Below are 287,397 nucleotides of genomic sequence, written 5' to 3'. Positions count from 1 at the left end.
AGGCCTGGGCCCTTTCTTACTTCCACGGGCCTGTGCCTCCGAGACTTTACTGGAGCTCCCGGTGAGTCTGTTGCACTGGTTCTCCTGGAGGACAACCCCTAGCCTGCCTGATGAGGAAGACCAGGAGAAGCAGCACCCAGGCCTGAATATCAGCAGAAACTGGGCTGAGGTTCTGACCGCTGACCTCTTGTCTTTCTCTCTCTCTCCTTCCCTCTCTTTCTTCCAGGCTTTTGCTCCATGGAGCTACAGATTCAAACAGGCTTCTCTCCCCAGATTGAGATGTCACAAGAATCATTTCAGTTCCTCATGAAACCGTGGCTTGGAGCCATCCCACACAAGGTCCCTGAATCACAGGGGAGGCCTTGCTGGCTGCAGTCAGGCACTGGGGTGCCATGGGCCGGTTATATTCTTGGGTAGGATCTGGAAGGCCCACACCTTTGTTCTGACCACTACCTCCTCTGTAGTGTTTTGCTCCTGGGAATAGCCCTGACATCTGTCCAATGCAAAGGGTGTTACTGTGGTGCAGTGGCTCTCAGCCATGACGTTGCATCACTAGAACTCCTTAAAAGATCTAAACAATAATCTGATGCTTGGTCTGCACTCTTGGGGATTCTCGTATAGTAGGTCTGGGGTGGCAACGGGGCAGCTGATTATTAGAACACGGTCGCCTGGCCTGGGAATCATTGTTCTAGACTCTAGAATCTAGAGCAGTGATTTCCAAACATTTCCATGCATCAGAATCCCCTGGAGGGCTTGTTAAAACACAGATTGCTGGGCCCCACCCTAGAGTTTCTGGGAGTTCTGGGGTGGGACCCGTGGATTTGCCTTTCTAGCAAGTTCCCAGGTGTTGCTGAGGCTGCTGGGGGCAAGACTGTGAGAACCACTATTTTAGTACCCCATCAGGTCGGACCAGGGAAGGGACTTGAACAGACAGAGAAACATGGGCTTGATTCAGGGTATTTGAGTCCTGTGGGGAAACCACTGGCAAGTCTGTCTCTCCAGATCTCGGTTTTGTTGTGTGCGGATACTAAGTCCATCGGCGGGTGGTTGGGGGGGGCGGCGGGGGGCCAACAAGGTAACATAATATCTGCTGATCTCCAGATAATTCCCGCTGGAGGGCACCAGGGAAAGATCAAGGATGATGAACAAGGGATGGGTGAAACAAAGCCCAGGAAAACAAAGCATTTCAAAATTGAAATTACTCAAAGCTTCTTTAAAACCCACCACCAGTGGGAACCTGAAAGTGTAATTATTACAGAACCCACGAATATAATTAGGTGCTTCCCTCCTGTCCCCACCCACTTCTCCCAGGCTTTGGGAATGGGAGAAGGCGGGAGGGGGTCCGGAGAGTCTCCAGACTCACAACACAACACCCTACATTCCCCTGCTCTTATAAACTTCCTCAAAAAACAGTACTTGGATCCGGCTGGAGCCAAACCCCAGAGCTTCTTGTCCATCAATTAATATTTATTGGGCCTTCACAATGAGCTAAGCAGGCATATAAAAGACAACAGTTCCCGCAGACTGTTATTAAGCCAGAGAAGAACAAGCACCTCGCCTTCCTTTTCAGAAGGTGCTGGCAGCTGGGTGGTTGTGTCTGGGTCAAAACGAACATCCAACCACTCAGCCCACAAAAATTTACTGAGCACTCGCTACGTTGCCGACACGGTTGTAGGTACTGGAGGTGTGGCAGTGAGCGAGACAGTCAGAAGCCCTGGGCCAGGTGGAGGGTACAGGAGAGGGGCCCTAAGAAGCATGGGGAGAGAGGCCGGTGGCAGGTACAGCCCCACACGTGGAACCCTGAGTCCCCACCACCCTGCTGTGACCCTGTTCGTTAAAAAATGAGCAAACGGGGACACCTCGGTGGCTCAGTCGGTTGGGCATCTGCCTTCGGCCCAGATCATGATCATAGGGTCCTGGGATCGAGTCCCTGCTGAGCAGGGAGCCTGCTTCTCCCTCTCCACCCTCACCCCCCTACCGCTTATGCTTTCTCTCAAATAAATAATTTTTTTAAAAAAAATCTTTAAAAACGAACAAACAAAAAGCTCTTGATTTTTACATGCTCCTTTCCAAAAAACTGCTACTGGGATGTAGCTGTGTAGGATTTCAAGGCCACCGGAGGAAGGAGTCTGAGTTTAGACCACGTGAAGTGCATTTTCCCCAAGAATGAATCAGATGCTCGTTGGAGCTCTGAATCTCTTGCCCAAATAAAATACTCACCTTCAAACCATTTGAAGCCAGAAAGTCTCCAGAGCATCTTCTCATCAGCTGCCCTGCTCCTCAGATGCCATGGGCCAGTTTGGAAGCTTCCTTGACCCTCACTGGAAGCTGTGACTCCTCCAGGTCAAAGGTGGCTTGTCACACTCTCCCAAAAGGCACTTGTGGGTTTCCAGCGTGTGCAGTGCCCTTCTGGGAAGGTGGCTGGGGACCAGAAAGTCCGTATCTGAGCCTGACTGGTGGCCACAGCAGGAGTGCTCCCAGTCAGGATCCTGGGACTAGAAGCTTCACAGAAGCAGGTATCATCGCCCGCCATGGCCATCTGAGCACCTAGCAGTTTCCTTGGAGCCCAACGGGTGAGTGAAAGAAGGAATGAGTGAATAAATAAATCAGAAGCACCGTGTGGACCTTTGCAGTCCTATGAGGTTTGTGCCTGGAACCCTCTCCACCCTCACGTGTGTCACATTGACCTCATAGAGCACATTTACTGTGTCCATGGGGCATGGAGGTGAGACATGAGGCCAAGTTTGTAATCGGAGACTCACAGGATGGGAGAAACAGCCACAGGAAACCTAGACAGTTGTCCCATGAGGAATGAATGGAGAAAATGGCTGGTGGAGCTGGAGAAAAAGCAACCTGCCTCATACCCTGTCTCCTGCAACCCCACTCCTACACGTCAGGTAGAAAGGGAAGCATCGAGGGACACCTGGGTGGCTCAGCGGTTGAGCATCTGCCTTTGGCTCAGGGCGTGATCCCGGGTCCTGGGATCGAGTCCTGTATCGGGCTCCCCGCAGGGAGCCTGCTTCTCCCTCTACCTGTGTCTCTGCCTCTCTCTGTGTGTCTCATGAATAAATAAATAAAATCTTAAAAAAAAAAATAAATGAAAGGGGGCATCGAGTGAATTTTGAAAGAGAAGTATTTGAGCTTCAGAGGCAATAAATCTGGGATGAATGGGGATTGAGCCCCATATTCGGAGGCGAGGAAGAAGAAGAAACAATGCATAAAAGAAGCTCAGTATTGTTGCAGGGTGATACGAGAACGTGTTACGGACGCAGAGCAGTTAGCGTGGGCCCGCCAGCAGAGGTGTAATGTGTACACTGAATGTCTAGTGTAGGTTCTATAGGGAAGCAGGAATCAGAAAACCAGACAAGTTTGTGAGAAAAGCTCCACTGGGGATAAGCAATCACCATCTGCTTGTTCTCACTGTGGGGAACGTGTTTTGCCTTCTCATAGTTTTCTCTCTCTGCAATGTCAAGACTTATCTTTCTAGAAAACTCCTATTCAGCCTTCAAAATTTAGTTTTCGTGTCACCCCCTCCCCCAAAATGACCGCATTTCCCAGGGATTGCCATCACACCCTGAACTTCTACCATCGTCGTTTATATGTGGTTGACCTTGTTACCCATTGGATAGATGGATTGACACCTTGCTCGGCCATGAGTTCCTGGAGGCCAGGATCCTATCCTACTCATCCTCTGTCTCTCCAGTATCTGGCATGAAGTCATCCTCAATGCATGTCTCTCAGATTGAAAGAAATAAATTATTAACAGAAAAGGAAAAACAACCACTACGGGCCTTGTCAAATCTGAATGTCCTATGGAGACACGTCCATATGGGGGAAAACCAAGTTGTTGCAGAGAGTTGAAAACCATTCCTTGAGTCAGACCTTCCAGGTCGTGGGCAGTGGGGATGACCCCATGTCAACGCGGGGCCAGAGCTACCCCATCATTCCGGAGGCCCTCTCCGGGAGCAAGGAGGCTCACAGGCGATTGGAGACTTGTTTATATCAAATAAGCACTTGCTGGAGTATTCAACCATCAGCAGGTTCCAACTTGAACTTTCTGGAGAAGTCATGGCCATATACCCTACATTTGGTGCAAGAGTGTGAGCTGCTAGACTAGGATTCAGTCTGTGCCTTGATGAGAGACCCAGTGGAATGGTCGGGGTGCCAGGGTCAGCAGGACCTCTGGAACTTTGCGAAGACAAGCTACCCCTCATCCCACTGCCAGGGGGATGCTGCTACCTGGGGAGACTGGTAAGCAAAATGAAATAACAGTGGTATTTACCGCTGTTAATTAACAGCAAGGTGTTCATGAGTAATGTTGTGGTATTAAGGGCGTGGTGTAGCTTTTTCATTACTGACTCCCTCCTTTGCAGGGTTATAAACTCCAGAAGAGATGTTCCCTCCTGGCTGAAACTTGGCAGCTGGCCTGAGGATCTTCCCTGTAGCTGGTGCTGGACCTGCCCGCTCATCAGCCTGTTGAGATCTGCTTCCATTTCCACAGCAATCACGGCAGGGGCCATAAGCTTCTGGAAAACTCGCCATTGGAAGCCGCTCCTGTGTAGAACCTAGCATATGAAGCTCACAAAGCAAAGAAGTCAATAATGAGATGGGCATCCTCTAGAAATGCCCAAGTCCTTCCGAAGGGCCACCCCAAGGGCCACCTGGAGGTAGCCTGTGAGTGCGCAAGGCTGTCTTTCTACGGCAGAGAGGTGCAGAATTGTTGAATCAAGAACAAATCTGTTATTCTCATGACCTGAGACTCAACATTTCTAGCAAAAGTCCTCCGAGGGTTGCTACAGATGAGAGGCTGTATTAGGGAATGAGCCGGGGGTGGTGCGTCTTTTATTTGGATTACGTTTATTATAAGTTATAACATGCTCTGACTTCTCATTCCCTGGGCAGTTTTCACATCCCACTATGTTTTGCACTTTATGCTTTCCATTGCCTTTTCACAAACAATGTTTCATATTCATATTCCTCCCTCCAACAACCCTCCAAAGTGGGATTCGTACTCCGGTTTCACAGATAAGGAAATCAAGTTTCAGAAAATTCAAATGACTTTCCCAGATTTATGTGACAGTGTCCAGATTCAAACTCAAACCTTCTGACGCTTGGCTCAGTGCTCAGACTTTCCACTCTAGCCTGTTCTAGAAAACTAGGAGTCACCACTGGTCCCACTTCCTGCAAAGCTGACTGGCAAATGGGCTGATGGTAATGGATTATGAATTTCCCTCTGGGAAAGGAGTGTTGCTCAATGAGCTGCGATTCTCTTTTGCCTAAGCACAAGAGAAACTTGGTTCAGCTTGGCTTGGATTCCCGATGGTTAGGGACCCAGAATGAAAGGCCCTTCTGAATTCTGTCAGCCAGAACACTAGGCCAGAGAAAGAGAACCAAGGGCAGATGCTCTGGAGACCATTGCCAGACCCCTCCACCCCAATCAGACAAGGGCTACATTAATGCAATCTTCTTAGCCCCCAAGTCCTTAAAAAGCAGTAGCACGATAAAAGGAACCAACAAATTAGTAACCCATTACCTACAGATTTTAATTAGTAATGAAAACTAGACCCAACATGAACTCCTCTCTAGAAATTCTTTCTGTTCCAACCACCTGGCAGGGACATTCACTCCTATCTGGGAATGCTTTCAAGAAGCTGGCAACAACCAGCTCAACCTGTCCCATCCTCTAAGATGAAGGAAAGAAACCCTTGGATGGGTTTGAAGCCCAGCCAATGACTCCAGCAGAGCCCAGAGATCCATGGAAAAGCCCAGCCAAGGACTCCAGCAGGGCTCAGAGATCCATGGAAAAGTGATAGGGCGTTGGTCTCAGTTGCCTCTGACTTCTTAGCAAATCTTGGCTGAACCATATAGAAACAAACAAACAAACAAAACCAAGAAAGACATCTCATTTTCATACTTGGAGATTTAAAGCCTCCTCTTGATTATCCACCTGAACAAAGTTTAACTAACACAGAGTGTATAAAGAGGTACTTATGTTTAATTTTGAGATCAGTGAAATATGCTTTATTTTGCAATGGCTTCCCTACCTGCTTAGAATTACTTGGCTCCCACTTGCATTATTGTGCATCAGCTGCGCAATGGAAAGAAGGAGATGACGAATGGGGAATATGAAGTGAATGTGAAGCGTGGAGTATGGAGATGGCACACGTGAAGGAATTGCATGGTGTACGGCTCTTGGCTCTTCCTCCCAGGTGCTTTCTTTTCTGAGCCATGAGAGGAAAGAACCATCCTAGGATTAGTTTTCATGCCTTCCCATATTCAGGGAACTGCCTTAGTCACTGCTTATCTTCTGGTCCCTCCACCACTGTGGCTACCCTGAGGTGATGTGGCTGGTAATCCATGGAGGTGAGGGTTGGTGCTCTTCCTGTCACCTATCATCCCCAGCAATCCACAAGGTAAGGGGAAGCAGATATCTCTCCTTGCCCTGGGTCCCTCTGCCTTTCGGGTCTTCCCCCATCCATCTCCTCAAATGTTCACATTTTTTCCCCGAAGTGTTGGGAAGATCTCAAGGAGTGATATTGGGGACCTCACCTTCATTATTTCCTTGTCCCGTACCAAGATGAAGAGGTATTACAGAACTCAGGAAGGGAGAGTTCCCACATGGAGATTCCTCTTCTCCTGACCCATCTCTTTGCACATGTTCTTTATCCTCTCATAGGACCCTCCAGAATGCACCCCATGCTCTTTCCTCAAGAAATCCACCCTTCTCATTTCCTACTTAGATCTAGCAAACATAGCATTCTATGGGATGCCAGTGAGGATCTCATCTGTGTGTGTTTGGAAACTCAAGTAAATGAGCCCCAAGAGTTGGGTAGAAGGTGGGAGTTCAAGTTTACGTAACACCTTCTTTAATAGGAAGCTGCAGCTGATATACTCACAAGTTACCTAATAAGCAAGCCTTCCTCATTAAAGCCAACAGCATTGTATTTTTCTCAGGGATGCCGCCATCTGGTCTTATATGAGGAAAATACATCCTTCTAATAGCATGGCTTAGGTGTTTTTCTTTTGAAAATAATAATCCTGGAATTATATTAAAATGTTGGATCACTTACTAATATAATGAGAATGTGTTAGGAGTAGATGACATTTACATATCAGGGCTGGGTGGTGGGAGCACCTGGGTGGCTCAGTGGTTGAGCATCTGCTTTTGGCTCAGGTGGTGATTCTGGGGTCCTGGGATCGAGTCCCACATCAGGCTCCCCACAGGGACCCTGCTTCTCCCTCTATGTCTCTACTTCACTCTCTCTCTCTCTCTCTCTGTCTCTTACAAATAAATAAACAAAATCTAAAAAATAAAGAAAAGAAAAGGGCAATGACAGTTGCAGTTAGGTAGTGCTGGTGACCTAATATTTCCTCTGTTTATCTCAATATGTCCAGGATTGTAGTCCTGTCTCTGAAACTGAAATTCTTCCTCTCCTCCCAGAACATAAAGTTCTGTTTAGTTCATGCCATCTTGGCCATTTCTTTTCCAAGGAGAATCAGTGTCCTTCCCCAACCATACGAAGGGAGATAACAATCTGGAACTACCTTGGCCTCTTGACCTCATGGCATCCCTATGGGTGTTGACAGGCACCTGTCAGAATGAAAGAGAAAGAGAGGAGTGCCTGTCACCCCCCCTCTTTGCTCTACGGTGCAGGTATCTCAGCCTCTACTCTACCAGGGGACAGGATTAGACAGGTTGCTTGGGCATCAGATTTCAGACTCTTGACTCTTTCGCTTTCTCCTTAGCATGTAGGTTTGAGAACTGAAAGCAAGACAGGAAGGGGTAAAGTGGTAGAGGCAACGTGGAAGATTAGGAGTTGATAGATAACTCACAGAGCTGGAGAGAGAGTCAGAAAGTGTAAAGGTAGGACTCTCAAGGGGTCAGTGCAACTAAGCGAACAGTAGGGTGTCACGGCCACATCGGTGGTTGACCTGGGCACATCAGGAGTCTTCAAAAGGAGGGAGGAGACAAGAGATTCAGGTAGAAACCACACATGAGAAAAGTAAGTCTTATCAAGGGAGGAGACTCGATACTGGCCGTTGAAGTTTATGCGTTCTGTCTTTGATGAAAAATAGCATTTACTGAACTAATGACCTGTGTAATTAAGCTCCGGTGGCTAAAAAGTAATGAAAATTTAAAACTGTCTCGAGCTCTGGAGCAGGAGAAAGTAGAGGAGATGTGCCAGGAAAGATGCCTCATTAAGAGTGAGGCTAATTAAAAGCAAGACCGAATGATTCAGGACTACCTTAGAAGGGGGGAACTCTGACTCCACTTATAATCTGGATGAAAGGCCGAGATGACCTATGATGGCTCTCTTGAATTCTGGACGGCCGCTGTGTGTAGGAGACCGCCTCTAGGCAGGCACTGAATCCGACGGTAAGATGAGGTTAAAAGCTGAATTGTCAAGTTCAATTTCCTCAGTATAATGATGAAGAAGAGTGAAAAATTTGGAGTCAGAGACTCCAAATTTGGGGTTGGTTCCCCAATCTGCCTTTCAGCCACCGTGTGATCTTGGGGAGGTTACTCGAACTCTCTGAGCCCCATTCTTTACTGTGTGTGACATAAGCAATAGTGCTCAACACACAATATTGTTGTAAGCATCATACTTCTAGAAAGAGAAAGAGGGGGATCCCTGGGTGGCGCAGCGGTTTAGCGCCTGCCTTTGGCCCAGGGCGCGATCCTGGAGACCCAGGATCGAATCCCACATCGGGCTCCCGGTGCATGGAGCCTGCTTCTCCCTCTGCCTGTGTCTCTGCCTCTCTCTCTCTCTCTCTGTGTGACTATCATAAATAAATAAAAATTTAAAAAAAAAAAAAAAAGAGAAAGAGAGGAGTGCCTGTCACCCCCCTCTTTGCTCTGTGGTGCAGGTATCTCAGCCTCTACTCTCCCAGGGGACAGAACTAGACAGGTTGCTTGGGCATCAGATTTCAGACTCTTGACTTACTCTTAGACTGCGGGTAAAAGTAGTCAGTGCCAGAACATACTTCGTAAAAGATACTTTGAATGTCAGTATTCTTTAGCTCAGAACATCAAAACTCAAGAGATGAAATAATGTTCAAACGACTAGTTAATAAAATAGTCAAGGACGTAACTTGGGTCTCTTAGCTAGTGTTTCTTACTAGTTGAGAGCCAGTGACTTGAGGGTGTTTATAAATGTTATAATAGGGTCATTCATTGAGATTTTCCTTTTTTGCCATCTGGATTGAGCCGTGAGCAAACCCCAACTCAATTTCTCAAGCATTTGTTGCCTTCCCATCAATCCGGAGAGTGGAGTGAATGAGTACTTCCCCCAGAGACCAATGTGGCAGCTTCCCAGGGGCTGTGGGAGTTCTCCATTCATCTTGACGGTGAGGAGGTGGCAATAGGCACCATGAGGAAGGCATGTCAGCATGCTCCCAGAAAGCCTCTCAACGTCAGAGCAGAAATCTTCACGGGGCATGGGCAGCCACTGTGGGGCCAGGAGGTTGGTACCATCTTAGGAAGGAAAATGGGTCCTGTCACATGCAAAGACTCTCTCCTCCTGCAGCTCCTCACGAGACTGCCTTGTGTCACCCAGAATGCCAGCTAAGCCATAAATCCACCCATTGGGTGAGCCCCAGCAACCTGTCCAACCCTGCTGGGAAACAACACATCCGGCCCTTGACGGCACTCTTATGACTGCTTGGCTGAGAAGTGGTATTTTAAATAAAGAGAGAAAAAAAAACGCCCTATTATTTTACTCTGGTAATTGACAACAAGTTTCTCCTGAGTAATTTTATAGGGCTCAGGGTGTGCCAGGGGTTTGATTTCACTTCTCTTTACAGGAGCCTCAAAGTTGCAGTACAAACACTATTTTGAATGGAATGAAACATGCTTCAAAAATTTACATGGACGTTGTCAAGGCTTCAGTTGAAATATCCTGATCCTGCGGCCCACTAAGAACTTATGTCATTGCTGCTTCTCTCAGATTCCACTTTGGGGAAAGGAAAACATCTGAAATTTGGGATTCTGAAAGATCTTAACTAAGAAAAAAAGACTCTAGTTGTCTTAGCACAATTCTAGTATATATATATATTTTTTTCTTATAAATCTATATCCTAACAACTAGTGAGTGATTGGCAAAGTAGAATATGCAGAAAGTAAGTTCCCTGAAATATTCTTTAAAAATGGGTGGAGAAAAAAAATAAAAATAAAAATAAATAAAAATAAAAATAAAAATGGGTGGAGAGTGGGACGCCTGGGTGCCTCAGTGGTTGAGCATCTGCCTTTAGTTCAGATCATGATCCCGGGGTCCTGGGATCCAGTCCCGCATCAGGCTCCCCACAGGGAACCTGCTTCTCCCTCTGCCTGTGTCTCTGCCTCTCTCTGTGTGCCTCTCATGAATAAATAAATAAACAAAATCTTAAAAAATGGGTGGAGAGTGATTTCTACAAATCAAATATAATTGGGAAACACTGCCTGTACACTACTGATTCTAGAAAGTCACAACACACACTAGTGTGATAAAGGATCTGGGAAGTCCTGCAGGAAGAAAGCCTTGCTCACTGCTGTTTTGAACACAACATCACCCCCCCCCCCCCGCCAAAGGAAGTATAACACAGCATTTCCCTACAAGAAATTACATATACAAACACATTCCACCACTTGATAATGTCACAGTGATATTTGATCCCACAGAGTGAGAATTTTGAGAACCAGAGTGTGAGAAACCCTGAGATAAAAGAAAAGGAAGGAGGTAGGGGAGGGGCTTAGGAGTAAGCCATATCGTGCTTGACTTTGGCCTCTGTACCCCAATACCTCGATTATTCGTTCAACAAACATTTATTGAGAATTCAGTATGGATAATGGGCACGAGAGATGCAAAGATAAATCAGATATGAAGAAACAAGTAATACAGCACTGTTGAGAGATAATGTGACGGATCGATTCAAAAGATTGAGTTCCACTTCCTTTCTAGCTAGATGGGGAAACTGGGACTCAGAGAAATTGCATGATTAGTCTCTGAACGTAGATCACCGAGGCACCGCTTCTATTCTGAAGCCCCTTCCCTTAGAACATCAACATGACTGAATTAATATTTAACCTAGAGGAGGAAAAATATGGTTCCAGATACAAGGGCCACGAGTTCAAGGCATCTGCAAATGCTTTCAAAGTGAGGGTCTCTTCCTGCAGAAGTTTTAGAGAAGGGGCGGAAATCAAGGTGGCTTATTTGCAGGAAAGACATCAAGAGGAAATTTGATAAGCCAGATGTCCCGCATGAAGGAGGAAGTTGGACACTCAAACCTCGTCTCTGCATCGAGAGGAAACAGGCCGTGGTAGCCACATTCAAGGCCACCGGGTTCCTTCTAGGACTCAACGGCCATGGGAGAGCCCTAGCGTTTATGAGAGACACTGTCCTTGCATTCTCATGCTGGTAGTACCGCTGGGCTCACCGGGCGCTCACAATAATTGCTCTCCATGGGTTGGGTTTTGTTCTCTCTCTTGCTTTTAGTGATGAGTCCTCCGTGTAGAGTGTTAGCTCAGTAATGTGATCTTTCTCCTTTCCAGCCCGCGGAGAGCTCATTCATTCCGAGAGCTTTGATTATGACCTGTGTGCGGATGACTCCCATGTTTGTGAGTCAAGTTCTACACTTCTACCCAAGCTTCCTGTTGGGTGTTTTCATTAGTCTCCACACATTCCCCTGGGACTCCTTACATATCTGGATGATCTTCCTTCAAACCCTGTTTCCATCCATACAAGCATTTTCCATGATTCCCCATCCCCTCATTTCCAGTCTCCCAGGCACTCAACTTTGAAGGCACAGAACTTTGCGTCTCTCCTCTCCACTTCCCACAGGCAATAAGTCACTAAAATGTGCCCTTTCTTCCTTGAAATGTCTCATGTATCTATCTTCTCCTTCCCTTTGTATTTGCTACCCGCATAGAAGAGGTCTTGCCCTCTGTGGCTGGACCACCAGTCTTGTAACTCCCGCCCACTGTTCACTCCCTGCTCTGGTCCTCTCATCTTCCTATGGGTTCTCATACCAGCTGGGAGCACGAGTTGTTGAAACTAAAACAAAACCACACTGAAACAAGCATGCTCGGGATGCTATGTATTTTTTTAATTAATTTATTTAAGAGAGAGAGAAGGAGTGAGTCAGCAGGGGGGAGGGGCAGAAGGGGAAGGAAAGAGAGAAATCCCCAAGCAGACTCCTTGCTGAGTGGGGAACCCAACATAGGGCTGGATCTCAGGACCCAGAGATCATGATCTGAGCCAAAATCAAGAGTTGGATGCTCAACCAACTGAGCCACCCAGGTGCCCCCAAGGATGCTATACATTTAATACATTCCTCAGGTAATACTGATACTCTGCCACAATTAAAAAACCCTTTGCACCCAGTTGGTGTTCAAAGCATGGTGGCCTCTTTGATCACACTATCTCCTGGGACACAGTCTCAATCTCCTCATCAACCACGAGTGGCCCCTGCCTGTTCCCTGCTTACCATATGCCAGGCATTTGCTCATTTGCTCCATCATCTGCCACCAACATCTAAAGTTCTTATCAGGAAGTGACTTCCCATCTCTTCCATCAGCAGGAAGGACAAATTACATTTGGGCCCTTTAAAATCTTAATTTGCATATACCCCATCACCTTTGCCTATTTGAACAGTGAGTGGAAATAAGTCACTGGGGAGAGAGAGAGAGTCGTGAAAGGAAGGCATGCCTCTGTCAGACACAATTGGAGGTAGCAAGTGGAGAAAGCATGGAAAAGGCTGGAACAGAAGAGAAACTGTCTATATTAGACCCAGGCGCTGCCCGTCAGCCCACTAGGCCCCGCTGTTAACATCAACCTCAAAGCCAACCAATGGTTTGGCCTTGTTTTGCATTTTGAAGAAAAGCATTACAGATGCCCCCCTGACCCAGGCTGTTGCAGGGGGGCCCCTGGCTCAGACCCCACCTTCCCAGAGCAGAGGTCTCAGACCCCTCCCCAGTCCACTCCCCTAACGGCTTTCCACTCCCTGGGCCCTGCTGAGCCCTGTCTCTGCACCTGCCTCCACCCCAGCCGGCCCTCAAAATGGCAAAATCAGCTGAGGGGCGGTGGGATTACCACAAATGAAGTAAAGATAATCCCAGGCAAGGACCTTTTATCCAGGAAAAGTCTCCATCTAGCCGTCATCACGGCTCTGCACAATCTCCTCTTAATAACTCCAAGGCCGGAATGTTGCAGAGATTAAACCTGGTGAGGAATTTGATGCTTTGTAGCCCTGACATGGAGTGCTCTGAGCCAGGGAGGGAGGGGCAGGTGGAGGGCGGTGGACGGCAAAAAGGAGAAGAGGAGAGAAAAGCAAGACAAAGGACAACATACTCTGCAATCTTTCTGCTAAAAGCCTTTGTTCCGCCGGGACGTTATTTGGTGATCTAGACAAGGCATAATAATGTACTGTATCTGCTCGGTTTATTATGTGTGTGTGTCATGGGTGTACATGCATATTACGGACTCTAAAATATATAGACTACGTGCCAGAAAGAGGACAGAATGCAAATACTTCTGACTCAGTGAGAGTTTGCCTTCTCTTGGGCAAGCCCGCCTTCGGGCACCCTAACTGCGATGATCATCTCTAGCCCAGCAGTGATTTTTGAGAAGAGGCCGTGTCATAAAGTAGAAATAATTAAAACATAAGATAATAAACAATGACTGTTAATTCTTGCTTCCAAGGGCCTGGGCTAAGAACAAACCAAAAGATTCTCCTGGTCACTAAGTGTCATGTTTAGTTTTCTGGGAGTGCAGTGAGGGCGGGTGGGGTGGTGGGGTGAGAGATTGCCCCGCGTATTACTGAAGAGAAACGTCCTGTCTGCAGACCAGCTAGAGCAAACTGGCTTCTGTGGGTGTTTTCTGAAACATGTTCTCTGTTAATGAAATATTCATGAAGGTAGAATTAAAGTAGAATTAAAAAAAAAAAAAAAAGCTCTGGGGTTAAACAAACCTGGGTTCAAATCTTGCCTCTGCACCACCGCCTCCGGGAGCTGTGTGATTCTTGTATGATCCTCTTGGCTCCTTGGTTAAACTCATTTGCAAAATGGAATAGTGATTCTGACCTTGGAAGGTTTGTCGTGTACACACTCAACATAGGGCACATGGCTTTAGCATCTGCCATTTACAAGTGGCACAACTGGGGATTTGCCTTCCCACCTACTGCAGAATAACTATGGCAAGGGGGTGAATTACTGAGGGAGGTTGCTGCTATCTGACTGCCTTTGGGAGGTCATCCTAACCCCCTGCAGTGTCCATGAAAGAAAGACAATCAATTATAGCCAATCAACTCCCAGAGAGTTTGGAGAATATCTTATATCTTAACCATACAATTATTCTTTTTTTTTTAAGATTTTATTTATTTATTCATGAGAGACACAGAGAGAGAGGCAGAGACACAGGCAGAGGGAGAAGCAGGCTCCATGCAGGGACCCTGGTGTGGGACTGGATCCCAGGACCCCAGGATCACACCCTGAGCCGAAGGGAGGCACCCTACTGCTGAGCCACCCAAGAGTCCCTTAACCATACAATTCTTTTAAAAGAGGGAACTGGCATAGGAATTCACTTGTCTTTCCCTAAGGAAAATGGGGAGATGCCTCCAAAGCATCTTCAGGACCATTTGTCGCCTCTGAGTGAGCTTGCTGTTGTAGGATGTAGTTTAGCACCCTTGGCTCATGCATGGCCAAGTCTGTGCTCTCTCACTGACCATTGAAGTTATTGCCAGTCACCATACACCAGGTCTCTAACCATTTGCTCACTCACTTCGCAGATGTTTGTTCGTTTTAAGAATACTACGGGGTGTTATGATATGTACAGGGAAGCGACAGAAGGACACATCTGCCCGCGGAAAGCAATAACGGACAATTTCAACAAATCTCAAAGTCTTATCCTGGACGCTCCTGTTGCCTTCAGCTGTTCAGACATCTGTGGAAATCATCAAAGATAGGAGGAGACAGGAAGAAGTGAAATGCACATTTTTTGGTAAGCAGCATTGGAGGGTACAAAAAGGATAAAAAAAAAAAAAGGAAAGGATCGAAAACAAAGGAAATGACCAGTTTAAAACAGGCATTACCTTCAAGAGATAGTTCATCTCACTGAGAAAACTGGGCATGTGTGCACGAAGAGGTAATAATTTAGGGTAACAATTCCAGAAAAGTCAAAGCCCTATTCTTTCAACTTTTCTAAGGGTAATAAATAAATAAGTTACAAGCAGGCCATGTTCATTTTTGCATGGGTGTCTTAAATGGCATTTGTATTATAAGAAAGCTGACAGCACGGGATCCCTGGGTGGCGCAGCGGTTTGGCGCCTGCCTTTGGCCCAGGGCACAATCCTGGAGACCCGGGATTGAATCCCACGTCGGGCTCCCGGTGCATGGAGCCTGCTTCTCCCTCTGCCTGTGTCTCTGCCTCTCTCTCTCTGTCTCTCTGTGTGACTATCATAAATAAATAATAATTTAAAAAAAAAGAAAAAAAAGAAAGCTGACAGCAGGGATGGCTGCCCTGATCTGAAACAGATCGGAAATTCTCTGCAAAAGAAAAAGGACTTGAGTTGAGCCTTTTGAGAAAATATAGTAAATCTCATGATCGGTGATGAGACAAGTTGCCTTCATTTCTCAACCTCACAGGCTGTGCCAGCCCCGGTGTTATGTGCTTAATCAAAACTGTCCTCATGAGATTCTCATATAATAACCAATGTGAGTTTTGTTATCCTATTTGACAGAGGTGAAGACTGAGGCTCAGAGACATTGAGTGAGTTCAAGGTCTCAAGGCAAGAGAAAGTGGTAAAAATCAGGATGCAAACCCCATTCTATGTGACTCCGGGAGTAGTGCTCAACCTCCTCAGTCAGAGCGTTTCCCTGACAAGCAGGACTTAGATAAACAGAAGAGTGTGTCAGGCAGGGGAAGGGGAGACCATGATGCAGCACAGCATGGTCACCAAAATACCATGTTTTGTGAGGAAATGAAAGGGTTGGCTCTATCCCTGCTAGGGATTATTGGTTGATCCCAACAGCCGTTGCCACTTCTTGCTTTGGTAATAAAGCCCTGAGTCTTGGCCAGGCATGCACAATGCCCCGCCATAGTAAAGCATACACGTCCTAGCCCCCCTCCTTTGTGCCCAGCTGTGGTCATGTGACTAAATTCTGACCAATAAGACTTAAGTGGAAGCTGTCTATACAATTTCCAGGAAATGTCCTTATACAGAAGGGCTGTATCCTTCTTCACTTTTTCTTACTTCCTTCTGGGTGGACTGTGAATTTGACAGCAGGACCTGACATGGCCACTCTGTATCCAGGGTGAGCTTGGGGATGGAGGTCACACAAGGTAGAGCAACATGATGGAAGGAGCCAGGGTCTCTGGGCAGTCGATAAAGCACAGCTATCATTCCCATCCTGGGCTTTGAAATGAGAGAGAAACAAGCTTCTGTGTAGTGTAAGTCACGGTTATTTTAGGCTATGGTGTTACTGGTAATTGAACTTAATCCTAATTAGAACGTGGTCTAAGTTGACTTGAGATGAGTTCCTGTAAGTGATCCATGGGAGAGCAGGTCAGGAAAAAAAAAATGGAGATTGTGAAGAACTTCTCAACTCATGTTAAGGCACCTGTTAGTGATTTCGTTGGGTTTCTGGGCAGACGAGTATAGAAAAAGTGGCATTTCTAGAGGAATACACACTCTGTGTTTTATAGTGTCCCAGTTTAAAGAACTAAGGGAAGATGTGAAGGCATTTGGGAAATCATGCCAATGAGCCAGACGTGAGGTGTTCAGGGCCTCACCAAGGGGACAGGATTGAGTAGTCAGGACCTGAAGCTATAGGATTCAGATACTAAGTTGACATTGAGGGTCAGGATATAGAGTAGTCCAAGGTGACTGAGATTTCTCTTTGAACGGCCATGCTACCTTGACCAAAACAGAGAATTCAGCAAGGGAATGAAAAATCAGAGAGACAGGGACCTCTGTTTTGGAATTACAAAGCTAGAGATCATGGCAATACTAGCAAAAAGACGACTGGGGTGTCCATGCATGCAGCACAATAGAGGACAAGTCGAAAAATACAAGCTGGAGCAAAGGTAAGCATAAAGGATAGAGTTGAAATTTTGACCTTAGACGGGTTTGTTAAAGAATGTGCTAGAAGAATCAGACCAAAATCGTGAGTATGAGGAGGGAAAAAGAGACAGTAGAGGGGGAAAAGCAGTGGTGAGTATAGAGAGAGAAGGAGAAGGTAAATTGGGATGATTCATCATCTTAGGGCCCAAGGAAAGATCTTCCATCCGCAGTCGAATGTGCCAGAAAGGAAGAATAAAAAAGAAAATGTGATTGAATCTGACAATGGAAGAGGTAAGTCATCGTTGACCTTTGAGTGACAGTGTCACCAGAAGGCTGAGGATGGAAGCCTACCTGAAGAGGTTTGAAGAATCATTATCTAGTAGGTGAAGGGAGCTACATTTAAGAAACCTGTGTATGAATTGAAAATAGAAAAAAAGGAGCTAGAAAGTGAGGCTAAGAGGACAGTGGTGTCAAAGTCTTACTTGGGATGGGAGATCCCTACATGAATTAGTTAGGGGGAGGAGCTACCCCCCTAAGTTTTGGTATCTTCATGTGTCCCATGAAAGTATTACTATCGGGGATCCCTGGGTGGCGCAGCGGTTTGGTGCCTGCCTTTGGCCCAGGGCGCAATCCTGGAGACCCGGGATCAAATCCCACGTGGGCTCCCGGTGCATGGAGCCTGCTTCTCCCTCTGCCTGTGTCTCTGCCTCTCTTTCTCTCTGTGACTATCATAAATAAATAAAAATTAAAAAAAAAGGAAGTATTACTATCTACCATGTGGGATCGTGGCGAAGATAAATTAATATGTGTGAAAATACACAGCACGGAGCGGGTCAGGTAGTAGTTACCCAACAAACATCTACATATTCCTCAATGGCTTCAGATTCACTCCCCCATTTCATCATGCAGTTTTAGATCTAGCTACAGCCCCCCACACGGATGTCTGTGTGCTTATGGAGATCGGATGAGGGCTCACTGCAAACCCACGCCAACCATTTAAGGCAACAGCCCGATTGCACTGTGACCTGGATCCCACATGGCCTCGGATTTCCCAGCAGCTTTGGGAGCCCTGTGGCAGGGGAGGGACCCCTCAGAAGTGGAGACTCGAACCGTTCCTGTAGCTCTCCACACCCAAGGAGCATACGATGGCCCTCCCATATGGTAGCCAGGCCATGTGCTAAACCCAAGCAGACTTTATTCCACTTAATTCACCTTAGGAGGTTGGCACGATAATCTTCTCCATTTCCACAAGCTGGTGCAGAGCTCTTGTGAGGAGGAAGAGGGTTTTGAGCTCAGTTTGTGTCTAAAACCCATGAGTTCTGTGGTTGCTCTATAGGTTTCTTTTTGATGAGGTATTTGGAGACCTGGAACTTTACTCAGTGCTCTCTCTGCCCCATGAAGGAGAGGAGGCCCAGAGGGAGAGAAGGCCGGAGTCAGCCCTGGCCCAGCCACGAGAGGTGGGATGGTAGCTATGTTCGAGGGCAGCCGGAATGAAGGACGAGCCTGTTCCCAAATTGGGAGGGGCAGAGGGGAGGCCAGTGGCCCCAGTAACAGAGACGGAGCCCAGCCCTGTCACCTCATTTATCCAGAGGCAGAACTGGACCAGACCCACACGCCCCAGCTTGAACTTCCACACAGTCTGGCAAATCCTGACACATTTTATGCCTCCCCCAAGGCCCCTTCAGCCACCAGAAGCCACTACCTCATGGACACCGAGACAGCCCTGGCCTTCACACAGCGCAGTAATTGTGGTGGCGGCTGGGCCCCCAAGTGACCCCACCCAACTCAGACACCTCGAAACAGCTATTCTCTGAAGCAGGCCTGAGACTGTTACCTCTAAATGAAGTAAGCGAAAAGATGAAAGACCAAGGTGATCATTTCAGTTCGGCTTATGCATAATTATGTATTCATCAGTCAGAGCTTTAATTACCTGGAGATAAAGGTACCATTAGCGTTTGGGGGAAAACTGGCTCCAGCAAAATGCATTTCTTTTGTCTCCCAGCCAGTGACAACTCACTGTTATCCTCGGAAGGGCTTAGTAGGGAGACTCCAGCCTAAACCATAAAAGGCCCTCAGCCCGAAAAGGCGATGCCACTGAGTTAGGAACAGCATTTGTGGGAGATGCGGCCTCTCTGGGGAGCCCGAGAGAGCTTCCACGGGCAAGGACACGCTTCCCTGCGTGGTGGGGAACAGAGAAGCATAAGGCACAGGTTCTGGGGGCCCATAGAACCGGGTGGAGGGAAACATGAGAGCTGCCCTTAAAGTTTTACCTGGCTTGTCCCTGCCATGAAATGCAGAAATCTCTCACATTCCACCCAAGATCCATGGGATCAGAATCTGAATTCTCACATCATGTCCTCGGTTCTTCATACACACGTTCAAGTGTGAGACACATTGCTTTAGAGGTCCTCATACTCCGGACAACATCCTTGTTACTCGTTATTAAAAACAAGGAGGTGGAGCTTACTCACCTCTTCTATTTGTCTTCTATTCATTAAAGATGAAAACTGAAGACAGAAATGAGTGTGTGTGTGTGTGTGTGTGTGTGTGTGTGTAGGGAGTGTTTTTCTTTTCTTTTCTTTTCTTTCTTTTTTTTTTTTTAAATTTGGCAGGAGAAATAGATTTTTCCCTTCCAGTGCTGCTTTAAAAGGTAAACATAATTGAATGGGGGCAAAGTGGGGGCGGAAGTAAAGACCATAAAACACACAATGTCAAATTGAAATGATTAATAAGGCGGAGAGGCAAAGCATCCCCCGGTGTGCTGTGCGATGCGACAGACAGGTCAGGGCAAACGCTAGCGAATCAATTTCAGTGCCTCTCGCCTAAGGGCTGGGACAGGCAGCAACAGAGAGAAAACCATTTCACAATGAGAAGAGGAAACTGGCGAGAAAGAAGCCTCAAGAAACAGGGGACAGGGTGAGAGGGAATCATGTAGGGAGAGAAATTGCTTGGGTGGTGAGGTTATAGGTGTGGTGGGACGTTAGGGCGGCATCTAGACCATCCCCACGAGATCGGATTAACAGACCATAAATGCCAGGCATCCAACCCAGAGTTTTGAATAATTAGCCAAAGTTCTGAGGTCTGAAGACAGATTTGGCTTTTCATGCTAATGCAGCCACTTAGAAATATATATCTGGGTGCAATGCAGATTTTTCTCGCTGCGCCTGACCTTCTTCGTCTGTAAAATGGGATAATTTTCTCAGTCTCACCGAGTTGTAAAGATTAAATGAGGTATTGCCTATTCAACCTCAGCACAATGCCTGGCATGTATGACGCTCTCAAAAATGGGACTATTATCATTTACTATTTGTCTGGAAAGTATTCCCAGCCATTATTAAAGTCCCAGCAAATCTCTTCTCTTGGTCCTGACCTTAATCTGTGCCCTGAAAGAGTGATGGAAAGTGATTCCAGTGCCTCTCCATACTCTTCATGTAGGATCTAAGTAGGATCTTTCATCCCATTCATTCATTCTTTCAACAATATCGAGCATATTAACAAAACTTCACCCACTGGTATCAAAGCATCAGTGGAAAAGAGTGTAATAAAGATGCACAAAAGCAGGGGAGGAGAGTGCTTGGAATCCTGTCAACCATGTGCACCTGCATTTTCTATCAACCCAGATCTGAAGAAATTCGAGACAGGATTTGAGCCAACTTCGCGGGTCCCCTGAAAGTGTATATATGCTCTGAAGAATGACTCCAGCACAAGGTGAACAGCTCAGCGATTTCTGCACCTCATGGAGCACTCCCTCCATGCTGTGTCCCTCAGATGAAGGGACACTGAGCCAACGAAGCCTTTCTCGGCCACTCCTCAAGGGGCTTCTTGGCACTGTGATGTCATCTGCATCCCAGACCGGATCTGCTGCCACACAGACTCATGTCTTTTATCCTGAGTATGACGGAATGAGAAAGCAGGTGGATCTGCATGATTCCCCTTTCAGGGGACGGGGTTGGGGTAGGCCTTGAGAGCAGAGCTTCGGAGCTGGTGAGTTTTTGACGTCATTGTCAGGGGCTTCCAACACAGGAAGGAACCGCACAGAAGTCCTGAGGTACAGTCATCAATCACTGGCCTCAGCTCAGATACACCCAGACCTGCACACCTCTTATAAGGTGGGAGCCCTTAGCCTTAGTGGCTTGCTCTCCTCAGTCCTCAGTTTTCTTGCCTGTAAAATGGGGATCACATTAGCAATGACTTCTATATTAGTCAGCGTCCTGGGAGGAACAGATGACACACTCAAATTAGGTAATTAGGGACAGGTTAATGAAAGAAATACTTATAAAGGAGTGAGCAAAGTGTAGGGAACTAGGGGGGATAGTGCACTACCTGAAGGCCAACTCTCAGGGCTGAAGGACAAGAATGCAGAAGAAGAGTGATATGCCCAAAGAGCAGTTGTGAACTCTGATGGAGGGATGCAACTGGCCAGGGTGACTCTGAAAGGTAGGGAGTGGCTCACCTTTGTCTCCTGCCCCTTAGCTGAACCCAACTGGAAGCCAAGGGCTTGATGCTTGGATCAATAGGAAGCCAACCTATTGATATTGTCCCTACAGCTCAGCCTCTTGGGCACAGAATAGGGTGGATCTGGAGAACAAACTGAAAATACCCAGCACAGTCTCATGGGGTCATCATAGGGATTAAATGAGGTCACACATGTGAGCGTGGGATAAATGTTAACTCTGACAATGACCCTTTTCTTTCTTTTTTTTTTTTTTTCACCAGTGAGGAGAGTGAGATTTAAGAAGTTTTTAAGCTTTCCCTGAGTTACGAGGAATGGAAACAATCACTGGTTACTAGTCCTAGAATGTCACCTCCCAGGTACAGGGGCAATGACAAGGGGACACAGCAGGTAAATGGAACATCTAGAGGAAAGATCTCAGGCCACCAATAAAATCGGTCACACACCCACTCTTCGTAGCCTCTCGTATTAGGTCCAGGGGATGGAGTTAACAGGAAATATCACCACCTAAGATATTTATGGGATAAAGAGGGGATTTGGGCCAGACATAAGAATGCAAAAACAAATATGTGGAAATTGCAGGTCTGTCTTGACATCATCTAAGCAGATGTAGAGCTAAGTATAGTCCATAAGAACCAACACTTCCATGTACCTGTGAGCTCGACACTGGTAGACCTGGATAACATACCCAGCATTGTCCACAGAGCAGTCTGGAACGTGACTGGTGGGTGGCTGCTGGCATAAACTGCATCTGTCCCGTTTGGGGGCATCATGCTGAGTGAGGCTATGGAGCCCTAAATGCTCAGGGAGGAAGAGCTTGTTTGGCTAGCCCGCTAGAATCTGGAGTCTGCCTTCCTTAAACCCCTCATGTTTCAGTGTAATGATGCCTGAGTCTTGCACTAAATTCTTATTTTGGAGATGATCACCTGGAAAGGACCCATGGGCTCCAGGACTCTTGCCAGATTACACAGGTATCTACTACCCTCTCTGAAAACAAGAAATCACCCCACTACTGTCCAACTAGCTCCCCTAACAAGATCCTACTGAATACACAGTGCTGACTCGGGACCTGACGATGTGTTTCATTAATCTCCTGTCATGAGAAACATTTCTTCTGGACCCAGAGTCATTTACAAAAACTTGACTTTGTATGTTTTACTTTGACTTTCTCAGGGACATCCATGGGGATGCCTTAAAATACCCCAGAGGACACCGTTTTTGCCATCGGCTCCCTCTGCTCTTGGCTTCCACTACTGCTGGCAGTCTACGATGGCTCTGTATCTGGCTATAAACCACAATCCCTGTATCCCCAGAAGAATAAACATCAACGTATTGCAAAAATCTTGGCCTCGTATGCAAACCCCTATAGCACTTACTCATACCCAAATTGTTTCATCCAGAGCTCATCTAATGGGCAAACACAGGAGTTGAAACAACTCCTCATTAGGTCAACCTCAGGTAGCACCAGAACCAGTAATCCCCAGGGATGGTCGCCAACATATGCTCCATTTGGACTCACAGGGTGAGATTGCTCAACCGTCAGACAGCCACCAGCTTGTTGGACAAGCGTGCAAGCAGCTCTCCCCCTGGATGCATCTAAGCTGAGCTTATCCATGGCAACTTGGGTTTTCACGGCCCTGCTAAAAAGTCCAATTTTAAAGCAAGACAGCAACAGTTTGGTCTCAGGAGCAAATTCAAGCATAAGCGTGCATTCTTAAATGGATGCCTCAAGCTTCAAGATGCCCTGCAAGTCACACCTCTAATCATCAACATTTCTAGTCCTGAGTTTTATAGGCACTTCCCCAATTATTTTCCTAGAGGAACAGTGGAGATGCCACTTGGTATTTCTCCATCGGCTTTTGACATTTCAGGACACCGGGCTCTGACCAAAACCACAGGAGGCAGTATGCAGAGTGGGTCAGCCCAGGTTGTTGGTGGGAAGACAAACATTAGCTGCCAGGCCTTGAAATTTCCTATAGCTTTCCTGGCCTCTGTTTCCACAGCTGTAAAATGGGGCCAAGAACATGGCCTGTCTCCTAAGGAGGTTTGTGAGGAGGGGTGAGAGAATTCACAAAACATTGAGTCCGACAGACGGTAGCCCTCAGTAAATATTAGAAACAAACAGGAAAGGACGCTCACCATCCTGACCCATTTCCTTTCTCTTCTATCCCTAAAGCTAGTTAAAATACCACATTAAACACTGGAGAGGTTTGTTCCAGGCAATAATAGGAAATCCTTGATAGAAGAGGCATTTTCAATGACATCGGCCATTTCACCTCATTGATACAGATGTTGACAGAGGTAGGGGGTGGGGTGGGGCATGCACAGGCCAGTCTGACCAGGGGCTGGGATGACAAGGAGGGCAAGAGTCATTTTAGTAGCTGTATGGCGATCAGATGAGATTTGGCTTAACATCTCTTAACTAGTGAGATGCTGACTCAGTTGATGAAATATGGAAAAACTTAATAGGAAAAAATGAATCCCCATTAGGGCTGCCTCCTCTTGCATGTTGGCTACAAGGCTAAGTGTATCACAGGCTTCCAATAAATATGAACTAATAATCAAATTGAAAAGCTAGGAAATCATTGTTCTCCTAGCCTGGCTGCCAGCCCAGCTGCTGCTCGGAGGGTGATGAGCTGCTTTTTTATCTGAGAGTGGATCTCCCCTTTGCCCGGAGAAATTGTTAGGAACCCAGTCCAGCTGGAAGACTTTTCTCAGCAGTGTTTGCTTGGACCATGGCCTCCCTTCTCTAGCACAATCCTCACACCACACCCCCGGGGACCTCACCCTTGGCTTTTTTTTTTTTTTAATTTTATTTTTTATAAACAACTTGCATTGGTTCCAGTTTCCTTAAGGATCAAAGTATAAAGAGTCCACTTTTGGCTTCCAAGTCTACATTGCCAAGAACAGAGTTATACTAAAATCAATCAGAGCCCAGGAAAGACCAAAGGAGAGATGCCACTAGTTCTTTAAGCTGGAAGAGTCCTGGGAGCTCCATGTTGATTCAAACCTGGAGCTGGAAGGCACACCACCACCTAAAATGGACTTATTCCATCTCTGTCCAGTACCTCCCTGCAGGATGCTTCTGGTTAGTTCCTGTTACTTCTTCCTGCTGCAGTTGTTGACTAAGTAATCTGGATATCAAAATGGGGTTTATTATCAGAGATGGCAAAAAAAACCATCAGGTTTCTCAGAAAAGTAGCTTATACATTGACGCAGAACATACATTATAGGTGATTCTAGAAACTCTCAGTCTCTTAGGGGTCTCCATGCCATAGAAGCTTCTAAAATACAAACAAACCAAAAATAAATAAATACATGCATACATAAATAAATAAATAAATACATAATAAATAAGTAAGTAAGTAAATAAGTAAGCAAATAATAAATAAATAAATAAATAAATAAATAAATAAATAAATAAATAAATAAAATCAAAGAGTTTTGGGCCAGTGCATTTGATGGATAAAGAAGAAATGTGACCTAAGGAACTGTAGAGACTGGTAGAAAAATTGTCCACGCATCCCCAAAACGCTGAATGGGTATCAAAAGGAGAGATACGAAGGTGCCAAAGACCTTTCTGCTTACTCTGACTTTTACCCAGATCAAGCCTATTTTTTTGTTTGACCAAAGCTTTGGGACACTCTATTCCAGTCCAAACGAAGGCAGGAAGATCTGGGTAATGAATATTGAAAGAAACCAGGCACTTTACAAAGGAACCACCAAAGATTTCCTCTGGTGATTTCCTTAAATATGTGTAAAACTCACCCACTTCAAGTTTCCCATATCCGCACGGATGTCAAGCCACCTGTCTTTTGGAAATGTGAGGCACACATCTGTAGAAGTTGTAACTTTTCAGACGTTTTGTCTTTGGAAAAGGATATCCTATCTTTATCCCATTTTTTTTCTCTTTTTTTTTTCTTTATCCCATTTGATAAGATGATTAAAATTACCCTTCACAAATTTATAACTAGTTACAGGGGAGATTGAGAGCGAGTACAAAATGGAGAACTGGTTCCACCAAATTCTACCAGCTATAGCTTTGCATTTCCTCCTCAAAGCCCACCTCTGTAGGGCTCATGGAACCCTGGCAAAGGAGATCTCTGTTCTTCCTTAAAGACCGCCCACCCATCTCTAGAAGATGAGCTCCAGCAACCCTTTATCAGTATTTATTGGACCAATCTTTTCACATGCAGGTAAGCGTGATGTTTTAAGCATGCAACCTAAAGTCCAGGTCAGAAAAGCAATCAGTTAAATAAAATGGCCAGAGAAGTCCAAGAGATTCATTGCTTTAAATATAAGTTTTTGGAGGTCTCTAGGGTCAAACCCCAGAGGGGGTAAGGGACAGCAGATTATCTCTGCATGTCCTCTGGGCCCCTCTGGAGGAAGCTCATTTTGGTGTTGCAGGATCCTGCGAGTCTATGATCATGGGGCACTGGACTGTGGCTCAAACTCCAGCTAAGCAGACAAAAGACAACATGGGGGTCACTGGCCATGACCATTATGGAGGGAATCTAGGACCTGCAGATGGCATCTGAATGGAGAATGCAGGCATCTGAATTAAAGTCACGCCACCATTCCCACTCCAATACACACACACACACGTGTGCATCCATATCCACACATGCACATATACACACACAGTTACACACACACACACAAAGATATACTCATGTGTGCATTCCACATCCACACATCCACATGCAGTTACACACACACACATGCATATAGAGCCAAACACACAAATACACACACACAGACAAGCAGATCCACGTGCATACACGCACATGAACGCATACACACAGTGACACACAGACGTGCAGGTCCACACACACACACACGTGCACACATCTGTACGTGTGGCCGCTTCTCCCTCTGGTATTATCCTCGATCATGTTCAACATGACTCATCAATCACACCCTCCACTTATCAATAAAACTCCAGGACCCCAGAACACCTCGGTCTGACACCTTATCTGAATTCCCACTAACAATTTCAGAGCCAAATGTATCCAGAGGTAAGAAATGTCTAAAATGAAGTCAATCAATCCAATTCATCCGTTCTTTACCTAAGGCTACTGTTAAGAGAGGAAAGGAAAAAAAAAAAAAAAGGGAAGGAAGCTATCCCATAATATCCATCCTCAGGCCTCCGAGCTGGTTTGCCTAAACGTTGCCATGGTGATGTGTATAGAAGTCGGTCTTCACCCTGAACCACAATCGCTGACTTGACAGAGAACACCCATTTGGGCTCCAACAGGTAATAGCCGGGGAGCAGGAAGGCATGTTTTTGCTCAGGTTGAAACTTGAGATTGCTACCTCCCTACAGGAAGTCGCGAGGTATTTTGTGTGTCGTGTTTGTCCCCGTGTCCCTCGTCTTCTTTTCATCCACTCCCCACTTCTGCGGGGAGAGAGGATGGGGCGAGGAAGGAGCCCCAGGACAAGCCAGAAGGGAGCGTGGGGCTGCGCCAGGCCCGGCCTTCATCTCTGCCCAGAGCAGAGGGCGAAGGGAGGCTGGCCCTGGCGCTGGCCTCCTGGTCCTCCCTCCTTGACAGAGCCTCAGGGGGGCAAGCCACCCCCCATCTGGGATGGAGAGGGACTCGCTCACTTGCTTCCTTAAAGACCACCCACCCATCTCTAGAAGATGAGCTCCAGAAACCCTTTATCAGTATTTACTGGACCAATGCAGGTAAGCGTGATGTTTTAAGCATGCAACCTGGAAGTCCAGGTCGGAAAAGCGATCAATTAAATAAAATGGCCAGAGAAGTCCAAACACAGATTTGATCTCCTGACTCCCACCCAGGGCTTCTCAACATACGCGACAAGGGCATGCCCAGGACTGTCTGGGAAACCGACATTCTTCTCATAGGAAGTGTCGTGTCCGTCCCACACTCGGAGGGCGCCACGGGCATTTGATGAATGAATGAATCAGTGAATGACTGCAAGATCAGAGAACGGGCAGCTCTGTCTTTCCGGGGTTTCTGGATTCCGAAGCCAACTCACAGCTACAAAAATAACTGGTCGGAAACACCTTGCATCCCTAACTACCCAGTTCACAACCCAGAGCCAGTCTGCTCCCAGGCCCCCAGGGTCGCCCCCCTGCCCATCGTGGGAATATCAAGTGATTGACAAACCAAATTGTAGTTCCAGGGTGTGTTTTGGGGGCGGTGAGGAGGAAAGCTGCTCTCATACGCCATGAGTAGATTGAGAATGTAATCCCCACACATCCTTTTGTGTGAGGTCCCATTTCGGACCGAGGTTACTCATTTATGAATGAATAAAGTGCCACCTTGGGTCGGCAGTGCCTTTTGTGGCTCCAGATTACGGCTGGGCTAATTAGAACCTAAAGGGGGCGAAACCAGCAGTGGTGTCCTTACCTTAAATGAAGCCAATTAAATTAGCCAGTTGCATGCCGCATTAACCCCCTCCCCGTGGCACCCCAACGACACCGCTCCTCTACAAATAGAAAGGCAGCTGAAGAAATGCGTCGCTTCTACAGAGAGAGATGCTACATGTAGAAACAAACACACAAAATCACCTTCTCAGGATAAGCTCGCTGCTTCTTGGGCTTTTGTAGCCCAGCCCTGCTGGCTGGCAGCTTGGTTTGTCTCCTGAGTGGGAACCATGATGCATTTGGCTGGCTCTTGGCTTCCAGTCCTACTTGTAATTTGAAGCGAGGGTAGATGGCTGGGGTCAGACAGCAAGGAGCCTGCAGGCTTAGGGGGGGAGCCTCCTTGCTTGATGAGACACCGCAGGGCGCCGAGGTAGGAAGTCCTAAAACTCTGCAGTGTTCCGCGTCCTAAGCTGGATCCTACTAAAAGTCTAGAAGGGGGCAGATTTTAACTCAGGCTTTAGGAGCTCCCTGGGGACGAGTGCAGAACACACCTAAACACCCCATGGCTTGGCATTCCCAGGGCACCAGGAGATGTCCTACTTAAGCACCAAGGATAAGACAGATGTTGCTGCCACTTGCTGAGAGTCCCCAGGGAAAAAGCGAGTATGGTGCTTGGCACATGGCAGAAGCTCCTTAAATGTGTGTTGATTTAAACCAGGAGAACCTACGTCTGCCCCCCCCCCCTTTCTGGCTTACACTATTTGTCGTACCAAAGAGGAAATAAATTGTGGTGATGGGTGAGTCAAAAAATAAGTTTGGACTGACTTTGAAATCTATAATATGGTGCTTTTTAAAGCTGTTGCATCAGATCTACTTCGCTCATTGTTTTTAACCAGGTTGAAAAAAGAAAATGATCTGGGCGTGAGGCCCCATGGGGATGATCACGAGAAGTATCCAGAAGTGGACAGGTAGGGATCCCCAGCTGAGCAAGCCATAGAAAGCAGGCTCGTTGCTGTTCTACGGGGGAGACATGGTGCCAGCCAGAAGGCAGCGGACGTGTTTGGGTGGGGCAGTGTGTGCTCCAGGGTGACTCAGTCAGCTGCAGAGCTCCAAGGATCCAGAGTCGCAAGGGGCCAGGCTGGGAAATGGCCAACCCCCAAGCCCAGGTGAGACCCAATTAACTCTCACCTCCCCTGGGAGGAGTTTAATATCTCAGACTCGCCTCTTAACCTGTCACCGTCCAGCTACCCAAACTTCAGGAATGCAAACTTATGCTCACACCAGCCCAAAGAAAAATGTACAGTCCTGAGTGTGAGTTCACCTGCAAAGTTAAGTGCATGTGTTCGACGCTAACAACTCATGTCGTTCTTCTGGGTTCTGTGCCAGTCAGAATGACCAGAGACAGTTCCATCTCTCGATATCGCCAAGGCAAGCCTCAGCTGTGCCCGTTACAAGCTGTGTAACCTTAGGCATGTGGTGTAGCCTCAGATCGGGCCCTCACGATTCCATGTCTGTGATCCAGGAGCCGTGCTAGGTACTGGGGACACAAAGGTAACCACTCTTTCTGGAAGAGTCTTTGGGAAAGATGAATACCTCAGCCAAGAATCTCAAGACCACGTGGTCATTGCTAAGATGCACTAGGCAGTGCGTGTGCCCACGTGTGCACATTGCACCCCGGGACCAGAGAGTTAGACACTAGGTTGTTACCATTCTACATGCTTTACATCCAGAACCTTACAGGGATCCCCCATCCTACAGATGAGGAAACTTGATGGCTCACAGAAGCAAAATAGCATCCTCATGGATGTCGCAAGGGCATGGTGGAGCCAGAGCTCAAACTCCATCCGGTCTAAGCTCGTTCGTAATCCCTGCATCATCCTTGACCTTGAGGATTTATGGTCTGCTGAAGGGACGGCGGGCAAAACAATGTAAAAAAAGAATGACATCAACCGGAAAGCATACATGGATGGATGCGTAGGTCAATACTCTCCTTCCAGCTTCATTTTCCAAGCTCCAGATTCAGATTCCCGGTGGCTTCCTGAAAATTGCCACATGGGAACACAGGAATCCTGTGGCCACCTCAGAATTGGCAAAAAAATCCAGAATCTCCAGTCTCCCCACCTGCACCCTCCACCCCTGCACACACACCTGGTCTACCCTTTTATATTCCTTACCTCAGCCAGTCTGGTTATTGTTCAAACAAGTGTCTTCATGATCCTTCCCCTTGCCCCGCACGCCCCAAATCCTGCTGAGTCTACTTTCCAACCTCTCACAGGATTCTTTCTGCCTCTGTCTTCCCGCTGGTACTGCCTCGTCAAGGCTGCCGTCAGGCCTCCCTACTTGAATCTCGCCTTCACGCTAGAGTCAGTGACTCTCCAACAAACCCATCTGATCATGTCCCTCCCCTGAACTAAAATGCCTCGCGGATGTCGCCATGCTTCCAGAAGAAATTAACCCTCGCTGATGTCCATCCTTGCATGCGACAGCCCCGTTCTCATCTATAATCTTGCCCCGTTGTCTATTCACTAATGTCTGGTCTGTGGACTTTCCCCCATTCCCTGAACACACCAATATTTTTCCAGTTCAACACACGTTACCAAGTATCCCTTTATTTGCCAAGCCCTGTATTGGGCGTAAGGATGCAAGGCAAGGCTTCTCAGTTGTGGCCCTATTGACATTATATGCAGGTAATTCTTTGTTGCAGGGGCCTATCCCATGGATTATAGGATGTTTAGCAGCATCCCTGGCTTCTACCCACTAGATGCCAGTAGCAACTCCCCCCAAAGTTGTGACAACCAAGAATGTCACCAGGCACTGCCAAATGTCCCTCAAAGGGACAAAATCATCCACACTTGGGAACCACTGCTCTAGAGTAACATATGCTCCCTGGCCCCCGAGAGCCTGCCTGTGGTTTGTGTTAGAAGTGATGGGCGCACGTTGTGCAATGCAGCAAGGGAGATGCCGAGAACATGAGCTTTTGGATGGGTTCACCCTGAGTTAGTGTCCTGGCTCCCCTGCTTCCCTCTGTGGGCCTTTGGACAGCTTCAGGAACACTTCTGAGCCTTCAGTGACTCATGTGTAAAATAGTAATTCTAATTTTACCTCCAAGCTCTAGTGTGTGCATTATGCAAATGAACGCCCATACATACCTGACGTGTTGAGACCCTCAAGAGATGATGTTTTCCCAACCCCCACCACACACCTTCCTGTCCCCACGGTGGGGCCCAGAACTAGCTTTTGTGCCTTTGCCACATGCTTCTGCTTCTACTTAGAATCCTAGTTTAGCCCCCCTTCTACTTAGAATCCCCTCCCTTCTCACCCTTTGACAAATCCTTTAAAACTCAGTCCCAGTGTCACTCCGACAAACTGGTACAGCACCCCCCCCCCCCCCCGAAACAGGCCTAGACACTCCGTTCTCTGTGCTCTCCATGTGCTTCGCTTACATCTCTCATAGCCTATTGTTCCTGTCATTCATTGACTAGTTCTTCCTCAATGTCAGGGGCCAGCACACTTTTTTTCTTAGGGGCTAAAAGTAAATAGTTTAGGTTTTGGGGCCTCGTGGTCTGTATTACCACTATTCGACTCAGCCACTGGAGGTGAAAGCATCCATAAACTGTAGTACCCAACTGGAGTGGCTGTGTGCCAATAAAGCTTTATTTATAAAACTAGATGGTGGCTAGATTTGGCCAGACTTAGACTTCTGCTCTGAGCAGTGAGCTCCTTGGGGTCAAGGCCTGTGTCTTATTGGCTTTTGCCTCTGCAGCATCTCACACAGCACCTGGTGCGTCACAGACACTGTTAATTTTTTTTAATTTTTTTAAAGATTTATTTATTTATTTATGATAGAGAGAGAGAGAGAGAGAGGCAGAGACACAGGAAGAGGGAGAAGCAGGCTCCATGCCAGGAGCCCGACGCGGGACTCGATCCCAGGACCCCAGGATCACGCCCTGGGCCAAAGGCAGGTGCCGAACCGCTGAGCCACCCAGGGATCCCCACAGACACTGTTTAAATCATCAATACATCGATGGATCCATATTAGCTACCATCTTACCAGTATTAGTAACACAGGTAGCTACACAATCTTTTTTGAGATTGTGTGCGTCAAGGAGCTGATCAAAACAATGCAAACAGCCTCCAATGCTAATTCAGTAATTATAGAGCCAACAGCATACATTGAAAGAAGAGTGGAAAACCTCTCTCTTCGCTGGAGCCATGAGCCAACGTTTAGTTAGGTGTAGGATTGCCAGAGAAAGTATAGGACATGCCACTAAGTTTGAAATTCAGAGAAATAACAGTAAAGTTTTTGGCATAAGCATGTCTCATGCAATTTTGGGGACATACCTATTTCCAAAAATTAGTGATTGTATATCTGAAATTCAAATTTAGCTGAGTGCCCTTTCTCTGTATTTGTTAAATCTGGCCACCTGACTTAGGCACAGACTGTTGACAATCTCTTCTGGTTCCCTCCTTCAACCTTCCAGGAGAAAAGATGAGAGCCTGTCTGACCTGCTGGGCCACCTTCCCACCCTCCAGGAAGAGGGCCCCCTGTAAACCTCATGGCAGCAGCAAGAAGTTCTGTTAGAACTAGAAATTTAATTAACAAAATGCTAACATGTAATTTCGAGGAGGAGGGGGAAAAAGTGTTATCACGAAGTTAATAAGAGAACTATTTTAATTACGGTATTTAACAAGTTATGACCATGCCACTGTTGTTCTCTGGGGAAGGATTTACACAGTTCAAGAATCTCGGGGCAGGGAAGGGATGTGATGAGGAAAGGAGGTGGAAACATTGCTATCCTGTGCTTCTCTGCAGCACACCTCTGAGTCCTCAGGCCTGCCCAGCATTGAAAAGCCCCCGAAAGTCAGGTTGAAGGAGCTCCCACTTGCCAAGTCTGGGATCATTTGAATAGCAAAATCGACCAAGCAAGGGCTTATGACTAAGGAAAATAAGAATTCGTGAGTCCACACTTATAGAAATAAATTGACATTTTGATGAAAAACAGATTATCTGCAGTGTCTCAGAGTGCCTCTCCGCACAGGAAAAATATTTACTAATTACATAGGGAAGAGTCGTAACTTTCTCATGGCAGGATCTAGTAGCAGATCCACCTTCTTCAAGTGTTCAGCGTTGTGCATCACGTGTCAGGATGTAATGAAAAGAACACAGGGGCGCCTGCGTGGCTCAGTGGTTGAGCATCTGCCTTCAGCTCAGGTCGTGATCCCAGGGTCCTGGGATCGAGTCCCGCATCGGGCTCCCTATGGGGAGCCTGCCTCTCCCTCTGCCTGTGTCTCTGCCTCTCTCTCTGTGTCTCTCATGAATAAATAAAATCCTTTAAAAAAAAAAGAAAAAGAAAAAAGAAAAGAACACAGCATCGCTACCGTGATGTGTCTGCCTGATATGCACCGCCTAAAGGCAATCATGAAGAATCATTCACCACACAAACTAAAATAAAGGACATTCTAAGAATTCTAAGAATCACTGGTCTGTGGTCTTTAAAATTGCCATGACATGGGGGAGCCTGAGTGGCTCAGTCAGTTAAGTGTCGGACTCTTGATTTCGGCTCAGGTCATGATCTCAGGGTTGTGAGATCAAGCCCCACAGGGGGCTCAGCGCTCAGCGTGGAATCTGTTGGAGATTCTCTCCCTTTGCCCCTCCCCCTGCTCACACTCTTTCTCTCTAAAAATAAATCAATACATATTTCTAAAAAAAAAAAAATGGCCAATCTCATGGAAGTCAAGGAAAGATTAAGAAACTGTGATGGTTCAACAGGCCCCAACAAGACATGTCAACCCCAATAACTGGATCCATTATTGGAACAGTTGGTGACACATGAATGGGCCTCAGGTGCTAATGTCAGGTTTGGGATGGCTGTCTCTTAGCTCTCTTAGGATGCAGTTGTGTACATGTAGCTCCTCCTCCCCCAAAGAGCTTGTGATAATTCGTAATCAGTGAGGCTAAGACAATTGTCCTGGTGCTGGTTCTTCTGCTCCAGGACACCTTTCCTACACCCTTGACTTTACCAGCGGGGGCCTGGGGAAGGCTTTGCTTCTTCGCTGCCCTACAGCCTGCTTCACGGAAACCTGGCTGCGGCTGTAGAGGTGCGGCTTATGTCTGTCCCACCTGGACCCTCTCCTGGAGCCTGGTGGCCTACAGCTCACTGGAGCCATGACAGAGGCTCAGCAGGAAGAGCTCCTTTCTTCCAAGAGAAGGCGCTAGAAACACAGCCCCCCACTGGTCCAATACTCATAAACCTTCTAGCAGCAGTTCCTGAGATACATTCCAGGCCTTGCGTCATCTCTTTATCTTTACTACAATGGCCAGTAGGATGGGATGGCTCTTCCTGGGCAGCTGGTGGTATGTCAGGGTAAGGTATTTCAGGAAAAGAAGTCAGATCTCTTCCTCTGCATGAAATACAGATGCTCACCCACCACAGTTGCAAATACTCCTAAATATCTGCCCCAACACTTATTCAAATCACCGTCTTCTCCGATGAATGGTTGGTAATGCCTTGGAGCGCACCGATGCCCCTTCCTACCCCAGTTAAGGTTTGAGAGACTCCAGATCCAACAGGAAAAGGGTGAGGGAAATGCCCACTAGACCAGTTCAGGTGTCTTTCCTCATAGAATTCTCCAGGAGAGGGAAGAATGTAAACTATGCTTTTCTCTCAACTGCCGGCCTGCCATGAGGCATGGCAACAGGCGGGTCAGAGAGATGGCCCAGATCACATAACATGGCCCTGGCACCCGGCTCCATGTGGCACCCTGACAAACCAAACACGAAACTGCCAGGCTCATTCTCTGCCACCCGTGTTGCTGGGAATCCAACTCTGGGTGAAATGAGAGTTTGCTTAAAAGTAGGGGAGATCTGCCCAAGGGTCTCAGCAAATTTTATAGTTTAGCCTTGAGCAATAGGTGCCTGCCATCATTCGCATCAGGTGTTGCTCCATTAAAGAGCATGATTGTGCTCATCCAACTGAAGCACAGAAATGTTAAATGACCAGCCCACGCTCGTATTTAGAGATTGAATCAATTATGATGTTTATGGCCATGATTTAAAGAAAAAAAATAAACCGAGAAAAATGACTTTTAAAAACGAATACATTTAATTATGTCATAGAGTAAGAGGTCTGAAGGTAGAGTTAATTTGGCAGCTCGAATATGTCCGGGCTCTGGGTCACAGTCCCTGAAATTTTCCACACTTTTCCTCATGGTCACAAAATGGCCCCTGCAGCTCCAAACATCAAATCCTGTACTGAGCAGCTGTCATCTGCTAAGCAGTATACAAGGATGAGCCAAACAATCGAGATCCCTGACTTCTTGTGTCCTACGGTCTGTGGTTAGTCCAGAGAATGTCCTGGAACATGCCCAACTACAGTGATTCTGATGCCTTTCAATCCTGATTGCATAAAACGGCTTTGCACAATGCAATCCGTACTCACATATTTTAAAACTCAGAGGTAGTCTGAAAGCTTGACATATCCGGAATTCCTTTCCTCCAGGATTCCAGCTTTCCCACCTCCTTGAAGGAGTGTTGTTAAATAATTAAAAGATGCCATAAATAGAAAGCACGTAGCACAGTGCCTGAGACATGGTGAATACCCGCAAGAAGTAAGTTCTAGTAACCTTCTCCTGATGGTTGAGGGTCCTGGCCACTATGAGCATGTGTCCTCCTCCCTTTTAAGAAAGAGTTTCCTCTTGTTGGGTTCTTAACCAAACTACAGCCTGGTGACAGGCGAGACAGTGATTTATAGGGAACCTTCTATCCTCAGCCTCAATTCTCCTACAAGGGCATCTGAGCTACTTAGTATCCTCAGAACACGGTGTGTCCCAGGTCCTGATCTATGAAATCAGTCCCGGATTAATTCTATACAGAGCATAAAGCTCTCCACAGCTGTAGGAACCACTTCTTAATCAGTTCAATGTCCTAGAGACACTTGCCTTGAGACCAAAAGACAGGAAGATGGATCTCTGTATGGATGGGAGTCAAGAAAGAATCTTATCCTAATTGTTCCTAGATTCCGGTTTCCAGGCTACACGTCACCCAATTTAAGCCTCCTAATAATCAAACGAAGGAGGTGCTATTTCTTTTCATTTTCACCTGAACAAACTTGGATTCAGAGATTCGAAGATTTAGGCTCCACAGCCAGTGGTAAAGCCAAGATTAAACCCAGGTGTCTTGAGACGTGATCTTTTCTGTCTTTGCCATCGATGTGGGCTTTACCATGAAGAACAATGGGTAAGAGATGGGAGTGGGGCAGGATAGACCCTCTCACAGTTATTTAAGCCTCAAAGCATCTGCATGGAGCGATGGGCAAAACCATCATTCGTTCAGTAAACATGGCTTATTCATTCACCAAACACGCTCCCCTTCTGCTAAGGCCTGGAAGACTTTAGAAGGTCCTACAATCAATGAGACAGTAGATCCCAACCTTCAAGGACCTCCCATCTATGCAGGAGTCAGATTGGTGGGAGGTAAAGGCATATAGAGATTTTTTTTTTTTTTTTAATGATAGTGGAAGTGGAAAGAGAGCCAAACATGTCTACTTCTGGAATGAAAAAAAAATATATATATATATATATATATTTTTACTTTTAATAAGAGAAGGCCCTTTCCAAGCAAAAGGTATTGTCATGGAACCGATACATGTACCTAAATAGCAACAGAGCTGGAGGGAGAAACAAGAAGCAATGATCTGATACCTCTTGTTGCCGAGCAGGAAAAACATTCCCTCCTGATTTTCACACCTCTCTGCCAACTGGGGAAATTCCCCTCCAGGTCCCTGTGTCGAATCTCAACACCAAATCTCTGGAAAGTGTGCATCGAGGAGGCCTGTGGGGACCAGCGCTGGTGCAACAGGTCACGCCTGAGAGGGGAAGCCAGGCCGGGGGGGACAAGAGAGCTGGAGGTCAGCCCTTCAGGGTGTCATTCCAGGCAAAGTCGCCGATCGTCTTTGTTGAAATTTCCACTTCTCCGTAAGCTGGAAACAACTAGCTTTGCCCTTTGACTGTTACAGTGAGCGGAGGTCCAAGGGGTCAGGGCTATGGAACCAGCTGGAACGGGCCCATCCACCCCTCATCTGTTCTGCTCAGGAGACCAAGTGTAGCAAGAATTCCAATTATTGCGTCTTTCTCACTAAAATGAGACTCATCTCTGACGTCTCTGGGTCCTGCAGTGTCACGCGTGCTGCCCTGTGGCCTCTTCCCATGACCGTCCCTGCAAGTGTCCTGCAGGGACAGTGGCTGAAGTCCAGTGGACATGGCAGCTTTCTGGTTCCTTGACTCCAGTTTCAATGCCCATCCCTGTCTTTGCTCTTCACGGACCCACTTTTATGGCCATGTCTTGGACTTAACGTCATCCCAAACAGTCCCACCTCTGACATTTAAAACCTGAGATCTCTGACACAACGTCCCCTCTTTCCAGCTCTTTCGCTTGCTCAATCTCTCACCTCATCATGCTCTCTGGACTCCGGACTCCTCCCTTTTCTCTCACTTTGTCATCTTTCTCCCCCCTGTCCTTTCCTTCCCAGGTAAGCCCATTCAGCCAAGGCCACCCTCTTGCCAACGACTAAAACAATGCCAGTGTCTTTCCACCTCCAGCCCCACTCGTGCACCAGGCCAACCACAGATCTGCTCTGCCCCCATACCCCAGCCCGGTGGCTGGGGACCCAGTGAGAATTGCTCACAGACCGCCCCCCCCCCCCACAGGCAGGGCCATGATGTGCCAGGAGCCAGCCCCGATGACTTCCTTAGCGCTCAGCCCTCCTCCTGCAAGTTACCCATCAACCTCACACCCTGTTTTCCTCACAGCGATGCCAGAATCGAAGCCCCTTCTTTCCTAGCAGAGGGGACCTCGCCTATTTTATTGAAACAAAAAAGGAAAGAAAAAAAAGAGGCAAGTGGACATGAACTTCCTCCCTTGGTACCCAACCCTCCCTGCCCCCGTGCCTCCTTCCTGCATCTCTAATACTAGTGGAACCTGTACCTTCCATCCAAGAAGCACCCACAAATAGTGTCCATTTCTCCAATAAAACTTCCCAACATTTTTTCCTTCTCTCCATTGACTTCTTCTTGTCGGTCTGTTGACATATTCAAGAGTTTTCAATCTTAAAGAGTCTTTTAATTTTGCATCCCTTCTAAATACTGTTCCTTGTCTACTTATCATCTACCTATCCGTCTATCAACCTCTGGCCTGTCTCAATGCATGCACACTACCAGGTTTTCGACAGTCACGCCTACATTTAGGGGAGCTACCTTCTCACCTGTCAATGCCCCTCAGCTCACTGGATGTGTCCCCTCCTTCTCTGCACTGAAACAACTCTCTCCAAGATCCCACTCAGCCTCTAACTCCCAGACAAAAGTGATTTTCAGTGTCCTTGTTTGCCCTTTTTGCTATGTTTTCCATGTTAACCACGCATCCTCTTTGGTTTTGATTTTGTTTTGTTTTGTTGAAAGATTTTATTTATTTATTTATTCATGAGAGACACACAGAGAGAGGCAGAGACACAGGCAGAGGGAGAAGCAGGCTCCTTGCAGGGAGCCTGATGGGGGACTCGATCCCAGGACCCAGGATCACGACCTGAGCCAAAGGCAGATGCTCAGCCACTGAGCCACCCAGGTGCCCACGCATCCTCCTTTGAATGTCCCCTCACTTCCTCTTCAGACACTGGCCACTATCTCCTAACCGGCTCCCTTCTACTCTTATTGCACCCCCTTAGCTCTATGTGGACTTCTCTTTCTCTCCCCATCTCATCAGTGTGGGTGTTTCCCAAGACCTAGTTCTCTTGCCACTACCTTTTGTCCCAGGGGGAATTCACCCACGCTGAGACCATAACCACCACCCACATGCTAATGACTTCTAAATGACAGTCCCCACCCACACACATTCCTTCCCTGGACCCCGTACCCCCAGAGCCAGCAGTGCACTGGATATCTACACCAAGACCTCCCCGGAGGACCTCAGAGACCCCCCCTTAACCACTGGCTCCCCTCATCTCCTTGCTGTCTCCCTCCATGAACAGAACCACCCACCACAGTTTGTCCGAGTAAGAAAACCAAGACCCATGCTTCCTTGATTACTCTCGTGTAATTGAAAATTAAATCTAGTTGATCCCAAAATGTCTCAACTACCCACCTTTGCACCACCATCTGCGTGCCATTACTGTCAGGTTCCTTTGCTTGGAATTTGGAAAATGCCCTTATCTGGTCTTCCTGCCTCCAGCCTAATTCCCTATACTCTATATCCTGCATGATGCCAGAGTCATCCTTCCAGAGTGCAAACATGAGCCTCTCATCCCCATGCACGTAAAGCTCTTTACTGGCTCCTTACTGACAGCAGGATGAAGGGTACTCTCATTTTCATGGCATTAGGCTTCCTGTGAGCTTGACCTCTTCACTCCTGTCTGGCTTTATCTCACCATGGCCCCCCTACCCCACCCACATGTGATACTCCAGGCATTAGTAATTCCTCACCACTCCATGCTCTAACTACCTCAGTGCCTTGACATTTGGCTTTTCATCTGTCTAAGATAGCTCATCTCTAACCCTATCTCCTTCTGATCTCCGCTGGAGGTGGAGGGGTGCGGGTCTCTACTCTAGGATCTCATCTCTTAAGAAGTATCTCCTAGAAGTCTCTCCAGAAGATTCTGGTGCTCAGTCACATGGCATTGGCGTTGTTTATCTACTCCTTTCTTTCTTCCAAGGGAGGAGTCACATTCTTATACCTTTATGTTCCAAAGGCTTAGACTCAGGTATAGTGATCCCATAAAACTGTGTGGAGCAAATACATGAATAAATGAAATAAAAGAAGAAACACCCCTCCTAGTCTTTGATCTCAAATATATACAACTGAGAAGAAATACGCCAGCAGAAGGAAGGAGAAGGGGACCACAGCAACAAATGTAGCCAGGTTCAAATATGAAGGTCTTTATCTAGAATACGATTTTTGCAAACTGGATCATATAACTAGCATGGGACTACTATAAGAAGACCCTTGATTATGCATGAGTTCCTATTATTTGAAGTATGGGATTTGAAGTCAAATCATCCTCCAAATCCATGGAGTACTCACTGTGTGCTAAGCCTCCTTGAGCCTCTGACTCCATTTCCCCACCACCTCAAAAATAAAGGTCTTGCCTTTGAGCATCTGGCTACCCATTGGACTGTGGCTCCTGAAGCAGATTGGTCTGCACCCAGAGGACAGACAGTCCCCCATGTGCTAGGCTGTTGCTCCCACAGACCCTTTCCACCATGACTTCAAATTTCCTGAAACTGATTCTTCCTGTTGGTCATGGCAGGAATCGGCGGCTGTCTCAGTCCTGCAGAGATGGGAGACGGGGCCAGGTGACCACTGCCTGCAGATTCTTGACTAAATGACTTAGCAACAAGCCAAGCCTGGGCTGGGGGAACGAGAGTGTGCAGGGGGAGCCGACCAGGAAGGGGTGCACCCCGATTCCAATCCGGTGTTTCAGCTTCTAAGATATTTTCCTTTTTATCAAACCTCTGGACAAGCAAGTCTCCTGGGAACAGAGCCACGTCAAAGGGGGTACCATGAGAGAAATGGCTTCAAGAGAAAAAAAAAAAGAATTTATCATGTCATCACTTATTATAGAGCACGGAATTCCAAAATTTTTTAGACCATTTAATATAGTTTGGGGTGCACTTGCAGTTAGAGAATACTGCTTTGGGTGACTTCCTAGGGAGGAGCCCCCTACTCTCCATCTCCTGGGTCTTCACCCACTCTGCTCCCCCAACCCCACTCCTTAGACACACCAAAGGAACATCGAGTTCAAACATATATAAACCAAGCGTCTCCCATTCCCTCTCCAAGTCATTGTCAAACTACTCCTGGAGAACAGCCAAAGACAAGTGCCACCTTTTAGGGGACTCCTCTTTCGAATCACCAAACCCGAAACTAGATTTTTTGATGGTTCCCCAAACTCGACAGCCTGTGCTTCTGGGCCATGCAAACGAGCACAGACCCACCACTGGTCCAGGACTCCAAGACCATCAGGCCAGGATGAAGAAAACATACCCAGCTATTTCCTGCTACCTCAAGCAAATGTCACCGTGGATTGTTGGCAAGTGGGCCAAACAGAAGTGAATTTTATTATGACCTCTAAAGACTTTGGTTAACAAAATAGAATCCTAGAAGCCAACCTAATGAACATTTATATCTGGCACTCTGTTAGGCGTTTGTCACGATCTAGGTCATTTAACAGTGACCAGAGACTTTTTGCTTCACTCTAGGAACACCTGCCTGCCTGCCTCTGAACCCCATCCCCCCAACACTGAAGGGAGGATCACACCTCCTCGACATTTCCCAGAGGCTGCCTTGGGTGCTTTCTGCTTCATCCCAAACTGGGTGCCCTCTCAATCACTACTGGGCTCGGAACTCTTCCAAACTATCCTAGTTTGGAAGCCCCCTGAGGGGGACCTCCCAGAATTTGACCTCTGACTCTTAATAGGACTTCTGATTCCGTGTTCCTACCACCCTGTTCTGAGGTCCTTCAAAACCAGCCCCTCACTCAAGCAAAGGGACTACAGCAAAGAGCTCCTGGAAGAAATTTCACCTCCCTGCAGTCAGCCCCTGGATAGGTCCAAGGCACTGATGGTGCCATGTGTGGAGGGAAGGCCTGAAGGGGCCTTGGAGCTAGATAGAGACCTGTCCAAGTGTCAAAGCAATGCCACCATGTGCCCTGTTTATGTTGCATCAAGCCTGAGTTTGGTCCTTCTTTAAAACCTTTTCCTTTAAAGAGTAGGAAAATGCCCTGGCGAGAAAGATGATCCCCTCCTACTGAGTTCCTCTGAGCATTAGCTCATCAGAACTTCCTTGCTTATTGCTGCTGTGAAAGGAACTTTCAGGAAGGGAGCTAAGGAGGAGGCGTGGCAAATTCAGCAGCTTCTCAGCTGCCTGGTTGGTTCCAACAGACCTCTCTCCTGCTGCTTGGATGGTAGGTCTTTGGATAAAGAGTCTCAACTGATTAGGCTGCCACATTCCTCTGAGCTTGTTTCAGGTCTGGAGCCTTCCCCCAACCCACTGCCATCCTCTCTCCTCCTTCCCCCCTCCTATTCTGTCCTGTAGACAAAGGGTTAAACATTCCCAGAACTAGAGAGGCCAGGCAACAGAGGTGCAGGTGCTAACAGGGAAGCTGTGGGCTGGAATCTAGAATGATCTGTCACTGTTCCAAGAGCTTCTTTGGGTGAGGAGTGATCACAGATTTCACCAACAGTCTCCCGCTGAAAATTCGATAAATCCAGAAACTGTGAAACTCAACGGAAATTTAATTAAATGAGTTAGTATATGTAGAGGGTTAGGGACAATGCCTGGCACATAGTGAGCTATATAAACACTTTGAAATGAGTACGAGTTTGGGGAAATCTACATTTCAACATCACAGCTGTCTCTATATTCCAGAACCCTGGTGAATGGTCATTTGGATTCGCGTCTGTGCACTCCAAGTCACTCCTCTCTGTAGCCAGTCACAGGGTGTTTTTCTCCTCCATTTCTTTCCTTCTGTCCCCCTAAGAACCTGTGAGTCTGCATGCACGGCTAACGATCCCCGCCTTCTGTTCTCACTATTATGCCTTACTGTCAAATCCAATAAAAAGGCTTGATTTCCCTGACCCTCATGTTGGTGTGGCTTGTAGGGTGTCTTTCCTATCGCCTTGGCAGCAAACACACTGGTTTTATAATAATAACCATTTAGTGCTTTAGAATCAAGCTGTAATTACAGGAATGCACTGGAAAGCCCATCTACAGTAAGCTTTCTTCTCCTGAACACATTGGCAAGGGTTCTCGTTGGGTTTTCAGCAAAGATCGGGTCTGGAAATCTCAAGGAAAAGAGGTTTGGAGGTGTGGAAGGAGGTGAGACTCCAGTGGTCCAAACATCTGCACTCACCCTGAGTGTTCCCGTCGCTGCTGTGCGCTGCCCGTTAAAAATGCAGAAGCCTCCGCAGCAAAGCAAGTCATCTGTCGTGTCCTTCAGAGTCGCAGCTCAAGGAGGAGAGGGAAGAGAAGCGAGGATGTTTCCTTCTTCCTAATTAATGTTTCACGGGGAAGAGGACAAGGTGGTTAGGAAAGCAGGAAACTTCCTTCACCCAAATGTGTGCACAGGGCCCGAGCTAGAAGCCGACCTCCCAGCTTTGCTAATTGCTCCAGGGTTAGGCCCGGTCCCGGCTGCACTGAGTTCCAGCTCTCTCTGCCCCAGGCCCTCCTGTTCACCAGGAGAAGGAGCGAGTGACAGACTGTTCTCCTGAGACATAATGAAAGATATGAGTCAGAAGAAGTGGGAGAGAAATTGGCTCCAGGTTTGGGGGGTCCAGGGTACCCACAGCTGGATGGGGCTGACGAAAAAGGAGAGGGACCCCTAAGGAAGAAAAATCATTGTCTCCAGTTCCTTTCTTTCTAACCTACTTCGGTATTTCAGAAATACGCCAGGTCAAGAGTGGTCAGGTCTAGGAACCAAGGAGCCATCTATAGGTATATCCTGAGCTCCTACTCCGTGTCTCACGCTGTTCTCGACCTCGGCTGATAAATGGTCCGGGGCAGGCTGGATGGGAACAGTGAGGTCACAGTGCTGACCTGGTTTTGATGTGGTCACGCCATATAATGTCCAACTTACAGCAGTTCTCAGGTACCACCGTTTTGCAGAGAAGCAAGCCAAAGCTCAGAGAGAGCAAGGAGGTTACCTAAGACACAGCAACTCAGCTGGCTGGCAACACTTCATTGTTTTTTTTGGCCCCTTGGGACAATACAATGTGCAAGGACAATGCAGAAGAGCTGGTGCATGAACCCCACATCTGTGTCTCCTTGGGGACACTGACCGCCGCACAGCTCCCCACCACTTTGTCACCTGCAGGCTTCAGGATGGCCACATAGGTGACCTCGTCCACCTACCCTGGTATCTCAGTCTAGGTCAGAGTCCAGGATCTGTGATTAACAAGCTCCCTCCCAATCTTAAGAAAAGCAAAAGAATCCACGTGACTAAATATGTATCCATGATGGAAGATTCATCAATCAAACATCATAAAGCAAAAAAAAATAAAAAATAAAAAATAAAAAAAAAAACAAACATCATAAAGCTTGAGACTCTTACACTTCTTTATTATTAAGAAGGAAAGAAAGGGATCCACGGCCAATGTAAACATACCATCTACCTTGGTGTCTTTTAAAAAACAAGCGACAGGATAAATAATCTGTGGTCCATCCAGCCAACAGAATATTATTTGGTACCGAAAAGAAATGAGCTATCAAGCCGTGAAAAGACGCAGAAGGTCCTTCCATGCATATCACTCTGTGAAACAAGCCAATCTGAAAAGGACAAATATGGTAAAATTCCAATTCTGTGACATTCTGAGAAGGAGAAAAACTATGGAGAAAGTAAGAGGATGAGGGGTTGCCAGGGGTTAAGGGAAGGGAGGGATGAGGAGGTGGAGCACAGAGGGTTTGGGGGAGGCAATGAGACTATTCTGCATGACACTGTCATGGTGGATACATGTCCTCATACCTTTGTCCAAACCCATAGAATGTGCGAGACTACAAGTAAACTCTCACATAGGCCATGCGCTCTGGGGAATAACGAAAAGCCGTGGAGGCTCATGGATTATATAATAAATGCCCTGTTCTGGTGGGGGGTGTGGACAGTGGGGGAGGCTGTACATGTGAGGGGCAGGGGTATATGGGGAATCTTTGTATCTTCCTCCCTGTTTTGTTGCGAACCTAAAACTGCTCTAAAAAAAAAAAGTCTCAAAAAAAAATAAAAAAGAAAAATTCCTATAGTGGCTGGGATCCAATTTCCAATTCAATCCAACCAACATTTAATTGACTTGCTAGTTTCAGCAAAAGATATTTTTTTCCTCCCTGACATTTGCCAGTTTCACTTTTTCACAACCCTTGGTCTTCTGTTTTATTTTGTGAAAATGCAAAGAAAAAAATAGCAAGTGGCCCCTGATCCTAGGAGAATGTTCCCCAACTGCAGTGCACACATTTCAACCATCGCAGTCACAGGAGTGGGGCTGTTGGGGCGTGTGCTTGTGAAAAATGCACATCCTTGGGCCCTCCCCTAATCCCAAGAATTCAGGTCCTCTAGAGCCAGGGCCAGGGAATCTGCATTTTCACAACATCCCCACATGCTCATGAGAGCTCAAGTTTGGTAAAAACCACCTCCTCGATGCTAGGAGGACAAAAGCCTCTGGGAAGAAGTATGCAGGCAGCATGGCTGTGCCCTCCCCAGGAACAATCTAAGATTGATGGGAACAGACTCGCGGAGGACCACAGACATCAGGTGACAAGCAAGGGGCAGGAAATCAACACTTGCCCTTTCCCAAAGATCATTAGATCTGAAAAATCCACTTTCACTGTGACCTTTCCCCCCTAGATGGATGGCAAGAGCGTCACACTCGTTCGTGGCTCTCTCCCTGGTACATGGATACACAGATGAATTGGGCTTGCCCCGGAGAAGACCCAGATAAAGACCCTGGCAAAGATTTCCCAAACCTCACCCAAATTATTCATTCACTGCTGCATTTGAAGGTGCAGCTCTGGGTGCCTGGGTGGCTCAATGGTTGAGCATCTGCCTTGAACTCAGGTCGTTGTCCTGGGGTCCTGGGATCGAGCCCCTCATCAGGTTCCCTGCAGGGACCCTGCTTCTCCCTCTGCCTGTGCCTCTGCCTCTCTCTCTGTATCTCTCATGAATAAATAAATAAATAAAATCTTTTTAAAAAATTAAATAAAATAAAAAATAAATAAAGGCGCAGCTTTCCGTGCAGGCCGCGTGCTTAACACTCCAGGCTGCAGAAATGCATAATAAAGCCCAAACGGAGCTTGGACACTCACTCCTCGGCTGCTGAGAGAAAGTGACTGCAGGGACTTTTTAACCTTCTGGAAACCGGGAACATTCTGTTTCCAGAAGTCACAGCTCTAGGGAGCTCTGCTCGCTCAGGGTGGTGGCGCTAGCATTGCTCAGTTTCCAGGATACGAAAACTACAGCAGCTAAACAGACACCAAGTTCTCAGAAGGGACTAAGGCAGTGAGCGAAATGGGGCCCAAGGCCTGCAGAGATCTGCAGCCCCCGCCCCTAACATTTGCCCCATCGCGGCTCAGAGGGCCCCGGATGCCCTTCTCTCCGATGCATTTCTTTGAAACTTAAAATGCTCCTGAAATTGTTGGAACCCTGACCAGCACTCGGGTAGGAATCCCTGCATGAGTTTGCTAAAGCTGCAATAACAAAGTATCACGGACTAGGTGGCTTCACCAAGCGTGTCATCTTACAGTCTGGAAGCTGGAAGTCTGAAATCGAGGGGTCGACAGGGCTGGCTCCTTCTGAGGGCCCCCGAGGGAGGGATCCGTCCAGGGCTCACTCCTCGGCTTGCAGACAGCCGTCTGGTCCCCGTGGCTCTTCACATCATCTTTCTTCTCTATGCACCCCTATGTCCAGATTTCCTTTTTATAAGGACACCAGTCATATTGGGTTGGGCCCCACCCTATAAGGATCTCACCTTGACTTGATCACCTCCGTCAAGACCCCATCTCCAAATAGGGTCACCTTCTGGGGGACTACGGGGGGCGGTTAGGACTCCAACATGTGAATGTTGAGGGAGGGGGGGGCACAGTGTAAGTAACTCCCCATATTAACCAATCCCCTTCTTTTGGAACAGAAGCAAAACAAAGAGAGACTTGAGGAGAAAGAAAGGCTGATGGTCAGAAACAAGCCCTAAAAGATGGGATCGGCAGCCCCAGGGGAGGAAGAGAGGGGGACACACACTCGCAACACTGCCCAGTGGTCTCAGCACTCGCTGGTCCTTACCTGTTATGTGGGCCACTATGTCGCTCCACATGTGCCCCTCGGGTGATACAGGCACACTGGTGCTCTGCAACTATAGGGAGGGGACAGCGTTTGGAGGTCCACGCTAACTCTCCTTCTCCACGTCCTCAATCGCCCTAATAACCTGCTCCCACGCTGAGCTCCCTCCAAAGCCCAATGTGCGACGTTGCATTTGCTCCTAGGCTGCCTTAAAAATGCCCTCCAGTTGGGAGCAGGGGGCGTATCCTGTCACCTTTAATACATTTTTCAGTTCTTTTGGTGACAGGCTAACCCAAGGTCTAATACCAGTTCCGTCACTTACCACCTGTTTGGCCTGGAGCAAATTATTCCACCTCTCTGTGCCTTGGTTTCTTCACTTCCTGGTGGAGATAATGGTGACCTTCTGTGTTATTGTAATGATTCAATAAAAGAGTGTATGTAAAACGTGTGTGTGTGTGTGTGTGTGTGTGTGTGTGTATGTGTGTGTGGAGTGAGGACTGGGGATTACCTGCTGCTCTGCGATGCTCGACACCTACTGCTTTTCTGTGTGTATGATGGGTGCCCGGTGCTCCTTATCACCTGTCGTTGTTCTGTCCATATGGAGGTGCTAGGAAATGCTCAGCCCTGAGTGCTGACCCCGAATCAGCCCCAGACTTCTCGTCCCTGTCCCTAGAAGCCAGGTACCATCCCTACCTTTGCACCCCATTCTCTTCCTTTAAGCCCAAATATTCTGGGTTTTTTTTAAGATTGTATTTATTTGTTTGAGAGAAAGAGAGAGAGAAAGGGGGGGGCAGGAGCAGGAGGAGAGGCAGAGGGAGAGGGGGAAGCAGACTCCCCACTGAGCAGGGATTCCCAATATGGGGCTCGATCCCAGGACCCTGAGATCATGGCCTGAGCCGAAGGCAGATGTTTCAGTGACTGAGCCTCCCAAGTACCCCAAGCCTCAGATATTCTGTTCTGAATATACCAATTCCTTGCGTCACTTTAAGGGAAAAACCCTCTAATAAAGGTTAGGTGGATACAGTTGGGAGGGTAAATCGTTCTCAGAACTTGAGGACCCCAGGCCATCCCACTGGGACATCTGGGGGATCCTGACCCGTGAGGCCCCAGAACACCCTCCATGTATTTGGCAAGCCAAGCCAGATCCTCCACCCTTGATCTGTGGTTGCTTTTGAAATCCAGCACCCAGGCGAAAGAGTTAACATAAGTTCATTGCAGGAGGATTTCTCCATAATCTGTACACATGTCCCAGGGATCAGGACTGTGGGAGGTGGTGCTATTCTGTGGCAGTTCTTGGGTCCTTGGCCCACAGCCCACCAGGCTCCCAAAGCCCTCTTGTTCAAGTCCATTTCAGATTTAATTAAGAACAACCGAGCAGAGGCTGAGGCCTCCACAGAGCCACCACCCTGGAGCTTGGAGAAGGCCAGGGAGATAAGTATCTTATCATGAAACAGAAAGTTGGAAGAGGCTCCTGTCACCTCACCTGTGAAAATAAACCAGCCTTAACCAGCAGGGCAGAGAGGCCCAGAGTTTGGGCCCAGAAGGAGCCAGAGTCATGCCTGTGGATGGTAGGGTGGGTGGTGGGGGGGTATGAACAGTGCCCTCTGTGGCAGCCTCGAACTGACCACCCTCCTGTGGTCCCCAGAGGCAGCAGGAGGGCCCGTCTGCCTCTCCACCTCCTTCCCATCCTTTAGGGCCATGAGTCCTGGCACTACTTCTCCCCTCGCACTGGTGTGACTCAGTAACTGGTGTCTGAGAATAGCTTGAAACACAAAAGCACAAAGAATATAAAGGGAAGAGAGAAGTAAGGCAACACAGACCGAGTCGTCTGACACACCCCCGGAGTAGAGGCCCTGGCCCGGTGAGAGCGTGGAGAGAGATTAGTGCCTTGGTGGTGTCGGGTATTTCTACATGCGGCTCACTGGCTCTCAATATCAGGATGGTCCCCAATTCTGGGATGCTTCTGATCAATACTGATTTCTAGGCCTGCACCCAGACTTAGGAGAAGACCATCAAAGGGGCCAGATGTTTTAAAACATCCTTCTGATGATTCTGACCACATATTTTAGGAAGCTAGGGTAGCCTAGAAGAGGGATTGGCAAACTGCAGCCTGTGGGCTGAATGTGGCCCACTGTCCGTTTTTATAAATAAAGTTTTATTGACACCCAGCCACCCCCACTTGTTTATACATTGTTCATAGCTACCTTTGCAATACAAGGGCAGAACAGAGATCCTGTGACCCTCAGAACCTGGCCCTTTCCAGGAAATGTTTGCCAGCCTCTGATCTGGAACAGTGATGACCTTAACAGTGTATTAGAATCACCTGGGAAGCTGCAAAAATTCCTGATGTGGGCCCAAATCAATGAAGTCAGAATGAGGGTAGCAGTGGCCTCGGGCACGGATCAATTTTTATGCTGCTAAGGTCTAGACAAAGTTGTGAGAAACCCCGTGTACTTGCGGAGTTGGCAATGATTTGGAATTGTCTGGTGCTCCCTCCTCTGATGGCAAATGGCTCCAACAAACACTTATGGAGGATCTTCTAGTATGAGTAAGATACTAGCACTAAAAGGTGACTCAGCCATGCCTGTCTTCTAGGGGTGCACGGTTCGTTACACAGTAAGTGACAGGGGTGCATGGTTCGTTATGCAGTGACACTCAGCGTGTTTTATCCCCTGGATGCCAGAGGTCTGCTCTATCCTTAAGGAGACATCTTCAGTTTCCTCCAGTGACTTCCCAACGCTGGCTGGCCCACAGCCTGGTAGCCTCAGAGTCACTCGGGGGAGCTATTAGGAATCCAGATTCTGGATCCCACCCAGAACTATGAGTCCAACTCTGTGAGGCTGGGACCTGGGAAGAGTTTTGATTAATGAGCATCCAGGTAGTTGTCGAAGCTGCCAGACTCCGGAAACCCTCAGTAGAGGTCTGAGGCTTAGCTGGAGAAAATTCCATTTCAACAAGGTTGAAGGTGCTCTTCTAAAGCCAGTAGGTCCAAAGGAGTCATTTTTCCTGTTTATGATATGAATTGGGAAGGTAGCTGATCCGGGTCCATTCTTGGCTCCCAGTATGGAGAAGTCAGAGCAGAAGGCTATGATCACTCTACAGTGGTGTGCATGTGTGTACATATGTGCGTGTGTGGGCCTGCATGAATATGAGACTGTGGGTGAGAGGGTGTGGGGGCAGACATGCATGACTATGAACACAGTAGTGTGTGCATGTGCCCATGTTTGAGTACGAACATGTTGGTGTGTAAGTGTGAACGTGTTTGGTGTGCAAAATGGTTTGTACAGGTGTGGACATGTTAGTGTGCAAGTGGGCCGTGAGAGTGAACGTGATAGTGTGCAAGTGGGTGTGAACATGTTGGAGTGTAAGTGGGTTGTGAGGGTGAACACGTTGGTGTGCAAGTGGTTTGTGAGGGTGAACCTGGTGTGCAAGTGGGTGTGGACATGTTGGTTGCGATGTGGGGATGTGAGTGCAAACATGTTAGTGTGCAACTGCGTATGTGTGAATCTGTGTGAGCACGGGGGTACGGGGGTGAGTGCATATAATTGTGTGAGAGCGTCTGAGTAACGCCTACACAAGAGATGGTTCTAGTCCATGAGGAAGAGCTCAGGGTCTGGACTAGGGTGGAGGGAGTGAGATGCCCGAGGTGCTTGCCCTCAGGGTCCCCTGCCAGCCTTCAGGATCCCAACCCCCCAGCTACTCACCTACCCCCTGCATGCAGGCAGGAGCTGTCGCTTCCCTAAGACTATTTCCTCATCCCCAAACTTGGGATACTAACCATGCCTACCTGATAGAGTTTGAAGAGGGAAAACAAAGAAAATGTGAGACGAGACCTCTAAGTGCTCAACTGAGGGCGTGGCTGCCAGGAAACCACTCATCAGTTTGTCCTTCCACGAAATGTTCAGTGAGACCCCGCTCTGCACAGGTTCTGATCTGGGTACTGGAAATAAAAGCATCGAACAGAATAAACTCCTGGTCCTCGTGGAACGTACGTTCTCCTGGGGATGGGACAGGGCCAGGAGCAAACACAACCAACCGAGTAAATACGCTGTACCTTCAGCTGGCTATAAAAGCTACAAAGGACGGTCAGCAGGGCCGGACATCAGGCTGACACGGGTTCGAACGCTGGTGGTAATTCAGAAACCGGGGCGGTGGACGGCTGCCTCCCCAACGTGGATGGCTCAGCGATCCTCGCTCCAACACCCCCCGACTTCCTGGGACCCGAACATAGTGATGTGTGGTTGAAAGCGGAGCCTTCCATCGAGAAAGCTATGCGAAGCAAAACAAAAAAAAAAAAAAACAAAATAAAGTAGAGATGTAAAAACAAACACAAAACCCCCATACTTTTGCGGGAGGTTTGTTTTTGCTGGCTTCTCTGCCAAGAGGGAATATTTACCCACAGGAGCAACAAGAAGGTGGGGCCTCCAGGATGCAGCAGAAGCGGGGGTCCAAGGAGGGGGGACTCCCCCGCCCCCCCCTCCCCCGTTTCTAGGGCAGCCGGCTGACAGCTTCAGGGACGGCTGGGGACCCTGAGCCTACCCCTCCGGAACCCAAGCCCTCATTTGCAGCTTGTAACTCTAGATGCATTGAAGACCGAGCAACCCGGATCGTGGCCGTGTTTAGCCCACCACGCTCCCAGGGGGCGTTTCGTAATGGAAGGAGAAGATTTTGAAATGACTCTCTTCTGGCCAGTGAGAAATAAATCTCAGTTTCTGGTCAGAGGCTGAGACTGACTGGCTCTCGGAGTCAGTCCGGAGAGAAATGCATCCACCACCGCTCCCCCTGGCGCATCCCACCTCCGCCCCGCGCCACCCGGGAAATACATGACCGCTCGCGCACCCTACCCGGGCCAGCTTTGGAAGGTCCTCCAAGGATCCGAGAAGTGAAATGCTCAGGGCTGGCTGGGACCTCTCAGTCATTCGCATGGATTCGTGCAAGCAGCAGCCCTTGTGCAAGGGTCATTCCTTCAACCCCACTCATCCCCCACCTCCCACTTCCAACGCAGTTGGGATCCCATTAGACAACCTCAGTCCAAGTCCTTCAAAAACTACTGGAAAGAGGGGCCCCTGGGGGGCTCAGTCCGTGAAGCATCTGCCATCGGCTCAGGTCCTGGATCCCGGGGTCCTGGGATCAAGTCCCGTATCAGGCTCCCTGCTTGGTGGAGAGTCTGCTTCTCCCTCTGCCTCTGGTCCCCCTGCTGTCTCTCTCTCTCTCTCTCTGTCAAATAAATAAGTAAAATCATTGAAAGAGATGAAATAAAAACTGCTGGACTGTCATTGCTATTCTCCCCAGACCCGCAGCACTCTCCGACCCGAGTCTGCCTGGCGTGTTAGGAACACTCGGGGGGCTGTCTGCGTTCATTGCCCATTTCGAGGACAGGATGGTAAAGAATGGGCAGCAGTGATACGAGAATCTGCCATAGAGGCTGCACCCTCAAGACATTCTGGATTCTTCTGTCGGTGGCCGCCGCTCGCCTCCTCCGAGCTCATGGGCCCAGAGGAGACAGACCAGGGGGAGAAGTCATCCGCACTTGGATTCTAACACTGAAGCAAAAAATCCCCCTTAGCGTATATCTACTGAGCCCTCCCTCTGTCCCCAGACACCAAAAACACAAAACGAAGGGACACCTGGGTGGTTCAGTGGTTTAAAAAAAAAAAAAAAAAGACATTTTCTTAAAAAAAAAAATGCAAAACGAAGAAGCCATGTTCCCTTCTTTCCTCTCTAGGAGTGCAGAGTCTATAAAAGTAACAGATCAACAAATGTATTTTATTTTTTTAAATTTTTAGAAAGATTTTATTTATTTATTCATGAGAGACACAGAGAGAGAGAGAGAGAGAGAGAGAGGCAGAGACACAGGCAGAGGGAGAAGCAGGTCCCATGCAGGGAGCCCGACGTGGGACTCGATCCCTGGACCTGGGATCACGCCCTGAGCCAAAAGCAGACCCTCAACTGCCAAGCCACCCAGGCATCCCTACATGGTGTTTTTCTAAAATATTAGCTACAGGGTTGCAGAGAACTCACAGGTCAATGCCCAGCAGTGTGACAAAACAACGTGAAGATCGTGCCACGGAAGTGGGAGCAGGAATGGGAGGATCTTCTAACGGTCCCCCCACCTTTACTCCCCAAAGCAGTTGCTAAGACCGACCATAGGGCCTCCGGCCATGGAGTGACACAGTTTAAAACACAAATTCCAAAACTTACCCCCAAGAACTGAGACATACAAAATGAACTCAACGAGAGCACATTTCTCTGTGGGCACCAAAGCTGCAAAGCTTAGAGAAAGTGTCACCACCAGCCTGTGACCCCCCAGCACCCGGAATGAGCCCGCCCCCAGCTGTCTACTGCAGAAGCACGAGCATCTCTTTTGGATTGCCCGGTGCTGGGTTCAGGACACTTGGGCGCAGTGGCTGGTTTTTAAAAATTTGTTACGAAGATGATGTAACCGGCTCACTCTGATCAGAGCAGAAAAGGAAAGAGTGCTGAATTCGAAATGCAGCAGGAAGTGAGGAAATAAAGGAGACTTATGGTGGAAAAGCCTAGAAAGAGTAGAATAAGACAGACGCGTATTTACTGACTCTGATAGGAAAGGGGACGCCGGGAAGCTGGGTAGGACATGTGCAGGTGAGACCCCTGAGTCCCCCGCTTGCTCTGAGCCCTGTCCACTCCAGCCGCCCCACGGAGACCCCTCTGTGGGCCGGTGGACCTGGTGTCCGAGGCAGAGTCATGGGAACTAACGTCTCACCTCCGCTCCGCCTCAACAGCTGCAGGACATGGGTCAGGAGAGCACAAATATCCATCACGGCAGCAATAATAATAATAATAAACCACATTTGGAGGGTTCCCTGGGTCGGCGAGACGCTAAGCATCTCACATTCAAGATCTCAGCTAACCTGCCAACAATTTATGAGACCAAAAGTGGACTCATACCTGCCTTCCAGGTACGTTACATAATTTCTCTATGGCTGCACCGCCCTGGGATTCAAACCCGAAGGACCCTTCAGACCGAGAGACCCTCTACCCACCTCCTCCTCGTCTACACAGTGGCCCTGACCCTTCCTACCCTGTACACCTCACAGGGCTACTGTGAGGGACAAATGGCATGTCCCATGTGACAGTGTCTCTTAGGGGTGCCTGGGTGGCTCAGTCGGTTAAGCATCTGCCTTTGGCTCAGTCATGATCCTGGGGTCCTGGGATCGAGCCCTGCTCAGCGGGGAGCCTGCTTCTCCCTCTCCCTCGGCCTCTGCTCCTCCCCTGCTCTCTCTCCCTTTCTCTCAAATAAATAAATAAAATCTTGAACGAAAAAAAGGAAGAAGGAAGAGCCTCATAAATGGGAGCACATGCTCTGGTTGTTCCCTTCTTCAAATCCGCACCGCGGGCCTCCTTGGGGCCAGACTGGCTCGGAGTCCAGGCAGAGCCCAGAGAGACGTCTGGGACGTGCTGCCAGCAGACAACGCAGACAGAAATAAAGTGAGTGGCACAAAGGGCCAGGAGGAAAAGCAGAACAGGCCAGGGCAAGTGATGGTGAGCCGGTGAGATGCCACCGTGCACAGAGTCGACGGGGAAGGCCTCCCTGGGCAGAGAACATTCCAACAGACAGCACCCGGCCCTGGGCCCCGCAAGGGAAGAGCGCTCAGGGCAGCAGGACCATGTGGGCAAATGGCTCAAGCCCAGGGAGGGGAAGGGCGGGCATGAGGTGGGGAGGCAGCCAGGGCCGAGACGTGGGACTGTCCTCCTGCGAGGCGGGAAGTGGCAGGGGAGCTGCACCCCCGGGAACCTCGAAAGGGATGGCTCCGGCTGGACACTGAAGCAGCTCTCCCGGCCAGCAGCTCCTGACTTCCACCAGTCGCCCCGAAACCGCCCCGGCTGCCCTGGCCTTCGGCTCCCCTCTTTTCTTCCCTTTGCGACCTGCATGACCTGCACCTGCACGTTAGCTACTGAGCACAGAGATCGGGGAACAGGGAAGTGGGCCGGAGGTGCCTCCCACCACCTTTCCTCCCACCTGCCCCTGCTTATTTGCATGAGATAACGGCAGTCAGGAGTTCATTCCAAGGGAACAGCAGAAACCCGGAGACGTGGGAGCGAGGGCATCCCAGAGCAGGAAATGATAAGGGTTAGGGGTAACGTGTTAAAGCAAAAAGGGAGCTGGGATGAATCAGGGTGCAGACTGCACTTAGCCAAATGTGATTCTCCACGTCCCCGCGAGCAACGCCCAATGCAAAACTATTTGCATCCAGCCACCCTGTACAGCAACCCCCCGCCCCCCAACACCACAGGGGGACGTGTGACTCAAAGGCAAAAAAAAAAAAAAATTGCCGGATCCACTTCTTGCCACATGCACGAGCTCCCCTGTGTGTGAGGTGAGGTTCAGGGGTGGTGGTAAATGGTCCCCACCGTTCTGGTTTCTCCCCTCTGGGTCCGTCTTCTGGAAGAGCTCTGCTGCCAGGACAACAGCCAGCGCTGTTGGCTTTGCTCTGGGGCTACCCTTGGCCATGGAGGTCCCAGGTTCTAGGCTTCCTTCACCGCTGGCCCCTTGCCGTGTGTCTCAGCAAGGTAGAAGGGGAATTGCCTGGTCTAAGGAGGGCAGTGATTTCTGATAGAAGGTTCCCATCACCCTCAGAAGGAACCAACCCCGCTGACACCGGACAGCAGGTTTCCAGCCTCCAGGGCTGTGAGACATTACGTTTCTGCTGCCTAAGCCACCTGATCCGGGGTTTGTCACGGTAGCCCCAGAAACAGATTTACACCCCGCCAACAGGCGACACTCCACAGCAGGTCTCTAACCATTAGTATGTTTCCCTGCCTTCACCCCCCCCCCACCCGCACCCCGATGCCCTGCAGAGGCTGCTCATGGAACTGAAGCTGGGGCCAACTCCTGTACGGTTTTGAAAGGTGCTGGGCTCTCTGCTCCTGGTTTTCCCATGAGGACTGTGAACACGCCCGCCTCCCAGACCGTCACTGCTCCCTTCGTCCCAGGCCTGGGATGGTTTCACTTCATCTCCATGCTACTGGTTCCTCCATTTTACAGGCGAGGAAACGAGGACATTAGTGCATGATATTCATGACAGACGCCTGGAGCATCTTGGCCAAAGAAGAGTCCTCCTGAGAAGAGCTCTGCTCATAGTTGGTGGGAATGGTGCCCATGGAGCTGTGAGTTCTCCTGATCCAAGGAAACACATCCCAGAGGAGGAAGAGGCTGAAGTTCCAAGCCTGGCTCTGCCCCCCCCCACCCCTACCAAACAGCCATCTGACCTTGGGCACATGGATTCCAGAGCTCTCCCCATGAGGAGGGTATTGGCAGGAATGTCCATGCATCACAGGACGTTCAGCATCCCCAGGACCTGCCCACTCCTTGCAAGCAACACCCCTCCGGTGGGCCCCTCAGATCATCCCACACATTCCAAATATCCCTTAGGGGATAGTGTCCTACATAGTAGAAAGTCACTGGGTCACTCTGATTCTCCTAAGCTTTGCCTCTAGAATGAGAAAGGGACTATCCTCTTGTTTAGGTCATGAGAGCCTAGAGATTTTCCATATACAGAGAGCAAGTTTTCTCAACTTTGGCACCATCCGCGTTTTGGACTAGATGAGTATTAATCATGGGGTCTGTCCTGTGCGCTGGGTGTTTAGGTGCATCCGTGACTTCTACCCACTACGTGCCAGGAGCACCCCTGCCCCCAGTTCTGACAATCAAAAATGTCTCGGGGACATTGTCACATGTTCCCCGGGGGTGGGGGTGGGGGCAAAATCACCTGCAGTTGAAAACCACCGATATAGAACACTCAGAACAGCACGAGGCTTGTGATAAGGAGAGAAGGAATTATAGGTTTTACGGTGAAGACACTCAGCTTTCTTCTGATTCTACTCAGTGACAGCAACCAATCAATTGGATCAGACGATAAGATTGACCCACTGACCCCTGGTAGCGCCTGCATTACGTGAGCAGCCCACAGGCTTTCTTATTGATTCCAAAGACAGAGCATATTTATTGCCATTGTCTTCCTCTTGCCAGGTTTTTTAAATTTTTTTTCCTTTTATTTTTTAGGTAGGATCCACACTCGACATGGGGCTTGAACTCACAACCCTGAGATCAAGAGTCACACGTGCTACCGACTGAGCTGACCAGATGGCTCCTCCTCTTGCCAATTTTAAGAGCCCTTTGCAGAAGCCCTGGCCTCACCTCTGACCCCTCGGTCTCCAGCAGCTCCCTGATGCTCCCTGGCCCTGTTCAGTAGTTAGTCCCCCACTTGCCATTCCCTCTCCAAGCTCACCGCCACCCCCCGAGGCGAAGCGTCCTGCATCCTTCATCCACACACCTTAGCAGCTTCTCGAGAAAGACCCTGGTCTTCCCATATCCCTCCAATCCTTCCACCTCCTCCTGTCAAGACAACATTTCCCCGGACACCATGTTGATGCTCCATACACCAAAATCAAGAACTTTCACTGACTTCCAAGTCCCCTTTGTCATCTTTCACCTTCCCACACTGGCAGCCTTCCTTCCCGGGGCCCCCGGGCCTGTCCTGTTGCCCTCTTGCTTTGTGCATTCTTGCCACATCCTCCCATGCAACATGCATCTTTCTCCCGACTTTCTTCCTGGGATTCAGCTGTCTTCAAAGCTTCGTTGAATTTCTCCAACCCCCAACTACTTCTCCCTTCATTAAATTCTATTACAGGTATGATCATTTCCAGACAGCAGAACACTTATTCATTGTTTAAATCCAGTTTTGCCCTAAAAAAAAAAAAAGACAAAGAAATCCTGGCATGATTAGATGAATGAAAATATTATCTCTATGGCTTGAAGCTCAGTACCCTTCCATGCCACCCCACCAAAGATACCTGGCTTATTCCATCCTTCAGATGGGTTACTTGAATGTCATCTGCTCAGCACCACCTTCTCTGACCACCGTATTTCAACTGGCAACTCCCCCGGGACACACACGCAAGCAACCCATGCCCTCGCCTACTGGGGTGGCGGCAGCTAGAGACTGATGAGCTGTTGCTGTCATGGACCTTATGCGAGCTGACATATTTACTTGGACATCGGCTGTATTCACTTCATTCCCTCATTTTGTTCACAGTTCAATATCAAATCTGTTCTCAGTATTCTACGATGACGCCCCATCAGTAGTCCGTGACCTTGACTTGAATCTCAAAGACCAGAATCTCCTCGGGTCTTTTTTCAATGAACGTTTAATTCCAAGATCATTTTCTTTTCTTTTCTTTTAAATGAATTTTTATTTATTTATGATAGTCACACAGAGAGAGAGAGGAGGCAGAGACACAGGCAGAGGGAGAAGCAGGCTCCATGCACTGGGAGCCCGACGTGGGATTCGATCCCGGGTCTCCAGGATCGCTCCCTGAGCCAAAGGCAGGCACCAAACTGCTGCGCCACCCAGGGATCCCGATCATTTTCAATCCACAGAAGCACTGTGGGGTTGGTACAGCAAGCTCCCATACACCCCACCCCGTCTCCCCTATTATGAGCATCTTCTGTTACTACGGTACGTTAATGCACCAATATCGATGCATTACTGTTGAATGAAACCCTTACATTTTTCAGATTTCTTTAGTTCTTCCCAATTTCCTTTTGCTGCCACATACATCACATGTAGTGATGTGCGTCTCTTCATGTGCTTCCTTTTGCTGCCACGTACATCACATGTAGTGATGCTTCGTGGCCATGACGGTTTTCAAGTTTCAGTTTTGTTTTTGTTTTTTTTCATGACCTTGGCAGTTCTGAGGAGTACCAGTCAGATTTTTTGTAGAATCTCCCTCCAGTTTTATTTGTGTGGAGTTACAAGTTTAGGGAAAGAAAACCATGGAGGTAAAGTACCATCCTCATCCTATCATCTCAAGCCTACGCTCTTGACATGTTTTATCATTGTCAGTAGTGACCCGGGTCTCCTGGCTGGGGTAGCCTTCATCAGGTTTGTCCACTGTGAAGTCCCCTCCCTCCCCTCCTTTCCTGACTGTGCTCTTTCAGGGGGAATGTCACTAGGTCCCATCTCCTTGATGGTACAGTATCTACATAAATTATTTGAAAGTCCTTCCCGTGTATTTATTTATTCAGTCATTTATTTACATCAGTGTGTACTCATGGATATTTCTTTTATCCTTTGGTTTATAATCCAATACCACATTATTTATTTTTTTGCCCAAATTGTTTCAGCTTTGGCCATTGAGAGCTCTTTCATTTTGGTTCCCGTGTTCCTTTGACATACCCTCATCATTGTGTGTATGTGTGTTTTGGTTTTTGTTTTATTTGTTTGGAGTTTAGGCATTCCCTTACTTTCTGGCACTACAGATGCTCCAGGCCCATCTTGGATATTTCCTGCCTCAGCCCTGGAATCAGCCATTTCTCGAAGGAGCCCGGGTTCTTCTTCCTGAAGAATAGGACCAGAAACAAAGGGGATTATGTGTGCTCATTGGTAGTGTAGTGATGTTAATTCTAAATCCTCTCAACAGACAGAGCAGGGAAACATGTATGTACCAATCCACATTTGCACACACATGCACATTTATAAATGTTTCCGTATATGATCATCTGTATCTCTATTAAGCTAAACATGAGTTCATACTGATATTTCCAACTCTAATCCTTTACCACATGGGTCATTCTAGCCTCCTCCCTTTGCTTAAATGAGAAGTCCACTCCAACAGTGAGAACCTGGGCTCCCACCATCTGCTGTCCATTTACCTACATGCTCAGTTCCAGCAAACATGTGTAGCAGTATGAGAACTATTAACCCATGCCTCCGTGGGAACCAATTTTGTGAATCATGGTACCATAATGGGCCATTCCTTTTTCCCTTAGTTTTACAGAGGCATTTCCAAAGTCAGGTAGGCCCATACCTTTCCCTTCCTCATGCTTCCATGAGATGGTTGCATATATTTCCATCATGGTTAGATTCTTCTATCACAATCCATCTTAGAATCCTCCAACCTCCCAAATTTTTCCTTCTATTTTTTTTAAAGATTTTATTTATTTATTCATGAGAGACATAGAGAGAGAGAGGCAGAGGCACAGGCAGAGGGAGAAGCAGGCAGGGAGCCTGACGTGGGACTCGATTCTGGGTCTCCAGGATCAGGCCCTGGGCTGAAGTTTGCGCTAAACCATTGAGCCACCCGAGCTGCCCTCTTTCTATTTTTTAAAGATTTATTTATTTATTTATTTATTTATTTATTTATTTATTTACTTACTTACTTATTTTAGGGAGAGTACAATGGGGGAGGAACAGAGGAAGAGAACCTCAAGGAGACTCCCCACTGAGCACAGAGCCTGACATAGAGCTCGATCCCACGACCCATGAGACTATGACCTGAGCCAAAATCACAAGTTAGACGTTCAACCGACCAAGCCACCTAGGCAAAGTCCCCCAAAATAACTTTTTTCAATTGCATACATTAAGGTTTGCTTTCTGGGCTGTAAAATTTGACGGGTTTTGACAAATGCACACTGTCACAATTGCTGAATCGAACACAATTGTTCCATCGCCCTAAAAATTCCCTTGTGCTTGGCCTATTTAACTCTACTTCCGTCCTGAATCTCTGGCAATCACTGATTTCTTTTTTTCTCTGTTTCTGCTATCCATATTTTTGCCTTTTCCAGAATATCATAAAAATGGGATTACACAGTATGTAGCCTTTTCAGACTGGTTCCTTTCACTTGGCAATTCGCACGTAAGATCCATCCATAATTTGGTGTAGCCTGAGATAGTTCATTCCTTTTTGCCACTGAATAGTATCCCATCGGTCATTATATGTACCCACAGAGGTCTCTTGATGCATTTCACCTACTGGAGGACATGACAGTTGTTTCCAGTTTTTGATGATTGGGAATAAAGCCGTTACAAATATGTGTGTGCGGGGTATAAGCTTCCAAATCAGCTGGGTAAATATCCAGGAACACGATTGCTGGGCTGCATGGTAAAACTATGTTTAGCTTTGTAAGACCTTCTTTGTTTATTTGGGAAGTTTTGTTGGTTTGTCTGGTTGGTTGTTTTTAGCAGTGCTCTGTACTGAGACATCCACGGACAAACATTTGATAAATAACATTTTATGTATTAAGGATCTAACAGTCAGCAGCTTGTAGACTCATTTCCTGTGAGAGCAACTTTAATTGCAGCAAAAGAAAAGGACATCCCTGGCATGACCACCTTCATTGCCAGAACAAGGAGTCAGGATGCCTCAACATCAAATCTGCTTATGGGGTCATACGCTGTGTCTACTTCTGCACCTCAATTCCTTTCAACTCAGCCATGCCTTGTGGTTTCTGAGATAATACATGTTAAAGGAATATTAATCATGATTAACTGCTAACCCATCAGTTAATATTAAATTGTGTGGCCAACTGAAGACCATATTGTCTCCATTTGATTACTGTATCCTCATTCCCTAGGTGGCTGTTTTCCCAAATCCAAACACTCTTGCTGCCACACCCCAGAGTGAGGAGAAGCCCATTTTTCCGAGGCGGGAGGGAGGGGGGGGTGGGGGGAAGTAGTGTTAAAGAGCCTGAGCTCATTTAGAAAATATCAGATCTCTCCAACAGGATCTGGTTCTCCTCCCATGCACTGGAAGACAGAAGATCCTGTCCCTCTTCTTTTCTAGTGTTTGATGGGACAGAGGGGACCTGGGATGTGTCTGGATTCTCCTGCTGACCTCTGCAGATTTAGCCCAGAGCAGTGGGTGTGGGACTTGAGCATGCATTCAAATTCCCTAGATGTTAAAACTCAGACTGCTAGGACCAATCCCCATAGTGTCTTATTCAGTAGGTCTGGGTTCAGTAGAACTTTCTTAACAAGTTCCCAAGTGATGAGAAGCTATTGGTCCTGGACAAGGTTTGAAGAGCCACCCCCCTAGAGGATTATCCTTCATGCAACCAATGCACCCAAGCCATCACTAGGACTTGCTTTCACCACTCAGATGGAAGACAAGGCTGGATGAAAGAGCTGGGGAAGGTTGAGTTTAAGGGAGGAGTGCCAAGGAGTCTGGCACTTTAACAGTGGACACACAAGTCGCCTGCCACTCTGGAAATGGCTCCCTACTGCAAAAATACAGGCATTGGGAGGTGAAATGGACTAGGGTGGCCAAAACCCCTTCATTGTAAAAGGGAAGCAAGTGAACCCAGTGGGTGGAAGCAACTCCCACAGCAAACCAGGGCAGAGCCACAGTGACCTAGATCTTCTGGCTCTTCCTATAGTAGTAGAGCTACTCTTCCTTGTTCAAGGAAGCACAGGCCACTTCTGTGCTCAGAGGTGAGGAGGGCAGAAGCAAGCCCATTACTGAAACGGTGATGCTTGAATTGTCATCTCAACAGGAAGTGAATAAAACGTAGCTCCTCCCTCCACCCATGCCCTACACACACACACACACACATACACACACACACACACACACACACACACACGGGTTCACGAAGGCCAGCAGTCCAGAGATAGAGATTGAGAAATGGGCAAGTAGGGAAGATGAAGGATCATTGTTTCTCAGAGCAATAATTTGTGTTGGACCACACAGGATAAAGAACTCCAAGCTTCTAGAAGATGAGGCTACTAAAATTCTCAGTTGAAAAACCAAGGGCTTAGATTTGATGTCCTCAGCTCCTCCCCCAAAATAAAAGAACTCTGGCCATCCATCCTGTCCTTGTGACCCTGGACATTGCTCCCCTGAGCAATTCACCATATTTGTTGAAGATGAGTAACTTCCCATCACCGTGTATGGAATCCGGATCTCAGATCACCTGTAAAAGGAAAGGGGAGGAATGGGCAAAGGAAGGGGTGGGGGGGGGGAGGAGAGGCTTTGCCTGCTTTTCCTTAGATTTAAAATATTATTAGATGATTTCCTTGAATTTCTAATAAGCAAGTAGAAGTTTAAATTACAAGATCTCTAACAGAGTCAGAATCCAAATGGCACAGGAGTCCACAGACAACAATTGCCATGGCCGGATGGGTTTCAGGTTTGTTCTTTGCAAAGACAAAGCTCCCATTGAGTGGTGGAGAGGAGGAGAGCCCACGGAGGGTTTTCATTACCCTGATCACCATCCCGATGGCCAGAGGAGGACGCAGAAGGAGAAAAGCATAGCCTGACTGGCCAATGTGCTGCTGAGGATGACAGTTCATGGTGAGGCACACACCTGCTATTTGTGGCTCCTCTGGAGCAGGGTGGGGACAGAAGACAAAGATGAGAAAAGAAAGAACCAAGCCCAGCAATGCAAGCTCAGGCATTCAGCAAAAATTAAAAAGCACAAACCTCAGAGTAGAGAATGGGTTCTTGGTAGCAAACAACTATGTCGCGATTTGTGCGCGAGAGGAGAGTTCTTGCTGAGGTCTTAATGGGAGATTTGGTTCACGCTTCCTTCATTTTGTCTATGAAGAATTTGCAAAACTCTTCAGCCGGAAATGTTCGTTTAATCGATTGTCTCAGAGGCAGTGCAGGAAAGTGGTTATGGACCGAGGGTTTGGGGTGAGGATTTCAGTCCTGCTTCGGATACTTAATAATAAATTATGCCCAAATCTCCTACTTCTCCTAGGGCTGTTGTGAGGATTTCAGTGCAAATATACGTAAATGTTAGCAGTGCTCCCAGCACCTGTAAGCACCCTATGATTTGTAGCTACTTGTTGTCCTCTCCCTTGTACCTGCAGAAAAGAGGCTCTGAGCAGCACGGTGACTTCCATTAGAATTTGACCACTCTCGGGATCATCCTTCACTGAAGGACCTTCAGCCGATTGCTTTCTTGCTCAAGTTTCAACATTTCCAGTTTCTCCTCCAGAACAGCTGGTCCCAATCTACTAAATAACCCCTTTGCACACTTGAAGACCATTATTAAGATTCCCTTTGGCCATAAACATATGAAGAAGTGTTTAACAGATGAAAAAAATGTTTAACCTCACTGGTAATCAAAGAAATCCAAATCAAAACAACAAAATGCAATCTTTGCCTATCAATTTGGTAACTTTTTAAAATGATAGTACTCCATGCTGGTGAGAGTAGGGTAAGGCGGCAATTTCGTACATTGCTGGTGGGAACATAAATTGGTACAGTCTTTCTGGAAAGCAATTTGGCAATATGTTATCAAGACCCTGAAAATTGTCCTTACCCTTTTACCCAGTAATTTCACTTCTGGGAATCTATCTCAAGGAAATAATCAAAGAATCGGACAAAGATTTCTGCTCCGTGGGATTTGTTCTAGCACACGGTATTTTGATTTGTGAATAAGTAAAACCACCCAGAAGTTCAGGGATGCCGTGGCACATATTAACAAGTTATTAAAAGTCATGTTAACAAGGCCTATTCAAGGACATGCAGAGTGGTCACCATAAAATGGGAAACACAAGCACACACAACAGGACACAAAACAACGCAGTAGGATTTTAATTACATAATTACATAGATTTATACTTTTATACGTGCACAGGGAAAGGCTAGATGCAAACACAGCAAAATGGTAACAGTTCTTATTAGACAGTGATAGAATTGCGGGTGACTTTTTATTTTCTTCTTCATAATTTTATAGTTAAAAGAAATTGTTTAAGAGCTCATGTGGCCTTATATATGTTTCCAGGTGGCTTAGCATGGTTGCTGTCCTGCCGTAGCACATTGTCCAGAACCGAAACAATGGACGATCAAGGGTTGCGGAGTTTTTCTGGAAAGAGCCAGATAGCCAGTGTATCAAGCTCTGGGGAATCATACAATCTCTGTTGCCCCTAACTCGACTCTGCTGTTGTATGGCAAAAAGCATCCATAGACAATCCGTCAACGAGTGGGCGTGGCTGTGTTCTAATAAAACTTTACTTTCAAAATTAGGCAGCAAGTTCACTTTAGCCTATAGCTTTGGTTGCTGACCCCTGGCCTAGACGATGTGAATTTCTCCCAGCCTCAGGAAAAAAATCTATAGTTTCAAACAAATATACCTGGAGAGACTTCTAGAAGAATTGGTTAAGGCATCGCTCTTCTGTATTCTCCTGATGAGTCAATCTGAAACCTTGATTCAGAAGCCGTCAGCGAAGGGCACTCTTCACGGGCCTTGCCCATTCACCACTGCAAGACGTTCCCTCTACCCCATCATCAGCACCACCTTCCAAGGAGGCTGCTCGGCACCACCCACTTCAGCCCTTCATGCAGATGGTGGAGTGGGGAGTGAAGAAAGCCAGAAGTCTAAGTGCTGACAGCAGAGGGGCTGCAGACTTGGCACAGCTGATAGCTGGTTTGAGATTTCCACTCTCTGCCATCCATGTAGCTGTAGAAGCTTCCAGAGTCCTAGGTCTATTGTTGTGTGTTCCTTTGGTCGCTGGGTTGGGAGGTTGACAATACATCAGCTGCATCCCAAGCAATTTTCAAAGGGGGTGCAAAGAGATGTTTTTGGTGGTGGTGGTGGTGGGGTGCTTGATTTTGTAGACAGGCAAACTGAACCCTCGGCGAGAGCATATGATGCACCTGTATGTGCATGTATGTATAATATGAAACTCTGCAATTTCCCTTTTTGGGTTTGGAATCCTTCACACTCACCTTGGCAGAGACACAGGCCGTCACGGTATTAACGGTCTTTCTCCTCACTCCCACCTGTCTTTCCCTGCCCCAACTCCTGGTGTGTGTTTCCAATGGAGACACCTTATCTAAACCATTGTAGACACTGGACACTTGTCCAGGAGGCAGGAACGGCATCTCAGAGCAGCCTGCATATCAGACCCGATGACGTGACAGGAGGTTGTAAGATGAAAGTGACATTCCAGGGCTCTTTATTACCTTGTCACGTTTCCCTAATCAAATGTCACCAAATCAAATGTCAAGTTGTGAACCACCAAGTAAAAACGGCCCAAGTGGAAAGAAAAAAACCATAATCTGGGGCTTCTCCCAAAGTCCTCGTTCTGGCTCTTGGTTTTGATTCCCCTGCCTTGGCTCAATCTGACTGTCATATTTTCTCTTAACTCTGAATCCAGGCTGTGAGTCCAGGAGACAGGCACTGGTGTCAGCCGGGTTTCCACAGAGACTCTGCCATCCGGACAAGTAGACAGTAATAAAGGAGGAGAGAACAAAGAGATTTTGCATTTAAAAAAAATTAGGGGGCACCTAATTAAAAAAATTAGGGGTGCATGTGTGGCTCATTTGGTGAGGCATCTGCCTTCGGCTCAGGTCATGATATCGGGGTCTTGGGGTTGAGCCCCACTTTGGGCTCCCTGTTTAGCGGGAAGTCTGCTTCTCTCCTCCCTCTGTAGCTGTCTCTGCTTGTGTTCTCTCTCTCTCTCTCTCTCTGTCAGATCAATAAATAAAATCTTTTTTTATATTTTTATTTTTCCTAAAGATTTTATTTATTTATTCATGAGAGACACAGAGAGAGAGAGGCAGAGACACGGGCAGTGGGAGAAGCAGGCGCCATGCAGGGAGCCTGATGTGGGACTCGATCCTAGGGCTCCAGGATCACGCCCTAGGCCAAAGGCAGGTGCTAAACGACTGAGCCACCCGGGCTGCCCAATAAATAAAATCTTAAAGAAAAAAAATTAAAAGCCCCAGTAGCTTGTTTTGCTCATAAAATGTCTCTGACATCATCACTAAGAAAATACTCACACCAAGCCCTCTCCTCTACCTACCTGTCCACTAGGCTGCCCATCTATGACGTGTTTTCCTGTTCAAGACCGTAATGTAGGTCCTATTCCGATTTGCCCTGGATAGAGGCATTTGATTACTGTTTCATCAGAACAAGGGAATGGAATGGGCCCATTGTGACCTGCCCTGTCGCACACCAGCCCCTCTTTTTTTTTTTTTTTTATTAAATCTTATTCGATAAACAACTATTGGGAGTACCATGGTGTATTGAAAGGCCGCAGGGTTGGAAGTGATTCACACAGCCTGCTTCTTAGGCATTTTTGCTACAGAAGACGTGGTTTTCTGTAGCAATGCAGTTCCATGACTTCCCAGCTGTGTGAATTACTTAATCTCCCCAGCCTTATCTTTCTTCCCTGGGAAGAAGAAAAAGAACTATGTGGGGGTGGGAGGCACAATGAGATCCATCACACAGAGTTGTAAAGTCGGAACAAGGGACCACATGTGAACGCCCAGCACAGTGTAGGATGGAACATCTTATTCCCTTTTCAGTTCTTTAAGCAAGGAATGGTGCTAATACCTCCGAGAGATGCAGGGAGGAAAGGCACCTGGTCCTGCCCCCCACCCCCAGCCATCCCCAAGCGTTGGATATTTAGGGAGCAAGATTTATGCGCAAAATGGTTGTGTCATGTGCTGTCAGAACAGAGAAGAGGGAGAGATTCAATAAAGCCTGTAGTATTCGTGAAGGCTTCTGGGGCGGAGGGGAGGGAGGGGACATGTGACTTTTCAGTTGAGCCTTGAGGGACAGGGTTGGAGATGCAGGAGAGGCTTCTGGTCCGGGGAACGGCCAGAACACAGACTAGAGACAGAGAGGAACAAAGCACTTCGGGCAATGATGCAGGTGGGCTGCTCAGTCAGGTGAGCGAGGGCCCAGAAATAAGGGGAGACCAAAGTCACCGAGGAGCCCAGCTCACAAGGGACCCACGAGCACTGTGCTGAGGCTACATCTTATTATTGCGGGGTTGGGGGGGGGTGGGCGTGAGATTTCAAAACCAGGAAATGGAATCATCAGAAAGTCCTATCAATGGGGTGAACCCGCATCGCTGCCTGCCCAGGGCAGCCCAGCCGTGTCATTGTTACTAGAACTCCCTTTGGCTCACAAAGTGTTTGTGTCGGGGCAATGAATGATGAGCCACCCTAATTTTTCACCTTGTCAACGGAGAGAAAGAAACCAGGACAGAAAGAGGCTAGCCCCAGAGAGATCCGTTCAAAAGCCACTTCGAGTATCTGGGCAGGAAGTTAGAGTCTCCAAAGGCAGAGGACCAATGGAAACAGAAGGAAACAGATCAACGACCCAGCCTGAAGCGGGTTCGCCAACTCCTGTGCATTGGTAGTTGGTAGACAAGGGAAGGAGGGAGCATGGGCCGTGGCTGGTATTTTAGTATTAGATGAGTTGGGTCCACGGGGTGAGCAACACACTCCATGGAGAAGAACTAGCAAGGAGCTGGAAATGCGAATCTGGAGCTCCGGGGAGGTCAGAGCTGGAGATGTGGACCTGATAGACTCTTGGGTAAAATCGTGGCTGAAGAGGGAGTGTGAGAGACCACCCAGGAAGAGGACAAACAAGATGACACTCCAGGGGGCTCGCGGACAGATGCTGATGAGTCACGAGCCAAAGAAATGAGGATCCAGGGAGAGGCGGATGCAGGGACGGCCAGGGAGGAGAGAGTTTGGGGATGACCGTTGGGATCGCCAGAGCCAGCCACTCCCCGGGGACCGAGGGGGCTGGACCAGGAGGGCCATCAGAGAGACCTTGGAAAGAGCCAGGCCGCCAGAGCAGCGGGGGCAGGAGGCAGATTGCAGTGGGCCCGGAGTGGGGGCGAGTGGGAGGCCAGGAAGTGGTGTCAAGGAGCATAGACGATTCTCTGGACAGATCTGTGAGTGAAAGGAAGGAAAGAGAGGGGCCTGCGGTTTGAGGGAATGATCAAGAGAAGGCGAGCACTGCGGGGAGTGAAGTGGAGCCTGCACCCACCAGACGGCCAGGGGGGATAGGGCGTTGGAGGCCAGAGATGCTCACGGGGAGGGACACGATGGGAGCAGAGGGCTCCTGCTTCAGGGGAGAGGCCGCCCATCGACCAGAGGCAGGACTCCCCCTGGTCCAGAGTGGGGGGGGCGGTGTGCGAGGAAGTGAGGCTGTGACTCAAAGGGTGGCTATGAAGTTGAGGGAGTGCATGGAGGTGGCCTCCGTTTGTCACAATTGGCGACACTTAATAGCTACGGCTACTTCCCGCTTACGTGCAAGTGCAAGTTGCGCGCATCAGTGGAAACCTCTCCGCCACCCATTTTACAGGCAGGAAAACTGAGGCTGAGGGAGGCGATGCCAATTGCCCACGAGCAAACCGTGAAGGCGGCGGAGCCCCACTTGAAGCCCAGGTCCTCCCCACTGCACCGCCGGGCTCGCAGGCCATGTGGAGTCCGGATGGACCGGCGGCTTCATCATCTCCGTGGAGCCGGAGGTGAGGTCACCCGCTGTGAATGATGGGGGTGGATTCAGAGGCCTGAGGACGGAGGAGAAGAGTTGAAACAGCTGCTGTGAAGAATGCGGCGGGGATGGGCCCAGGGAGAGAGAGGGCACGGACAGCTTCCCAGAGGTGCAGAGAGCTTCCAGGAGATTCCATCTTGCTCTTATCGGCCTGCACTTCCCAGCCCCATTTCCAGCTGAGAACTTGCCCCATGAGCTCCTGGTGTCTTTTGTTGCCCTCTCTCTTCCCCTGGAGGGAAGGATGGGTCACGTGGGCCAAGCAGAACAGGGTCAAAGATCTTCCCACCCCTGGGTGGCTTGTTGGTGATGAGCCGGGAATGGAGCCGGGGAGGCAACGCTGAGCTCCTACCAAAGAAACCTGGAGCCTGGAGGGTTTGAGGAATGAGGAAGCCGTGCGCTCCGTGGGCAATAATGATTGCACAGGGAATGGCTGGGAGCCACGGTCCAGTTGCTTGGGCCCAGCCCACAGCGGAGGAGAGAGCTGAGTCAAAGGACTTCAGCCAGGTAAGCTGGCCACCGCCTCCTCTCACGCCACCACCGTCTAGTCCAGCGACGGGCCCGTCCGTCCTGGGACACCTCTCCCTACTGAAGGTGTATTCCTTTCAGGTGGTGACCAATGAGGAAGCCTCCTGCCCTTGAGTCCAGAGCTTAAACGGCTCCGTTGGAGGCCCTGGCTTGACCACTATGAAAACAGTAACAGCCTGGAGCTGGCCCTCCCCCTCTGGGAGAATGCCATCGACCTAGTCGCTGATGGTGTTGGCCCCAGGGACAGGCCTGAAGACGTAGGGTTATTGCTCGTTGGACGTGGCCTACCAGCTCCAACACAACTATTAAGCCATGGGTGGAATTAATAAAATCCATACGGGACCGGAGTCTAGAAAAAGCTGGGCTCAATTCAACTTTCCATAAAGCGGCTAACAGGACCAGGGAGTTGGCATCGAATTCTAGAAGTGTGCTGGCTTCCTGCCTTCCCGAACGTCATTTTCAACACACTGGGACTCAGGATAGAAAGTCTGTGGGCTGGAAGATTCCAGAAGCTTTTATGAGCATCTTCTCAGGGCTGTCTTTCTCTACGGGGCTAGAAACTCACTTGCAGGTGGGTGATCATAGTTGGTTCTTTCAAACAGATTGGGGAGGAGAGGGCACAGGGCAAAGACCCGCAGCTTCTGTGCAGGCCCAGATGGAGTCATTCCAGGGGGATACAGGCGAGTGGGGCTCTGATTTACATCCGAGGGCCTCTAGTTGTGGGGTGGGGCAAGGGAGAGGGGGCACTGGGGCACCTGGCAGAGAATTGGGCTGAATGTTTGTGTATTCCGAGGGCGTGGGCAGATGATGGAGAGGCAGTGATCCCTCTGGGTGTGTGTGTGTGTGTGTGTGTGTTTGTGTGTACACACACATGAGCCCACAGACACTCCAGGCTTGGGAAGAGGTGCCTACCATCATCCAGCCCGAGGTAAAATACAGCACCTGTCTCCTGGTAGCCCCGATTTAAACTGGATCCCCCTCCCACAGGCTGGGGGGTCTCCTGAAACCCCTGGCCGCATCTCCCACTCCCCCGCAGATTACCATCTTACCCAAAAGTCGCCCTGAAAAGAAGACCATGGGCAACACACCCCTCCCTCTCCTACCCGTTCCAACATTTCTCTAATTAATGCAGGAGAAAATTAATTACAGAGGGATTTTCAAGACCTCGGCATCTAATGGCCAGCCCGGCACCCCACTCCCCCACCTCCCCGGGGCCAACTGCAGCCCCCATTGGCTGAGGGGCCTTCCCTCCTCCCCAGCCCTGCACACAATACCACAGGCTAATTAGGCCGGGAAGGAGTTTCTTGGCAAAGGGGGCTAAGCGCTAGGTCAGTACCTTGAACAACCCAGAAGAAAGACAAAACAGCATTAAAAGAAAAAAAAAAAAAAAAAGAAAGAAAGAAAGAGAAAAAAAAAAAAAAAAGCCCCTGCTAATCCCAAGTGCATTTCCGCCAAATATTCTCCTTTTCAAGTGTTTTCTTCCTGGTAAACAAAATGCTGTCGCTGGCTCTGCAGATTTTAGGACACGGTTGCTTAGTAATATTGGGGAAAACACCAAGTCCTCACCTCAGTTCCATTTGTTTCTCTTCTGTCTTGCTCACTTCACTGAGAGGCCCTGACATTCCCACATCACGAGGGACTGCCCGTTTTGTAAAGAAGAGCTGCCTTTTCTTTTCTTCTTTTTCTTTTCTCTTTCCTTCTTCCTTTCTTTCTATTTCTCTCCCTTCCTTCCTTCCTTCCTTCCTTCCTTCCTTCCTTCCTTTCTTTCTTTCTTTCTTTCTTTCTTTCTTTTCTTTCTTTCTTTTTCTTTCTCTTTTTTTCTTTCTTTCTTCTTTCTCTTGTTGTCAAACTGCTCCCCAAAGCCAAGCTAGGAACACAGTTCAGGCCCTGTAGACCAGTGCCATCCAGTAGAATGGTCTACACGGTCCAATATGGCAGCTGCTAGCCACTCATGGCTCATGGGTTGGAGCTCCAGGGCTCCTGACAAAAGCCCTGTGAGTTGTGCTTGGCAGGGCCACTGCAGGGACAGCCATAGAGTCTGGTGGCTCTGTGATGGTCGTAGGGGACAGAGGGTGGTTTAGCATAAGGATCACATAGGCTTCCATCCGAATGCATCCCCATCTTCCCTCTGTGGGGTTTTGTGCATCACTTAACTCCTCTGTACTGCTCTAGGCAATCCCACAAGCACACCTCAGGGTTGGGTCTGAGGCCCTGATGATGGAGGCCAAGTCCCCAGCACATAGGTGAGGCCCCCAGTGACCCCTTCCACCAGAGCACAACGTGCACAGCTGGCGTGGCCCACTCCTCAGTGTCGCTCTTGCTTTTCTTGCTCCCAGAATCCTGTGCTGTTTCCCACCTCTGTGCATTCCCCTCTGCCGGGAACACCCTGCCTCCCTGCTCCTCTGCCTCGGCCTCTAATCTAAGAAGTCCGAAAGACTCAGCTTGAGAATCCCTTAAACTGAGATGCTGTTTCTTTTCCTCTCTAGAGCCCCTTACTCTCTCTCTCTCTCTCTCTCTGTCTCTGTCTCTGTCTCTCTCTCTCTCTGTCTCTGTCTCTGTCTCTCTCTCTCTCTCTCACACACACACACACACACACACACACACCTTTACATACACCACACCCCTCCCTCTCCCCAGAGCTGGGCTGGAGATCCTTCCGCAACCTTGTCTCTGTGCCCATCTGCTCCTCTGCATTTGTCTCCTATCATCCCCGTTACAGAGTGAACCCTGAGGACATAGCCCGTGTTTGACTTTGTTTTGCTTTTCAGAGGTGTCCCCAATATCCAGAATGATATCTAACACGCAACAAATTCTCAGTTAATATGTGTCATCTAGGAAGCCACAATTATCCATCACCATTCCCCCCTTGCATCAGAGGTCAGCAAACCATAGCCCACGGGCCAAGTCCAGTCCACCACCTGCTTTCAGTTGACCCTCAAGCTAAGAAAGTTTTTCTTTTTTGGTTTGGGGGGGGGGGATTTTTTTTTCTTAATGTTTAAAGTGTTAGATTTTAAATGGTTGTATAAGTACCTGTGTAATATAGAACTCTGACTTTGCCTCTTGACTTGCAAGGCCTAAAATAGTCACTTTCTGGCCTTTTAAGAAAAAGTTTACCAACCTCTGGTCTAGATCTCAAGAACAGCTGCTGATGGGACTTGGTGCAGCCACCGTCAGAGAAAGGGAGAGAGGGTGCTTGGGGAGGGGTGCTGAGAGAGGAACCCAGAGCTCCCATCTGGGCCTTTTCCAACAGAGTTGAGCCCATGGAGCTGGGCAGATGGCACGAGCTAGTCCCCAGGGATGCCGCCAGTGGGGCAGCACGGACAGGGCACGCTTTGTCTTTCTTCCACCACCTGCCTCTCCCCCCTGCAAACACCTCAGGAAGTCGGAATCGGAGGGACACACGATGTGGGCTTCTGAGAAAGCTCTACGTGCCCACACTCAACCATGGCAAATGGAAGAGGGGCTTTTCTGTCATCTGGGTTGTGGTTTGGCTGTGTTAAGTAGCAGTTTCTATTTAAAGTCAAGCCCCCCAAACATGTTTTCAATAGCAATGGGAAGGTCTTCCAGAGCAACAGGCACAGAGGCTTGGAAGCTGTCGTCCAGGAGGCAAGAAGCAATCTGTTCTTCTCCGTCCTGCTAAGACATGAACTGAGGTTTCTAAGAACCAAAGCAAAGATCGCTCCAGGCCCTCATGACACCGTGTCAAGGTGAGCAATAGGAGCCTCAAAAGCACCCCATCTCTCCCATGTCCCTCCCTACCTTCCATACACCCCCCAACGTCTTCCGATATCCCGTCCAGAGGCAACTTGCCAAACGTCTCAGGCATGTGGGAGTACCTGGAGGCTCACTCATTTCACTGCTTGGTTCCCTCTTCCAACAGGGAGGGGCCGAGTGCACCCCACGTGCTAAATATTTCACTGCTGGAGAGTCTATTTTGCTTCTGCTGCTGTTTGGCAGCAGAGAGACAGGAAGCTATTTAGATAGATTATCTTCCTTTTCAGGAAGTTTAGAGGAACTTTTCTATTGCAGTTCACACAAACATCCAGCTAATGGTCATTTAGTCATGCCGGCTCATTAAGTCACCAGTGAAGAATGCTCAGCCTAGTTCAGCGACACTCGAGCGTCTCCACTCGTTGCCCTAGATCCAAGGGAGAGGGAGAGCTGGGTGAGTTGTAACCAAGACCAGGAGCTTAGCCTGAAGGCCGTGAGGGTCCAACATAAAGTGATTCTCACTTCCCGGGGTTGCCTGTGGTTTTATAGAGTAATTGAAATGTGAGTGAGTAAGAAGGTGGTCTTCTTGAAGAGTTTCTGGCCAGATGATGCTGTGTTTTTAAGGAAGATCAGAGAGAAATTCTTGGCAGGAGGTAGTGAGAATGTGGTTATGAAAAATGTGATATGGACCCATGGACTAGAGTTCAAGTCATGGAGATGAGTCAACAGCTGGAAAAGGAGACTGGTACAGACCATCATGGTTAACTATGATTGATCCACGGCTAACCATCATGGACATTAGGCTCTGGACATAAGTGCTCTACATGCATTAACTCATAGGAGGCTCAAATAACTCAGGGAGGTAGGCACAGTGAGGAAATTGGCCTAGAAAGCCAAACATGCTGCTTAAGCTCACGCAAATGGTGAGTGGCAGGGCTGGCATGTGCATCCGGTCTGAGCTCTCCAACGGGACTTTCTGCAAGGGTAGATATGTCCCACATCAGTGCTTTCCAATATGGAAGCTACATGTGGCTATTGAGCCCTTGAGGGTAGTGTGACTAAAGAACTGAACCCTTAATTTTACTTAATTTTAATGTATTTAAATCCAAGTAGTCACACGTGGCTAGAGGCTGCCATACTGGACTCCCAGATCTAAGCAGCCTGGCTCCAGAATCCACAACCTTAAACATTAGACTATCCTGCTTTTTAAATCATTTGAGAGAATCCGGAACTATTTATTAGGGGAATACTTAAAATCTAGAGGTAGATTTTGGTTGATTTAATTTTAATTAATTTTCAATAGAACATATAAGAAATTTCAATAAGAATGAATATATAAGAAATCAGACTGAATGGAAATGCAAGACAGAAAAGTTTGCTTATGTCAAAAAGTAACCAATTAGGTAACCGTTCGGATCAGGTGTTTGGCAAAACATCTATAAAGGGAGGAAGGTAAAACATCAGCATGATTTGTCAAGAGAGGTTTCCTCTTGTTTCATCAATAAATTGTATCAAGCTCCTATAATACAACTTTATTAAGTCTCTGCTCTCTAAAAAAAAAAAAAAAAAAAAAAAAAAAAAAAAAAAAGTCTCTGCTCTCTAAAGACATATGGTCTAGGTAGGAAACCATGTCAAATCCGTCAAACAAAGTAAGGCTGCATGATCCAGGGTGGACGGTACAAGTAAAGTGTGTTCATCCTGTTGGAATTCAGGTCAGATGTTTATCCGCAAAAGCGAGAATGATCAAGGAAGTCTTCATGGAGGAGATGGCATTTTAGCTGGAGGTTGAAGGATGGATTGGATTAGCACAGCGGGAAGTTGGAAAGGATGAAGGTAATGACAGGCTTGGAAGGAAAAACAAACTGTTCTTGACAGATCTCTTGGAGACTGACATTTAGGGATTAATCAAAAGTGACTCCAAATTCTCTAGCTTGGACAAAAATAGTGGTTCTGGGGGCAGACAAGGGAACTTTAAGGGGTGGTAGGAGGCAGTTTGGGGAAATTATGACTTTGGTTTTGGCCATGTGGATTCCGAAGCCACAGCCTGTGTAAATCTCAGATTAATACTCACTTTTCACGAGCCATTAAATGTCCAATTTAGATGGGAGGAGGGCGGATCAGAAGGCTGCCCAAGATCACCTCCATCCTAGTACTCAGTGACTTTGCTTTCCCTCTGAGGCTGAGAAATTAGGCCATGGCAAAATGGAAGAGAAGCCACAGGACTCCAGTGATGCGCACGTCACCACCCCAGTGGGGACAAACTCATACCTTGTTTTCTCTGCTACGCCGAGTTGACAGACATCCGGTTACTTCATCTTGGGAGTTATATTCATCTGCCCTTTGGAACATCCTGCCCAATGACTGATTTCTTTAAATAGCTTCCCCCCCCCCAACCCAATTATATTTGTAATACCTACTCACTGCAAAACATTTGGAAACTTCAAAAACAGAAATAAGGAAATGCAATCACATATGCGAGCACATGTGCAACAGACCTGCATACGTATGTGCACATGTACACATTCCTATGTGTATATATATTTATATAGATACAGTTTTTGTCCATTTCTACCTGGTATTTTAAAATACCTTTTTAGCTGGAAAAATCTGTATGAAAAAAATAAGAAGATAATGGTACCCAACTTTTATCGAGTTGTCCATATGTTCTAGGCATAGAGGAAAAAAGTCGTCAATCCCCGCACGCGAGCACATCTAGAGGCGTCTATTCCTAAAACGAACCTATAGGCCTCTCCCCTTACTGCTCGGCAACTACGTCTTTAATGCCTGTCTTCATCATTTGCTTTATTCCTTAGAGCCAGACCACTATCAATTCAAAATTCCCTGTAAGGGACCGAGAAAACCAAAGAGGGGGCAGCGGTTGAGGCTTAGGAGTGAAGAGTAGGGATCAAAGGAAGCAGGTGCCCCGTCAATACTCTAAACCGCACATCTGGAATTCCTGACTCGAAAGAAGGTTCTGGACAAGAAAACAAACGCTGAACAAACAGAGGGGAAACCACAAATAGACATCAGCAGCACCTGGAGAGAAGAAGTAGCCTTGCGGAGGAAAGGGAGTGAAGAAGACACGAGATGAGACTGGGTAGGACCAAAGGGAATTTGTACGTTGCCTTTAAGCTGCCCCAGGGAAATCAGAGATGGAATTATCCCCTGGTGAATACGACCCATGTAGACAGGGAATCTATGGATAATTCACACACACATAAGCAAGCAATCTCAACAGGGGATTCTTCACTCCTGCCTTGGTTTCCTGGGGATTCAAACCAAGGCACTGGTGCTCCATTCTTGGAGATACCCCAAAACACCAAGGCTGTAAGGCTGTGGGTGGATCCTTATCTGGTCCTTTTCTTTCTTTCTTTTTTTTTTTTTTTTTTTTTGCAAGAAACGGCTTGCTCCCTGAGCAAAGCTTGTGGGAGGAGAGCGCTGTCTTAGTGTATACACCTAGGGAGGGGGTAACGAGGGGATGGCCTTTCCACCAAAGATAGCACAACAGCCCCAGACCGCCTGTGATTCCCTCTCCAAAACTTTCCTAATGAGCTGTCTGGGGGGGCGGGGGGGAGGATCTGGGGGGGGTGTAGTTTCAACCATATTTCAGCCACTACTTGTTTTTTTTAGATTTCTGTCTCCATTTTTTGATTTCACAACGCTGTTTGCAATGACCTTTCCCTCTCCACCATCTTTGACAGTTTCTCATGCGTGAAACATATTTTTGTTCATTATTTTTTTTTTTTTTTTTTTTTTTGTCCACAACCTCCCCTCACAACCGTCCAGCCCGGGTCTCCCTCCCTGTACCCTTCACCCCCATGTCAGACATATAATGAATTACCATTCCTTCAGACAACGAGGTTGAAAACTCGTGGTCTCCAAGGCAACGGGGTGTCCTGGGGTGGGGTGCTGGGGAGGGGGGCTTGCCTGGCCAGGAAAGGACTGGAAGTAAAGGGGGGTGGGGAGGCAGAAGCAGAGATGATATCATTCCTGAAGACTGAGAGCAGCCAATCGGCTGGTGAGGATATGATGTCATCTCCCCCACCCCCACCCCCTTTTGGCCTAGGTAGCCCCACTGAGAATTCTAGACAAGTATTGAGCTCAAGTTGTATTGCTGTGAGAGAAAGAGGGCGGGCGATGGCAAAGGGGGGAGAGAGAGAGAGAGAGATCTACCGGCTTTCCGGATGGCCCTAGCAGACACTACAGTCTTCACTGGAGGCAGCCCCATAAAAATGTCATCAGCTTGGGCTCTCCCTGCATTACAACACAATGATTTCTTTGGGGAGAAGAAAAAACCCTGAGATTTATTTTGCAGCCACACCCCCGCCTCCCTTGCAAGAGAAAAACCAACCAACAACAAGTTGTGAATGAAGTGTCTGCAGATCATCCCCCACCAACCCAGCCTGAGAACTTTCTGAAACCGAAAGACGCACACACTCACACACAGCCAGCTGAGCACATTTATGCGGCCCTCTGCAGCCACAGGGATGGAGGAAAGGCTCTAGGTGCTCCCGGGGTGGGAGCCTGCTTTGGGGGAGAAGATGCCCAACCTGGCAGCGGGGGCCACTTAAGGTGCTGGGGGAGGGGCGTCTGTCCCCAAGACAATGACAGTATCTCGGGCTCGGTGCCAGGCTCCTAGGAGAAGCAAACAAGCCATGGCTTTAGGGAGGGGTGCTGGCTCGTTAGAGCGCCTACTGATGTGTTACCCCCACGCAGAGGGGAGGGTGAGTGTGCATGGCTCTCTTTTGCCAGATCTTTCTCTTGGGACTGGGAAGCAGTGCTATTTCACAAAAAAAATAAAAATTAAAAAAAAAAAATGTTCCCAGGAGTACAGCCCACAGGATGGTGTGTCCAAGGGCTCAGATCAGGCCAGGGAGGCCCTCGCCTCCTGCCTTCGAATGGTGCAAGACGTGTAGGTTCCCCCACGGTGGTCTTTCCGAAGTCTTTCTGGAGTTGTCCCACCTGGACCCACCGATGTCGCCTTTCAGGACACAAAGAAGCCAAGATCCATGTCCAACACCCCATTTTGTAGATGCGGGCATCAAGGCCAGACAAGGGAGGGACCAGCCAAATGACGAACAGATACACCAGTAGATGGAGAGTTGGCCCCAGAGCTCTGCCCTCTGTTCATTCTTCGAGACAAGCCCGTGACGCAATGGTGGCCCTGCAAGATGGAAAGCCTTCAATTTCAGGGTCACCTGCTTACCATCTTCTGCATAAGTAATTACAGGTACTGGACTGAGATGATGATCTCCAGCCCTGTTCCAACGAGGTGTGAGCGAGAGTGACCCCACAGACATCTACCTCGCATCCAGCTCCCCCTTGACCACCAGGCCCAACGCGCACAGAACCAGAAGCCACAGCCAGGCTCCCAAGGGGCCCACCTCCAGGAAAGGAGACAAAACAGGGGCCATGAAAGTATGTGCAAATTGTACACATGAGCGTTATGAATCAGGGCTGGAGACCCGCGAGAGAGGGCGTGGACATCCCTATTGTAGCAAATACTTACTGATCACCTACTCCGGTGACAGATGTCGAAATAGAAGTAAGGCTAAGTCTGAGTTCTACCCTCACGGCATTTCTGCCAAGGAAAGGACACTGAGGCTGTGTGCCCAATGACCCCCTTTGAAAACCCCAGGAAGACAGGGACTCGGTTGTGCTGACGGTGTATGCTCTGTGTGGTGCCTGATACACAGCAGGTGCTCAATAAATTCTTGCTGCATGGCCAAAGGGAAGCAGGGCCTAGAACACATTGTTCTATCTTTGGAGGACATTAGCAAGGAGGTGATACCCGAACGGGGCAATGGAAGAAAAATAAAAATTTGCCAGGTAGAAAGAGGGGAAATATTTTTTTTTAAGATTTTTATGAGACACCCACCGAGAGAAGCAGAGACATAGGCAGAGGGAGAAGGAGACTCCCTGTGGGGAGCCCAGGACCCTGGGATCATGACCTGAGCCAAAGGCTCAACCACTGAACCACCCAGGTACCCCGGAGGGGGAATATTCTAAGTAGAGGGAACCACAGTTGCAAAGACACAGTGTATAAGGATAAGACAGGATGGGTTGGTTCTGCTAAGATAACGAATAGCCCATAAGTCTCCATGGCTAAAATAACAAATGGTTTAAAAATGGTGGTTTTCGGGCTTTACCGCCTCCCCCACATTTACCCTCTGGCCTTCAGAATGCTATTAGCAATTTATCCATTATCTATCATTCATCTATCGATATTATAAGCATGGACTCACAAATTCCTATTTTTTAATGGCTTATAATTTTTATGTACTGAGTCCTTGTGTCTCTTTGCATCCAAAATTCGTATGTTGAAATCCTAACCCCCAGTGTGATGGTGTTAGGAGGAGAGGCCTTTGAGGGGCGGGGGATTAGGTCACGAGGGTGGAGCCCCATGGATGGGATCTCTGTCTTTATAAAAGGAGGCTCCAGAGAACCCTCCATTTCTTTCCACACCTGAGGACGCAGCAAGGAGATGGCCATCTCTGAACCAGGAAGCAGGTCCTCACCAGACACTGAATCTACTGGTGCCTGGACCTTGGCCTTCCCAGCTTCCAGAACTGTGAGGAATCAAGGTTGTTTGTGGAAGCCACCAGTCTCTGGTGTTTTTGTTAGAGCAGCTGGAGCTAAGATAATCACTCCTTCCCGTACTAAATCATGGTGGTGGTGGGGGGGGGTCAAATTTGTGCCAGGTGTGGCCAAGGGGAGTGCTCCTTTAAGTTGATTTCTGTGTCTTTGTGACTGCCCCCATCCTTTTAAAAATATATATCATTTTTTAAATAGGTACCAAAATGACCTCATTCTCTTGGATGTTCCATCGTGATCACGAGGCGGCTGAAGACTTGGGGAAGGCAGGAGAGTTTTGGGGAAGCAGGAGGAAGCCCCCTCTTGGCTTTCCAATGTTCTGGGGAGAGGAATCTGCTTTGTGGAGAAGTGACGAGCCCCTCTTAACCCAAACCGTAACAAGAGCGTAAGAAACAGTCAAAGAAACGACTACAGAAAACGCTCCTTTGTTGTTCCCTTTCAGAGACACTTTTAGGAGCCGAGGCTAAAGGGTTCGGAGGCACAGGGCAGAGGTGGGAAGGTGCTGTTTCTTTGCACCATTATAGCTCAAAATGCCACATTCTTGGAATTTTTGTGGAGTTCTGTGAGTTTTTAGCAGGCTGGATACAAGAGTCCCTATTACCACCCCCATTTTTGGCAACGGAGCTAATTCTTTGTACTATTACCCTTCCCCTCCCAACACGATCTTCTAATAGAACACATCTGGGTAAGGGTTGCTTACTCCCATTTTACAGATGATGGCACTGAGGTCCCAAGACATCAAGAGATTTGTCTGAGGTCACACAACCGGGCATTTGGACACCAGCTCCCTGACCACTCTATGACTTGGCTGATACGTGTAGATGGGAAGGAAACCAAAACAAGCATGTACTTCTGGGCTCTTCTTCACCCCCCACTCACCTCACACTCACAAAAGTGTAGCCTTCTGAGGGTCTCAGGCCAGTCCAGGCCCCGGTATGAGGCAGGATATATACGGCTATGTCCAAAAGCAAACAGTGGGATGTGCCCACTGCTCATTCTCTCAAATAAATACAAATTTTAAAAAATAATCATAAAGCCAGAGCCCTAATGCAGCAACTTCAGGATGAGACCAGGGAAGCTGTCCAGGAATGACACCCGAAGCATGGTGAGTGAGGCCTCCAGGTGTCCCAGCTGAAGGGAACCCATCAGGTGACACCATGCATCCCTCTCTCTGGGGTCAGAATGAAGACAATGTCTTCAGATTAGGAGACTAAGAGCTCCTGCAACAGGGGTCAGCAGCACTGGCTGGATGTTGGTCCCCATCATAGCACCGCAGGGACCAGCGAGTTACCCTGACTTTCGGATTCCCCCCACCTCAGTGAAACGAAGACACTGAAGACCCACAGAGAGCCTGCAGGGGCATTTCTGATGCCAGCCCCATGTAAACCTTATTTATCTTTTTTATTCTTTCCCTCCCACGGCCTTTTATTTTTCATTCGCTTAAGAGATGGAGCTTTGGAAGTCAGGCAACGAGAACAATTTATTGCAACCTGAGGTCCCCCGAGCCTATTTCCTCTCTACATGGGCCTAAGGATACCTCCACCTCAGGGCTGTGTTTCCCAAGGGGTGCTTTGCTCAGTCAAGCCCAGAGAAATCCCCCGGTCTGTAGGAACCAGAGCTGGATTTGGAGGCAAGTCCTCTAACAAGGTAATGAAGGTAAAATGAGATTATATGGGTGGGTCCTCGTCTAATCTTGACTAGTGGCCTTGTAAGAAGAGGAGGGTAGGACAGGGACATGTGTGCACTGAGCGGACACACAGAGAAGACAGCCGTTGGCAATCCAAGGAGAGAGGCCTCAGAGGAAACCAGCCCTGCCGCCACCTTGACCCTGGAGCTCCAGCAGGTGAATGTGTGTTGTTTGAGCTGCTCAGGCTATGGTGCTCCTGCCTGTCTTTTCCTTCTCACTTTTCCTTCTTCTCTTTGCCTGCGTTCCCCTTGCCCTACTCATGGCTCTCATGGTCTTTCTGGAGAGTCTTGTGGCTGATGTATGGCTGGTCCCACCCTTCAAGGGACAAAAGGCTCCGAGGTCTCATCTGGGCCACACCTCCAGGTTCTGAGCCTTTGGCTCAAGAGTAGATGGCGAAAGACACACAAAAGATAGGACTTTGCCTTTAGCCCGGATTCTGTTTTTCACTTAAAAAATCCAGGTCTGCCGCCTGCCACGCTTGTCACGTGGCACATATACCACCAAAACCCATTGCACAGTACTTGGCATTCGGAGCTGGGAGGCCAGAGCAACACTGGAATAAAATCACTATTTATTGGTCTCTGACTTCTGACAAAACTGGTTCTCTGCTGCCCACCCACCCACGAGGCCCGTGGGCGAGACTACGTGGTGAAGACACCGGTGTGGTGAGTCACCAGTCAGCTCAACCGAGCACGCTGGCTGCTCAGGGAGGCCCAGGCCTGAAGCCCCACTGGGCCGGCGTCCACAGTCAGGTCAGGCTCCCTAGGACCCCCTGGCCCGACTGATGAGACAAAACCAGAGAGAATGCCCTTCCGACAAGGCGGCCCTCTCGTGCTCCTGTCCCACGGCCCTGGCCGCAGCCCCCTACCAGCCAGGGAGCTCTGGAAGGTAGAAGAGTGTCTGGAGGAGGCATGAGGGAAGGGGAGGGCCCAGGGCAGCAGGGGAGGGAATCAATTCTTACCACCAGTTCAGATCAGCTGTGTTCCGCGAGGCAGGTGACCTGTACCGAGGCTCCTTTTGTGGCCTCTTCACATGCAACTTTGGCCTTCCCGCCACGGCTAATCAGGGCATTTCCAGAAATGATTACAACCAACCACACTATCCCGAGAACTGCCCCAGAGCCCTGCCAGGGCAAAAACATGCTGTTCTTCTATTTTATGAATGAACAAACCTGTATGCTTTCTATAAATGTCTGCATAAATCACTGCTGAGCATTCCCATCTTGGCACAGGAAACCCATCCCAGGCTGCAAAAGTGGCTTCTTCCCCAAGAGAGAGGCCCGGGGGCCACTCCCTGCATTTCTCCTGGACCCCAGGGAGCTGCCTCCTGAGCTGTTCTCTGGCTCCGGGGAGAGAGCTCTTGCTCAGACAATGACTCAGCCCCAAAGGGGCGGCAGCTCACCTTTCCAGGGGCCTTCTGGGCCGAGCTCCAGGTGAGGCCCAGCCAGGCCTGCTGGGGTTTAGGGGATCCTTCGTAAGCCGTCCTCCTGGGAGCTCCAGCTCACCCAGACCCACGGCCCCACTCGGCCCACCGCAGCTCGCAGAGGGTAGCGCCTGCCGGAAACAGCCCCTGGGAATGGATCTGCGCCGCTGGCATTTTATGCAAGAGCTCCGTGTCCACTTAACTAACGAGTAATCATTAATATTACCCCTGGCCCATGTATCCAACTGTTAAACTGACACTAATGAAATGACTCTCAGGCACCATGACCAATATTAAAACCAAGTCTGCACTGTTAACTTAAGTGACCCAGGCTGATTGATACATCGTGCCTTGCATTTAACCAGAATGGAGGGTTTTTTTATAACAAAATGCACAGACATTTCTTCCACCCTGGTTTTATTCTTTCTGATTATATCCCAGCGCCAACTGGATCAGACCAGACCGCAGCAGACGGTCCCAGACTTCATTGCTGGAATCCTAGTTCTGCTTCCTTGGTAAAAAAAGGGATTGCCAGCAAAGGGGGATATTTCATGGAAAATCTAGGGTCGAAAATAATGTACCACATGTGACTTCGGAATCAGCTGTGATGAGCACGCTATGGGATGGACTCATTCAAACGGTCTGAGTCTTGGCTTTGGTTAAAAAAACAAAAGGGGAGGGCAGCCTGGGTGGCTCAGCGGGTTAGCGCCGCCTTCAGCCCAGGGCATGATCCTGGAGACCCGGGATCGAGTCCCACTTCGGGCTCCCTGCATGGAGCCTGCTTCTCCCTCTGCCTGTCTCTCTCTCTCTCTCTCTCTCTCTCTCTCTCTCTCATGAATAAATAAATAAAATCTTTTAAAAAAATTTAAAAATCAAAAGGGGAGGGTACTCAGTGTTAGGAGGGCTCTCCCGAGGGGAGGATCCAACTCAGCAGGCGTTGCTCACGGTTCTCACCTCCTCCAGGCTGGCCTCTGAGAGTCAAGAGAAAGTCAGGATCCAGGAGGACCGAGCAGCAGAAACCCTGCCAAGGATGAGAGGCCTGCTCCCCTGCTGTCCTTACCTCTTCCCAAGCATGCTGGGCTTGGTGGTCTCCCTTAATTTAGAAATAAGTGGTGCATTCATCCCACAGAACACTGCACGCCCGCCGGGCAGCCTGCCTTCCTCCTGGTCCCGCCCCTGGCCTCAGGGACACAGCCCAAAACAGTCACTCTGCCTGCATCATCTGCCCGCGACCCACAGACTCCACGTGGGTGGGCAGCATCTGGGAGAAACACAGGCTACAGACAGCCCTGGTCCTCTGGCGGCCCCGAGGGGGGCATGCGTGGGCCAGCCCAGTAGGCCACCTGGCCACGGGATCCTGAGGCTCCCCTGTGACAGGAGGGCTGGGGTCTTTGGGGTTGGGCAGCGATCGGGGCATTTCATTCCAAAGACCTTCGAAGCTGGTGCTGCCACAAGCCAGGATTGAGGGTTTGGGGAATGTTCCGGGTAGGTAGATAGCATCTACTCCCTGAGGAAGACTAGGGGGACCAGGGGGGCACGATAGTTAGGGAGCCCAGCTAGGGAGTGAGTGGAGGCATCCTAGGACAGAAGATGGAGCTCACCCTCCAATCCTGGTGGACCTACCTGCCCCGGCCCTGCCGTGTGGCACTGTGGCCAGGCTAGGAGTGTGCTAAATCACGACAAAGCCTCCAGAGTCTCACTTTTTTTTTTTTTTTTTTAATTTATGATAGTCACAGAGAGAGAGAGAGAGAGAGAGGCAGAGACACAGGCAGAGGGAAAAGCAGGCTCCATGCACCGGGAGCCCGATGTGGGACTCGATCCCGGGTCTCCAGGATCGTGCCCTGGGCCAAAGGCAGGCGCTAAAACTGCTGCACCACCCAGGGATCCCCTTTTATTTTTTTAAATCATCCACTAGTTGGTTTTGATTCTTGGATCTGATCTAGCTGTGTGGCTTTGAGCAAGCTACCTGCCCTCTCTGAGGTTCATTTCCCACGTCAGTACAACCGGCACGATAACAACCAAACACTCGTAGCGAAGGATTAAGTGAGATGCTTCGTGTAAAGCCCGCTGCACAGTGCCTGGCACACGGAGGATGCTCAAAAGCCGTGGCTTTTCTCATCTTCCTGCTTCTCCCTCCCCCGGGGTGGTCTAACCCCTTCACCTCTAGAAGGGAGGTGCTCTTTCCTCCTCCATCAACCCTTCCTTACTCATCAGCTTCACACGGGGCTCCCCTGGGAACGCGGGCCGCAGGGGGGCAAGTCTGGAAGCTTTGGGCCAAGCCAGACCATCTCCCTGCAGAGCCAGCGCTCAGCAAGCCCACCTCCACCTGACCTGCCCAGGTGAGCCCAGGTGGGCCCTCCCCGAGGCCACGCCCCCACGGTGTCACGTTCAGTTCAACCACCTTCCCTCTCCCCCCTCCTCGGGGCCTGGCCCTCGCCTGTCCCTTCGGAAGCTCTCAGGCACCCCTGCTGCCTTGTCAGGCCCTAACTCGTCGGGCCGGCTTGCCTTGGCGCTGTGGCTTATCCAAACATCTTCATCGCTTTTCATAAATTCAATCCCTCCTTATCAGCCGCACCATCAGGAGGAAGGGCAGGGGGGCTTGTGACTGAAGTGCGGGGAAGAGAAGCTTTAATTAGCCTCCCTGCTCGGCGGGGTCACCCACAGTTCACGCGCCCTGCCCTCACATGTTCCCAATCACGTAGTGGGAGCGCCAGCATGGCACACGCGGGCGACGTCTGTCCTCTGTTCCCGGCTCACACGCGGAGCTGGGCAGGAGGGAGGCCGTGCAGGGGAATCAGCTGGCGTGACTCCCCACCCCCCCACCCCCCACCCCGATCTGTCCAGCCACCCCCTGAGCTGTCAGAACAGAACCCCAGCCCCGCGCCACGAGCAAGTCCTCCCTGCGGAGAGCGTCCAAGCCCCCCTCAGAAGGCCAAGTGCCAGCTCTCGGGAGCCCCCTCGACGACAATGACCGGATCGAGCACTGGGCTTGGAGCAACGCGCTCATCAAGACTCTGGACTCTACTACCCTTCAGCTGCGCAATTGCACAAGAGTCCTTGTCTCAAAACAAACAACTAAAAAAAAAAAAAAAATGTGGGGATGAGAACACTGATCTTCCCTACCTCTGAGTGTTGTCAGCCTGGAGCAAGACTATATGCAAACACGCTTTCTTCTGTGCCAAGTTCTAAACAAATGACACATATTCCTACCTCTCCAGACCGCGGGACGTGTGGCGACGCTTTGCCACAAACAGGCTCAGAGACCGCCTGTGTTTTCACCAACTCTGACGTTTTCTTCAAGCCCCATCTCTTCCACAAAGACTTTGACTTGGTCTCAGGCACCTCGCTGACGGGGTTTACAAGCTGGGGCTCATTTTTCACAGTGCAAGGGTGTCACACAAACGTCACCCCCACCCCCTCCCCCTCCTCTGGCCACCGCCTCTCCATGCACCTTTAACCACTCCAGGAAACCCACAGGATCCTTCCCGGACCTCCCCCACCCCACCCCCCAGCCTCGAATCCACCAAGACAACCCAGCAGCCAAATGGGCTTGACAATCAGCGTTGCCGAGGGTCCTTCCCGGTGCCAAGCCCTGTGCTGGCTCCTAGGAAAAGTCCTTGACTTGCTTGTGGCTGCCCAGAGGGGTTACGGACGGTGAGCCCACGGACCTGTTCACCCAAACTGGAACACTCCTGAGAGCAGAAGTGGGCTATTAGTAAGCACATTGGGAAAACCCGTGTAAACTGGGGGACTGTCTTGGGCCAGTCGGGAGGTGTGGTCTCACATTTTCTAGATCCTGGGGGGAGAAGGGAGAAGCCAGGTGAGCTCGAAAACTGGGTGCCCAAAGGGCTAGCAGGTCACTGTGGCAGGAACTGGGAGAAATGGAAATGCTCATCCTCTAAGTGGGTTCCAGTCCCACCCGGGAGGGGCGCCTCCACCCCACCCCCCCAGCTGCCCCCTCCCCCCTGCCATGCACAGCTGAGCACCTGGCACATGAACAGGCCTTCGGCGTTGGCTGGCCCCAGCTCCAGGGAGGAGACCAATCTCAAGGAGAGACACAGTCCCAGATTCCCCGAGAGCTCCCAGCCCCAGCCTTTATGATTATGATTCTAACTGGCATGTGTGTGGTAACCAGGCCTCCTGAGCACATTCTCATGCATTTTCTCTTTTGATCTGAAGCAGATAACGCAGACGGGAGCATGCGTCCATAGGCCACCCCGTTGAACAGTACACTGGCTGAGCAAGAACAAAGACTGTAAATGAAGAAGGATGTTTGCACTACGCTTCCCGCTTGCCTGCAAACAGGAAGCTTTGGAGGCCTACTCTGGCGAGATCCCCACCTCTTCCTTACCCCAAAGCGACATGGCCTAAGAGGCTTTCCTTTTATTGCCTTTTTTTTTTTTTAATGGGGCAAATCTCTTCTGATACACTTTGTGTGTGTGTGTGTGTGTGTGTGTGTGTGTGTGTGTGTGTCATTTTGCTGCAGTGAGAGGGAGCCACGTCTGTTCTGATGGCTCAGGGGTGACATGAGTGGGTGGCAGATGCTGGTCCCCTTTCCCTCTTACCTGACTCGTGACCTCTGCAGATTCCGCCTGGTATAAGCACCTGGAGGGAGAAGCTGCCACTGGCGGGTGGGGGGAAGGCCAGCAGTTGACCCATCATGACAGCTAGGCATGCTCCTGGGGCTAGTGACTTGGAAGAGGTCAGAGGTGGCAGGCTGTTGAAGCATGTTTCCCTGAAGACAACAGGGATTGCAAAATGGCCAAACTGACTTGTCTCAGGGATGGTCTTCATCAACCCCAGAAAGGACTGGAGAAGAGCTCTCTTGCTGACGGAGGAGGACCAGGGACAAGCCAGCTAGAAAACCCAGGGGTGGAATATGGCTGGGCATAGATAGGAACGGGATTGGGGATGTGTGTCTGGAAGCCGCAGGTGAGATGTGGTCCAGACCGGCCTCAGGAATTTTTATTCTATAGCCTCAGAAGCCTCTGGGTCTTCCAAGCTCCTGTTCTTAAAATGCAAAGGCTGGGGGCACCTGGGTGGCTCAGGGGTTGAGTCTCTGCCTTTGGCTCAGGTCGTGATCTCGGGATCCTGGGATCGAGTCCTACATGGGGCTCTCTGCAGGGATCCTGCATCACCCCCTGCCTAGGTCTCTGCCTCTCTCTCTGTGTCTCTCATGAATAAATAAATAAATAAAAATCTTTTTTAAAAATGCAAAGGCAGGCAAGGGAGTAATGCTCTGAGCAGTGAGAGTTCTTCAGAGAAACAGAACCAATAATGGGATATGTACGTATGTATGCTTGTGTGTGTATCTTTATATACATATATATGTATATAAATATAAATATAAATGTATATGCTTGTGTGTGTATCTTTATATACATATATATGCCTAATGTTCTCAGGGGCAAGTGTACCCCAAGAACATGGCAAAGAACATCTGAGCAAATTCAAAAAGTAGAAAAAAGGAAGAAAGAGAAAGAAAGAAAAAGAAAGAAGAAAGAAAGAAAGAAAGAAAGAAAGAAAGAAGAAAGAAAGAAAGAAAGAAAGAAAGAAAGAAAGAAAGAAAGAAGAAAGAAAGAAATGAAGAAAGAAAAAGAAAGAAAGAAAGAAGGAAGGAAGGAAGGAAGGAAGGAAGGAAGGAAGGAAGGAAGGAAGGAGAAAGAAAGAAAAAAAAGAAAGAAAAAAAGAAAATGATAGGTAGATAAAAATCTGTAATTAAATATATCAAATAGAATATAAAATTATATAACCCAACATGAGGGGATATGTGATCCACGTGTTTTAAGATCTGGGTTTTCCTCTTTCATTTCTTAATCATGGTTCTCTTTGGACACTTGCTGAAAACCTCTGGCAAAACCATATGCTTTGAATTTGGCAATTGCTACTGAGAACAGTCTGAAGACTGTATATACTTGTCTCCATATCTGAAGATAATAAAGTGGAAGAGCCACCCTGGAGAAAGACAAGACTGCGGTGAAGGGAACGGGAGACCTGCAGGGGGAATCCAAATGGCAAAACGCAGGAAAGGATGCTCTGTCTCCCAGGAATCACAGAGATCATCACTTCAAAAAGTACCGTGAGGAAGAGGTCCTCTCGCACTGTCGATGCGGGTTTTTCTTGGAGGTCGGTTGGGCAGATCTACCCAGTTTGACTTATATTCTTCAACCTAATTCTATGTATAATTATCTATCCCTAGGGAATACCCACCTTTGGGTGCCTCTGTGTTAGAACGCTTGCTGCAGTCTATTGTGGCTACCAGAGAAACCACAAAAAGCTTATACATCCACAAAATGGCTAAATTATCATATAGCCAGGTGATGGAATTTTATGCAGCAGTTAAAGAACGGGGGGGGGGGGGCATATACATTGATGGGGGAAGGGCGGCACGATGCCTACAGAGTGAGCCAAAGTTCTATTTTACAAGCTCTGTATTTTTTTTTAATTTTTATTTATTTATGATAGTCACAGAGAGAGAGAGAGAGAGAGAGAGAGGCAGAGATACAGGCAGAGGGAGAAGCAGGCTCCATGCACCGGGAGCCTGATGTGGGATTCGATCCCGGGTCTCCAGGATCACGCCCTGGGCCAAAGGCAGGCGCCAAACCGCTGCGCCACCCAGAGATCCCATACAAGCTCTGTATTTGCACGTGTGTGTGTATGTGTGTGAATACAAAATTATCTGGGAAACGAACTAGGGGTGGTGGAAGGGGAGGAGGGCGGGGGGTGGGGGTGAATGGGTGACGGGCACTGAGGGGGGCACTTGACGGGATGAGCACTGGGTGTTATGCTGTATGTTGGCAAATTGAACACCAATGAAAAATAAATTTATTGTTAAAAAATAAATTTAAAAAAGAATTTAAAAAAAAGAGAGACTAGGCAAAGTGCATTGGGATGGAGGAAGGGGGTGATGGCACAAGAGGGTACTGAATTATTCGCCCCCTACACGCACTTGTGTCGTTTTATTTGTTCACAACCAGAATGCAGTCCCACACGGCCTGTATAATTTCAATGACAGTAAGAACAGCAACAACAGTATTAATAAAAGGCAAAACCAGAAGGGAGTCATTAGCCTTTTGCTAATCACTATGATTGTCTCCCTGTTGTCCACCCTCCCTGCTCCCCAGACTCTCCTGGGCGAGGCCCTCTGAGGCTTAGCTTACTCTCAAGGAATGTGAAAGCAAAAGGGATCCGTCAATGCCACTGCAATTTCTAAACTCTTCCCTCAAACCTCCAGTTACGGCATCGGTCAGGGGCTCGGCAGGAAATGATGACACACTCAGATGAGGTCATTGGAGGTGAGTTAGGAGGAAGGTTGTTTTATAGGGTGCAGGCAGGTGTAGAGAAATCACGAGGGGCGGTACCATCCGTAGGGGCTCAGCTGATGCCCAGTGAGCGCACACCTCCCGGGGGGATAGAATGGGGTGCTGAGCACCCCGGCTGCACCGTCCTCCCTGTCTCCCATCTTCCTCCAGAACTCACCGTGGACCAGAGCCGATGTCCGGGAGCCTTTGGATGCAGGTTAGTCTCCTGGGGCCCAGAGCGGGGGACGCCGGGTGGAGAGGGACAAACGAGGGAAACCCACACGCACAGTTGTCCACTCAGATGCGGAAGATGCACACGGTCACCACTGGACTTTGAGCTCCGGCATGCGTGACTCGCTGCCACTAACTGGTGATGTGCCCTTGGGCGCCCTCCTACCCCAGTCCCGCCGAGCGCCCCTCATTTCTTAATCCGTAAGATGAGGGTGTTGAGTGGATCTAATTATTTCCTAGGTGCCTTCCAGCTCTAACTTCCATGACTGTGAGTCTATAGTTTTGCCTGGGCCCTGAGCCCTTTCCATGGCCGGTAAGTACTGGTGACAACTGTCACCTCGTTGGCAGCGGGGAAGCGGCCAGCTCTGGAGGACTGTGGCAGGCCGGGAGTCTGTAGGGATATTTGCACACCCACGGCCTGTCTGCGCTCCAGGACAGTAAGTGGAGCCCACGCGGCCGAGCCCACGGGCAGGCTTACGGCTTCACCACGCTCAGACAAGGGGCAGGTGATGGGGTAAAGTCAAAAACAGGTAACAGATTTTCACCCACTCCAGGGCCACTTTTCTCCTCTATGGACTGCTCAGCCCCCACCCGCTGAGTCAGAATAAAGATAGTTCAATTCCCGAGGGACGTTGCCAAGAACCCTCGGTCCTCAACCAAAGACTCACGTCTGAGGAATGTGATGCGTGGTACACCTTTTTATGTGGACCCCTCACAACCCAAACAGAAGGATGGTCTAGTACACAGGTGACCCCATTGTGGTTTGGCCCTGCCCCTCCCAGGCCTCGGGCTCTGAGCTCTCCTCCCTCAAGCAATGAGCCATTCTTTTGAAATCCAGGTACTTCTTTACCTCTCTAGAGCATAAGGGCTCTCAGCAGTGACCTTGAACCAAGAGCACACAAAAGCTGAGAAGTCCCCTGAACTTCAGAAGGGTGCAGGACCCAGCTTCATGCCTAGAAGAAGCTGCAGCGGTGATCACAAATGCTTCCTCCATGACTTTAAAAAAAAAAAAATTAAAAAAAAAAAAAAAAACTCGCTCCCACCACCCTTCCTGCAGACTTTTGGCTTCAATAGAACTTGAGTTCACTGAAAGGCAAGGATTTTACTGTGCATTTCCTTCTACACTGCCATAGCTGTACTTCTGTTCGATGGGCACCCGCAACAAGGAGAGATGGGAGGGTGCCCATCAGCTGAAGAGATTGATACTGAACGAGGAAACTTGCCTTTCGAGCAAGAGACTCTCAGCGTATGAAATAAGTCCCCAGCAATGCAGGGCATTGCAAGGGGTTGAGTCACACCATGCCAGGGCCTGTGCCAAGATGAGATACTCAGCTACCCGTCTTCCCAGGTATTCGAGCTGAGAAAGAAAAGAGAGAAAGGTCTGAGTAATTCTTTCTTGGCATTTGGTTGATTTTCGTTTTCAGGGGTTATCCGGGTGCCCCCGTGAGGTCTCAGCATTCAATGCTCAGGGTCACACTGATGAGAGCTGTGCTCTCGTCTGCGGACGTCCTAGGAGAAAGAGAAGGGAACGGGCCGTATCAGTCACGAATAGACTGGCCCAAGGGCTTCATAAACATCATTGCATCTTTTTTTTTTAAGGATTTTATTTATTTATTCATAGAGACACAGAGAGAGAGAGAGAGAGAGAGAGAGAGAGAGGCAGAGGGAGAAGCAGGCTCCATGCAGGGAGCCCGACGTGGGACTCGATCCCAGGACTCCAGGGTCACGACCTGGGCCTAAAGCAATGCCAAACCGCTGAGCCACCGGGGCTGCCCCATCATTGCATCTTATCTTCACTATTGTTATGCCCATTTAAAGATGTGGACGTGGAGACATTCCCTGGGAAGGGAAATCGATTTTCCCAGGACTGCCGCTAACTGGGGAGGCCACTATCCAAACCTGAGTCCCTCTCACATTGGAGCCCTGGCCCCATCCACCTCAGCACGCTACCTACATGTGGATTTGGGGGAACTAAATCCGGATCTCACGGCTTTTGAGGTTCCCCAGGTGGTGTCACGTGGCATGCTTCTGCTCCATGGGCCGTACCATGTTGTCCATTGTCCACGCTGCCCAGCACCAGGGGGTCTGGCCACTGCAAAGGAAAGACTTGCTAATGGGAGGCATGGAGAGCTGCTGACAGGTGACACCAAGTGCTCAGCTCTCCGGGCTGGGCCGGCCTGAACTGAGCAGAATGGGGGGGCGGGGAGCTTCAGGTGAGGCTGGAGAGCAACCGGGCTCTGAGCTGGACAAGCTCCCCAAAGCAGGTAGCTGGCGTAATGTTCTAGAAGTCTTAACCGATGCTCGTGCTCCCATTTCCCCATCCAGCGTGGCCTCGCGCTCCTGGGCCTCTCCTGGGCCCGCGGGGAAGGCCCTACTGAGTCGGCTGCATCGGGGGAGGGACAGCGCAGCAAAAATCAAAGTAATCCGTTCCAGCTTGAGTTTCGAAGGCGGCTTTGGAAATGTATGGCATGGGGATCCCTGGGTGGCTCAGCGGTTTAGCGCCTTCCTTTGGCCCAGGGCGTGATCCTGGAGTCCCGGGATCGAGTCCCACGTCGGGCTCCCGGCATGGAGCCTGCTTCTCCCTCTGCTTGTGTCTCTGCTTCTCTCTCTCTCTCTCTCTCTCTCTCTCTATGTCTATCACAAATAAATAAATAAAATCTTTAAAAAAAAAAAAAAAGGAAATGTATGGCAAACACCACACATTCGGGAGAACCCAGGATGGGGAAGAGCCAAGAAGCTCAAGGATAGAAACTGAGAGAGTCCCTGTGTTGCGGGGTGGGGTTGGGGTGGGGGTTGGACAATCTGGGAACAGGGTCAGGGGTGCTTCCAAGGCTTCTTGAAGCAGTAGCTGGAAGCATGTGGCCCTGGAGGGTCTCTGGTGGGGAACAAGAGGTGACTCAGCGGTGACTGGTGTGGACTGATGGCCAGGGACCTCGTGACCAGCTGATGGAGGTGTCGGAGGAGGCCAGTGTGGACAATGACGCAGACACAGCCTGTTGCCGAGCGCCCCTCATGCCACCATGCTCTGTGAACGCCTCCATGCCCTGAAGTCGATGCCGCCCCATGGAAAACGGGGCAGTGGTGGTGCTGACACGTCCTGGTAAAATGCAGTTGTAAGAGAGTCAAGTTGTAGTCCTTGCATTTCCTTTCTTTTTTTTTTTTTTTAAGATTTTATTTATTTATTCATGAGAGACACACAGAGAGTGAGAGAGGCAGAGACAGGCAGAGGGAGAAGCAGGCTCCATGCAGGGAGCCCGATGCGGGACTTGATCCCAGGACTCCAGGGTCACGCCCTGAGCTGAAGGCAGACGCTCAACCCCTGAGCCACCCGGGCGCCCCTAGTTCTTGCAGTTCTGACTGTGTAAACAGAGGCTCGCATCTGTTCCCCGAGCCAGGCATCTCTCCAGGACAGACCCCGGCGCCCCTCGTCACCCCTCCTCACCCTGAATCGAGTTTCTACCCTCTGCTCCCTACCCCAAGGCCCCAGAGAACCTGCCCCACGGGCACCTCTGCCACCCAGGAAGATTCCTGTGTGTCACGCTGCACCACATTCGTGTAAGGTGCTGCACATTGGGACCTGGACTTTGAGCTTCGAGGTGTCCCCACCCACCGCCTCCCGCCAAGGACAGCAACGCTGGTGACAAGTCCATCCCAACCCCATCCACGAGCAGAGGAAAATATGGAGGAAGGAGAAAAGCTGAACAAGAAAAGGACAATCTCCACCCCCCACCCCCACCCTGCACCCCACAGTCTCGGGAACACGGTATCTCAGGTTTGTTTGGCCACCCAAGGTGCCAGCCCCTGCCAGACCAGATAACCGTTCCGGTTTGACAGGCACCCAGGGCCCCCTGGTATGTGCCTCTGGGCCACCCCATAGTTCTGTTTTCCTTCTCCCCTGAGATCCCTGGGCTGCTGTTCCCTGCCCCTCCTCACCCCTGACTTCCAACGCAGGCTCAGGAGATGTCACCCCGCCCTGCAAGAGGCCACCCTACAAGAGGCAAGCGGCGGGACGCCCCAACATCAGGAAAGTTGTTTTAGGCTTTTCTAGACCTTAGAAGCCTTGCAAGGGTGAGAAAGAGCCCGACATACCTTGGAGCGCTAGTTCTCGGCCCACCCCAGACCTGCGCATCCGTCTTTCCCCAGTCCCGTGGGAGCACTTGTCAGGCACCAGGCTCTGTTCTGGGGCGTGGGGAGCAGCCACAAGAAAGATCTACGAGGGGATCCCTGGGTGGCTCCGCGGTTGAGCACCTGCCTTCGGCTCAGGGCCTAATCCTGGGGTCCTGGGATCGAGTCTCGCATGGGGCTCCCTGCATGGAGCCTGCTCCTCCCTCTGCCTGTGTCTTTGCCTCTCTCTCTCTCTCTCTTTCTCTCTCTCATGAATAAATAAATAAAATATTTTTTAAAAAAATAAGGAAAGGTCTACAAGATCCCTGCTCTTGGAGAACGTACATTCTGGCCAGGCAGGGCGGGCACGGAGACGCGCCGCTCGGATTCCCCTTCAAGAAAGGGCGCGTTGCCTTGGCCGAGGAGCTCGACTGGCTCGCGGCCCCCCTCCCCGAAGGGGAAGGAACCACTATCTCCAAGGTCCCCTCCGGCTTCCAGCTGAGGTCACGCTCTTCTTGGGGAAGCCCCTGGCCCATGCCTCACCAAGGCGGCGGGCCAAGAGCCAAGCCATTTCCACCCACGGGGGATTTCTCCAACCGGGCAGTCTCTGCTCCGGAGGCTCCTCGTGAGACTTTTCAGGTCTTCACATTCTCAGGGCCCCTCCTGCCCAAGCCTGCTCTCCCCACCTTTTGCTTTTATGGGTGTCACTCCCCAGGAAACCCTGGCTCCATCTCAGCATCTCCGGAGCACCCGGTCCACAAAGCACAGAGACGAACAGCTGCTCCGGAAAGAGGTGAGGGCCATATGATGAGCACAGCTGCTTTGGCCAAAGAGGACAACGTCAGCTAGATGTCAAGTGCCCCCACCTTCTCTGAGCAGGTGACATTGGAGCGGAGTTGGAAGGAGGAGAGGGAGTCAGCGGTGCCCCGAGGACCAGGGAGAGGGTTCCAGGTGGTGCGGAGAGGAAGAAGCGCCTCGGTGGCCGAGAGCGGCGATCGTGGCTGGGGCACAGCAGCCAGGTGACGGGAGAGCCACAGGCCGTGAGCCAGCGAGGCTCGTGGCATCTCCAGCACCACCAAGGGGCCCAGAATTCCCTTCTCTGTAGCACTGGGTGCTGGCCGCCCTGCCCTGGGTGCAGCGTGGTCCCCTGGACAAACCCAAATGTGATGAAACCGTGGAACATGGCAGTAACTTGTCATTGCAACACTACTCGGGGCATGTTACCCAAAGCTGCCCCCGCCATCTGGGCTGCGCCCTAAGTGAGACAGGCCTGGAGCAGTGGCCAACTGTGGCCACTTGGAAAACCATGCTGGAATCCGAGAGGCTGCGAGCCGTGTTGCTGTGTCAGTACCTGCTCTAATTTGTTTTCGAAAGTGAATCACTCGCAGACCTCAGGATGTTATTCATAGCCACTCATCTGTTCCCCTCCTCATGAGTGACGGTGACACACTCGCATGTCACTTCTCCCTGGATTAGAGCTGCTTCCCTGGAGGTGGGGTCGCAGGGCAGGATTTTCTGGAACAACGAACAGTGCCTCCCTCCTCCGGGACCCCTGGGTCTTGGCAGAGAGCCTTTCCTTGAAATCGGTGGGAATCTCCAAAGAGAGGAGATTTTGTGCCCCTGGGAACATTTGGCCACGTCTGGGGACACGGTTGGTTCCTACAGGTGAGGGGGAGTGCTAACGGCATCTGACGGGTCGAGGCCAAACATCCTGCAGAGCGCAGGCCGGCCTCTGCTACCCAGGACGGTGGCCCCCCGGGTCGGTAGTGCCAGGGTCCGGGAGGAAGTCCGCCTCGGAGCAGGGCTTGTCCAGCTGTGCTTCCCAGCCCAGCAGTTCCACCTTTACCGGGGAACGCGTTAGAAAGGGGCGCCTGGGTGGCTCAGCAGTTGAGCATCTGCCTTAGGCCCAGGGCGTGATCCTGGAATCCCGGGATCGAGTCCCGCATCGGGCTCCCTGCGTGGAGCCTGCTTCTCCCTCTGCCTGCATCTCTGCCTCTCTCTCTCTCTCTCTCTCTCTCTCTCTCTGTATCTCATGAACAAATAAATAAAATCTTAGGAAAAAAAAAGCAAATCCCCAGCTTGGGTCGGTGGGGAGCCCACCCCCAGATTTCCTGAATTTTCTTCCTCAACTATTTCCTTCTATGCAGTGATCCCAGTGGGCACCCGGGAACCACAGGACCATCTCAGGCAGGTGCCTTCGGCGGAGAGCTGGCCGCAGCGGTTGATGGACACAACCAGCGGGCATCCTGCCGTCTAATCCTGCGATTGCAAAGCGCCAGGTCTGAACGCTTGCACTGTCTTACTTTACTGTAGTTAAAATACCAAGAAAAGGTTTCCTTCAGAGAGAGAGCCTAACCTTTAAGATGGCAGTCTCTCCCGCACTGGCGGTCTTCCAGGCTGGCCGGTAGGGCCAAGTGGGGTGCAGACCCGGCTGGAGGGAGAGGATTGGGCAGGATGACCGCCCCCCCCCCCCCCCCCCCCCCCCCCGCCGCCGCCGGAGGGAGGTCCTTTCCAGGCAAGCATTCCTATGATAATAATGTAGAATGTGGCAGAGTGCTGCATTTTAATTAATTTTAGTCCCTTTCAAGACCACAGTTATTATTATAAAAACACTGATAATACCAAACACATGTTGAAAGTACACAGCAGGCTGCAACCCTGGAGACCTGGGGACATGCTAAGTCATATGTCATCTGGGGTGGTGAGAAATCGGCGGGCCCCTCCCCTGCGCGCTCTGACACCCCACACCCTTCTGGTAGGCCTGCTTTCTTTGTCACCAGCGGGCCCCTTCCCACTGAAGCTCGGCCCTCCCCCCTCCCTCCCCGCGGAAACTGCCAGAAACCGGGAGGGCAGTGAGGTGTCAGGCCTCCAGAAATCCCTGTTTAATTATTTTATTGAGCAAGGTGCGGGGGGGAGGCAAGAAAAGGCGCATTCTCTGATTTTGGAAGAATGCTTCATTATCTGCCTCTGCAGAGCGCGGAACAGCTCCCTGGGCTGTAGGCAGTCCTGAATTATGACGTGAGATGCTCAGGCGCCTGGGCTCTCCCCCTCCTCACAGCAACCCCTCCCGCCCACCACCACCACCACCACCACCACCACCACCACCACCGCCACGGCCCTCCCACCCTGCAGGTTGAGAGGTGCATGGGCGCAGCCCCCTTTCAGGTGAGGGCTGAGAAGGCCCAAGAGGTGCAGTGCAGCACGGTGTTGGCAAAACAGGGCTGGGACCTGGTCCCAAGGCGGCAGCCCCCGTGAGGGCTCCTGTCCTGGAAATATTCCCTGAGAAGAGACAGCCTGGAGGATGGCTGGTTCCCCCAGCGCTCCTGCCCGACCCCAGCGTCACCTGCATCCGTGGCCTCTGCTCACTGCCAGTTCCCGGGTGCCCCTTGCCTGGGAAAACATCTCAAGTCCCCAGAGGAGGTTAGGAAGCTCCTTGCAGCTGGAACAGGAGGACAGACACCTGCCTGGGGAGGAGCCCTCTGTCACTGACGGGCGAGTTGGCAAGTCTTCCGTATCCATGGTCTTACTCAACTTCACCTCCTCTTGCAGATGACAGAGCGGTACTGTGAGCCCCATCTTACAGAGGTGAGGTGGTTTTTCCAAGGACACACAGGCAGGGTCATGGGGGCCAACGGCAGGGGTGGCATGAGGCTCTTGCACACTGATCCATCCCAGAGGTGGATAATCCCCACCCTTGGCTGCTAGCAGCCTTCACACAGACATTCTCTCCAAACCCCAGGGCTCATGTGGCTCATGGAACAGAGGGGAGGAGGGGGTCCCTGTGTTCCAAATAGTGGCCTCCATCATTCAGGGGCACAGCACTGGGTTCAGGGGTGGCTGATGCTCTCAGATGCTGCTTCCCCCACCAGCGGGGCCTCCGCCCTACCCCAGAACAGGGGCTCCCCCCACTGAGCTTGAGCATCCGGGCCCTGGTTCCCCACCACCACCCCTCTCCTGCAGGAACCCCTGCAGTCACCTCTCTGCCCTATCCAGGGCACTGAAGGACCAGCCAGGCCTTCACTCCATCACCCATGGAAAAAAACTGAAACCTGTCTCTGCCTAACTTTCTAAAGACCTGAGTGAGGAGTTTCTTGAGGACAGCCCCTGAAACAAGGTTATGTTTTTTGTTTAAAAAAAAAAAAAAAAAAAAAAAAACAGGTAGAGACTATTGAGTGTAGTAGGATTAACACAACCTTATTTTTTTTTTTTTAAGATTTTGTTTATTTAGACACAGAGAGAGACAGGCAGAGACACACAGGCAGAGGGAGAAGCAGGCTCCATGCAGGGAGCCCGACGTGGGACTCGATCCCAGAACCCAGGGATCACGACCTACGGGTCCCTGCAGAGAGAGTTTCAAACTGGAGCTCCTTCGGACGACTTGCCCGAGCTAAAGCATCTGTAATTCCGCTTCCTTCTTTTGCTTTAAAAATCTCCAGGTCTGACCTGTGTTTTCAGGCCTTTTATAGGATCACATACTTTGAGAGATCGCAGTAGCTACCATTTCAAACAACACACTCAACCTTCTTGACAACCCCAGTGAGATGGCACTGTGTTGTGCCCATTTTATGGATTAAGAAACGGAGGCACAGATTGCTGGAGGCCACATAACTGGCACGTGGGGGGAATAGGATTAGAAAGAATCTGTCATGGGGAGGGAGGGTCACACACGGGTCATTTCCCAGGAATATTTCCGGGAGGATAAAATCACCTTCTCATGTTTTTAAGCGCCCTGTGGTTGGGAGAACAAGGCAGTATCCGAAGAGATTACGCCGCTACCCACATTGTCAGTACAAAACCATCACGTCTCCCTTGGGTTTCCTTTCCCACAGCTGTAGTAGCGTAATCAGGGCAACTCGTGCGAGCTGCTGTAACAAAACACTCCCCGGATCTCAGCGGCTTAACCCTGGAAACGTTTATGTTTCATTCTTGTCACAGACCAAACGGGTGTGTTTGAGAGGGAGCCTTCCACGTGGGATTTCAGCGGATTTGGGGCACCCAGCTCCTTTGATCTTGTTTCATCACACTCTTAGGACCAGTAAGGGAAAGAGCGGGCACAGCAGTAGCATCGTTCCACGGAGTGGTGCCAAAGGACCGCATCACAGCTCACCATATTCCATATTCTATAATCCAGAAACGAGTTGGCCATAGGCCCAAATTAACTACGGCAGGAGGGGGGTGGCCAGTAAATGTTGACTTCCAGCGTGCCCCAGAAGAGAACATGGGGACGGAGAGCATCTAGGGCTCTCTCCCGTATCGGTTAATCCACTTTGATATCTTCAGCTATAACTCCGCTGCGTGCCTCCAACGGTCACTGTCTCTCTTCACATGTGATGCCCGGGATTAAACATACTCCTCCGGACGTGGCCTGGCCCAGTCCAGGAGACCCTGTAGCATCACCTCTCTGGATCTGGACGCCATATGTCCATTAAAGCTGCCTACCAAAGATTTCAGCATTTTTTAGCAATAGTCACACTGTTGGATCATATTAGGCTTGTGGTCAACTAAAACCCCCAGATCTCTTTCATGTGAACTGCTGCCAACGGAGGGCTCTCTAATCTACTTCTTGTGCTTCTGAATTTGAAACCACATGAAATCGAACAGCAGTAGTTGAAAGTCTTCCATCTTGTTGGGTTTGGCTGAGCATTTGGGTCTACGGAGATTATCAGGGATGCTAATGCTGGCATCCATCATCTGGGCTTCGCTTCTAGCCTACGGTCATCTTTGGAATTTCTTGATCTTTGTTCAGGTCACTGATACAAGTTCAGAGGCCAACGGAAGCCTAAAGCACAACTATGTTTGAAACGAGCCTTTGATACTTTATGGGTATGGTTGTTTAACTATCTGGGGATCTGCTGAACGAAACGGTTATCCAGCTCACATTTTACTCTTCTAACCAGATGATAAAGTCAACTGCAACCTCATTCGTCCCGAGCTTGCTTTTGAGAGCATCTAATTTACCCCCCAATATATCATCCCTATTGAATTCAGTATGTTATAAGCTCTAACCAGTCCATGGTCATAGTTTCTTATCTGAAGCCACATGGTGTATTATTAACAGAATCCCAGTGGAATTTCGGTCCTGAATCCCACACCATCAAGAATACACTGAGACAGCCAAGGCACACGGCCTTGCAACAGAAACCGACCCGATCGAAATGGTGCCACGTAGCCGTTAGTACCTCCTCCGAAATGCCCACATGTTTTCCACCTTACAGCCTCCCATCCATCAGCCCTCCTTTCTGCCCTTCCAATTAGAAAGACAAGAAATGTGGCTGCCAAATATCATGTTGAGTAAACTACCTGGAGTCTTTCAGGTGTGACTCATGTCACGTGCGTGTTCATCATGTGTTTAGGGAAGGCCTCCTGGGGACTCTTATGACATGGCCAGTGAAGGTCCACCTCCACATGGCTCCCAAGGTCAAACTCAGGGAGGAAGGCTGATCTGAATTAATGAAAACCCCCGGGTACCAAAAGCTGCCAAAGACGGATGCTTGTATGACTTCCAATGGCGAAGTACCTCATACCTCACCTGAGAGGGTGTGGCCAAGGAGAGGTTCTGTGAGATCTGATAAGAATCCTCCCTAATTAACACACTAATTGTTTCCAAGTAGATGTTTCTAAGGGCTAGAGGAGCTTGTTCCCTCAAGTAGACCCAAACGCTCCCTCCCTCCACCAAATACTATTTCTGTCATTAACTCCGTGGGCTACACTGTTTATCATAGAAAATCTAGAAGCGAACCTAAAACATGGTGAAATCTATTCTGAATTCTTAATGAATGAAATCTGATAATTACAGTGTGTGTGTGTAGACACACACGCAGATTAAAAAATATATATTTTTAGTGAAAGGGAATAAAGGGGAAAGGAGAAAAAAATGAGTGGGAAATATCAGAAAGGGAGACAGAACATGAGAGACTCCTAACTCTGGGAAACGAACAAGGGGTGGTGGAAGGGGAGGAGGGTGGGGGTGACTGGGTGATGGGCACTGAGGGGGGCACTTGATGGGATGAGCACTGGGTGTTATGCTATATGTTGGCAAATTGAACTCCAATTTAAAAAAGAGAAAAAATAAATAAAAAATAAAATATATATATATATATATATATTTTTTTTTTCAGGATCTTACTAGAAAATGGGAGGAAATTGTCCAAATTATTTTTTTTTAATCATATGCCTTTTGTTTATAGGTTTGTTCTTTTTAAAATTTATTTAAGTCATCTCCATGCCCATCTCTATACCCAGGCTCACAAGCCTGAGGTCAAGAGTAGAATGCTCTTCTGACCGAGCCAGCCAGCCAGGTGCCCTCCCCCCTCTTTTATTAACATAGGGTAAAAACCTCCTCCCTATGTAGGAGTCAGACACTGGGCTGTGTGCTTTCACTTATTCTGTTAATCCTCACGGCAGGAGAAAATCAGTCCCATTTACAGATGGAGTCAGGGAGGCTGAGACGGATCACGGAGTGAGTAACACTTCATTTCTACAAAGCCAGGAATCAAACTCAGGCCTTCGACTTCAGCAAGACTTTCCTTTTTCTGGGAGATACAGGCACAGGGACTTAAGCCCACAGGCTTTTCATGCGCCCATGACCAAACATTCAGACCCTACAAACAGAGAAAAAAATATTGGCTCCAGAATATAGAGGACTACAAAACCTATTTTCACCAAATGTTTAGCTAAGTATCCTCAAAATAACCTTGCTAACTGGCCAATGGTAATTTAACTCAATTCTCAAATAGTTATTGATGAACATAATCAAGTTTAAACCACGAGAATAGACCTTTATTCTGAAATCGCAAAAAATAAATAAATAAATAAAAGTCGTCCCATTCTTCTCCCCCACCATAAAACTATGTTTAATGCGGGGTGTAGGGATATGTTAGGACTTTCGATAAGATGAGGGGTGGGGCCTCCAAAAATAAGCAGCTTAGGGGTTGCTGAGACCCGAAAACATCTGTGCATTTGAGTCTCGCCTTGTAATCCTTCTGCTACATTACATTTTGTGTCTAAGTTCATGGTTCTCCATCCTTGAGATGAAGCATAAGCCTATTGTTCTTTGCACATTTTGCACCAATTTACTCATCAACTTTTCTATGTTGGCGTGTAGGGCCCACTCAAGTTGAATGTATAAAATGCTATTTCTTCATAAATAGTTGCCAATACTCTAAAGCGAAGGGCTTGGGCTAAGTCAGACGCCCTGGGGAGATAGTACCATTGGCTTCAGTGGTGTTTCACGACAACTGGGCAGGAACAGGGCAGGACGACCCAGGAACAGTTTCACCACAGATTTGGCTTAGCTCAAAGGGACCATTGCTTCCCTAGGGGCACGGGCCAGGCCTTTTCCAGGAGGAGCCGAAAGGGTTGATGGCGCAGCAAGCTTGCCAAACTCACGTCCACCTACTTTCCGCAGAGAAATCACAGGTGGTGTCCCCAGTCGCAAGAGCCCCGATTTCCCGGAGGTGGTATCCAGGCCTGGCATCCCGGGCATTGGCCTGGCTGTCAGGAGGCTCTCCGCCTCTCATGAGGCTTTCGTCTTTGTCAGAAGCCAAAACAGGGATCCCTGGGTGGCGCAGCGGTTTAACGCCTGCCTTTGGCCCAGGGCGCGATCCTGGAGACCCGGGATCGAATCCCACGTCGGGCTCCCGGTGCATGGAGCCTGCTTCTCCCTCTGCCTGTGTCTCTGCCTCTCTCTCTCTCTCTCTCTGTGACTATCATATATATATATATATATAAAAAAAAAAAGCCAAAACAAATAAGGCAAAACCCACTTCTTGATTTCGAGAAAGTTCCAGAGAGCCCAGCTAAAGGTAATTGAGGGTTGGGGATGGGGTGCAGGTGGGGATCAGGGCTGGGCTCACATGAGCCCTGCAAACTGCCTCTCGAAACCATTAACAATGGCACCTGACATTTTTAGTGGTTTTTTTTGAAGATACGTGTGAGCACGTGTCATCTGATGTAGCTGTCATGCGGAGCATGGAACCTACGTGAGGCCGAGTACTCCAAGTACTCTGGTGGTTAGGGGACTACCCCCAAAACCACGCAGTGATCCAGGGGCAAGGCCTGTGCTAGCCCAGGGCCTCCGACCCAAGGACAGCCCTTCTGTGACGGCTGCCGGTGGCTCTCCCACGCTGCGGTCTGAGCCTCCCAAGAGAGTCACCAGCTCAAATCCTCCACTCCGGGCTACAAAAAACCCCAGAGACCCAGGCCTGCTGGCAGAGGGCCTCAAATTACCCAAGCGCTTGACTCCAAAATAGTGTTTGTGTGTCTAAGACCTGGTAACTTGAACTATGCTTCTCATTTTTCCCCTTTAAAGGAGCCCAGGAGCCTGACTCATGCTAGCTGTGCTGGAAGGTGAGACCACAGCACCCAGCCTTCACTCCTCCCCGCCACGGCCTTGCTGGGCTCCTGAGCTACTGGGCAGAGCGGCTTTTGGGCCAGACGAAGCCCCATTCTCTCCCCGCTTTAGACACGGGGTGTCGGGCACCTGGGTGGCTCAGTGGTTGAGCATCTGCCTTAGGTTCAGTTCGTGATCCCGCAGGGAGCTTGCTTCTCCCTCTACCTGTGTCTCTCCCTCTCTGTGTGTGTCTCTCATGAATAAATAAATCTTAAAAAAAAAAAAAGAAAGAAAAAGAAAAGAAACAGGGTGTTTGCCCTGCCACGCGGCATCCAACCCTCCATCAGCATCTCGTGTCAGGGCAGCTAGCAGCTTCTCGTGACTGCTGTGCCCTCTGCCCACTTCATGATCCCCACACAGGTAGGTCTCCCAGACACCTGAGACCCATGTGGCCAAACCCAAGACCGCCTGCAAGGAGGTGAGCCCTTGAGCCCATTTGGGGTACCCGGCTCATCTTTAAAACCTTTGTCATGTCCACCGTGATGTGATGACCTCCTCGCTCCCCCTCCCATGAGTCCATTCAGCAGGCATTTTATTTAGCTCTCCCTGACAGCCAAGGACTGGTGGGCACCTGTATCCACTAGGATACAGTCTGTGCCTTCAAGGAGCTCACGGCCTAGGGGGTGAAACGGACCAGGGAACAATTCCGATTCAAATGGGTTCATATGATGGGGGCAGCATAGGGCCAACTATATAACCCGGGGCGGGGGGGGAATTTAAGCACATGTAACCCAGGGAAGGCTCCCTGGAGGAGGTGATGCTGGAGTGGAATCGCAACACCCGGATCAAATTCTGTTTCCTATCAGGCCTCTCTGCTGGCTCCGCGTGGGCCAGCCCAAGTGGGCAGACACTCAAGCCCATGCCAGTAGGTGTGGTCTCTCGGGATTATTACCAGGGTCTCCAGGGCCCCCGCCCCTGCGTCGGTAGCCGGTCTGCCCTTTCCCCAGGGTTATAGCATCAGGGTTTCCCTAGAACCAGGAAGCTGAGGCAGCAGGGAGGGCTCTGATGACAGCTGTCCTCCTGACGGCGGTGTGCTGGCTGGAAGGAAGAACCTCAGCAATGGGCTCCTCGGGACTGGTGCCTCCAGGGAGCGAGGGCATGGGGACCCGCGGAGAAACCACCAGTTTGGCTCTCCAGGCCCCTGGAGAGCGAGATGCCGATTTGGCTTGGCTACCTTCCCAGATGAGGAGACGCTGCATAAACCTCAAGGCCGGTGGTGTTATTCCAGACGCCGAGCCTCTCCCCATAGTCACGGTGAGGCCTGGCCGTGCCCAGAGACCGTGTCTGCACACACCAAAGAGGGCCTCCTCCCAGCTGGCCACCAGGAGTGTGGGACAAGCAGCTCTGAGTATGGTTTCAACCCCATCCTGTGACTGACTACAGGCCCAGGAGCACGTTGGCCCCGCCTGGCTCCTCCCAAAGGAGAGGCAGACACAGCTTGGCCACCAGGCTCTGACAGCGTCCCATGGAGCGGGGTCTGACAGAGGAAGGTCGGACATGGACCTGGGGAGCACCTGGGTGTGCAAAGCACACGGCGACTTTGGGGGAGGAGAGAGGACATAGAACCCTGCTCGTGCTGTGCCAGGCGCTGTGCTGGGGCCTTTGGAGGCACGATTGCAGAGCATCTGAGCCATGCTGAAAAGCATGACCTGTCCTCCGTTAACGGAGGCTCACAGAGGCCAGGAAACTCGCCTAAGGTCAACCAGCCCAAGTGACAGCACTGAGGTCACAGCCCGGTTCTTGCGACACCAGCGCCCCTGCTCAAGAGGTCGCCTTTCAAATTGTCCTGACATCAGGGAAGAGGAGGACAGGAAGTGGGCGGCCAAGAGCTGGGGCAAAGCTCAACGATGCAGGCCTTCCAGCTCCACCCCAGGAACGCCATGTGCCACGCTTGGGGGGAGGATGATGATGGTGAGCCCGTGACATGGAAGGAAGCAGCACAGCACCTGCAGAGTGGGCACCCCAGGCTCATCCGTCCTTCCCACCGTCAGCTCCCGCCCTCCTTCCCGTGACCCAGAGAGGCCCTCCCGGGGGACCAGGCACCTCTGTGCCTCCAAGTGAAGCCTCTGGCCCCTGGTTCTTTCTCCCACATGCTGCCAGCTCCGTGGAGCCAGGCAGCAACCTCTCCGCCACCCTCGGAGGTGGCTGGGAACACTGGTGCCTGGCTCAGGGAGGCTCCTGGAAGCCCTAGGCACGGATCACTGCACTCAGCTATCGGATTAAAGGGGCTCAGGACGAGGGCAGCCTGCATGGCTGGGCCTGCTGGGCTGCTCTGGAGCGAGGCCAGGCGGCCCTTCCCTCCTCGGCCCAGCCAGTGGGATGCCAGGCCCGGAGAAGCTGTGGACAGAGAACAGAGGGTGACGTGGCCTCACCTTTTCCTTCCAGCTGCCACAAAGGGCAGAGCCCCTGGGGTCTGGAGGTGGCCTTTCCTGGGGAAAGGAAAGCTCTCCGTGGTCAGATTACCAGTGGAGGGGTGTGGGGCTGCTGCTCCGTGGACGGTGTCCCACCCGGGGCTTGTTTAGAGTGAATCACTTGGAAAGAGACCTGAAACCGTATCCTACAGGAAATCACAGGCCAAGAGCCAGAAAGAAACCAGGTCAAGCTTCATGGAATCAGGCCACCAGGAAGGAAGGCAAAGAGCCCACTGTTTACGGAGTGTCTTCTCCATGCCGGGCACACTCAACGCTGGTGAAACCTCACCGTTCCCGGGAGGTCAGGCTGTGCCCCATTTCACGGGCGGGCCAAGGCAATAAGTGATTTGGTGGCGGTTACAGGAGCAGCAGGTGGCCCAGCTAGGATGCAAATCTAGGTGTTCCTAACTCCAAAGTCAGAACTCCATCCATCATCCCCAAGACCACCTCCGGTCACTGCCACCCGCCCCCTCCGGGGGGGGGGCACAGCAGCAGACGTGGTGGAAAGTCTCAGAAGCCACCCTGCACCCTGATTCTAAGAGGCCGCGGAGCGTCAGGGCCAGGAGCGCGCAGGGGGCGGTCGAACCCTGGCTCTGCACTTAGAAGCTGTGTGGCTTTGGGCCAATGTCTTAACTTCTCTGTGGCGTAGCGTCCTCTTAAACGAAAAACAGAGCTGTGGGCGGTCTATCCCCGGAGCCTGACTGTGGGGAAGAAATGAGGGATTTGGGGTAAAACGTTTAGGCCGGTGCTTGAACCCTGTAAGCGCTCCGTACTATGGTCAATGTCTACACCAACCTGCGTCTCAAAGACCCAGCTCCCATCACCAGACCTGCCTTTACCAAATCCCCCCTCTAAACCCTGAATGAGTCGCAGGTTTCCCTGGGCAGGTTGCTGATGGCTCGGGGCGGTCCCTCGGTGGGGGCTGAGACCAGCCGGAGGAGGCTGGGTAACTAAAAATAAACACTCATCATCAGCAGACCACACACTTCACCTCCCGCACCCCCTCCCTCCCTCCCTCTCTGGGCGGATGGGAGGAGAGAATGCAAATTTCCCCATCCACGTTGAGTCAAGGCAAATGTATTTCTTCATCAAGGCAGACGAGGCCACAGGAATTCGAAGGCAAGTGCCACAAACTACCACCCGAATGTCGGTCACCTCGTCTCAGGGACAGCCTCACCTGACGGCTCTGGAGCTGGGAAGGAGCCAGGGGCTGGGAGGGTTTGGGACCATCATGGGCTGGCAACCTGGAGCGGGGGTGGGGAGGGGGTACATGAGCACACGGAGGGGTCCCACGTGCCAAGACACACACACTCCTGCCCAGCTGCTCCTAAATTCTGGGGGAGCCACAACCCAACTTGACCTCCCCCCTCCCCAGGACACTGGACACAGAGCCACATGGCCTGGGGACTCCAGAAGGAACAGAGTGGGGTAGCGACCCCCATGAAGGCCCTAGAGATGGGGCCTTCCAGGACTGAGTCCAGACCATCTACTGGGATGGGAAGCCCACTTTATTTTGAAAAACAATGGCCCCTTCCCCTCCCTCCTTGCTCACTGGTGTGTGCCCCAGTGTGTTTCTGCAGGTCGCCGGCTCCTCCACTTTAGTAGCCCTACAGTGTCCCTTTAGGGCTGTCCCTCCAAGGACCCTCAGTCTCTGAGCTGCAAGGGCCTCTGCTTGAAGCTGTTGCTTCTGCCCCTCTTAGGCGCCCCTAACACAGTGGCCCCAAGTCCCCTGCCCCATGGGGACCAGGGAGCACCAGCAGCTCGGCCGCTTGCCCTGGAGCTCACCAGAATTCATCTACTCCCGGTGCTCAAGGCTCACCTCCTTCACGGAGTTTCCAGCCTTCACTGCTCCCCACAGCACAGCATATAATACCCCACTTTATATGGAAAACGCTAAAATAGGATCACACCTTTTAAAGGATATTTCCACCTCACAGACTTCACCTTTCTCCCACCCTCCGCAACCACCGCCCCGGCCCCCTCCACACACACTCACACACACGTGCACACACACATACACACATGCACGCATGCACACACACCCGTTTCGCTACCAGACTTCCCTAAGCCCGTTTAATTGAAAAGGCATGATTTAGGCTAATTGACAGCAGATGGGTTCTGCTGCAAAATGCAGAGAAGCATTTGTTGAACATGATTTACAGCAACGAGGCAAAACTTTCTCCTTTTTATATCGTTCTTCGAGCTCCACGGCCAACACAGCTCAGCAGAAATGAGAGGAGAAAAAAAAGTAATTAGTGTTTAATTTTTTAACAATTTTTAACTCCCTTTTTAATTGCTTTACATAAACCTGTCCTAGAATTTTACAGCCTTCAAATCTCTGTCTAAGTCTGGTCCTTGTTTCTGGTTTTAATTACAGGGAGGCTTGTCTGGCACATTAAATTAGAAGAAAAACACACACACACAATTTCAGAAATATTTTGCTCTTGGACTCCCAACTGAACATCTAATATTTCAGCGTGCGAATGGGAAGGCTCTGGTGGAAGCCGAAGTGGGCCAAGTGCTCCTGCCGCATTATTGCCTCAACCCCACAACTGTCCCTTAGGTTATTAGCAGTGAAAGAGCGTCACAAGCAGAGTCCGAGGGCCCACGGTGACCGGTGGCCGGTGGCTGGGACGCCTCAGCACGGCTTTGGAAATAACCCGCTTCCCAGAAGAGCGGGCGAGCGGCAGGGCCCTGCAGGCTTTGATCAGACTTCAGGTCTGGCTTCCAAGCCAGGCCATCAGACCTTCCGCCCGCTTCTCTGCGGTCCCTTCTCAGCGAGACTGGAGGGGAGCGTGGCCTGGAGCGGGGTGTCCTCGGTGCAGGGGAGGGGGGCCGCCAGGGCCCGGGCGGCGGTCGCAGGCTGCACACTGGCCAGGTGGCTGCATCCGGTTGTGGCCTTTGCAGAGACAGCTGAAGCGAGGTCGTACCTGCGCTGAGCATTAGAACTTCTGGGCACTCCCAAGGGGTAACCACCGGCCTCCGTGCGGCTATTTACATCGAAACGGATGCACATGCGCGATCCACTGGACGGTTGCCTTCTTCCGTGGGGCTGGCCATGCGCGACTGCTCAACGGGCTCATGCGGGTGAACGCCAGGTCAATATAGTGTAAATACGGGGCATCTCCATCTCCATCTGTTGGACAGGGTGGCTCCAGATGCTTCCTATTGCAACTGGGGTCTGGGGCGAGGCAGCCTGGGCGTGCCCCCTCCTACCCCACCTCCCACCCCCCGGGGAGGTGGTGAGAAATGCAAGGCCTTGGGGACATGGTGAGAAATGCAGGATCCTGGGCCTCCCCGATACTTGGAAACGCCTTCCTAACAAGCCTCCCCCCTCCCTGGGGTGATTTGAGTTCATCCCAGCGGCAGCAGCAGCAGCAGCGTGGCTGGGGCCTGGAGCAGAGTAATGGCCCGTGGATCCCCTGCAAGGTGTGCGCAGGGGTGGGGGAGAGCATGCAGGGGGGGATGAGGGGCGGCGGGCCATAAAATGTCCTCGGGACACAACCCCGCAGGGCCGAGGCTCCCCGACCCGCGGCCTGTGTTCATTAGCACCGAGGCCGCAGCCCCCCTTGGCAGACCCTGCCCAGCCTGCCCTGGGCTCCTCCAGGACCCCCGCTGGGCGGCGGAGGGCTGCCTGGCGCCGCTGGGCGGGCAGCTCTAGGGATGGAGCCAGGCCAACGCGGCTCCCCACACACGGTCATTACCTCCCGAAAACCCAGGAGTTATTACAATTAAAACACGTTGCAGGGGGGAGCGGGGGCTGGAGGAGGTCCCTTTAGGAAGGAACACTGGGATTAAAAGAAATTAGAGCAGTTGTCATGACGACGCTGCCAGGCCGGGCCTACCCTGTGATTATTTCAATGGGAACGGGATGGGGGCAGATGGGCTGGGACAGGGGGTGCCGGGGAACTGTACCCAGCTGCAGGGCAAAAGCTATGCTTTTTCCCCCAGAAGGGGGATGCAGCAGCCCCGGGAAATTTTCCCCAGGCCTACTCCTGCTGGCATTCGAATTCTCTAGAACTATTGCTTATCCCGGGGACCTCTGTTCTCCAGGAGGTTCACACCCCAGGCCTCTTCCATCCCAATCTGTTCAAACTAGGAAACTCCCACGGGGTCCCCTGCTCTTACTGGCGTGTAGGTGGGCCAGCCTGGCCCGGTCTCCAGTCAGCTCCCCTCTGGCTGAGCCCCCGAGAGCCAGCCGTCCTTCCCCTGGACGGGAGGTACAGGTGTGCAAGGCGGAGTCGTAGAAACCAGGAGTGGACGTGTTCTGGAAGCAGGCCCATGATAATGAGCGAGGTGGAAAGCTGCCTGGGACACCTCCAGGCACCAGCAGAGGATTAGGGTCCCTCCAGAATGGGGATCCTCTTTTGGCAGAGCTACAGGGACTGAAAAGAAAAAACAGTAATTAGCTCTCCATCCCTCTGCTCTGCCTCCCCACCGCCCCCACTCCTCACGCCCCTCCTGGAGCTGGCCAACAGGCAAGGAGAACCTGTTTTGGAAGCCCCTCGGGGAGCAGAAGGGGAAGGGCTGGGAGGGGACTGGGGGTGGAGGAGGAGAGGGAGGCAGAGGCTCTCAGCAAATTCTCCCTTCTCCAATCCCGCCTCCTCTGCTGCCACCTTAGTGGGCTCAGGGGCTGGACAAGAGGGCGTCCATGAGGGCAGCCTTCCATCTAGAGGGTTAACTGGACCCCAGACAAGTCCTTGATCCTCCTCACACCCCCAGGCTGGAGATCCTTGACCCTCTCGATCCTCCTCCTCCTCCTCTTCCTGGCTTTGCTCTCCCTTTTGAAAGCTCATCATTTCCAAATTTCCAACCCCCAGAGCCACTGCCCTACATCCTGGATCTTCAACAGTTTCCCTGTTTATAGTTGCAAGGCCTGAGTTGTCCCTATAAAAAAAAAACATATTCATTGTAGAATTAGGCCTAAGTGTAAGCCTGGCCCCAGCCCCTGATTTTGCATGTGGCCTTGGGCAAAGGTCAGCTCCACGCGTCTGTCTCAGGTTCCTCCTCCGTACAAACCCATCTAACGTACAGCATCATCTCAGGATGTAAGACTGCCAGTTTTATTTAGCTATTTATTAAAGATTTTATTTATTTACTTGACAGAGAGAGAGAGAGAGCAAGCATAAGCAGGGAGAGCGGCAGGCAGAGGGAGAGGGAGAAGCAGACTCTCTGCGGAGCAGGGAGCCCAACGTGGGGCTCTATCTCAGCACCCTGACCTGAGCTGAAGGCAGATGCTTAACCCACTGAGTCACCCAGGTGCCCCGGACTTCCAGTTTTAAAATAGGGACATTCCCCAGCTAATTGGGACAAGTTAGTCACCCTTCCTGGCCCAGCCTGTGCTTCTTGGGGGTCCAGTTATTACTGTATATAGGGGGCTTCACTCCTCTGTAAAATTCTTTATACATCATAGATGTACACAAAAGGTGTGCGTGTATATATATGCACATATATACACACATGTGTGTACATATGAAGTTTCCAAAGAGGTAAATTGGGAGGTAATTATTCACATTTCAGCAAGAATCCTCACTTGTGGGGGGGGGGGGGGGCGGCCCAGGTGACTCCGTGCTTTAGCACCGCCTTCAGCCCAGGGCCTGATCCTGGAGACCCGGGATTGAGTCCCACGTCAGGCTCCTGGCATGGAGCCTGCTTCTCCCTCTGCCTGTGTCTGCCTCTCTCTATCTGTGTCTCTCATGAATAAATAAATACAATTTTTTAAAAAAATGAATCCTCACTTGGCAAAATGACCAAAAGTGACGTTCTGCTCTACAAGGTTAGGGTTAGTTAGGGACTGGGACTCTGTGTGGAAGGCACATTCAGATAGTCTGAGTTGACAGATGGGAAAGCACCAGGAAATCCGCGTGGTTCTGCGATCCTCTCATTTCCGGGGAAACCCCCGAACTTCTAGAAGATTCTTGCACCAGCTTTGCTGAGCTCTTTCTAGCGGGAAACGGAAGCAGAGTACAGCCCCACTGGCCCCACTGCGCATCCCCAGGAGACCCCAGAGCCAGTTGTCTATGGATGTGCTGTGGGGGCTGGTTTGCAAAGGCTCCCAGTGGGCTCCAGCCCGATGGGATGGGATGGGATGGGCATTCCGAGTTGCCCTTCTATGTATTTTCCTGCCCTCCCTCGGCTCAGAGTTCCCGGACCTGCTCAGGCTCAGGCTTCTCCAGCTCTGAAACGACTTCAGGTGGCGAGTTCCCACACAATCGAAAACACTCACGTATCATAACATCCTGCCCGGGATTTTTTTTTTTTTAATTTACTTTTTATTTTTATTTTATTTTTTTAACCATTTAGCATGTAGACCAACAGGTGAAAAGGGACAGAAGGGAAGGAAGGGAGATGACAATGGGGTCATGATCCCCTCTCCCTGCCAGCTCAGAAACCCAGAGATGTGGCTGAGTGACACAGGTACTGTGGCCCAGGGAGGGGTTTTGGGAGGCAATGTCTCTGCCCCCCCTGCACCTGCTGCTTTCAGGGACAACCTGAGCCACCTGGCATCGGCCACATCAGTATAATAAACTTCACTGGCTCCCAGTCTAAATCGTGAAGAGAAAGGGCCCAGCTGGAAACACATCCTGTCTCCTTCAAGGTGAGGTGACAGTGGGGCCAGGCACAGCAAGGGGGGAGGATATTGGAAGGTGTTGAAAAGGAGCCCTCTCTTTTCCTCCCTGTTGGAGGGATCAAAGTCCTCACTTAATGAAAAGGAGGCAGGTCACCTCTGTGCCCCCAAGGAAGTGCAGGCTCCTCCTCCCAGGAGCCCCAGGCTCCCAGCCCCCCAGCCCCCCAGCCCTGCAGGGGCAGAGGCTGACATCCCAGGGAGCAAATGGTGACCACTGAGCCTGTCGGCCTTACTTGGAGACACAGGGATACAGCCCCGCTGCAAGGAGCTGGCTGGTGATGCCTGGTCTTATTACTTCTTTGTGGGTTGTTTGGTGAGAAACGGTGCCTCACTATCTTCAAGACTAGGGCACAGTCCTGCTAGGAAGAGAAAGCTGAGCAAAACGGTCCTGACATGCCCACCTGCCCCCAACCCCAATCTCCACCCCTGCCTGTTTCCGCTACTTACTACATTTATTATACTACTTTAAAGTCAGTCTTTGTCTCTGTCTCTCTCTCTCTTTCTCTCTCCAGCCCCCCTTGCCTTTGACCTCTTACAAGACAAAACTGGGCTGTCTGCAGCATCTTCGTATCCCATGCACACAGGAAGCACTAAATAAATGTTTACCGAAATGAATTCTTTACTACCATGTGTGCCCAAGGGGCACAGGATCTATATGGCACCCAAGCCAAATCCCCAGGAATCCAGGCAGGTTATCCTGGCCTCTCCTGACCTCTCCCCTCTCCTTTTCCACAAATTTCCCTCCAAAGGAGGCTGAGGACTGGCCCATTGCAGTGCCTCACACCATTTAACAATAATAAAAAGAAAAAAAAAATGCAAACAAGCCCTAGAGGAAAAAAGTAGCAAAGAGAAAAAAAAGAAAAAACCCTGAGAGAAGAGGAACATAATGTGCATGTGTACACACATAATACAAGTTAGCATATCCCAAAGCCCCCTGGACAGAAACCAAACAGGAAATCTAGAATCATTACCAAATGCACTTCCCCTGTTTGCCCTGCCCTCGGCCCCTGGGGGTGGGCCAAGGGTACTGGGGGGGGGGGCTCCCTCACCGGGCTAGAAGCCGCAGGAGGGTGGGGCTTTGATGGACTGATTGGCATTTCCTCCTCTACCTCCTCCCTCCTGACCTCTGGGTAGGGCTTCCCGGTGGACGGTGGACGGTTGATGGGATGGGACGGAAGCCTCTTGCTGCTGCCACCTCCCAGGAGCAGCGGGGCTCAGAGCTTTTCCACGTAGGCCCCCCACAGTGTGGGAGTGGAAGGTGGCCAGCAGCTGGCCTCCCTCACCCCAGGTCCGCAGAGAGCTGTGTGATGGCCCCGGCTTGGGGATCAAGACCTCCTGCTCTTAAGAAAACAGATCAGAAATTTTGGCATCAAAATATGTTGAGAGGAAGCAAGGAACCCTTGGAGCGAAACGCAGGCCACGGGACCGAAGTGGAAAGTCTGAGCAGAAACCCGAGCTGCAGTGATCATGAGTTCAGGTTCACCCTCCATGGGCTACTCTTGCTCGAAAGCACGGCCAAGGATTGCACCCTGGCTCCGGTTGGCTAACTCACCCATCCATCAAGAGTCGGCCAACTTCTACTGTAAAAAGGCCAGATAGGAAATATTTTTGGCTCTGGGGCTATGGGGTGGGGTGGGGGTGGAGGGGTCTCTGTTGTAAATGCTTAACTCTGTCACTGTAGCATGAAAACTGACACAATACGTAAATGAACGGGCATGGCTGCGTTCCGGTAAAACCATTTATAGGGGCGCCCAACTGGCTCTGTCGGTGGAGCGTGCGACTCTTGATCTCAGGGCAGGGAGTTCAAGCCCCATGTTGGGTGTAGAGATTGCTTTAAAATCGGATCTTAGAGAGAGAGAGAGAGAGATTTTATTTATAAAAACAGGCAACTGGCCAGATTTGCACCACAGGCTATAGTTTTCCAACACGTTGACTTATTGGCTGGGTCACCTTGGGCCAGCCACTCAACTCAAATCAAGCGCAATGTCCCCACATTTAATGAGTAATAATGCCTGCCTCACCGTGGTACATGGATGATGGAAGCTAACCATGTAAAGCATCTGACACTCAATAAATGCCAGCCACTAACAGTTCTCATCGTGAGGGGAATTAAGAAGAATCCCAGGGCGGGGGTGACCTGGAGTCTTCCATTGCTGTGGGATGAGCCTCTGTGCACCTGGTGATGAGGGTCCTCAGTGTCTTAGGGTGCAAAAAATCCATTTGCTAAAATTGAATATTCATGGATTCATCTCATGACATTAAGTCAGCGGTTGCACCTTAGAATCATCTGAGGAGCTTTTAGATCTCTTAAACCAGAATCTCTGGGGGTGAAACCCTCATGCATTGATTTTGAGGCTCCCCGGATGATTCCTCTGTGAAGTCCACGTGGAGGATGGGAAGCAGCATAGAGAGTCCTCTCACTTCTTTCTTCCACCCAAGGTGGGGTCCGTGCACCGGCAACATCAGCCTCACCTGGGAGCTTGTGAGAAATGCAGACTCTCGGGTCCCACCCCAGACCTGCTGGATCGGACTCTGCTTCGACAGGATCTCGAGGGGATTCCTGTGCACACACAATTGGAGGAAGAGCAATCTATCCCACAGATGCCTGACCAGACTTGGCTCTTCATCAGAATCCCCTGCAATGCTTAAAAAAATCCCTAGATCTCATCACCATCTCACTGAAGCAAAAAATCGCCGTGGGTGGCCCAGGGACTGGTACTTTGTTCCAATATTTTATTTGAAAATGTTCAAATGTATAGAAATGTTGGGCCCACGCACCCACCACTTAGATTGTCAAGATTTTGCTCTGTTTCGCTTCATCACGTACCTATGCACGGATCTATCCATCAACCCATCTCGCTTTTTAAATGCACGTCAGAGTAAGTTGCAGACATCCGGACCCTTCATCCCTAAACACCTGAGTACTCACATCATTAATTTTTAACAAGGTCTCCGATTGGTGCAGCTATTCATCTAGTGAGAGTCTTTTTTTTTTTTTTTTTTTTTTTTTTATCCAGAGGAAACAGTCCTTAGGATTTGGTAAAGAGCCGTCCTCTCCGTCCAACTCTTAAACAAGTGATGCCAGGGGCTCTCTGGAGCTGTCACTCTCAGGATTAGGAGAGGATTTCTGGCGTTTGACCTCATTCCACATTGCTCCAGGTACCTCGTCTTTCCCCTGGTAGGACATGGAGATGGTGGCCACTCACTACTGTCTTCCTGCCTCTCCTATATTTAACAGTCACATTAACTGGACAACGCCACGGCCCCAAAACCTCCCCTGGTGTGCTCCCTCCTGGCAAGCCCTCCAGTTCTTCAGCATCCCACCGTGAGGACTAACGGTGAGCCTGACATTACAAACTTCCAATTCTGTCGTCGAGAACTTTGGAACAGTAGGCCACATGCTAGGTTGCCATTGCTCCTTGCTGCTGGATTTCAGAATACTGGGGACCAGAGAGCTGCGACGTCACCTCCCCTTGGGATTTTCCTTCATCTTGTCTTTGATTTTGTTTTGTTTTTGACAGTGACCTGGCGAATGTAAATAATTGCCTGACCACTTCCAAATACTCTTCAACAATCTACGGAAGGAAAGGGTCTCCCAGAGTCTGAACACACAGTCCCCCCACCCTGGCAAATTGCTCTTAGAGATAACTGGGTCACGTAGAAGGTCACGCTTCATTCAGCATTTCCACCTACAAACTTGAAAGGGCCAATGGGTTCTCTCACCCCCTGCCCCTTGCCCACTTCTTTTTCCAGACCACCCATTCTCTGTTTGTATTGGTCCTCCAACCTTGAAACCCGACACCCTCCTCTGTAGGAACCACCCATGCTTAAACAAATAAATACCCCAAAGTGGCCCTCTCCCTGGTGGTGGTATTCAAATAAATGTCCCAGGAAGGAGGGTGGGGGAAGGAGGAAGGGTACTCTGGGCCTTCTCTGCCCGGTGCCTGCCTCGAAGCTTCCTTGGGTCAGTGTTTCTTTGCAAATATCTGTACAAGACTAGCAATGAGACCCACCAGAATGGAGAGGGTCTCCGTGGGCTAAGAGGTTCTGTAAGTCACCTCCGGGAAGGTTCTGGCTCCTGGAGCTCAAGAAAGGGGAGAGAGGGGCATTGGGCAGTGCTCGGTCAAAGAGGGACCACTCCGAAGCCTGTATGGAGTTATCTCTGAGCTCCTCATTACTGGGCCATAAGCCTGGAAATCCCTCCAACTGGGGATGGAGTGTTAGGTGCCAAGAGTCGATGGGTGGGCGAGTGGGGAGGAACAGGGACCGGTTCTCTATGACCCAGAAACACTTAAATAATAGCCCAGAGACCAGCCTGCAGTGAGGAGGGGAGGCGTGCAGGGAGACAGGATGGACCCTGCAAAGTAAAAACCTCCTTGCCTCTGACTCAAGGCACAAAAACCACCGCGAGTCTTTGGTTTCACGGAATGTGGACAGCTAGTTTGAATAAAGTCTCAGCTTTGTCACGGGTCGGTTGGTCAACGGAGTCACTAATGAAAAGAAGTTTCAAGCGTATCTGGGAAATAAGTCACAGGGGAGGCAACTGTCGCTTTAAGGGAAACTCTGAGAGTTGCAGAACCTTCCCCCCACTGCTCCAGCCCCTGACCCCCAGGAAGGGAGGGGGAGGAGCCACTATCCTCAGGAGTTGGCCAAGGACACTTATGGATGGCCCAGGAAAGTGTGGACAAGACCGTGCTGGGAAGCTGGCTGCACACCACTGGTGGGTAAGGGAGAGGGCAGGGAGAAGGAGCCTACGTTTCAAAAATAAACACAAACCCCAAAATCAACACTGTTAATGGAAGTGACTAATCAAGGGTGTGCTGAACTTGGTGGTTCTTGATAAGATACAGGTGGAAATGCACTCGGAAAAAATAACAGAGTTTTTTTTCCCCCTTTGGTAAATAAAGCGATGCGGAGAGGTGGGGTGGGGGTGCAAGGGACTGGGGTTGGCGCACGGTTCAACCCTGCAGCACAGATTTAAAACACAGATTCTCAAGTCCAAAGCTACTGACATTTGGGGCTGGATAATACTTTGTAGGGCGTGGGGCTGTCCTGTTCATTGAGAGATCTTTAGTAGCCTCTGCCAGCTTCTACCCACTAAATGCCAATAGCACCCTCCCCTCGGGCGATGACAACCAAAAGTGTCTCTGGACATTGCACATGGCCCCAGGGCTGGGGATCGAGGGCAACGTCATCCCTGGTCAAGGACCACTGGTTAAAATCAGGAGCACGGCTGAGTTTGAAAGTCACATATGAGCTCGCTGTAGGGCCTCAGAGGGCCAGACAGCAGGCCAGCTGGAAAGGAACGTAGCATCCCATGCATTTGAATGTGCTGGTGGTTAATGGCTGTGCCCTACCAGGACCTCAGCTGGAAGCCACCCATTGGCACCCAGGCCAACAACATGACCGGGATCTTGTCGGTTAGGAAGCCCTAAGAATGAAGTCTGTTGACAAGCAGGTACGGAGCCACACTGCTCCCAAAGCTCTGGAAAGAGAGTTGTCACTGGTCTCAAAGTTGCCTTGACTGGGAAGGTCAGTGACTATGACCCACTTCAAGGAAGAATTCTCCAGATAAGGGACATCTGGATGCCACCAAGAGTCCAGGGGGTCGAGCGACCTGTCTCACTGGGCTCCAAAGCGAGCCATGTGTAGGACCCATGAGAGTCACTACTGAGACACCAAGTTTCTCTTGCAAGGCAAAGGCCAGGGAGAAGGCAAGGGATTGGGGGATGGTTTTCATTATTATTATTATTTTTAAAGATTTTATTTATTCACGAGAGACACAGAGAGAGAGGCAGAGACTCAGGCAGAGGGAGAAGCAGCCTCCCTGTGGGGAGCCCCATGTGGGACACGATCCCAGGACCCCAGGATCACGCCCTGAGCCCAAGGCAGATGCTCAACTGCTGAGCCACCAGGGCGTCCCGGGGAATGGTTTTTAAAGACACCGTTTTCAGAGAACCCCTTGGCCACCCACCACTTTTGGTCTACAGAGTCTCCAATGACCTAATCTGTAGTCAATGCACCTGTCCCTTTCTTGGGGGATGGGGGGGTGGGAGGAGGAGGTTAGCTAAGGCCCATAAGCAAAACGTCAACCACCTCACCTGCCATCTTGGCTGGCGAGCTCCTCCACGTTGCTCTGGGATCACCTTGAACCCAGGCAGCCCATGTTTCTAGAAGGGAATCACATCACACGTCATTCTGCACCCGGGCAGCCTGGCCTGCTGTGTCATGAGTCCCACTCCGCAACACACACTACAGAAGGGGACGTCTACTGCAGTGGGGTTTTCTGTTGCATGTACGCATGGAATTAAAAACAGTGCTTGCCTGTCTCACCTGTGCAAGTAGAAAGAGTTTCGGATGCTTCTGCTTGGCCTCCGAGCTCCGCCTGGACTCGGGGTGCTGGCTGGAGGAGAGGGTGATGGGCCGAGACGGAGGAAGGGGAGAAGCCCACGGGGCCAGTCCACAGGAGCTAAGTCCTGGCCTTTCTCTCTGCCTCCCCCTCACCCCCTATTCTGGAAGCACCGCAGAATCATCTTCCCCACTGGCCTGCTGCTGCTTCCCTCCTCAGCAATCTGCTTTCCACAAAAAAAAAAAAAAAAAAAAAAAAAAAAGTTCTAAATAGAGCGGAACTGAGAACAGGGCCGCAGCCCGGATGAAGTCTTCCCCTCCCCGGAGAGCCCGGCGTCCCCCCACAGAGGGCTGGTCTGCCCCCCAGCGCCTCTTATTCAAAGCAATCTTGACCCAGGAGCGGCCAAGCCTGACGGCAGGCGCGAAGCACCACAAATGGATTTTGCCTCTGCAGCACTTTGCTGGGCTGGACCCCTCCTCCCTCCCAGGCATCTCGGATGCTTTCTCCGGCCTCCTCTCCCTGCATTTACCTTGGGAGGCACCTGGGGGACTCTCTTCCAGGCAGGGGTTCAGAGGGGTTCCCATCAAAGCTCACCGGTAGCTTGCGGAGTGAGGTTGGGGGGCTCCACTGACCCACCTGAACCTGGGCGTTACCCCAAACCGAGGGCTGAGAATGATGACAACAGTCTCTCTCCTACCACCTTAGATTGTGGAATGCCAATTTGTGTTAAGAGTCAACTGTTGCTCTCAAGGGGGCCTGGCACCAGACTGGGGGTGGATCCCGAGACATTTCCTCCTCCATTCTGGAAAAGTCTACCCAAAGCTCCTGCCGACCCAGCACGGTAGCAGGGGCACATTTGTGGATCTGGGCATAGCACACGGTTCCATGCATGTCACCCTTTCACACGCACACCCCAGCATCATTCCAATGTCAACCAGGTTTTATTAATGAGGTTCTCACACTCTCTGGAAGAAGAATCACACCGTTCAGCCCCTCAGAAGACACGGCTGTGAGGAAGGCCTGCATACTCCAAAGGGGAGTGTCCAGCCTCCCCCTACATCATGCCACCAACTCATAACCCAGGTACCAAGCCTGGGTCTGGGGACCCTGGGCCAGCTCTAGGATGTCTTTGGAAGAAGGGTGTGGTGGTGGTGGCAGTCAAGAAGAACAGAGGAGGCTGGGTGGGGGGGGCATGGGGAAGCTGTGGGGGTGTAGCAGACCCCACCTTCCACCCCATACCCCTTCCTGGTGCCTCCACTGAGTTGGATCTTAAGGAATTTGAAGTCGAATCAATGCCATGACTTGTCTGTGAGTCACGCCACTCCGTTCTTTGCGGCCTCTCTGAACTCGGCACCTCCAAGAACGTCAATTCATCCAACCAGGCGGAGGCAAGGAATGTAGAAAGTGAACTTGAACAGGAACTGGGGATTACCAACACGCATCGCTGACAGCGTGGGGTGTATCTCCTCCGCTCCAGCACAGGACGAGGACGGCGGAGGGCGGAGGGGAATGAGGAGAACAGAGGGATGGTTTGAAATAGGCAGACAGGGGTCTTTAATAATGCAGCACGGCTACAAACAGGAGTCATCGTTGTTCAAAACTGTTTGTGTGGCGAGAAATTTTTTGGTTTTGGTTTTTGCTCCAATCTTGTGTAGTTCAGAGCTAGGGGGAAAAAGAGGAAGAAAGGAAGAAAGGAAGGAAGGAAGGAAGAAAGGGGAAGGGAAGGGAAGGGAAGGGAAGGGAAGGGAAAAGGAAGGGAAGGGAAGGGAAAAGGAAGGGAAGGGAAGGGAAAAGGAAGGGAAGGGAAGGGAAGGGAAGGGAAGGGAGGGGAAGAGGAAGGGAAGGGAAGGGAGGGGAAGAGGAAGGGAAGGAAAGGAAGGAAGGAAGGAAGGAAGAAGAAAACAAGAAAGAAAGGGAAGGGAGGGGAGGGGAGGGAGGGGAAAAGAAGGGAAGGAAGGAAGGAAGGAAGAAAGGAAGAAAGGAAGGAAGGAAGGAAGAAAGGGGAAGGGAAGGGAAGGGAAGGGAAGGGAAGGGAAGGGAAGGGAAAAGGAAGGGAAGGGAAGGGAAGGGAAAAGGAAGGGAAGGGAAGGGAAGGGAAGGGAAGGGAAGGGAAGGGAAGGGAGGGGAAGAGGAAGGGAAGGGAAGGGAGGGGAAGAGGAAGGGAAGGAAAGGAAGGAAGGAAGGAAGAAGAAAACAAGAAAGAAAGGGAAGGGAGGGGAGGGTAGGGAGGGGAAAAGAAGGGAAGGAAGGAAGGAAGGAAGGAAGGAAGGAAGGAAGGAAGGAAGGAAGGAAGGAAAGGAAAGGAAAGGAATGGGAAGGGAGGGGAAGGGAGGGGAAGAGAGGGAAGGGAAGGAGAAAGGAAGAGAGGGAAGGAAGGGAAGGAAGGAAGGAAGGAAGGAAGGAAGGAAGGAAGGAAGGAGAAGGGAAGGGGAAGGGAAGGGAGGGGAGGGAAGGGAAGGGGAAAGGAGGGAAAGGAAGGGAAAGAAGGAAGGAAAGAAAGAAAAGAAAGAAAGAGAAGGAAAGAAGGAAGGAAGGAAGGAAGGAAGGAAGGAAGGAAGGAAGGAAGAAAAAGAAGGAAAGAGGAAGGAAGGAAGGAAAGAAAAGAAAAGAAAGAGAAGGAAGGAAGGAAGGAAGGAAGGAAGGAAGGAAGGAAGGAAGGAAAAAGAAAACAAGAAAGAAAGAGAAGGAAGGAAGGAAGGAAGGAAGGAAGGAAGGAAGGAAGGAAGGAAGAAAGGAAGAAAGGAGAAGGGAAGGGGAAGGGAAGGGAGGGGAGGGAAGGGAAGGGGAAAGGAGGGAAAGGAAGGGAAGGAAGGAAGGAAAGAAAAGAAAGAAGGAAGGAAGGAAGGAAGGAAAAAGAAAACAAGAAAGAAAGAAAGAGAAAGAAAGAAAAAAGCTATTCTTCTCTATTTCCTTTGTCACAAATCTGGTTCAGGGATCCCTGAGTGGCGCAGCGGTTTGGCGCCTGCCTTTGGCCCAGGGCGCGATCCTGGAGACCCGGGATCGAATCCCACGTCGGGCTCCCGGTGCATGGAGCCTGCTTCTCCCTCTGCCTGTGTCTCTGCCTCTCTCTCTCTCTGTGTGACTATCATAAATAAATAAAAATTAAAAAAAACAAAAAAACAAAAAAACAAACAAATCTGGTTCAGTCCAAGAAAAAAAAAAATAATCGAAATGCTGCAACAAGGTATTTTATTCCCCCTCCGGATGAACCGTTTTACAGTAAGCTACCTGCTGGGGTCAGGAAACCTGAGATCAGTGGCTTTCTGCTCACACAAAAACTCACGAGGGGGATTCGTGCAGAAGAGCTTCTGCGGCGCGACGGTCACCCACACCCAGCCGCTGTGCAGCTGTTCAGCCTGCGTGTGGACCCCTCCCTCTCCTCTGCTTCACCCCCTCGCCTCCTTCCTCCGCGCTTAGCCAATGCCACCGGCTCTCCTGGAGGAGCGCAGCGTCCAGCCGGCGCCCACCGCCGAGGTGAGGTCGCGGGGTGAGGCTGTGCTGGGAGGGAAGAGGAGCACCCGGCGGGCCGAGGGGAGAGCTGCTCCCAGGGCCCCGATAGGGAGCTTATTTTCTTTACTATTAGGTGTGTGATGCTCAAGAGGCAGAGGCAGGGTCAAAATAAAAATAAATAGTCAACGGAAATAGGCGGCCCCTCCCTGGGAATGGTAATTGCACAGGATGAAAGTTTATCCAAACACATGAGAAAAATGGTTCGTGTTGGAGGACCGGGGGCGAGAGGAGTGATCCTTACTGGAAAGGAAATTTGTTTACAACATTTTATTTGCTCCTTAGTTTTTAATGCTGTTCTGGCCCCATGTCCTGTAAACAGACCGGCTTTTCCATTCTCTAGCGGTGCCAGGGGAGCCAAGGACGGAACAGGCCGAGCTGCTGCCAGAATTCCGGGCCGCCGAGGTCTCCCAGTTGCAGGAACCCACGCCCAGTCGGGGGTCCGAGAGAGGAGCTTGGGAAGAGAGGTCCGCAGGGAAGAAGGGTGTGATTTGAAGTCGAGGTGTGGAAACCCGTCCAGCTGGTGAGAGGGGCTCTTTTCTCCGCTCCTCATGTGGGAGGCAACAGGGGGGACCTCAGGTGCCCAACGTGTGTGTCTAATGGAGTATTCAGTAGAGGCCCCGGGGTCAGTGGAGGCCACGGGCAGAGCATGGAGAGAACGTGGCCTTTGGGAGACACAGCGTGACTGGTATTCGACTCGGTTGAAGGGACTGTGGTGTTGAGCGTGCCCAGGAAGGAGAACCACTGTTCCTAGATTCGGGGTCCAGACGTCATCCACATCAACACTCCTGGCCCGCAGCCCAGCATTACCCCCAGGACCAAACCAAACAGGCCAAACAAAGAGCGTGCTCACGGCCAGAGAGAATCAGCGACGCCCTGCCACATCAGGAAAACACAGACTCGGTGGTGGGGTTATAGGAAGTTTCTCTTCCCATCCAGGCACAGAGATCGTCTGGGCCAAGAGTCATGGCAGGCGGGCACTTGGCTCCACGTCTGGAGTACAGAGCCCACGCTGCCTGAACGCTGAGTTCCTGGCGCTGTTCGAAGTGCCGTGCCTGTGATAACTCACGTATGCCTTGCTGCCACCTCATGGAGCAGTTTAAAGATAAGGAAACTGAGTCCCAGGAAGGCTACGCTACTCCCTGGAGGTCTCACGGCTAGAGTGGGCGGGATGGTTCGGGCCCAGCTGGTCTGAGCCAGAGGCGGTTCCATCTAGCCTCTCTTTAAGGTGGCTGGGTCCTAAAGTAGGCACCAGAGTCCCTGAATTTCTGCACAAAAAAGAGCCTTCTGCCCCCACCACTGCCTCCTCATATACCACCGAGGTGTAAATGGGAAAAACTTGGAGATCTGGGCTGTTTTGTTACAGCAGCCAACTGGGACCGATACGGCTTGCATTTTCCATCCCTCCCGAGAAAGCGCAACAGGGTGCGGAGGGCAGGGTCCTTATGGGGTGTGCTCCACAGCGAGTCACTGACCCCCTCAGCTTTGCATCCCCACCTGTAACAAGGAGGTCTCAATACCTCTCGCAAAGTGAGATTCAAATGAGAAAGTTTGAATTGTAAAGCACTCTAGAACACGGGACGTACGTATTGCTTCCTGACTTGCCTGATTTTTCTCAGCCAAACGTCCTATCATCTCTCAAACGTCTGAAACGGATGCCAGGTGACCGCAGCCTACGGATGGCACCCCCTTTGTCCAAAACCCTAATTCTACTGGTTTGTACTAAGTGAGAAGATGAGGGGGCGGACTTTGAGTTCTTCTCTTCCTAAAGAAGGTGGACCTCCCACATAAATCTCTGCCGCTCCCTTTTCCTTCCTTTGCTCTTCCCCTTGGGAGAGGTAGTTAATCAGAGAGCTAATGGGAACAGGCCCTTCTCTCCCTGAGCCTGCTTGCTTTTGAGGGACACCTCTTCTGTCTTTGCCTTCTGTCCCCAGGTGGTCAGTCCTTGAACCCAGGCCCATCCCCTGTAGCAGGGGATCTGCCCATCATCACCCAACGTCTCTGCCCGGGACTTACTGGGGAAGTTTGCATTATCCACCCAGATTCTCCAGGAATCCTCACAGAGTTCATCTGGCAAATGTGATTAAGTCTGTAAGTAAGATCCCGAAGGCAGGGAGCATCTCACATGTGAGTACTTTTCGTTCTGCATTTCTATCAGACACCGTGAAGTTCTTCAGAAATTTTGACCTAAGCTTTTGAGTTTCAATTATTCCTCATTCCTATCTTAAAAATGAACCTAGCTCTCAAATAATCAGCGAAAACCAGACACGCTCTATTTGAAGAAAAGTTTCTGCAGAGAAATCAACCCATCACGCAACAAGCACATCTTCACTGTTCAGAAAACACGTCACTGATGAATAGTGGGCAAACAAGAAACCGGCAAAACTGGTGGGACACCCAGCCACAGGTCATTAGTAGGAAAAAGTCAACCCAACATCCTTCTTGCACATCTACCACGTTCAAACGGCCGTGCCACAACTGAAGAGCTCTGAAGTCGAGGCCCCGTAATGACCTTGGTTTTGATCCCTCACGCCTAAGACTGGGTCCAAGTGATTGATCCATGGGATTCTGTTTTCTGGGGATTAAATGTCAAATCACGGTGCCCGCCATGTGATCGTGAACATTAGAGGGCATCTCAGGGATAAATTTCAATGCATAAGGGGTGACCCAGTTCCCAGGGGAGGGAGGGTTGGGGAGAAGGGGGGTAGTTAAAACAAGTTCAGCGTCAGCACAGTAAATAACATATGAAAAAGTACTGTGGTCCGGGAAGGAGGGGTCAGCATTTTTTTGAGTACCTATCCAGTGCCAGATGCTTTAAAAGAACATGTGCCTGGTCGAGAGGGAAGAAGGAATTCAGGAAGGCATCCCAGAGAAGGGAGACTTGGAGCTGCGCCTTGAAGGACTAGTGGGACTTCAGTAGCCTGGGTACCCAACAGTGACCTTTTTTAAAAATAGACTCATCCAGGAAGAATTGCCAGAGGATTAAAAATCCTGCTGAGTTCAATCAAAAATCACCACTGGAATGTGAAAGGAACTTTCTTAATTAAGCAATTCCAGAACATTCCCAACTCTTGGCTACCGGAGTAGTGGTGGTGTAACCATTATATCCTGAACTGGCCCTTGAGATGCCAGGGTGGCCAGCCAGGGAACTTAGGGGCTGACATGGAGCAGGGTGCTCTGGTGGGTTGCACCCCAGAGTGGTGGGTGTTAGCAAGCAGCACCCATGAGGCCTGCGGACCCGAGAACCTCAATGCCTGAGTAGACTGGCTTTGCACTGAGGATGTTTGAGGCCAAGGGTAAAGAACGTTCCATGTGGTTTAGCCTCATTGCAGCTCATCCTTGGAAACTGGATAGACGGAGGGCCTGTCCAGCCCCTTCCGGGCTGGACATTTCACTCCCTGGATGGTGACAAGCCCTGGTCTGACCCCAATTAGCACTCACGGCGCTACCTTCAGCAGCTCACCTTTCAATGCCTCTGGCTGAAATCACCGGTCACTGCTCAGCAAGAAGAATCACACAGGAAGGAAAGGTTACGACATACAGAAATAGGGGATGTGCCTCTTTTTTCTGATGCCCATACTTACGCTCAGGACCAGGGATGGGTGGGGACCCACAAGGACCACCTGGTAGGCTCAGGACCCTCCGCACCAGCAGCTGTTTGGTTCCTAGGCCAGCGAGAGCCTAGAACACAGCCAGCTTCGTGAACAGGACAACGTGACAACGTGTCTTCCAACCACCTCTTTAAAACCCAGCCCTGAGTTACGATCGCAGTGGGGGAAGGCAGGCAAAGGAGCGAAGAAAGGGAAGGAGACGGAAAACAATTAAAAAAAAAAAAAAAAAACCTTTGACAGAACTTGATAACCCGAGGTACACAGTGATCGGGGCCGGACGGCCTACAAAAGCCAAAAGGCAGGTCCCAGGACGGGTCAACTTAAGACTTAATATTTGTCTTTCACTAAGCAAACTAATAAATCCCCTCCAGTTGTGGCCACGCAGAGCTCCCAGTTTTTATTTATTGGTCAAAACTAGAAGCAGGGTTTTTTTTTTTTTTTTCCCTCCCCCTCCTTGTCACCCCGGGCAAATAGCAGTCCCCCTTCCCCGTGCCTGTCATCAATCTATATGTCTATTTGCCTTCTCCCTCAACAAACTCAAGTTCACTGCAACTGACAACGAGTGCAAACAGCTTTGAAGTATTCTTTGGTAATGGACTTCCCGGGACGGCCCTGTTTTTGGCTTGTGCAGCCGAAGGCAAAAGGAGAGGAGCCACTCGTCCGAGAACAGGCGGGCATCACCGCTGGGTCGGGCAAGGCTAAGAACTTGACACCTGGGGAGGACCTTGGAGGATCACCCACAGCCCCCCACTTCCCCTTCCCTCTCTGTCGCTTTGTAGATGAGAAAACTGAAACCCACAGAAAAGGACCTTGGGGCTCTAGCTAAGGTAGGACTAGAGTACAGATTTGCAGACTCGCCGCAGTTCAGGGCTCTCGTCAATCTGGGCACGGAAGGTCTCGCCCTGAAGCAGAGGTAGGGGGAGCCAGCCCTGCTTCCCACCAGCCTGGCATGAGAGTCTGGTTCAAGGTCAGTGGTCACTCCCAAGGTCACCCCTATGCCCTTTAAACCATACTCCCCCGAGCAGAGGGCTGTACCTCACCACTGGAATCTCCCATCTCTCCATCAACACCAGGGTTTGAAGAGGATAAAAAGGTCCCTGCAGGCCAAGTTGCGATGCCATGGGAAAATCTCACAGGGAAGCCTGAACAAAATCTTGGGGCAGGGCGCTAATTTGAGGTTATGTTCATAATGAATTGCAACAAGATGAGTATGTTCAGCACGTGGATGAGATGCCTTTCCACCGTACCTTGGGCAACATCTGATTTACGCGTCCCTCACGGGGCAAAAAACAAATCTTCAAGTCGTGGACTCGGTTAAATAGGGCAGCATCGCAATGTCAGAGACAGAAGAGGCTTCTGGGATCATGTGGCCCGACGCCTCCGTATTACAGGGAAAGAACGAAGATGATGGGATTTTGGAGACAAAACCTCAGGTGTCCTTGTCTCTCCACTCTATGTTTTTTTTTTTTTTAATCTTTATTTTTTTTTAATTTTTATTTATTTATGATAGGAACACAGTGAGAGAGAGAGAGAGAGGCAGAGACACAGGCAGAGGGAGAAGCAGGCTCCATGCACTGGGAGCCCGACGTGGGATTCGATCCCGGGTCTCCAGGATCACGCCCTGGGCCAAAGGCAGATGCCAAACCGCTGCGCCACCCAGGGATCCCAACTCTATGCTTTTTATCGGCAGAAGACACGCTGGATGCAGAAGTAAGAGACATACATGTTGGGGCGGAGGCAAAGCGCATCTGGCCCAAAATCTCATTAAGAAGTTGACATCTGTGGTCTCTTGGCAGCCAAGGAACTGCTCTTCACAATCCTACTGCTTCCCCTACAGGGCCGAGTATCGCTCACCCCTCTCTCACCGTCTGTCTTCTCTGGCTCTGCCAAAAAACCTGCCTCCCCCGGCCTAGGCGACCCGTCCCCTCATCGGATGTCGGAAAGGGGATTCCTGCCTCAGTCAGAGGTAAATCTAGATAAAGGTGATGCTATTAGACCACTTTGAACGCTCGGATTCTGTGATTCTATGTGGATGAGATGATAAGAGAGAGAGGGAAAGAGGAGATCGTTGCCTTTGGCACAACAGTGAGACTTCGTCTGGAACCAAAGCCTGTACCTGGCTCCCCAGTGAAGGGAACATCTGAAACGAGTTCATTTTTTTTTTTTTTTTTAAAAAAAAAGGAAAGCGGCACCCAAGGAGCTGGGCTGGTTTCTAGATGTGCACAGGCTCATCTCCACCGTAGCAGGTCACCGTGTGGCCGCAGCATGCAGGAGGAGTGGGATGAGCTGAAGGCTCCAGTTCCAGCGCCTTCGGCACTGGAAGGCAGACGCTCATGCCCGTCTTTCAACAGGAAAGATGGAGACCTGATCCCCTGACAAGAAGCAACAACTTCAGGACGGCATGTAATCCTGGAAGCCTGGCTTCCACTCACCTGAAAAGAACCTGTAATTTGCCTTCAGATCGTTCTTACTTGTCGGAGAACACCAGGAATTGGGCAGGTACAACCTGCCCGTCCCGTCCTCCGCCGCCCACGACCACCACCACGTTCCGCTCCTTTATCCCAGGTAAAGTCAGTGTCTGGAAAGGTAAGAGTGAGCTGGGAGGTCCCATTCAACACGATCGGAGCCGAACTCGTAGGTTATCTAGGAGACTTTGGAGGGAAAGTACACACTTAGGCCCAATTTACAGGCCCTTGATATTTCAAAGAATCCTAGAGTTCAAAGGAACTTCAGGAAATCCTCCAGCCAGCTCCGTTGCTCTGTAGACAGCACCATCCCGCTGATTTCTAGCTCCTGCTCTCCCTCTCTGGCAAAGATGCAGAACTTTCTTCTTGGCTTATTCTACGTGGTACACACGTGCCTCTCACATACACACATGCACACGCAGCCTAGGCCGTTCCTGGTTCCCAGTGGCTGTTAGTTTTTGCTTCCTCGTGAATTAGTTTGTTCTTAATAAGAAAAATTGGCTTCACCTTTTTTAAGTAGGACTGTATCGGAGAGGAGTCCCTGATACCCGGTATGGCTCCCGTCTCCACTCCCCACGGCACTTCTTCTGAAGGCAGTAGTCTCAGCTGGTTTGTGATACCCAGGTTTTTATTCGATATCACGCAACCCTACTACCCGGGAAACACCTGAGGTGGTCAAGACCGGCCACAACCCACTGCCATCCATCCGCGGCCTGCCCAGAGGTCCATGATGTGGTCAGACGCGGGGATTCCGAATGGCAGCTGGCCAGGCTAATTAGGAGCAGCAGGGAGCTACAGCAGGTAAGGTGGCGGTAGAGGTAATGTCATCAAGCCACCCAGTAGGGTGGCCGATTGTTCTGGTTTGCCCAGGACTGTCCCAGGTTTATCACTGAACGTCATGTGTCCTGGGACACCTCTCAGCCCTGGGCAGATAGGGGCAGCTGCCACCGTCAGCTCATCATCACAGTACAATTCTAGGATCAGGAGCAGTGGGTCCGGTTGCTGAGCAGAAGATCAAAATGACCATGGCGTCAGATTCTTGCCGTTCCTGGAAACTACCTAGCCGAATGGATGTTTTGGATGATGCTGGGCTTCTAGAAAGGCCTTGCCTGGCAGCTGCTGGGCAGGCTGTTTCCTGTCTACCTTACTTCCAGAGCAACTTGGAATACGTTCACGTTAGTGGAGGTGCTACAAGTGGGTCTCTGTTCCTTGAAACCTGAAGGAATCTACCCAGCATGACGAGTCTGTGTGCATGTCAAGGAAGGAAGGCAAAGGCCCAGAAACAAGCCTCACATTTCAACAGCACGACACATCCCCAAGAGGTTCTCCTCACTCATTTTGTGGGGAATCTGAGAGGCCAGAAGGGCCCCAGTAGCAGACACTGAAGTCACAGAAAAACATCACCTACAACAAGGAGAAGATATATATGTGTGTGTGCATGGCTTTAATTCTTTCTACAAAAGCAAACACCATCCATTTGTTTTAGAAGCAGAACCGTACGGACGTCTTTGGCTCTGCAATTTGGAGCAAGGTCGAAACTACAAGTGTTTTCAGCCAACGTGCGCGGCGGCGTCAGAGTGGAAGAACCAACAGGACTCGTGTTTCCAGGGGCCCGATCTGCTGTCAGGAGCGTCATCAGCAACCGAGGCCAAGAGTCTTCAACGTGGCTACACCAACTCTGGCAGTCACGTAGTCCGCACCTTCCAGGGGGGACCCCCACTGCCACCTGAGAGACGGGGGTCCTCATAGCTGGCTGTGCCTCCGTGTCAGCAGAAGACAGTTGGGAAACGAATATAATACTCTGTCAATTATACATCAGAAAGACGTTGTTGTTTTTCCAAAACAGAAGACAGCTGGGATGACCACGCAGCATTCGGGTTTTGCTCTTATGGGTGATCCTAGCAAAAGAGAGCCTGACACGGAGGGCCCCAGCTCCCCTACAGGAGCCCCCTCCTATGTCCCTGACCCCTGAGATCCCGAGGAACTTCTGCACCGCCCTGCGTCGCTCTGGGACCTGAGGGGCCAGACAGATCCCCAGTACGCGAGGGGACGTTCTCTTCCAATGCTGCTCACACAGCAACACAAACGCTGGCCTCTTTAGAAGGAACAGGAACAAAAATTAAAATCCCATTTGACCTAAGTGTGGTTAACAATTCACTCTGTATCCGGCTGGAAGATAATGGAGCAAACAAGAATTGAGGAGGCCAAAGGCACAGCAGATGGGGGAGCTGGGGGGCAAGAGAGGGTGTGGTAGAAAGAAAGCCCTTTGGTTCCTGGGCTTTGGGGGTGGGGGTGTCTTAAGGGCAGGCAGCAGCTGAGGAAGTGTTGGCCACAAGGAAGGACGGGGTCTGTGACGATGCTGTGGGTCGCGTCCAGCTCAGGCAGGTCCATACGTAGACTGTTCCTCGGTGCAAGGGTCTCTGCTTCCTCCTCCAGTGTCTTCTCAAATCCAGACGTTTCTTCCTTCTCCAAAATAAGAATTCTTTTTTTTTTTTTTCCCAAAATAAGAATTCTTAATCAGATCCAGAGCTGTCGCCTCTTAAGAGATGGTCCCATCTTAGCTGGGTCCTTTGCAAGGTCCCGATGGCATACGTCACCCTCCCGCCCCCCAGCTTCCTGGTGGCAAGTGGGGGCGAGGAAGGGCAGCCCTGGGCCCCTCCTCCTTTTCTGGTCTGCAGACCAAAACAGAGCATCGGAGTTAGATTCTGCTTCTGCTCCTTCAACGGTGAGCTTGACTCTCCTGTCTTCAGTCCATGACGTTCTAGCCGGGGAGCAGAACCCACGGTGCAAAAAGCACTGTTTGACCTAAGACAAAAAAAAAAACAAAAACAAAAACAAAGGAAGGCCTATTTATATCACTCAAGAAACTCCCCCTCCCCAACCCCCACGCTGAATTATCACCAGGAACCCCCACCGCACAGATCTCACTGCTATACCCATAGCTGATTTAAACAAACAAACAAAAAAACCCCAAAACGCTGAATATAGCCGGCCTGATGGAAGGGGAAGCCTCTGCGTTTCAGTGTGTCGCTACACGGTCCGTGAGATTCAGTGCAGGGAGCAGGGGGGTGTTAGGTCACCCACCTTCTAGACTGGAGAAACTGAGGCACAGAGGGAGGGTGCCGGGGTTCTCAGGACGGCAAGGGCCTGCTCCCTATCCTAATGTTCACGTTAGCTGGGGGCTACTGTGTGTCCCCACAAGTCCCCTAACGACTAGTTAGATTACCCAGCACGGATGGGGTCTCCTGGAGGAAATGAGAAGACGCGGCTTAACACACGTGCTTTCCTAACGCTGACGGCAAATAAACCAAGGTGGACTTAGCTCCACATACTCTCTCCACCCCCCACCACCGCTGAGGACCCCATTTCTGAGCGGCAAACATGGTGAGCACCACCAAATGCCCCGTCGTGAATTCGACGAGGCCCAGCGAGGCCAGCAAGGGGCCTGCTCGCAGGCTCGGATGCCCCAGGCCTCAGGATGGGGGCGATCACCATCAGCCCCTAATGAGTAACGTGGACAACTGCAAATCCACGGATCCCCAAGGACCAGCCCCGGCGAGATGCTGTGGACACGGACCTAAAGCAGACAGCCGAGCCCCATCCTCGCAGGCCGTAGGAGGCAGGGCACACGGACCAAGCCTGGGCCAGGAGCGGGTCGGTATCTGAGGGGCCTGCTCTGGAGACTCTAGGCCAACCCCTGCCCGCCCCTCTGCAGACCCACGAGGGTGCAGGGGTGCTCTCCTTCCTGCAGGCTTTGGCTACATCCCCCAGCAGGGATGTGTGCGGCTGCCGTGACACCCAGAGACGAGGCACCCGCTGTCGCAGGCGGGAGGAGGTCGCAGCCAGGGTGGGGGAGACATCGCTCCAGGGACAGCTGCCAGAGGGGGGCCTGCGTGGGAGAGCCACCGACCCACAAAAAGCCAGCCAGCATGCCCAGACAGGGGGGCTCTGGAGCCCCGAGAGGCTCTCTGATTGGTGGCCAAGAGGAAACCATGAGTCTCACCCAGGTGTCGCCTGGGCTCTCCAGACACTCTCTCCTTTGGACCCGCACACACCCTGTGCAGCCCTGAAGTTCTGCTAACTTTCCTCTGGTTGCCTTTCCCTCCGGGGCAGCAGCCGCACAGACAGAGGGCCAGCAGGAGCCTTTCCCCAGGGAGACGCACGCAGCTAGCAAATTAATTGGCAGCGGCGGGTGAATCACACAGGGACTTCCTTCTTGTCGCCCGGGCAACCACATGCCCTTGGCAGCGGGACATTAAACACAGAGGGGAATGTTGGGAGGCATTCGCAAAATAAAATAAAAATAAAAAAGCAAAACATGCTACACCCCAGACTCATCTCGGTCCTGGCAGGCAGACCCAGCCAAGGCAGGTGGGGTGGGGAGTGGGGCGGAGGTCTGGGGCGGGGGGGAGGTTCAGACCGGGGTGGGTGGATGGCTGGGGAGGGAGACAGGGAATCACTGCAGGGGAGGAAAATGAGGTGAGGACAGAAGCAGCCCGACAGAGCCGAACACTCCCACCCTCCCTCCTGCAGTAAACTCAGCTAGGTGTAGCATTATGTATTTGGCCCAGGACCTGCCCCCATGAGCCCAGAGAGAGGCGAGGGGGCTCACAGATTCACAGGTGCCTAGAGATCTGCAAAGTTACCCAGAAACATGCAGCTCGTCACCAGACGGATGACCGGATCTGCTGTTTATGCTTGTCCGGTGTGCATCATGCCCAGGTGAAGTCACTTTGTCACCTCCAGGGCAGGCTCCCCTCCCCCCAGTCTCTGGTCCACTTGGATGTTTTTCGGGCCCGTTGTCATGGCCACTGGGGCTGATTAGAGAAACCTCCGACCACACTGCCTTGCCCTTCAGAACCTGTCTCTGGCCTCGCTGCAAGCTCCCGGGGCCCAAGTGAGGTGTGTGTATGCAGAGCCTGTGCGTGTCGGGAACAAGGAAGGGAAACGCGGGAGCTGGAGAGCCCCTGTGGCTGGCTGAACGTGAGCCCCCAGGGACACCCACACCCTGACCCCGTCCGAGGGCAACCTGTGACCCCTCTGGGGGCAGAAGGGATCCCATGTGCAGAGATGCTCCTGGAGACCCAGGTGGGCCCCAAGGGTCACCACGAGGGTCCCTCCAAGAGGGAGGCCAGGATTGGGGCGGGGGAGAGAGGACCCAGGAGAGGGACGGAGTGCAGTGTGAAAATGAAAGCAGGAGTCTGGAGTGATTCAGGAGGGAGGAATCGGAGACACAGGGGCAAGCTGGGAGAGGCAAGGAAATGAATGGATTCGTCTCGAGCACTCCCAGAGGGAACCCAGCCCTGCGGGTACTTTGACTTCAGCCCAGTGGCATGAGCGTCCAGAGCCCCTGAGGACAAATGTGCGTTGTCTTAAGCCACTAAGTTTGTGGTGGTTGTATAGCATCCATGGGGCGCGGGGGCAGGGGGGCGAATCTTGTCAATTGGGCATACCACACCTGTTTCCAGGTAGGTCTGCACAAGGATGCAGGTGACACTGGCATGAATGCAGCTTGTCAGAGGGGACGGGGCCCCACATTTGGCTTAGAAATGTCTAACAGACACCCTCGCAGGCTCAGAAGCAAAAGGTCAGGTCCCTGAGAGCAACTGAGGCAAGAGGCAGCCCAGGCTTTGAAGCAGGCTCTCAAATCATACCACCTGTGATCGTCACTTGGGCTGGTGGTTTGCTTAATCTGCGAAAGTCTCAGCTCTTTCATCCGAAAAACAGAGATAATATTGTCTGCCTTGCAGAGCTTTTAGGATTAAGCGATACACTGCAAGAAAGGCACACAGCACATGGCAGGTGCCAAATACGCAGGTACAAGTGGTAACTGCTAGGACGGATTAGGCGTGCACACATGGGCAGAGGCTGTTAGCTGGTGACTCTACCGCGTACCCTCCCTTTTCTACTTGGTAACATAACTCTGAGTTTTGGCTGGCACGTTGTGGCCCAAAGTAAAAAGATTACGTTTCTCAGCCTTTCTTGTAGCTGGCTATGGCCAAGTGACTGAGATCGGGCCAAAGAGGCGTAAGCAAGAGCGCTGTGGGATCTCTGGGAAGTATGTCCCAAGGGTGTTGGGAGGACGCCACTGTTTTCACCTGTCTGCCTTTACTACCTTCCGCTTTCAACAGGGACAGGATGGCAGGTGCTCCAGCAGCCATTGTGGACCACGAGGGACATTGAAGATGGGAGTCATCCACTAAGATGATCCAACAAGAACACGGGATCTCGGGTCCCTGATAAACCGCAGAACCAGCACACTAGCCTTGGATGGCCTTTCTCTGAATTTCTGTTACGTGGGAGAGAATGCTCTTCTTAGTTATTAAGTTACTGCCATTTTAGAGTTTTCTAGTAACCGCAACGGACGCAACCTATCGTGGATCTAGAAACACAGGATTCCGAGTCTGTCTAGAGCAGTGCTTCTCAAAGCGTAGCCCTGGACCGACAGCTTGAGCAAGCACCTGGGAACCCGTGAGAAATGCCAATTCTCGGGCCCCACCCCAGACTTACTGAATCAAAACCTCTGGGAGTGGAGCCCAGGAGTCTGTGTTTTAACCAGGTCTCCAGGTGACTCTGGTACGCTCCAGAGTGAGAACCACCATTCTAGAGCAAAGCTTCTCAACTCTGGAAGGAATGACGTTTGGGGCCGGATAACTCTTCGTCATGGGGGGCGGGGGCTGTCCTGTGTGCTGTAGGATGCTTATCAGCAGCATCCTTGACCTCTACCCACTAGATGCCAGTAGTGCCCTCCTCTCCGTGTGACCATCGGAAGTGTCTCAGACACGTTAAGTAAGTAAGTAAGTAAGTAAGTAAGTAAGGGCGGCGGGAGGTGATGGTCAACAAAATCACTCCCAGTTGAGAAATGCTGTCTCTTGCTGGTGGTCCATTCTTGACCTTGGTTGCATGTTAGCAACACTTGGAATTTTCGCCCCCAGCCAGGTTGAATCTGTATCTACTAGGGCACGACGAGGCGGCCGTTAAAGCCCTCCAGGTGGTTCCAGTGCGCAGCCCGATGCTGAGACGCCCCGCAGGGGGCCAGCGGGCCCGTAGGAGAGACAGCTCTGAGCTGGGGAAGGTGACACACCACGACCTTGACCATGGGAAGCACACAAGATGCTCCCAAGCAGACGCTGTAAAAGCATGACTGCTGCCGACCTGGGAACGGGCATCCTAGTCGCCAGATGGGGTGACTTAGATGGCGTGGAATTCCTGAGGCCTGCATCACCTCATTTCCCATCAGAACAGGGTGGACACCTTTTGGTGTCTCCCATGAATAACCACACGGAGCCTCAGTCCCTCCCCTAATAAACAGCACACAATGAACCAGCTCCCATGAGCTATAAACATGAGCTCATTCAACAAAAAGAACCGTCTTCATAAAGACAGCGGCGGGGCAGCGGAGCCCATTTAGAAACGGGGAGCAATAATTCTCCTTCCAATTGGTAAACTCCCGGGGCACTGAAACCACAATCCTCCGGCGGGCGGCGAGGATGCGCTGGGAGCAGGGAGAGATTTCCCACGTATTTGACGAAGCCCTGAAAGATCAGCTTGGCCGGGGCTCCACACTGGGTTGGGGCAGAAAGGAAGGGAAGAATTCAATGAGAAACCAGCGGTGAAGAAAGGGAGAGGGGAACAGGTTGATGCTCTGGCTCCTTGAAAAGAAAGATGAAGTCATGTGTAAATCGTCTCCCCTGCTGGGACTGTCTTTTCCTCCATTATTTTACTCCCTGCCTGGCCTGCCTGAAGTGCTGAGCCAAGCTCTTCCTTGTTTCCCTTGGCCCAAACCATTAAGTCCAGGATGTCACTGGGGGTGGGGGGGAGGATGGAGAAAAGGAGGAGGAAGAGGAGGAAGGAAGGGGGGGGCATGAGAGAGGAAGAGGAGGAGGGGGAGGAGGAGGAGGGTGGAGAGAGAAGCTCACATGGCTCTGACATTCCTAGGCAGCCCTTCATGGCAGCACGGGGACGGGGACGAGCTGGTCTCTCTGACCCCCCAACCTATGTCAGCCCCCCCGCTAGCCCAGATGCAAAGATGAAGAACGGGTAGGAGTCCGGAACCCTCAAAGGAAAGGCCCAGCCCGCGGCCAGTGCGTCTCTACGAGGCCAAGGCTCAGTGGGACGGAGCCCACCAGCACATTCCCATCCTTTCTCAGAGGTCCTGCCTTCCGCTCTTGAGACCAGGTCCTGTGTCGGATTAGAACAAGGTACAAGAACTCCGGTTGTTCTGTATCGGCGGCCCCGGGACAGGCAAGGAGGGAACCTGGGCCCCCCCTCTGTTCTGAGAGGCCTTTCGACCAGGTTCCAAAGCGTTTGGGACTTTGCTGCAGACACTGGCCGTTCCCAGCGCTCCCCCATCCCCTTCCCTGTACTCCCACCCTTCTCCAGAGTCGAAATTTATCTCCCGCTGGACCAAACCCCTGGTTCCCTCCAGCCCGTAAACCTCGTGTGCAAACGTCCTGACTCTTGCAAATGTGTTAAAAAATAAACTTTAAAAAGCTTCCAGATGTTCTGTTTGTGCGGTGCTGTTTCTCTGCTCCTGTCTCCAGAGGCCAACGCATGATGTCCAGCATCCTGACTGCCCAGATGAAATATGACGCGGCCAGGAGGCACCGCCTGGGGGAGGGGGGAGGATGCCCCATCCCCCCAGGACCACACTCAACCATTTCATCTGTCGATGCTCCCCCTGCAAAGATGTGACCCTGTGCTTCCCTCCGCGTACTTCCAGCCCCCACCATGTCCCGTTCCTTCCGCTCTCATAGGTGAGACATACGTCCCTGGGGTTTGTTCTGTGTAGTGCAGAGACCTCCAAAGGACCCCAAGAGACCAAGCCCGAGATCCCTGAACAATACGCCTTCAGGCTTTGTGTCCTCAGAACACCCACCTCATTGCTCCCCTAACACCCTTGTTATATACCAACTGCCTCTGACACAGGGTCAAGCACGAAATGACACAGAGCGCCCCTCACACGTAAGAGGTGAAATCGCCACCTGCAGGGACATCTGAGGAGCTGGACCGCCTGGAACCGGGGAATGGTGTTCATGGCTGGTCAAGGCCCCTTGGGGCTGGTGGCCTCTGATCTATAGAAAGGAAATTGCCAGTGGGCCGCCTTGTGCACACACGGCCCCACACGCACCCTTCCCAGCACATACGCACCTGAGGGCAGAGGATTCTTTGTACAAGGTGACGCCTGCTTCCTTTGATGCTGGCCGGATGTGTTCCCATTGGGTAAAAACCAGACCTCAATAAAATCGGGCATTATCAAAAGGCTGGTGGTTTGTGATTGCACCAGCCTGTTATCTCTGTGGCCCTGGGTGGGGCTGCTTTGTGGTTGGCTCTCCACTGAAAAGCATTAACTTCTAGGTGGATCAAAGACCCTTCCGAACCTGCCAACCTGGATCACCTGTTTATCCGCGGGAGATTGTTTCTAAAGAGGGACTTTAAAGATAATAGGGACCCCAGTCCCACACTCCCTCTGTCCTCTCCTTATCGTGCAGCATGTCCCTCAGGGGCCACCCAATGGCCAATAGCAAGGCCCTTCTCTTCTCTTTCTTCGGATGGCCCATTTAATCATAGCTAAGAGGGGACTAGGCCAGACGGTGTCCGGCTCTGCTGCAACAATGGGGACCACGGGGACGGAGAGACATCTACTTGGAGGGCACGCAGGAGCTATCCCGTCCTCTGTGAATCACGCCAGGGACGGGGCTCCAGAGGACGACAGGTGCCACCCTCTTTCCTCAGGAGGGATACACTGACGGGTCCCCTCACCTGGTCCCCGAAGTCCCATGCTGGACTCTACTGTCCACTCAGACTTTGAGGGGCCATAGCCAGCCCGCAGTGAGGACACAGTGGGACTCTCACTTGTCTGGATCCAGAACATCAAGGACCGTCAACCTCACAGGAGAGAAAGCATGAGCAGTCAAGGACTGCGGTGCTGGGGGGCACTGGGGACCCCCGAGCACTCCTCCTCAGCACCTCGCAGGTCTGACTCCGGGCAGCTAGAGGCTCACTGTGGCAACCGTGCTTCACCTCCTGGTATCCGGAGGTCCTGGCCTACCATCTGGCCCTGAGAGGCCGATGAATGAATGAATGAATGAATGAATGAATGACCAAACAAGTGAAAACTAACAACACAGGCGAGTTATCTCATGGGTGTGGGAGGGACGCGGGGCCATGGACACTCCTTCCTACGGACAGGAAACCAGGCAGGTGGCACACGTCACGGGAGACGACACCTCAGCCTTTAGAAATGGAGTCAAGGATCAAGTCTCAGATCTCCCGCAAGTTGCCTCAATTCTCTCGGACCCACGGGACTAAGAGCCATACCCACTCCATCGTCGGGTCGTCGTGAGGACTGAGTCAAACACCAAAGGCTCAGCAAGGATATCTGCCATGATCATCGCATCCATCTCTGTCTGTACTAAAAAACACGGGAACCCACATGGAAGAAAGGAAGGACAATGAGCCACTGCCTGGTTATTTCCCCGGTATAGACCATACCTAAGAGGTGTACAGAAACTCCAGACCCATCGGTCGTGACTTTTTAATTTCTTTTGTGATCAATCACGTTGCCCGTAGCATTTAGATTAATAGTTACCTGGACTCCTTCCATGCTCCGTCCCTAAAACACGGTGGGAAGGTGCGCCCCCTTATAGGAGCAGGTGACAGGGGCTCCTCCTTAAGACGCCCCCACTGCGGACGAGGCATCGGGACCCTGGCTTTGGCTGCTGTTCAACCTGGGAGCGCACGGACGTCCTCCGCCCCTGGCTCCTGGGTCCTGCCCTTAGCTTCTTTCCTCCTTCCGACCTGTGTCCAGTCCTCCTTGAACTTCTGGGCCACCTGCTCCGTCCCCCTCTCACTGTAGACACGACAGCCTGAAGAGCTGGCTCAGGCCACCCTGATGAGAAAGGGGGCCTCGAGGACCTCCATCCAGTCTGCCCAGCTTGGGCCCAGCACCGCCTGGATGGCGGGTGGCAAGGATGCCAAGGGGACAGGGCAGGGGGGACGTGGGGCCTCGGCACCCGCCCGGCACGACGGGGCCAGGCTGTTACCCAAGGCTGCAGCTGGGCTCTCAGAGGCCGAGGGAGGTCAGGCAGCAAGTTCACAGGACAGGCCACCCACACGGCACATCAGGGCCGCCGGACTGTCCCCAGGGCCAGTGCGGCTCCGGCCTTTGGCCCTGACTCGGAACACTCCACCATATGGCCTCCCTCGGGGAGGATGAGAGGAGGAAAAGAATAAACCAGGGGCAAGAAGGAGCCGCACCTCCCTCTGGGCGCCAGCGACCCTTCCTGGCCTAGGGGGAGGGGAGGCTGGCCCGGTCCCCAGCAGCAAGCAGGCGGGGGTCACTACATGACACGGACAACCCCGCCAGGCCAGCAGCGTGCCCACGAGGAGACGGGGTCTTCCTCTGTCTGCAGCCCCCAGACAGGCTCCCGGGGCTGGATCTGAACTTCAAACAGCCTGAACCTTGGGTTACTTCACACTTTTCTAATTAAAGACCCAAACTGGATTTTCATGTTTGCAGAGACAGCTTTGACCAAAAGTGTAGGCAGCGGAGCAAAACAGGAAGAGAACTATCTCTCTTGTTCTCTCTCCCTCGCCTCTGAAAGTACAGGGGCGGCGGAGGGGGGGATTGCAAGGGGGGGGTGGGGGACAAACAAAATCTTGGCAGCCTGAGCCCCTAGGTCCCCTGGAGCCCGCCTGTGTTCCGCTGAAAGCTTTTCTCTTTACTTTGGTCCCCACGGACACCCGTTGGTTGGTCACCGGTCAGGGGCAGGGGTGGGGGTGGAGGGGAGCTGGGTGAGGCTCCGGGAAAAGGGAAGAAAGGGGGGAAGCACGGATTCCCTGGCAGGGCTGCGGAGGGGAGAGCCCGAGTGCCTCATCTGGGCGGAAGGCAGCCTTCCCAGGCTCCTCGGCATGCTGGGACTTGCTGGAAACCGGAGCCCCGGCTGGCAGAAAGAGGGTGGACAGTGGAACCAGAATTCAAAGGGGCAGCCGGAGGAGGGGCGGGGGGCCCACGGGGGAAGAGGGGGAGGTTTCAGTGAATCATATAAATTAGAGACAGAAAGGATGTCAGGCCACCTTCACTTCCTTCCTCCCCTAATGGGAATTATCTCATTAGCCCCGAGCCTCCCAGAGGCCGACTCTAAACGATTCCTGTAATGGGGAGTTCAGTATCCCCCCCCCCCCCCGCCCCGGCCTCCCTACGGGATCTGACTCCTAGGAGGCCAAAGAAGGGCCTTAAAGCCATAGTAGCAAATATCATGCCACTCAATGGACACGATACTGGCTTCTCCAGGCGCTTCACGGTACATTAGGGCCACCCTCGCACCCCGTGTTTCCACTGGCAGGAATTTACTGTGAGGAACAACAGTCATGGACATGGGGATAGGCTCATTGAACGACACCCCACTCCCAAGAATGAGAGTCACGTTCTAATCCCTGGAAGGTGTACATGTCACCTTATGTAGGGACTTGGCAGGTGGGATTAAGGCAAGGGTCCTGGAATGGGGAGAGGATCCTGGATTATCCAGATGGGCCCTGAATGCCATCACAGAGGTCCTCATCAGGGGGAGGCGGACGGAGGCCTGAGCGCAGAGAAGAACGGACATGAACACAGAGGTAGAGAGTGGTGCGATGTGGCCACAAGCCAAGGAATGTGGCAGCGTCCAGAGGCCTGGAACGACTCTCCCCTGGAGCCTCCAGAAGGAACCGGCCCTGCCCACAACTTGGTTTTAGTCCCATGAGACCCATTTCAGACTTCTGGCTGCCAGGATTGTAAGAGAGTACATTTGTGGTGGTGATGTTTTTTGGTTTGTTTTTTGTTGGTTTTTTTTAGACAGAGAGTGAGCAAGGAGTGCTGGGTGGCTCAGTGGTTGAATGCCTTTGGCTCAGGTCGTGATCTTGGGGTCCTGGGATCGAGTCCCGCATCGGGCTTCCCACAGGGAGCCTGCTTCTCCCTCTGCCTGTGTGTCTGCCTCTCTCTCTCTCTCTGTGTCTCTCATGAATAAATAAATTTTTAAAATCATAAAAAAGAGAGAGAATGTGAGTATGTGTGTGCCAGTGGGACAGTGCAAGGATGGTGTGGAGGGAGGGGTAAAGGGAGAGGGAGAAAGAGAGAATTTAAAACAGGGTCTACACCCAGCACATGAGCCTTAAAACAGGGTCTACACCCAGCACATGAGCCCAACAAGGAGCCTGAATGACCCTGAGATCATGACCTGAGCCAAAATCAAGAGTCAGATGCTTAACTGACTGAGGCCCCCCAGGCGCCTTACATTCGTGTTGTTTTAAACCGCCAAGCTGGTGGTGACTTGTTACAGCAGCCCCCAGAAACTAGGATGGATATGAATCAAGTTCTTGCTACCAGGATGGTCTTCAGAGCCTTTTGCAGCAAAAGAGAAAAAAATGTGGGAAACATTAAAGAACTAACTGTTTAAAAATAACTATGCCATGGGTCCTACAATGAAATACGATACAACCATAAAAGCACCAAAATATTATTTTTTAAAAATAAAGAATGGATACATAATTGAGTATGGATCCCAAATATTTTCTCTGCCTTTCATAAACTTTTCCAACGGTAAGCACCTCATAACTACCTCTGTCATCACATAAGTCACGATTTGACAGACTTGCGTCTGAGCATCCAGGGGCGGTACTTTTCTGGACTGTGAACACGGTCTCCCGGCAGAAGGGCTCTGCTCCACGCACACCTCAGCCTGGCACCAGGGCCCTAGGCCCACAGACTAACAGGCCTGCAGACCCCGCTCCCTAACCTACGAAGCAGTCCTGTTTCCTTACAGGCAGTCTGGTCCCCTAGACCCCTCACTTCGAGCCTGTCCCCGTAACCCGCCACAGAGCACGTTCACGTCTGCCTCATACTCTTACGTCAAAGCTGCCATAACAAATGACCACAACCTGGTGGCAAAAAAGGAAGATGCTTCTCATAGTTCAGGAGGACAGAAGTCCAAAATCAGGGTGTGGGCAGGGGTGGTGCCTTCCAGAGGCTGAGATGGGGAACCTGTTCCAGGTGTGTCTCCCGGCTGCTGTTGGCCTCTAGCCACCCTTGGCCTGTGGACACTTTCCTTCTATTTCTGTTCCCCTCTGGAGATCCCCATCCTCTCTGTGTCTCTGTTGCCCCTCTCTCCTCTCAGGACTTGTCATCGGGTGCTTCACTCATCACATCTGCAGAGACCCTATTTGCAAACACGGTCACATCTGAGGTTCTGGGGGATGCTCTTTGATGCACTGCTGATGGCCTGCAGCTCTCTCCTCTCTCTCCTCCAGCCTTCTTTACTCAGAGTCACAGCAGCTCCACAAGGCCTTCTTGGATTCTTCCCCGTTCCAGCCGTTAATCCCTTCTGGAAGGACCCGGGGGCAGATGGAGTCTCCTGAAATGACTAGGGCAGGTGGCCTCAGGAGAAACGACATTCTCCATGAGTGTCCCGGCAGAGAATACCCGTCCGGAAAGACTCAGAGGAGATCCTGGTCCAGACAGGAGATGGAATTCGATGGCCAGGGAGAGGCTGGCTTTACGAGAGCAAGGACTGTACCCAATCCACTTAGCACAGCACTGGCCAAGGCGAAAGCACTCACCAGATGTGTACCACCCCACCAGAGAGGTCCCCTCAAGTCTCAAGGTGCCTCCTTTCAACGGATATGTGGGATATTTTGGAACAAAACAAAGATATGACAGTTTGTATATTCAACGACTGTTGAGCGCCTCCTGGTAAACCGCGCCACGAGATACAATCTGACGTTCCTCTGGGCATCTCCATTTGTGGCAAGACAGTGACAAACCACATGGCTGGAGACACCTAAATCAGCACCCCGATGATTGTGTGGATCGAGAAAGAGACTCGGCATCACCAGTGTCCATATGGGTAGGTGGCGGGTTCCTCAGGAAAGCCCAATAGATAAGGCGCTTGCTTCTTCTCAGCCCACTGAGGAAGGCAGAGGAGGCGCAGAAGGCAGTGGAGCACTCTCCCCCGCAGCAACCAAGGGCAGGCTGTCTGTTCCTGCTGCAGCCCAGACAAAGCACACCTACCAGGCGGTGATTTATCAGCCGTGGGAGGCCCAAGAAGATCTTAAGCCACAGGTGGGTGCCTGTAAAGCCACCCTCCCAGGGGGAGCGCAGACCTCAGGACCCGCTTTGCTGCTAATCACCATAAGCACTACGGTGCCGCGCCCTCGATCTGGGTGGCCCTTTGCCACTCCCGAAGCCTTGCCACGTTGCTCAGTGAGCTCAGCTGGCCTCACACAGACCCTGTCAAGTAAGCAGGACCTAAGTGTTGTTCTTATTCCCACTTTGCAGATGGGGAAACCGCTTGAGCATTCGATGACTTTCCCGGGGGCCACCCAGGGAGTATGTGTCCCAGGCAATAGCTCAGTGCTCCTTCCATCTCCATCGCCGGTAGGGCAGCCCCTCTGCTGCCCACAGGTATTTTAGGGCTTCACAGGGGAAACAACAAATATCGGGGAATGGCTCTTCCCTCTGGCTGCTGGGCTTCGTTTTGGGGGACACTAGAGAGCATGGCTTCCTAATATTCCCATCTCTTCCTGTTCAGTCTTCCTCCTCCTGCTTGACAGCTGGCAGTGGAAGGGCAGCGGCTGGCAGGGACCGGCACGGCTTGTGTCTAGCCTGAGCCTCTCCCAAGAGCAGCGAGGCATGCCTTTTGGGATCCGGAAGGAGGAGCTTTTGTGTATTTGTGTACATGTGTATTTTTTCAGGCCTAGAGAATGAGAAAGGAAAAGCAGAGCTGACCTGAATGCCTACCTCAGCTCTTGAGCTTCGGCTTTGCCAACCTGCCCCACCGAGGTCCTCAAAGCCGGCCCTCTGTTCCACCTAGCTGTCTCAAGCAGCCTCACAAAGTGGTTTTGGGTGACTTCAGAGCAGAACAGAGCAAGGACACTACCCTGTTCTGGGGCCTCAGGTCAATAGGGCAGGAGCTAATGACCCTCAGGTCAGGCCTCCAGGGGAGGAGGCAGGGTTCCTTTGCTGGGGCCTCTGGAATGATTAGCCCACACCACCCCAGAGGCCTTCACTGCAGAGCTGATTGAGGCCCAGGAACCAGAAACGTGCAGGTGACACCTGCAGGGCAGGGCAGGGCAGGCCGGGCCAGCCCCATCCACAGCCCACACCTCCTGGAAGGGCCAGGTTCAGGCTGGCTCCTTGGACCTCACCTTCTAGCCAAGGCTTCTCCTTACCAAACCATTTCCCGGTTCCCTTCCTTGTCTTGGGTGGAGTTTGTGTCATCCTCAAAGCACCTTGGGAGACACGGTACACTCAGGAGCTCCGTGGGCTCCTCTGCCTTTCGGTTCAGGCTGGAGAGGAGCCCCGAGGAGGTGAGTGGACGGTGTGCAGGCTGTGGAAAGCCCAGCTGCCTCCAGCAATCCAGGCCGGCGTCTGGTTCCCATGACACTCTTACTGGCAGCGTTAATAACTAACCACGTCCCAGACAGGTGCTGGCGGCCTGGCCTTAGGAGTTCTTGTTCAGGGCTGACAGTGAGTCACTTCCCTTTTATAGCTTTGCTAGCAGACTGAGTCACCCGGAGGCCGAGCCTTCCGCACAAGTTCTCACACCTGGGCCAAGTAACATTCATGCCCATACCTCCGACCGCCTCATCTCCAGTCAGCGGGGCCCTGCGAAGCTGACCCTCGTGGCCTAGGCCAAACAGTGTCCCCGTGACCCTGCCTCTGCCCCGGCCCCTCCCCGCCCACTCCCTCAACAGGGACAGCGATCCCGGGCCCAAGGAGTGCCTGACAGGTGGTCCCCTAGGCCTGGTGCTGGGTTAGGCCCTGTTGCCTTTGACCTTTACCCTAAAGACCGCTCTCATACCTTCCTACCCCTTCCTCCGCTTGCAAACAAAGAAGACCAGAGGTGGAAAGTCCTAGACGATGAGACAAAACTGTGAAGCCACGTTAGCTCCATCGTTCCGGGGAAGGACAGAGGCTGTGGGGTGGTAAACTGAGTCCCATGACCGTCCACCTGCTCTCTACGCGCTGTGTCAAGACGGGACACGGGCCTGGCCTGGCAGGACCGGCTTCCTCTGTGCTCTGGAGACACATATTAGATCAACCTCACCTGGGGGAACAAACCTTCAGGGAGCCCTCCCTTTCCCCACTCTCTTGTATGGTATTTTCCTACAAAAAAAATGTTTTTAATTCAAAATAGAGCAGGAGGGGGGCAGCCTCCGTGGCTCAGCGGTTTAACGCCACCTTCAGCTTGGGGTGTGATCCTGGAGACCCCGGATCGAGTCCCACGTCGGGTTCCTTGCATGGAGCCTGCTTCACTCTCTCTCTCTCTCTCTCTCTCTCTGTCTGCCACGAATAAATAAATAAAATCTTTAAAAAAAATAGAGAAGGAGGGAAAAACATATGGAAAAATTAAAAAGAAAAAAAAACAGGAGGCAAAAAAAAAAAAAAAAAAAGCAACCAAAAACCTCACTGAAATAGTTTGGGGATTTACTTTTTTTTTTTTTTAAATCCTCAGAAAGTCCCTCTTGCTACCTGGTTTCTAAAACAGACGATACACACAGATGCCATTAGGTTGGACAGCGCCGGGCGTCTCACCGCCGGGGGCTCCCGGCAGGTGTGAGAGTGACAGGTTGGGAAGATGACACTATTTCTATCCTCAGAAGATGGGAGCGGAGGGGGGGAAAGGCCGGGTGTGGCGGGAAACCTGACACCCCACCAGCCCGTGCTGGCCTTTTGGGTGAACTCTGCTTGTCTCGCTGGGGATGGGGCGTCGGGGCGCCCCTTGGGGGACAGGCGGGCGGGTGCGTGCCCCCCACCTCTCAGGTCGCAGAGTGCAACTCGTCCACGTGGCTCAGGGGGCACAGCTGCGGCCCCCCGAGCTCCACGGAGCCCCCCGGACTTTCCAGACCACACTTTGCGATGGGCTTTGGTGCAGCCTCGCAGGGCGCAGGGGGCTTTCTGGGCTCTACATGTCTCGCACACCATGTCCGGGACGCGGCCGGCCACACTGCGGTCACAGCGCCGAGGGGACAGATGCCAGAGGGGAGAGAGGCTTCACCCCCAGCCCCCTCCCCCCGCCCCCAGGGCTGGCCCAGGAGCCCGGGTGAGTCATCAGGCCCGGGCAGTGACCACGATGTCCCAGGGTGATGTGGGAGGCCCGGGGACGGAGCCCGCTGCACAGACGCTAGCCTCGGTGACTCACATTTGGGCCCCGAGGGGAAGTTCCATCTGTGAGTCCTCTGGATGGCTCTTGTCCCCCGGGTGAGGTCATCCCTGCTGCCGCTCACCACCCGGACTTGCTTCTTGCTCCCAGAGCCCCGGCTCCTCGTTGTCACTTATGGTTACGGCTGACATCCCCGGGTCGGTCACCCTCTGCCTGTCTGCCGCACACATGGGACGGACGGAGCTGGGGACAGACGGAGCTGGGGACAGAGCACATCCTCCCGGGGGGGGGGGGGGGTAGGGGGGTATCAGGCTTTCTCATCTATAGGGGAAAAAAAAGGTCTTCCTCCCGATGATCTCACACAGGAGCCTCTGGGGCCTAAAGGCAGTGGCCGTGACAGTCCCGTGAAAGGAAGGACCCCGAGTCAACGCCGCACTGGTACCACTTATGACGACGCTGCGGGGACCCAGCCGCCGGACCACCACCCTGCTCCGTGTCCCCGGGCCATCGGTCTGTAAGTAGACACGGACACGGGTAGGAAAGTGTCCCCAGCAGAGTCGACTGGAAATGCGCTCGGGTTTGGGACAAAGATGCAGGTAAAGACATCACCCGGCTTGTTGCCTTTTCCTTCCTCCAAGCACGTACGACAGGGCATGTGCACATTTCTAAGGCTTTATTGGGTAGAAGGAGGTCTGGGCTTCGATCCTTGGCTAATTCTTCCGCGCCAGGCACCGGTGACAGAGGAGTCCCCCGAGACGGGGGCGAGGTGTGAAGTTTTCAGCGCACTTAAAATCACAGGGCGCTCGCTACCAAGCACCAAGCACCAAGACCGGGTCCTCAGGGACGCGTGCTAAGAAAGACACGCGGTTTTAGGGTGAGCGCTGGAGCACCCTGAGCCCGTCCCACCTGGAGGGTCACTGTGACCGCAGGACGGGAAGGACAAACGGCGAATGAGGACTTTCCCCTGCAACTGTGGAGTTCCCTATAGTCAGAGGGAGGAGGAAGATGATGGGAAGGCTGCAGGGCAGCAGGAGGAGCCCCCCCAGAGGGCTGAGGGGAGACCACGAGCGAGGGCCTTGAGCCAGGAGCCTCCTGGGGGTCCCTGAGGGCAGCCTACTCCCCGCCACGGCCCTGTCTATAACCGGAACAGCAAAACCAGGGCATCTGGTCTCCCTCCCCCATCATTCTCTCCGCTCATTCGCTCCCGCTTGCTCCTTCTTCACTCCTCTTCCTTGCTGCTGACCCCACAGAGGGCCCATCTGATGCCTGGTGGCTCCGCAGGCAGGAGGGGGGGACTGGGGATAGACCCTTGTGGGAAGCCACGGCCCCGGTGCAAGACGCTATCCCAAATTAGGCGATCAGAGCCCCTGAGAAATGTCCTGGAAGCTTCTCAGCTCATACCCCCCCCCCCCCCCCGTAAATGTCATTCCGTTGTCACATACACGGGGTTGAGCGGGACAGAACAGGCACTTGCATGTACCCCAGCTGCCCTGCTCCTCTCGGTTTCTATGCCAGCTGCCCGTAAGTGTGACCACAGCACACTCGTCTCAAGACCTGCTGTGGCTCCCAGGTACCCTCGGTGGGAAAGCTCTCCCCGGGCCGAGCCAAGCCTCACCCCGGCCCCACCGGAGCTCCCGCCCTCAGCCTAACATCACTGTCCCCTCCGCAGGGAACGTGCTCACGGGCTGCCTCTTCAAGCCTGCGCTCAGACGTCACCTCCTCGGTGAGGCGCCTGCCCTCTTCAACACTGCAAGCTGCCCTCCCCTCCCCGCCCTGCGCTCGGCCTGCCTTTCCTGCCCACATTCCCGCGGTTTTGCACAATGCTATCACCTGCTTACGTACTAGATAATTAACCTATTTACCATGTTGCCATTTATCACCTACCCTCCCTGCACCAGCAGGCCGGTTCCACGGTGGCAGGATGGGCTTCTCTGCCTGGAACCGTCCTGGCGCATAGTGGGGACCCAATAACAGGCCGTTCCCAAGGGCACAGGGGGGCCGTGTATCTTAGGGAATGAACAGCCATTTAGGCTGAGGTCACCTGGGGATGGAGAGGGGAGGGAGGGCTGAGGTGGAAGGTGCTGTGCTCACAAAGGCAGTGCCCACAGCTGGCCTGGAAATTCCCCTGGAGCCACACGGTCACACCCTGGCCCCAACTCACAGCTCTCCAGTCACCCAAGCACCCCCAGCAGCTACAGAACACCTGACTCCTCCCCAGACCCACCCTCCCGCCCTTGGTCCACACCGTCATCTGGACAGAAAACACGCAGGGAGAGAGGGCCGATGTGGAAGAAACACCCAACTAACAGAAGACGAGCCCCACTCCACCCCCCACCGCTGTCAAGGCACCAGTGCGGGGAGGCGAAGGTGAGCTGATGTTCTAGCTGAAGGAGCAACCAGTGCCCTGGGCCCCTGTGCTCCTGGGGTTTTGAGGAGGGAAGCACACAGATGGAGACGTGGTGGGGAGTCGGGGGCGAGCACGGAGGCAGGGTGTGGAGATATTCCAGGTCTGGGGGTGGGATACAAAGCAGGGAAGTCTGGCTGTAAGGATCCAAATTTGGGTGGGAATAATTAGATTAAGGGTCCGGTGAGATCCAGTTGCTGGGATAACCAACAGGGAACCATGACAGGGCTGCTTTCCGGCTTTGTTTTTTGGGTTTTTTTTTTTTTGTTTTTTTGTTTTGGTTTGTGTTTTAGATCAATAAGTGGCACGATGAAACCTGGGTGTGAGAAAGACATTCAGAGAAGACACAGGTAAGATAACTTCGGGAAAGAAAGACTGGAAATCCAAAGGTTGGAGACCCTGATGAGGACCCCCAGCTTGTGTCAAGATCAACAGGGTGGCTGTGAGAAGCAGGGGTGGGCGGGGGGGGAAGGATCAGATCCAAAAATCGCAATTGCCAGGGTTTAGTGTTCTAGGGGACGGAGGCATTAACACCTCTACTTGATCCATGTGGAGTAAGACACACAAGGAAGGGAAGACACAGGGCACCTGTCATGGCCTAGGCTTGTATTGGTATTAGCCGTATTATCTCATTTAACTCGTGACCTCCCATGAGGACAAGGCATCAACACCAGCATCTTCTAGGCGAGGAAACGGAGGCTTAATAATTCACCCAAGATCCTATCCAGGGCTGGTGAGGTAAAAACAAAAAAACAACCACTGACATTTAACTGTGGGCTTAATCCACTCCGTATCCTCTCATCTCATGCCACAGCACGGCGGGGATGGCTCCTTCATTGTCCCCATTTCACAGAAGGAAAAACTGAGGGCTAGGGAAGTGCAGGTCTGCAGCCCAGGGAAGGAGGCCGTGAGAGAAGGCGACCCAGGGCGAGGAAGCATTCCTCTGCTTTCTCATCTGTAGCTTGGGCATGTGTGACATGCTCACCTGCTGGCGTGGCGAGAGGTGAGAGTGAGTTCACCCAGGTAGAAGCTGTGGGAACACAGTCCGCCTGGAATTAATTGCAATGACTGTTAGCATTTATTAACCTGTGTCTCCGGACCTTCTCTGACAGCTGACAGCAAGGCTCCTGCCTGCCAATCACCCCTCTGGGCTGGCACGCGGGTGCAGGTGCACTAGGGATGCCTGGGAAAAGGAGGTTTGCCGCCGTCGAAAGGAAGAAAAAGCCCCAGAGCGAGCCGAGGAGCAGGGGTGTGGCTCCGCTCTGCTTACCGCCCCGCCACCCGCTCACCTTTCTTTTTTTCTTGTCCTTCTTTCTTGGTTCGGGGAGCACATCCCCAGGCCAGCCTCAAGCCTCCGATTTCACCTGGAAAAAGAAGGGAGAGTGACATCAGGAAACGGGAGAGTAAAACTTCCCCTCAAATCCAGAGGGAGATGTCTCCGAGTGCCTGACAGCCCCCCAAGGACAATCATAATTGTTGATTCTTTAACATAGAATAAAACTACCTTCATTCTGAACGAAGCAAAAATCCATCCCTTATGTCCATCACAGACATAGCAAACTAGAAGCGTATTGTCAAAGAAATACAGGTTATCATCCCAATGGACTAGACCTACAATAAAATGAAGTGAATATCACATTGGATCGTGATTTTTTTTTTTTTTTTGCAAGTTAAAACTTAAATTTATGGTGGATTTTGGCTACAAAAAATAATAATCTATTGCCACGGTGCTGAGTTGTTCTGTTTTTTTTTTTTTTTTTTTTTTGGTTTTTTTTTCTTGGGGGGGGGTGCCCTTTACTCAAAGACTCCTATGACGCTATTTCTGCATTTTTTTATGTTCTGACCTTGTGGCATGTCTGAATTCCTGACATGGGATAGCACACTCTGGGCCCGGCCCCCACCGTTATTAGCTACAGTTTCATTTATTTCTTTATGAGTTCCCAGAGAGTGAGGCTATTGCGTGCCATCCGTCCAATTCTCGAGCAAATGTGCGCAGTTACCAACATAGTCCCTGCTGCTGCTGGTGCTGCTGCTAAAATAGATATTTAATCTTTAAATCCGACCTCTGTCCAGCCTGATTCAGACACCAGGAAGAGTAGTATTTCAAAAGGTGTTTAAGATAATAGCCCCATTCGAAGCTTCCCCATCATTAAGCTCATGGCAAACGAAAACAGAGAGAAGAAAGAAAAAAAGGGGAAAGATAATACCATCAGATTTGAAACAGAAAACTTGTAACCTTCACTCACAAGGGAGAGGATTGTTTGGGTGGCGTTTTGTTCTTTCGCTGGATGCGCACATACATCATCTCGGCGCTTGGATCGCTCCCGTGGCTTCTAGAGTTTACGGAGGACAGGGTCCAGGCTGGTACTCTGTGGCCAAGCCCATCAACCGATGCCCACCACCAGATCAGCATCCTCTGAGCCCCACTACCCCCGTCCCCTCATCCTGAGGACACACATCTGTTGGGCCAGCTTTATTTTACCACGTCCACAAACTGATCCCAAGACCAAGCTCGAATGCAACATAGGGCTCTTGACTACAGGGCCAGGAACTCAACAATTTTAGCTCCCATGAACCGTGCAACACTTGAGACCTAACTAGATGCCTCGCTCATGCTGGAAAACTCATCAAAAAGAAGCAAGCCAAAGCACAACATACCCTCCAACAAGTCGGGCAGCAGGATGGATTCCCGCTCCTGTTATTGCTTTATGTAAAGCCGCCCCCCATGCCCCACCCACGTTCAGTTTGTTAGGTGGAGCGCGTCCGGTAACCCCGTGCAAGCTGAGGCCTACGTGAGTGGAAATGATTCCAGCCCGACCCTTCCAGGAGGAGATAGGAAATTTAATACAAGTAAACCTAAACCCACCCCGCTCCCAAGACATTCCAATCCAACCAATGCAGTAACAGACCTTGGGGAGTATGAGACTTAAACCCTATGGTTTAAGGGGATGAGATCTGAAACGGAGCAAGGATTCTCACAGTCTAGGTGCCCAGACCAAGCTACCTACTGAAACCACTGTCCCCCTACCCCTGGGCAGCTGGAAAACCATACTGAAGCCTGGGTCCCACTCCTAGCAATTCTGATTTGCATAAACTCAGGTCTGGGTAAAAACAAATTTTTTTTTCAATTCCCCCCGCTCCCCATCCCCGGTAAGTCTAATATGCATCAAAATTTAAGGATCATCTGGAGATTCTTTTAAAATCCAAATTCAGTGGCAGCCTGAGATTCTGTATTTCTAATAAGCTCCTGGGCCAGCCCAATGCTGGTGGTCCACAGAACACACTCTGAGTAGCCAGGTCTTAGCAGGGATGCCCTCAAATACCCGCCTTATGTCCCCTTCCCCAGAAAACTCAGGCCAACTGACCCCGCCCCACACACCTCCCCTCCCCACTGCCTCTCCAGTAGGGGACCTGCCCAGCTGACTCTGGATGCCAGATGGTCAGAGACATCACTCACATCCCAAGAGACAGCTGCCTCCCTCAATCCACTTCTGGGCAATCCAGCCCCCAGCCTGAAACATACTCTAAGAAACGGTATGTTTCTGCTCTGTTCCTTAACACGAGCGGGGCTCCTTCCCCTTTGCTTTTTGTGTCCACATGCCCATCCAGGGCAGGCAAGCTGCAGGCCTCTGAGATAGCCAGGGGACCACGGATGCAGCCTCTCCCTGCCCACGGCATGCTGACTCAACATCTGCCATGCAGGGCCCTGTCGCGGCCGCACACCCACCTCCCCGCTGCCCTTCCGTCCTCGGTGTGGACCACAGCAGGCCGAGGAGTGGATGGCACTCCCTCGGAAGCAGGCCAATGGCAGCATGCCACGCCTGGCACCAAACCTCTGAGGGAGGCCAGATCTTGCAACGGGCTACCCACAGCCTGCTCCCAAAGGTTCCTCCCTTCCATCTGTACCTCCCACACCAACTAGGTCCTTCCAGATGTCTCCACGGACGCCTTGAGCCAAACACCACCTAGTGGCTCCTGGCCCAACCACCTCCAGCCAAGATGGAAGGGGCTGGTGCTCCCGGATACCTTCAACTAGGGATCATAAGGCCCAGCAGGTGAGGCCACAAGAAGACATCAGGCTGGAACACGTCCAGTCCCACACCAACCCACCCACTGCCTCTCCAGCAAGTGCACCACCTACGCTGTCACTCATGCAGGCAACAGAAGGTCATGCATCGCAGCAGGGGGTATGATAGGCCAGGGTTGGCCAGGGTAGGGCAGGAAATATAGGTGAGCTCAAATGTGGGCTTTTAACACTTTATAAGTCTTTGGCCAAAGGAAGGGTTGCAGTTTTGGGAGAATTCTTGGACCTTCTGAATGAGTCCCGTGTTGTGGGGACGGGGTGGGGGATGACTTCCATCAAGCAGGTCAAGTAGCTGTCAGGAGGCCCACCCGCTGGGTCCCTTTTCCAGGAACGCACCCAAGGCTGACACCCACAGAAGGCAGTGCCCAGGACCCCGATCCAGAAAACACATTCTAATTTCTTATGAAATTAGAAGAAATAAAAGGAGTATAATGTTAATGCCTACATAACAACGAATCCAGCCTTTGCTGTTCATCCTTACACCACTGCCATCACGAATCGCCATTTTTCAGCTTTTGTTTTGGTTTTGGTTTTAATGTTGGAAGGGGCTCGTGAAGGCAAAAGTGCCTAAGGTCACCGCATCTAACCCAGGTCGGAGTTAGACTTCCTTCCAACCTCCAAACTCGCCACCCTTTACGCGGACCCCCTTTGTCGAATGCCCTTGGCGATGCTCAATGCCACTGCTCTTTCCCGGAGACCCGCGCCCCAGCCCAAAGGCCTTGCCCCCAAGCCCCTCCCAGCTCTGTCCCGAGGACTCTGTCCTTAGTCGGTCTGTTCCATGCAGGTGCGCCGGGCCTGCTCCTGACCAGGCCGGCACTCCAGCAGCTCCCACCCCCGCTGTGTGGAAGCAGTTCAGCCTGGCAGGTAGAGCAGGACCTCTGAAGTCCAAACACACACACTCAGCCCCCTGCAGCATAAACACCGAGCATACATCACACCCAGCCCTATAAAAGATAATTACACAATCTGATCTGGCAAATTAGGCCCATAGAACCGTCTAATTCGTACAATGAATTCAAGGGTTGTATCGTCAGGAAAAATTAACCTGGATCTTTATTGGGATTTGCCCCCAGGTCAGGATTAGGGTTTATTTATCTTATTTAATTTTCTTGCTGAGGAAGGGCGGAAAGGCGTTCTCTGCTGCCCACCCCGACTCCTCCCTGCCCCATCCCGCTTTGGCTCTCAGACAAGCGAGCTGCCCAGTGGTCTCTCCCACAAATGAACTCACTCCGGCTAAAATCAAATAAGACACCAACTAGAAGAAGTAGATGGATGCATGGATGGATGGATGGATGGATGGATAGATAGGCAGGCAGTTAATTTCTCACAAAAGAGAAGTTGGGACATCCCAAACCCAAATCAAGGGCTTTATTAGTTGGCACAACTCAGTACAAGTAAACAAAAGAACTGACATGCCCAGATGGCAATTTACCTCCTAATTATTCTGGCCCAACTGTGAAATGTGTACTTGGAGAACGCTCAGATATGCACATTTCCCTAAATACACACACACACACTCACTCTCTCTCTCCATCTTCCTCCCACCTCTCCTCCAAGGAGTCTCTTCAGATGAGATGCCTATTAACAGGAGTTGGTGCCCATCTCCTTAGCTCATAAACAGCTAGATCACCAAAGCTGTTACTGGAATGTCAGGACAAGTTGACACCAAGTGAGGATTATCCTTCATCTAACCAAAATAAGCACTGGTGGCTGGGCAGCGGGCTTTTCGCTCCCTCTCTTCCCTCGTGTACCTTTCTGGGGGTTTCCCCTAGGGGAAAAATGCCCTATCCAGACTCCTAAGTCAGCCCCACAAGCAATAAAAGCAGCTCTGGTCAGTACAGGCATATTTAGAGCTCACACCTTCACGGTTACTGCAAGGTCAGGTCTGTCTGAGAAATGAGACGGCGATGAGTACGCAGGCTGAGAGGCACTTCACGGCAGCGTGATCTGCCCAGGAGGTTGTTTCAATGTGCCTCTTCTTCCTTTCTTTTCATCTTCTTATTTTTTTTTTAAGATTGTATTTATTTAATCATGAGAGACACAGAGAGAGAGGCAGAGACACAGGCAAAGGGAGAAGCAGGCTCCCTGTGGGGAGTCTGATGAGGGACTCGATCCCAGGACTCCAGGATCACGACCGGAGCCAAAGGTAGATGCTCAACCACTGAGCCACTCGGGCGCCCCTGACCTGGCTTTTCCAGGCTTACATGTGGAGCCTATGGTCCTTTTGCTCTTTGACCAAAGTGGCATGGGGAAGTACGGTATATGGACAACCCCAAAAATATATATACAGGTGAGTGTGTGTGTGCACGCGTAGCCATGTATATATGTGTGTGTACACTCCAGGACAAAATGACTTTATGGGAAAACAAACCAGTTCTAAACAGCAGCCTTTGACTTCAAACAGCACAAATGTCGCTTTCTTGCAACGAATCCATCAGGGTTCCAGGTGACCCCAGTTAGGAGTAGAGGGAAGGGGCCCCGGAATGTGCAAATTGATCGTCAGCTGGCTTACAGTCTTTGTAAAGACTTCTAGCTGAGTCTCAGATTCTGGTTTCCAAAAGGTTGAAGGTTGTTAAAGGTTAAACATCCATTGGGGGCCGACTCTATTAAGGAGACTTGGAAGAAGGGCGGAAACGGCAAAGCGTCCCTCCTCCTGAACAGTGACTATGCTGACCCGGGCTTCATCCTGCAGAAGTGCCCATCCCGGGTGTGGGCAGTGAGCACAGAGGATGGATGAGAGGATGTCAAGTAGCGAGCAAAGGGCTGCGGATGGACGAGAGAGTCTGGGTCACATGCTTACAGGTCCTGGGGTCAGGGAGTCTAAGACTAAAATTCTAGTTTGCTGCAACATCAACTCCCTGTGCCATCCTGGACCCCTTCCTGGGTGTCCACTTTCTCATCAGCAAAATGGGAGCAGCAATCGTGACCATTTTGTGTCACTAGAAAGCCTTCCACATCTGATAGCCATGATCGTTCCTGTTCTTTTTTTTTTTTTTAAGATTTTATTTTTTTAAATAAAAAATAAATCTTTTTTTAAAGATTTATAAGATTTTTAAGATTTTATTTTTTAAATAAAAAATAAATGGTTTTTTAAAATATTTTATTTATTTATTTTTTTATTTGACAAAAAGAAAGAGAGCGAGCACAAGCAGGGGAAGAGGGAGAAGCAGGCTCCCCCACTGAGCAGGGAGCCCAATGCGGGGCTCGATCCCAGGACCCAGGGATCACGACCTGAACCGAAGGCAGACGCTTACCGATTGAGCCACCCCGGCGCCCCTCATTCCTATTATTTCTAGGTGAGGTTATAAACTAGGATTATGCTTGTCTGTGTTTCACACATTGGTTAACTGGTGGTAAATTAAACCACGCGTTCAATTGCATGGCATATTTCCTGGTCAGTGGTAAGTAGCTGTGTTAACTGCTAGTTGTGCAAAAATAAATGGATTACAGGATTGCATAGTTTACAAAAATGAACTTGGAAGGAGTCAGCAAAAGGTTAACCATTGTCATTTCTGCGTCGTGAGTTTATGGGCAATTTGTTTTATTTCTACATGTCTAACGTGAAAAGGCATTATTCGGTGAGGGGAAAAAGAAATCCCCCTTGGTATTAAAAAAAAAAAATACAAATGAAACGGACATTCATCATCTTAAGTGAGAAGTAAAACTATAAATGCAATTTAGAAACCAGTCAAAATACAAGTTGCAGGATTGCTTGTGAAATCAGAAATAGATACTGCAGGCTTGCCCCAAAGTCGGGGTTCGAGGTGAGATCTCGCAGGGGTGCGCTGGGGGGGCCTCCTGTGTGATCCACAGCCCCGGGGTGAGTTGCATCCAGGTGGCAAGTGCAGGTGATTTCGGAGGCCGCCGCCGTGGACGTCACTGACGGGAGAGCAGCGCTTTGCACGGAAGCGTACAGTCACTACAGGCTTGAACTGTACACTTGACCACGAATCCTAGCCCAGCTGACACGCCGCAGGCCAGACGGTTCACAGACCTGCTCCGTGGCATTGTCCAAATACCTGTGCCATTACAGACAGAGGGCTCTGATGACACCAGCCGTTTTGGTTCAGGACCTGCGGCCCCGTGCACTTCCTGGAGCCTGTTACATAACCCCTGGCTGGAAACAGAGGCCAAGCTCCATGGAGACAGCCGAGGCCACGCCAGCACTCAGGGGCCTGCTGCTCCGTGACAGCATGGAATGGGGAGGGTGGATCCGAGCCTGAGAACCAGGATCCTCATGGGCCTCGTTCGGGTGCCCAGGCTCAGGAGCTCCCTCCTCCCCTCCTCCTCCTCCTGGGTCCCGTTAACCTCAGGTCCAGAACGTCCTCATGACATAAGGAAAGGTCACTTGTTGAGTGTTTACTGTGTCCCAGCCCTTTATGTGTGTTCCCGGACTTCATTCCTTCACCTTGTGCGACATCTCACCCTGTTATTACCCCTCCGCGCGCTAAAAAGCTCCACGCTCTTTTGGTGCCTCAGGGCCTTTGCACTCACTGTTTCCTCAGCCTGGAACACTTTAACTTCCAGGGCCTCGCCTCAGACTGCGCCCTTCTTGGGGAGGCTGTCCATGATGACCCTGTGACACAGGCCACCCAAGCAGTACACGCCACTGTGCTCTTCACAGCACTTAACCTCATCTGAAATGATTGCATGTGTTTATTTATTTTCAGCTTGTGTCTCTGTGCTCAGAGAGCGTATCTGGTTCTCCAGCGTATGATCGGCATCCATGGTAGGATGCGGCCCTCTTTCGGTTAAATAAACGAGTGAACATTAGCATCCCTGTGCGGAAGATGAGATCACTGACGTACGGAAGGATTTAAAACTAGCTCAAGGTCCCAAGGCTAGTAAATAGTTGAGTCCACATTTGTACCAAGCTCCTCTGGCTCTAGGGGTAAAGCTGCCTGCCTTCTGCTGCTGCTGTAAACCCCCTACCCGGGCCTCCTGCCTTTCAGCTTGCCTGATCCGGCCCCTTCTGTCTCCCTCTCCCAGGTTATGATTCTGAAATATCGATCACGTCTGCCAAACTCTGCTCAGCAGCCGTCAGCGGCTCCCTACTGCCTTCTCCGCACAGACCAAACCCACCCAGCTGAAATCAGAGGCCACCTACGCTCCATCCTCCTCCTCTCTCCCCGGCCTTGTTTGTAGGACTTCCCTACTGTTACCTAATCTTTGCTCCCCACACCTGCAAGGCCTCCTTCGCTCTGCCTCTCCCTAACACCTTCCCTTTAGGCCCAGCCCAGGTACCACCTCCTCCAAGAAGCCACCTGACTTTCCAGCCCTCACTAGTGGCTGGCACTTGAGCCATGATATTACTGCCCACCTCCCCCCAACACACAGACACACACATGTGCACCAAACACGACAACAGAGGGGAGAGGTTGAGATCTTCAATTCCTCTAGGATGGGCAATATGCCTCCTGTGTTTGGATCCCAAGAGCCCAGGAAAGTGCACGAAACCCTAATGAGAGGAGCCCTGCTGCCACGAGCCACCCTCCAGCCCACGGTGCTCCAGGGGTAGGTAGCTGGCCGTGACAATAGCAAAGCTCTCTCCCGACTGCCAAGCCAGAGCAGCTATAGCTGCTGCTCTTGGAGGCTCCTGACTCCTCAGGTCTTTCTCAAAAAACAACCCACCTCCACCTGGAGCTACTAACATTGGTGCTACTCTGACCACTCTCCTGGGTCTTCCCTTCTGTAACAGGAGCCTACAGACAGAGCCCAACCCAGTGTGCTTGAAAGAAGGAAAGAAGAGGAAAAAAAAAAAAAAGAAAAAGAAAAGGAAAGGAAAGGAAAAGGGGAGGGGAGGGGAAGGGAAGGGAAGGGAAAGGGAAGGGAAGGAAAAAAGAAAAGAAAAAAGAAAAAAGAAAAAAGAAAGGCAAAGAAAAGAAAAGAAAAGAAAAGAAAAGAAAAGAAAAGAAAAGAAAAGAAAAGAGAAAAGAAAAGTTTACAAGCCCATGAGGTTTTTCTCTTTTGAAACCACATGTTTGCCCCCGGGGGCCACCTTCTGCAAAAGGTGTCAGTACCCCCTCCCGAGCCCGAGCACCAAGGTGGAGCATCCCTCGCCAGCAGGGCTCACACGTCCCCGTGGCTAAGTGCCTGCCAAGGGCTGACCCGCAGAGGTGTGCGGCCCCCGGGCCCTCACCCTCCCGCCAAGCCTTGGCCTCCATTTGCGTCGGTTTCACTGTGTTTAATGGAAAATAAAATGCTCAACTCAAAAACACTTTTCCAATGATATTTTAAGGGAAAATGAGATCACAGAAAATCAGGGAGGTAAGTTTAAATGGTGTAACCCCCAAGCCACATTTTTTTTTCAAAGAATCCCCTGAGAGGCTTGTTCAGCAGATTTGGGGTGGGGGTTCCTACCTAGGGGAGACCCTAGAGGCCACCTGGGCAGCAGCAACGCTCATGGTGCCCTGAAAGGCCACGATACGACCTGAACCCACGTCACCCTCATGGCAAACAGCCTCCTCCCCTCTGAGGCCCAAGTGGACTCCCAGGTCCCTTAGGTTTGCGAAAGCTGCCGACGGCCCCCTTGCCAGCCGGGTCAACACTGAGCCTCTGCCAGAGATACCAAATGTTTCCTAAACCCACCCGGAGCCCAGCTCACTGAGCTATGAATAGTTATTAACATTAACTCGGGGCATTAATTAAAAAACGTTCAGCCAGGCAAATTCTCATACTTTTAAAAAGTCATTTGGGTAATCGCCTTTCCATGCCACAAACTTTCCAAACGACTGACAGGTTGACATTTCATAATGTTGTTTGTTTTAATCAAGAAGAGGGAAAGAGCCGGTGCGGTTCCCCGGTTCAGTTTTCAGGTGCCTTGATTTATTGATTGGCAAATCCCCCCCGCCCCCACTTAATAGCTGTACAGGGTGGCTGGGGGAGAAAGAGGCTCCCACCTCCCTGGGCTGGTGTCTGGGCTGGTGAAGAGGGAAGTGCCCCCGGGCATTGCCACGGCTTCTTCCATCCTCCTCCCCTCTCCCAACACCCGGCGACCGGCTTCCCCTGGGCCAAACTGTGGGACCTCCCAAAGTCTGCACCCAGCTGCGCACCACCCCATCCATGTGCCCCCTCTCTACTGGAGGAGGGGTACTTCCTATACAAATATCCACTGGTGGGGGGTGGGGGGCGCCTATTTCAGCAAACTTAGGAGTCAGGGGGCAGTGGGGACCAGGCTCTTAAGCCCTCAAACTTCTTTCTCAAGACAGCAGAACCCAGAACCAGGTTGGACCACATGACTTTGAGCCCCACCTTCACCGTTTACTAAGTCTTGGGCACCTCTGTGCCTTAGGTTCTCATCCGTCAGCGACTGGTGTAATAAGTGTAACACCCACCTATAAGGTTGTGTGGAAGGTTATATAAGTATTAGTAGAGCGGGGCGCCTGGGTGGCTCAGTAGGTTAAGCGCCCGCCTCTTGGTTTTAGTTTGGGTCCTGATCTCAGGGTCATGGGATCGAGCCCTGCATCAGGCTCTGCGCTCACCGGGGAGGGGGGGCGGGGGGGGGGGGGGAGTCTGCTTGAGATTCTCTCTCCCCCCACCCCCCCATCCCTTCCCGACTTGAGCTCGCTCTGTCTCTACAATAAACACATCTTTAAAAACAAAATTGATCGGTAAAGCACTTACAGCAGCATCTGGGTAAATGCTCTATGTTTAAAAGCCTATCAGAAAGGGAGACAGAACATGAAAGACTCCTAACTCTGGGAAACGAAGTAGGGGTGGTGGAAGGGGAGGTGGGCGGGGGTGGGGGTGACTGGGTGACAGGCACTGAGGGGGGCACTTGACGGGATGAGCACTGGGTGTTATTCTGTATGTTGACAAATTGAACACCAATAAAACATAAATTTATTAAAAAATAATAATAATAAAAAATAAAAGCCTTCCCTCCTCCCGAACACACGCGGGTAAGGGCCCCAGCATTTCTGCGACAACAGAGTTGAGGTTGCCCTGGCTGACAGGAGCACCGAGGGCTGGGCTCGCCCATTCCCCCACCCCACACACCCCAGTTTCCTGTTTCTGGGGGGACCACCGAGGCCCCTCCAGGGCCCAGCAAGCTCCCAGGCACCAAGTGTGACAGCCGCTGCTCCTTCTGGGAACGGGAGGCACTCCACTTTCCGTCTGACACCGTAAGCCTGCCCACGCTAGAGTCTCTTATGGAAAGACAAATAAGCTTTCCCGGGAGTCTGTCCGGAGCACTGCAGGCTCCCTCTTCGGGCGCCCCCATGTCCAAGGGCAGGAAGGCGACACATGGCCAAGCTGGGGCGAGAGGCATGAGGTTCATGTGGAGGTGCACGCTCACCACCCAGCCCTTCCTCGGGACCCCAGCATGACCTACCCGCCTGATGGACACAGACAGCAGCTGTCACCCTGAAGCAAGGGGGGGTTTTCTTAAGGAAAAGCCTTCTAGCCACCCCAGAACAACAAAACACACGACGCGGGCAGGCGCGGACCTTCTCTAAAATCACTGCACACCACTCAGGCGTTTCCACGTCAGTGGAGCACCTACGGCATGCCAGGCATTACAACTCTAGGCACCAGGAAGGTGAGGCAGAGGAGGCAGGTGCCAGGCTCCCCAGAGCAGAGGAGCTAGTAGGAAAGAGGATTTCCAAAACAACGGATGCATGTGATCTGTATTATGTGTGTGTCTATTTTATATTATAACATGCACGTCATTCGTATGTATGCACGTGTGTATACACACAGTGGCGAGGAGCTGGGGGACAAGGTGGCTCCCACCTCCTGGGGTTGGCAGGATGGGGGCATCTGGGCCAAGGAGTAGGGAAATGGCTATGGGGTCATTTGCTGGAGGGTTAACTTGGTTTAGTGGAAAGGAGGGTGGTAGACATTTTTACGTAGGAATTGTAAGTCTGGCACTTTCTACCTGTACCATCTTGGGCGCCAGGGTTTGTGATACTTTTTTGAGCATCAGTAAAAAGCACGTAATGCACAGACACCCTGACGCAGGCGGGCAGGCAGGCAGTAGATGATCAATTAAATGCCAAGGGAGAGAAAGCAAGACAGCTTGGCAAAGGTGGTGTGCGAATGAGGCCGTCGGGAGGTACTTGGCTGTGTCCAAAGTCAGACGAGCAAGCGAGAGGCCCTCGTGGGAGCCTGGTGGCAGCACAGCCCCGACCCCACATTTATGCCGTTTTATCATCCCCATCGGCAAAATCTGGGCCATCCTTCCTCCTCCTTCCTGTCTCCCGGGGATGTCTGGGGACACATGAGACCCAAGCTGGGGCAAAGAGTAGGGTAAGAGATCTGTGATTTCAGAAGAAAGGCAAGCCAGGAGCTGAAAGGATGATTATTTTACCCGTGGAAGCCATGTGTGGGCAATGGTTGTGGTTTCTTTGGGTTTATCAGGAAATCCTAACAGAAAAGAGGTTACTTAACCGAGACCAGGAAAGAATGTGCAGATATTTTAAAATGCTAAACAGAATTCCTAAACCCCCTCAACATGACGCCTCCTTTTCCAGGCTTGGTGGAGTTTAAAGCCTTGAGCTGTAACCAGGGACTGGATGGATCACAAGGCTGTTGAACTTGGCTCCCCGGTCCCATGGCAACCAAGCCCCTCAGGAGGAGGCAGCCTAGGGACCCGGCCTGGCTTCTCATACCATGTGGACACCACTGGCTTCTGTCCGGAGTATGTTCTTCAGAGACAGTTACTAAAACTGAGAGGCAGAGGTCATTCAAGGCTTCCAATGAGACCCAGGACCTGTCGGGACTGGGCTGAACCTGCTAGCCCATCGACAGACATGATTAACCCTGGAGGAAGGCTGGAGGGGCGGGGACGGTGGGCTGGGGAGAGATGGAGGGTAAACTGGGAGAGGTCCGATCTCCTGCCAAAAGGCTCAGAAACCCGCAAGCACAAAGCCAAAGAGCCTACTGGGGAGCAGTGATTCGCGCATGATGGTATGTGTACAAAGGAGCACAGAATAAACACGTCTTGCAGGCAACGGCTCAGAGTCTGATGCAGAAACTCGATAAAAGCCAACTCTACAGGACACACAATGCATATGGATACAGGCTGTCGAACCATGCATTACACCGGGACACGAGCAAGCCGAGTCTTACTAACTTATGGAGGTGAAGGGTCAAGCACATAACTGGGGAGAGACTGGGTATGCCCACGGCCTTAGATGTTTCAGAAAGAACTAGATAGAATGACATTTGCACAGACATCAACACAGGCTTTAGCACCAGTGGCTTCCAGTATTGCTTGGTGGACGTTCATCTCCTCCTACCTAGCTGTGCCCCTCAACTCTCTCATGGCTCCTGAAAATTTCTAGCTGGGTCTGTATTATAAGGATTCAGTGGAGCTGTCTTACCAGGACGGATGCCCCTTGAAGGCACAGTCTGTAAGCCAACTTATCTTTCTGCACCGTTGGGTTAATGTAAAACCCTTCAGAGTTCCACCTTAAGCCACCCCCTTTCCCCTAACTTCCACCATTGAGGCTCCGGATGGAGATCACTCTACTGTTCTGCGTGTAGGAAGATGTAGGGGAGTCCAGTTCTGCCACAATCTCAGTCCAGGCTATTTCCAATGAATAACAGGCAAAATTTAACACTACGTGGTCAAGAGATGGTTGGAGAACCGGAGGTTGTAACTTGCACCACCAAGTAGCTTAGAAGCCTCATAAGTTAAGAGAAGATAATGTCTTCCAACCCTTCTTTGATCGAGTACAAGAGCCGCTGGTTAGTTTTGAAAACAGATGGCATTTGGAGTCAAGTGGAAGAGGCAGCAGGGAGCAAGGGGGAAACAGAAGAGGAGAGGCAAGAAGGCTTCCCCCAGAGCAGGGTTCTCAACCTCAGCACTAGAGACCTCTAGGGCTGGATCATTCTTGGTGGTGGAGACTGTCCTGTGCATTACAGGATACGGGATGTTGAGCAGCTTCCCTGACCTCACCCACGAGATGCCAGTAGCAACCCGCCACCCTCCATTGTGAAAACCAACTGTCTCCAGACCACTGCCAGGTGCCCCCCGGGGGGGGGCGGGAAGCCGATGCAGAATCGCCCCTGGTGGAGAACCACTGGACTCCAGTCAGGTTGGCTACAAGTCAGCAAAGGGATCTGAAGGCTATGTAGGGGTCTCTGTTCCTTCAAGTTCTCATCCACAAGAAGAGGACACTGGACTCTACCAGTGTTTCCCACGCTAGGAGGCACCTCCTCGTGGTACCTGAGTTAACCATTGGCCACACTCAGACATGGCATCAAACAGCGCTGAGTCACGCAGAAGTGCTCTTCCATTTTTTGGTCTCTTTTCTTACTGATCACAACAGGAGAAGTGTCCCCATTTGGTGCTTTAAGCAATACCTCTGCAACCCTGACTATAAGAGGAGAGAGCAACTCTCAGGTACAGAGACTCGGGAAAGCCACAAAATCTCAATCTTTCATGATTTCACTGTATTTTCTATTTCCGTCCAGTTGGCCTCCTAATTCCATTTACGATAGTGACGCAGATTTTCCCCTTAATGCATGTTTACTTAAATAAACTATGAAACCACATAGAAAAATATTAAGGGGGGATCCCTGGGTGGTGCAGGGGTTTGGCGCCTGCCTTTGGCCCAGGGCGCGATCCTGGAGACCCGGGATCGAATCCCACGTCGGGCTCCCGGTGCATGGAGCCTGCTTCTCCTTCTGCCTATGTCTCTGCCTCTCTCTCTCTCTCTCTCTGTGACTATCATACATAAATTTTAAAAAATTTTTAAAAAAGAAAAATATTAAGGGAATAACAGCACATGTGCCAGGATAGCAAAAATCACAGAAGTCTTAGGAAGCGCTGTGAAGATTAATGCCGCCCTTCCGCCATCGATTTCTCACTTCCCACTGGACGTCTTCTTGGATGCCTCATACAAACCTCAAGATGGGAGGTGAGATTACTAACTTGGAAACTCCTGGTTCCAAGTTCCTGCAATAGTTCTGTTGTAAAGGTGGGTCATTTGTCATCTGTCATAGGTCGAATTGTGCCCCACGCTGAACAAACTCCTATGTTCAAGCCCTCATCTTCAATATTTCACGATGTGATCTTATTTGGAAAGAAGGTTTGTGGGAGAGGTAATCAGTTAAGATGACGTCATACTGGGGATCCCTGGGTGGCTCAGCGGTTTGGCACCTGCCTTTGGCCCAGGGCGCGATCCTGGAGTCCCGGGATCGAGTCCCATGTCGGGCTCCCAGCATGGAGCCTGCTTCTCCCTCCTCCTGTGTCTCTACCTCTCTCTCTCTCTCTCTTTCTCTCTCTCTATGTCTATCATAAATAAATAAATCTTTTTTAAAAAAAAAAAGATGACGTCATACTGAAGTAAGGTGGGTCCCCAACATGGTATGACTGGTGTCTTTATAAAAAGGGGAAATCTGAATACAGACATACACACAGGGTGAACAGCATGCGAAGGTCAAGGCAGAGATGGGGTGACGCTTCAACACACCAAGGGACACCCAAGATTCCAGCAAACCCCCAGAAGGCCAGAGAGAGTCATGGAACAGATTTCATCCAAAGCCCTCAGGAAGAACCAATCTTCCAGTGTCCAGAGCCATGACACAATAAATCCCTGTTGTGTAAGCCACTTTATTGGCAGTACTTTTTGTTATATTGGCCCTAGCAAACTCGTACATCCTCATGAATTAATTTGTTACTTTGGTGACTGTATTTTTTTTAATTTATTTATTTTTTATTGGAGTTCAATTTGCCAACATATAGCATAACACCCAGTGCTCATCCCGTCAAGTGCCCCCCTCAGTGCCCATCACCCAGTCACCCCCACCCCCTCCGCCCACCTCCCTTTCTACCACCCCTTGTTCGTTTCCCAGAGTTAGGAGTCTACTGGACATTTAAAGAAGAGTTAATACCTATTGGTGACTGTATTTTGCACTCCTGAATCTCCTTGCAGGGTAGGAAATGCGATGCAGACACCCTTACTGAAGAATTTATGTTCATTCAGGGAGGGTCACGGATGGCAAAGGCAGGCCATAAGAACAAAACAACCCCCCACACACCATCAGCGTTTATATACATCTTAAACGCCTGCTCTACACGTACATCTCCACAAACTGTCTAAATTCGCTATTTTCTCATTGTGTTCTCTTCTCTGGTTGTCTACAAGGTCAGTCTCTAGCTGTGAAATGTGGGTGCCCAGCTTCTGCACAGAGGGAGGCCCCAGAGTGGAGGCAAGGCAGGGCCGACAACGCAGGTTGCTGAACACAGGTGTTATCACCTAGACCTCAGAGCCTGTAGGATTTGCACTGTTCCCCCTAAAAATATGTTCTGGCCTCCCATGCAAACATCCATACCAACTGGGCCTTTCAACCAGAAGGCTCTGGCTACCTCCGCGTGCTTAGAGCAGGTTCCAAAGTTCCAATATGCAGGCATTTGAGAATTCAGGACCAAAAGCAGACTTTCAACTCAAAAGGATGCTCCGGTGAGTGACAAAGAGCACAGAGCATCTTGAGCCCTTCTGCAGGAAGCGTCAACCCACCACGTTCACATAATGAGCAGCCTTGTAGACGACCAGGGCTACCTCTCATGAGCCAACAGTGGAAGCAACTAGAGATTCACCTTTTAACTAACATCAAACCAGAATTCTCAGGCACAGAGACTTGGGAAAGCCATAAAATCTCAATCTTTAGATACCTGGGACTTGTAGATACCTGCCAAGTGGCCAGGAGACTAAAGCTCCATCTTTTTGGTTCAGAAAAATGCCCCTATACGTATTCACCTCTGCAACAGACAACAGCAACAACAAAAACACAGAACTCATGACCCCGCTTGCATTTTTTTCCCATCTAAAATAAATATACCATCATCCCATATCTCTGATCTCATCTGTAGTTTGAGAGATGGATAAGGAGTTCTGAAAATAAAATAGCAATCCTTTCTTCTCCCTTTTCTGGGGGTAGCTAAGTATAAAGCAGAGCCAACAGAAGCGTAGGAAGCCAGAAAGCACAACTGCCCAGATGCAGCCGCGCACATCATTCCACCAGCTTCCACCCCAGAGGTATCAGCCCCGAGAGTAATTGGGCCTCGACGGTGCATCAGATGCTGGGAGCTGAGGCTTCGTCCCTCATAGAGCTGACACAGCCTCGGCCCGTGTCCCCTGCCTATATCCCAGGCAGGGACACCGGTCACGAGCCAGGGAACATGAGCACTCAATTACAAATCATGAAGCTTCTGTGAAAAAAAACAGAATGACGGGGGGGTGGGAAGCAAGGTACGGTGACAGCAAAGGCCCCTCTCGGGGACTGACATGACACCTGAAGGATGAGACTAAGTTAGTCATGGGAGCTAACACGGGGGGCCGCCGCCTGTGGCTGCACCCCACTCCCAGCGGTTTCTGCAGAGTGTGGAAACTCTGGAACAGTTAAAGCAAAAAAAAAAAAAATAATAACTAGACTTGAGAGAACACAAGACTCATGAGGCTACAGGTCAAGGGAACACTCGTTTGCAAAGTGCAGACATGACCTCAAGGTAAGGTAAGAAGCTCAGAGAGCCCTTGAGAGCAGTGCCTCATTCTAGCACCTACCACTGAAGCGAGTAGCACGACCAATATGTTTTAAAGGAACTGAGCAGGATCCGGAGATTCTTACCCCCTCGGGTCCCCAGGGTTCTGGGAAGGCATTGATGAGGGCCTCCAGCACGGCCACTCAACATTTTGTATCATCCTGCGGGAAGCTAGGTAAAATGAAATGAAAAGAAAGGAAAAGCTTCCTGATTCCTCATCCCTCGTTGGGATAACCCCCAAGGCAAGCCTGGAAAATCCCTAGGCTGCTGGGTCACTGGGGCTCAAAGTTCTCCTCTTCCCGATCCCACCCGCCCATGGAAAAGTACTAGCGTCTCACCGGCTGGGTTTCTTCCAGGGGTCCCTACTGGAGACACGTCTATGCCTCCTCCCCACCCCCAAGCCCCTACCCTACAGGGAAATCCCACCACACTGGGTTGAGCCCCAGCCTCCCTCCCTGGCCTGGAACAACCCTGCCCAAATAACCAAGCAGTCGAGTGTGGCCAGGGGCCAGGAAAAATGCCTTGAAAAGCAGTGAGCTCTTCAGATCCGACGGCTCCGCAGCTTGGCTGGGACGCCTCCCCGTGTGGAAAACCAACGAACGTGAAGATCTGGTGGGGTGATGAGGAAAGGGGGGCCAGCCTGAGAGCAGAGGGGGTCCAGCGCCACGGGACACACGGTGATGGCGAAGGGGGCGCGTTCTGAGTGAATGGAAAGCTCTAGAACATGGGAAGGCAGAGGTGTGTTGGGGGGTGGGGGACACACGGGTGGACACTAGGACCTCCGTGCTGCTTTTCATGAGATGACACACCTGACTGGCCGGGGCACACCTGGCCGCCGGGGCAGGCCAAGCTCTCCAACAGTCGCTCACTGTTCCCTGAGTGCAGAGGCCTGGCAGCCGCCCTCCTCACAGACAGGGGGGCTTTTCTCCTCGGCGGGCCCCGCCCTCCCAGGCACAGACTCCCTCCGTCCGAGGGTTTCGTCCAAGCCCCAGGCTCTGACCACAAAAAGTGCCCTTTTCTTTGGCGGCCTTACCTCAGACGTGAGGTGCTGGAGAGCCAAGCCGCCTGCTAAAAGGACATCCCCAGCACATTTCTTTCTAGTCAGAGGGTCGGTGGCCGGTGGCCATAGACAGCCCGTGCTCCCCCCCAACCCTGGGCTCGGTCCCCCACCCTGGGGCTCCCCACCCTGGGGCCCCCCCAGAGCGGCTCCCTCACTTCCTGCTCTATTGACGGCCAAAGGGTAGTTGCCCGAAGGAGCTCTGGGGAGCTCCAGGCTGACCCAGAGCAAGTGGGCAAACCTCTGGTGACAGCCAAAGCCTCGGCTCACTCGTGCTGCTGCACCCACCCCAGTGTTTCTGGAAAAAAATGCAAAAAGTAATGGCAACAGGGCCCCTGGGTGGCTCAGGAGTTGAGCGTCTGCCTTTGGCTCAGGTGATCCCGGGGTCCTGGGGTCGAGCCCCTCATCAGACTCCCTGCAGGGAGCCTGCTTCTCCCTATGCCTGTGTTTCTGCCTCTCTCTGTGTGTCTCCCATGAATAAATAAATAAAGTTAAAAAAAAAAGTAACGGTGACATCCTTCTCCCCTATGAGCCTCCCACCAGAACATTCCAATGTGCTCCTGGCGAGGGAGTGCGGGGGGAAGGGGGTTTTCCACCCTAACGGTGGGATGGAGGGACACTCTTCACGGGAGCCGAGTGGATGTCTTCTTTAAAAAAAATTTTTTTTTTTTTTTTTTTGGTCACACAAAACCCAGTTGTGAAAGGAAACGAAAATGCCAGCCCTGTTTGACAGACATCAGATTTATGATCATTTTTTAAAGCCTCAAGTACGTCACAAGAATTGGCCCACCCACTGTACTGCCCCAACTGTAAACAGGGCCCGCTGCCCGGTGCCTGTCTCCCCCCCTATCGGATCTGTGGTCCCCCACCTCTGGACAGCCCTTGTTTCCCTCCCTCGGTCTCTGGTGGGTTAGAGACGCCTGGCTGTATGGAGACGAGGAGTGCCCCGTGGAGCTCTGCGGGCTAAACCCCTAAGACAAACACGGCCCGCTCACGCCTGCCCCGTCTGCAGGCAGCCCGCAGATGCTAATAAACACGGTTGAGGTTTATGGTCTGCCCATCGATTTCTCCATCCATCTCCTACCCGACAAGTCAGGAGATCTTTTATTCCCCCCTGCTCTTAGCGTACGAACTCAGTAAACTGTTGTCAGGCTTGGCGATACGTTTATGAATTTTGGCCTCCAGATGTGGCTGGAAATAAAAGTAAACACAGGGCATGAACAACTGCATTTCAGGTTTGTGCCCTGCGAGGCTGAGTCTGCAGAACCGGGGCCTGGAGAGACTCGTGTGCCCTTTTCAACGAGACACCAGGAGATAGGTAGCTTTCCTAAAGGTAGGGATGCTATTCTGGGCAGGAGGGGGATGCCAAGGTCATCGGGAAATGGGAGGGCAAGGACTGGAATGCAGGGATTTGGCCCCTTATCCAGAGTCACTCATAATCCGGCCCCTGCACCGCTGGCCCCGGGGGAAAGGGGTGGTCACAGCTGTGTTCTCCAACAACTCCAAGTAGGATGCAAACCTGGTGGGTGGGGGAAAGGCTTCAGATTGGCAAGAATTCTAAAAATCCCTATCATGCGATCTACTTTGCTGGTATCATTTATCCAGAAAGAAGAGACACGGAGGTGTTCAGAAAAGAGGCAAAGGGGTCAAGCGTAAGCGGACAGGTCTGTCTATTCCAACCATGAACCAATAGGTTTTATTTGAGTTTGCGGGTCAAGAATAGTAGTGGGGCTAGGGAGCCTTTAAATCAGAAGGTCAGCTCACCCATCCCTAGTGAGAAGAAGCAGAGAGAAAGTAACACGCACCTCTGAAAAACGCAATGTGTTCTAAGTTGGCATTTCTTCTGCTTTTTCGTTAGAGGAGAAAAAAGGGGAGGGGGGGAGACAGAGTGCTAGGCATAGCATTTGGCTGAAGTGGAATACCGCATGTCTTTTTGGAGTGTATTTGTTTTAGCAAAGTAATAAAACAAAAATTCATAAGGCAAAGGTTTTCTTGGTAACAATTCAGTGGAAATATTTGTGAAGTCGTGACCAACTGCACATACTGAAGATGTTCCCCCTGGAAATGGCTTGGCGAGGTGACAGGCTGGGCATGTGGACTAACGAGGGGGCAGCGGTCACTACAATCCACCTTTGTTCAGTTCTAGGGAAGAGGCTAATAATTCATCTCCAAACATCGAGTAACGGACCAACATCTGCATGAAAACTGGATCCAGTAAGCCAGCGAGAATGGTTGCTCTGGGGGAGGTCGTTAGCTCCACGCGTGGCACTTGCGTGGTTTGGGTTGTACCTATCTGGAGTTTATATCTTGTTTTGTTCTTGAAGACGAACCTGAAAAATCTAGTCCTTGGATGAGAAATCACAGAATCATTGAATTACGTCCTCAGGAAGATTCGCGAAAGGTCAACTATGAATTCTCTGCCCCTGTACTTTGATGTCGGGGGTGGGAGGGGGGCACAATGCATGCAGCAAGCTGGTTGGCTCAGTGCACAGCCCTGAAGTGTGCTCTGACATTCTTTTGGAACTACGTGTTGAGATATAAAGATGGGAGATCTTTAGGTTGTACCTAAGAATCAAGATTTCTGGATAGTTTCGAAAAATGAGAAGATCCGCAGCCCCATACGTGTATTCCTACACGGGAACAGTAGCCACCTGAGAAGCAGCTGGGTGTGTGCCCGCCAGCATACTGTAATCTATACTAGGCCAAAGCACCAGCCTTTTTCACTCACTTGGGTTACCTCTGTGGTCCCTGTAGGCATTTGAATTTATAATTCCTGGTCAAAAAGCATCTCCACTAGACACGTCTCTTGATCTCTTTCATGGCACTGTCAAGGATGGATTTTGATCCACTCAGCCCTCCTACCTACGTAGAAATAACATAGTGTAGTATAAAGGGGATCAAAGATAAGAGAAGATCAATGACTGGCCCTCTTGGATTTCTTGGTGCAAGCCAGTAGAACTTTTAGTGCTATGATACTTCAAGGTCTCTAACCATGAAGTGCTCTGAGCAGGTGTGTCTTTGTGCATTATAGATGCTACTTAACTGCAGCATGAAAGGACCCAAGAAAGCATCCAACAGACACAAGTCACCCCTGTCTCTCTCTCTCCCTGACATTTGAGTTACTGCCATGGGTGGATCACAGTATTAATGTGTTCTCAAGGGGGCACAATCTCTTCAGGGGGCTACAATACAATAAATGTGTTTGTATAAGGACTCAGGAACCAATGGGAAGGAGCTCCCACTGGCCAAATCCGGGACATTTTGAGCACCAAATAATTAAGTAAAGTAGCGAATTACAAACCACTCAAGAGGGGGATCCCTGGCTGGCTCGGCGGTTTGGATCCTGCCTTCGGTCCAGGGCATGATCCTGGAGTCCCAGGATCGAGTCCCACATCAGGCTCCCTGCATGGAGCCTGCTTCTCCCTCTGCCTGTGTCTCTGCCTCTCTCTGTGTGTGTCTCTCATGAATAAATAAATAAAATCTTTAAAACAAAATGAAAAAAAAAAAACCCACTGCAGAGCTAGGTATTCATGAGTCCATGCCGAGAGTGAACAGACTCATTTGTTTATTATATAAATAAATAGGGAAGCAGGTTGGACTCTTGCTAATAGTACAACGCCAAGAACCAAATGATAAATGTTGAGGGAGCATTGGAGGTGGAAAATTATTTGCAACCATCATGGTAAAGACTGGATGAAGCAAGAATCATCACTGGATGCTAATTTTTAGGAGGAAATGTAGATGAGGATCTCTGCAGGGCTTTACAGTATCTCCCCAACAGACTGTTTATTAATTGCAAGGAAGAATAAAAACACAGTAATGATATACACCGGCAAAATCAAGACGACACCTTACATGGGCGGTCAAAATTAACATCACCAGTCCCAGACAGATGGACATTGGGTACCTCTAGACGTGTCACGCTATGAAAGACACCATACTACCTATCCAGTAGTCCCACAACATACAACCTCAGTCTAACCACAAGGAAACTTCATGTACAAAATGAATTTTCCATTAACGAAATGGGGAAGGGGGGGGGCTGTACTCTTCAAAAATGCCCATCTCATAAAAAACAACGGCTGTGGGAATGTTCCAGAATAAAGGGAGCTGAGGACACATGACACCTCCATGCAGTAACTGACTCTAGACTGCATTCTGCACCAGAGGGAAATGGTTATCTACGATCAGAACAATTGATAAAACCAGGACATGGGTGGAGAGTACACAAAAGTACCACGACAGTATACATTTTTGAAGGTGGTCTCTAAAACATGGCTATGTACGAGGATATCCCTCTCCTTAGGAAACGCACATCCGTGTATTTAGAAGTAAAGGCCCAGGATGGATATAACTTACCATCAGGTGCTTTAGGGAAAAAAAAAAAAATACAGAGAGAGATAGAACAAACGATAAAGCAAATAGGGTAAAATGTTAAAAACAGGTGAGTCTGGGTAAAGGGCGTAGGAGTGCCTCATCCTATTTTTAGAATGTTTGAATTTTTTCCACACTCAAAGTTTAGAATTATGTTAAGCACGCGCATGGGTATGCGTATAAAAACAAGACAGCATGCAAGCATCCTTTAAGCTCAAATCTGTGGGACAAGCCACGCAGAGCAGAGGAGTGAACACCAACTGGCAAAGTCGGGAAGGTTTAATGTGGTTCTTACAGACAGGTAGCTCTCGGAGTTCAAAAGGTGGGGCTTTCCAGACAAAGGTTAACAGTAGGCGCCAAGATCTAGCGACTGGAACCTAAGTGTCTGCCTGGGGTGGGAAGGAATATTTCCCCAAATGGGCTCTAATGCTGGAAAGACTGTGAGCCAATGGAAGACCAGGATGGCAGCTTAAAGAGCTCACCTTCAGGATCAAGAGTAGGGTGGGAGCAGGGGGTGGCATATGCAAAAAGGTGCATAACCTACTGGTGAGCAGGACAGACTGGAGAGACGGGCACTTGGCCAGGAAAACCAGGTGGGGGCCACTGTCAAAGTCAAAGAGGTTGGTGGTCACCTAATGGCCATAAAATTGAGGTCAGCGTCCCACAAGATGAAGGCACAGGACGCATTGTTAAAAGATTGACAACATCAGGCCTCACACAAACAGGTTGTGTTTTTCGAATACTTAGTAGATAAGATATTGAGTCATTACTTGGCCAACAGGAGTCTGAAAATACCTAATAGTAATGCGGGTCTTCACACTGGAGAGGGTGAGGAGCTCTGGGGATAAGGTGTCAAGCTCCCATCCAGGGCGGGTCCTCGGAGGACGGGGCAGGGTGGTGGGGGGGGAGCAGGGGGAAAGAGGAAGGGTGGATCAAAAGGGCTGTACAAGTTTGGGGAACAATAACCTTGTGTTTAATTATAACACATTTGTTAAAGACGGCAGCGTGGAGCGCACTCCCAGGAAGTGCAGAGAGGAACAAGCCGTAATAAACCCTTGTTTTTACAGAGCCAACGTCGCAGGTATATATTAAAACGGTAGTGACCAGCGGAATGCCAGCCAAAAGGCAAAAAAGATAATAAAACTTAATGTGGAGGTCCAGACAAATTATTTTACCCCAACGAGAAAGAAACCCAAGGCAGAGGCCAGCCTGGGGGCAAGGACACCTCGGACATCAAAAGTAACGCCCTTGAGGAGGTAGGTCTAAAAAGAGACACACAGAGTGGACATTTGAAGAAAAATCCAGGCTACAGATGCAAGTTTCAGAGCTGGTGGTTTTTGCTTTTTTTTTTTTTTTTTTTTTTTTTTTTTTTATGAGGGGTGTGACCACAACCCTGGCAGCGGATTGGACTCTAGAATAGAAACCTGGGGCTGACGCTCAACCCCTGTGAGCAGAGGCGGGATGGGGGGACCCTGTGGGTGGTCAGCGTGGAACAGGCCAGAGCGCACACAGGAAGAACTGAGAAAAAGGCCACTGGGTCTGAAGTGGTTTGGAGGGAATCACGCAAAGAGTGGGAAAAGCCGGAGTGGGATTTCCAAGAGGAAGGGATGGGTGAGATGTTGCAATCACATACGGGCCTCCCAGACATCTTTACCTCTCTGCATACCGCGGGGCAGAAAAGGGGCACCTGGGTGGCTCAGGGGTTGAGCGTCTGCCTTTGGCTCAGGGCGTGATCCCGGGGTCCCAGGATGGAGTCCCGCATAGGGCTCCCCGCAGGGAGCCTGCTCCTCCCTCTGCCTATGTCTCTGCCTCTCTGTGTCTCTCATGAATAAATAAAATATTAGAAAAAAAGAAAACGGAGAGGGAAGAAGTGGCTATGTCCAAGAACACCTTTCAGCTCAGAAAGGGGACGTGTTGGCGGAGCCGGTGGGAGACAGAATGAATGGGCTGGAAAGGGTCAAGGTGAGGAGGCGGCCTGGACACACCTGAGAGGCAGTGCTTCTGAGCTCTCTCGTCCGTATTTGCAATCTGGGGGAGGAAGGGGTTAAGCAGGACAAGGGGAAAGGAGCAGAGAAGTGGGGAGGGGAGAGAGAGGCAGGAAGAGCCTGTGTATAGTGGAGAGGACATGAGGAGACCAGGCGATGGGCCCTGATAGGGGTATTTTTTTTTTAAATCCCATTGGGAGTCCCCTCCCTTGTCTTCCTCCCATTCTACTTGTGTATCATTTACCACGTTTAGTTAGAAACCATGGCAACAGGAAGCATGAAGAAATGACTGAAATGCTAGGAGGACATCGTGCCTCGTGGGGCCATACTTCTGTTTTCTGGGGGAACTGGATCCTTTTAGCAACAAAGAGTGAGATGTCAAGCAGGCTGCTGCTGACTGTCCCACAGCGGATCTGACCTTTACGGGACAGACAAGCCGGCCGCAGCGGGTGGACCAGGCACAGCCAAAGCCCAGGTTCCCAGTATCAGCCCAGCTCTGGGGACTCTGAGGCTAGGAGACTCCTTTCCTGGCTCACTCTCAGGCTCCCAGGGTCACCGCAGCCCTGCTCTCTTGCGCGGTCCTCCTTCGCATCCTACAAGTCATGAGCGATCCACTTCATCAAAGGATGTAGGAGAAACCTGGTCGAGAGTCTGCTGCTGCTCTGGGGTCTTAGCGAGTAGCTCCTTGCTCTGCATCCTTATCCCCACCTCTACTCAGTGCTTCGAGGCCCCAAAATCACAGATCAAGGTGCTACAGATTGAATATTGTACCTCCCCCCCCCAATATTCATATGCTGAAACCCGAAGCCCCAGTGTCATGGGATTTGAGGACGGGGTGCAGGCCCCATGATGGCATTGGAGCCCTTATGAGAGGAGACGTGAAAGAGCTTGCTTTCTTCACCCCGAACCCCCCTCATGATGGGAGAACGAAGCAGCCACCTATAAGCCATGAAGAGAACCTTCACCAAGAACCTGACGACGCCGGTGCCCTGATCTTGGACTGCCCAGCCTCCGGAACCCTGAGAAATGAGTGTCGTTTGAGCCACCAGTCTATGGAGGTTTTGTCATAGCAGCTGGAGCTGACTACGACAAAAAGTAAAGGTTGTAAGACGAACACACAACTGTGAGCCGAGGGCTGGGGGGTGTCCACTCTTCCGCCCACACGATGTGACGCAGCCCATCACGTCGGAAGCCTGATGCCAGCCACACGGGAGCGTCTGTGCCACAAAAAGTACACTCAGCCCGAAGCTGGTGGCATGTCCAACATAAACAAAGTCGGTCCCACCCTCCAGCTCTGACTCCATATACATTTTCTGGATTTATTTTGCCCTGTGCAGAGGACCCCGGCACCTCCGAGTGGATCATCTCCCCAGGAGACCCCGAAACCCCTGGAGATCCATGGGCAGGATTAAATACTTCTTCTTTTTTTTTTAAAGATTTTATTTATTTCTTCATGAAAGACAGAGAGAGAGGCAGAGACACAGGCAGAGGGAGAAGCAGGCCCCATGCAGGGAGCCCGATGTGGGACTCGATCCCAGGACCCCAGGATCATGCCCTGAGCCAAAAGCGGATGGATGCTCAACCACTGAGCCACCCAGGTGCCCTTAAATACCTCCTGAATACTCTAGATTTTTACCTTTTTTTTTTTTTTTTTTTTTTTTTAGCCCTTAGGAAATAATATGAAATGGTTGCCCTTGCCCTGTAGCCTGCCTTTCAAGCTGGCCTTACTGCCTCTCCCTGACACCTCACCTTGGCTCCCCTCCTGGCCAGGTCCAGGAGTGTCTGGGATGAGCGCAAAGGAAATACCCCAGCGCCCACAGGCACCCAGAGGCTGCGTGCACCATGGTGGTCCCTGTCGGAGCGGTCACGGCCCGCGGCCAGACACCCTCGGTCCTTAGGGCTCGGGCCCCGCCGACCACAGCCGCCTTCAAACACAGGCTTTGAAAAGAAGCATTGCTTCGGCTCCACCCCTACCACCATCCTGGGAGACAGGGTCTGCAAGGAAAATATTTTCTTAAAGTAACTCCCTGGTTTTGGAGGGGGTTTACCTGCCATAGGGGAGTTATTTATTATTATTATTATTATTATTATTAATTATCATTATTATTATTAAAGAAAAACATTTAGCTGCCCCTGTAAGAGCAGCTTACTGAGAGTTGGGGAAAAGAAATCTCTCTCTCTCTCTCTTTCTCTCTCTCCAGACCCGCCTGAATTTGAGGTTTGGCTCCAACACGAGGACGGGGCCCGGCCAAGAGAAAGGTGTGGCTCGCTGAAGGACATGTCCAGGAGGCCAGCAACCGTGAACTTGAATCCCAGCTCTAACCTCGCCTAACTCCCAGCCCGGACAGCCGGTGACTCACTTCATCTCTCCTGCCCTGGTGGCAGCATCCAGTAAAAACGTGGGGCTCCTGACCTCACTGGGGAACAGGGAGATTAGCTCATGTTTATAAAGCGCTTTGAAGATGAAAAAGCCCGTGCCTAAAGGGGGCTATTATTATTATAACTACCTGTGAAAAAAAAGAATGGGAATCTAGGTCTAATGATCAGCTCCTAGTACCCATGGAGCCAGAAATGCAGGGAGCAGATCCTTGTGGGCAAGTACTCTGGGCAGCTTATACTCAGGTCCGAGGCACCGAGGCAGCAGTTCCCAAAGTTTGGGATGGGGAACACCATGGGGGGTGTCGGGCAGACAGCACAACCCAGCACCCGACTGCAGAGGAAGGAAGCAACTCCCTTTACTTTCTCTTTGAATCCTGCTGCTGGCACTTAAGGAGACAGGGTCAGTTCCAGGCAGCCAGGTCTGTGACATCTCTCCACGTGCTCACGTCCCTTCATCCTAAAGAGAAAGATAACCTCAAGGCCAGACGCGTGGTGGACAAGGCCATCCCCCTGGAATTTACACACCGGGTTTTGATTTCACTGTGCTCGTTATTTTTATATTTACTCTGTACGGGAAGTCGTCATGGGTTCACTACATTTCATCTTAAAATAGTGTTTCTTTAACCCAGAGTTTGTCAACCTTGGCCACTGGCACCGTCGGGCTGGATAATTCTTTGCCGTGGGGGCTGCTGTGCACATCACAGGACACTTACCAGCACTCCCGGCCTCGTCTACCCACTAGATGCCAGTAGCATCGCTCTGCCCCAGTGCGGGCAACCAAAACTATCCCCAGACATTATCCAATGTATGTGTTCACCCCGAACCCCCCTCATGAGGGGAGGACGAAGCAGCCACCCCGAAGTACCCCCCCCCGCCCACTCCACCCCATTGAGAATCACAGTTTTTAGTTCGATTCACTGAAAAAAATAAAAAAAATAAAACAAACCCAACAGATTTAATTAGTCAAAGACTGAGCTAACGTTGCTGCAGTGTAGGAAACCCTGTCACAGAGAAGCAGCTGACTGATGGGCAGGAGTTTCAACCACTTCTAGAAGTCACAAACAGGAATGTTTAGAAACCATCTTCATTCCAGGACTTTCCAAGGGGTCATGTCCCGGTTATCAGATCTCCAGAACTCAGTGGACACCTGCTTGTCGTGACTGGCCTAACCGCCTAGAAGCCAGAGAAAGGACAGGATCGGGGCAGTCATTGGGAAACATGGGTGGAGCCCATCCAGGAGGCTCAGAGGCCCCAGAAGGGCCTTAGGAGATCCCCTAGTGCTTTCTTTCTTTTCTTTTTTTTTTAATTTTTATTTATTTATGATAGTCACAGAGAGAGAGAGAGAGGCAGAGACACAGGCAGAGGGAGAAGCAGGCTCCATGCACCGGGAGCCCGATGTGGGATTCGATCCCGGGTCTCCAGGATCACGCCCTGGGCCAAAGGCAGGCGCCAAACCGCTGGGCCACCCAGGGATCCCCCTTTCTTTCAATGGAGAAGCTGCAACCTGGGACGAAAGGCTCTGCGAGGTGTCCCAGGACAGATTCAGTGAGTAATGACACAGGCCTAGAGCGCAAGGCATCCTGCACTGTTCACTCTCCCCAGCACCGCACCATGCACGGCCATCCGCAGGGCGAAAGAAAACATCACTGCCCTCATACTCATGATATGAGGCAAAGGGCTTATAAATAAATGGGCTGCTTTCAATGTTGAAAAAAATCAGTAGCAGTGAAGCTTATATAAATAAAATAATTAAAACCCTGCCCTGGCGGCCACCCAACAGGCACGAGGAAAGCCGCTGGCCTCACCACCCATGGCCCCGGCACCCACTGGGTTCCCTGGCGTGGCCATCTCCTGGCTTTCCCCGGGACGTTTTCCTTCCATGTCTCTCTCTCCTCTGTGGCATTTGCATTCCTCACCTCCTTCTCCTGAGATCACAAGGAAGTTAAAGGGCCAAACTTCCTGGTTCATGCAAAGTTAAGGCTGTCAGTTGCACAGACAGCAGGAAAAAAAAAAAAAAAAAAAAAATCTAATGGCGAAAATCTGGTGTCAGCTCTCCCGAAATACTTCTCTGTCTCAGAGGTCGTCGGCACCAGGCACCGAAAACAAAGTCACAGCTCACAAGAGGAGCTTCTGTGAACCATCGGCGGAAAGGACCCGAGGGAAACGTGGACAGCAGGCTCTCCCAGCACGTGAGCCTGGTCTCGCCGGGCTTCACCTGCAGCCTACTGGAAGGAGCCCCTTGGGGACTATGCTCTGTGCATTCCCGAGGCCAGCCTGGGGACGCAGATTTTCTTCCTCCCGTTGTTCAGGGGAGGAACCTGAAGGCCACGCATCCACATTATCTACTTGGTGATTCAGAGAACCAAATCAATGGAGGCCAGTGACAGATATTAATGTGGCAACTTGCAATGGTCATACCGTCAATGGGCTAGCCTATCGATCCATAAATCAATATTCATGCAGCCTGAGAGCCAGGAGCCAGCCCTCCAAGGACCAGCTGGACACACAGGCCTGGTCTGATCCCTGAGACGCTTGAATCGCAGTATCCACTTACTGGGGTGCCACAGGGCGATGTGGGATCTGTTGCCAAAGGAATGGCACAGTCACTAAATGTAGTGAAGTCAAGAGGAGAGTCTCTGGGGACCGAGGAAGAGCTGGGTCTGGAATGGTAAGCAAAGCACAGGCCTGCAGAGAGGACCGAGGCCAGGCATTGCTGGCAGGAGGACGGGCGTCGGCAAAGGCCACTAGGTAAGAACACGTAATTCTGGGCCTTTGTCCGTGTTTTCTGCAACCACGCCATGAAGCTGCTCAGCTTGACGCCATCAGCTGCATCCAGAAAGCTCTCCGTGGTCTCTTAAGCACGATACATCCTCTCCAAGAACAAAAGAAAAAAAAATGGTACCTGAACTCGTTTCTCTTCAGCTTTAGAATGTAAATGATTTAAATGATTTTTTTTTTTAAGTGCTGCATTTCTACTTTGCTTAGAAGAACGTAAGAGGAAATGTCATATCTTCATTCAAAAAGCACCTCTTTTAAGTGCCAGTGCTTTGCAAGGCCCTGGGGATAGAAAGAATGGATCCCACTCTCAGGAAGCTTTCGGTCCGGATTGGGAGATGTGGAGGGAAGGTGAGAAATAAAGAGATTTTTTAAAGCCTGTACCATGGATAAGTCATAGGTCTGAGGTTAAGAAGATCACTGTCTCCCACCCCCAACATGCATTAGCCCTTCTTGGCTCTCCCAAGTGTTTGCACGCACACGGTCCCTTTTGATAATGTCCACAAATCCCTCCAAATGAACCAGCGGTTTATTATCTCCCCAGATACAGCCCAAAGAAGCCACATTTGCCCCCAAGAGAATCAACAGCCCTGGTGGCAGGACGTATGGCAGGATGAGGCAGGTTTTATAACATGATTTAAATCTCCTGTCCGCAGTTTTACGTTCCCTTGTTCATCCTAATAAAAAAAAAAAAAAGAAAGAAAGAAAGAAAAGCATCTCCATCCCTGGAATCTCATGCAGGTAAACCCAGTGACACGGGAAGGAGGCTTATTGAAGAGCTGGGTCTTGTGCCGAAGAGTTGGGGACAGCTTAGGCGCCCATCGCCAGAAGAGTAGACGCACAGAGTGGTGCATGCACCTTGCACTTTGCTCCTGCCTAGGTCAGGAGTTGGCAAACTGTCAGAGGCCAGACGCCCACCAGGCCATCTCTGCCACAACTACTTAACCCTGCTGCAGCGGAGGAAGCAGCCACAGATAATACATAAACACATGAGAGTGGCTGAGTCCCAATAAAACCCTATTTACAAAAACAAGTGGCTGTGAGTTTTGGCCTGAGGGCCATCATCTGCTGACCACTGGCCTAGAACATTCTCCGCCCCCCAGATACCTGCCTGGTCTCTGTTCAAAGGTTATCTCCTAAGGCTTTCCTGGCCACCCTCGCCAATACCCGCCATCGCTCTATCCCTTTATCCCTCTCTTATTTTTTTTCATAGCATTTATCACTTCTGGGTCCATTGGCTGATCTGTTAGTAATCCTGTTTTCCCTCCAATGATGCCAAGATTTTTTTCTTTTTTTTTTTTTTTTTTTTTTTGTGTGTGTGTGTGTGTGCCTGGCGCCTGGCACTTAGTAGGCGCTCAGTGACTATCTGTTGGATGAATGAAAGAGCAGCTGCCCCGTCCATCAGCCCAGGTCACCCAACACTGCATGTGTCTCATACTTTAGGATCCGGGACGACTCAGAGGTCAGCCAGGTTACCAGACCACCTCCCTGCCCTGAGGGAGGCTGCATGCTAAACCACCTTGCACAGATCTCTGGTTTTTTTTTTTTTTTTCCCCCTCTTTCAAGAATCTCCAGAGAAACCAGACAGTGAAATGCTGGTTGGTAGCAATCCCAGGTCACTGCTCTGTGCCACCGCTGAGAAGATCCCGTAAGCCAACAGCATTTTCTCTTAGAACCTGCCAACCCCTTCAGAACATTCCACAGAGGGCTCTAAGAGCGAGCAGGGCAAAGAAAGCAATTTGGGATGGCTCATCCTTGCAGCCACCAGAAGCCAGCCTCACGGCTCTTCCGGAGACAGAGCAAATACATTTGTTTCAGCTGAGAATAAAATCCACCTCTCTTCACCCACCTACCGTGGGTCCTCACTTCCTAAACCCCAAACCGGTTTCTCGGTGCTGACATAGTGAAACCTGCCTTCCTAAAACCTCGAGGCTTCTCAGGAAGCCAAAACCTCCACCATCGCACAGCCTGGAAGACTCTGCAGAGCAGATTATAATCCCCGGCCTCCCTCCCCGCCTTGTGACTCATGGCCCAGCTAATCTCCACTGACAGATTATGGATCTACTGTTCTGTTTCTCCCAAGGGCAGAGGGAGACCAGACAGGCCTGCGGTGGCAGGAGGAAAACTATCCCACCTAATCCACGGACGAACCCAGATGAAGCTTTCGCCTGCAGTGTAGTCTGATGGAACTTCAGCCCGTGGCGCTTCCCCGGGCGCCGGGCCCCCTCGTTTTCCTACCTCCCTGTCCCCTGGACATGACCTGGGGGAGCCTCGGGCAGCCTCCAGGTCCCTCCCTGCTGGGTCTCAGGGGAAGAGTCTGCGGTCATACTTTCTGTCCAACCGGTTCGGTCCCTTATTTTTGTTTTAAGGAGGATTATCGCCATGGTAATGTCCAGGTGACAATGACAGCGACAGGAGGGGGGAAGAAACCCACCTGTTCAACTCTAATCGCACCGAGTGTCAGGAAGCAACCAGCCTCAGGAAATGACAAAACTGACCGGTGTTTCGTACCTGTCACAAGACAGAATGAACTAGGGAACAGCTGAGCGGGGGCCGACAGGCAGCCCTCCACGAAGGAAGCGCTGTCCCGTCCGGCATCCCCAGAGGCTCTGCAAATCACCCCGTCGCCAGGATCGCCTGCCGCACGGTGTCATGTGCAGGAAGGAAAGAGAAAGCAAAGTGATTAGAGGAAAGGGAAAGTGGTTTTCAAATATGATTCAGATAACAACGCTCCAGGATGCAAGGAGAGCCACGGCCCGTGGGCCGCAGGTGCACACAGCGCCGGTCGTGTCTATATTTGCTGTGCCCATGGCGTGGCCATTCTATCTGCGCCCCTACCGGCAGTGGGTGGGGCGAACAAACCCCAACCCGGTTCCTGGGTATTAGCTTTGCATCCACAAACGTCCTCTCTGCTTCTGAAGAACTGGGAAGCCACTCAAGCGACACCCACTCACCAAGAACACCAGGAAGTTAGGAATTCACTAGAACTTGTCACTGTCTGTGCTAGGATGCACCCCCATAGGTACCCGCAGGGGCCAGCACACAGAGTCGTGAAATAATGAGCCCACAAATATGGACTGGAAACTGCTGCTTATTATTTTTAAGGGAATTTTGTTTTGTTTCCAGTAAGAATCCTATGCTAGGGTGTGCTGCAGACCAGCTACGCGGCATGCAGTATGGGGATGGGTGGGCTTCCCCAGGCAAATCACATCCCCGATTCACACGCCACGCCACCGACCGTCACTGGAACCCCATCTCAACGCCCTCTGATTTCTCATTTATTTGTTAAGAAGGCATACACTAGACTTGTCCTCTTCATGGCTCTGTTATCTATGAGACCCTCTATTTTAAAGGTTTTTATGTTTTTGCTACCCAAGAAGGCAGGAACAAGCCAAGGGCTTTTCAGTAGGAGAGCATCGTAGGTGAGGAGAATGAAGGTTCTGCAAAAATATAAAAGAGTGGGAGCACCTGGGTGGCTCAGGTGGTTAAGCGTCTGCCTTTGGCTCGGGTCATGATCCTGGGGTCCTAGGATCGGGTCCCACGTCAGGCTCCCCGCTCAGTGGGCAGTCTGCTTCTGCCTCTCCTCCCTGCTCGTGCTCTCTCTCTCCCTCTATCTCTGTCTGTCTCTCAAATAAATAAGTAAAATATTTTAAAAATATAAAAGAATGGTTTTATATAGGAGCAAGGATGGGTCACAGTGCAAAGGGACAGGCTATATATATGGCGTCTCATAGTTTGGTTTGCTCCGGGTGCGTATCAGGTTCGCAAGACAAAGTACAGTGGTGTGAGGCTGCTATGAGCTCTGTTCCTTCTCTATCAACCATCAACGCAGTAAGGAGGCCTGATGAGCCAATTCCTATGGAAAAACTTGCGGAGCTCTCAGGCTGGGAGAAAATAAGCAGCCTGCACAGGGCTGGCCTTGCCTTTCTGAAATCAATTAAAGGTGGCCAATCCCTCTAACCACACGAGTGGAGTGTGCATGCCAAATGAGGAGACATCATGGTTGAACAGGGAATGTTTCGTGCAAATCATGGGTCTCGAGCATGGTTTGGGGGAGGGAAAGTCTAGGAGAAAAATGCTGGGATGGCTACAGGCGGGCGGGCGGGCTATCCATCAGAGCCACCTCCCCCGTGATTGTGCAGATGAGGGTTCTCACCACCCTCGACGGCCACAGAGTCGAAAGCTAATAACGAGGTCCCAGAACGGACGAGACATGTCCTTTAAAACACGCACACACACGCACACACACATACACAAGGCAGTGCAGAGCCCCATCTCTTTGGCCTGGGAGTCTTCAGGCTGAGGATCTGGGTGTTACTCATGGGAACAAGTTCTCTGAGGCCACACGTGGCTGAAACTGCCCTCCCAGTGACGACATCACGTCTCCCAGACACTGGCTCCCTTGGGAATAGGCGAGCAGAGAGCCACCACTGGGGTGATTCATAAGCTGAGCTCTCAGCCCGCTCACCCATGGATCTGCAGCTTCCATTACTCAGCTTCCCCTGGAGCCCATCCCCGTGGCCGGGGTCAGGGCTGCCAGGGGCTGCTCCTGCCCAACCATGGTGCGGGGGTGGGGGGGGCATCCATCCGCCTGGGGCAGCCTCTGCTCCATCCCTGCCTTCTCTCCTCCATCAGACTGGGATCCCCCAGGGAACCTGTGTGCAACTTCTCCTCCACACCACAGACTATTTGGTATTTGGGAATTACAACTTGATCCTGGCTTTTTTTTTTTTTTTTTTTTTTTTAAACAGACACCATGCTTAGCTATTAAATTGGGGCAAGGGGTAGGACTGAACAGAGGGCTGCTGTACCTGCATTCTTCTTTTTCTTCTTCTTCTTTTTTTTAAAAAAGATTTTATTTATCCATTCATGAGAGACACAGAGAGAGAGAGGCAGAGACACAGGCAGAGGGAGGAGCAGGCTCTCCGCAGGGAGCCCTATGAGGGACTCTATTTCAGAAACCTGGGACCATGACCTGAGTCAAAGGCAGATGCTGAACCACTGAGCCACCCAGATGCTTTTGCACCTGGTTTCTTGATAAAAACTGCAAAATAGGGATCCCTGGGTGGCGCAGCGGTTTGGTACCTGCCTTTGGCCCAGGGCGCGATCCTGGAGACCCAGGATCGAATCCCACGTCGGGCTCCTGGTGCATGGAGCCTGCTTCTCCCTCTGCCTATGTCTCTGCCTCTCTCTCTCTCTGTGTGACTATCATAAATAAATAAAAATTTAAAAAAAACTGCAAAATATATTCTTCTCAGGACTGTCATAATGCACTCAGAAAACCAATGAAATGTAAAATGTAATTGTATATTTTAATCACAATGTTTAGAAACAACTTGTGTGAGTTTCCTGATGCTTCTCCCAATGTGCTAATAAAGACCCTTGGCCCCTTGTGTCCTCCTCAAGGGTTGGGTTCCCTCCTGAATCTGTGCCCTCTAAACTGCAATTCTAAGAACCCAAATAAATGCTTCTGTTTTATTTCAGTTCTGCCTCTTTTTCTCGGCCGACAAGACCCAAGCACACATAACTGGTCCTGTGAGGAGTGGGGATAGGGGTCACGGTGGACACAGAGAGAAAGGCATGAAAACAACACTCCCTCAGTTGAAAAATTCGAAGCTCAGCTGCAAGGTCACCTTTTTAAAATCACCAATGACACTCTACTCAGTTTACTCTTTTCAACCACAGCCTCTAAGCTTTGCCTCTTCTGGGATTTGTCATTTTGTACATTGGAGGGTCCCAGCTGCCATAAATCCTCTCAAGAACAAGGTAGGGGGAAGCAGACGATAAACACGCACATATGCACGACACGTAGAATAAAACGAGCTCCCCCAAGCCACGTTCTGTTTTCACAAGTGGACCCCACTTGTAAGAAAGGATGGTGCTCTCTGTCCCATCCCTCCCCCACTGGAACTGTCCCACTCAACAACCTGGGATTTTCTCTCTTTAAGGGGACTTTAGAACACATGGCTCTGCAAACACTGGCAGCCCACGATCCTGCAACTCAGAGCTTATTTCTGAAACTATGTCCTAAACATCACTGTAGGATTTCCAAAACGCCAACCCCATTTCCTCTTCCCTTAAGTATAACGTAGCAGAGCATTTATCAACTTTTCTGATTATTAGTGGGCTTTCCTCCAAAGTGCATGCAGCCCTCTAATTGTTGCTCTGAGTGCCTACACCTACCCGCCCTGTTTAAATAATCAGGAATCTAGAACAAGGGTTGGCAAATTTTCTGCAAAGGGCCAGACAGTAAATATTTCCCATTTGTGGGCTATATGCTCTCCACACTGAGATTTATATTTTGTGTCATTTTTACGTGTTTGAGTCTTAGCTCATGACGTGCACATAAACAGGTGGCAGGTTGGTCTGGGCCCAGGCAAAAGGAAACCCTCTGTGAATTCTTTCTTTGGAAAACAAATATAATAATAATGATAGTAACTGTGAACATTTATTAAGTGCTGATTAAACAGAAGGACCCAACAAAGAAAGGTGCTTTTTATTCTGGCTGGTATTAGCACCCCAAGTAGGTAGGGTTGGGTGGATTGGGAACCTAAGTCTTACAAGAAGACAAGGAGCAGGCCAAGTTCATGCAGCAAGGATGTTCACCTATGAAATCTGACTCCAGACAGAGATGAGGAGGTGCTCGTTCGGCGTCCTTAAACGACAGAATATATTAAGGAGGACGTGGTGAGATGCCAGCTGCCTGGGGCTTTGTAGGGCCAGTTCAGAAAAGCCTCCCATCAAAGCCACCACTGGTGGGGGAGACAACCATCTCCTTCCTGCACCAGTTCCCTCTCAAACATTCTCCCAAGGGAAACAGAGCTGGAAGGGACTCTGAGAATCAGCCAGCACCGAGGCGAGGGATATGGGTGGTGCATTTTACGAACTTAGTGCCCCCTTGCCCGGTGGGCCATAGAAAGGAGTACAGTGAAGGGCAAACTGCAAGGACACGAGCCGATCTCAGCTCATCACGTTCAGCTCCGCGGGCTGCACTGGCTCACTGGCTCCTGCGCTCCTACCCCGGGATCCCCAGAAGTAGGCTTTGCCCACACGCAATTCCCCACAAGAGGCCTCCGCCTTACACACACTCCGGGCTCCCAAGCATTCCCTGTTCGTGCCAGCCTCCACCTTCTAAGCTGGCTGCAGCACAGCCTCCGCGCTGAGCCTCCCCCCTGCTGCCACCCAGACAGAGTTCCCTTCCAAAGGGGGTGGGAGCAGGGAAGAGAGCTGGGTGGCGGCTCTCCGGTCCTCTCAGGGCCGTTGCCCGACTTCTCCTCCAACCCCGGGCACCGAGGCACATCTGGGTGCAAGAGCACACTCCCTCCCTGGCTGCCTGCGATCCCACCACACCCGGTGGGAAGCCGCGGATCCTGCATAGAAACCAACCCAAAGCCAGAGACCAGCGGGCTGCTGGAGCAGAGCTGGGCCCTGTAGACACGCGCTCGGGTTCGCTAATCCCCGGGACTCCGGGAGAAAGGAGGCCGGACCCGCCCGGGCGCTCCAACAGGCCGGCGGGGCGGGAGGCAGGCGGCTCATTATGTAAAACGCTTGGCTCCTTCCTCTTTCTCTGCATCCTGCTAGCAATTTTGTATCCGGTTTGGGAATTCCAGGAACATCTGCGATTGTCTTTTGCCCAACCACACATGTGCAAGCCGAAGGGCTCAATCATGTTCCTACCTGCCGGTGCCCTGTCATTAGCCGTGAACTGTGCAGGGAAACATATCAAACCCCGGGCCAGCAACCACACCTGCCGGTCCTACCTCCCTGCCTCGTCCCGCCCAGGCCCGACGCGGTGACACTAAGTCCCCTTTCCGTGGAGAGAAACACCAGGGCTCAGAGGGCTTGTTTGAACAGCCAGAGTCCTCTGGCCAAACAGACGGGACATTTTTAACAGAGCACTCCCCACCCCTCCTCCCCAGGCCTCCGCTGGCACGTTAGCTTTTGTGTGGCAAGGTCAGGGCAGGCCAGGTGGGAACGGGCGAGGTGCAGCTGAGTTCAAGAAGAGGCATCAGCTGGGGTTAGCTCTCTTTCGGGGAGCACCGAGGGCCCCTGCTCAGATCCAAAAGTGACTCTCAGGGCTATGAGCACCCAAAATACAAGCAACGGTCATCTCGGGCGTTGGCTACTTCTCCTTGCTCTTTGGGCCTCAATCTGTAAAATGGGGTAGAAACGGGGCCCTGCGTGGTTTAATGAACTAAATGCATGTAATGCATTTGGAAGCGCAGGTGGCCCAGAGTTCACACACCACCAAGGATTGCAAGTATGTGTTATTATTACCGGTCCTCATCCCGACCAGGAAGCCCTGTTCTTCCTCGGCCACCCTGCACGCTCTTGGCTTTCTCCTGTGTCCCCAGCCTCCATCCACCTCTATGGCCAGCAGGTCCTCCAGGATTCCACCCTCACCTGTCCTCTCCATCATCTCCCTGTGCTCCCACCACGGGCCTGCCCCAGACAACATCTTTCCTGGGTGGAGATGCATGCCACCAGTCTCCCCAGTGTCCCTGGGCCCCACTGCACCCTCTGCTCTACTCCCTTCAAAATTTCTCTGTCCACGCGCTTGGCTGCTGCCATGGGTCATTTGCTAGGCTCCAAAAGAAATGACACTCCACATGTGCATTTATTCCTGCCATTATCTGATACAGAGAAGGAGCCCAGCAAATGTTTAAATAAATAAAGTGCTACCTTGGGCCTCTCTTCCTAACTCTGAATTCCCATCTCCACTGGCCAAGTAGACACCTTCCCACGTACAACATGCAGGCAGTTCCAGAAACTCATTGTAACCCCTCCTGTGTTCTCTATCTTGGCTTCCTTGTTACACCCAGATCTGAGCACACGGGAGACACCCAATAAATGCAAATTCAATAACTTGGGAAATAAACCCATTAGATTAGGGTTGGGCTTATATTTTTGACATCGTCTTGGATGCATCCCTGTCTCCCCCACAACCCTTCAGTCCCCACGTTGTCAATACCACCCATCGCCAAGGTCGCCTGCTCCATGGCCTCCTTTCTCCACCGCTGCTGACACTCTGTGCCTAGTTCCACAGTCCAGTGGCCAGCTCTTTGCTCAATGACCATCCCTCCCCTCATCCTGCTGCCAGGGGGCAGGTTAGGTCAATCTCCAGCTCAAAAGCCCTCCTGGTTCTGCAAACCTCCAGCCCTTGCTGTTGAGATCCTCCTACGTATTGACCCCATCTCCTCTACTCAATTCCTCCAGCCTCACCCAACTACTGGGAAGCCCTGGCCAGACCCACCTGGCCCCATTTCCACCTGAAACAGTCATCTCTGCCATCCCCACTCCAGCTCTGCTGTACAAGCCAGCGATCCTCCGCAGCCTCCTCAGAGCTTTTATTCTTCTCTGACAACTTTCTAGACCTCTCTTAGACCCTCCTGCCTACCTTGGTCTTCCACTGAGGTCACTTGGATTGCTAATCTACTGTGCACATGCTCCGCCATGCATTTATACTGGTCTGCTGGCCCCGTGAAGATGGGAACCAGATCTTACATATCTGGGCCTAGAAGAAACACTTGGACCACAGCAGCCACTCATATATTGTGAGCATAAATGTTTATGAGGATATATAAATATGCTTTTCTTTTTCTCATGTGGCAACCACTAGACTAGGCTCTGAGCACCTTACGGGTGACCACCTGGCAGGCAGTGAGTTTCACATATGCTTATGGAAAGTAGATATCACACCTCTGAACGATCTGCCATAAGAGCCTGGGGAAGGATGGAAAACCCATATCTGTCTTTCCCAAGCCCCTGGTCCCCTTCAGCTGCCACAGTCGACAATTCCATATATTTGACTTTTATGCAAGATTTTGTTTGCACAGAGGGATAAGTGGCTACATTCTTTTTTCCCCAAAAGAACTACTACTATACTTCAGACAGTTCACCTTACATAAGAGAAGAGTGAGGCCTAGAGAAGGGAGTTGACTTGCCCAAGGATACACAGCTGCTGGTGAGGGGAGGGTAGATCTGCCTCCACATCGGCCAACACACCTCCAACTGCCAAGTTAAGTCCACATTTGAGAGGGTCCTTGCAGCACGCCAACGGCCACCCCAACTGCATCCACGGTTCCCATCATCCACTTCATTTCCTCCAGTGGGTAACTCAAGGCTTCCAGTAAGAGGGAATCTCAAACTCAGGAGCAGGTGCAACACAGAAATGAGTCAAGCTGGCTGAGCATCACGAATGAATAGGAGGTTGGAGGAGCTGTGATGGCCCCAGGTAGGTGGTGGCACTTTGCAGCTCCCAGAGTCTGCAGCCAAAGGAGAATACTGGCTCCGTCCTCAAATGCCTCACTTATCCTAGGAAAGCCAGAGATCCAAAATGTCACATGGAATAATACCCACAACTTAAGTATCGGCAACTGCCTCAAACCTTTGTAGCAACAAGGTAGAAATAAAGAAAAAAATAAAAAAACAACCACACCCATACCCGGGTTTCTGGGGCCATAGATCGAGGTTGGTGCATTCTGACTCTTAAGAACACCCTTCTTGTTGGAAGGTGGAAAGACTCGTTAGCATGATGAAGGGAAGCAAGGTCTGAGACCCTGAGGTCATAACAAACTTTGGATCTGAAAGTAAAACATTTAGTATGAAATGTAACTTTGAAAAGTGAAGAAATTTCAAAATCCCATTCTTGTGTCCATGATGCCCGCACAGCGGCTGGGGATATCGGGCTTCTGGAGAAAACGGACAGTAGAAACAAACCAGCCATGTTTTTCTAATAAAGCTCTTAAAATGTTCCCCTAAAGTAACTGCAGTTCTGATTTTGGAGTAATAATGCAGCAATAAATTAAGGAGAGGAGCCCCAGTGGCTTGCAGCTCGAGGTGGTTCTCGGATGGAACATCCTAAAATTCTGACAGACATAAGCGGGAGAGACGACCCCTGGCTATCAGAGCCAGGGCATCCCCCACTTTCCTCTGCATCCCGTCCATAAAACAAGGTGATTTACGGAGACACAGAGAGGGACCTTCACTTCCCCTCTGCAGAATTTATTTCTCTTTAATGGCTTGTCATGCCTCCCCTGCCTTCTAATCTCTTCCCCTCCGTGTGCGCTCACCCTCTCCGGCCTCTGCTCCCTCCTCCTCCAGGGGACAGTGGGGGTGTCAGGGTGGCCAAGTGCTACTGGCCCAACAAAATGGTTCAAGAGCAAAAGGGGGATGCCTGGGTGGCTCCGTGGTTGAGCGTCTGCCTTCCGCTCAGGTTGTGATCCCAGGGTCCTGGGATCGAGTCCCATATCAGGCTCCCCGCAGGAAGCCTGCTTCTCCCTCTGCCTATGTCTCTGCCTCTCTCTGTGTCTCTCGTGAATAAATAAATAAAATCTTTAAAAAAATAAAGTAAAAAGAACAAAAGGGACATGCTGAGTGGGCAGGAAAGGAGGTGGCCCCAGCCTGAAAGAGGCTGGCCTTGCAGATGTGGGTTTTCCTAGGCTCCCACCTGGCTTTTATGGGGGAAAGAACTTATTAAAGTGAATAATCCTGCCTTTAGTGAAAAATTGGCATGTAGCAGACAGTGGGGGGGGGGGGGGGGAATGGGGGAGGGGTGCATTGATCCCCGTTAAGGGAGACACAAATATTTCTGCTCCTTGCACACACAGCTCCAGGACTGATGGGGACCAGGATCTGTAATCACACTACCATTGTGATGACTTCAAATTCCTCCCCTGGCTTGCTGCCACCCGATCCTCATCTTTTCTAAAAAGAGAGTTGGAACAAATCATCTTAAGATTTGTGTGGAATCAGAAAAGACCCCGAATAGCCAGGGGAATATTAAAAAAGAAAACCAGAGCTGCGGGAATCACAATGCCAGATTTCAGGTTGTACTACAAAGCTGTGGTCATCAAGACAGTGTGGTGCTGGCACAAAAACAGACACATAGATCAATGGAACAGAATAGAGAACCCAGAAATGGCCCCTCAACTCTATGGTCAACTAATATTTGACAAAGCAGGAAAGACTGTCCACTGGAAAAAAGACAGTCTCTTCAGTAAATGGTGCTGGGAAAATTGGACAGCCAAGTGCAGGAGAATGAAACTGGACCACTCTCTTACACCATACACAAAGATAAACTCAAAATGGATGAAAGATCTAAATGTGAGACAAGATTCCATCAAAATCCTAGAGGGGAACACAGGCAACACCCTTTTTGAACTTGGCCACAGCATAGATACATCTATGAAGGCAAGAGAAACAAAAGCAAAAATGAATGGGACTTAAGATAAAAAGCTTCTGCACAGCAAAAGAAACAGTCCACAAAACTAAAAGACAACCTACAGAATGGGAGAAGAGATTTGCAAATGACCTATCAGATAAAGGTCCAGTATCCAAGATCTATACAGAACTTATTAAACTCAACAGCAAAGAAACAATCCAATCATGAAATGGGCAAAAGACATGAAGAGAAATCTCACAGAGGAAGACATGGACATGGCCAACAAGCACATGAGAAAATGCTCCGCATCACTGGCCATCAGGGAAATACAAATCAAAACCACAATGAGATCCCACCTCACACCAGTGAGAATGGGGAAAATTCACAAGACAGGAAACAACAAATGTTGGAGAGGATGTGGAGAAAGGGGAACCCTCTTGCACTGTTGGTGGGAATGTGAACTGGTGCAGCCCCTCTGGAAAACTGTGTGGAGGTTCCTCAAAGAGTTAAAAATAGACCTGCCCTACGACCCAGCAATTGCACTGCTGGGGATTTACCCCAAAGATTCAGATGCAGTGAAACGGCAGGACACCTGCACCCCGATGTTTCTAGCAGCAATGTCCACAATAGCCAAACTGTGGAAGGAGCCTCAGTGTCCATCGAAAGATGATGGATGAAGAAGCTGTGGTCTATGTATACAATGGAATATTCCTCAGCCATTAGAAACGACAAATACCCACCATTTGCTTCGACATGGATGGAACTGGGGGGTATTATGCTGAGTGAAATAAGTCAATCAGAGAAGGACAAACATTATATGGTCTCATTCATTTGGGGAATATTAAAAAATAGTGAAGGGGAATAAAGGGGAAAGGAGAGAAAACGAGTGAAAATACCAGTGAGGGAGACAGAACATGAGACTCCTAACTCTGGGAAATGAACAAGGGGTGGTGGAAGGGGAGGTGGGCGGGGGGTGGGGGTGAATGGGTGATGGGCACCGAGGGGGGCACTTGACGGGTTGAGCACTGGGTGTTATGCTATATGTTGGCAAATCGAACTCCAATTAAAAAAAATAAAAATTAAATTCAATAAATAAATAAATAAATAAATAAATAAATAAATAAATAAAGCGACTGCCCTGAACCCAGGAGGCCAGAGGTGACAAAGGGAAGGGAGGTCTTAGGAGTTACACATCTGCCAATAAAGGCCCCTGTCTGAGACCCTGAGAAGGTCTCCACTGGGGGAGAGTAAAAAAAAATCTCCCAGTCCAGGTAATTAGACCCTTGTCTGTTATACGTCACAAAGTTCCTTCACTGACATTGGTTCATTTGATCCTTGCAGGACTTGCTGAAGCAGGAACTGAGGCCCAGAGAGGCCAGATGCCTTGCCCCAGGTCACACAGCTAGCTAGTATCAGACCCTCTCGGCCCAAGTCTGGAATTTTTCCTCCATAAGTACACCCACCAAAAGTTGTCTGGGGGGCAGGCCAAAAAAAAAAAAAAAAAGAAGCAAATATTCACAATTAAAATTAAAAATCTACAGGTCAAATCAATTTTTGCAAAGCCCAACTCTGATGACCACTGGGACAGAAGCCAGGTATTTGGCTAAGTCATATTTTTTCTTTTCCACAACAGGATCCCAGCATCACAGATTTACATCCTTTCCCTTCCCTGCAGGCCCTGAACACCTTTCCATCTTCCCACAGCCACACAAGGAGGGGAGAGGTGGGCAGGAGAATGTCAGGCGTGACGAACTCCAGACTTCCCGGGACTCGGTGGGTGACCCTCTGCATAAACTCCCCAGCGGCCAGGTTGACCAAATGGCTCCTCTGGGAGGGGTTTTCTCCAGGTGGGGCCAACATGAAGTCCCGGTGGCACAGTGGTCTTCAGGGTCCAGATCCCCCCAGATGCTCAGCAAGATGTGTCTCCAGGGACAGAGTCCTGGTGTTTCCACACCTGGACCCAGGACATACCCTGGTGACAGACACGGAAGACACTTGACCAAGTGGCCCGGAAATGGAATGCATGTTTCTGAAGGGCCCACGCCTACGGCAACTGTGACAATCTCACGGAACCAGTGATGGTTTGGAGGAAGATGAATTCCAGACCAGGTGCCTGGCACAAAGGCTCCACCCGCCCTGAGAACACAGCACGGCTGGCCAGCCCACACCACAGGCTTGGTAGACCAGGAGGTTGATCTTTTTTCTTTTTTTTCTTTCTTGCTTTTCCCCTTTCTCCACAGGGACCTCCAAGTCTATGTTGCTGGCTGGCTCTGACCCTGCTAAGAGCAGTGGGAAGAACGGAGTGCTTGCCTTTCCTGATCCACATAGGCACCTTCCCTGCAACATCAGGGGAGTCTGGGTCATGATCCTGGCAGTAGAGACGGGTTCTGAGCTGGATTTCACCAGGGCTTTGCTCACATGCAGAGAAAGGCCTGGGGCAGAATGAAAGAGACCCTTACTGAGAAAGCATAATCTCCTCCCTTAAAGTTGTGACACTTGGTTGGGGTGACAGCTCCCATTCCCCACCTCCTCTGTCTACCAGGGCCACCCACCCTTCCCTCAGGCATCCAGGTCTTATTGTCTGGACCCAGATCTTATTGTCAGCTGGCTGCCCACGACGCCCTAGAAGGTGTCAGCTGATCAGCAAGGTAGTAATTCAGTCACTTATATGCCTAAGTGTAGCCAGCTCCTCCCAGGGGCTTTTGCAGGTTAAAAGGTTATTTTGAGGACAGCAGTCTTTACAGTTTAAGGAAAGATATTTTGACATAGGGTCTCCCAACCTCGGCACTACTGACTGCCATTTTAGGTTGGATAATTCTTCATTGTACACTGTGGGGTGTTGAGCAACACTAGATACTCAGGCCCCGACCCACTAGATGCCAGGGAGTACCCCCTCCCCTCTAATGTCTCCAAACGTTGCCAAGATCCCCTGCGGGAGGGGCACCTGTGTAGCTCAGTGGTTGAGCATCTGCCGTTGGCTCAGGTCATGATCCTGGGGTCCTGGGATTGAGTCCCATACGGGGCTCCCCACAGGGAGCCTGCTTCTCCCTCTACCTAGGTCTCTGCCTCTCTCTGTGTGTCTCTCATGAATAAATAAATAAAATCTTTTAAAAAATCCCCGGGGCGGGGGGGCAGATGGCCTCTGATTGAGACCACTGACATAATGGTGGTGGCAAGGGGGACCAGGGCCCCATTAGATCATACCACCTGGGCAGCTGCCCAATCAGGCTTACCTATAAAAATCTGACTACAGGGCATTTTAGAAACCTCAAGGTGGTACCAGCAGAGAGGAGGAAATGGCCTTCCACATCAGAAGAAAAAGCTAGGGCAAAATGGACTTCCCAGAGCGCTCCATCTTCGTCTGGGGCAGAGGGATGAGACACTGGACTGAGGGCTGAGAGGAGACCTTTCCAAGAAGCCAAGGGCCCCTTATAAAATCCCCACCTCATAAAGGAGATGACTTGTCCACCATCATTCCCTCCCCTCTTCCCGTTTGTATAGGAGGGAAGAGACATCTAGAAAGGTCTAGGCTGGTTTTTATTTACCTGGGCAGGTGTCTGTTTGGCCCCTGAAATGATCCTGGAAGCTGGAGCCCAGCTAGGATCCTGATAAATATTCAGAGAAGACAGGAGAAGAAAGGGCTGGGGCGGGGGGCAGGCTCCCGGCTCACTGAGAAGACCCAGTCGTGCCATGCGTGAATTAGACGGCCCGGCACAATGCGGGGCCCTTTTTTGTGTGCTCGTTCGTTTGAAACAAAAGGGAACAGAGTCGGCTACAAAGGGGTCAGGGGGAGAGTGACAACCAGTGGATTCCTGTGAGCGGACCTTGTTTGCAGGAGACGGAGGCGCTACAGGGACCGGCGCTTACCAAGACAGGCAGGAGTGTCTGTGGATAAAATCTGTCCACACATGTCTTTAAATTCTTTTTTTTTTTTATTCCTGTTTACGGAGAATGGTTTATTTCCCAAATTTAACCACTTAAACTTCCTCTCCAGACCTGCATTGTCCAGGACAGGCGCCACCAGTCGATGGGCACTGGAAACGTGACAAGTCCAGACTGAAATGTGCCGCAGGGTAAAATACACACCAGATTTCCTAGACTTTGCATGAAAGAAATAAAGAAAGTAGTAAAAACCAAAAAAAAAAAAAAAAAAAGCCAAAACACAACCCAAAATAAAATACAGTAGAGTATCTCACTAATAGATTTCTTGTATATCAATTGCATACTGAAATGATAAAATTGGGGATATACTGGGTTATAGAAAATAGATGATCAAAATCAACTTCTTCTGTTTCCTCGTCCTCTTTTAAAAGTGGTTACTAGAGGGATCCCTGGGTGGCTCAGCGGTTTAGCGCCTGCCTTTGGCCCAGGGCGCGATCCTGGAGACCCGGGATCGAATCCCACGTCGGGCTCCCGGCGCATGGAGCCTGCTTCTCCCTCTGCCTGTGTCTCTGCCTCTCTCTCTCTCTCTGTGACTATCATAAATAAATAAAAATTTAAAAATAAATAAATAAATAAATAAAAGTGGTTACTAGAAAGTTTAAGATTACATATGCAGCTTGGGTTTTACTTCTACAGGACAATGCTGCTCTAGGCTAATGGTTCTCAGTTTCCCGTCTCTCTCACTCCTACCCTACCCCCTTCCCTTCCTCGCAGAGCTGCCTCAGATTATCTGCATCCTTTTAAAGAGTCTATCAATCTTAATTCATTTGCCAAAGACATTCAAGATGTCTTCTGCATGTAAAGCCCTAAGCTGGGATGTGTGGGGGACCCCAAAATGAATCAGACTCTTGGAGAGGAGGCCAAGGCTCTGAAGGGCCTGGCTTAGCCCTTTAAGAAGTGAGGTCGAGACAGCCAGCTCTGGGAACCCACCAAGACAGAAACTGCAAACGCCCTTCCCTTCTAGGCTTGGCCGCCATGCTGGATCGGTTCCATGTGGGCAGCTGGTGAAGCTTAGTTTTCACCTTCAACACACAAGTGGCTTTTCTGGTTCTTTTCTCTCCCTGCCGACACCAACCCTGCCACCAGTCGTCTCTCTCTCTATGCCACAGCCTTCTTTTTCCCTTCCTCATTCTGACACAGAGATTGTGCATCCTGGAGAAAAGAAGCTGTGTTTGAGGGCATTGGGTTGTAGCTCCTTGTCCCCTTTCCCTGGCTGAGGAAGGGCATTCGGCATCCCAACCTGTTGCATGGACTCTAATTTTCACCAAGAAGGTCTAAGTGAAATAGACCAGTGATCAGTACCATCACCCATAGAGGAGTTCTCACCGGGAGCAATTCTGACCCCTCTAGGAGGCATGTGGCACTGTCTGGAGTCATTCTTGATTGTCATAACTGGTGAGGGGGACGCTGCCGGCGCCTGGTGGGCACAGGCCAAGGGATGCTGCTAACCATCCTAGGACACAGAAGAGAATTATCTGGCCCAAAATGTCAACCGTGTTGAGGCTGAGACACTCTGATCTAGAATATGGAGGAGGCCAGCATTCCCCACTACCATTGCCAAGCCAGAGCTTGCTCTGATCTCTGGCATCAGCGAGCATCCATCCTCCCTCAACACCACCTTCCAACAAACACACCTGGGAGTAGATCCAGGAAAACCTGAAGGATCAGGGCAAGAAGAACAACTGGGAGAAGAAACACAGTACAAACATGATTAAATAAATTAGCTCCGCTAATTACCGAGGTTCTAACTTAGCACCTGGAGCAACAGCTGGGCTTGCAGAGAATTGAGCAAACCTCATCCCCAACTCAGGCAGACTCTGGGCATTATCGACTTGCTCCTCCCTGCCTTCCTCTGGCAAAAGATGGGACTGAGAAAAGACCAAGCGATAGTCTTCGAGCAGAGTGGCCGCCCTCTGGAGGTGGGTTCGATGCCACAGCCGCCTCTGGCACACCTGCACACCCCAGCATGGACATTCCCGGAAGAGTCGGTTGCTCAATGCAATAAAATCTCCTCCTAGGCTGAGGTCCCAGCTTCCCAAGCTGCTGACGGCTGCAACTTACCCAGTCTCCTGCCTCCATGAGTATTGTTCACCTCTATGCTTGAGAAATGTCTGCACAGAATGCTACTGCCTCCCTCCCAGCCTCTGCTCTAACTACTACTCTGCTCTGTCCTCTGGGCCTGACAGTAGTATCTCCATCCTGGAAGAACTGTTACTTGTTCTACAAGGTACTCCCATGAAGACCCACAGCCCTGTGTCATACTGCTGCGTGCTGCGATTGCCCCCTGGATAGTAAAATCTAACTAGGTGCCCACTGAGCATGGCAGACTCACTAGGCCTCCCAGAGGCTCCACATCACGGCAACTGTAGTAGCCAGACACTGTTGCATTGTGCGTGTCTCCAGTGCCCCGAGCTGCTTCCTCCCCGTCACCACTGAAACGCAGCTGCATTGCAACCACGCAGCTTGCTGGTAAGAAGCACTGGGACTCCAGTCAGGGGCTATGTTTAATTTTGATTTAAAAGCTTCTGTTGGAGGGATTTTCCCAGATTGCACACTTTACTGGGTTGAATGATGGCCCCCAAAAGATCTGCCCACATCTTCACCCTCAGAATCTATGTGTCTGTACTTATGTGGGGAAAAGGTCTTCACAGATGGAATTATGTTACAGATCTCGTCTTTGGATTATCCCGGTAGGCATTAAATGCAATGACAGGTGTCCTTACAAGAGAAAAGAAGAGGAAAAGAGACATGCTGAAGAGAAGAACATGTGGAGATGGAGGCAGAGATTGGAGCAGTGCTGTCCCAAGCCAAGGAAAGCCTGTGGCCAGCTAACGCTGCAAGAGGCAATGGAAGATGCTTCCCTAGAGCCTTCAGGCGGGGCATGGCCTTGCTGACACCTTGCTTTTGGACTTCTGGCCTCAGAACCATGGAAGAATAAATTCCTGCTGTTTTGTCCAGTTGGTGGCAATTTGCCCTAGCAGCCCTAGGAAATGACCACATAACCAACCCCACCTCTCGTCAACCACGTTGCCCACGCATATGGCTTATTTAGCACAAAACGTGGCACTCTGGGCTTGAGTTGTGAGTTCAGTCATTCACACTTTTATTAGACATCCACTCTGCCCAAATGGCACCTCCTGGGGATTTCCAGAAAAACGCCACGAAAATGGTCCTTCCTGAACCTTCCACGTATCCCTCTCTCATTTCTTGCCCTGCTTTCTTTTCCTCTACATCCCTTACTTTTCATTATCGATTCATTTATCTACTTGGATATCATCCAAGTGATATCCTTATAGATTCATTTATCTACTTGGATATCATCTGTCTGCCCCATTTGAATATATGCTTCCTAAGGGCAGATGATCGTTCTACTTATTTACCATTAAGACTCCAGCAAGGAGAATGCCTTGCATGTAGGTTCTTAAAACTTGTGGGTGGGATGAATAATGCCATAGTCCTTATCTTCAAAAGAAGAGAATGTCTAGAATGTTCTACTATATTTTAATTCCAGAGCACTGTTGGCAAACAGAAAGGCCTCCTGTACCCTCCCTTCGGGCTACTGTGAACATTTACACATATCACACTGGTTCCATGAGTTAGAAATCCATCATGATTTAGCTTTGGAAAAAATGGGATTTTTCTCCGAAGGGAAATTCCTATGCTCCTGTTGGCTAAAGCACATCGCCTAAAATGCCCCTAAATTTTTAATGAGTGACCATGCTTTGTTTTTTGCATCCCCCACTGCTAGCATTTTCTTCGAGACATACAAGTGGCGATGCACAGGGAGTGATGATGTGGGATGCCTCAATACACAAAGGTCATGCTGACTGGAAGGCCAGTGCTCCCCTGGGTAGTCAGTGGCTCCAAGTAGGTGGTTGCCACCAAGGCTTGCCATGTGCCTGGCACACCTGAGGACATTCATGACACTGAAGTCACACAGAGAAGATCCAGCTGGACCCCTGCTTTAGGAACTCTAAAATCCAAGGACCCTCCGTGTAAACAAACTATAGCATTGCTCAACAGGTAGCTGTAGTTCTAGTTTAGCCCAGATGAGTGAAGAGGATCTTTAATAACTGGAAAGCTCTGGTCTCTCTGTAAGGTATCAGTGAGGCCCTCCCTATTCATTTTTTTCGAGACATTCTTTCTGCTAGTAACATCATGGAGTTTTTTTCAGGGCAGGATAGTAAGCAAACAGAAGTCATCAGGGTTTTGATGCAAGGGGGCATTAATAGGAAGGAAAAAATAAAAACTGGAACAACAGGGGAATTTGAAAATTTAAAAAAAAAATTTGTCCTTCCAAACAAAGCCAAAAATATTATTAGTACATCCATCTGCATTCCTGTGGGATGCTTGCAAGACCAGTTAGGATAGTGGCTCTTGGGACACCTGGGTGGCTCAGCGGTTGAGTGTCTGCCTTTGGCTCAGGGCGCAATCCTGGAGTCCTGGGATCAAGTCCCACATCAGGCTCCCTGCCGGGAGCCTGCTTCTCCCTCTGCCTACGTCCCTGCCTCTCTCTCTGAGTCTCTTATGAATAAATAAATAAAATCTTAAAAAAAAAAAAAAAGTGAAAGAGGGGGCTCTTTCACTTAAGCTTTCCATCAAAAATGGCCCATCCACTATTTTGTTCCTCTGGCCCAAGGACCATGTTAGGAAAGGAATTCTACCATCAAAGGACAGAGAAGACCTCAATGTGCCAGAATAAGAAAGCTGATTAAAATGGTTGCAGATTTACACTGCAACTAACTTAAAAAAAAAAAAAAAAAAAAGGAAGAAAACCAACCACTTGTCAAGTTTTGGTGAAGTATCAAAGAAGAATATCTACAATTATCTAAAAAGGCTATGAATATACTTTTCCTTTCTTGTAATACATATCTGAGTGCAGCTGGATTTTCTACACGAACGCCACAGCAACACGTGTGCCTACAGGCTGACTGCAGAAAAAGCTAACAATCCAGCCCGGCAAGACAGAGCTTAGCAGATGCAGGGAAAAAATGCCACTCTTCCCATTTTTTGCTTTGGAAAATGCAGTTATCTTTCATAAAAATATTGTAAGTTTGGAATGCAATGCCTGTACTGTCATTTTTCAATGAATAAACAACTTTTACAAGTGCCTCAGCTTTCATTTCGAATACAGTAAATACCAACAAGCACAAACCAACATACGAAAGTTCTTTGGGCTCTCAAAAGTCTAACAAACAGGGAGTCCGGAGACTAAAATGGGACGACCACAGCTGTCGATGAATATCTCATGATTGCAATGAGGAGGAGGGAAAAATAAAATAGATTACCAAAGACAATGGCAAATACCAGCGATTTTATTTTCTTCTCTCGGTTCTTCCTCTATTTCTAATTTTCTGTGACTACGCAGTGCATATCACACGGAGCTTTACTCCAGCTCGTGTGTGCGATACTGTCTCCAAAATGCAAAGAACAATATCTGGAGCCTACCTCGGGCTTAGGTCCAGAGTAACGGTTCCTAAAACGAAATTTATATTCTTCTGGGACAAGGGGGCAGCGATCCAGTTCACAAAAACCGGTAATAGCAATATCAGATCGTTTCGACGAAAATGGGGTTTTTTTGTTGTTGTTTTAGAGCCACAGGAAAAAAGTAGCAAAGTCCTAACACCGCGAACCCAGGCTGGGCGTGGGGGTTTCTACTTCAAAAAGAAGGGGGAGAGCCAAAGGCTGAATTTGTTTACCCTCTGCCGACAGGGAAAATAATCCCAAATAGCCACCGCTCCCGTATCATTAGAAGACGCTGGGAGAATAACTTTAAAAAGAGATCTGCCTGGTCTTTGGTCACCTGGCTCTCCCTGGGTGGCCTTTTTTGAGCAACCAGCTCGGGGACATTGGTGTTTCTGTGGCCGCGGCAAGAAGCTAATGAGCATTCCCAGGGGAGCAGTGAGAAGCAGCATGCGAAAGGCCAAGGTGGTTGGTTCTGAAGAATTTCTGGAACGGGCATCCTGGAATTCCGAAGCTCCAGGGGCCTCTCCAGCTACCGAGTCTCCTCCGTGGAGAACCTCCAGAAGCCCCGTTTGGGAAAGCGCTGCTGTGGACTTGCAAGCAGCCGGGGCATCCAGCCCCGCTTCCCGCAGGCCCAGCGCCGCCCCCCCCCCCACCGCCCCCAGGGCTCGTCCCTGGTCCAGACCCAAGGCACACAGACCCCTTCTGCGGTCCTGGATGCCACCTCTCCGGGCTCCTCGGGCAGGTCCACGTGGCTCCTCGGGCTGCATAATTAGCGGGCCTCCGGCCGCCACCCCGGGCTGCCGAGTCCCAAACTGCAGCCCCGGAGCCCCCTCCTACTGGCGCCACTCCTGTCGCCACGCTGCACACATCCCCACCCCTCGTGTCCCCCCCCGGGGTGCCCCACCTCGCCAACTGTGGGTCCCCGCACGGCAGCCCCAGAGCCGCCACCGCCACCCTCACACCGACACGTTCCCTAATCCGCTGGCAAACGCAGAGCGAGTCTACAAAGCCCTGCTGTCACCACCTCGGAGCCAAACTTAGTCTCAACCCATTTAGAGACTTTTCAAAGCGACGGTGGGAATAAGGAGGAGGCGAGCTCGGCACCTCCTGCCGATCTCTCATCTGGATTCCGTCCCCTCCAGCTCATTCCCTCTTTCTGCTCCCACCCCCACCCCCTGCAAAAATCACGGACCCCATCACGGGAGAAGGGAAGGTCTTAAGAGGTCCTTTATTTCTCCCTCCTGCCTTGGGGCAGGGCCGGCCTCAAAAGAAACGTGCAAAATCGCCTTCTGTCTCTAAAAGGCTGAAGCCACGGCCAACCCCCTTTTATACACGTACCTGGGGCATGAATGCGGAGTCAAGCTCATACCCCTGCGCTTGACAAGCAACACGAAACACACAGCAAAACACTGTAACTGTCTCCAGGCCAACGGGGGACAGTCCCCTGGGCCACCACGGCCACCCCCCCTCCCCACCCGAGCCAGCGTGAAACCCTCTTCCCATGAGCCTGGAAAAGGCAAGAGTGAACACACCGGTTGATGAGTTTTCCATTGTAAAGAATAGGGACCCGAGAAGCACACCCGTTCTTTGTGTTCTAAAGTTTACTTTCAGCTTCAGCAAGCGAAAGGATTTTTTTTTAATATAATAAAAAAAAAAGTTATATGACTTTAATTAAATGCACTTATTAAAAGGGTGAAATATTTGGAGAGGCTGTTTTTGTGCTGGAGGCACATTTTCCAGCGTGCTGTAGAGCGTCTGCATCCGTCCGCTCGAGGCAATTTTTAATGCACAAATAAATCCGCACCTGACCTGCTGACAGATTATTATGCCGTGTGGCAGCCAACAAAAGTAAACACAGGGGCAAGTTTTAACCTCTTGTAGTCACAGAGCTTTCCCTGCTGGGCCCGGCTCAGGTGTACAGGACTTGCTGGCAGAGGCCTGGCTTCCAGCGAGGCATCTTCCTGCCCCGGAGCCCGTCCTGTCCCCGGAGACAGGCTGCTCGGGGTGTGGCGGGAGCAGAGGGACAGGAGGCGACCGAGGGAGGGGACGGAGAGGAAGACTGGCAACACGTGGTGCTCCCCTACACCCTGTGTCCTTTCCATCCTGTTTATCCTGCGGCCCTAAGATCCCCAGGATGCTGCACAGCAGGCTGGTCAGTGATCCTCCAGCGCGCGCTGCACGTCCCCCTCCGGCCAGCAGCCCTGGCTCTGCATCTGCATCTCCCAGCTTTGCCCAAAATGCAAGAGTCAGGACAGTTACTAGAGAGCTAATGAGGAAACCGGGGCAGTTTCCATACTCTGGAACCCTAACTTATGGAAGCGCCACTTAAAATTAGCATATGGCGAAAGGGATTTCCTGAAATGACACTTAGAGACGTGCTCACCTTCTGTTGCTCTGCTTAGATGGGACAGATGGAGTGACCGTCCCAGGAACCCACACTTTGCCATGACCAGAGGTCTGGGTTGCGTTTGGCCGGCCCGTGCCACGTGGCTCAGCGGGCTCATCGGTCCTGCGTCCCATCTTTGAGCTACTTTGCTCCCCACCAGGGCTTTTAGGACAGTTCCTAGGGAGCTAAAGAGGAACCGCGCAGTTTCCTCATCTGTAATAACAGAACTGTCGGGTGAGGGGGTGCACAGGATGGAGGTGCCCTCTCCCAGTTCCTCAGGCTCTCCATCCCGCCTCTAACCTGGTGGCTGAGCTCAGAGCAGGCCGCCTGCATCTGTAAGTCATCGCTATTGTTACTATAATTTATTGGGTGTTTACTACAAACCATACCCCCACTAAGTGCTCTAATGCATTATCTCATTTTATCTCCGAACCCTCCAGGGTCTGGATCACTAACTCATTCATTATTACCGCCGATCTGAACAGCTTCCTCACTGCTCCTCCTCTCCACGATCTTATTATCCTCATGCTTGTGAGGAAGACCAGGTTTTCCCCCCTTCCAGTGAATCCATAACAAAAAACACAAGTACAAAGAAGGAACCATATTAACCTTTAACAATCCTGAGCATTTCTTTTTAAGGATTTATTTTGAGAGAGAGAGAGAGACCACAAGCAGGAGAAACAGAGGGGGTAGGAGAGAATCTCAAGCAGACTCTGTGCTGAGTGTGGAGCCCAACGCGGGGCTCGATCTCACGACCTTGAGATCACGACCGGAGCTCAAAGCAAGAGTCGGAACGTGCCACCCAGGCACCCACTGCCCCCCACCCCCCGCCCAGCACACGTATTTTAAATATAGAGGAGCTCAGCTATGACTGCTGAAAAAATACTTTATTTCCTCTGCGGATAAGTTTGGGGATACATCGATTTATTTTTAAAACAATAGAAAGGCTTGGGCACCATGAAATGTGATCAGATAAACACAGAAAATTCCTGCAGTGGGCAGAAGGCTTCATGAAGCAGGTGTCAAGAGATCCAGCTGGACATTAGCAGGCAGATCGTCACGCTGGTGGACATGCATCAATCTCCCGGGTTTGGGGGATGCCCCACTTCATGAAGCAGAGAGCTCGGTGCTGCTACTGAGCCGAGGACGTAGGTCCTTCTCTTCCCGGTCTCTCTTGCATCCAGGGCAAGAGCAACAGGCGTAGGCTCCTCTCATCACTCACACCCGCGGCCTGACCTTGAGCATGAAGCAGTAACACAAAGCAGTGGAAGTCCTGAGAGACCCGGTCCAGTGCGGAGGGTCAGCCTCCTGTGCCTGGCGTCAGTGTCGTAGCCTGTGATGGACACACCCAGCAGTAGAAGGGACGCTGTCATCAGACCAGCCGTGCAGCATTTGAGACCTGTTCCCGGATACAGAGCCTCCAAACCTGGGTTCTCTCCCTTCACGGAGGTGCTGAGCTAATGCAATCTGCTTTTCATAAATGCTCGTTTCGGCTTAACTTAGCCAGAGGTCATCTCTGTTGCTTGCAAGCAAGAACTGTGATGGAGACAGGGTTCTGTGCAGGCATCCTAGCATTGGTACTTGGAAGTGACAACACCGTGTCTCTTCAATTGGGCTTTTTCCTCTTTTTGTGTCTTGCTTTTATTAGTTTTAACTTTTTATTGCAATAAAAAAAATGCAGTAGAAAAAAAAATGTACATTTCCTGAGAGTACAGCTCACTGAATTTTCGCAAAGTAAACACACCCACGTAACCAGTACTCACGCGGAGAAACCACGATCGCCACCAGCACTCCCCGGGGGCCCGCCTTCCTGTTGTCATCACAACCAAACAAGGACAATCACTACCCTGACTGCTGCCACCGCAGATTGCCCGTGTTAGAACTTTATTTATTTTTTATTTTTTTTAGTTTTTTTTTTGTGTTTGAACTTTATGTCAATGAAGTAATACGGTGTGTGTAGTCTTAACCTCTCACTCAGCATCTCGCTTAGGAGATGCATCTTTCCTGTCGTGTGTAGCTGCAGCTCATTTATTTTCACTGCTGTATACTATTCCACTGAATGACTATACCGCAGTCTGTTTACCCATTCTACTTTTTTTCTTAAGATTTTATTTATTTATTCATGAGAGACACACAGGGAGAGAGAGAGAGAGAGAGAGAGAGAGAGGCAGAGACACAGGCAGAGGGAGGGAGCTCCCCTGCAGGGAGCCTGATGTGGGACTTGATCACGGGACCCCAGGATCACGCCCTGGGCCAAAGGAAGGCGCTCAACCGCTGAGCCACCCAGGCATCCCTATGCATTCTACTCCTGACAGACATTTGGGTGCTTTGTAATTTGGGGCTATTCCAGATAAGGCTGCTGTGAACATTCTAGTACATATCTTTTCACAGAAAATGTGAACATATTTTTACCGAGTTAAAGATCAATGTATATAAAGTGTGTATACACACATATACGTGTGTGTGTGTGTGTGTGTGTGTGTTCCACTTTGGTGAACGCTGTCAAGTAGTTTTCTAAAGTGGCAGAGGGAGAGGTAGAAGCAGGCTCCCCATTGAGCATGGAGCCCAATTCGGGACTCAATTCCAGGACCCCAGGATCATGGCCTGAGCCAAAGGCGGTTGCTTAACCAACTGAGCCACATGGGTGTCCCTAAAATGATTTTTAATTAAACTTCCAGAACAATTTTTGCCCCCAAGATATAAGACACTGGGGAAGAATGAGATGAGTAAGAATGATGACGGAAAAAAAAAAATAAATCGTACAGTAATGATTTCCCTCTTCCTGAATGATTCCTCTGCAGACGTAGGAGTAAAGTCTTGGTATTTAGCACGCTGCCACTCGGCTTGACCTGGGTTAAGTGACCGCTGACAGGTCATCGTGAAAGTCAAGGGCACAGCTGGAACAAGACTTCTGAACTCACGGCCTTTTGACCCAGCAGCGCAGACTCGCATTCCTGCCAGCACCACTGGCCCCAGGAAACCTGCAGCCGACTGGTATCACCACTTCCCCCTGCATCTGAGAGGAGACGGCTTGCATTTGGCCTGCGATTCCGGGCCTCAACGCCTACGGGGCCAGCAGGAACTTCAATCAGGCCACGAGGGCCAGGCATGGTGGGGATCGGGTCAGGAGTGGCGGGGATTTGAATAAATTGAGAGCGAATGTCCAGTCTTAAAGGAACATTTATTACTCAGCGTGCTGATTTCTGCCATATGGGAAAGAAGACCCCACTGCTGCCAGATTTTCAAGGGAAGCTGGAAAACTGGATTTTTTTTTTTTTTTAGGAGACACTGCAATTTGTAATGTTGGTAACTAACTTTAAAAACACACACATACACACAAAGCAGCCCTGAACACCGTCAGCCCAACAAGACACATCTAGCAATCCGATCTGGGCCGAGAACCAGCTCTGGATGGGACCGTCTCTGACTTAGGTGGACTCAGCACAGCACGTTCACAAGGAGTGGCCTTGAAGGGGCAGCACAGAGTGACCCAAATGGAAATAACGGACCGTGACAGCTCTCCAGAGAGGCACAGAGAAGCACCAAATTCCTTCTCTCGTCTGTGGACGGGCTCCCCCCTTATCCACGACTCTTTCTGTTGCCCTGATTAAGGCCACATTAAACCTAAAACCCCGACCGTCATGAACACCTCGGACAAGGTGCCTCCCACCTGAAGGCGGTGAGCTCTCTGTGCTCTCCCCTCTACATCTGGCAGCGAGGTGTCGTGTAATTACTGCAGGTCGCCGGCTCTGCCCCCGGGCCTCATTGCACTTGGCAGGATCCATCTGAATTGACTACATCTGGTGAAGTTAAGCACAACCCGACAAACAGTTCATCCACGCCAGGAGTCACCGATGAGAAGACATGCGCACTTTCTGCATATCAGACCTACTTTCCCCTTAGCACAACCTCAACCTCAACACTTGGGTGAGTCCCCCCAAGCTGCCAACGACAGTGTTTAGGAAGCAGGTCACTGACCTCTTCTTTTCTATCTCTCCCCTACCCCTCCTGACCACGGAGCACCTGAGCACCGACACCATCTCCCCGCCTCTGTCCTCCTTCCCTTTCCCTGATGGCCCTCATTAAATGCATCTCTTGCACACACATCCGTTCACCAATTCTAAGAGTGAACAGGTGGAAACGATCTAGCAACAAACGTGGGAATAAATCTGCCCGTTTACTCTCTCCTGGCCTCAGCACCCACCTTCTAGATCTTCGTCAGGCAGGCACACTGTCGGTGCTCAATATATACCCGTCGAACGTCCCGTATAAGTGGCAGAGTCTCACGTGTGCAAACAGCTGCTGTGGAATGACACGAGCACCTTCCAAGGATGCATAATCTCACCACACCCCATTGGCAGGCTGAGACAGGTGTCCCCAGACAAGGGAACAGAGGTACCTGGGCAGCAGGCAGGTGGAGAGGCGAGAGGCAGGGCCTGTTCCAGATCGTAAGCCTCCAAAACCCTACTTCCCGAGTGGCTCTGATGATTATCCAATAAGCTAATAACCTAAGTGCTCAATAAACATTAACGACGTACCAGACCCTTTACATCATGAGCTAAGGGAATTCCTCCAGCAGCCCTATAAGACTCGACTGAAGAGCCCTAGGAAGGTGAAGAGCTTGCCCAAGGAAATCAATTGAGTTTGTCTCAGAGGTTCTTAAGCAGGGAAATCTGGTGAAACACGGTGTGGGGACATCTCGGGTTGTCACAATTCATGGTAGGCAGGTGGCAGGGATGCTAAATTTCTGCATCCGGCAGGACTTCCCCACCTGAATGCTAACAGCACTTCTCAGGCGAGAAACACTGTTGGGTTTTTTTTGTTTTGTTTTGTTTTTTAGCAAAGGCAGAGCCAGTATCTGAACTGGGGCAAGTCGACCTCGAGAGCCCCTGCTGATCTCACTACTTCATTCTGCAGCTTCAAAAACGTTCTTTAAGCCACGTGGTCTACTTCCCCCTGCAATGACTGGTGGCCCCGTGGCCAACATCTTATGGTAACTTCAGCATGTAGAGAACAGATCTTGATCAAGGAAGAAAAGTGCATCTCTCCAACAGAGAAAAGATATTCAAGACGTATTCCGTACAGGGGCTATAGCTCAGAAGGTAGTGCTATGGGAAAGTGCTTTATTTTACTATTATTATTATTTTTTTTTAAGATCAAGGCATTGCTGCAAAGGCTGCAATGACATAGAAGAGAGAGGGGTAGAGAATATGAAGCAGACCATGAGTAACACCAAACAACGGTTAGCAATCACATATGTTCCGAGATCGGAATGCCTTGAGAGACTCTTTGTGACTCAAGCCTTCGGAGAAGGCATCACAAAGAAAGCAGGACTTCAATCAGGCTTCAGAGGTGGAACTGATTCCAATCAGCACAAAAGGAGGAAAGAGGAAGAGCAGAACAAAGGCAAGGGTGCAGAAGTGGGATCCCAGGGTCCCCAGGTTGAGGGGCACACAGGAGGGAGCACGCTGGATGAATCGTAGGATTCATTTATTCAGAGCAGAAAGGGGTGGGGGACCGAAAAAGGTGGTTTGCATGGGATTGGGGGAAGATTTCAACTATACCCAAGGAATTCCAATCAGTCTTGTAGGACATGGGAGGCCACCAGAGGCCGAGTGCAGGAGAGATGAAAGTGGTCATTTCAGGACAGGACACGCTGGACAAGAGCGGGTGAGGCAAGGGGTCAGTTAGAAGTCCTCCCAATAAATCCACCAGGACCAAGAGCCTCCGTAGGTGGTACCAACAGAAATCAGCCGACGAGACCTACCAATTCCTCCTGGGTACCCTTTCTGTGCTCAGTTGGACAGGAAACCATGTCGGGAGGCTGAGAGAAAAGAAAGGGTTGAATTTCACTTTTTATTTTATTTTTTTAAAAAGATTTTATTTATTTGACAGAGAGAGAGAGAGAGAGCACAAGTAGACAGAGGGAGAGGGAGCAGCAGACTCCATGCTGAGCAGATGTGGGGCTCGACCCCAGGACCCTGAGACCCCAGCCGAAAGCAGACACTTAACGGACTGAGCCACCCAGGCGCCCCCCACTTCTTATTTTATAATCCCATAACCAGAAGAATGATGGCACGACTGCTAATTAAAAACAAAAACCAGGGATCCCTGAGTGGCGCAGCGGTTTGGCGCCTGCCTTTGGCCCAGGGCGCGATCCTGGAGACCCGGGATCGAATCCCACATCGGGCTCCTGGTGCATGAAGCCTGCTTCTCCCTCTGCCTGTGTCTCTGCATCTCTCTCTCTCTCTGTGTGTGACTATCATAAATAAATAAAAATAAATAAATAAATAAATAAATAAATAAATAAATAAATAAAAACAAAAAACACATTGAGGAAGGGGATTTTAGCTATTGTATCTTCCAGGAAGAAATGTCAAGGGAACAGTAAAAGCTAATTGGAGAGTCACCGCTGTGGTTCAGAGACAATCTCTGATTGTCATTCTCAGATGCAAAATGAGAGTTTTCCCATCAGACGGCTTTCGGGAGACCAGCGTCCGCGACTTCCATGCTAACCGTGAGGTTGGGGGCTTGCACCTTAACGCTATGCTCCTGTTGAGGCCCCTAGCCCTGAATTTAGGATGGCCCTGAGACTTGCTTTAACCAACATAATGTGTCAGAAGTAATGCTGTGCTGCTGGTTCCAGGCCGAAGTCCTAAGAAGATCCGTTACCCTACTGGAGGGATTATGTGGAGAGACCACGTGGAGAAAGAGAAGCCCTGAAATGATAAAGAAACAGAGGAAGGCCCAGTGTCCCAGGATCCCGGGGTCCCCACCTGAGCTCAGCCGCGGCCCACTCTCCAGCTGAATGAAGCTTCCTGAGTAACCACCACCGACCAGACAAGCTGAAGAACTGCCCGGCCAAGCCCAGCTCAGATTCCAGAATCACTGACAAATAAAAGAGCTGCCGTTGCTGCTTTAAGTCACTAAGGTTTGGGGTGGTTTGTTACGTGGCAATAGGTAGCCACACCGGAGTGCCCCGCTGGTGCACGCGAAGCTCCGTGGTGCATGCTTAAGGTGCACGCTTATCGTGAGTGATGCAAAGCGTGAACCTCAACAGCGACACGGAATCACAGCCATCTACAAGCTACTGGTACCCAGGCTTTGCATATACTTGGCACCTGTGTACGCATTTGTAAGATGGATGCATAGCAATCAGTCCGATTTTAATAGATGCTAGAAAAGCAGGTTACTTATTCCTGCAAACCTTCCTAGGAACTCGTAGCCTGCAACGTCAGGAAATGTTCTCGCCAATCCGCCTGTCGTCCCCGAGGCTCCTGAAGCCTGTTTCCTCGTACCCATTTGGATGGATAACAGCTGGTCACTGTCCCCACGTCCACCGACGTGGCCCCGTCCTCGGCTTAACCGAGTTCTCTTTTCATCAAGAAAGAAGGCTAACTGCATTTTGGCTTCCGCAAACTGATTTTCTGAACCCTTTCTGGGGCGGCACTGTTTAACAAGAAAGATCCTGGGGCTCTTGTGGAAATGCAGTTTCTGCTTCAGGAGGTCTGGGCTGGGGCCTGAGAGTCTGCATTTTTAGCAAGTCCCAACTAGATACCACCGCTGGCGATCCAAGGGCCACACTTTGCATGGCCCTCTCGTGTGGTAGAGGAGGAGAATGAAGTACAGAGAGGAGGTTCTATTTCTATCAGCAACTTGAGGCCCCCAGTCCAGACTGCACGTTCCCCAGGGAAGTGTTAGCTGGAAACCAGTGTGAGCCATCAGGGCAGGCCTTTCCTCGCCACAGAACACTGGTCTGGAAGCAGGTACTCCCTGGCCACCTAAGGAAAACCCTGATGCATTGGAATCAGACCCAGAGCTTGTGAAATGCAGATCCTCAGGCTTTCCCGCTAGAGACTGACTCAGGGACTCTGGCACGGGGCTCCGGAAACTCCATGGGAGATTCTGATGCCAAACTGAGTTGGGGATTATTCATCCAGACTACTTGTGAGGCGGCGACCCCCAGAAAGTAAGACACAAAATGATTTGCTAGCCAATGCTTATTAGGGGGCTTCTATGTTCCAGGCACTGTTCTTTTTTTCCTTTTTTTTTTTTTTTTTTTAGATTTTTATTTTATTTATTCATGAGAGACACACAGAGAGAGGCAGAGACACAGGCAGAAGCAGAAGCAGGGTCCCTGTGGAAAGCCTGATGTGGGACTCAATCCCCTGAGGATCATGACCTGAGCCAAAGGCAGACACCCAACCGCTGAGCCACCCAGGTGTCCCCCCACCCCAGGCACTGTTCTGATCTAAGTCAACACCGAATGATCCAACCCCACCACAAGTCTATCTAGGAAGTACTATCGTTCTTCCCATTTTACAGAGGGTAAAACGAAGGCTTGGAGCAGCTGTGTGACACGGCAAAAGCCACTCTCTTAGCAAAGGGGCTGAGCGAGGATTAGAACCCAAGTCCTTAACTCAAGTCTACATCGTAACCACCATGCTCCAGTCCTCTGATCTACAGCAAAAGTAAGCTCCTTGGAAAAAAAAAAAAAAAAAACAACCAAGGGTAAAAAAACGTTTGATCAAGTGGGAGCTATGTCTCCTCCAAGGAGAAGTCACACACCACTAGCGCTCAAGAGTATCAACACGTGTTCCTCGCGAGAGGAATGGTAGGAGATGATCTGAATCCAATGTGGTAAATCCTGAGTTAAAAGCAAACTAAAGAGATTTCTTCCTGTAGAGCTTCCCCGGCAACCGTGAGCACATTAATATCCAAGGGTGGAAGGCGCCTGTTGCGACACTCTCCAGACGTATCGACCACAGAATCCCTTTGTCCAAGAGCATCTCGAGGTAGGATGAGGATGCCAGGGACACGGCCTCCCCCCCTTTGGGGACCGTGGGCCCAGAACGGTGCTTTTCAGAGTGTAGCACGCAGGGGAAGCACCTGGACACCTTGTTAAAATAAAAGGCAGGTTCTCATTCACCAGGTCTGGGTGGGGCCCGAGAGTCTGCATTTCTAGCAAGCTCCCAGCTGATGCTGAGGCTGAATCACACTTGCCCCGAACAAGACCTGGAACAGGACGCTGGCTGGCTCTGCTCTGCGCTGCCTCCGCAGACAAGCCTTACTCCATCCAGCTTATCCGCCCCATGAGGACACTCCTGATGGCAGATTTCTAGAGGGCCCGGCCACTGTGTGTCTCCCCAAATCCTACACGTGGAACTGGTCCACCCCCTGCAAGTTTCACCACGGCCCCTGGGGTTAAGGGGGGCGTCCAGACTTTCTAGAGAGGCATCTGCCCCAGGGTCTGCACCCCAGCAGCCCTCCTCCCTGTCTGTCCACACACATCACACCCCTGGCCCGGCCTCGCAGAGAGCCCTCCTTCTGCAGGTGAGGTCCACTTGTCAGGGAGCTCACTCCCCCACTGCCCCCAGGGCTGCTGGGGTCCCGCTGCAGGGAAGGGGAGAGGAGGTAAAAGGAGGATAAGCAGAGAGCGAGGAGGCCCCGTGAGGTCTTGTGACCGACTGGGCCTCCTGGTGCCGCCGAGGTGGCAGTGCCAACGCGCACTGCTGAAATCCTTGGCCTGGCTCCGAAGCAAACTCCCAATCCAAACAGGCCCTAGTGTGCCTCCGAACAGACTGTGTAAATAAGGGGGGGGGGGGGGGGGTGGGGAGGGAGGGGAAAAAAAAACCCCAACTGGCCACAGATCCCGCTTTCAAACACGTTGAAACAAAATAATCCCTCTCACTCCCTCCTGCTCCCTCTTTTTTTTTTTTAATTTTTTTTTTATTTTTTAAATTTCCACTGGTGCCGAGGCCTCAGTGGAGCCTGGCTGGCGGCGTGTTAGAGCCTGCAGCCTACCTGTCCTGCATAGGAATGAAGCCTGGAGGAGTTACATGATATGCCCGCGCTGCAGGCCCAAGGACTACAGCTACCGCATTCAGAGTCCAGGAAACAGAGAAAAAGCTGTTCTGGGAGCTCCGCTGGGAAGGGACCTGGAGGGGAGGGGGGTCAGGGGGGTGGGGGTGTGCAAGTCAGCAGGGGGAGCGAGCTGCATGAGAGCCAGTCCCATTAACCTGGCTTTGACCAGGGTGGCCCTGCCTCCAAACTGCGGACCCCCAAAGCAGGGAACGGACCCCACAGAACGGAGCTGGCAATACAAAGCCCTTGAGAAGGAGCTCATCCAGGCCAGCCTCTCCCTCCCCAAGGGCTCTCTGAACTCCCAAGTGTGTGCACAGACAAGGGGGCAACTTGCTTGTGGTTTGTTGCTGGTTTTGTATTCGGTTTTGAACTTTCTAATGGCAGGGCGGGGCGGGAGGAGCGGGAGGGGGGCCGGAGGGGGGGGGCATGAGTCATCTTGCAGATGAGAACCCATCTCCCCCTCTCTGCAAGTTGAAACAATTGAGTTGTCTCTCCTGGTTCTTGCCAACGTCTCTTACTCAATCTTGGATCAAAAGGGCGGTGGGGAGGGAGGCCGGGAACGGGAATCCAGACAGTTCTGTGCCTCTGACATCAGGCCCAGCTGTTGGAAGCGCGCTGAGGATATGTGACCCAGAAGGGGAGCCGGGACCGGCTTGGCAAAGTGGGTGAAGAACACTGCAGAGGGCGACCCAGATCTGGGGGAGCCAGAGGGGACCGTCCCGTCCTAGGGGGAAGGGGCGGCCTCCAGGGTGACCTCTCTGGGTCGCAGCCACTCACCATGTCCCTCCTCACTCGTGTTCTTAGAATCAGGGCTGGGACTGTATCCTGGGCTGGGACTGTATCCTGTGCACAGGCTAATCGCCTGTAGGCATTTCACTGCGATTATTTACAATCGTCGCTACTCAGAAGAGACGAGACTCAGCCGGGTGAGCCCAATAGCCTGCGGCTCGGCAGGAAGAGAAGTCTAGGTCCCACGTCCAAGAATATCAGCAAATCCTCATGAAGCATCCGTTGTTGTAACGCAATTGAAAAAGCCCTGGTTTGAGGAGCCCGTCTGACACGACCCAGGTCTGCGGGCAGAGCCAACGCCACGCCCATTGTGGGATCCAGGCTGCCTTTTCAAAATGAAAAAAGGGGAAAAAAATCCCTTACACATGAATCTCCATTTACCATGTGTTCATTTGGCGTGTTCGTTTGGTCTGCACTCGTAGACTCTGCGCCGAACACAGAGGAGAGCCCAGAAAAATCAGACAGGGCGATCCCAGCTTTTAAGGCGTGTCTGCCCTTTGCTAGGGGGAGAGCCCAGTGACCCACCAGAGCGCGGTGGCTCTTGTCGCTTCCGAGGTGCACCTGTGAACATAAGGAGACTACGAGCGGGCCCTCCCGGAGTGGCATTCTGCACCGGGCACATGCTGAGGGCCTTCTAGGCAGGGGTTCCGGGCCCCACAACTGCCTTGTGAGGTGGAAACCCCTACTATCCCATTGCACAGGGGAGCACATGGAGGCTCTGAGGCTCAGCCCACATGCAGGGTCACAGGGGTGGCAGGTGACGGTGTGCGGCTGAAGGCGCTTCCTTCCCGTGACCTCTCACAGCACCGGAAGTCAAGGTGCTCCCGGACAGAGCTCCAGAGGAATAGGCAGCAGGCCTTACGTGCCTCCACACCACCCTCGGCTTCTGGGTTAGCACCGGGAACAGGAGATCCTGAGACCGTGTTTGCTGAATACATGGATAAAAACTTGCAATGGGGCAGGGGAGCACCTGGGTGGCTCAGTGGTTGAGCATCTGCCTTTGCCTCAGGTCGTGATCCCAGGGTCCTGGGATCGAGTCCCACATCAGGCTCCCCACAGGAGCTTATATCTGTGCTTCTCTCTCTGTCTCTCTCATGAATAAATAAAATCTAAAAAAAAAAAAAACTTGTAAAAGGGAAAAGGCTACTCTATCCCTTTATTCAGATATTTATTGAGCATCTACTATGTGTCTCTCCCTTGGCTGTACATGGAGATCCAGCTGAGCTGAGAATGCTCAGGTCTTGGGTTCGGTCTGGTGACAAGGGTGCTGCTAGAGCCTCAGGAACAAGCTGTGCCTGCACAAATCCCCAAGGGGGGCCTACTGGGCTTCCCAGCACTGGGAATCTGGTAGAGACGCACGCCCTACCATGAGGGTAGGGGAGAGAACGGATCTACGAGAGAGACAGGAAGACAGAATCAGAAAGCTCTAATTTGCTAAGAGAAAGGAAGGCTCTGGAGGTCCCCAGAGGTCAAACCAGAGGTAAGCTGGCTCATCGTGCTTCTTCGTGGAAGGCTCCTTCTTCCCACCATGACAGCCTGCTCTGTGTCCAAGCAGAGGTGACACCCCTAACACACAGTGAGGACACAAGGTCCATCCGCCCACCCACCCACCAAAATGGCTAAGCCGCTCAAGAGTGACCGCCCTGCATGCAAAAGAGAGGAGAAGCCACTGGAACGTTTGCAGGCAGTCGCTGGGAGTGCAAAAGCGTGCGGGTGCGTAGGGAAGAGGGCTGATGGTTTCTTACAGAACCAAACTGGTAGCTATGCTATGACCCCGCAATTCTACTCCTAGTGACTTCCCCGAGAGGAAGACGTGTGTCCGCAAGAAGCCGTGTTCAAGAAAGTCCACAGCAACTTAATTCAGTGCAGCCAGAAACTGGAATCGAGGCAGGTGCCCATGGATAGGACAGTGGATAAACCATGGGTTAGTCAGTCAGCAGAGCCATGTGCAGCAGCAGAGGCACCAAGCCTAGGTGCTCAACAATGGGACGAATCTCAGAAACGTCATGCGGAGTCCAAGAGTTGTCACACGATGGAATACCTATATAGGGCCTGACTCCGGCAAAACTAATCCAGACAGAAAAATAAAGTCAGAAGAACTGATTAGTGCCACTATTATGGCTCTGTCTATGGGGGTGGGGATGGACTTTGGCAAAGGCCACGTGGGAACGCACTGGGCGCCGGGAGCATCCACACCCTGGGGACACTCGAGGTGTGTGCAGCACCGTACACGCCGATGGTGCCTTCGAGGAAGCAGAAGGCCCGCAACCAATTACTGGCTTCTAGTTCAAGATACGCAAGCGGTGCTCTGGGAGGGAACTGACGTCTGCAGCTTACTCTGAATGGATCAAAGCAAAGGGGACAGAGAAACGCGTGGACATCAGGCTGGCTGTGTGATAAACTGAGTCCGGCAGAGGTCAATCACGGAATCGGGGTGGTGGGCATGTGGGCGCTCGCTGCAAAATGCTTTCGATTTTTATGTATGTTTATAAATTTCCACAATAAAATAGGGGGTGTGTGGGGGGGTAAAACTGGAAGGCCACCCCGAAACTGCTCCATGTGACCAGCAAGCGGACCTGGTGGGTTTTCAGAGCTGTGGGCACAGACCCTTACAGATTCAGGAGGCTCCGGAGAGAGAGGAGGGGAGCAGAAAGCTTCCGAGGGCTCAGGGCTGGACCCAGGGCCTCCCAAGGCAGAGCTTCACTCTACACAGTCCGGGTCAGGACCAGCCACGGCGGCCTGGGGCTGCAGTCACCCCGTGCAAGGCGCAATTTCCTGTTCCTCGGGATGAAGCACCTCTTGGACTTGGAATTCCTCACCCTAAATAGCGTTAGGGTGAGTTACGTGTAAAATGAATCAGAAACAAATGGATTAAGCTTCTCAGCACACATAGGGGCTTCAAGAACAAAACAGAAAGGGAGCGGGGTCTCTATTTCCACCCGTGCACAAAACCACCGTTCGGGAGAAATACTTGATTGACTCGCTGATCGCAGTCCGGTACACCAAGGGCTTCTGGGGGCCTCCCCCCCTTTAATATGCAAACGACTGTGAAAAATATTTCTCCTCCTGGAAAGCAGAGGGGAAAGGAAATGCTTTGAAGCCCTCCTGGTTATTTAGTTATTTTTTTCAAAGGTAAGGCGGTATATTTTTATCCAGTATTAAATAAACATTTTTGAAATGGTATGTTCAAAGCGCTCAAGCCTCTGATGTTGGTTTGGGATGTTTTTTGTTTTGTGTTGTGGGGGCCGAGGGAGGATGGTGCTGCTCTCTTGCCAAATGTTCTAGAATCATGGAACATTAGACCCAGGAAGCCTGAGTGGCCAGGATGCTATTGCGGAGGAGACGGCAGCTCCGACGGGCTCTGGGGACCCGGCTCGAGAGGTAAGCAGTGACCCGGCGTGGTGGACGCCGGTGGTGGCCTGGCTTCTGGGGCCATGTGCAGAGCGTTCTAGTCTCCGCAGGGAACCGCCAGCTCTGGCTCTGAGCTGACGATCCTGGGGCCACCCTTCCTGGACATGTGAGTTTATAGGAATTGGTCTCCGCTAGGAATGATGGCAATGGACATCTCCCCGGAGACATGCAGAGACTCCACTAGTGCTTAGAGGTAAGGTAGGGTGAGGACATGGGAAGTCAATGAACCTTTATGAGAGAGTCGGGGCTCAGGAAAACAAAATCACACCTCTGAAGGATTTTTCTCAACTGGCCTAATTTAGACACAACATATACAAACACAACCCACAAAGATTATTTGGGCACAGAGCACGGGACAGTGGGATGGGAAGCATAATCATGGTCCTCAAATACTTAATGTTTGAGTAACAGCCCATAAATTCTTACTAAGTGAATTAACAAATAAATATAACGCACACTCGTCTATCACAGAAGTGGTAACGATTAGCATATAATCTTTCAGAAGGGATAGATTAGAGTAAAAAGCAGCCAACACCATCAGCCATCAGGCGCAGGGTCCCCTAGGGGACTGTGGCCTCCACTGTTAGTAACACTGTATAGACTTGGGTAGCTTTTGCCCATGGCCTTAAGAGAACAGAGTTATTAACCCCATTTTCTAGATTTAAGAAAACATTTTTTCAAAAAAGAGCAAAGGCTATGCTCCGGGTCATGACATATCTTGCCTGCCTGGCTGTGCCCAGAAGAGTGAACTAGGGGCACCTGGGTGGCCTTAGTTGGTTGGGCGTCTAAGTCTCAGTCTTGGCTCAGGTCGTGATCTCAAGGTCATGAGATGGAGTCCAGCATCAGGCAGGGAGTCTGCTTGAGATTCACTCCCTCTCCCTCTGCCCCTTCCTGGCCCTGCATGAGTGCATGTGTGTGCGCTCTCTCTCTCTCTCTCTCACTCTCCCTCTTTCTCTCTCTAAAATAATAAATAAATCTTAAAAAAAAAAAAAGAGTGAACTAAAACCCTTACCCCAAAGTCTAATGGAGAGAGAGAGGCAATAATGCCAAAACAATAACAACAAAATTATATTGTGTTCTACTTTCTTTCCCCAAAGGGAATAAGCTTCCCTGATTTTTTTTTGACATAAAATAATTCTCATCACAAAGTAGAAAATTAAAATCACCTATAATCACAGCACTCAGAGGTAATCTGTTCATCTTGTGTTAAAAATCCTTCCAAAAATTTTAAGTGTGCTGTTACGCTTTAAAAAACAAACAAAAACAACCTTTCATTTGGAGTGATACTAGATTCATAGACAAGTTGCAAAGATAGTACAGAGTTCCTGTAGGCTCTTCACGCAGGAAAGAGCAAACGTCATGGGTATTTTATGTAACTACGGCACGTATGTCAAAACTAAGAAATTCAAAAAAAAAAAAAAAACTAAGAAATTCACATGGACATAATACTGTGAACTATGGCTTTCATGTCGGTTATCCCAGTTTTTCAACTGTCTTTGTTCTGTTTCAGGATCTAGTCTGGTGCACCATGCTGTAGAGCTCAGAGTTTGCAAACAGATTGTTTTCACTGAACAGCACGCATCATGACGTATTTCGAAGTCAACAAAGAGAAATCTATAGCATTATTTTCAGTAGCTTCCTAGCACGTATTCCACTCAACGGAGGGCCGATCCCCCTCCTCTCAAAGGCTACTCCCATTTGCTTTTGGTTTCTTGCTGTTCCATAAATGCAAAAGCGCAAACCCATGCTGGGCATGTCTGATGATGGCCTCAGAATAAATTTCTAAAGGTGCACAGAGAGGGTGTCAAGGAGCGTGTCCTTCAAGGTGTTTCATCCATGTCGCCACACTCTCCTGCAGAAAGCCTGAGCCCATATGCCTTATCACCTTGTCACTTTAAATTCATTTGGACAATAAAAGATTCTTCTACACCCTACAGAGAAAACCATGGGACTGGAAAGAGTTAATGGACCCTCGGGATAGGCATTCCCCCCTCACACCGAAAACCAGACTCATCATTTCAAAGAGCCACTCAGAAATTAAACCTTCATTCCCTTTGGCTCAAGCTACTCCCACTCTCCCCTCTCCGGGTCTGACAGAGAGAGGGATCTTGGGATCTTTGGCATTTCAATCATGGAATTGCTTTTGGGGTGCAGGGGCAACCCCCACCGGGTTTAATTTCCTTCTCATCTCTCTGTAGTGTCTACAGGAGCTCCTGAAGCAAAGCCTGAGCAGGCCTGGGTAGTAATGCATGCAACAGGAAGGACAAAAGGATTTGGTAGTCAGCAAAGCTGTATGCCTTGTATTTTATTTTTATTTTTATTTTTTTAACGGTGAAAGAAATAGGGGGAGGGGTGGAGATTGCAAAATGGCCTGCATATCTAGCCCCGGCTGGGCTCTCAGTGAGCCGGACCAGGAACCTGCCCAGCATGCTAACTGGAGCCATCGTCTCCCTTTCCAAAAGAAGCCCATATTTTATTTTGAGACTCCTGTTCTTTGATGCAAAAACACTTTGTCCTCATGCTTTGCACTGTAAAATGTTATATATTTGAGAAGCCTGGAAAAGAGGGTGGCAGGGAAGGTTTAGAGAAACGGAGCCAGACCCCATGCTGGGGAATTCTTAAGTGCCATCCTGGCCTGCAAAAAAAGAAAAAAAAAAAGAAAGAAAGAAAAAGAAAAAACAAGCTACTGGTCAGAGGGAATGCTCTTCCATGCCAAGCTCAGCTTGAATTAATACACAACACAACCTCTTAAAGGGGGGAACGCTGCTTTCAACTCAGAGCTTCTTCGCCTCAACGCAACTGATTCCAAACGACAGGAAGTTCAGAATATTCTGGGAGGAAAAGGGGCTGCAACATGAGATACTTTCTTCCCCCCAATGTTTGCAATCTTGTCGCTCTGCTCAAGGCCACACCTTCAGGTCAGGAGGGATCAAGTCTTTGCGGCAAAGGATGCCAGTTCATTTCCCCGAGAACAATGCCCAAGGTCTCCCGCTTGTCAGCTCCCTGGGGCCTCTGTGGTCTGGTTGTGTGGCTGCTAAAACCCATTTCGCTTTTGAATTCTGCCCAGAAACTACAGGAGAATCTTCCCAGGGAAGAGAAAAATCTAATTGGTTACAGGGATGTAGGAGCTGCCCAGAAGAAACCACCCCTTCCCACCCACCCTTCCGTACAGGGTCCCCTGGCTATTAGGGAGGTGAGGTGGGATCTGGTTGCAAAGAAGGAGAAAAAAACAAAAACAAAAAACAAAAAACAGGCTTTAAGATGAAGAGGACACTTTCCCTTGTTAGCTGATAAAATACTATAGTAATTCAATAGGAGCAGGGAAGCGCACAGAGACTTAAGCCTTCAAAGCCAAGGCCCCATTATCCAGTGTGTGTCTTCCAGGGTGAATGAAGCCAACACGTTACTGCTAAGGGAGGCTTGTCTGGCCAATTTGGAAATCTCTGACATTAGGTGACTCAACCTATCAACCTTACATTAAAACCCAAGCCACGACAAGATCAGGCCTTGGATTTCTAACTGCCTGGGTGTACATACGTGTGCCTTATCACGGAGCTGTGAAGTGACCGCACGTTAACCAGGGCCCTAAGCTGTAAGCAATACCCCCTCAGTGTTGTGTGTGTTTGTTTTCTTTTAATTGTGAAGAGTTATGCATGCTCTGCAAGCACAAACTGTAAAGAGGGAGGATCCACGGACAGACCTTCGTACTGTAAATAAAACATGCTGCTGGAATCAAATAAAACTTGCAGCAAATTAGGCCTGACATTTAGGAATAACCAGGGTGTTACTGTGCTACATACAACTCCAGCATAAAAGACAAACCTCCTACAGAGGTGACTCAAAGTCAGCTCTGGTGTGGCATTGGGGGGGGGGGGGTGCGTTGCGGAGGGCAGGAGGGGGAAGGAACGGGGGAGAGCAGAGAACTCGCTCTAAGTCCCTCTAGAGACTGGATTACAGAGGCTTTAGCCAGGACTCCAGCTCGGGCAGCCTGGATTCAGAATGCCACCCTGGGGGCTGTGTCACAGGATAAACAAAACCACATGACTCCTCTCAGGGTTTTGATTCCAGCCTCAGTAGGTGGCATGCTGAAGCCCACAGAGTTGGCCAGGGAGCGCCTGCTGGAAGGAAGGGGGTGGAGGACCTCAGAGGTCCCCTCCTGCCCCAAGTCACCAGGTCAGAGAACCCGGCTGGGCCGGGGGGGTGGGGGTGGTGTAATCCAAGGTCAGCAGGGCCCTTCCTCCTTTAAAGATGCTTTAAAGTTGCTTTCATATCACCTGTAACCCCTCCAAGTCTGTATGCCCTTGCCTCTAAAGCAAGCGTCTGTAGGGACTCTAGAACGTCTTCAGGACCTCAGAACTTGGTCTGGTTGTTCCATCCAGTGTACGGTTGACTTTCCTAGCCGGGATCAATCACAGGAGTGTGTGGGGTTATATATATGGACACGGGCTTCCAGAAAACCCACCCCTGTCTCCCTTCACCTACTCTCAGGTTCCACTGCTCCCCACCACCCTCGCCCTGCCTGGCCTCGAGGAAGATGCGCCACTTCCCATATCCCAGCACAGAAAAATCAGATGGCAATGTGGAACACAGGCCCCTTCAGGAGAGGAAATACAGGGGCAGCCAGAAGCCATCAAGTGGCAGCAGTGTTCAGCGCTCCCCGCATCCAGGCAGAGGGGAACAAGGAAGAAAGTGAAGTGGGGGGCAGGGGTCCTAATCCCAAGGCTGACTCCCTAGTCTGTCCCTGCCTCTCGACCCTTCCAGAAGACAAAAGGAGTGATCTAACTCTGGGGTCCCTCTCATCAGTCCCCCTCACTGGGCCTACCCAGAGGTGGGCAGTGAGAGAGACAGAAGGGAAAGCCACAGCACCCCTGGATTGGCCACCTGAGCCTCTGGGCTACAGCAAAGAGCTGGTGCGAAGATCACAGCTAAGCCCCCCACGCCTGTCTCTTAAGAGGGAGGTAAACTGGGCCACCCGTGCTCAGAGGGCCTGACTCCACCTGTGCCCAGCCTAGGCAGGAGCTGGGGTCCACCACATGGCAGAAAGGCTGACTGCGGGGGCTCCGGGATCATTCATTTACTCTGGAAGATTCTGATACACTCAGACCCTCTCCCTTCCCTCATCCTGCCCGATTCCAGAGAAACCCCAGAGTGCTGCTGCTACTCTAGGCGGGGTCTCTTTAAGCAGCCACTGCCAACGCTGTGGGGGATTCATGGTGACTCAGCCCTGGCCCCGGAGAAGCTGGAGCCACTATCGCTCAGCCAGGATATGGCTGCAAGCCCACGAGCTGCTGCGAGGAGACAAAGCCATTCTCTGGAGCCTTCTAAAGCACCCTCCCTTCAGTTTGACAGGCATATTGCAGCCCCAGCCACGCTCCCCAAGTGGACATTCAAAGGCTGGCTGTGGTCTCTTGATGGCTTGAAGGCAAGACAATCGCCTGCCTCGGCCCCAGAAGGAAAGGCAGGCAGCCGCTGGGAAAGGCAGACGGGGGTCTCCGCTTCTGGGCCCCCTCTTGTTTAAGGCAGCTCATCTGAGCGTGGATGGAGTTCTGCTTGTTTTCTCCTCAAGAGGCAGGGCCGGGGAAGGAACCAGCAAAGCGAGGGTAGGGAGCCTAGCACAAAGGTGGCCCCAGAAAGCTCAGGAGCCCCGCTCAGATGGCGACTGGCCTCTTTCCACCCGTTTCCAAGCAACACAACACGAAATCCACTGGAACGTCATCACCGAGCCGGTGAACTGGAAGGCACCGGGGGTCACTGGGGCTCACACCCCCACAGCACAGCGCCTAGGGGGCTCAGACACGGGGAGAAGAAGACACAGCCTCTGCCCAGAACCCAACGGCCCAGGAAGCTCCTTTTACAGCTAATGAAGAAAATGAGGTCCAGTCTCTCGAAGGCAAGATGAGGTGATGGCCTGAGCCCCAGGCCTGCCCTTCCCATTTCATGGATCCCTGATGTGAGTGGTTTCGGGGCCTCCAGGTAAGCACTCACAGCCAGGGTCAGCCTCAGGAAGCCGTGGCAAGTCTACCTGAACCCAACCTGCTGACATACACGTTACGTCCTCCAGCTCAGCTCTCTGCTTACTATCTTCCTTAAGATGCCAGGGCAAATGCCCAGCAATTGTAGCTCATTTCTCCCCCAAGACAGAAATTCCCTTCGCCGGTCTTTATCGGTCTCCCCAGGACCACTTTCTAATTAGATCTGAAATAATTTCATCCCACGGGCTGGGCATCAAGCACTACCCTCCCAGTTGTGCAAATCTGCATGCGTACACGAGTCACGGTGCTCCCAACCAGATCTCAGGGATATTTTAGGAAAGGCGACTTGCATTAAAAATGAAAATCCAGGGGCGCCTGGGTGGCTCAGTAGTTGAGCGTCTGCCTTTGGCTCAAGGCGTGATCCCAGGGTCCTGGGATGAAGTCCCGCATCGGGCTCCTTGCATGGTACCTGCTTCTCCCTCTGCCTGTGTTTCTGGCTCTCTTTGTGTCTCTCATGAATAAATAAAGTAAAAGATTAAAAAAAAAAAATAGAAAATCCACTGAACAGCAAAGAGAGGTGACGTCAATTGGATCTCAATAAATCTGCGTTTATTGAGATAAACCTGAGTTTAGAAAAGGTCTACAGAATAAATAAATAAATAAATAAATACTAACTAATTAACTAACTAACTAAATAAATAAATAATAAAATAAAAAAAAAAAGAAAAAAAAAGAAAACAAAAGGTCTACAGGTTCATCCTTCCTAGAGAAAAAAAATGAACACACATACACATACAATTAGGGAGAAAGTAAGAAGGAAATCAAGCACCTCTTTGCTTGATTGAAATGTGAATGAAAAATCAAAAGCTCCCAAGAAAGCCTTCTGAGGAGCCTGCAGCTAGAAACCCTGACCTATTTCTGCTCAGGTCTCCTGAAAGGCCCACGGAGCGCCAGCCAAGAATCAGGTGCCGTGCAAGGAGCATCCACGCCCTCTGCTCCTATCACAAGACACACACACAGGCTGAGGGCAAATGATTCACAGACGTGGGACCAAACCAAGAGGTTTCACAACAGCCAAGAAACAGAACCACCAATGCGCCCGCCGACATCCCCGCAGCCTGCCTCGCACAGTCACCTAGTAGGTGTTCAAGAAACTTCACAGGATTCCACCGGCCCCGTGTCAGGCTGCCATGTGAGGGACCGGGCACTCGGGCAGCATCTCGACTCTCCCACACTTCCCGCAGGCCCTCCGTGTCACGTGTGATTAATGAGCGCCATGTCACCAACGTCCCAGGGGTCAGCCTACTGGAATGGAAACACGAATGAGTCGGGAATGGCCTTAGAATGGGAGGAATTCCAAAAACGGTGAAGCGAGAGAAAAAAAAAAAAAATGGGGACATTTTGTTTTGTTGCTGACTTGAATAGGAGCAAGGTTTTCTCCTTGTCACAGGCCAAGCCATGACCCGAGTTTAGGGCTTTTCAGAATCCTGAAAACCGACAAACGCACCCAATTAAGTGCTGCCCCAAAGCCCTGTGCACTTTCTAGAAGCCGCCAGAAGTCTAGAATGGCAAAGGTTGATGTGGGGTGGGGTACTGATTAATTTATCCTGGATTTTATTAACAATAACCAATTACTGTACATGTCCTAAATGTCAGGCACTACACTCGGTGTAAAGTGATTTATGGCCAGTGCCGCATGCAATCACCATGTAATCATCACAGCCCCAAAGGAAAGGCACTGTCATCCCTATTTTACAGGTGGAAAAACTGAGCTCATGCGGCTAAGAGATGACATAGGGAAGACGCACATGCCCGGCTGACGCTGAAGCCCGTTCCCCTGACTGATGAAAAAGCTGGGGCTCTTCCGTGCAATGTCCTGAGCTCACTGCCCCGAGAGGGAACTGGTCCCAGGACCCATCGGATTCCTGATCCAGAGGATGAAAGGAGAGTAGCACTTGGCCAGGATGGCGAGGATGGAGGCTGCTCCAGAGAGGTCCCCGTTTGCACAGGCTTCTCCATGCCCCGGGCGAGCTCCGGACTCGCCTCGGCCCAGCCACACAGAAAGGGAAGGCCCCGTGGCCTCACTAAAAGTCCCAGCGCCCCCCCCCCCCAAGTAGACAGCGAACAGCCTCTGGTGGGAAGGCCCCGGGATGGAGAGATCAGAGGCTCGAGCCGGCCACGAACAGGACCCAGAGGTTTCCCAGCAATTGTCCCACTGTCCCTTGGAGCAGTCCCCCCACCCTGAGCGGAAGACAAAAGTCAATCTCCAGGACCTCGAGAACCTCAGGCTAGGGGAAGGAGCCAGCCACAAAAGGCCACGGATTGTGTGACCCTCTTTCCACGAAACCTGCAACAGCAACGGGAAAGGAGATGAGCGGTAGCCAGGGGCTCCTGGTGGGAGGGAGGCGTGGAGAATGACTACCTAACAGGTACGGGGTTTCCTTCTGGGGAAAGGGGTGGGGTGGGTTCCACAAGTTCTGGAACTAGATGGTGGTGAGGGTTGCACAACTCTGTGAACAAACGCGCCTGATGCCACTGAGCTGTGCGCTTCAAAATGACTACAACGATACATTTCCCGTTCTACGTATTTTCCCGTAACATCATCATCAACAAGTGACTCTCTAAAGGATCCTTGAATTTATTCACCACAGCAGGAGACCAAACCATGGGGGCCGGGGACTGGCCTGGAGGAGACTCAGACCTGGATGTTCCCCGAAGCCCCTCAAAGGTATAATCTCGGGGCTCAAGGAGAGGCTGGGGAAGACGGAGAGCGGAGGAGGAAGGGGCGCCAGGCCGCCAAGCGGAGGGCTGGCTCGGCTGGGAGGCAACGTGGGGGACCGGGCAGTCTCCCCCAGGCTGGGGCCCACCCGGCGGGCATCCTGGCTCCCTTCTCGGGGCTGGGGGCCCGGTGTCCTTGGTCTGCACCACAGAGTCAACAGCAACCTACCCGCACCGGGCAAACCGGGCAGCGGTAAGTGGCGGAACTCCGACAATATTTAATGACTTCGGGGGGTGGGGAGGCTTTGCAGGGTGGAGGGGCAGCGAGCAAAGGAGCCAGAGAGCAAGCAGGCCACTCCAGGGGAAATTCCAGGGGGGGGAGATAAAAGGGGGCTGTAAAGCAATTTTGACAGGTTAACAGACAGGTAATATTCCAACGGTGTTTACTTAACCAGGCTAGCGCTCCATGCGGCAGCGATTAAGCCGAGGCACGGGAGCCTCAGCAACCAAGGGCTTCAGAGAAACAAAGATCTAGTCAGAGAAAACCAAATAACGGCCAGTCAGATGCTGGGCCTCCCCCCGCCCCAGCTCGGAAGCCACGGGAGATGCTTCCTGGAGATCAATCTGGAGAGATAGCATCCAGCGGGATGTGCTGCAGGGGCTGCCACCCGGGGCAGAGGGCCTGGCTTCTGACGCCTCCGTGGAAAGGGCGGGGCGCAGGCGACGGGGCCCAGATGCCTGTCCTCCCTCCCACTTCAAACCAGACCAGTTCTGCAGTCTCCTGGTCCTCGAAAGACAGCTCGCTGGTCCCACCCACTGTCCCAGGGCTGTCAGCCAGCACTGAAACTCAGCCTGGTTCCCAAACCCCAAATACCACCCCCTCCCCAGCCTTCAAAGGCCCCTGCACCTCCTTATCTCCTCGCTGTAATCCATGGGGTAAGTTCCCTAACCTCCCTGGGCCTCGATTTCCTCATCTGTCGAATGGGACAGTAGTTTCCCACAAAGCCATGTAACAAATGCATTACTTTATCATCAATCCTGTGTTAATGTAGTTAATGCAAATATTAGTAATGTTTAATACATCATTAAATAACTACGAGGAATCAATAAACAACACAAGGGTTACATGAAGCACACTGCCTAGATCACAGTAGGTACTTGATACATTTTTTTAAAGATTTTATTTATTGATTCGTGAGAGACGTAGAGAGAGAGGCAGAGACAGAGGCAGAGGGAGAAGCAGGCTCCCTGCAGGGAGCCCGACGTGCGACTCGATCCCGGGTCTCCAGGATCACACCCTGATCCAAAGGCAGACACTCAGCCACTGAGCCACCCAGGGGCCCCTACTCCATACATTTTAGTTCCCTGTTACAACTGCAGGTACCACCCACCTGCCCAGATGCCGAATACAGTAGAACAACTAACACGCTAAAAGGTGCTTTTTTTTTTTTTTTAAACATGTTAAGGTTGTTCTATATTCACTCCTATTCTCATAGAATGGGGAGAAAGCTCCTTGTGGGCACTAGAAGAGGTGTCACGTTGGCTTAGGTACCAGAGTGAGACACCTAAGACACTCTCCGCGCTCTGACCGCTTGGCAACTACGCTGAGCAACTTGATAGGACTCCATGTGCTCTGTTCCTGGGAGGACGTGAAAGTGTTCAAAGCCACTGAACCACCACATCATGGGTGCCAAAATTCTGACTTCATTTCCTACAGGGTTCCCTGGCCTGTGTTACAGGACACTATTTTGAGGTTGGATTATATATTTTCAGGTTATTTGGAAAATCATTGTGGCTTTCAATAATAAAATTCGGAGTGACATCTGTCAGCCCTGATTACCATGAGCCTGCTAAGCGGTGTGTTCTTTCTTTTTCATTTTTAAAAGTGCAATGAAGTAAGTGTTACCTAGAAGGGTTCGTAAGAGTCTTCAGGGTTGTGTATTCAACACTCTCTTTCAAACAGGTCCCAAAGGCGTGTACCAGAGACCGTGCTATAGGCCGGAGGTGGTATGGCCAAGAGTTGAGCTGGAAAACACTGCCAGAACCATGGTGCAGGGATCAGACACCAAAGAACCATAGGGGCATCTGGTCAACCTCTTGCATTTCATCAATGGAGAAACAGAGGCCCCGGGATGGAGAGGCAGGTCTCCCCAAGGTGCATCCAGCACTTTCCAGGTTATCCGTCACTCATTTTGCCTTGTTGCATGACTTTGAGCAGCACCTCAATGAGGTTTGTCTCTTATGGGCCAAGAAATCATCCCACAAAAGGGTTCCTTCACATGAATCTCTGCCCCAGCTCTTATTTTCAGGGTGCAATCAGTATCCCTACTCAGAAAAGTGCACCTTTAGGACTCCCTCTACCTATTGATCATGTGAGCTTTACCTAGTCTGGGACGGGTGGTCTGGGAACTAGCTGTGGCTGTCACCGCTTCAGTCCCAAGGGGAAGGTGCCATTTGCCGAAAGAACTTGGAATGTCTGGGTTCAGATAGTCTCTTTTTGTCAGAGAGCAGGGACCCCTGCACCAAAGATCTACCAAAAGCCATCTGCCCCACGTCACCGGTGTCCCCCCTGCCCCCACCCAAGTATCTATAACCTGTTGATCAACCACCAAGCCCTGAGTATCTATAACCTGTTGATATTCTCCTTTGATAGAGAAAACTACAGAAGCACAGAAAGATTGTTTGCATCCAGGTCTTGAAGTGATAATATCTGTGAGCATCAAGATTGCACTGGACACTCATCCAAAAGAGACAAAGAGGGACACCTGGTGGCTCAGTAGTTGAGTGTCTGCTTTCAGCTCAGGTCATGATGCCGAGGTCCTGGGATCGAGTCCCACATCAGGGTCCCCATGGGGACCCTGCTTCTCCCTCTGCCTATGTCTCCACCTCTCTCTCTCTCTGTCTCTCACGAATCAATCAATAAATTTTTTTTCTTTCTTTTTTTTTTTTAGGGATCCCCGGGTGGCTCAGCGGTTTGGAGCCTGCCTTCAGCCCAGGGTGTGATCCTGAAGTCCCAGGATCAAGTCCCACGTCAGGCTCCCTGCAGGGAGCCTGCTTCTCCCTCTGCCTGTGTCTCTGCCTCTCTCTCTCTCTCTGTGTCTCTCATGAATAAATAAACAAAATCTTTAAAATATATTTTTTTTTCAAAAAGGGAGGGGACAAAGAGGTGCTAAGAGTCAAAACAGCTTCTTTCTTGCTTTTTGGTGGAGGGAAAGGGAGAGAAGGGGAGGCTGCATAGTGCAAATTGGCCTCTGAGCATGAAAATAATCTGGAGGTATGATTTCACAGAATCCTCCTTTTTTCCCCAGAAAAGTTTGATCAACATACACTTAATCTGAAATTTTGTTCACCTCTCTCTCACTGGGATGCTAATTCAGTGCCTAGAAAAAGGAACCCATTGATGATTATTTGATGAAGAGAGGAATGGATTTGGAAGGTAAGCCTTTCAGGGAAGACCAGGAGGTGGATTAGTGCACGTGACCTGAGCACGCATTTCCTTGTACAGATCAAGGGGCTGGAGATGGGCTGGGAGTTCCATTTGAACTGACAGGAAACCCTGTTTAAAAGGTTTCTGGGCTCTGGGACAACTGGGTGGCTCAGTCTGTTAAGCATCTGCCTTGGGCTCAAGTCATGATCTCAGGGTCCTGGGATCAAGCCACATGTCGGGCTCCCTGCTTGGTCTCTCACTCTCTCTCAAGTAAATAAAATCTTTGGGGGGAAAAAAAAGGTTTATGGGCTTTGAACCATCCTTCCCTATGAAGACCTCTATGACATGGGAGGAGGGTAGGAATATTCTTCCCATGTGACCAAGGAGAAAACTAGGGAATACAATGAAGAGCCTCCCTAGAGTCTTAAAATGAATTAACAGAAGAACTGGGCCTGGCTTTTGGCTTGTTCACTTTCTTTCTTTTGTATTTTCAATTCCCTTAAAATAGTGCTTTAGTCTCTCTTTAAAAAAAATCTATCTATCTATATCTATATATGGATATATATCTTAAACATCACATTAAAAGTTTCCAGACAATACTTATTTAGGGGACAATGACCCCACATGCCACCAGCCTTGCCAATAGCCTACACCTAAGACACGTCACTGTTTGTGGCTTTGAAGCCCACGAAAACAATCCTAGTCATATTTCTATAAATTTAGGAAAGGTGGCTTGCCAAAAGAAGAGAAGTATTAGACCACACCTCAAAGCATTCTGCGCAACGAACGCGGGAAATGAGGAGTTTGAGGGGTTGTTTCCCCCAAAGAGCTCAGCTTCACCCATACATGCTTCTGCTTCTCCATCTGAAACACAGAAGCCACACCTGGAAGCCCCCCAACAAGGTAACAGGTATGTAGTCAAGAATGCAGTAGGTGCTCCATACATGTGCAATAAGAAGACTGGGTCTGTGATGTCCTTGCATTAAAAACTAGGTTCTAAATATGGTCTGTCGCAGGCAGCCTGGGTGGCTCAGCAGTTTAGCGCCGCCTTCGGCCCAGGACGTAATCCTGGAGACCTGGGATCGAGCCCCACGTCGGGCTCCCTGCATGGAGCCTGCTTCTCCCTCTGCCTGTGTCTCTGCCTCTCTCTCCTCTCTGTGTTTCTCATGAATAAATAAATAAATCTTAAATAAATAAATAAATACCCATAAGGGAACATTATTCAGCCCTGAAAAGGAAGGGAATTCTAACACATGCTGCAATGTGGGTAAACCCTGAGGACATTACGCTCAGGGAAATAAGTTAGTCACAAAAGGGCAAATATTGTCTGATTCCATTTAAATGAGGCACTTAGAATAGTCAAATCATAGAGAAACACAGTGGAATGGTGGTTGACGGGGCACTGGGAATGGAGAGCTACTCTTTAACAGGGACAGAGTTTCAGTTTTGCAAGATGGTAAAAATTTTGTGGGTGGACGGTGGTGATGTTTGCACAACAACGTAAACATCCTTAATGGCACCAAATGGCACACATAAAAAGGGTTAAAATGGTTCATTTTATATTAAGTATGTTACCACAACTCTAGGTAAATAAATAGTGAAAAAAAGAATCCTCTAAGCTCAAAGAGAAAGCTACATTTTTCAACCACCTTATTCCCGATAGGGCAAGAAGCAGGAAAGTCCTTCAAAAGACGCCAATTCCAAGTCTTGGTGCTTATACCCCCCCGCGTCTCTAACATCACAAACACGAGACAAGGAGACAACACGCGGGGCACTAACACCCTCCCGGCATCCTGACACTTCTCTCATTTCGTCAACCGATCACCTGCAGCTCACCAGAAAGCAGGCTGCAGAGCTGGACACAAACCGACCCAGGAAGCTCAGCAGCGATGGTGGCACATGAATGGTCCCAAGTCCAACAACCTGCCGCTCTTTAAAGGAGCCAGAGGAAAATCAATTAAAAACCAAGATAGGAGAACAAAACAAGCGAGGACACGCAACAGAGGTCAGGTAAAGCACTCCGGTGTCCAGGAGGAAGGCTTCCAGCCGGAGAGACGTGGCAACCAGAGTGGAATGAGCTGGAATGGGGCTTCCTCTTGTCCCACAGGGTGGGCAGGAGCTCTCCGCAGAGGACTACAGATCGTCGGCCCCCATGGTCTGCCAAGTGGATCCAAACAAAAGAAAAATGTGTTTAACCAGAGATCCAGGATCGGAAGGGCGGCCGGCTCTTAAAACCTGGGCCATCAACGCACAGAAGGGTTGGTTTTGCCCTTAAAGGAAATAAAATTTATGGTTTGTCAGATAAGTAGAAAGGAAAACCCTCCGGATGGAAACCCAGCCAGATAAAAGTCTACACACGAGCAAAACAGTTTTCTTAAAACAGTGTCTAAATATCTCAGCCAAAGAAAGGTCCTGGGATCCACCAAGATTCATGCGACCTCAAAATGTAGCTCCATTTTAATTTCCTTTAAGACACTTCTCCACAAGAAGCCAATGCTTCTCTCTTTGTTGGCCGGGCTCGTCCGCTGACCATCGAGCTGTGAGCGTGAGAGCCTTCCTTTCCTCAACAGAACGTTACAATTAACCACGAAATGTTTATCTGTGGGAAGTGGGGAGGGATTGGCAAGACAGCACCTTCCAGATTGCTGGAAATAGTCTGTATCTTGATTTGGATGGTCGTTACGTGGAGGCATGCGCATGTAAAAACTCATTAAGCTCTACATTTCATATTTGTTTATTTTATATGCGGTATTCTTTAATAAAAGGTCTACGCACAGAGATTTTTTATTTCTTTTTTTTTTTCCACACACACAGATTTTTTTTTTTAAGCCCCACAGGTTTATTTCACGCCCAACGAGAGCCAAGCCGTTTGTTAGAAAAGGTTCCAATCAACAGTTAATTCATTCTCCCAAGCTCCTACCTCCCCCCTCCCCTGAGCCCCACACTCCTGTTATCCAAGCTGGCTCTACCAACAGGTCACCTGGACGAAGGAAAGTTAATCGAGACCGTAGTCAAGCAGCTTTTTTCCTGTTTGGATGGGTTTTGCAAGGCAGTAGATGGAAGCACATGACAACAGGAACTAGAGATTCTCACCAAACTCTCCCCTAATTCGTGCTGAAATCTGTCACTCAAGAACTGTAACAAAGGTGGTTCTCTTCTTGCGTCATAGGAGGACGTGGCGTACACATTCTCTTCCCAACATGGCAACCTTCCAGGTAGCAAAATCCATACGTATTGTCTCGTTTAGATGATTCACTCATTCAACATATAAGATATATCAGATGCCCGCGATATGACAACTCTTTCTTTGGCAGTATGATTTATCACGCCCCCCTCCCTGAGCTGGCCACCCTCCTCCTAATACATTCCAATTTATAGGACCCCGAAATAACCCACTACCCTTAGAGCTCTGTGCGGCCCAGAATTGTTTGACTACGCTTTTCGTTATCTGGACACTGGGACTCTCTTGATGCTTGATAAAAATATCAGCTTGATATATTAATCATATGACTGACTTCCAAAGAATCACTCCTTCTCCCTTATACAATTGTGTAGGACCTAACATTGCGGAGTTGCGTTTTTGCTGGTTTCAGCCCATGGTTTCTACCCTTTGTGGGCCATTTTTGAACCCAAACATCTGGTGTGACAGCTGTACTCTTAGCCTGGGGCCATCTTTGTCTATGAAAGCTCCAGCCTTACCACCCGCCCCCCAAAAAAGGAAAGCTCCAGCCTTCACCCAAGCAACATGCCAGCAGCCACTGCAGATGCCCACATGGTGGAAAACTAGTTCACCCATCTGCACAACTGGGAATGCAAACGCACCTGAGGCTTCTTACCATCCAGAAGCACACCAAAAAGAACCATCGTATTTCGTGAAATCAGGACACTTGGCTGCCTGCCGCATTTCTCAGCCCCGTACAACCGTCGGAAGTGTGAGCAAGGTTCCAGACTCCCTTTCTCCACCTCCATCGCCACCACTCATCCCCCCGCCACACAACCAGGAAACTGTTGTCTTGGTCTCATGTACGTTCCTCTTCTGTGTGCCCGGTGGTCTTGCTAACGTTCCTTCGGGGAAATGGAATACTTTCATTTTATGTAGTGACCATCCTGGTGTGGGTCACGCTCAGCGCTGGCTCAGTACAAGCACATGTCTGATTCAGATCCAGAGTCCAGCTCTGGGCCTGGGGTTCAGAGTTGGCTCCATAAGCATCTCCACAGAAAGGGATGGGCCCTGGGAAGATGGGGAGCCCGATGCGGGACTTGATCCCAGGACCCCAGGACCACAACTTGAGTCAAAGGAAGCCAGAAGGCTGGCTCTGGGGTGTAGACACAGAGGTCTCCCTGAGACGGATCCGTCTCATGCCCAGCTCCCTCTGCGATCACCTTTCATCTTGCCTGAACTCACAGGCCCCCCTCTCACGCCCGGCACTCCACTGACTAACTTTGCCCACTTTCCCGATGTCATCTTGCTTCTAAGTAGCCCTTGCAGTCCGTCTACCTAACCTGGGAGGTGTCCCCCACCCCTTGTCCCCTTCAACTCCATACCCACCTATAGAACACACCTGGACCCACAGAAAGGAAACACAGTACTGCGCTGCCCAGGGGTCCTGGATCTGAGATCCTGCAGAGCTCGCCTCACCTTTCCCTCCACGGTCTCAACTCCCAGGCCGCTCCCTCACAAACCCAAAAGCTTCCATTTATTTGATGCGTCTTCAGCTCAGAGCCTCTGATCTGGAGCCTCTTCCCCTCCCCCACCCCACCTCTGCCTCCCCACCCCCACCCCACAGCCCTCCTGCCCCAGCAAAGTGTCACGCACTCTCCTTGGCTGGCATTCTCCCGGACAGCTAGGGGAGCAGCGTCCCTCTTGGGTTCACCCCATCTCTGGTGTAACAACTCTCTTAGAGGTCATGCGCGGCCTGGATCTCTCTGGCAGGGCCCATCTCCCTCCTGTCACCCCCCACCTGTTGTCCCTGCCCCCGTGGCTCACCTGTATCATCCTCCCTTCTTGGAAGCCCGACCTGGTGCACACCAGCCACCCATCAGCTGGTGCTCCTGTCTGCTCTCACCTCCCGCATGCCATCCTCTGCTCGTCACCCACCGCACCTCCTGGTAACCGTGGCCATCATCCCCCTAACAGCACCCCACCCAGCACCCCTGTCCCGAGTGCTCCGTGATCGTTACCCCATTAATCCTCATAAGTGTGTGTGCTAACTATAGTCTGCCCATCGTACAAGTGAAGAAACAGAGAAGCTAAATACCTTGCCTAAAGGTGCACAGCTAATGTCTAGGTCGTACACTTGAAGAGAGTGTTTCAACTTCTCTGACTTACGTAATATTTCATTCATTCAATGGGCATTGACGTTTCTGAAGGAAAGGACACCAGATGCATGCAGGCTTTGCACTGTGCCACCCCGGACTATTATCTCGGCCTTGCTTCCATCTGGGGGATGCTGCTTCCACGTGGTGGCCCTCCTGGAGGGCCTGTCTCTGCTTGTAAACTGGGGACAATTTGACCTACCTCCCAGGGTCCTCTGGGTGCTCAGTGAGATAACGCTTCTGAGCCCAGGGCTCAGTACACCATAGGTGCTCAAACAATGCTCACTCTAAGTACTACAGCTGCTCACAAAGGCCAGTCCCCAGTGCAGCCCCTTCAACAGGCCTTCTGGTGGCCTCAGAAACCTACAGGTGGGGCAGTCCAGGTGGCTGAGTGGTTTAGCACCGCCTTTGGCCCAGAGCCTGATCCTGGAGACCCGGGATCAAGTCCCACGTCGGGTTCCCTGCATGGAGCCTGCTTCTCCCTCTGCCTGTGTCTCTGCCTCTCTCTCTCTCTCTCTCTCTCTCTCATGAATGAATAAATAAAAGTAAAAAAAAAAAAAAAAAGAAAAGAAAAGAAAAGAAACCTACAGGTGTCATCCCTAGGAAGATGCATGGCAGAGCGACCGGTCTGTGTTTGAGGCTCATACCGTTACCTTGGAGCATCAAAGGGGGAGTCATCCTTCCAGTCCATAGAAGGAAAAGACACCCACGGGTAAACAGAGTCCCTGGGAGCCCCCGCACCCTCTGCCAGCCCCTTCCCAGAGCTGCTGTTCCCCCCGGGCTTGGTCTCCTAAGGGGATTTGCATGCCTCATTTACTGCATAAAATAGAGAGTAGCCCTCACGTTTTAGTCAAAGGCGTTCATTTGGCTTTTATTTATAGTCTCGCACATGTTTGCGCACAAACAGATATGCCAGCCAGGAAGCATGGGCTCAGGTGTACACACACACACACACACACCAGGAGCAGCAAGATTCGGGTGTAGATAGGCACCGTTAAAGATAAGTCCATTCATGGTTTCTGCAAAACAAGAAGCTATCAACCCGCGCACTTTCCATTCTAGAAACAACCTTAAAATAAATACCGAGTCAACTTCATCAACTCTCAGAGTCACCCACGGTAGTGGATGTGCACAAACTCCAGCGTGCTTCCTCCTTTGCTCTTTTTTATTATTAAGATTTTATTTATTTATTCATGAGAGACACAGAGAGAGAGGCAGAGACTCGGGCAGAGGGAGATGCAGGCTCCCTGCGAGGATCCCGACGCAGGACTCGATCCCGGGACTCCGGGATCACACCCTGGGCCAAAGGCAGATGCTCAACTGCTGAGCCACCCAGGCGTCCTTCGCTTTGCTCTTACTTAACCTGACAATTTGGAAAGTGGAAGGACAGCGAAGAGAGTAACAGGTGGCCTCTGATGCCCAAAGGTGCCGGACCCTGGCAGGACGAACCTCCCTCCCCTCGTCTCTTGTCCCTCTGCTATTTGGGAAATGCTGAGTCTGCACGGCCCAACGAGGGACCCAGTGAGACTCGGTGTTCGGATCATCTCACAGGGCTGGGGCTGGGGGACAGAGAAAATATTCCCTAATATTTTTTTGTTTTCTGCTGTGGACCAAGAGGCAGCAGAAGAGATACACCAAGCGGAGGGAGGACGCACATGAGGTTATTCTTTGTACTGGAAAACACGACTCCCCCATTGGCCCAAATCCTGATGCTTCAAAGTAATTCTCTGTCAAGGCATTTGTTTCTTTTTTTCATTTTGATTATCTTGCAGGAGGTGGACTCCCTGGCCATCCTGTTCCTTCGCATTTCCATCTGGCTCCCTTCAAGAGAAAAGGGAGGTCCTCTCCCTTCCACCTACGCAGGCACTTTATGAACAGACAGACAGACAGACAGACAGACAAAGTCCCTTTGCTGGAGCTAATCTGGAGCCCCAAATTGTTAAGAACGAAGCCTGAAACAATGTTGCCGGTTGCGGCCCATAAGTCACCCAAACGGTGGGAAGATTTTTGTTGAGTGGCAGGAGTCAGCTGAAAGAAAAGGAGAATGTTCTCTGGCTACAAGGGTCCCTGCCTTTTAATTAATTAATTTAATAGAGAGGGGAGGTCAGGAAGGAAGCGCCCTTTGCAACTTCTCAGGCGGGGCTGGGGTTTGGGACAAGAGGGCACTGGAAACACACAATGGGTATACTGTGAAATGTGACATTTCACGGGGGAATAGGTTGCAGAATTCCCAGGAATTCTGAGAATCAATAAAGGTGACTTCCAAGAAATAGCCAAGGCTGCAAAGAAATGTCCAGGCCAAGTCGCTAGACATCCTGAGACGATCCCTGCCTGTCGGTGTCTAAAAATCCCCCAGGAGGCTTTCGATGTTAAAATTCGAAAATCAAAAAAAAAAAAAAAAAATTGAAAATCATTTAAAGGAAGAGACGAGACGGTCTTCTGTACCTTGGCTGTGTGTCTCAATTTCAAGCTCCCATCGGATCCACCCACTCTGGCCTGTCCCTGGACCTCAGCACCCTCTGGATAAAGCCCCCCCCCCCCACTGCCCTCCCATCCCTGAGATACATAGGAACACTTTCTGAGAGGTTATTAGCCTAACTCAGTGTGCGTGAGAGCACAGAAGGCGTGAGAAGCAATTTAAAAACACATTTCTTTCTAGCGTCCAAGCCCGCCCGTCATCCATAATAATGCCACGTCTCCAAAACTCGGATCCCAGCCACACTTTATCAGCATCGCTCTTGAAAGGGGACCTGTCACGTCCGTCCAAAACAACACACTCTGTGAACATGTTCAAAATACATCCGAAGCGTCACGAAAACAGTACTGATGTCAGGTTCTCCTTTGACAACCGTCATCATAACGTTTCTCGTGTTATCACAAAAAAGTATGTTAGGGGTCCAAAACGAAGGAAGAAAAACTCTGACGGGGTGGCTCCGTGGTTGAGCGTCTGCCTTTGGCTCAGGTCATGATCCCAGGGTCCTGGGATCGAGTCCCGCGTTGGGTTCCCTTCGAGGAGCCTGCTTCTCCCTCTGCCTATGTCTCTGCCTCTCTCTGTGTGCCTCTCATGAATAAATAAATTAAAAATCTTCAAAAAAAAAAAAAAAACCTCAGACAAGTGCTGAAGAGGGATGGGATGATGTTATTTTAATAGCAGAAAGATGGTAAAAGCAGACCTTTCTTTAGAGCATTACTTCCTAGGACTGTGCTCTGCACCTTACCTGCACTATTGCGTGTTCTCGGCCCCAAAGCCGAAGCTCGGGCGTTCCTATTATTCCCCTCACTATCCCTTAACCTCTCTTCTAAGCCCCGGGGCCTCTGCACACGCTGTTCCCTCTGCCTGGAATGCCCTTCCCCTACTCAGTTCCTCCATCCAACACTCGTGGAACACTCTCGCCCTTTAGAGCCCATTGAACGAAACTCCCTGACCGCGTCTTCCCGCTGACCGCGTCCCACATGGCCGGGCGGACCCCCAGGAGCCCCACACTTCCCTCCCCAGCCACTGACCACACACCACTTTCTGGCCCACAGGTCTGCCTACCGACTATCTGAGCCCTGCCCTCGAGGGCACGTATCTGCATGCATCTCTGTAGCCCGGGCACACAGCACCTGCCAGGCCGATAGTGCAGGCCCAACAAATATTTGTTGAATAAATTAACAAATGAATAAATTCCTCCCGTGGAGATCTGCGGATAAGAGGTTTTCTTTCTCAAACACAAAGCAGGTATCCAAACTCATTCCAGGTGCGGATGTTTACAAGTGTCAGACCTGCACCCCCGCCCCGGGGCAGTCTGCGGGGATGGTGCTGGGCCGCGAGTTGCTCAAGCAGAGGCTCCGCTGACAAGCTAGCTCGCCCCGGCAAACAACTGCTCTGCCTTCCACTCGCGCTTACTTGCAGTCTGCAGAAGGTGACCTCTACTACGTGAAGGCTGAAGGAGCTCGGGGAGAGGCAGGCCAGGGTGCAGGCCCACGGGGATTCACCCGAGGCTTGAGTCCGAAGCCCAAGCAAGGTCATCTTGGCTTCTCCGTCCCTCGCTCCGAGGAGAAGAGAGGCTCCACAAGCAGGAGAACCCCGGGCAGGTGAAGTCAGCCCCCGGGACCCGAGGCAGCAGGCGGGGAGGAAGGCAGCGAACTCTTCCTGCTTGCGACATCCAGGGATGAATGGACTCAGGTATGTGCACATGGCTGTCACCACGAGGCAGGTCAGTGGGTTGTGTCTTAGACACCTTCCGGCTTGCAGATCCCATGGGGAAGCAGAAACCCCAGAGGGGTCTGACCACAGCACGTAGCTGTCCGGCTGGTTTTTGAACAACTGCCAGACAGCAAAGATCAGATCTCAGAAGACAACCACATGCTCCTCTGTCATCATTGCCCAGAGGGCTGACACTTCCCCCTTCCTCAGCATCCCCGGGGAGCAGGGCCGTGGGCTGCCGTGTCAGTCCCACGGGGCATTTCTAGCTGCAGCAGGCTCTCAAGGGGGTCAAGTCGAGCATATGAGCCCTTCCGGTGGGGGGGGGGGGGCAGACCCCTGCCTCTGGCCCCCAGTGTCACCTGGCGCTGAGCAGGAAGGGCACTTTCTCTCTGGAGAGGCAGACAGATGAGAATCAGGTTCTCAGTTCTGCCCGAAACAAACTGTGTGACCTCAGGCCAGTTGCTTAACTTCTCTGAATATGCTTCTGCATTCACACGATGGCCCGGAATTGTGAAAGGTCTCAGATAACCCATGCAAAACACCATCTGGGCACAGCACCCGGGCAATAAACACAAGCTATTGCTTATGGGATTTACATCGAGTGTTTGACTCTAAGCCCCAGGAGGGCAGCCTCTCCCTGTTTCTATGAAGTACCGTTCTGGGCATCACACGCGGCATTACTGGAATACCCTGCATCACTGACACACACCTGCTGATGTGTGTGTCAGGGGTGCCCAGGGGTCTCCGGGAAAGGCCCGCGAGAGGCTCCTGCTGACACAACAGCAGCCTCAGCCTCACCACCCGAGAACAATAGGAAATGGCAACATCCCCCCAGGACCACCTCCCTCACACCTCCCCAAATTAGCACCAGTGGGGGGGTCATTTTTAGAGCTAAAAGAAAGGCCAGGGGCTCCAACCTGGCGGTAAGTCCTCAGGCCAGCCACCAGCATCGTAAGGATGAAAGCGGTGATGGTCCCCACTGAGCAGAGTCACCTGTGAGAACATCAGGGGAATGTGGGGACCCCCCCAACCCCGATGTGCACTTTCAGGGTGGGACCTGGGGGGATGCAAGGGGCCATCTCCATCTGCCACCTGTGGCTCTCACAGGCTGTGACCACCTCCCATCTCAACTGGAGATGAATCGTGTTAACAACCCGTGTGTGTGTGTGTGTGTGTGTGCGCGTGCGCACGTGCGTGTGCCCTAAAACTGAGCTCTCTCCCACGCTTTGTCACACAGGATGGAGAGACCCCTCAGACAGCAAGTCCTAGGGAGAAAAGCACAGTCCGGTTGGCCAGCTCTAGAAAGGAAACAGCTCTCTCACCGGGTCTATCAGAAAGTCCCTCCCCAAAGACACCTGGCCCAGCAGAAAGTAAATAACGTCACCCTGGCCGAGTCGGGTCCCCACGTTTGCCATGTGCCTGCCTTCTCTCTTGCCTTCCAACGGGCAGCAGTCCTTCATCGCCACGGCTGGGCCTGAAGGCACGCGTGCTCCCTCCACCAGAGACACTGCTTCAAGTGATACCCACTGGCACTCAGGTGTCACTGCAGGTACTGCCCTGGCGGGCCAGCCCCTGAGAGTCAAATGGAAGGACCTTTTCTTCTTTGAAGGGTCTGAAGGGTCGATGTTTCTGGACTTTCTGGATAAGAAAACCACAGCAGCGAGGACACAAGAGGCACGTAGGCAGGGGAGCCCCAGAAGGCACCCCAGGCCTTTCATCCTGCCCTGGAAGGGTTGCTCTGCCGCCCTGCTTCTCCCCACCTGTCCCCTGCGCTCCCCCACCCCACCCCTGCCTGCCTTCTGGGGTGATGCTCCGTCTCCCAGCATCGCCCCTACCTGATGCCTTGGGTCACGCCATCTGGCTCCGGTGCTCTTTCCACCTGTAGGGCAGAGGATTCCCCACCTACTCAAGTGCATGTTCTCACACACACACACACACACACACACACACACACGTGCATCCTCAAAGGTTTGCTCTTCCTTAGTGGAAATGAGATACGGCGGGGACGTTTTTCATGTCTTATGACCACAATCGTGCACATCCACTACCGAATACGCTGCTCCTTTCTTTATTCAAAGCTCAAGGGTGGTTTCTTGTGGAGTTTCGGAAAAAGGAAGTGGATCCCATGACTTCTGGAGGAAGAAACCCACAAAGCTCCAAACCCGAGGTCCTTGGCAAGGGGTGGGATGAGCCACCATCTGACTGGCTACCTGCCATGCCAGAGCACACGGGGAAGGGCCATAAGGGGAGAGTGGTGTTGGGGAGGCGGCAGGAGAGGGGGCACAGCCACCAGGCAAAAGGTGTCAGGGTCGAGCTCGGAGGCTCCAGGGCCTGGCATCTGGGGGACTGTGGGCACAGTGACAATGGACTGTCTGGGTGTCAGGTCCCCACCACAGGGACCATGATAACACGTACGTTGTTGGGGTCTTGTGAGGATTAACACAGCGTGTGGCTCATGGGAGGCATCTGGTAACTACCAGCTTTTAAGAAGGGATTCTCCAGGGGCGCCTGGGTGGCTCAGTGGTTGAGTGTCTGCCTTCAGCTCAGGATATGATCCCAGGGTCCTGGGATCGAGTCCTGCATCGGGCTCGCTGCATGGAGCCTGCTTCTCCCTCTGCCTGTGTCTCTGCCTCTCTCTGTGTATCTCTCATGCATAAATAAATAAAATCTTTGAAGAAAAAAAAAAAAAAAGAAAGTGTTCTCCATTACTTCAGCTGTCCTCACATCAAACCTATGGATTGGTCGATGTTTCTGGACTTTCTAGATAAGAAAACCAAAGCCAAGAGGGTTGTGGGATTTCTCCCTGCCCCTGGAACACAAAGCTAGAGATGGGCCAAGCTGGGGTGTGAGTTCTGGTCAGTGTGGCTGTGGGATGCTGTGCCCCCACCACCCCCATCACCCTGTCCTGCTCCGGGGCCACCGCAGGCATAGGGGGCCTCAGTGCTATCCGGGCCATCACGGCTCTGATGATCACAGTGCTCTGTTTCCTCTGTCCCTGTCCCCTGCGGTTTCTTCCCTGCATCCTGAGAAACCACAGGACCCATCGTGCCTCCAGGGGCAGCCGGGCAGGGTGGCATAGAGGAGCAGGAGCAGGGGGAAAACAAAAAGAAAAAAAGAAAAAGAAAAGAGAGAGAGAGAAGACAAAATGAAATTTCACTTCCCCTGGAGCTAAGTGCCCCACTGCCCTCAAAGCAGGGAACCAAGGGGTGCCAGCTCCAGCCTTTTCCTGCCCCTGTGCTTTGCTGCTGCTCTAGGTGGGATGCACAGGCCGGTCGGCTCGGGCAGTCTTGCTGCTGCCCCCGCCTGGGAGAGGAAGCCCGACCTGGGACAAGCAGCCCGACACCCCCTGCAACACACACACACACACACACACACACACACACACACACACGCATGCATGCACAGGCACGCACACACAGGCCTCCTGCCTCTGCCCAGGATCTTCCAAAGGGACAAGGGCCTGAATCGGTGACCCCTGAGCCCCGCCCCTCGGTCCCCAGACCCGGGCAGCCTGGAGAAGCTGTGGCTACACACCAGACCCCAGAGGTTCTGCGAGGCAAGCTCAAAGCCCAGAGGCCTGGTCACCCCACTCTGGGGGCTCTAAGAGCTGCTGAGTTAAGTGGGGGCAGCTCGCTTTGCAAGTCGAAACGGGGCAAGTCGGGCCTTCACCAAGTGCCACATCTCCTGGCTTTGCCCCCCTGGAAGCCACACTTCCATCACCCTCCTCCAACCGTCTGAATCACGGCTTCAGGGAGATCTTCTCGCACAGACATCTAGCTGAGAGTCATGTGCACAGAAAAGCTTCAAAAGTCGACCTGCTTGAGTTCAGCTTTCAAAAAAAGCCGGCTTGCCAAGGGGGGAAATAAAAAAAAAAATTTAAAAAAATTAAAAAATTTAAAAAAACGTACTTGGTGTATTACATTAAAAAGCAGGCAATCAAACCCGGGAATCTATGGATCCAATTGGGGGGATTAGGGAAGGCAGATCCGTGCGATTGACAATATAGCTGAGAATAAGATACTGAAATAGAAGTCCGTTTGGGGTGAAAAATCATGAAAGCTTTCTATTTCTTCCCCCGTGTTTTTCACGATATTATAAAAGTGCCACTGCAGCATGTTTGGAGTCAGATAAAAAGTCCACTTTTAAAAAGCTTCCTTTCTTCTTAATTTTTTCGCTTTGCATTCCACGCTAGACAGCTCGCTTGAACTTTATATTCAAACACCTTTCTCTCCCAAGCACCAGCCCTAAGAAGGATTTTTTTTTTCTCCTTCCTTGGAGCAAAATCAGAGCCACAGAAAAGCTTGAAAAGAGGAAATAGGCCAGCCCGGCCATTTCTTCCTTCCATTCCTCCACCCCAAATCAGAGCAGAGATTAAATGAAATTATAGTTCTTGAGCAGGCCCCGGGGCTTGGGGCAAGGGACCCGGTGAAGAGCTATTAGTGAGACCGCAGAAACGTGGTGCAAGGAGGCAGGTAAACAAAACAAGAAAAAAAATGAAACATGGTTTAAGGAGAATAAAAAGCCCGGGGTGCGCTGGATCGTCTCTGCCTGGCCGGGGCCTGGGCCTGGGCACCCAGGCCGGAGCTTCTTGCCTCGCGGGACGGGAGTGGGGCGGCTCTGGGCCGGGCCTGGGGTCCGGCCGGGAGCCCGCAGAGCCACCGGCCCCGCCGCCTGCCGCCCGGTGGAGCCACAGCTCCATCAAGCGGCCTCCTGGGGAACGACCACATGGGGGCCCGGAAAGAGGTCCACAAGGGCCCTGGGGGAGGGTCTGGAGCTTGGTGGCCCGGGCCTGCCAAGCTGTCACTCCAGGCCCCGCAGGCAGGAGCCCGCAGACGGACACCAGCTGTCGGGGCGCGCTCCACACCCGGGACCGGCCAGGAACCGGCTGCCCTGAGGATGCTCGGGGGCTGCGTCTGCAATCGCAGACCTACCCTCTCCTCCAGAAACTGGCTCCAAGTGACAAAGGATTGTTTCCCCCAGAGCGGCGGGCCCGAGGAAAGGGGGAGATCTGATGGGCAGCAGGGCTGCCGGTCACACCCCTGGGGCTGGCGCAGAGGCACACAACCACAGTGAGGAGGGCCTGTGCGACGGGCCACTTGGTACATGTGATCCCAGAGAGTGGGCTTGGGTGGTCGCCCACCGCCCTGCAAGGGCCACATGTCTCCTGCGACACGGTGTGTGCCTCCCAGGACAGGATCTGATGCTCCCAAACAAATCATGGGGGAACGCAAGAGGCCCTCCATCCACGGACCGCAGCAGGACCCCAACACAGGAAAATTACAAATCCTGAGAACACCAACCAGGGAAATACATTTTTTTTAAAGATTGATTGATTGATTGATTGATTGATGAGAGAGAGAGAGAGGCAGAGACACAGGCAGAGGGAGAAGCAGGCTGTATGCTGGGAGCCCGACGCGGGACTCGATCCCGGGACTCCAGGATCATACCCTGGGCCAAAGGCAGGCGCTAAACCGCCGAGCCACCCAGGGATCCCCCAGGAAATACATTTTAACAAGAATATTCTATAACAGGAAATCAGAGCAAAGGCACGGAGTGTTTGCTACGTGCGAATGATGGCGCTAATTCCGTTACACACATTATCTTATTAAACTTTGCAAACCCCCCAAGGGGATGAGCACGTTCGTGATTTTTGTTTTACAGAAAAGGAAGCACGCAGAGGTTCGATGACTTGCCCAAGGTCTGCGGCGGGTGAGTGGCAAAGCCTCGCTCGCCTGGATCTCAGAGGCCGGAGCCCCGCTAGGGAGCGGGGCTTATTGCCTCCTGAACCCCCTCTTTCCACCCAGCCCCCGTCTCCCAGGGGTGGATTCAGGTTTTGTGGGACCTGAAGCTTGCACCGTGTTCTGGAGTGCGGGGCAGCGCCTTTAACAGAAATAATGAGGTTTAAAATACACATAAGACGAGAGACACATAGTTCGGTGTAGGGCGTAGAGGGCCCAAGCAGGTGAGGGGCTGCTGCTTCACCACCTCCAGGGTAGGTCCCCTCTGCTCCCCCCACCTCCCCTGCCACTCTGCATCCTCACCTTCCGGCCACTGCTCTGGCTTCTGCAATCGACCGCCACACCCCACCTGTCCCTCAAAGCGCTTTGACTCCAGGTGGCCAATGACACCCCAACTGCCAAGTACGAGGAGTGCTCTGCCGCCCCTCCCCCTGGAAGAACTGTACCCCTGGCCTTTCCCCTCCTACACACCCCCTTCTCCTCCGGCATCCCGGACACTACATTCTGGTTTCCCTCTCAACGTCGCCCACTGTTTCTCTACGTTCCTCCCTGGTGGAGCTCCTGTCACCTGCTTCTTCCACGCCAGATGAGCCTGACAGAGGAAAGAGCACAAGCTCTGAGAGAGCCAGACCCAGGAGGCTTTGACCCCCTCGTCCCCACGTAGGAGCTGTGTGGCCATCAGCAAGTCGGTCACCCTTTTCTGAGCCCATTTTCTGTTCTGTATAATTGGGATGAAACGCCGTAAATTATTTAAAAGATCAGATGACATCATATATGCAGAGTGCTTAGTAGGATGCCCGGCGCATGGCCGGGCTCCATGGTCACTGAGGGCCAGTGTCACCCCGAGGGCCAGTCCCTCTCTCTGTCCAAGGAGCTAGATGACCAGTTCCACGGCCTGCAGAGTCGCCTCATCCATGCTCCCCCTGAGGATCTCGTCTTGCTGCGAGTGCTCGCGCCACCGCCCTCAAGCCTGTGGCCTCCCCCTGCAGATTTCTGAATGGCACAGGTGTCACTGCATGGAGACAAGAAGTCTAGGCTCCATCCTGGACCCACCTTCCACTGCACCCACAATGTCCCTGGCATTCATCAACCGTGCCGAAGATGTCCCCCATCAGCCGCGCCCTCCTCTCTGGTGGGTGCCCAGGTCCTCCTGGTCTTGCCCAGACCTCTGCACAGCCTCCTACGTGATCTGCATTCCCACGGCCCCCGCCTCTGCGCCGCCCCCAACCCACCTGCCTCCCCAGGAGGGCGAGCTTCCTCAAACACATTTCAGATCATGCTGTTTCTCTACTTGAGTGAGATGCACTGTCTTCCCTCCTCCACCAGGGTAAGGGCCAACCCAGCCACAAAGCCCAGGATTATCGGACTCCTGTCGCCCCTGTGCCTGCCTCATTGCCCCCCAAGACCCCCTGCACGACGACGATTCCCTCAGACATCCCAAACTGTCTGCATTTCCCAAACATGGCACCATGTGCCTCTCCGCTCTGTGCCTGTGCACACTCGATTCCACCACCTGGAAGCCTCACCCCTTTTCTCTGCCAACTACCGTCGGAGCCCGGTGCAAATGTCACCCCCTCCTGGAAGCCCTCCAGGATGCCTCCTCAAAAAACTAGACCAACTCCCTCTGTATCCTGCGCATGCCCCAATCACAGCACTATTCGAACCCTACAACATGAGTATTTATTTCCTGCTTCCCGGGCTACGCCGTGAGCTTTCTGAGAGCAGTGAGATCTTGAAAGGCAAGAGAATGCAGTGGTCAGAAGGGTGAGTTCTGGACCCAGACACCCTGGGGACAAATTACAGCACCTCTCAGTGCCTCCGCTCTGTCATCTGTATCATGGGATAAGGGTGGGTCCCCCTCAGAGTAGGGGTGGGGGATACACTGGCGTAGGAAGACCTCACATAGGCCAGCAGTGAAGAGGAACAGCAGACCATGAGCCCCACATGTCATTTAAAATGTTCTAGCAGCCACTTTTAAGGGCTCAAAAGAGGGGCGGCCTGAGTGGCTCAGTCAGTTGAGTGTCTGCCTTTGGCTCAGGTCACAATCACGTCCTGGGATGGACCCGGTGTAGGGCTCCCTGCTCGGCGGGGAACCTGCTTCTCCATCTCTCTCTGCTCCTTCCCCCCCAATTCGTGCTCGCTCACTCTCTCTCGCCCACTCTCTCTCTCAAATAAATAAATAAAGCCTCAACATAAAAAAGAAAAAGCTCAAAAGCAGCAGCCGAGGTTAATTTTAATAATGTTCATTTAACCCAGATACAACGGTATCTCACATCTTATCATCTCAATATGAAATCAGTATTTTAAAAATTATTCATGAGCTACGATGCTCTTTTTTTCATGTGACTCTTTGAAATCCAGCGTGCGTTTTTGCACTGAGACCACCTCTCGATTCGCATGTGCAGCTCCTGCCTGATGCCCTGGGCAGCGTCCTCCGGGTGGCTCCCCTGGGAAAGGACGCTGGTAGCCTGTGCCTGGTCTCCCCCAGACTGCACACACACCTGCTTCCCTTGGCTGGTTTTGCTTTTTCTCCTTTCACTGAAATCATGCGTAGCTGTGAGTGCAGCTCTATGGTGAGTCCTGCGAGTTCCAGTGAACCACTGGAAAGGGAGTGAGGGGTGCCTGGGTGGCTCGGTCGGTTAAGTGGCTGCCTGCAGCTCAGGGCATGATCCCAGGGTCCTGGAATCGAGCCCTGCATTGGGCTTCCTGCTCAGGGGGGAGCCTGCTTCTCCCTCTCCCTCAACTCATGTTCCTGCTTGCTCTGTCTCTGTCTCTCTCAAATAAATCTTTAAAAAAAAAAGGAAGGAAGGGAGGGAGGGAGGAAGGGAGGAAGGGAGGAAGTAAGGAAATAAAGAAGAAAGAAAGAAGAAAGAAAGAAAGAAAGAAAGAAAGAAAGAAAGAAAGAAAGAAAGAAAGAAAGAAAGAAAAGAAAGAAAGAAAACGGCAAGGGAAAGGGAAAGGGAATGGGAAGGGAAGGGAAGGGAGAAGGGAAAGGAAGGGAAGGGGAGGGAAGGGGGAGGGGAGGGAAGGGAAGGGAAGGGAAGGGAAGGGAAGGGAAGGGAAGGGAAGGGAAGGGAAGGGAAGGGAAGGGAAGGGGAAGGGAAGGGAGAAGGGAAGGGAAGGGAGAAGGGAAGGGAAGGGGGAAGGGAAGGGGGAAGGGAAGGGGGAAGGAAGGGGTGGGGAAGGGAAGGGAGAAGGGAAGGGAAGGGAGAAGGGAAGGGAAGGGAAGGGAAGGGAAGGGGGAAGGGAAGGGGGAAGGGAGGGGTGGGGAAGGGAAGGGAAGGGAAGGGAAGGGAAGGGAAGGGAAGGGAAGGGAAGGGAAGGGAAGGGAAGGGGGAAGGGAAGGGAAGAGAAGGGGGAAGGGAAGGGAAGGGAAGGGAAGGGAAGGGAAGGGAAGGGAAGGGAAGGGAAGGGAAGGGGGAAGGGAAGGGGGAAGGGAAGGGAAGGGAAGGGGAGGGAAGGGAAGGGGGAAGGGAAGGGAGAAGGGAAGGGAGAAGGGAAGGGAGAAGGGAAGGGAGAAGGGAAGGGAGAAGGGAAGGGAAGGGGGAAGGGAAGGGGGAAGGGAAGGGGGAAGGGAAGGGGGAAGGGAAGGGGGAAGGGAAGGGGGAAGGGAAGGGGGAAGGGAGGGGTGGGGAAGGGAAGGGAAGGGAAGGGAAGGGGGAAAGGAAGGGAAGGGAAGGGGGAAGGGAAGGGGGAAGGGAAGGGGGAAGGGAAGGGGGAAGGGAGGGGTGGGGAAGGGAAGGGAAGGGAAGGGAAGGGGGAAAGGAAGGGAAGGGAAGGGGAGGGGAGGGAAGGGAAGGGGGAAGGGAAGGGGGAAGGGAGGGGTGGGGAAGGGAAGGGAAGGGAAGGGAAGGGAAGGGAAGGGAAGGGGAAACCAGGGGTGGTCTAGGGGTCCTGGACTCAGCTCCCCTGCCAATGTCCGGGTACCATGTTCACCAGGCAACCACCCAACCCTCAGTGCAGCGTCCCAGGGACCCTGACTTTGGGGGAGAATCTGCACAAAGGAGTCTCCCCCTTTTAAGTGAATAGACAAGAATCCTTCTCTCTTCCTTGGTCACTGCAGATCTAGATAGTTTTCCTTGCGTGTCCAGAGTCCAAGCAGCCTACAAGTGTGCGCAACGTGAAACACAGAGCATAATTCAGCGGTCGTGGCAAAGTCACTTGTAACACTCACTCACTCAGTACCTCCTAAACGCCAAGCACACGAGTCCCTTCCTTCATCAAAAAACAGAAAACTGGCTGCTACAGTGTTCAGCTCTTAAAATTGCCTTATCTTCTACGATGTCGTAATAGAGTTGCTGTGTCACAGGGACCTTCCACGAGTTCCTCGGCGAGGACCAACCCTAAGGCCATGTGTACCTTCTCTGGGTATTCTCGAATTTGACAGTTCTAGACTTTCAGGGCCGGGGCCACCTCAAAGGCTATGATGCACTTACGGGGCTGCATTCTGACGCTGGTACACACACTTCTGGCTCTCAGGGCCATCTCTGTCATTTAAAAAAATTACTTTATTTTATTTTTTAATTTATGATAGTCATACAGAGAGAGAGAGAGAGGCAGAGACACAGGCAGAGGGAGAAGCAGGCTCCATGCACCGGGAGCCCGACATGGGATTCGATCCCGGGTCTCCAGGATCGCACCCTGGGCCAAAGGAAGGCACCAAACCGCTGCGCCACCCAGGGATCCCTAAAAAAATTATTTTAAAAAAACATTTTAATTGTATCTTATCACTGTGTTGGTTACATAAAGGTAATCCAGGTTGGCTGCATTACCACATATAATGTGCTATATTCACTTTTCTTCTGATTTTGAAAGAAATTGAAATATTTTTGTGGCCCTTGTAAAGCATCATGAGCCCTGAGCACCAGGCCTCTTGCACCTACGGGATGCACTAGGCCTGCCCAGGTAAGGCCCTTCCCGGGTGGGGGACCCTCAGGTTGTCATCTGTGAGTCAGGTTTTTACAGATGGAAAAATGTACGTATTTCAACCTGCGTCCTCTCGCTTTCCCACCACACGGGAAGCCACAATCCTACCGACGTCCTGCAAGTCATACAGGAGCCCCGTGAGGTCACGACCCAGTCCTTCAGGCCAATACACTCAGGTGAGGCAGCAGTGGGTCACATCCCCCCATCCCTGAAGCCTGCAGGTGGACTCCTCACATTTGGGTTGTTCACGAGGATGGCGCTTCCGTGCTGGTCTACAAAGCCAGTGGGTCCCTCCTGCCTCTGTGCGCTCCCCAAGGCTGATGCAAAGCGGAACCACAACACACACCATCGGGTGCAATAATCCAATTAATATCTGCCTCCCCCACCAGCACGAGCTGAGCATGAGACACGATTCCACTTTTATTCATCTCTGCTTCCCAAGGCCCAGCCCACCATTCAGGAAGGAAATGAAATATTTACTACATATTGATTATAAATGCTCCCTAATTACCTTTCTTTTTTTTTTATTTTTATTTATTTATTTATTTTATTTATGATAGTCACAGAGAGAGAGAAAGAGAGGCAGAGACATAGGCAGAGGGAGAAGCAGACTCCATGCACCGGGAGCCCGACGTGGGATTCGATCCCGGGTCTCCAGGATCGCGCCCTGGGCCAAAGGCAGGCGCTAAGCCGCTGCGCCACCCAGGGATCCCCCCTAATTACCTTTCTACGTGAAGATGTGATAAGTGAACGGAAAGGATTTTAGCATTACGGTGCCATCAGCCAAAATTCCTATCCTTCCTCTCCAAGACACACACGGCAGTCTATTTTACACCCGAGGTCTCTCAGTACATCCCGTCCAAAATACGTTTATTACGTGGCAAACGCTAATTACTCTTATTTTAAAGCATACAAAAGGAGAGCATTTACTGTCTACTAGCTGTGCGGGATTCCGTGAACGCAGGCGCCAAGAACGCAGCCCCGAGGCTGTGGCTTCCATGGTGCTGCTCCTTCTCTCACGCTCTCTCCTGCTCCCTTAGCCAGCTGCCACAGTGTGACCAGACCTATTCAGAGGCCCGTGTGACAAGGACCCAGGGCCCTCCCTCTAACAGCTCATAATGAACCAAATCTGGCCGACAACCTTCGAGTGAGCTGGGGAGTAGATCCCGCCCCACTTGAGCCTTCGGATGGCTGCAGCCCCGGTCACTCCCCTGACTGCAACCTCCAGAGTCACCCTGGGTCAGAGGACACAGCTGCACCACACCCAGATTCCTGCCCCATAGACACCTGAGAGGACACGTGTTGTTTCGAGCTGCAAAGTCTGGGGTGACTTGTTACTCAGCCGCGAGGTTACGAATACAAGTAAGTACCGCGAACAGTGCCTGGCACATATGAGCCACTTGGATATTTGCTGAGTGAGTAAAGAGAAAGAAAATTAGATGCGAAGGTGATGACTTATGACCTCGACTCTCTTTTAGAGGAAGGCGGTTAACAATTGTAGAAATACGGAACTCTGCACAGATCTGGACAACGGTTGCTACTGTCCTGGTTACAGTTTCACACTGCTGCGTGGCGACAGCAGCCTCTGCCCAATTCCCTCACCTCTCCTCATCCCCAACCCACCCTCACAGACCGGGTGCTGGTTTATCTTCCCCAAAACCCCTTGTCCAAAGCCTTCCCGGTGCCTCCCAATACCAGCATCATCAAGGCAAAACTGTCACTCAGCAAGGAAGCCCCTCCCAATGCTGCCCTCAGCGCCCTCCTCCCCGCACTGCCCAGCAGTGTCTAAAGCGTAAAATTCTACGTTGTGCACCAATTCTTCTGCCACAACCTACTGTATACAATTGAATAAATTATAAGTCTACTATATACCCACGGAGCCCACTTACCATGGAAATCTGACTCTTTTCCTTGGGCTGGCAAGCCCACTCCCACCCCCACTCCCACACTGACCCTCACCCTTCGGTCCATAAAGTTAAGCAGGGCACCCCGTAGGCTGCGCCTGACACTCCCCCCAGCTAGTGATCGTCCCTCTGCTCTTTGCAATCTGGCTCCCTCGCTCAGAATGGCCTAAATGAACATATTTTTATGGGCATCGAACCAGGACACCCTCTAAACTGCTCTCCACCTCCTCATTTAAGTCTTTCCTGCTGGAAGAACAAATTCCTTGGTGAGGCCTGAGAGGCGACACCACATCACCTTGGTCAGTACTGGCCCTTCCACTGTTAGCCAAACCCTAGCAGGACCTTCCCTTACACTGCTTGCCCTAAACACCTTCCCGATCACCTCAACCCTAGGCCTCCAGTGTCGCCCCTAGATAAGTAGTCTTGGCCTAGGTAGCCTAAGTAGCCTAGAGGACCATCCCTAACATCCATGTCCCTAACCCCACTGCACACGCAAAGGTCCCCGTTGAAATACACCAGCAGGCTGTGACTTGATTTCCCCTCCCATCAACCCCATAGAAGCTCCATACCTATTGGCTCCTCCTTCATCTCCCCACTGAGAGAGGTCAGTCCCTTCTCTCCAGCAAATTCCTAGTGTATTTTACATGCCATATCTGTGACTATGTCGGCTTTAGCCCAACCATCCCATAAGCTCCTGGGGAGCTTGGAATCCCTTTCCAACTCCTAAAGCCCCTGCCTCATCCAGTTCTTCCCTCACCCCCTCAGATCCACCTAACAGCATTTCCTCCTTTCACACTCACCTGCACGTGTGGGTGTGCACACGCACACACATGCACACCTATGCACACAGGCCCCATGCTGTTTCTTTCCCACAACTTATGAGCCAATCATGAAGGACATTAGCATATGCCCATGTGTGTTTAGTAGAAGGGAGATTTTAGCTACAGGAAAATAACAGGGCTCGGGGCGGGGGGGAAACACCTCTGTGTAAGTGACCCAAGGGATGGTCACAGGAGGTACCTCCCAAGAACCTTGAAAACAATCAAGAAGAAATGTTTCTGGTGAAGTGAAACTCATTAAATCAGCAGATGAAGAGAAAAGACAGTCCTCTCTATGAGTGGGATTACAACACCTGGTGGGTCACACGGATGCATCTAAAGAAGGCACCAGGGATCCCTGGGTGGTGCAGCGGTTTGGCGCCTGCCTTTGGCCCAGGGCGCGATCCTGGAGACCCGGGATCGAATCCCACATCGGGCTCCCGGTGCATGGAGCCTGCTTCTCTCTCTGCCTGTGTCTCTGCCTCTCCCTATTTCTCTCTCTCCCTGTGACTATCATAAATAAATAAAAATTAAAAAAAAAATTTTAAAGAAGGCACCACGTGGAAGCGGTGGCCTTCAGACCACAAATCAGACACACGCAATCACACATATATGCACACAGCCCACACATGCACACGTCTACACACCCGCAAGTATGCACACACATATACCTGCACCCATACAAACTCACACATGCATGCACCCATCCCCATACTTGTGTACACGCCCCACGTGCATGCAGGCTGGCACACGTGTGCACACCTGCACGCTCAAGCACTCATACTCAAAGCACATGCCTACACGTTCGCACATGTGCACGCACATACTCATATACCTGCACTCATGCACATATACTCATGCCACATATACAGGGACACACCCATGTGCACACTTCAATGCATATGCCTGTACATCCCCTGCACACATGCTATCACCAAAACACACCTGTGCACACGTGTACTCGTGCTCTACATGCACACACACACACACACACACACAGCTGCTCTGTGCACACATCCCTACCCTTACGCACACTTACCCCTGGTTCAAAGAGTTGACTGAGGCAGTGCCTGGCCAGCTCCACCCAACGACAATGAGGCGGACTCCTGGACAGATTTCACCTCCCACTAACCGCTAGGCCCAAGTTCACCAGGCAACAACAGCCTGAAAAATAAGGTGGCCCCTCAGATGCCTTGAAACCAGGAAGCGGGTGGCCATAGCAGGGGCTCCAAGAATTCCAACACCTGAGAAAGGATGGCTCCTACCTTCAGAGATGCCTCAACAGCCTATGCACCCAGCTGTCCTATTTCCTCCAGGCACCTGGTCATCTCCGAACCTGCGGAGCCAGGAGCCAGAAGCCTAATCCCTAGACCCTGAAGAATCGCAAGGCCTCCGACCCCCTCTGCATCTCCCTCACCACCACCCCCTGGTATCACCCCGGCCTCTCAGCCGAGACCACCACTTAATGCTAGGGTACTGGAGGGTCAGGGAGAAGGACAAGGGGAAGGGGGAGAGGTGGCCCACACTTATCCGAGGTCAGCAGCACCCGCAAGGTGCCACTGTGGGTACCATGGAAACTGTTCAGGCTGAAATGTGATAAATGAGTGACGGTCCAGATCCAGTCCTACTGCGGTTCGACTGTGACAGTGCAGGGGCCCCGAGCAGTTTGACCTATTGGCCCTCTGCCTTTGCGGGTGACAGAGCTGCAGCAGGGCGGTCACCCACCCGGAGGCACACTCGGTCGGAGCAGCACCAGGATTTCTGCATGCCCTGCAGCCTCCCCCAAATGACATGGCCAACCACTGCAGGGGCCCCGTGCCGCCTGCCACCAACAGACCCCCATACAAAACCTATTTCTCATTTTACCAAACAACCCCACAAGTCCAAATCCAGGTGGCAATTAGCCATACACATTATCGTGAGGTTTTTAAAAATACGGCACTAAAAGAAATGCTAAAGAAGCGTATTCACCCAAAATCCTAAAACCAGAGCTCGGAAAGAGTTAATCCATGATCAAGACAAGGAAAAATGCATTTCAAGAGGCATTCATGAGCCCATACTGGTCTAAAAATAAACAACGCAACAGATATAATAATGGGAGGGGGAGGACAAAATTCTCTTAGAGAAGATTTCCAAACAATAAATGCAGGTACTTCCCCCTCCAGGAAACGAGCTGGCTTCCCCTCCTGCGGAGCGTGGGCTGAACGTGGTGACTCTCCTCTCATGGACAGAGTGTGGGAGGGAAAAAGAGCAAAAGTGCAGCGGAGGCACCTGGCCGAGCCGCCTTATCGAGGGATGAACGTCAGTGTCTCCAGGGAGAAATCACACTGATATCACGTACCCCTGATGGGAGGCAAGGAGAACACTGCACCTCTGTGCTACCCTGTCCCAGACCCCAGTCTATTGTTTAAAAAAAAAAAAAAAAAAACGGTTGAGCCAAAATTGAAGGACATTCTTCAAAACGCATGACCGGCACTCTCCAGAATTGTCAAGGTCATTCGAAACTGCCCAGACCGGAGAAGGCTAAATGCAGTGTGGGATTCCAGACTGGATCCTCCCCCAGAAAAGGGTTATTGGGGCAGCCCGGGTGGCTCAGCGGTTTGGTGCTGCCTGCAGCCCAAGGCCTGATCCTGGAGACCCGGGATCGAGTCCCACGTCGGGCTCCCTGCATGGAGCCTGCTTCTCCCTCTGTCTGTGTCTCTCATGAATAAATAAATAAAATCTTAAAAAAAAAAAGGAAAGAAAGAAAAGGGTTATCGGTGAAGAAACGAAGGAAATGCAGATCAAGTCTGTAGTTCAGGTGCTGGCACTGCACGGATGTTAATCTCTTAGTTTGAGGACTACCCCAGGGTTACGGAAGATGTTACGAGAACTCTCTGTACTAACTTTTCAAATTCCCCGGGAAACCCAGAATCATTACAGGACGATTAAAAAGTTTATTTTAAACACTCTACTTGATCCGACAGGTGGATAACTGGCCCAAACCATTATCCACCCTACTCCCCACCCCAGGAATGATACAGTAGGATGGGGTCAGCAAGCTGTATACGCACAGCTTCACTGGCCCCAGGTCCACGGGCCATCACGAAAGGCAGCTGAACAGCTACTCTGTGCCAGGCAGTTTATTTCCTCTAATTCCCAAAGCACGTCGAGCACCAGCTTGCCTATAAATGGGAACCGGGCGGTGGGGGAAGTTAAGGGACCTGACCTCCAGGTCACAGGGCGCTCAGGGGTGCCTCGGATCCAGGGCTGGCCCTGAAGCACCGGCTGTCTTCCGTGAGCCTCCTGGCCCCTTTCAAGACCGGAACCATAGAAGACCACCCCCTCGCCCTATCAGAGCCCTCGGGGTCCTCTTGTAAGAGATGAGCCCCCGCTGGAAGGGGTCCTGGTCAGACAAGTTCCTCCCGTCCCAAACATCCCGGTTATTTCAAGAGCCGATACAGAGCAGAACCACTAGGTGGCGACAGACCCCACCCATGTCAAGGAGAGGTGTGCAGGTGAGGACAGAGGCCACCCCTAGCTCAGACTCTGTTCTTTGCCTGAGACTTCCCAAGAGCCAAGCTTCTTAGAGGCCACTCAGTGCACCCCCCTCACCCCTGAGATGACCTGTAGGCTCACCCTTCAGAGTCAGGGCTAGCAGAGCTCATCTCGACAAGCGTGCTAACCATCCCCACTGTGGGGAGCAGAGCTCCTGGCCCCCATCTTTTAAACCTCAGAGCTCCAAAAAAAAACAAACAACAACAACAAAAAAAAAAACCTCAGAGCTCCAGACAGACAACCCGACAGCCTGGGCTTGAACCTCAGCTCGGCCACTCCCTATATGCATGACCCCAGAGTCCCCGGCTTAGCGGAGGGCCTCGCCTTCCTCACCCAGCTCCTGGATCTAGTGATGCACAGCAACTATTAAGTAAGTTAACAGGTGGGGGGAGCCTGGGTGGTGCAGTCGGGGAAGCATCTGACTCTTGGCTTCGGCTCAGGTCATGACCTCAGGGTCGTGAGATCGAGCCCCATGTTGGGTTCTGTGCTCAGTGGAGAGTCTGTTTGGGATTTCTCTCCCTCTCACTCTGCCCCTCCTGCTTGTGTGCTGTCTCTCTCTCTCCCAGATAAATAAATCTTAAAAAAAAAAAAATAGGTTAACAGGTGAAAGTCATTTAAACCAGTGCTTCAGAAATGTCTGCCGATTTTTGGTGGTGGTTTCTCCCTCTCGACGGCGTATGCCTACCCACCCCCCTCAACCCTCAACCCCTATTCCGTTATACGGAGAGGATATGATCTTACTGTGGTAACCGTGGAAGGAGCCCTGATGGACACCTGCCCCGGTGTGTATCCAGTTCCAAGAACTGAGGACTCTCTTTGTGGGAGATTATCTTGACCTCTAACCAGTTTCGAAGAACCCACATGGTGGACCATCCCCTTATGCAGGGAGGTCGTTGGGCAGCCTGCATCGTGAGGGAGACACCGGGAGTCTGCATGGCAAACTTGCTTTACTGAGAGGTGGGGTTTTGCTTCCGTTTCTGAAAAAGTCAAGGTGAATGTTTAGGAACAACAGCTTTAAAGCTTTTTCTAGGCTCTGGGGGCACTGGGGTGGCTCAGTAGGTTGGGCATCTGCCTTCAGCTCGGGTCACAATCCCAGGGCCTGGGATCGAGCCCTGCATCGGGCTCCCTGCTCAGTGGGGAGTCTGCTTCTCCCTCTCCCTCTCCCCTCGCTCTTTCTCAAATAAATAAGTCTTTTTAAAAAATAAATTAATTAAATGAAATAAATTTTTTTTCTAGGCTAAAATACGACAGCCTGTAGCCAAACCTTGGCACTCGAGCTTGTAACTCCTGTTACTCGTGTGTGCAACAGCTTTCTGGTGACGGTCAAGCTGCAGCACAGCAGAGACAAGGCCTCCCGTTCTCGTGAGTCCCTCCATCCCTGCATCTTCACATGAAGGTGGCAGCCCCATCTCAGCAGGGCCCTCCGCTTTAACACCCGCATGGAAGAGCCACCCTCCTGGGCCTGACAGCGCAGAGCTTTAAAAGCTTGTGCCAGTGAATAGTCACCAAAAAGCCTGCTGCCTGCAAGCGTTCATGGAAAGATGTGGATTGACCTGTTCCCAGTGGGATCCCTAGACGGGCAGCATGAGCATCGCAGGAGCTTATTAGAAATGCAGATCCCCGGGCCCCACCCAAGAACTACCGCATCAGAAACTCTGGGGGCGGAAGCAGAGATCTGTGTTCTAACAGCGCTCACGTGGCCCAGATGCACTTAGGCTGGAGAACCACCACTCTGGATATCCAAGAGCATCCTTGGTTACACCGGGCTGGCCCTGCACCGTCCCGCCTTCCTCCGAGTCACAGACCTGCTCTCTGATGCTTACAGCATAGGCCTCCGTGGAGAGATGTGACAGGAGATGAACCCAGACGTACCCTGAAGTTCCAAAGTCTCTGTAAGAATATGGTGTTTTGGGGGGCGGGGGGAGCCCAGAGGGCCCGGGCATCTCTACCAAAGCACGTAGACAATGTCATCTACCGAGAATTGACTGATCTAGAAAGCTCTAGACTACCCTAGACCATATCCATGCCACATGTAGGGATTAGAGCAGACCGCTTTATCCTAGCTTTGTTCAGTTTCATCTTATTTTTTTCTACCTTTATTTGCCTAACTTATAAAAATAAGGTTGCAAGCAAACTGCCTTACGTTCATTTGGCGACAAGGCCAAGCGCACTAAGCCTGCTGAACATTCTGCAAAGACCCACAATGTCTTTAAAGCACCGTCCAAGCCGGGGGGAGAAAAGGCAGCTGGGATTTTCAGGTCTTCAGCCCCAGCCTCCAGTTGGTACCATGTGGAGAAGCGCCTGCGATACTCTCGATACCCTCGTCTACGCACTAGAGGGCACCCTTGCCCTAGAGTCGGGCTGGCCGCCACCAGGCCCTGGGCAGGCTCCAGGGGCCGAAACAACGCAGTAAGAAAAAGACCCACTCCAGACCCCAGAACCATCTGAGCTGCAAGGTGCTGCGAGATGCAGGCCCCTCTCAGCCTGGCTCAGTAAGCAGGGACCTGGGGACACCAGGAGCTGCAAACCCGGGCCACTCGCTCTGCATTTGTAGAGATTCCCACGCTTGCCGAGTGCTATGAGGATAAAAAAAGACGGTACCGCTGAACATCTGAGATCACATCACTTGACAGAACATTCTCCCCCCACACACAGACATGCACAGGTGCTCACCACCTCGTGACAGCAGCCCCAGCCCCCTGGGTGGCTAGTTCCATCACCCCACTTGCAGATGAGGAGTGTAAATCCCCAAAGTGCAAAGTGACTTGCACAACCTGATGTCTGGGCCCATTGCTGGCCGAGCCTGGGGAGGTGTCACCCGGCCAGGGTGGTTTTCATGTTAGCACAGCACCTCCCCAAAGGCAAACATGAGCCCGTTCTCAGGAGCGCCGGCCTCAGTGACCCGGAGCTGGGATAAACCTGGGGTGAGTGTGGCTGATGGAGCCCAGGGCGCGTCCCCGGGAGCCCTGGCCCATTGCACACAGCGGTGGGGGGAGTCACGGCTGGGAGGTCTGCAGCCCCTTTATCTGCCTTGAGACTTCCCTCAGCTGTTAAGAACCTCATCAGGTTATGCTCCACATTAAGTTACATCTGCTGCTGTATCTCACCCTATTACCAAGTGAGGTAGGAATGGGTGTGGGCCTCAGAGCATGTTGCTGGTGGGCCCCGAGGGACCTGCCTGCACCCCCCCCCCCCCATCCCGGCATCACCCAGCAGGGTCCTCCCCAGAGGAGTTTGGAAAATACAAGAAAGAGACAAGGCACCTGCCCCAAATCCCCAGAGGCCTGCCCGCCCAGAGGACAAGCGGCCCCTCCGGGTGGTGTTCCTACCCCAAGGCCGACGGTAGAGCGTGGCCTCCCTGCCACCCAGCCTGACACCCCCGGCACCCCTGACAGTGGTCCCTCCAGGCCAGAACTGCCCTCATACAAATGGCCCAACAAGGAACAGCCACCAACTTGCACAGCCACTTCGCATCAGGATCAAAAACATGGGTTAAATACACAAGCCCCGATTTTTCTCTGTACTTACCCCCTTTCTGTGCTGTCCTAATAAATATTTTATGTCAAAAGCAATCCCCAACAGGGTTTCTGGGCAGACAATGACAATGTGAGCCTTTCCTACATCCACAAGAAGGGGGAGTCTGTTGAAACCTATGTACCACCCCAAGGATACGTCCCCCCTTCATCACGAAAGCTGCCTCCGTTCCAGCCCCGGGTGTCTGTGAATTCCTGCCTGGTCCACACGGGCGGCCCGCAGCACACGCTGCCTTGAGATTCCAGCTCCATCGGCAAGGACACACCATCGTCCCTGCAAGGCGGCAGCCCTGCCTCTCCTTGTGTCCCCCGTGGTGTGTGAATCCAAATGCTGGGAGAAAGGGATCTGGAAATAAGCTCTGCTTTGCGTACATAACTATATTCTCTGCCCCAGGAGAACATCCACCCAGTGAGTGAGCCATGGCTCAGCAGGGCTCGTGCGTGGAGCCATATGAGCATCCCTTCCCAGCCACCACCCTCGGTTGTCCCCCCTCGGTTGTCCCTCCCCGAGGACGAGAACTGGGGTGGGGGGGGGCAGGCTCTGTGGCTGAGCCCCAGGGGGGAGCTGTAACCACTCCTTGGGGGACCTTCATCTCGGGGCAAGAGGCCTGGTCATGGTAACTGAGGCCGGGGGCACAGAGGCAGGCCCCGCGGTATTTTTAAGGGCCATGAAAATGTTTTAATTTATTTTAAAATCAGAAGAGATAAAAAAAAGAACACGAACTTTTAGGCTGAAGGAAATGTCTTACTATATAATGTCAATGTGTTTGTATGGAAACCAACACAGCTTTTGGTTCTGTTATACGGTTTTTTGTTTGTTTGTTTGTTTGTTTGTTTGTTTGTTTGTTTAGGAAGGAAGAGGCCCAGGAAGGCCAAAGCACCTCGGACAGTCTGCATGAGGCCGGGAGCAGCCCCGGAGGTGGCACCCTCACCCCCACCCTATTCCAGGCCCTGGCGATCCTTACCCCGTTTCCTGTCCCCTTCATAGCCACAGAATCATACAATATGTGATCCTTTTGTTTCCAGCTCCTTTCACGGGCATAATGTTTTCAAGACTCAACTACCCTGTAGCATGTCAGGACTTCACTCTTTGTAGGGCTGAGGAACATTCTACTGTTCCCTTCCTTTTATTTTATTTTATTTTTCCTCCCCTTTGTAGGCAGGAGAGCACTCAGATGGGAAAGCGAAACCCTCCGTGACGGACACCGTCCAAGCCCACTGGCAAGCCCTCAGCTTGGGTCATAGAAACAGGGACACAGGTCCTGTCAGCCCCAGGACGGCGGCGTGCACAAAATCAGACGCATGTACATGCACCGCAGGATCCTCCCCTCTGCTCCATTCTCCGGGGCCCAGGAGTCCAGGGCTGATTCAGCACTGACATCAGAGGATTCTAGAAGCAGCATGGCAAGCGGGGACTCCAGGGTCTTGGCCATCAACCCATCTTACTGGCCCTCTAGCAAATGCTGGGGCCTGGGCTTCCTGTTCCCCCTCCTCCATGAGGCCAGGGAGGACCAGCCTTGGGTCCTGGGAGAGGCAGACTCAGGAAGGGGGAGGCAGGAGGGAGCCGAAGGAAGGGGACGGCCTCCCCAGGAGCTGAGGGAGACCAGGGGACAGGCAAGCGGAGGACCCGGCCCTCCTGGGCTCGGTGTGCAGTGCTGGGAGAGCAAGGGCAGCAACGAGGCTCCACGCTTTGAACACTGCGAGAGCTTTCCCTGCAAGTGAAGGAGGGTGAAGAGAGGGAGAGGGCACGGCCCCGCGACGGACAGCCCCCCAGGCCTCTCTGGCCTCCGCGAAGGCCACTTCCCGTTGACCAGGTCCCACCGCCGCCCCACCTCCCAACGGCGAGGGAGCAGGGGCCACAGCTCTGCTCCTCTTCCCAAACTCACCACAGTTTCAAAGCAACGGGGACAAGGGATCTCGGATTGTCAAGTCAGGAGACTCAAGTCACTGCAGATGCTCTTGTTATTTAAAAAAAAAAAAAAAAGCACAAAAGTACAAAGATGTTCATGACAGCCTTGGGGTGAGAAATGGAAACCCAAAGACCCAGCACAGGGGACATGCTGAGGCAACAATGGTCACTGACTCAGTGGTCCTCGTGCCATGAAGGATCGTGAACAAGGTACACTGTGACGTGGGTACGTCTGTCGTGTAAAAGTGACGGAAGAATGGAACGGACCCCCCCACTGTGGCTCTGTCACATTGCTGTGATACGGAATATCGGTCGAGCGCGGCAAGGAGACCTCAGACATATTTCATCCCCAGGCCACTGCCAAGGGCTCGAATTTTCTGACACCGTTTCAACGTGTCCCTTGCGTGAAAATGAACAGTAACAGCCTCCGTGCTCCTCGCTGTCACGTTTACCTCCGTGGCGTTTCCCATCACCTCCCCTCCTTTCGGGACAGGACTTCGAAGAGCTCTCCTGGAAGAGAAGCTCGGCCACCCCTACCACAAACGTGGTCGTGTGTATCCACGTGCACGTACACACACACGCACATACGTGTGCACACGCACTTGCATCCTGCAGGGCCACTTAGCAACTCTCAAGTCAGGGCAGTTGGTGGCACTTGGGGCCAGGCCATCAGCGCTGGGAGCACACAGCAGCTCTTCCCTTTCAAGGGCTGTTTGCTCAAGGCTCAGAGCTGCTGAGCAGGGCAGGGCTACAAACAGAGGAAGACTCTTCGATGCCCAGAAGGAATCCCTGTTTTCCATCCCCTCCCACCCGTGCTCAGTGGTCCTTGGAGGATGGGAAGGCAGGAGAAGAGGGGGAGAGAGGGATGCAGCCAACATGGGAACATGGACAGAGGGATCCCCCCGGCGACGCGGAGCAAGGCTGAGACTCCAGTTTCTCCTCCAATTGTGAAGATTTCCACCCCCGACCTTGAACCTGGAAATCCACTTACGGGGACTAACGGTCCTTCGGTGGCAGCTGGGTGCCAGGCAGGCCCAAGAACAAAACTGAAGAGTCTCCAGGTATTTCCAGGACGTGTAGCTCGAGAGGAGGAAAAAAAAAAAGTGGAAAGCAGAGGCCAGGAATGCACCTGCATTTTGCATCCTACGACTGAAATGCCCAGTCTGACCGAAGGGTAAAATGGAGAAAAGGCAGTTTACTGGCCTCGTCTATATGAGACGAAGCCAAAGCTGGTGGTCGTCTGCTGGGTACTGCCATTCAGCAAACCGTGATCCTGGGGTTTTTTGCAGGTATTATAGGGGCGAGGAAACAGAACAAGACGAGAGACGTTGGAACAGGAAAGAGAAAAGGAACACGAGAGGCTACGCTGGAAGGAGGATCAAACCACCTGCTGTGAGATCAGGACTCCCCAGGATGTAACGTGGCCCTGGAACAGGGGCCGGAAAGTACAAGCTGGTGGCAAGGAGGCAGGATGCTGCAGAGAGTGCTGCCAAGTGCCAGGGGGTTCGGAGCAGCGAGTGCTTGGAACACTGGTGGAGAACAGAAGGAAACCCACCGGAGCACCCCCGAGGGATGGCAGTGGGGAAAGCATGGACTGTGTGGCCAGGGGTGCTTGGGGTGGGGGTGGGGGGCTTCCCCAACAGCCCACACCCACCTCGAGGTTGCCACTAGGCATCTACCCCCCTGCCTTCTCCCCCGGATGGCAGCAGCCACAGCCCTGCGGCCTCCCTGTGGCATATCTGTAGGCCACCGGCCTCGGAGCAAGGGCTTGGTCACCTGCTCTGGCCACGCTGTGGCTTTGCCCCCTGTCCCCCTCCGGCCAGCCTGCACCCCTATGCCCTGGCTTCTGCATCCACTTCCTCCTGGCCGTTCCGAGCAGCAGCACCCCGGTTGCTCCCCTATCTGGAGCCGGCGCTACCGTCCACCCGGCCTCAAGCTGTCCACCTTGTATATTCCCTTCCTTGCCCCTCGGGGAGCCTCCGAGAACCAGACACCCCAGAACGTGCTGGCTGAATGAATAAATGGCTCCTCTCTGTCTCCCTGCCTCCTTGGATTGGGGCTGGGGAGGGAGGGAGGGAAAACCCTGAAAATACATCTAAATGGGATTTTATTTTTTTATTTTATTTTATTTATTTTATTTTATTATTTTATTTTATTATTTTATTATTTCTTTTTTTATTTTATTTTATTTTATTTTATTTTATTTTATTTTATTTTATTTTTTTACCTTTGCATAGAACAGCCCTGAGAATCAGCCAGGGAAGAGAAAAATCAGCTGCAGCCATGGGGAGCGTCGGAGAGAGGAGGGAATTTGCCAACATCCTCCCAGATGCTCTCTGGGGAGCAGGAGCGAGGCCATGGGAGGGTCAAGTCCTTCCTGGCTGGGAGGAGGGTTGGCACAAGTTCCAATCTTCCACTTGCTTTAATTGCCAGGAAACAGAGCTTCTCCGTCTGTCATTATGACTTAATTAAGACGAAACCGCCCGGAAGGAGGAAGCCAGGTCCATTAAAGCTGGCTGGCAAGGTGGGGTGTGCAGCTTGGGAGCCCCTGGCGGGAGGCACAGAAGACAGGGCTCAGACCCCCAGGTGGGGCCCCCATCCCTCCCAGCACACCCCCCAACCGGGTGCATGCTTCTGGTTTACCCGTATTGGGGCCTGCAGTTAAGTCTGGGGACACACACACACACGACTCAACGAAAAGTCGGTGGTGGCCCCTTGGCCACTTCTCAGAACCCTCCTGAGTGAAGGAAGCCAGATGTCCTATGACTGCGTGGACACAAGATGCCCCCATTGGGCAAATTTGCAGAGCAGATGACCCAGGGCTGACGGGGAGCAGGAAATCTGGGCCGGTGCAGGGAGGGAGATAGAAATGTCTCGAAACTGCATTGTGGTGATGGTCACACGACTCTACCAATCGACTGAAGTTCACGGAGTCAGACTTTTACAGAGGATGAATTTTACTGGATTTAAGTTATTTCTCGATAAAGCTGATCTTTTGTTTTAAAGGTTGGTGTCCACGTAGGTGGCTCACGGGAAAGAATGAAGCATCATGTTCGGAGCCACCACCTGCCCCCAGGTGCCCAAGTCCTCCGCTGACGGTCCTGGGATGCACAGACCACGGGCTCCCAGGTCAGCTGTCTGACCCTGGGTGCGCTTCTGGGTTTTCTCAGCTGTAAAGTGAGGCTAATAATAGTCACCTGCAGGTGTAATGTCACCAGAAGGTGGCATGTCATGCACATGCAAGTGCCACTTCAGTGCTTTTCCTTCCAAGTTAGCAGGTACTTAAAGAGATCTCTGCGGTGTGCCTGGCCCTGTGTCTGATGCTCCGGGGGACACAGTCCTGTTAGAGAACGTGCTCTGGATTTTCAAGTTTACCGCCTTGTAGATGCACTAAAAAAGCAACTCAAGGTAGCTGAGAATAAAACCTCGTAACCAAGGTCTAAGGAGTCAGGGCTGAAAAATCCAAAGGTCGAGCCACAGCCTGGAGGGGACGGGTCCTCAGAAGAGGCTCTCAGGGGGGCTGGGGGCCGAGCCGGCTCTGAAAAGAGGCCGGAGCCTCAGGGAAGCACACGGCCTTCCAGTCCTGGTTTAAAATCCCCGCTCTGCCCTTCACCAGCCGTGATGGTGGGCAGGACAACACCGAACATCTCAAGCCTCATCAGTAAAACCAGCTGCAGAGTGGAATCCCTCCCAACGTTGATGTCAGGAGCAGTGACGCTGCACAGACAGAGCCCGGCACGCAGTAGGTGCGCAGTTACCATCTGGCATCTGTGCCTTTAAGGAGAGGCAGCATGCGAGGGTCAAGGAGGGGGAGGGGGGAGGCAGGGGGGAGGAGGAGGGAGGAGGGAGAGGGAGGACAAGGAAGAGGAGGGAGAAGAAGGAGGGAGGATGAGGGGGAGGATGGAGGAGGAGGAGGGAGGGAGAAGGAGGGAGAGAGGAGGAGGGAGAGAGGAGGAGGGAAGAGGAGGAGGGGGAGGAGGAGGGAAGAGGAGGAGGGGGAGGAGGAGGGAAAGAGGGAGGGAAGGGGAGGAGGGAGAGGGAGGAGGTGGAGGGAGAGGAGGGAGAGGAAGAGGAGGGAGGATAAGGGAGGAGGGAGGAAGAGGGAGGAGGAAGGAGAAGGAGGACCCCTTAAAACAGTGAAGGAGCCCCCCCTAAACGGGGCAGACCCCAAAAGATGGGGAAGACAAGACGATTTCCTTCAAGGCACAACGGGTCCCCCTCGGCACCGTCTCAGCCGCTTCATGAGGCGGATGCGTCATCAGCAATGATGAAAACTGAGGGCGGCCCCCCAGGGTGGGGGCAGCGTGCCCGGCCCAGGGCTTGGGGCCTGCAGGGCCCGTGGGGGCTGGGCCAGGAGAAGAGCAGGGGAGAGCCCCTGGAGCGAACCCCGTCCTCCTTGCACCACCGCCGGCCTCCTGGTGACACGGGCAGGGACACGCTGGCTTCTCCGGGCCCTCCGTGAAACACAAAACATACTGATTTAATGATGCAAACTCTCCCGCAAGGTGATCTGCTGACAGGTGGTGGGAACCACACCAGGTGTCTACGAGGGAGCACCGGCCTGTAGGGTCAACGGGGCCCCACGGGCCATCGGGTGACCCTGAGGCAAGTCACTTGACTTTCCTGAGCCTTGGGCTCTGCTGCTGCAAACTGAGGACAAACAAAGCCCTTGCAAGGCTACGCAGCCTGGTGCTTGGAGCACGACGGCTGAGCCCAAGAGCTCGTCCGGGGGGGCCGGCCTGCCCCCTAGTTGGCCTCTCTGCATCCGACCTTGCTCCTCGGTAAAACCCGGATGATGGCTATGCCTTCCCCACGGGGCCACCGTGAGGACCGTGAGCGTGCATGTTTGTGCACCCACATGTCTGAGCAAGCTTCCACGGGGGCCCATCTGGGCATGGGTGCCCGCGCGCCTCACCGCGAGAGGCGCCTGAACACGGACCAAGCTAGTGTGTTAGCAAGTGCCCCGACCACCCAGGAGTGTCAGCACAGAGAACCGACGGCGCAGAAACTCCTCTCTCAAAGCGGGGTGAACGGGCCCTGGTGTGATGCTGACCCCCTGCCTGCCCCCCAATGTGCCCCCCCGCGAGGAGTGGCTCAGAGCCAAGTGTCCACACCTACCACCAGGATTCTCCATCACGGCTCCTGCGGGCAGGTGGCTGGCAGTCCAGGTGACCCAGCTCCAGGCTCCTGGGGGGCCGTGAGGGCTGCCGTCCTGGGAACAAGGCCCCTCAGCAGAGAAGGGGCCATGCCACTCTCCCTCTCCCCGGGACTACTGCACCTGTGGGCCCCACGAGCTGAGGTCTACAGCCAGGTGGGGGTCTACAAGCCCCTGTGGCTAAAAACCAAGAGGTCGGGGTGCCTGGGTGGCTCAGTGCTTGGGCATCTGCTTTGGCTCAGGGTGTGATCCTGGGGTCCTGGGATCGAGTCCCACATCAGGCTCCCCACAAAGAGTCTGCTTCTCCCTCTGCCCGTGTCTCTGCCTCTTTCTGTGCGTCTCTGTGTCTCTCATGAATAAATAAATCAAAAAGAAAAAAAAAAAAACAACTCCCAAAGCAAGAAGGCATTAGTTAGAAACCAAAGTGAGTCACTGGGTTTGGGAAGACCCGTCCACAGAGGACTGCAGGGCGTCTGCAGAAAAGACGCAGCTGGGCAAGTGCACAGGGCTGGCCATGGAGGGTCCGAGGCGGAAAGCACTCGAGCAGGAAGGTCTCTGCACGGCCCCCTGCCGCCCCCAGACACCCAATGTGAGGCCAGGTGAAGGGCGCCCCACCCCTTGTCCCCACGTCCCCCAGGGCCTGCCTCTACTGGGAGGGCTTCTCTGCTCGGTCAGACCCCCCCTCCCCGCATCAGGCTCAGTGAAGGAAGCAGAACCGCAGCCCACCAGGAGCCCCCAAAGGAAGACAGAGCCCTCTCTCCATCCGCCCTCCCAAACCCCAGGGAGACTCTCATGCGGGATCTTCTCTCGGGCCACCCTCACGGAGCAGAGCAGATGAGGGACCGATTCCCCCAAATCTGGCCCAGAATGCAAACCATCAGGCCAGCCACCCCGCCAACTCCCACGCCGCTGGCCGTCCTCGCAGGGGCCCAGGACCCCGACACAGAGGCTGCAATCCGTCCTGCGCGGGAGTCCTCCTCGCACGCCCTCTCCCTGCCTCCCCGTCCCTCGCTCGCCCTGACCTTCCTAAACAAAGGTGCTTTTCTCCCCTGCTCCTCGGGGTCACCACATTTTCGTCAGACCTGTGCTTGTTTTCTTTCTGCTTGGGCCCATCTTGGCTTGCCTCCCCAGGCACCACCGTCCCCTGGAGACAAACCCCGTATTGTTTTCAGGGACCTAATAAATGACAACACTCCCCCACCCCCTGCCACTTACCCCACCAGCCCGCCCAGCTCCCCCTTTGCCCGGTGAAGCCTGCCTTGTACTACGTGTGGCCCTCCCCGCCGCCCCCCTCCCACCCCGACGCAAGAACAGGAGGCTTATGTCCAGGGGAGAGCGAAACCTGCCCGGACTAAGGGCACCTCCCAGCCGCATGTCGTGCCGTGAAAGGTGCAGTCCAGGGCGAGGCCACGGGGGTGGGCAGCTCCAAAACCCAGCCCCCCGTCCTCCGGTTCAGGCCGAGAACCAACGGGAACACACAGACGTGGCCCTTAACAGTGCGGATGATAAAACAGGAGGATGCGCGGTCCATTTTCCAAAACGCACCTCTCATCACCCAGAAGGCTCCCTCGCCCACTGAAAAAGTCAATGCCACGAGGGATTAAACCGAGCACGGGCCGACTTTTTTCCTGGTCAAATTGATGAGGTCGACCAGGCATGCTCTGGGAGGGCATGTGGGTGCCCAAGGAAGGTTGATCACCGGTTTAAAAAATAAAAAAAGGCTTCTGAGCTGCTTGAGTGTGGGCTGCGTCAAGTGTGCAAGAGCAATGAGCCAGTGACAGACACACGTCATCCTGCTTGAACATAGACCCGCACGTGCGTTGTTCCAAGCCTCCAAAACAATCTCCAGAGCCTCCAGCTTTCCTTGGGTGTGAAAGAAGCCGGAAGGGGACAGCAGCCCCACCACCCTATGCCCTCAACCACGTGTTCCGAGCCCGGACCTCACTCTCGGTGCTGCCTCGTTGACCAAGCACCCAGCAGGGCCGACACAAGAGCTCAGCCACCCAGGAGACCGGCATCTTGACTTCTGATCCAAGTTGACTCTCGTACCCTTCCCTGCTGTTGGCCTGGCTGCCTGGGGCCAATGGGTTCCGGCATTTCCACTGGTGGCAAAGGTCCCACCCTCCTCTGGGCAGGGGTCGAGAGGTGGGATGACATCCTACCAGGGCAAGAGTGACCCGGGTCATGGGGAAATGTGCACGAAGAACCAGGAGACAGGAGAGTCCGTGCGCACACCCAGGCACACAGGGCCGCGGGTATGCCCATCGTAAAACATGTGGTTGCCTTATTTCTGGAGCGGGATGGAACTCTGGGACACATCCTGGTTCTCTGCCTACGACATAAGCCAAGGCTCAGAGAGGCTCGGCAAGCTCTCCAAGATCTTCCTCCTGGGAGGCGGCAAGCTGATACGGAGACCCTGGGCCCAAGACAACGTGCGCCCTCCTTTAGATGGCCCATCTGTAGACGGTGGCACCGAAACCTCGATGCTCTACGTTCCAAAACACTCACCTGGAGGAGATGAGGGCTCGCGTTGAGGCAAAGGTAAAGATATAACCAGGGCACACCCACCAGCGCCGCTGCCCTGCCCGGAGTGACCCCGATCCCCCGGCCCCATCCAGTGCTAGTTGCCACTGTGGTGTGAATGTTCCCTGGAGATTATTCTGGATCCCATGGCTGGTGGCGACTTCAGGCCGGTGATGCTCATTTTCTCCATCCAGTCCTGGGAGCCTGGTCCAGGAACACACCAGGGATGCAGAGGCCCACCCTCCGACTGTCCGAGATGGGGCTGTTGCTTCTCCTTCTTCCCCACCCCACCCGTGCCCAGCGCCTGCTTCTGAGACCCACCCAGCCTCCTCTTGCAGGAAGTCCACCTGCAGAGCCCGGAGCTCCTGCTGTCTGTCTGCAGAAGGTCAGGTTCTCACCAAGGTGGCTCCTCCATCACTTTAGTCCCAGCGACCGGGGGCAACTGTCGCCCTCCTGGTTCACACTGTAGGCAGCCTCAGTGGGGAGCCAGTGGCCCATGGGCAAGGCAGGCTCCACCAGACGAGCGGAAGGCCCAGGAACCTCCTGCCCTGGGATGCGGGTCCCCTGATTGCCCCAGCAGCCGTGATCTGTGAACAGGGACCTCACCTGGGCCACGAAGTCCTGCTGGGAAGGCCTCTCCAGCTGCCGCTGCACCCCCACCCGGCCTCCCGCAGGCACCCACTCCCGGGACGGGCAGACATGAGACACAGGCCACCTGGGAATTTCAGGAGCCAACCCTCCTGCCCTCCCCTCCTCTCACCCCGCCAACCCCCACCACCAGGGTCCACCACCCCAAGGAAAGAAAAAGGAGACAGTCACAGATTTAGGGTTCAGGGGGGCGCTGGGAACAGGGTTAGGGATCCTCTCTCTCAAGACATTCGTGGGGAAGGTTCCTTCTCGACCACAGCTCCCTCCAGCAAGGGTCCTTAACTCAGCTTGTCTGCTGCAGCAGCCAGGTGGGCAGCAGAGGCTCCAGCCTCTCTGCTGTCTCCCCGCTAGGAGGGGGCACCTGTGCGAGACGAGCACTCCGAGGGCGCAGGGTACGAGGGGCACGAGAGGCTCTAATGCACAGGTTCGCTTTGCAGTGCTTAAGGAGCAGCTTTCCAGCCGGAGCCACATAAAGGGAGCGAGGAACAGCAAAATCCAAACCAAAGCCAGGCCAGGAGGCGAGGGCCCGGCGGCACCAGCACCCTCACGCTGCTGACCCCGGCACCCTCAGCTCCTCCCCTGCACCCCCTTGAGCTGTGCGGGGTCCTCCTGCTGGGCAGCGGGCAGAGGCTCGAGGCGCAGACACCCCCCGCTTGGTGATGGGAGGCCCGGCGCTGTCCTCTCGGCCTACGTCCCAGGTCTGCAGAGCACTCAGTAGCTGTTCAACTAACAAGACTCCGATTCCAATAACCAATCACGGAAACCTCTGGCTTACATGACTGAGTGAAAACGTCTCGCCACGCACAACAAAGGCTACGCCCGAGTTATGGCAACGGCCACACGTGAGGGGCCGGGGGTGCCCGCAGACCCCCAGATGGGGTGCATGCACGCAACCTCGCCCAGATGTGCAGGCGCATGCACACACAGCTGGGGCCTGGCCCACCAAGTGCACAAGCGTTGCCCTATCCAAACAGGCTGAAGAAAGAAACCAGGGATTCCTCTTGGCACAACCAAGGCGAATCCGCCCAAGGGTTTCTCGGGGTGCTGCAGGGGACAGCCAAGGTGGTTCCAGCAGAGTCACAGCCCACTGTCCCCTGCTGAGTGTCCCCCTAAAGATAAGCTGATAAGATAATGGCCCTGGAGGCTCTCCACTCCCCCCATCCCAGCCCCACCACAGACCCCTCCTCTGTTTGCTCAGACCCCTGCTCTCAGCACAAAGTCCCTATTGGTCTCCCCGCAGGGGTGAAAATAAAGGGGGTTTTGTCCTTCTCCCCGCGGGTCTGAGTGAGTTTATCTGACGCTGCAGCGGGCTTTGTAAGCTGAGTGTCCCAGGATAAACGCTCCCTTAAGAGTTGCTTGGCTTGGGACAGAGGGACCCTCTCCAGAGGAGAATGGGGAGCTTGTTCCGATGGTCTTTTAATATGGGGGGCGGGGTGTCACGGAGGACAGGCCTCCAGCAGACTCTCACAGAAGGGTCTCTGTCCCGGGGCTACAATGCAGGGAATTCTTAAAGACACAGATGCAGAAAGGAAGAATGATTTTTTTTATTTTTTTTTCCTCCCCTCCTAGGAGGAGGGGAGGGTGGGGAGGGAGGGAAGGAAGAGGGGGTGTGGCGAGGACTTCTCCCTCCCAGAGCAATTCAGGTTATTACCAGGCAGCTCTGCCTCCAGGACGACAGAAATGCAAGCAGGGGGAGCAACTGCTGCAGAGCAGGATTCTGGTGGCAGGGGGGCTGTGAGCCCTGCAGTGGTGTCGGCCTCCCAAAGCCAGGTCGGGAACCCCCAGCAAACAGGAATCTCATTTTTTTTTAAGATTATATTTATTCATGAGAGACACAGAGAGAGAGGCAGAGACACAGGCAGAGGGAGAAGCAGGCTCTATACAGGGAGCCCAATGCAGGACTCGATCTCAGGACCCCAGGATCACACCCGGAGCTGCAAGCAGATGCTCAACCACTAGGCCACCCCAGCGTCCCAGAAATCTTATTTTTACCGAAACGAAGGGCCTCCATTCTGTCGTCGTACTAAAAGGATCAATCCCTCGAAGGCAGTTTGAGTCCAAATGTTGGCTGTGGAAAGCGGGGAGGAAGGACACCCCCAGGCCCTTCAATAAATAAAATTCTCTCCGGCCCCGGGGGCGAGGAGGGTAATTTACTCCCCTCGTTGTTGTTGTTGTTGTTGTTTTTTAAATAATAAATTTATTTTTTATTGGTGTTCAACTTGCCAACATACAGAATAACACCCAGTGCTCATCCCTCGTTGTTTATTATGGTCCAAGGTCACCCTAGCTTACGTCTGAAGACATCCCAAACTGTCATCACAAGTGATGTTTTATAAAGAAGGGCCCACGAGACGGCTGCGTGTTATTTCGTTTATAGTTTCACGGAGCCCTTGTCCAGGAAGCTGTGCAGTCCGTACGGCAGAAAGAGCTGGAGCGACACGTCCGCCAAGAACAATCGGGCGTTTCTTCTTGCCCACCTTGCTCCCGCGCATCTGCCGAAGGCAGCAGGGGAGACAAGGAGACGCCCTCTATGCCGGGATTAATCAAGGAACCATCAAGTGTACACTCGAAGGTACACAGGCAGGAGGCTGAGGCCCCGAGATGTGGTAAAACCTGCCCAAAGCCACAAGGCAAATTAGTAAAACCAGCCCCCTTGCCGAAGCCACCAATTCTAGGCACAAGGGACGGACGCATGCAACGGCCGGGGCCTCTTGGAGCAGAGACCTGTACCCCCTCCCCAAACCAAGATGCGTACCCATCTTCCCAACGCAACGTGTCTGGGGGGCCTAGCCAGTCCATGGGTGCAGCACCCAGGGCCACACACAAAGGGCAGAGTGGCGTGGGCCTCTGACCTGTCACCTCCCCAAGATATAAACTGCTTATACCGGAGTCGGCCTCAGGCCAGGTGCCGTGAATGGACGCTTCTGATTGTGCCGAAGGAGAAAAATCCACGTATGTGAACCAATCACCGGTACATGTTACATTGTCAGTCATGCAGACATGAGGGGAAGGGAAAGATTGGGTAAAAGCAAAAACAGAGAGTGAGTTTAACCCGAGGAATGACTGGACAGCAATATTGGATTCTAGGGTCCCCCCCCCCCCCGTGAGTGTCACTAAGTACAGGGAGAGGGACACAGCCCCTCGGGAAGGTAGTGGCTAGCAGGCTGCCGGGAAGAGTGAGGGCTGAGTGAGACGAGCCCACTGCAGACCCCAGGAAGGAGGACCATCGAGGGCACCTCACTGCACCCCAGTGCTGTCTGTCCACTCAGGCCAACAGAGCTCGGGGGGCTGGTTACACTTGCCTGCACGTCCGAGGACACAGGCCACCTTCACATAGTCACCGCACTTACGCCAATGGAAGCCCAATATTGCGCTTCCCAAATCCTACCCTCTGCAGCCCAAGCTCTGGGCTTCTGAGAAGAGAACCCAGAGTGGACTGGAGCTCTGGACTAGAAAGTGGAATTTTTTTTCTCCCAAGTTATATCCAGCGACATTGGAGCAGAGAGACAATGGCAGCCGAAGCAGACAGAGCTATGAACATGCTCTCTCCATTTCTATAATGTTTACACGGGTTTTTTTTTTTTAAGATTTTATTTATTTATTCATGAGAGAGAGAGAGAGAGAGGCAGAGACACAGGCAGAGGGAAGAGCAGGCTCCATGCAGGGAGCCCGACGTGGGACTCGATCCCGGGTCTCCAGGATCACACCCTGGGCCGAAGGCGGCGCTAAACCACTGAGCCACCCGGGCTGCCCCTGTTTACACAGGTTTTAAGCCAAGAAGGGGCGAGCAAAGAAGTGGGAGGAAGAATCCAGGATTCAGTCCACGCGATCTGCAAACTAGACACACCTCGACTGCCACCCCTCCCCAACCCCAAGGCCACACAGGCTCCATTCTCCACTTTCCCAATGACATCCTGTGAGCAAAGGACAGAGCGCGTGGTGGCTAACGGGAGCGCGGCCCAGATGGGGCAAGGATCTCTCACCTGCCCTTAAACCCATGCGGAGGTCACGTTGGCCCAGCCCTGGACGACTCTGTCCAGTTTCCAAGCACAACATCAGAAGGGCAGGCCGAGCCGCAGGTGTGGTGTGAAAGCTCAGCTCAGCTTTGAGCTCAAGGAGTAAAGCGCACAGAACACCATCCGGGGGACGAAGTGTCACAACCCTTCAACACAGCATTTCCATCGGAGGCCTCCATCGTGGGCCAGTCTGCCTCCCTGTCCTGCTCAAACGTGTGCACCCAACCTCATAAGGTTCCTCTAGCGAGGATGCTAGACCACCCCTGAATCACCGCTCTAAATGCCAACAATCACAGGAGATGGAAAATGCGACAGGACTCCCCCTGGGCTGGGCGGGCCGAGGCCTGAGCATCCCTCCCGGGATTTCAACAACACGGGGACTGATGACGTCGACGCACGCCCGAGACACGGGCATCTCCTAAGTGCACAGACTCAGGACAATACTGGAGGGAAATGCAATGGCTTAAAAACAAAATAGACCTGCGTCTGGATCCCGACTCCACCCTTGCCAGTCGGGAGCTGGTGCGCAATGACTTGTAGCTCTTCCAGCGGGATTTTACACCTGCAGGGAGCAACGGGAGGACGGCGAGACAGGAGGGGGAACGCAAGGAAAGGCCTGGAACCTGGGGAGCAGTTAGTGATCGTGTTTTCCTCAGGGTAACTCTAGGAGATGAACCTTCCCATTAATTTGGTGTAAATTTGTTTTAACCCTTGACTTCACTGAGAAGGGAGAAGGAAACACTGTTTTAAACTTGCCCGTGGTAAGGAGGAAGAGGGGAAGGATGAATCATCGCTATCGAGATGTTATCAAGTCCATGTGTGACTTTTGGCATTTTCCAAAAGAAGCTGGGACGCAAGCTGGCAGCCAGAAGCCAGGTGAATGGAGTCATGTGCCAACCTGGAAGCAGATCAAGGTTGGGCTCCAGGCGGGTAGGGTGACTTTGGACAAGTGACTTAACTCTTGGGAGTCTCAGCTTGCTCGTCGATTAAATGGGGGCAATACTGAACGAAGCAGCTAGCGCACGTCCTAGGACATGCGTCACTTGAAGACACGACAATCACCCCTCTCCTCCACTGCACCACCCTTCCTAAAGAGGCTATTCACACTCCAGCTTCAGAGCAGAAATAATTTATCGTCATGACAATGAACCTTTTTCCTCACAATAACAAATGAGGCCAGCTGGGAGCACCTGCCAGGACAGCATGGCTGCCTTTAAGAGCTCACACGACCCATGAGCATGAGTCACTGCTCCCCAGACAAAGCCTACCTGTGTAATGTGCGGACAAAGCAAGCAAAGAGGGCCCCCACCTGGAGCTCAACAGCCTGGAGAGCAAAGCCATCCCTCTAACACAGAGCCCCCAGAACTGGGCCACAAGCTGGCACCTGTACCTGTGAACACATTGGAGCCGTCTACATCAGTCCACGTGTGTGGCTGCTCCAGGTCGAGCCCTCTGTCTGGTCTGACTGGGTGCTCAGTCTCCTCCCCAGGAGCTCAGCGAGAAGCCTGCACAAACCCACTAGCCCTTGTTCCCATCACTGGGCTTTTCACACCAGGAATAGGACAGGATTTGCCTCTGCCAGGTAGGCCAGGAGCAACATCCCTAGTCTGGAGGTGCTCAGAATGGGGGAAGGTGTTTTCTTTCTTTTTAAAGGAATCTCGGGCAAGAGCTGCCATTCCAAGCATCAACTGGCTATGCAGGTAACAGCCCTTTCATGCAGGTAAATGAAAACCCAGCCGTGAGTGATCCCCTGCAAGGCTGGACTTGGAGATCCCAGAGCCAAAGCCCTAGCTCTCTGATGGAGCAAGATGATGTCCCCTGAAAAAAACAGACTCTCGGGTTCAGAGACTCAAGAGGGAAGAACTCGTAAGGTTCATCCATTTGACACCCGTCATTGAGCATTACCATACCTTTCCACCACCCTCCTAGGTCCCTAGCTAGACAGTGGGAAACACAATTAATTCCCTGCCCACCATTCATTCTGGTGGATTATCCACTGGTCCAATTCATTCGTAGCAAATCTGATATTTCTCTGTATCCCGCCCTGCTCCTAAGGCCCTAATTTCTGTCTGCACATCCCAGTGGCTCTGGGGAGGGAAGCTGCCTCGACCCACAGATCAGCTGTGAGGCATGTGACCAAGGACAGCTCATCAGGGCATCCCACCTCTTGGCCAGATGGATCACCTCCCAGGGGTGAGCTCCCACAGGGTCAGCCCTCTCAAAAGCTGCGATCAAGGCATTCTCTTACTCTGGGTCTGTGGAGGGAGGGGTCTGCAAATACTCCTGCCTTTCTGCTTCTACTGGGGAAGTAAAACACAAGAATGAAAAGAATTGAAGAGCGCCTAGGTGGCTCAGTGGCTGGGCGTCTGCCTTTGGCTCAGGTCGTGATCCCAGAGTCCTGGGATCGAGTCCTGCATCAGGCTCCTTGCAGGGATCCTGCTTCTCCCTCTGCCTGTGTCTCTGCCTCTCTCTGTGTGTCTCTCATGAATAAACACATAAAATCTTGAAAACAGATAAAAAAGGAAAAAAAAGAATTGGAAAAAAAAAAAGAGAGAGAGCACAATCACTCCCCAAATCACCCAAAAGCATAACGCATAGACTCTCCAGTCAAATTAACAACCCAAAACTTGATTATTTAAGCCCATTAGAATTGGTTTCTCTGCGATTTGCAACCAAAATCACTCAACCTTAAAATAGATTCTTTTTTTAATGAATGAGGAATAGAGCCCAGAGGGGCCCAGTGACTCGTATAATGTCACAAAGATGTTGGTGACCGGGCCAGGATGGGACCCCAGGGTTGGGCACGTGTTAAGACCCGAGTCTGAATCACGGCTCCATCCTGCAGAGCTCTGGCGTCTTAAGGACATTGCTTAAAGTCTCTAAACCTTTTAAACCTCCGATGTCAGAGATGATGATGCCCACCCACAAGCAGGCCTATGAGGATGAAGAAAGAGACGCTGGAGCCACCTGCTCCCAGCCTGCAGAAGGTGGGCTTCTCTCTCCTTCCCAACATAACACTGCTGCTCTGCCAGCCGGCACGGGTTGGCGGCTGTATTTGTTGAACCCTTACCCAGGGAGGCAGAAGGAACAGGGCAAGGGCCTGCTTTAGGGCACAGGTGATATCAAATGACCATTCTGACCCCCACCCATGAAGGCAGCCACACAGGCATCTTCCCCAAGTCAATGCCCTACAGACAGATGCCAGGATGACCAGGGCAGAGAGAAAGAATCTGGAAACGAGGAAAGGCTTTAATTCAAGTACAACATGAGGCGGGTGGAGGAGGAGGACAGGATACAAACAGGTCAGTGGAAAGTGACCAGAAAACAATTCCGGGAAAGGCGGAAAAGCCCAGTGGCCAGGGTGGAATTAGAAACTGGGACCATCTCAGCTCTTTGGTTAACCACATTCCTGGTTTCTACTTAAGAAATTTAATTAAAAACCCAAACATCTAAATTTCCCAGCTGGCTTGCCAGGGGCCACGGATGCCCTCAGATTCAGAGAAGCCTCTGCCAGGGTGACCCTAGGGCCACTAGACGTGTCCTGTGTGAGTGAAGTCAGAAGAGGAAGGGGTCACAGGCCGGGGCCGGGGTGGGGCGATGCCATAGGCAGGCACCTCCTCCCTTCTCCTCCCAGAGAGAAGAAAGCCTCCTCCTCGAGCTTGGGACCACTCTGTTCTTTCACCCCATCCACAGGAGTAAGAACTTTGGTTCTTGTTGCTTCGTTTTAAAAAATAAAAAGAAACATCAGAATGAAAAAAAAAAATTGAAATGAACTAGAACCACATTCATGATGCTTCCAGGGACACGAGGTCCCTTTCTGTCTGCAGATACAATCGGTCCCCAGGCCACTAAGACCACTTCCTGCAAACACCTAACCCCCGCTGAGGCTGGATGCACGCTGGGGATGTCCAATAACCAACCGGAAAAGAGTGAGCTTTAGGGGATCACACACAGTTTCAGGAAAAAAACCCGAAGAGGGAGCTGGGCAGCTGGGCATTCTGACCCAGCCTCGAACCAGGGCTCTCCACGGGAGCCGAGACAGAGATCTATCACGGCACCACGGTGCTCCAAAAGAGGTTTCTTAACCCATGTGGCTGTGCAGAAGAGTTTCATAGAAAAGTTAATTATTTTTTCCCCAAAACAAAACAAAACAAAAAACCACGGCCAGCAAACTTCATATATGAAATCTGGCCACCTAAAGAAGGCTCCCCCTGGAGTTCCCTCCAATGGAGACACCAATCTCCATCTTCCCAGCACCCACCCCCACCCCCATTGTACCAACACTTCCAAAATCCTCCCTGTGCACGGTGTGTGCCAGGTGAGGAGTCAGGGGCTGGCTCCTCTGGGTCAGTGCCCACCTGCGTCACATCCTTCCCTCACCTGTGCCTTGATAACCTCTTCCGTAAAATGGGGAGGACACCTGGCTGTTTCGCCGGGTTGGGGGTGGTACCAGACGCGACAGGGACACAAAACCACTTGGAAAAACTCCCAGGCAAATAATCAGGATGGAAAGAACTCACTAGATCATCAATCCTTTTAATGCACAAAGCCGACTTGGGCCGAGCGCTGCCCACGTAAACCCCACTGCTCCTCATTTCCCCGGGGTGCTTAGCTCCCAGGGAAGATTCTCCCTCGGAGAGAAAAGGAGATCCACAGGCATCCCCGAGTGTAAAACCAGGGTGGGAAACAATCTCACCGTGGGGTCGGCCCGCCTTTATAATTAAAGTGCCACTTCACACTCGGTGGCATGGCTGTGATCAAAAACAAAAGCCAGGGAGTGAGTGGGGAAATCCAAACGTTTCTGCCTCGCTGCTGGTGGAATGTGAAATTCTGCAGCTGTTGTGGAAAACAATCCGATGCTTTCTCAAAAAAAAATAAAAGAAAAGAAAAGAAAAAGAAAAAAATCACACATGAGATGACCCTAGAGTCCAGCAACCCCACTTCTGGGCATAGGCGCAGAAGACCTGAAAGGGGGGACACCAACAGGTTATTTGCACACCCATGGTCAGGGCGGCAGTGGTCACAGTGGCCACGAGGCGGAAGCAAATCCAAGTACCCATCGATGGACGGTGGATAAACAAAATGTGGTCTCCGCACGGTGGAAAGGTATTAGGCTTTAAAATGGAAAAGAATTGGGACACCTGTTACAACATGGGTGAGCCTGGGGGACGTGATGCTCAGTGACGTAAGGCAGACACGGGAAGGACAAATGCTCGGTCCCCGCACTTCCGCAAGGTCCCTATCGATGGAGACACCAGAATGGGGGCCGCTGGGGTGTGAGACAGGGGGACAGGGAGTTGGTGTTGGGAGGGCGGAGAGTCTCGGTCGGGGCTGCTGACCAAGCTCTGGAGACGGATGGATGGTGGCAGGACGGAGAGGCAGCGTGAGCGCCGTTAATCGCACCCATAAGAAATGGTTACCCTGGTAAAATCTGCCACCATAACAAACAAAAGGTGAAAAATGTTTAAATTAGCTAAGGGAGGGGGACGCCTGGGTGGCTCAGTGGTTGAGTGTCTGCTTTAGGCCCAGGGCGTGATCCCGGGGTCCCGGGATCGAGTCCCGCATCGGGCTCCCTGCATGGAGCCTGCTTCTCCCTCTGCCTCTGTCTCTGTGTCTCTCATGAATAAATACATAAAATCTTTAAAAAAAACAAAATGAGCTAAGGGAGGAAGGTAGGACAGCCGAAACAGTCATGGTCCCGGGAGCTCCCGAGGCCTTCACCCACACACTGAAGGTTGGGCCCCCGAAGGCCAGGCTCTCGGAGACCCTCCCTTCCACGCCCAAAGCGCCGCAGAACCTTCCTCCGCAAAGTCAGCGCAATCAAGCCGGCTTCCCGCCAACCCGAAGGCCACGGGAGAAGGCGACAAGGGGCTGCGGCCGTGTCCGAGGAGGCGTCCAGCAGGCACTCAGCACCTGCAGAAGTTGGGAGGCAGGGCGTGTGCTGGCGAATGACGGGCCACGCGTCAACGGTGAGGGTAACGGGACAGGACGGTCCCTCGGTGGCTCCAGCCGGGCGCAGGCTGACACTGGGGGATCTCGGGCCGGCGGAGACGCTCCGTCCTGCCCCGTCCCTCTCAGGCTTCCCGGCCAGCCCAAGGAAAGCACAGACCACTCTAAGTGGGACAAGGTCACCCTGCAGGACATGCAAGGGGGCTGGAGACCACACCACCAGCTCCCCATAAGGGCCATTTCCCAAACGACGGTGGGGCCTGGGGAGGCGGTGGGCCGGGGGGTTGGCGGGGGGAGACTGAAGGTCTGACTCATCTCTGGGGACCCAGAACGTTATCATCTGTCCCAACGCAGCCACTTCTGTCTCAACCAACTGCAAAAAAAACACCTGGTTTCGAGATTTCTATGTGAAAACCTGTACCGACAAACCAAATGCGGGAGGAGGCGATGATTCACATCACAAACAGAATGCTTAGACAGAAACCAGCCTTTTCAGCATTCCTGCGCTTGGATGCTTCCTCCAGGCCTTTCGCACGTCACGTGACCGACCACGATTGGTTCCGTACAGACCTTCCTCCAGGTGCAAACCTAGTCCGCAAAGCACGCGATTCTGAACAGGGCGTCTCTAGCCAACGACACGGATCAAAGTGAGCACATTCGTCCAGGACCCTCGTCTTGCCCGTGGAAAGCGAGCTGGGAGCATGTGCCACGTGAAGAACGGGGGCTACCCGGCTGCGGAGGACCCCGACCAGCTCCGTGGGGACGGTGGACATTGCCTAGGACGACAACGTCCAGAAACAGGAGGAGCAATGGTCTGCGTGGGTCCGACAAACAGAAGCAGCGGGAAGCTGCCTATTGCGGGGCCTCTTCTTCCAAGCTCCCCGGGAACTCGCAAACCCGGGGGGAGAGCCTGCAGATCTAAGTCGTCCCCAAAACCCACAACTGCCCATCCTTTATCATCCACCCAAACACGCCATTCCTGTCCTAACCAAGCACAAAGGATACCTGATTGCCAAGACTCAGATTTCAAAAGATGTACCTACAGACCAAATAAGTGCACGTGGGGGCCCCGGCCTGGTGGAGGTAGGCCTGGAAGGCTTCCTGGAAGAGAGAAAAGATCTTTTGGTGGCTGGGTAAGCTTCAGCAGGAGGAAGGGCTCAATGCTGGGTTTTGCTGGCCAAGAAATCAGTCAACAGCCTGATCCTTAAAGTGTCCATCTGTACTGGAATGGCCTGGGGAGCCTGTCAAAAATGCAGACCCCCAGCCCCCACACATACCCAAACAGAGCCTCTAAGGCAGGGGAGGGCAGGATGGCTGCTGAGTGCTCATGAAGAGTACTCCTTCTTCTCAAGTTCCCCAGGCAATCCGTTCTCGTGCAAACCACAACTTGGGGAGACTGGTGGAGCGGCCCAGCCAACAGCCTGGACCGGGCCCACGTCCAGCTAGGGGACAGCAGAGGCTCCTGAGAAGGGAGGGCCCACAAGGAGTCACTGAGGAGAGGGACAAGGCAGGTGTAGACAGAAGAAGCTGTTCCAGAAGTAGAGGCAACATCCCCAGCCCATCTCCCACCAAGACTTCCTGTTATGCTCCTCGCCGAGCTGCCAGGTTACGGAAACCGTCTGGGCCGGTGTGTGTGCACAGGGGATGGTGGGGGGGGGGGAGGGGCAGGGAGGGAGAAGATGAGTATCCTCCAGAGCTCAGGAGGTCTAACAGGAAGGCTGGAAGGGCTTCAAAGAGGAGGAGAAACATCCACGCTAGGCGACCAGACCCCCAACAACACCCCCAAAACTCTCTCTGGACAACTGAAGTCTGTTGTGTGGAGACTCAAGTAACTCAAAACTTCCTGATCCCGAACAAACATCACCTGCACTCGCTCTGGGCAGCCGTCCCCAGCAGGAGGGGACGGCCCTAACTCGAGCGTACGTAGGCTGTTGACGACACTGAGGCTAACATGGTCTCTGCTGGAGGCGCAGAAGGGCCTCGGCCGTGGGCTTCCTCGCTGAACGCAGACCTTCCTTCTCTCATGCAAAGACACTCGGGCCTCCATCCACATCAGCCACTTCCAAAACCCCTTTGGGCTGGCTCTCCGCAGTCCTCTTGGGTGAAAGAAGCCCCCTAAAGAAAAGGGGGATCACTCCCTGGCCCTTGGGGCTGGGCAATCCCCAAAATCCAGTCCGAGGTAAGAGTAGAACCCATTGTTCTTTCAAACCTGCCAAGATAACCAGGAAACACGGCCTCTGCTGGGTCTGCACACTTAGCAGCCCGGCACACCTGCTACCCGGGCCGGCGTGAGTCACCCACACAGGCATTGCACGCCGGACTTGTCAGCAGCGGATTCGGTGCTTGGCGGCTCGCTCTCACGCACACCGGATGTCATCCATCCACCTACCCCTTGGAAGACGTGTCCGGACAGATCAGGCTATAACCCAATTTTTACTCAACGACTCACTCCCAGTGGAGGTGTCGGGGGAAGGAAGGAGGGGTACACAGAGAAGTTTCCTGCCATTCCCGGCGGGGGGTCCCCTTTCCTCTGGGCCCCATCGGGTCTCAGCGGCTCCGCTGGCCATAAATAGGGAGGGACGAGGGGCAAGTCAACCTGGGCAAGAAAGTGGAAGAAGTCTCGACTCAAAAACCTTCTCCGGAATAAAGACGCTCTGCTGAGCTGAATAAGGCCTAGTGTTCTCCTGTACAGCACAGCGTCCGCAGTTAACAATACTGCATTGTACACTTAAACATTTGCTAAGAGGGAAGATCTTCTGGTAAGTGTTCTTATCAACAAAATAATAATGATAATAAAGAGGGTGGGAGGGAACTTTTGGAGGCAACGCAGGTTTAGGGCCTAGGCTGTGGTCAGGTTCTCACGGTGTACGCTCATAACCGAGCTCATCAAGTTGTATACGTTAAATTCGCACAGCTTTGTGTAGGTCAATCACACCTCAATAAAATGGTTTAGAAAAAAAAAAAAAAGAGGAAGAAGAGCATCTCCTGAATCCCTCTCAACTCCCACTTTTTTTTTTTTTTTTGTTACGTCAGAATTTTCTGCAATGCAAGATTCTGAATCGGCTCCTGAGCCCGGTAGAAGACATCAGGGGGACCTTTGGAGAAATCGGAATAAGGCCCAAAGCGGAGTTCAAAGTAGTCTGTGAATGTTAATCCCCTGGCTCAGACCACCTCGCTGTGGGGATGAAAAATGTTAACATTCAGGGAAGCGGGGTGAAGAGTATAGGGGAACTCCGTGTACTATTTTTGTGACTTTCCTGTAAATCTAGATCTCTATCAAAATCAAAAGTGAATTCTTTTAAAAAAAGAAAAAAAAAAAAAAGGACAGCAGTTTTAATGCAGCCGCCTACTAAATGTTCACCTGTGGCCTTGCTGAAATAATTTACAAGGTAGTCGTGGACGCAAAGCATAAGTTACTCTCATGCCAATGTTGGCCTCAGGAAAACCGAAATGAACGAAACACTGCATTTACTCAGCAAGTGTCTTCCCAGCGCCCACTGTCTTCTGGCTCCCAGGTGCCAGAAGGTGTGTGACAGATTAAGTGGGGATCTCTTCCTCCAAGCCCAGCTCCGAAATGTCCACCCAGAGGGGCATTTCTCCAGCTTCAGACATGACTCTGACTTAAAGCAAAGACAGTGATTTCTGGTAATTTTCCAAAGGAAATAATCCAAAGGGTGGACAAAGCTTTGTGTAGAAAAGATGCTCACCGAGGCTCTACTTCTAAGGATAAACATCTAGAAATACCTTCGTGTCCAACAAGAGGGGAATTGTCAGATTAGGATTTGATGCCGGCAGAGGAATACAGCCATTACCTGGGGAACTGTTCAAGCAAAATCGAGAGGAAAAAAGCAGTAAACAAAGTGTATACACTGCAGGGCTTCAGCAATGAGGAAATGCATCAAACTGCCAGCACTACTCGGAACTGGGTATTTTTTTCCTGCTTTTTACACTTCTTTTGTGGTTTTCTTTTACATTTTAAAGATTTTTTTTTTTAATTTATTCACTTGAGAGAGAGAGAGAAAGGCAGACAGAGCCCCAGCAGGGGGAGAGGCAGAGGAATAGGGAGAAGCAGACCCCACACTGAGCAGGGAGCCCGATGTGGGGCTCGATCCCAGGACCCCGAGATCATGACCTGAGCTGAAGGCAGACCCTTCACCGACGGAGCCACCCAAGCCCTCCAAAGAAGAGAGAGAACACGGAATACTTTTAAAATCGAGTGAGGTGCAGAGGTGGAGCTGTGCGTGAATGGCGGGACAGTTTAATATTTCCTCTCTGGGGGCGGCAGGGGGCTGCCAGGGGGAGAGGGTGGGGATAAAGGCCACAGGAAAAGCTGCTGCGCCAACCTGAGCATTTCCAGGGACCTGGGTGCAGCCAGAGGCACAGGCTCCGGGGGGGAGGGGACAGTACTAACACAGACCACCTCTTCTCCTCCTGCGGTGCCTGGCCCTCCCTCCTTCCCCCCGCCCCCAGCAGGTGCTCACTGGAGGCACAGCACCTGAGAACACCCCCAGGGAGGCCCCCTCGACAGCTTCCAGAAGTTGTCTTTGCAGGAGGGACTTCTGGGCTGGAAATGGATCATCACGGACAGGCTGCCAAGGTGGGGGTGGGGGGGCGGGGGAGTGAATCCGACATCTGGGAAAGCATCACCAGGAAGCTCATCTTGGGGGGGGGGGGGAGGAAGGGGGGTGTCCTGGAGTTGAGCCCTAGTGGCAAGGAGGGAGAAGGTAAAGGAGACCCCCGCTTCTCTGCACATCAAGACGGACTAGCTCAGTCATTCATTCGACAAACATCCATTGGGTCGCCCACTCAATGACAGGCACGGGAGCTGCCCCAAACCGTGGCCTGGGCGGCCCACACAAAAGGACGAGGAGAGGATGCAGCTATAGATTAAGAACTGGTTTGCTTTTAGCTCAGGGTTCAAGACTAAGCCCCCTCCCCACGCTGACCTGGAACCCGGTGCATGCACGGTGGACGGTGGACGCGGTGCCCCGGGATCCTGCCGTCTCCCATCCTTCGGGAAGCCTTGCCCACAGCACCCTGGGTGGGTGGCCCTGCAGTAAAGCCGCTCACCCAAGGCCCGGCCACAGGGACCTCGGGAGACGCCGCAGCCCCCGCAGTCTGGGTCGGCGAGGCCGCAGCGCTCCCTCCCGGGGTAACGGGCCCGGGGCGGCCACGAGGGCGGAGGTTAGGGCGACGGGCCCCCCCACCCCCATCCCGGCGGAGGGTCTGCCCCGCGGGGGGCCGCCCGGAGGGAGGCCGAGGGGATGTCTCTGCAGAGATGTCAGTGCCAGAGCAGAAATTTCCGTGCAAACCCCAAGAGCTCCAGAAAGCGGCGCGGGGGTGGGGGTGGGGGTGAGGGTGGGGGCGGGGGTGGGGGCGGGGAGAGAGGAGCGCACCCAGACCCCCTCCCTCGAAACGCAGGGAACACTTACCTGCCAGGTATGCGCCCCGACTGCCAGGTGGGAGGAAGCAAGCCCAGGATGCAGACGAGGTCGCGGGGTGGGGGGTCGTCCGAGCCCGGCTGATGCACACCAAGTAATCCACGTTAGGGGGTCCGGAGCCCCTCGCCCCATTCCCCGCACTTTCCACCCGAGGCCAGCCCCGGGCTGCGCGCTCCGGCCGCGCGGAGATGGCGGGAGCTCGCCGCGGGGGTCCCCAAGCGCCGGGGTCTCCCCGGCCCCGGGGTGAGCGCCCCCCGCGCCCCGGAGCTCCAGGGCGTGCAGCCCGGATGCCGCGCCTCGCCCTCCTTTGCTGCGCATCGCCAGTGCGAGCCCCGAGGTCCCCGCCGGCATCCCCTCTGCAAGCCCGGGACAGCGCCCAGGGCAGCTCGGCCCGCGGCCCCGGGCTCGTAGGTGCGCGGGGCCGGGGAGGCGGAGGGAGAAGCGCGGAGCGGCGGGCGGGCGGGCGGGCACCTCCTCCGGGGTCCGGCAGCTCCGCGCGCGCCCGCGCCGCCTCCGCGCTCTGCCGGCCGCCGGGCCATTCGGCCTTTATATAGCAGCCGGCCCGGGGGCGTGGCATGGGCGTGGCATGGGCGTGGTCGGGGCGTGGCATGGGCGGGGCAGCCAGGGAGCCGCACTGCTTCCTGGGAACTGTAGTTCCCTCCACCCCATCCCAGCTAATGCACAACAGCTGTAGGCATGATTGCGGCTCGCCGGCAACAGCTGTGCCCCCTTGCGCCCTCCCTTCGCAGGTAAGGCTGGGATTCCCGCCTCGCCTCGCTGTCAACTCCGTTAGATCTAGGCTGGTCCTTGATGCACAAGGTGGGGGGGACCTCAAGCCCCCTAAACGCCTCCCGCGATGAGAAGCCTGGAGTCAAACCGAGCTAAGGTTGCAGTCCCAGCCTGCCATGAACCGCCCGTGTGACCTTCAAGGAAGCGTGTGACCTGCAAGGCTGCAGAAACTGAAGCCTGATCAAGAGCATGGCAGCTCCTCGGATTCTTCATCTGACGCACAGGATATTAGAGTTTGCTTCCACCGGGTTGTAGAGGGAGGTGACCCCTGCACAACGCGGCCTGATCTCTCCACCTCTAACACGAACTGTAATTTTCTAACGCTTGTTAAGTGCTGGGCAATTTTGGTTTCGGGGTTCCGCTCCTGCAAACCAAATGCCACCTTGGGACCCTCCTAGAATAAAATTCTGGAGCTGCCATGGCCTTCATCAGGCTTCAGTTTCTGCAGCCTTCTCCTGGTGTATGGGACACCTGAGCAGCTGCACACCCTGGGAGCCAAAGGGGGGAGTCTTCCCTCAAGGAGCGCACAGTCAAGTGAGAGGCGACATCGAC

At 51.5% G+C, this 287,397-nt stretch overlaps 3 long non-coding RNA genes across 9 annotated transcripts; 2 read left to right on the top strand and 1 right to left on the bottom strand.

Annotated features, from left to right (window-relative positions):
* Positions 1-108,310: 108,310 nt before the first annotated feature.
* LOC112920754 (uncharacterized) lies at positions 108,311-286,558 on the bottom strand. 6 transcript variants are annotated; one of them, XR_011999539.1, is made up of 6 exons: positions 286,048-286,558; positions 150,461-150,535; positions 127,410-131,432; positions 119,029-119,267; positions 118,797-118,865; positions 108,311-110,452 (listed from the first exon to the last, which is right to left on the bottom strand). It is a non-coding gene; the product is annotated as an uncharacterized lncRNA (long non-coding RNA). The 6 variants fall into 6 exon arrangements; XR_003235126.2 differs by having other exon boundaries at positions 128,595-131,432; XR_011999540.1 differs by lacking the exon at positions 118,797-118,865.
* On the top strand, positions 134,541-137,126 carry LOC140597693 (uncharacterized). Its single transcript, XR_011999545.1, has 2 exons — positions 134,541-135,416; positions 136,566-137,126. It is a non-coding gene; the product is annotated as an uncharacterized lncRNA (long non-coding RNA).
* Positions 147,066-150,807, top strand: LOC140597692 (uncharacterized). 2 transcript variants are annotated; one of them, XR_011999544.1, is made up of 5 exons: positions 147,066-147,363; positions 148,437-148,490; positions 148,986-149,134; positions 149,465-149,521; positions 150,284-150,807. It is a non-coding gene; the product is annotated as an uncharacterized lncRNA (long non-coding RNA). The 2 variants fall into 2 exon arrangements; XR_011999543.1 differs by having other exon boundaries at positions 148,931-149,134.
* Positions 286,559-287,397: the final 839 nt, after the last annotated feature.

The sequence above is a fragment of the Vulpes vulpes genome, chromosome 2, assembly GCF_048418805.1.
Source record: "Vulpes vulpes isolate BD-2025 chromosome 2, VulVul3, whole genome shotgun sequence".
NCBI classification, from domain to species: Eukaryota; Metazoa; Chordata; class Mammalia; order Carnivora; family Canidae; genus Vulpes; species Vulpes vulpes.
The sequence above is the reverse complement of the archived record's forward strand: the minus strand, read 5'-3'. Positions and strand labels throughout refer to the sequence as shown.